This window comes from Onthophagus taurus, chromosome 8 (genome assembly GCF_036711975.1).
Source record: "Onthophagus taurus isolate NC chromosome 8, IU_Otau_3.0, whole genome shotgun sequence".
In the NCBI taxonomy this organism is placed as follows: Eukaryota; Metazoa; Arthropoda; class Insecta; order Coleoptera; family Scarabaeidae; genus Onthophagus; species Onthophagus taurus.
In genome coordinates, this window is record NC_091973.1 from 4,970,842 (window position 1) to 5,259,199 (window position 288,358).

Genomic DNA, 288,358 nt, shown 5'->3' on the forward strand with positions numbered 1-288,358 from the left:
TAATGGCATTAGTGGTAAAGTTTCGCAAGTCCTTGTAATAGTTCCAATGTGAGGCATTGAATGTCCTTCTGAATTTTGACTTTGCTCTGTCTCTTAGGCGCATCATAAACGTAATATTATCCGTTAGCCAAGGAGCACTAGGCTTTGTGATCTTGTGGATATCTGCCTGAACCAGAGAATTTTCGTTTTCGATCCAGGACTGCCGCTCAGGCAGTACAATCTGGTATCGAGCATTAATCACTGATAGTGATCCCGGCAAATGTGACAGCATTGATATCAGTGCTTATAATGTCTTCCGCAGCCCATTGGCAGGACATGCCGGCACAGTTTTGAGCATATTGCTTAAATCTGTAAATGGTTGTTCTAGCCACTTTCTCTATATGCAAATGCAGAGGAGATAGGCCAAGCAGCTACCCGTTGAATTCGTGAAAGTTTACTGATAACTGAAGTCTGTCGGACTTTCCTATACCAGGCTTGGGTTCAGGGGTTTCTTTAAGTGAATAATTGTTAAAATCTATATAGTACCGGTTTCGGAAATATACTTTACCATCTTCAGGCGATGCAAAATTGACAGAAAACGTTTCGTTTGTTTCCCATCATTTTAAATCATTAAATTATTTTTTTTTAAATAAAAAATTTTATAATAATAAATAAAAAGATTGAAATTGAAGAATATTACTTGAATTTCAACTAAAAATTTATAGTGCCATGAAGGTAAAGTTCTAAAAACTTAATATTTCATTCATTTTGAGTGGTTTATAAAATCAAGTAATGGTATGGACCATAAGGTTTTATATAGATCCATCTTGTCGGTGAAGATGTTATTTTCATGTGTTTGAATTCGAGAACGACAAAAATAATGAGCGTATGAATTTGACCGTTATATATAAAACAATGGTCGATTGATAAATGGACAAGGTATCTAATAATTAATGGAACAACACTGGAATTTCAAAGTAGTGCATGAAATAATTGAAATTGAAATTCCGATAATTGCAAATTTATTGGTTTAATCGACAAATTGCGTTCCATCTGTGGTAAACCAAAATGGCACTCGATATTATAAATATGTCACCAAAATCAGATTTTCGTTCATATTTCAAGGTTAATATATTTTTTTAAAACAATAATGTAATAAATATTCAGCTAAAAATCAATAACTTGGTTTTAAATGAATTATGGGCTAAAATATCTTTCAGCGAAGCATGAAATATTCATAGAGTCACCTGCAGCTTATGGCTTTATAAGGATCGGCAATGAAATAATTCTCTAATGCCTAAAGCTTTCAACCCTTGTTTACTACTCCAAATTTAATGATCTATCGCAGGCGACTGTAAGGATAGAAACGAAAACCGACAACGTCAACAAACGCCTTCGTCTATTAATCAAACTTTCAAAAACCAGGAATTACAGAAAAATCTCTCTCGTTAAAACTTCGCTTCTGGGAGATGGCGAAGGCGTTTTCTTTTTCGCCCTCGATGGACTTTTTTTGTTTTGTTTCTCCTGCGTCGTAATCATCTCGAGAAACGCTTGGAATCATATGGCGAGGAAATTTTTCCCTCGTTCTCCAGCGGAATTAACGGTTGTGATATGAAAGATTTCATACAAATTCAACACATTTCACAATTATTTAATTTGAATGGCTTTTAAAGATAAATATATATTTGGTGTAATTGAAATCATAAACCTAATAATCACGTTGAAATAAAATCGTTGTTCTGTAGCGTTATCGACCAATTATTCTTGGAATACAATTTTAAATCAGTGCAGTTGAATGGGAAATGGCATACCAGGAATTGAGTTTCAATAGTTAATTTACTTGTTTGTAAAATAACAGGTGTTGAATTTGTATCAAATATTTGTTTGAAAATGTTTGGAGAGTTCCCCGAAAACGAATAAAAATGATAAACCCTTTCTATTCGTCGGAGCTTTATTGGAGATCTCGGGCAGTAAATATCGGAAGCAAGGCGCTGAAATGGTCTCGCCGAGAGTTATTGGCAACGGAAACAACCGTTTGCGGCAAATTGTTCTCGAACTACAATATCTCCTGTACGTGATCCTCCTTATTGAATGAGGACTCGAACGTTTTCAACGCCATCCACCTCTCTAACAACCTCCACAACCTCCCTAGAGGTTGAGATCGCATTAAATTTTGGTTCCGGAGGCGTTTACAACAACCATCCGCAAACCGTCGTCCGCACAAATTAATTAAATTTGATTTCCACCCAAAACTAACTATTTTAAACATATATATTAACTTCATCTCCACACCATTAAATTTAATTAAACAAACAAATTAATTTAATTTTTCATTTTTTACACTTCCACAAAGGGAATTTCTCAAAGACATTCTTTTGATCTCTGGAATTCAGTTCGAAAATTCGCAGGGCTACGTTGCCTTCGAGTTATAATTAGTTTTCTATTGACAGGCCCTTTTCTATCGCCGAAAGCACGCTTTACTCACAAGTTTTTCCGACCAAACTAACTCGATCCGGCTTATTTTACCACGTTCAATGTTAAAGTTTCGTATTACTTAACTTTTTAATTCATTTTATTTACATAAAAAGTATCATTAATTAAAAAACTTTTATATATATAACGATATCATTTTTTTTTATTAACAAAAACATTTTAGAATTCAATGTAGAACAACTTTTGTGAACGCGCAGTATAAGAAAAGAACTGGGTTTAATAAAACGGTGCTGGTTCAGAGATATAAACAATAAAATTAAAGCGTAAAAAAAAATGTAGGAAAAGTAGAATAAATAAAAGAAGATGATTAAATTACGATTCTTACGTTTAATTTTCACTGCACTAGAGTAATAATTTTAAACGACTTTTTTGATGCGCACAATACTGTAGTCGCGTTAAAAGGCGAGTGTACTCGGTCTCTGAACCAGCACCGTTTTATTAAACCCAGTTCTTTTCTTATACTGCGCGTTCATTTTGTATAAAACTTTTTTTGATCCGATAATTTTTTTAGAATTAAGCCCGATTCACATAAATCGATTTATACATATACACAACCTTAAATATGGGAGATATCAATTTTTTTTATTAAGAAAAACATTTTAGAATTTAATGTATAACAACTTTTGTATAAAATTTTTTTTGATCCGATAATTTTTTTAGGATTAAGCTCGATTCACATAAATCGATTTATACATATACACAACCTTAAATATTGGAGATATCAATTTCTTTTATTAAGAAAATCTTTTTAGAATTGAATGTAGAACAACTTTTGTATAAAGCTTTTTTTGATCCAATATTTTTTTTAGAATTAAGCCCGATTCACATAAATCGATTTATACATATACACAGCCTTAAATATTGGAGATATCAAATTTTTTCATTAAGAAAATCTTTTTAGAATTTAATGTAGAACAACTTTTGTATAAAACTTTTTTTGATCCGATAATTTTTTTAGAATTAAGCCCGATTCACATAAATCGATTTATACATATACACAACCTTAAATATTGGAGATATCAAATTTTTTCATTAGGAAAATCTTTTTAAAATTTAATTTAGAACAACTTTTGTATAAAACTTTTTTTGATCCAATAATTTTTTATACTTATGCCGGATTCATTGGTGATATCATTTTCTTTTATTAACAAAATCATTTTAGAATTCAATGTAGAACAACTTTTGTATAAAACTTTTTTCGATCCGATAATTTTTTTAGAATTAAGCTCGATTCACATAAATCGATTTATACATATACACAACCTTAAATATTGGTGATATCAATTTTTTTTATTAACAAAATCATTTTAGAATTTAATGTAGAACAACTTTTGTATAAAACTTTTTTTGATCCGATAATTTTTTTAGAATTAAGCCCGATTCACATAAATCGATTTATACATATATACAACCTTACATATGGGAGATATCAATTTTTTTTATTAAGAAAAACATTTTAGAATTTAATGTAGAACAACTTTTGTATAAAACTTTTTTTGATCCGATAATTTTTTTAGAATTAAGCCCGATTCACATAAATCGATTTATACATATACACAGCCTTAAATATTGGAGATATCAATTTCTTTTATTAAGAAAATCTTTTTAGAATTGAATGTAGAACAACTTTTGTATAAAACTTTTTTTGATCCAATAATTTTTTTAGAATTAAGCCCGATTCACATAAATCGATTTATACATATACACAACCTTAAATATTGGAGATATCAAATTTTTTCATTAGGAAAATCTTTTTAAAATTTAATTTAGAACAACCTTTGTATAAAACTTTTTTTGATCCAATAATTTTTTATAATTATGTCGGATTCATTGGTGATATCATTTTTTTTATTAACAAAATCATTTTAAAATTCAATGTAGAACAACTTTTGTATAAAACTTTTTTTGATCCGATAATTTTTTTAGAATTAAGCCCGATTCACATAAATCGATTTATACATATACACAACCTTAAATATTGGAGATATCAAATTTTTTCATTAAGAAAATCTTTTTAGAATTGAATGTAGAACAACTTTTGTATAAAACTTTTTTTGATCCAATAATTTTTTTAGAATTAAGCTCGATTCACATAAATCGATTTATACATATACACAACCTTAAATATTGGAGATATCAATTTTTTTTATTAAGAAAATCATTTTAGAATTCAATGTAGAACAACTTTTGTATAAAACTTTTTTTGATCCAATAATTTTTTTAGAATTAAGCCCGATTCACATAAATCGATTTATACATATACACAACCTTAAATATTGGAGATATCAATTTTTTTCATTAGGAAAATCTTTTTAAAATTTTATTTAGAACAACCTTTGTATAAAACTTTTTTTGATCCAATAATTTTTTATAATTATGCCGGATTCATTGGTGATATCATTTTTTTTATTAACAAAATCATTTTAAAATTCAATGTAGAACAACTTTTGTATAAAACTTTTTTTGATCCGATAATTTTTTTAGAATTAAGCCCGATTCACATAAATCGATTTATACATATACACAACCTTAAATATTGGAGATATCAAATTTTTTCATTAAGAAAATCTTTTTAGAATTGAATGTAGAACAACTTTTGTATAAAACTTTTTTTGATCCAATAATTTTTTTAGAATTAAGCTCGATTCACATAAATCGATTTATACATATACACAACCTTAAATATTGGAGATATCAATTTTTTTTATTAAGAAAATCATTTTAGAATTCAATGTAGAACAACTTTTGTATAAAACTTTTTTTGATCCGATAATTTTTTTAGAATTAAGCCCGATTCACATAAATCGATTTATACATATACACAACCTTAAATATTGGAGATATCAAATTTTTTCATTAAGAAAATCTTTTTAGAATTGAATGTAGAACAACTTTTGTATAAAACTTTTTTTGATCCAATAATTTTTTTAGAATTAAGCTCGATTCACATAAATCGATTTATACATATACATAACCTTAAACATTGGAGATATCAAATTTTTTCATTAGGAAAATCTTTTTAAAATTTAATTTAGAACAACTTTTGTATAAAACTTTTTTTGATCCAATAATTTTTTATAATTATGCCGGATTCATTGGTAATATCATTTTTTTTATTAACAAAATCATTTTAGAATTCAATGTAGAACAACTTTTGTATAAAACTTTTTTTGATCCGATAATTTTTTTAGAATAAAGCTCGATTCACATAAATCGATTATTTATACAACCTAAATACATATACACAACCTTAAATATTGGAGATATCAATTTCTTTTATTAAGAAAATCTTTTTAGAATTGAATGTAGAACAACTTTTGTATAAAACTTTTTTTGATCCAATAATTTTTTTAGAATTAAGCCCGATTCACATAAATCGATTTATACATATACACAACCTTAAATATTGGAGATATCAAATTTTTTCATTAAGAAAATCTTTTTAAAATTTAATTTAGAACAACTTTTGTATAAAACTTTTTTTGATCCAATAATTTTCTATAATTAAGCCGGATTCAGATAATTCGATTTATACATATATGTTTTAGATATCATTTCTTTTTATTACAAAAATCGTTTTAGAATTCTAAATTCTTCACATTTAAAAATAATCGATTTAAAATTAATAATTTCCAATAAAATTTGCTGATTAAAGCCGTAAAAATTAATCGCAGGAAATTTTTTGGTTATTAGAAAGCACTCGCGATAACTTTTATCACACTCCAAAGTTAGTCAAAAAGATTCCAATTAAATTACGATAGTCGAAAAATTCCAAATTCGTGGTTGGTACAAGTTGGTACGAAGTTGATAACGAGGGAAATTCTTTCGCGAAAAAATCGTATAAATACTGCAGAAAAGGGCGTTTAAAATCAGAAGTAGTTTCGACTTCACGATGGTTATGAAGAATCATCTTGGTATTATGAGTTATATTCTACTCATGTGGTAAGTTAATCTTTACTTTTGCTTTAATAGTACTTTAATTTTTTTTGGCATAGTATTTGTATGTCTTATGCTAAACCAAGCATTCCCGATACATTACAATTTGGAGTTGCAACTTCGGCCTATCAAGTTGAAGGAGCATGGAATGAAGGCGAAAAAGGTGAAAATCAATGGGACAGGCTTACTCACGGGAAACCTCAGAAAATTAAAGACAAATCTAATGCTGATATTACCTGCGATAGTTACCATAAATTTATGGATGATGTGCAACTATTGAAAGCAATGAACGTCGATTTTTACAAGTTTTCAATATCTTGGTCGAGAATTTTTCCAACTGGCTACACCAACTCGATCAACGCTGATGGAATTCGCTACTATAACGATTTAATTGATGAGCTTATAGTGAATGGTATTAAACCGGTTGCGACAATGTTTCACTGGGACCTTCCCCAAGCACTACAAGAAAAAGGAGGCTGGATGAACGAACAATTAATTGATGTCTTTGAAACCTATGCTAATTTATTATTTTCAATATACGGAAATAAAGTCAGAGATTGGATTACTTTTGATGACCCGAACAGATTTTGCTTTGACAACTATTACCAAGAGGTGACCTTCGCGGACGGATTAATACATGAAGGTAATAGCGGGTACCTTTGTGCACACACCGTCCTAAGATCTCACGGACGAGTTTATAAAATATACAACACCCGCTATAGAACAAGACAGCGAGGTCGCATTGGGATCTCATTGGGCGCAACGTGGATGGAACGAGGCCTAAAATCTGAATCCGATGTTGAGTTAAGTCGACTAGCAATGGAAATTGAGGTAATAATTTATTCAAATTACTATTATTTATTACTAATTTAATTTGTTAGTTGGGATGGTTTGCTCACCCAATCTTTTCAAAAGAAGGTGATTATCCACCAGAACTTGCAAAGCAGTTGGAAATGTTCGCTCAACGACAACAAATGACTACCTTCAAACTTCCTGATTTTCCAAAAGATGAAGTAGAACTTATAAGAGGGAGCGCTGATTTCATAGGATTGTCTCACTTTATTTCCAAAATTTGCGACGGTAGTCGTCCTAATATAAATCAGGAAGGTAATCATTTGTTTGGAATTGATTTCTGTACTGAACATAGAACACCGCGGCCAACCGGTGTCTCATGGGTTAATCCTGTTCCATGGGGAATTAAAAATTTGTTGAAGTGGGTTAAAGAAGAATATAACAGTCCGGAAATCTTTATCACAGCAAATGGATATCCCGATTCTGGGAACGAACACGATTGTCGAAGAGTCCATTACATGAACGTAAGCTCCGTTTATTTCATAACGAGATCATTCTCATTATTATTTTATTCAGGTTTACTTGGAACACGTTGCCGCAGCCATAGAAGAGGATGGGTGCAATGTTACTGCTTATACAGTTTGGAGCCTTTTAGACAATTTCAATTGGTACAAAGGATACACGTAATAAACTTAATAATTAGATTACTTAAAGATTTATTCGTTATTATTTCAGTGAAAAGTACGGTCTTTACAGAGTAGATTTTACCAACCCAGAAAGGCCTAGGAAACCTAAATTATCTTCGGTAACATATGCCAATATTATAAAAACTAGAAAAATTGATTGGGGATTCTCTCCGGAACACTATCGTGAGTGTAGATGGAACAGACTCAACGAGACTGAGGATTAATTCGAAAATAATGAGCATAATCAATATTTTGCATTTTATATATTTATTGTTTCAAATATTAAATTATTATATTAACTAACATTCAATCTTGTGTTTTATTGCAATTTTTAACTGTTTCGATTTTCTGCACGGAATCCGATTAATACATTAACAAGTTGTAAAACTCGGCAAATTTTCTTACTTTTTTCAATATTTGTGCATCTGAGAGCAAAAGTGATGCAAAATTGTTAAAAATAAAATTTGCTACAACTTTTGTTCTAAAAGTTTTTGTAGTATGCAGGAATGTATACTACATGCAAGGAATTTTTCCGGAAGATACGAAAATCGCAAAGGTGCTGCTATTGCATAAAAAGGAGATATAAACGAATGCGAAAACTATAGACCAATATCTATTCTGCCCATAGTCTCGAAGGTTTTTGAAAAATTAATAGCTAAAAAGTTAGCTAGATCGCTTTGACCTTCTAAACAACAGGCGGCATGGTTATCGTAGTGGTAGGTAAAATATTACGGCAATAATGGATGTTATAGATTTTGCGTTTGATATGGTGAGTCATGATATAATATTGAGAAAATTATACTTTTATGGTATAAGAGGCCAAGAACTAAATCTCCTTAGCTCATATCTTGTGGGTAGGCAGCAATATGTTTTTTGGGAAAATAATACGTCTGGAACATCTAAACTAACAAGTGGAGTACCACAGGGATCAATACTGGGTTCTTTGTTATTCGTAACATACATTAATGATTTACCGTTTAATGTCCGTGAGGATATGTGTATTTCCGCAGATGATACTTCTGTATTAATAAAAGATTCTGATCAGCAATTACCACCTTTAAAGTCCTCCGCTGCTTCAACTCAGTCAAAGGAGTGGTTCCCGAACAACTGCCTGAAATTATTTATTTATCATTTATTGCCACCGACAAAAATACAAAATTACATAAGATACACTTAACTTAAACAGTATCAGCAAATGGATCATTTTATCGCACAAGCGATCTCTGCCAAATGACCCAACAGAACAAACAAAAATAAAAATAGTATTTGCTGAATATGGCAAGTAGTGACAATTAGATATTATTAACATCACCAAATAAGATTAAGCAAGAAAAGAAAAACAAAGAGAAAAATAAAGAAAAGACACAAAAAGAGAGAGAGAGAGCGACTAAAAGAAACTAAAAGAATCTGCCGGATATCAGTTGCCAACAACTGAGAGCAGTTGAAGAGAGGAAAAAAAGAGAAAGACAAAGAACAAAGAATCAGGAAACAGCCAGTTGAAGGGCAAGCAAGTGGCTCTTTAAAATATGTCTAAAATTAGTAATTCTAGAAATATTACGAATTTCAGAAGGCAGTCCATTCCACAGCGCAATCGACTGTACTGTAAATGATCTATGATAAATTTCAGTGCTATGAACGGGAAATGTAAGAATAGTATCAGAACGTGAACGAGTAGCAAGCTCATGAGTTGATAATTGCTGGAACCTATCTGATAAGTACTTTGGGTTGCAGTTATGAAGGATTTTAAATAAAATGGTTAATAAACGAAAGGATCTACGTCTCTCACAGGTTAACATCTGAATGTAATTGCGATACGGCGTTACATGCTCAAATCTATTTAGGTCAAATATGAACCGGATACAATTATTTTGTAGCCGCTGCAATTTACTCAGAAGAGTCACCGAGAGATCGGGATAAACCGCGTCCGCATAGTCAAAGTGAGGAAATATAAGAGAGTAACAAAGATTACGACGCACCACAGGAGGAAGAGAGCAGCGAAGTCTTTTTAAAGAGTGGAAGCAAGCATAGACTTTTCTGTAAACATGTTGAATTTGCGGTTTGCAAGACAGTGCAGAATCCATAAGGACTCCAAGATTTTTAACTGTGTTAGAAAACCGTATGACATTACCATCCAGCATCAGATCACTGCAGGCAGATGGATTAATCTTACCAAGTAATTGACGAGTTCCAAACACAATAGCTTGCGTTTTAACTGAGTTCAACTTAAGTCCGTATCTCCGAGACCAGTTCAAGACGTTTGATAGATCGTTATTAAGTCGCACAATAGCTGCCGGAAATTCAGCAACAGTAGTAGTAGTATATATCTGCAGGTCGTCGGCATACAAATGATAATTACACGAGATATAATTAGTAACACTATTAACGAACAAAGAAAAAAGTAACGGACCCAATACACTGCCCTGAGGAACACCACATTTGATTGCACAAGCAGAAGAAATTGAAGAGTTACCGCGTACGCACAAGGAGCGATGGGAAAGGTAGGATTGAAACCAAGAAACACAGGGGGGAGTGAATCCGTAGGCAGAAAGAGACGCTAAAAGAAGGCTGTGGTCGATAGAATCAAAAGCCTTGCTGAAATCGAGCAGTACCAACACAGTAACACATCTGTTGTCGCAGGCATACCTAATATCATCAGTAACTTTAATGAGAGCAGTAGTTGTACTATGCCCACTGCGAAAACCCGATTGCAACTCATTGTGTAAATTAAACCTCTCTAGAAATCCTTGGACTTGTAAATAAACTAAGCGTTCAAGAGCTTTTGATAGTACGGATAAAATTGAAATCGGACGGAAATCAGTGTTACATGAAGAGGACTTGGATTTGGGTATGGGAACGACATGAGCAACCTTCCAGACAGAGGGAAATAAAGACCGCTCAAAAGAAAAGTTGAAGATATGAGTTAAGGGAGGAAGCACTATATCCAGGATAGGAAGAAGAAGGTTGAGACCGATACCATCAGAACCCACGCAAGGGGACTTCGAATAAGTCAAAGCATCGCCTACTTCGATCGCGGTCACAAGCGTAAGAGAGAAGGAGCAAGATTTAAGAGAAGTAAGAATTTCATTAATTGTAGCCGCCTTAGTTACGTCATCGATGATCAGGGGAGGCTCTGCAAAAAAGTTTGCCATCGACTCACAATCAAGATCCATCCATTAAGAAATTAAATGAAAATAAAGCAGAATCAATTGTCATTGATATGAAATTACCCTCAAACTTACCCGCGGTGAAGTTCTTGGGTGTATCTCTTATTCCTAAGTTAACATGGAATCCACATATTGATATCATAAGAGAAAAATTAAAGTCAGCAATTTTTACAAGTTAGCCAAAATAGCCTATTTTGCAAATTTTCATGCTGTTGCAACATATGGCATAGTTGTTTGGGGTCATTCACCTGGCTTAAGAAGAATTTTTGGTTTGCAGAAGAAGGCGGTGAGAGCTTTATGCAATCTTAAAACTACTGACAGCTGCAAAGATGTATTTAAAACAGAATGTATACTTACCGTACCAAGTGCATAAATTTTGGCTACCTTGATGTATGTTTATGACAATAGAAGTGAATTTAATGCGAATGCAAACTTTCACACACACGACACAAGAGGCAAAAATGAACTAAGATTACCGTTACATAGGATAGAAGCAACTAAAAGATGTGCTGATTTCTGGGGAGTTACATTTTTTAACAAGTTGCCAAAAGAAATCATAACTATGGAACGAGGACACTTCAAAAAATGTGTGAAGTCAAATCTGGTCAAGAAAGCCTACTATGTATGGTCAGATTATATGCAGGATCAATTTGTGGAGTAACAAAGTTAATTTGTTTTATTACTATGTTTATACATTTATTTTAGTATTTGCTATTGACTTTTCAATGTGATACTATATTACTTACGTGAGTAAACACTAGTATAAAATTATGGTAGTATTTTGGAGCAAGATGTTAGAAATCATAGATAAAATTAATACATGACTTCAAAAAGTTGATATTACAAGCTATTTTTGTTCTCTTTTTTGCAATTAAATGTAATACATGCTTTGTTTTTGTTCATTATATTGACTTTGTTTAGTGCAATGAAAATATATTGACTTCTTGAGGTTGAACCTGAATTTTACCCTTGTTTATAGACCAGCCCCGGATCTTGAATTTTTTTAGGCGGGGCAAAAACTGAAAAATGCCGCCCTCGCCCACTTATATTTATTTTTACCTTTATCATTTATCATCTATATAATTTCAGCTATCAGATGTCTACTAATTGATTGACATTTGGACATAGCCTACATAGGCCTTCCGGAAAGAATGCATCCATCGCTGTTCTTTCTGTGTTAAGCCTATTTATTTACAGATATATAGACATGAACGTGTAGGATATATATTTTATACACAGCACAAGATAGGATTTAAAATAAAAATATGTATAATAAAAATAAAAATCAAATATATTATTGCATTTGTGAATTGAAATTAAAATTTTACTCTTCGAGCTTTTTGTTCAGCAAATAAATCTATGGCCTTGTCATAATTTATCTCGTGTGCAATTCGATTTTCTATCGCTAAGATTGCAAGACTCGATAAGCGTTCCTGGCACATAGAAGATTAAAGCAAAATTCAAATTCAGCATGGTAGCACAATTAAACCTCTTTTTAATTTCTGATATGATTCGATCAAATACCATCATTATTACTTTAGAAAATAGTTGAACAGGTTGGAATGTTTGTAATTCGTCTTCACACATCCCATCGAAATGTTTTTTACGTTTTGGAATTCGTTAGTTTTGCAAAATAGGGTCAACACCACTCTTTTAAGCAACTTCTTCAGCCTCTTTTATCCAATATTCCATTGGATTTTGTCTCATTTCAAAGTTTTGAGCAGACTATCTATTAGTGCGACGGAACGGGCAAGGATAATATCTTCGGGAAGCAAGGATAATTATTCGCCCAAATAGTTAAATTAAGAATAAATTTAAAATCCGTTATAGCAGTTAAGAGATAACCTGCATCGTATTTAGCTTCTGGAGCATGAGAAGTTTGCTTTTAATTTTTTCTAAGGCTTCCGCTATTTCTGGCAAATTATGTAATTCACAGCAACATATTTCGCCGACCATCTCGTCTGACTACTTCCTTTTAAATTTGTTTTAACGTATTTTTTCATAATGTCCCACCTAGTAGTGGAGCCAACAAAAAAGCAATATACTTTTTGAATCAGTCCAAATAAGTTAATACCTTCCTGGCATGATGAGGCAGAACGAACACCTACAAGATTTAAGGAGTAAGCCAAGCACGGTACGAACTCGGCCAGCTCATTCCTTTCTGCAATCTTGGCTTGTACCCTTTCGCAATTAGCCAACGTCCTGTACCACATAGAACATACTTCTACTATTATTTATTCCGTGGTCAAAGTTAAGTAAATGATGAATTGTCTATTCGTCTGTAAAGTGTGAATTTGGCCGCCCTCTGAACTTGCCGCCCAGGGCGTATACCCCGGCTTGCCCCCCCTAGATCCGGGGCTGTTATAGACATATAGTTATTCACCCGGTCGAGTTGGGTTACTCCCGCTCGTGCTGCTTCTAGCGGCAAACAAGAAAAACATCATTTTATGAATGAATTTAAACCTTGTGCTAACTAACCTTCTGCTAACTAACCCTCTGCTAGTTATAGTAAAATTTAATTTTAAGAATACATAAATCACTCTGCCATCTAGGCATCACGATCACAAATCGTAAACAAGGATATTATTTGGCGAACATTGATATAAACGAAATAATAAAAACAGAAATCTTTTCAAATAATAATCAAATGTTTCAATTAATGTAGTATTCTGTATTATCGATATTTTGTGCTTGGTGACAAAATGTATTTAAATCAATACGAAAGGTAAAAGAATTTGGATATAATATGAAACTATTGAATTGAATGGATTTTCCAATGTAATTAATTTTAGGTTAAGTTGTTTTTAAATGCGTTTGTTGTGCCATCTTTGGTATAAAAGTGTAAGTAAAGGGCATTTATCGGTTGAGACGGGCGCGGCACACCACGACCAACTCCATCAGGCAACGGGCAACGGCATGCGCTGAAAGGAGTTAGTAAAGTGCAGCTATACGACAACCAACAAGCCATCGCCCGAAAACCAAGAGAAATAACGGTGTTAAATCCAACGGTGAACGTACGGTAAGTTGAAACTTTTTCCTGTTTTGCCTCAAGCCAGCCTCCTTCCCCTCTGGAGCCGGCACATAAACGAGTACGATTATAAACGAATAAAATCGCAAGTGCCGCAAAAGCGATGGATATTCTACATCTAAGTGGGGATTTGTTCATCATCAAGCCTTGAGCCATGACAGTGAACTAAAACATACACAGTGCGGAGTTAAATTTAAAAGTACCCGTGGAGAAGATATCCAAGTGCCCCCCAAAAACCCGAGCCCCCGAAGTACTCACAGCTCGAGTATACCAGTTGCTCCTACCGGAAGAAATCGACTCTGCCCCCACGGACACTCTTGGATTTCGGCCGATTTGGGCATTTGTTTTGGATACGACGTACGTATCTTCTAAATTCCTTTTTGTTAGACGGCAGAGGGGCATATCTTTTTAGATTTTTTCAACAACGATCTCAAAAAAAATCTTTCTAAAAAAATAGTATTTTCATAATCTTCATATATTTTTTTAAAACCTCCTTTTCCTCTAGATGTTTCAAGAAACAACCAAACAAATTTCCGCTAATTCTATTTTCTAGCTTTTTTATTTCAATATTCTTCTTTTTAACACGCTTTTTGCTGTGATAAAAAAATTATTAAGTGCTTGTAATTAATATCCAATTAAAATTTTCCTACTTTGGGTAGACTCCTGATGATTGTGATTACGCACTGAAATTGGTAAAGTCGACATTTCAAAAATGATATCCTATCTACTTTTGTTTCAACCTAAATTCCATTTGGTTAGATAGCAGAGTTGCATATCTTTTTGTATATTTTTGTTCCAAATTCTTTATTTATTTTCCTGCCTTTTTTATTTGAGTTTTCTTGTCTCAGTCTTTTTTATTTTTTTTTAACAAATTTCCTGTTGTGGTCTCTGTTGTTACCGCGATGAATCAGCCTTTGCTTTTTGTAGAATATTTGGCGGTGGTTTGCAAACTATAAAAAAAAGTTGGCTAAATTTTGTCCTGAGAAGAAAAACTTTTAAAAATCCCCGTTTTTTCCTTTCAGGGTAAATAGGATTGGTGATTGATCTTAATTGTTGGTGGTCAAGATGCGCGAATACAAGATTGTCGTTCTGGGCTCGGGAGGTGTAGGAAAATCCGCGCTTACCGTCCAATTTGTGCAAGAGATTTTCGTTGAAAAATATGATCCGACCATTGAGGATAGCTATAGGAAACAAGTTGAAGTTGACGGTCAACAGTGTATGTTAGAAATTTTAGATACTGCCGGAACGGTATGTTCGTCAATTTTGTATCATTAATAAATACTAATTAAAATGCCTCAATTAGGAACAATTTACGGCAATGAGAGATTTGTATATGAAAAATGGTCAGGGATTCGTCCTGGTTTATTCAATCACTGCACAATCAACATTCAATGATTTACAAGACTTACGAGAGCAGATATTACGAGTGAAGGTAAGATATTTTGTTGTATTTTTTATCCTATACAAACATTAATCATTTTTCATGTTATCAAACCTGATATGATAAGGCTATAGTTACACTTGGTGACGACACAAATATTAACGGGAATTTTGCGTTTTTTACATGTTCCCCCTATTTTTCCTGTCAAATCAATTTCGCCATAACTAAAAATATTTACCACAAAACATATTTGTTGTAGATAAGCTTGTAAAATAAAAAAAAAATCATTTCCTTTCATCATTCAGTCTCAATTAAAATTAGTCACCCATTAAACGACTATTCACATTCACATGACTCATGTATCATAACTATCACAACTACTTGTTATGATAATTGAGTGGAAAAAATTATATCGAATTAAAAAAATAAATAAATAAAATTGATTGATATTAATTTTTTTAAAATTTATTTAGGATACAGATGACGTGCCCATGGTGTTGGTTGGAAATAAGTGCGATTTAGAAGAGGAAAGGGTAGTGGGCAAAGATCAGGGAGTAAATTTGTCGCGCCAGTTCAACTGTGCCTTCATGGAGACATCAGCCAAAGCAAAAATTAACGTAAAGGATGTAAGTAAATGCAAAGATTTAAGAAAAATCTGGTTTTTATGAGGATACTTATTCATATATACAAGGTGTCTCATGTAATTGTTAAAAGAACTTAATATTAAAATAGAAGATATGGGTATCTTCTGTATCAGAGCATCATACAAGCATTATTATTGTAGGATACATAATTCTGAAGCGGTCTTTCTCATAACATTTTTCCGAAATGTTTATAATAACCGCACGGGAACTGTTTAAAGTTGTCCAATAACAATTTTCCGTGAATCAGGGAAAAAGTTTATTTCTCTGCATGGCGCGGTGGACTGGCCGGGGGTGAGATGTTTGTTGAATTGCTATTGGATAAGTTTAAACAGTTCCCATGGGGTTATTCACGCCATATATTATATTATTAATTATTCATAATAATATATATTCAGAATAATGTATCCTACAACCGTGTAATGCTCTGATGTGGAAGATACAGGACACCCTGTATACCCCATTGGGGTAAAATATTAAGTCTGTTTTGGTTCAAGAGTTCAGTAGTTCCAAACAGTTCTGAATCTTTCTGCGCATACATACTTATTTATTTATTTAAATGTGTTTGGGATGCAGTCGGGTCAAGCCCAGCGAAACATCCGCTAATAAGTACAATAAAAAATATGCAGTTAACAAGAATTCTTAACAAGAATGGATAATTCTGAATAACAAGAAAAACGAGAATGGTTGAAATTAACAATAATATGCATATAATATATAATATATTAACAAAAGTAAAAACAAAAGAAAAAACTGTCAGCCTATGTTGTACGCAATGCTCAATGCCAGGATACACCATGAACTTTCCTTTTAAACGACGACAAGGTGGCAGCGAATATGTCAGAATCTGAGCTATAATGGTTGAATCGCGAAGTTTGAAAGCGCATAGGTATTACTGCGCGGCACAAAGAATAGTGACCTTTAAACTGTATCTCAGAGAGTTTCGTGGAGCAGTCAACAATACCGTTAATAAGTTGCCTGGAGGAAAGCTGCGGGATGCTGAAAACTATGCATCGCTGGGCGTAGTCGCAGTAAGGTCTCTTACGCGACTAAGAACGTTTTTGTGTGCAAGGTACCTAAGAAAACGCTTTTGTACTTGCTTCAAGCGATCAATGTAAATGCGATACTGGGGGTTCCAAACTGTAGATGCATAGTTAAGTACTGAAGACACATAGGCGAAATAAAATAAACGAATATAGGATAGATCAGTGAAGGGTCGGCATGTACGACATAAAAAGCCGAGGCTTTGTTAACAATAGAATCAATGTGAGTTTGGAGTCGAAAAGAACGCCAAGATCTCTAACGCATTCGGATTGTTTGGAGGGTGTTAGAACCAAGCAAGTAATCAAAAGCAGTAGGATAGCGTTTACGTGTGAAAGTAATCTTGCTGCACTTGTCATAATTAATATAAAGATTATTAATACAATATGCTTGTAGTCTGTCCAAGTCGCTTTGCAACTTTGCACAGTCTTGAAGCGAGCAAATAGGTGCAAATATCTTGCTGTCGTCGGCATACAGAAGAAATTTTGAGTGGTGAAAGCAGGTATTAATGTCGTTGATGACAATACGCAATATGCAATTTCTATGCGTGGGAAAGTTTAGAACCACAAAACTCTTGGACCAAAACAGCGAGCTTTACAAGCTATTATAATTCGGAACCACAACAAAAATTTAGTCAAAAACAGTTTTTTTACAATATATACAATGAGTAACCAAATAAATACACAAAATTGTCAATATTAGGTAGTCAAAATCCACATTGCGTAAGAGGTCCTCACACCCAACAACATTTTTTCCTTTTATGATTAGATTTTCTGATCTAACTCAGTCCAAACAAGACTTATTTTTGTAACAAGATACTATGCAGCTTCCAATTAAGCTTATTTAAACCAACTATTTCCTGATTGATTTGAAAGGCATTTAGGTTATTATTAATATCTAAGTGCTAAATCTTTGACGACGTCATAATATTTTTATCGTTCATAATTCTTTCTCCTTCAATTTTCTTGCTTTCCAGACTCATTTTTACCTGGACTTCTTCTTTCATCAACTTTAAGTTCCCCACCAAGATAACTATCTTTCCTCAATAAATTCCTACATTGATTGTATCATTTTATTTCTCTTGGTTATACCTGTTCCTTTCTAAAATAACGTTATTTCTCAAAATAGTTCTCAATTCTCCTGCTTGTATGATCCCTTTACTTGACCTGTCAAGATCATCTCCCATCTGCTTATTTATTACTTCAAATATTTTATATAGGCATTGAAAATAATACTATTGCTTCTATTTATTATTTCTTTTAGTAATAGTATAATATCATCCCGTTACTTGTATTCTTTGCAGTTGTAAATAATTTCTTTGTTAACGATTTACGTTGCTTGATAATTTCATCCATAAATATAACAAACAGTAATGGGCTCCTCATTCTATTAAGATTCTATTAAGATTTCCCAACTATTCTTCCTGGGTGGGTTATGAAAAGCCTTTTCAAGGTTCAAAAACACCTTTATAGCTACACTTTGTAATGTGTAACTGTGATTAATGCTTTTTCCCAGATCACAGTCATATCTTGTTATATATTGTTACATGTAATTTCTTAATCGACTTTATTTTCTTGTTTATGTTATTCTTATTTAATGAATTTGAATAACAATTTTGTGTATTGAATTATTCACCTTATCTTGATTGACAAACCTAAATTTGTAGGCGGAATTAATCAGAAATAACAATCTCTTTGTATTGTTTGTTATTGCATCCTTAAATGACTAAGCAAAAAGAATTGCTGAGTAAACGGAACCAATTGTTAACTTAAATATAATAATAAATTTTTTGTTGTTGTAGATATTCTATGATTTAGTGCGGCAAATCAATAAAAAATCACCAGAGAAGAAGCAAAAACAGAAGAAGAAATCAATCTGTGCGCTCCTATAAGAAAAGGTATAAAAGAACCAAAATGATCAATATCGTTTATTAGACTATCTTTATTATAAATATATACATATATATATATTTCTATAAATATATGTGTGTATATTCATCTAATATGTATATTAGGACAAAGTGAGTAAGACGTGAAGGCAAGTGCGGATATGGGAGCATCGCCCCCCACTCACCGTCTCGGGCACGGCGCGCGTCGCTATTTTATTTAAAACTATTTCATCAATATTTGTATTTGTAATCTAACCGTAACAATATATGTGAGTTAAAAATTTTTCGAAAAAAATAAAATCAAAGTTATTGCATTTTTAGAAATATCGTCAATAACTAAATAGTAATTAACTCTATCGCTCTACGTTAGTGAGAAAACAAAAACATAACAAAAAAAATAATAAATAAATAACGCGGAGAGATGATAATAGAATTTCATATAAATCTACTGCCAATGAAAAAGTGGTGTGTCAAAACGCGTAGGTAGTTTTTAGTTATTTTTTGTCATATTTCTTTACTTATTACAATTTTTCTTTTCTTTTTATTATCAATTTTTTTTTAAATAAATTTGTTTCGGATCTAAAGACTATCCAAAACGGACAATATATTTAATAATTTTTTTTCGACCGGGAGTGTGTTTTTTCCCTTTCGTTGTTTTAATTCCCGTAGCGAGTAAGCGTTGTAGGGTGTAGCACCAGTGCATATCTAAGAAAAAAACTAATAAAAACATTTAAAAAAAACAAATAAATCGTTTTCCAAAAATAACTTTTTTAAATTTTAAAGATGTTCGTTTTCACCTTAATATTATCGAGTAAGCATTACACCGAGTCCGTTTTGATCCCGATTAATTAATAATTGTGCTATCAAGTAACTTGTATACCAAATATATGTAGGGTTAAAAATTCATTTATCTCGTATAGATTCTTCGACAATGTGCTTACTCCACAATAGTAAAAGGTCGAGCAAAGATCAATATTTATAAATAAAAACTCACTGTTCATTTCGAAACAGTTACCAGGTCCAAAAAGATGCAAAAAATAAGACATAAACGAAGTTAAAACAAGCTCGAATATATAGGTACTTGTGATATAATTAAAGATAAAAAAAATGACACTACGAGCACTCGATTTGTGTCCCATTTGCCAAATTTCATCTACTTAAGTAAGAAAAAATGTATTGGTAATTTTTAATAACAAAAAAATAAACAAATAAGTTGTTAAAAATTATTAAAAATCATTAAAGTGTTATAGTTACGTAAATTTTAGGATTAAAAAGTCATTTCATACAATCAACTTAGCGGTAAGTCTTAAAATTAAATTAAATAATATAAGGTATGTTCTAGCAACTTTAGAAAAGGTTGGAATTACTTTAAATTTCCAACTGTTTACAAACACTGCTAAAACAAACCTATTAAAAAATAGAATAAAAAAGACTAATTCTTTAACTTAATTTTTGTGTACCGCCCTAGAAGCAATAACGTATGCCTTTCGCGTTGAGTTGACTCTTACAGACTCGTTTTGGGACCATAGTTTCGATTTCGTTTTCCGGAATCCCCCGTAAAGGTGCTTCCAGCGTAGGCGTTCCGTTTAACAATTAAATAAAACGAAATAGTAAAGAAATAAAAATAGTCGTCTTAAAAAAAATAACGATGAATTACGTGATATATAAACGTTATAGACTTATGTGTGTTTTTATAATATGTATGTTTCATTAAGTAGCTGTTAACGGGGGAAATGAACAGTGAGTTGCGTCGAGTTTGGATTAGTGTGCGTTAAAAAAAAGAAAATAAAAAGACTTTTGTGATAAGGGGACACCGAGCTTTTTTTCGTGTACGTGGGTATAGCCGCTCTATTCTTCGCACCTGCCTATTGCACAAGTGAAGTCGCGGATTCAAATTGAAGTTAAAAAAAAATAAAAAATATATATATAAAAATCGAAAAAACAAGTTGAAGCATTGAGATATATCCAGACGCAGACTTTTGTCACACATACCGCTCGCCAAAAAAAAGAAAAAAAAGATAAAGAAAAAAAATCTTTTCGAAATTCCGTTATACATAGTTAATATATACATATATATATACATCTATATATATATAATATATTTTTCACAGGATACTTTTTCTAGATTCGAATCACAAATATATGTATCGGTTGAAAGAATCATTTTTTCCATTGAGATCAATTTGACGAAAAATTGTATAAATCGATCTTGTTGTTTTTTAATATAAATGTATGTTAATGTATTCTAATGAGATAAATATAAATGAGAAACTGAAATATTTTATCAGCTTTTAATTTTTGTACGTATTAAGTCTTCCGAAACATTTAAAATACACTTTTAATTTTAAAAAAATTATCTTTTTTTTTAATTTAACTTTAATAACTGCTTTTTCGATGTACAAGATTTTGAATAAAAGTGCCTAAAGTGGAACGAATTATTAAGATACACTATTTTTGGAATCATATTTCTACATTCTGGGTAAGTATCGACTAAATTGTCGTTGGATATCATTTTACTAAACGTTATAGTGCAAAGGGAGAGGAGATCCTGAAGGCAAAGTGGTAAGTAGAAACGTACTTTAAAGTGAAGTGGCAAATTTAGGAATTTATGATTTGTAACTAAATCTATGTTAAGATGTGTTATGGATTATGTTATTATTAATAGATATGAACAATTTTTATTAACAAATTTTCATCCTATCAATCTTATTTTTAGAGTAACAAATATTTTATCTCCAAAACGGTACTTTTTAAAGATAAAAAGTTTTAATTAAGAAATGGAACTGTTTATGGATTATGTTTTAATGATTCATTATGAACAATTTTTATTAATAAAATTTTCCCCTGTCGTTTATAATTTTTGAATTACGTTTAATTTTAATAACTACAAAATTTAGGGGTTATGAATTCTAACTAAACAACAACCATTGTTAGGTTGAAATGGGTTATGGATTATGTTGTTATTAATATATATCAACAATTCTAATTAATACATTTTCTCTACATCGATCTTACTTTAAGAATAACTCTCAAAAAGGTGCATATTAAGTATAAATAGAAATATTTAATGTTAAATTATTTATGGATTATGTTTTAATGATTCATTATGAACAATTTTTATTAATAAAATTATATACTATGGTATATAATTTTTGAATTATATTTGAGTTATTTTTTATATTTTGTTAGATATGATGAGCATCATAGTTTCTTTCTTACCTTAATATGCTAAAGCTTTATCCAAACTAATAAAAGCAACTTTTTATTTATTTCATTTTGTTTTATTAAATAATGATAGTGTGCTATAACAAAGTCATGCGCCTATACATATACATTTTCTTATAAATTAAGTAACATCTTTATTTATTTTTTTTTTCATAATGATAGTGTGCTATAACAAAGTCATGCACCTATACAAATACATTTTTTTTAATTAAAGAACATTTAAATAAACAAATAAACAGAAATATCTTAACTAAACGAAACAATTTGATTTTTTGTGATTCTTTTTAAGTTACATGTTAGGGCGGTCAACATAAAAAGCTAAAATCATGGAGTGACGTACACCTCCACTCATTTGAACAATTCTCTTATTCTCCAAGGCTCTTGAGCTGACTGCGAATGGATTGAGACGATCAGCAATGTCTCCGGTTCCTAATTCTCCACTTGATCCGGTGCCCCAAACGATTAGGCCCATTTCATCGGTTGCAGCGAATGAGCAATCAGCTCCAATTCCAATTTCTGATACTCCCAAGCCTTCAAGGCACGGAATCGAAGTCAACATTGGTGTGCTTCTTATGTTATAACCTAAGCCTAATCGCCCCCCTTCTTGGCGTCCCAAAACGTACACTTTCTTGTTTATGTCCAAGCCAATGGAACGTTCGAGGGTGCAGCGAATGTTTTTCCAGGAGTATTGTGAGAAATCAGGCGATACAGTTGGCATATAAATCTTTTGAGGGTCTGCAATTCCCAACTGACGGAATTGATTGTATCCCCACGCGTATACATCGTTGGAATCTTTTACTTTCGCGAGTGTGGTGTCTCCCCCTGCCCAGATATTTTCAAATTTGAGATCGTTGTCGATTTTGATCGGGTACAAAGCCAAGTGTTTCTCCATTGAGTTTTGGCAGTATCTAGTAGCGCTATGATCGGGAATACGACCTAATTGGCCATATTCCGAGCATCCTATGGTGCAAACAACACCAGATTTTGTTAAAGCAACAAAATGATTAAAACCGGAAGCGATCTTGACAACCGGCTCTTTAGAAAACATTAAGACGGGCAGTGCTTGTTGGCCCCCCAACGTTAAACCAATTGTACCATACGAATCTTTGAAATCTCCCCAAGCGTACACGTGACCATTATCTAATAAAGCTACTGTGTGGCACTCACCAGCTGTAACCTGGATCGCTTTTCCTGGAAGCTGAACAACCCCAGGACTAAATTTTGTGTTGTCAGCATCAAGAAGTCGACCCAATTGACCAAAACCATTGTGTCCGAACGTGAGCACAACCCCTTTATCAGAAACGCATACCGAATGGTTAAGTCCTGCGTGTATTCCAATAATTTCGTGGTCCATTTTCACCCACATCGGGTATTTCGTCTCCAAATAGTGTACTCCCAATCCCAATTGGCCCATTTCTCCATTTCCAGTTGTAAATAGGAACGATTTCGGTATTGGTTGATACGAGGTGGATGCCTGGCTGATAGTAAACTTTGAGCGTTCACGTCCTTTTTTCGGAGGTTGCGATTCCGCTGCTTCCTCTACTGCCTCACATAATTGTTCCAGCGGTGGTAAATTATCACGTTGAGCCATTTTTCTTAAGAATTATTAGGATTTTCCTCAAACAAAAAGGTTTTTGCTTCCACACAAAAAACGCCGTGTAAACTAAATGTCGGTTAAAAATTCGACTGTCTTTTGTTTTAACAGTTTGACGCAAATTTTCAAAAAGTTCTCGAACAATTTTTAAAACTAATTTATTTTTTTAAATATTGATGCTTATTAATCGTATTTATTAATAGTGAGTTAATAAAACTGAATTTAAAGTAAATTTAAAGTTAGGATAACGTTTTTGGTAACAACGATCTACTACGCATGACGAGACATGCGCACTAAATTTAAATGTTTTAATTATCTTTTTAGTATTAATTTGTAGGTTTTAATATAAATGTTACGTTTTAATGTACCGAAATATAGTTTAAAAGTGCATTAACAAACCGAACTTAAAACACTACTGAATGTAGACACAACTAATCGTGATTTAATCGCTAACGTTACGCCACCTATCGGTTGATTCGTGAAGTATTAAACTAAGTACGTTAATAACCTAAAATAATTTTTTTTACGCAATAAATTGATAAACTGCCTTATTTTAATATGTTTAGAATAAGAAATTTGGGAATGTGACTTATTCCTGATGTTTTTTATAGTTTAAATTTGACGTTTTTAGGTTATTTTGGCTATGAAGATAAGTTTTTAGTAAATTTCTTTCATAAATAATTAATTCATTCGTTTTCTGGTTGATTCTTGCAGAAGCTTTAGTTCAAAAATATCCTGAGATGTTTCAAACTTTCTTTCAATAATGCTGTGCATTGAATCCCTTTGTTTGTTTATAACCACGTTCCAAGAAATGATGACGAATCATGAGTTGATTGTATAAAATAAACATTCTTATTTCTATTTTGGCCTCAACAAGTGTTAGAGAATTTTTATGAAAAGGAGTTGATTTTATTTGAAATGCGTTAAAATAAGTTAAAAAAATTAAATTAAATAGCACAGAGATCTTTTTTTTTTAGTTATTTGAGTTATAAACTAAGAATTGGTGTTAGGAATTCAAAAAAAAGGTTCATATAGGTTTATCCACGCCACCTACCGTTATAAATGTGCAACTTTAAATTTAAACACTCTCAAAAAGATGTCACTCAAACGTAAGTATCAAAATACTTTATTTAAAATATGAAATTATAAAATATTCTATAAAAACTATATAAACATTACAAAGTGTAATAATTATAAAAAATTTTTTTTTAACAATTTAACCTCGACGATATGTTAAAAATAATTTAAAGCATCCATTAAAACAAGTGGAACAATTTTCGTTCTCATATAAATCTTTAGGAAGTTGCTTCTCAAATTCCTCTTCGTGCGCTTCTAACCAATAAAATACCTTATTTTTCGGTGCTAATGGTATTGCCGAAACTTTGTATCTTGAAAGGTCAATCGGGTAATATTCCTCATTAACCGAAATTGACTTTGCTGATCCAACGAGTGGCAAAAGATCAAACGATTCAACGGTGTATTCTGAGCTGTTTGATGATGAATCGCTGCTCGATGAATCTAATCCTTGAAACGTGACCTTTTTAGCACAACAACGCCGACTGTAATCTTTTTTGGCACGATTGTGACGTTTCTTGAGTATTAAAGGTGGCGGATAACGATTCATAATTATTTTTCTAATACTCACTAAGATATAGGTAATAATAAATATAAAATAAAAAATCTTTTTGTATATGTTGATCGCACAGCGTATTTAAACGAATTGAATTCAAAAACTTGGGTGCGATTAATAATTAGAGATTAATACGTTTTTCAAAGAAGAGGAATTTGATTGGAAGGAATTCAACAATTGGCTTGTTGATTAGACATTTCATCAGAAGTTTCGGTCAACCATTTTAACATTTCTTCGCAGCAATTGCGATTAAAAACGCGTTGAAGTGCAATACCTTTTTTCTTATCGATCCTATGGCGCCTCTTTGGTCGTTTCCTCATCTCCGATACCTTAGAAAAATTGTGTTAAATGGTGTTAACTTTAAAATTGAGTTTAACATACCCTATTTTTGATCCCAATTCTAAATGTTTCGATAGTAGCTCTAAGTTCTTTTAAATGGATTCCCCATTCCGCTTTTCTCTGCAACGCTTTAAGAAGAATGCCATGCGAAGAACAGTCATCAGAATCGTATTCATCCTCGTTATTTGACCATTCCCGCTTTGGCTTGCAATCTTCGTAATTGTAAGGAACTTCGGTTTTGACATGCTAAAGTGAAAAATTTTTGTTATTAATTTATTAATAATGATTTTTCTTTGCTCACTTTAGTTTTTTTGGTCTTTCTAGCAACTTTCTTGAGGAACAACCAATCGTAAATGGTTGCTTGAGGATCTGGAGGGAGTCGAACAGATTTGCCTAAAAAATAGAAAATGTTATGATTTAAAGTTTTAAGTGTTTTAATTGTGAGAATGTCGTTTTGTTTGAAAAGACGGATTCACGGTGAATCTGAGGGTGTACGAGTTTGAATAGTGTGCCGCGAGTTTGCAGTTCTGCATAAACAGAAATTTAGGAATGTGGGCAGATCTTATTTGCTTAACTGGAACGGTAAAGATCAGCAACTTTGAAGCGTCGGCTCTCAAACTCCAGAGAGCTCCGACGATGTGATTTTAGTATATTATCGGGACGAGCGTACCAAAGCGACGCTGTCCCGAATGAAATTTCGCTTAGAAATAAGAAAATGTTCTCGAACGTGCGAATTTAACCCTTAGGGACGTTTGAAATCAGTAGGGAGCATGCGCCAAAACGGGACAACGTTCTGGACGATTAGGGGGTTACTGATGTTGATCTAGCGACCCCAACCTCAATTAAGCGGCCCGTAAACGAAATTAAATATCACCCCCCAGCTCTTTTGTCGTTTATAATTAAGCCCTTTGTAATGCATTTTTATTATTGTTTTTTTCTGCAGAACTTTTTTCGGTCGAACGTATGAATCACGTGCGTGAGGGCGAAAGGACAGCTTTGTATGCCTCGAATCCAAGAAACTGCACCCGAGGGATAGCTATAGGCACTTCCCGTGCGACAAGAAACGGCACGAATGTGCGCATGTCCTTTCACAACCACCAGCGCTCTGCACTGCGGTCCCGGCGCGCTTTCAATATTATCTCCCGCTGGAGTCAACCCTATCACCTCGCGTTTTCCATGAATCTTATCCCAAAACATCGCTCCTATTTATGTACGATATTCATCACATTTTTTAATTTAAATTTATTATCAAAAATTTAATAAGCCAAAATTAGCATTAATTATAATCGTAACTTCCTGACATCTATTGGTGAGTAGGTGCTCAACTTCCTTATTGTAGCTAATAACCATAATGTGACGATAGTTATCACTCACCGTCTGCAGTAGAAATTTTCACGTTCTAAATTGAATGTATTGCTCGGATTACTTAGATTACTACGAATACTTATTTCGCATTAAATCGCGTGAACTATAAATAGTGCTATTTAAACCGCTTTAGAGTAATAAATTTTTTTACTGTGCATTGTTAAAATTAAAAAAAAAATTTACAAAAGCCTCCAAGGCGAAAACAGTTTCGATTTAATATTTTATTGTATTATTTGGAATAGAAGCTGTAATTTTAGTGATTAATTATGATCTATTTCCTAGGTTTATGTCAAATACTTGAAAATTTTCTAGAAATTGTTGGAAATACTACAAAACTCTTCAATTAATTTCCAACCAGCTTCCTAAGTAATATTCCTTATAAGTAATAATCTCCAATAAAATCCAGAAACACTTCGATGGACTTTGGATATCTTGTAAAATGCTTCAAAATTGTTTGAATTTGCAGGAAAACTCAGCAGTAAATTGGAAATATTGCTAGAATCTTTGGAATCGATTCTAAGTCTTGAAAATCCCCAGGGAATCCATACAAAGTTTTTTAGAAATTCTTGGGAATATTTCGTAAGTTGTTTTAATACTAGAAGTATCAGCAATAAATTCCAGAAATACTTGAAGAGACTTTAAAAACTTTTTAAATCCTCAAAAAATGCTAACAAATCTTTTGGTGATTATCTAAAAATTTTTGGAAATTGTCTAAATATTTTTGGTATTCAATAAATCACAGAAAATCCTTGAATATCTTTAAAAATCGTTAAGAATTCATCGAAACACCTTTCAGAATATGTTGGAAATACTTTCGAAATCAATAAAAATTTTCATTGAATACATAAGAAATAAACTGAAATATCAAGAATACAAATATACATTTCATGGCAATTACACACTACACATTAAATAATAGAAAACGTTCTCCATCAAATATTTTTTTATTTTCCTCTTAAATCGTTGCCTAGATAGCGCAGTCAGCTGCGGTGGTAGTTCGTTGTAGAGTTTTGGACCCCAGTAATCCATATACTTTTGCGTTGATGCAGTTCTGTGGTACGGTACCTGGTATTGGTGTCGTGATCTTGTCAGATAGTTATGGGTACCACCATTGGAGGGAAAACTGTCTCTGTTATCATGAACATGCAGCAATGCCGTAAGTATATATATGCTTGGAAAGGTAGCAGCCCACACAGCACCCGTACCGCCCTCTTTGTAGTAGGAAGATCCTCAGGAAATCTCACCTGCCAGGTGACTGGCTACTTGTTTTAGTCTTCGTATAGTAAAGAGAGCAGAAGTCAGCCTAATCCTCAGATGTTTCAAATGCACTTCCCACGTCATTCCGCTGTCTAGATGCATACGCAGAAATTTTGCAGTTGCTGATTCCCTCCCAAGTCTGTTTTTTCACTGTTTAGTTTGAGCAGATTATTACTGAACCATTCTTGAGTGGACAATATAGCTTCTTGTGATTTAGCCATCAAGTTATCCTTTGTAGTGTCCTTTAATACGATGTTTTTGTTTGTCCATCAAATACGATCTTATTAAATTTAGTTGTAGACCTCTAATACCATAAAACTGAAGTTTACTCAGGTCGATCTGAACTACATTTTGCTCATCGTGTGCTTTGAAGCTGTAATTTTAGTGATTAATTATGATCAATTCCCTAGGTTTATGTCAAATACTTGAAAATTTTCTAGAAATTTTTGGAAATACTACAAAACTCTCAAATTCGTTTCCAACCAGCTTCCTAAGTAATATTCCTTATAAGTAATAATCTCCAATAAAATCCAGAAACACTTCGATGGACTTTGGATATCTTGTAAAATGCTTCAAAATTGCTTGAATTTGCAGGAAAACTCAGCAGTAAATTGGAAATATTGCTAGAATCTTTGGAATCGATTCTAAGTCTTGAAAATCCCCAGGGAATCCATACAAAGTTTTTTAGAAATTCTTGGGAATATTTCGTAAGTATATATATGCTTGGAAAGGTAGCAGCCCACACAGCACCCGTACCGCCCTCTTTTGTAGTAGGAAGATCCTCAGGAAATCTCACCTGCCAGGTGACTGGCTACTTGTTTTAGTCTTCGTATAGTAAAGAGAGCAGAAGTCAGCCTAATCCTCAGATGTTTCAAATGCACTTCCCACGTCATTCCGCTGTCTAGATGCATACGCAGAAATTTTGCAGTTGCTGATTCCCTCCCAAGTCTGTTTTTTCACTGTTTAGTTTGAGCAGATTATTACTGAACCATTCTTGAGTGGACAATATAGCTTCTTGTGATTTAGCCATCAAGTTATCCTTGTAGTGTCCTTTAATACGATGTTTTTGTTTGTCCATCAAATAAGATCTTATTAAATTTAGTTGTAGACCTCTAATACCATAAAGCTGAAGTTTACTCAGGTCGATCTGAACTACATTTTGCTCATCGTGTGCTTTCGTTATAAAGGCAATTACTTCAGAAACAGCCGTCATTACCGATCTGCCTGGTTGGTACCCGTGCTGATTGGTCACAAAATATTTATTGGTTTTAATGTATTCCACTAATCTTCTTGCTATTAATCTTTCAAATATCTTGGAGATAACAGGCAAAATTGATATAGGTCTATAATTGTTATAGTCTTTTTTATCATACTTCTTATGTAATGGCAGGAGTTTCGCTGTCTTGAACTCTGAAGGAAAAATTCCATCGCTGACACATTTATTGAACATAATATTAAGATTAGAGACCGCACACTGTTCTATTACTGACTTTTTGCTATAACTGTTGTTATTATTTCTGTTGTTGTTATTGGTCTGAAGAAAAAAGAATTTATATTTGTCACATTTAAGTTTTTGAGGTAGCGATCAAGATTCTCTCAACCACCTCTACAAAGTATTTGTTGATGTCCTCAATGTCGAGAGGTACAGGACCACTATTTGAGCCACTCTTGGTATCCTGATATTGCACGTTGTTTGTTGCCAGCATTATTTATAAAGGTTTCATTTGTTGTCTATTATAATCATGTAATGCCTCATGATACTGTTTCTTATATTTTATGTACAGCTGATAACATTCCTGGGATTTGGAAACTCTCATAACTGTAAATAAAACCTCCAACGTTCTTTCCATGGTCATCAATTCAGTGTTCTTGAACTGTTTCATTTTTGTTGTGCTTGACTTTATCTTTTTCTTTACATCGTCAAAACCTACAGAAGATGTCAAAAATACTTCGAAGTATCAGAAAATGCGTTCAAGAAATCTTCTAGAAATCTTGGAAATATTTGAGAAGTCTCTGTAAAACCAGACCTATATTTAATAAATCCTAGGGAGTTTGGAAATTGTCTAAAAATTTTTGGTTTTCAATAAATCACAGAAAATCTTTGATATCCTTAAAAATCGTTAAGAAACCATCGAAAATGCTTGAACATCTTTCAGAATATGTTGGCAATACTTTGGAAATCATTGAATATTCAGATTGATCATCAAAACCTACAGGAGATGTCAAAAAATACTTTGAAGTATCAGAAAATGCGTGGAAATTCTAGAATTTCAAGAAATCTTCTAGAAATCTTGGAAATATTTGAGAAGTCTCTGTAAAACCAGACCTATATTTAATAAATCATAGAGAGCTTGGAAATTGTCTAAAAATTTGTGGTATTCAATAAATCACAGAAAATCCTTAAAAATCGTTAAGAACCCATCGAAAATGCTTGAACATCTTTCAGAATATGTTGGAAATACTTTGGAAATCATTAAAAATTCAGATTCATCATCAAAACCTACAGGAGATGTCAAAAAATATTTTGAAGTATCAGAAAATGCGTGGAAATTCTAGAATTTCAAGAAATCTTCTAGAAATCTTGGAAATATTTGAGAAGTCTCTGTAAAACCAGACCTATATTTAATAAATCCTAGAGAGCTTGGAAATTGTTTAAAAATTTTTGGTATTCAATAAATCACAGAAAATCCTTAAAAATCGTTAAGAACCCATCGAAAATGCTTGAACACCTTTCAGAATATGTTGGAAATACTTTGGAAATCATTGAAAATTCAGATTCATCATCAAAACCTACAGGAGATGTCAAAAAATACTTTGAAGTATCAGAACATGCGTGGAAATTCTAGAATTTCCAGAAATCTTGGAAATACTTGGGAAGTCTCTGTAAAACCAGATCTCTCTCCAATAATTTTTAGAGAGCTTGGAAATTTCGACATTTTTCTAAAAATTCTTGGAAATAGATAACCAAGTAAATAACTCAATCAAATAAAGGCAAAAAAAAGTGTATATTAGCTTTTTTATTCTATTTCATAGGAGAAAGTAATATTAAATAGTGTTATAGGCGAATTTGAAGCTGTTATAAAAGAAAATAAATAAAATAATATTTAGTTATGCTTGATAAAGGAGAACAAAACAATCAAGTCGCTAATATAAACAGTTTACTTTTAATTTCTATTTTTCATAATATTAGAGATTACAATTTTAATCGTTGATAATTTAATAACAATTATAGAACTGTTGGAATTTTTATTAATCTAAACATTTTTGAGTAATGATTAAGAATTAAATAAGAAATAAATGGAGTTCATAGTTGATTAAGAATAGAAAAATTTTAGATTATAATTTTTATTTTAAAATCCTATCGCGTTAGTTTATTTAATAATTTGAAAGTAATTTTGTTGTTATTTTTAATAATATGTTAAAAATGAAAACTTACCAGGTAGGATGTGAGTAAAATAATAAGTTCTAACTAAACATCCTCCGTTATAATGGTGTTCGTCGAAAATGTTAATGTCAAGAGAAGACATGCAGGTTGCCATAGCAAAATTAATTTAAATTATAACCGGAGTGAGGTGGTAAGCAGTACCATAGCACAACTGGAATTGTGGCACCTACACCATCGAGTAAATTAGCAAAAGCAATTGGACTCTGTTTGGAAAAGTCTCAGACGATAAACAAGAGGCAATATGATACCGTTCTGCAATACAATCTTATCTTGTTAAAGGATATACCATTCTATACGATTTGGATAAGGTATTTTGGTGATAAACGAATACCGAGGAGCTATCGAGCGATAGCTTTCTTGAAACCGTTCGCAAACTTGTGTCAACATCATTAAAAAAAGCCCTCTCAACTTTTTTCCGAAGACCCGCGCCCTCGCCTTAAATTATTCAACGTAATGCCCGGCTATTTAGGTCAACCTTTTCAGTAAAAAAAAAAGAAAAAGTAGAAGAAGAGAAAAAAATACCGTTTCCTTGTCGTGCGTCGAAATATGTACGGTTAAAATCGGCACATATCCGCCGGATAGTACATGAAATGTTGCATTGCAAAATCGATATTATAGTGGCCGCTACAGAGAATTGATGGCATCTGAATGGAATCTCGAACACCCATATTTATGGCATCAACTCTCTCTCTAAATCATTGAAAAATTAATAACCATCCATGCTACGATAAAACTTCAAACAATAATCATTTCCTAATAAACCCTCATTTGCGCCTTCATTACATTTAATTAACCGTGCAGCATTCCGCTGAACACTCCAGATCAAAGCCACGTTTCGAAATTGCCATTTCCCTTTGTGAAGATGCACCACTTTTGGTGGTCGCGCCAGGTGTCACTTTTGCGGTACGAAATGGATTCCGTTCCCTTTACATCATCTTCTCTTAGTTCGTACCGGACCCTCAAGATTCTAACCAAGACGTTGAAGACCGTTTTGCGGCCAACACATCAAAGGAACTTTACTTAATCAATTCCCACCTTTAATTAACAAACTAACTTAATTAAACGAATTTGGAGTATCAATTACAATAATTATATATATAAATTGTATCGAATTTAACTCCGTATGCGCAAAACAAATCCGTTTAAGTCTACGGTGTTGAAAATGTACTTGTGTGCTAAATTAGGTCATAAATAAAGTAATAAATAGTTAAACGGGATGTTCCCGGATTCAAGCTGTGCGAGGTCAAGAACTCCACTTTCCTATTTACCGATTGATTTCCGAGGAATAAAAATTCAATGGGCTGTGGAAATTACCCCATGGTGCGGGTACGATTTGTTTGCGTAGTTTCGTAGATTTCGATGCTATACTATTAAATTAATTGCAATTCCAACCCCGCAGAGAATTTATGTCTGGTTAAGTCTAGAATGATATTTTAGTCATGCTTTGCGGAATTCTCGCAGATTTACGATCCATATGGACTATAAGTGAGACCTTAAGACTATTCTTTATTTATTTTTAATGAAATTATTTTATGAAATATTAGAAAATTCTAGAATTTTCAGAAATCTGTAAAACCAGATCTATCTCCAATAAATTCTAGAGAGCTTGGAAATTGTCTAAACATTTTTGGCATTTAATAAATCACAGAAAATCCTGGAATATCCTTAAGAACCCATCGAAAATGCTTGAAATACTTCGAAGTATCAAAAAATGCGTGGAAATTCTAGAATTTTCACAAATCTTCTAGAAATCTTGGAAATACTTGGGAAGTCTCTGTAAAACCAGATCTTATATCATCAGTAATCTTGATCAGTGCAGTTGTAGTACTGTGACCTGGCCAGAAACCAGATTGCAAATACTTGATTATATACAATACGCTCAAATGCCTTTGACAGGATAGAGAGAATTGATATAGGACGAAAGTCACAAGAGGAAACTGGAGTTTTTAACTTAGGAATAGGCATAACATGCGCCAGCTTCTAAGAAAACAAAAGTTAAGTTAAGTTTCTAAGAAAAGTTATAGATAATAATATAAATTGATAAATAATAATAATTGATATCAATCACAGTGAGCGACAAGCTAGAAGAAATAAGATTAGATGCCTCAATACAACACCTTGTGTAGGAGCAAAATCAATGACACCAAGAAACCTTAGAAGTTTTCCAGAACGTCTTAGGAGTAGTCCCAGTCAATTTCTGGTAAAAATATGCTTTCTTCGCATTTTTACATCTATGATCTACGCAGTACACGATACCTTTCATAGTTAATATTTGATGAATTGCGTTTAAGAAGCATTTTAGCTCTGTTTCGTGCAAGCATAAGGTCTCTAATCTCATCATTTAGCTAGGGGGCACCAAAATACTTTACTTTTCTTTGCTTAAGCGGGGCATGTTTATTATACAAACATGTAATTTTATCATTAAAAGGCTGTGTCATGGCTGCCAATCAATCAGCAATGCATCAGATTTGAGGTGTTCATAATCAATGTGCCTAAAATCACGGTGAGTGAACATGCGATGAGAAGAGACAGGCTGCCGAACTTGAACAGCACAATAAATCAGATCATGACAAGAAAACTGTTCAACAAGTTATTGGCCATGTGTTAAAATTTTATCTGGACAGGACGTAATGATGAGATCAAGAAGAGATTGTGATGATGGCATTAACAGGAGGTCTTCAAAATGGTCGAAATAATTCACTCCTAGGGGACAATACAACACATTTAGTAGTAACCTCTCACAACGACACTTAACCTCAATCAATAAGAATTCCATTTCGTTTTGAAATCCATCAGTTAATTCCACCAGTTTAGTTTGAAAATGATTCCTGATAAAAATCCCAACCTCACCACCCCGGGAATATTCACGATCATTTCTTAGTAAACAATAACTTGGTAAGACAAACATGGAAGAGGGCCTAAACCAAGTTTCGCTAACCAAGATTACATCAAATATGTTTGACTCAAAAGTATATAAGAAGTCATCAAAATGAGCATAAAAACTTTGGGCATTAATATGACATACTGCTATGATATAATACCTCATCCACATTACTCATATTCCCAGAGGAAAAATGTAGGGTATTCCCAAAAGAGGATTCCAGGAAAGGGGTAGAGGAAGAATCAGATCTATTTCCAATAAATTCTAGAGAGCTTGGAAATTGTCTAAAAATTGTTGATATTTAATAAATTACAGAAAATTCTTGCATATCCTTAAAAATCGTTAAGAACCCATCGAAAATGCTTGAACACCTTTCAGAATATGTTGGAAGTATTTTGGAAATCATTAAAAATTTAGATTCATCATCACAACCTATAGGAGATGTCAAAAAATACTTCGAAGTATCAGAAAATGCGTGGAAATTCTAGAATTTTCAGAAATCTTTTAGAAATCTTGGAAATACTTGGGAAGTCTCTGTAAAACCAGATTTATCTTTAATAAATTTTAGAGAGTTTGGAAATTGTCTAAAAATTTTTGGTATTCAATAAATCACAGAAAATCCTTGATATCCTTAAAAATCATTAAGAGCTCATCGAAAATGTTTGAACACCTTTTAGAATATGTTGGAAGTATTTTGGAAATCATTAAAAATTCAGATTCATCATCAAAACCTACAAGAGATGTCAAAAAATACTTCGAAGTATCAGAAAATGTGTGGAAATTCTAGAATTTTCATAAATCTTCTTGAAATCTTGGAAATACTTGGGAAATCTCTGTAAAACCTGATTTATCTTTAATAAATTTTAGAGAGTTTGGAAATTGTCTAAAAATTTTTGGTATTCAATAAATCACAGAAAATCCTTGATATCCTTAAAAATCGTTAAGAACCCATCGAAAATGCTTGAACACCTTTCAAGATATGTTGGAAGTATTTTGGAAATCATTAAAAATTCAGATTCATCATCAAAACCTACAAGAGATGTCAAAAAATACTTCGAAGTAACAGAAAATGCGTGGAAATTCTAGAATTTTCAGAAATCTTCTAGAAATCTTGGAAATACTTAGCAAGTCGCTGTAAAACCAGATCTATCTCCAATAAATTCTAGAAAGGTTGGAAATTGTCTAAACATTTTTGGTATTTAATAAATCACAGAAAATCCATGAATATCCTTAAAAATCGTTAAGAATCCATCGAAAGTGCTTGAATTCCTTTCAGAATATGTTGGAAATACTTTGGAAATCATTGAAAATTCAGATTCGTCATCAAAACCTACAGGAGATGTCAAAAAATACTTCGAAGTATCAGAAAATGCGTGGAAATTCTAGAATTTTCATAAATCTTCTAGAAATCTTGGAAATACTTGGGAAGTCTCTGTAAAACCAGATTTATCTTTAATAAATTTTAGAGTTTGGAAATTGTCTAAAAAATTTTGGTATTCAATAAATTACAGAAAATCCTTGATATCCTTAAAAATCATTAAGAGCTCATCGAAAATGTTTGAACACCTTTTAGAATATGTTGGAAGTATTTTGGAAATCATTCAGATTCATCATCAAAACCTACAGGAGATGTCAAAAAATACTTCGAAGTATCAGAAAATTCTAGAATTTCCAGAAATTTTGGAAATACTTGGGAAATCTCTGTAAAATCAGATCTATCTTTAATAAATTTTAGCGAGCTTGAAAATTTTTCTAGAAATTCTTGGAAATTGTCTAAAAATAGATAACCAAGTAAATAATTCAATCAAATAAAGGCACAAATATTTCAAGAACAACACGTCAGATACTTGGACTTAGGTTGTAATCAATTAAAGTATATATTATTTAAATAAAGGAATAAAAAAATAAAAGTATTCTTTATTTTTTTTAATACAATTTTTGCATATATATTTTTTTAAGAAAAAAGTATTTTTTGATAAGGTTTCCGGTGTTCAGTTGGCACAAGTCTATATATCACGGAGATGGTACGTGCCTTGAAATTTCATATGACATCGTCGAGTGGTAAAAAATAATGAGAAAAAGAAATGGTTTTGGGGTGAGTTCGTCGGCAATTACTTAGTTTTTAATCTGGTGTAATTGTGGCGGCGAGCTGACGGTAGTAAGTAAAAATCGATTGATGAAATTGAATCATCGGGCCGGATTAGATAAATCCTCGTGAAACCGAGAAGTAAACGAATTAAATATAGCCCCGGGGCGGCAAGCAATACCATCCCCCGCTTGCGTACCCACCACATTTAATCCCTTCAACTTCACCGAACTTTCGATGGTGACACTCGCGGACCAGAAAGAGGAGACAAATCGTCGACAAACCGAAATCTTTTCTCGCGCGCACTCAAAAGTTCGCCCAGATCGCAATTTACGAAACAAATTGAAACTAAAACTTATTTAACGGGTTGGTTACCTTTAATCCATCTTTCCAAACTTTTACAAGAAACCGATAAACAACCCCAATCTTTAAAATCACTTCTTACAAACTTTTTTACTACAATTGACACTTAACTTAATTAAATGTACTTACCAGCAATGAAAACACCGTTGATGATGTTAATAGAATGACTTAAATACAGCAAACATTCCCGTTTTGGCGGTTGATACACTTTGACACCTGGATTACGATATCCTTCCTCCACTCTCTTAATTGTCTTTTGAAAGTATTGAAACGCACGCGTAAACGCACTACTGGGACGTAGTCCTTTTTTTATATCATCCATTTTCTTGTTAATATTTACGCAAATTTGTAGTTTGGAACGTTGTTCTGTTGACAAAATTCGCTGTGAACTAACGCCTATAAAAAATGTACAATGAATGTTAAAATTGCCAATAATTAACAGTTCTATAATTTTCAATGTTGATAAGAAAATTGATAAATGTAAAGCGATTTTGATTATCATTTTGGATATCGTGTAAATTATTCAAAGACTTCCTTTGATTCATTTTAACACTTACCTTTTCCCCTCCTTCAACTCAATCCTTCTCATTATCACCGATAAATTAATAATATGAATAAGTAAAGGAAAAATCAAGTAGAGAATGTGAGATTTTGGATACGAAAAATTTCTTTGATTGCATTGTAATAAATTTTTTGCATTGTTGATTAATTTTAATCTACAACAAAGTTATTACGAAAATATGTTCACCAAATAATCTCTAAACCAGGATTTGGGGGTCACGCAGAAAAATTTTATGCAAATTTCCTACAAAAAAATTATTTCTTAACATAAGTTTATGATATGGAGGCATTTCTTTTCAGGAATCCAAGAATCAAGAAAGGTGAACAGAAGAAGAAATACGAGATTTTTGCTCAAGTACATATTAGTCATGGCAACTATTAATAATATAGAAATCGAAAGAGAAGATCCATAAACTAAGGCAGGAGGAAGAAAGACTAAAACACCAAGAAAAACAACAAAGTTCAAAAACTAGAACAAAGCTAATAGCTAATAGCCAAATAAAGTTATGGAGGTGTGTGGAATGAGAAAATATAATAATCAGACAAAGAGAACACACTGCTGGAATGAAGAGATCCGACAGGCAATCAAGAAGAAGAAAGAGTCATGGAAGAAATACATTTAGAACGAATTCAGAAGAAGATAGAGCACAAGCTTAAGTGAAACAAACTTAACATAACGGGTGCAATGAGATCCTGTCCGACGGCTGCTTTGGAAGCCCTACTCGGTCTCACACCACTCCACATATATATACAAAAGGAGGCAGCCTTAAGTGCCTTATCACTGAAAACAGTTTCTTCACTCAAGTTGATGCAGGGTAATCTCAGAGGACACCTCGAGATCCTCAAAGACCCATGTCTAAATCACCTGATTGAAATTGAAACGGACCTTATACCGACGGAATACAATTTCAACCAAGCGTATAAGGTCATATTTAGTAGCAGGGATGATTGGGCGAAAGGAGGGCCTCAACTAAAAGGAGGAGCCCTAGCCTGGTACACCGATGCTTCAAAGACAGTAAGATCTGGAGTAGGCATGGGCATCAGTGGACCAAACAGCCACATCAAATTGCCCCTCAGCTCGGACTTAACAATTTTCCAAGCAGAAGTTCTTGCTATAAACTTCTGCACCGCTTTGAACCTACAGAAGGGACAAAAAGGTGCATCCATAAACATTTTCACAGACAGTCGGGCCGCCTTAAAGGCAATTCAGGCCTACACGTGTAGCTCCGCACTGATCAGAGAGTGCACCAACAACCTGAGAGAACTCGCTAGGGGCAATGATGTTACCCTATGGTGGGTTCCAGGTCACAGCAACATTGAGGGCAATGAGAAGGCCGACAAGCTGGCCAAAGAGGCAGCAAACACGCCCTTCATTGGACCCCAACCTGGATGTGGACTACAAAAAAGCCACCTAAAACAAATAATCAACAACTGGGAGGCTTCAAAGATAGCCTTACGCTGGAAAGAACTTCCAGGTCACAGACAAGCGAAGAGTATGATAACTCCGTCGCAAAACAAAACCAAAGAGGTTTTATGCCTCAGCAAAGGGGATCTAAGAACGCTCTCAGGCTACCTAACTGGCCATGTGCCCCTAAAATACCACCTCTTCCACATTGGACAAGCTGAGGATCAAACTTGTCGACTATGCAACGACGAGTCAGAAACTGCTGAACATATACTGTGCAATTGCGTCGCCAGAGGACGTCTAAGGCACAACGTCTTCGGTAAAACTACCCTGTTACCTACCGACATAAAGGTTCAAGACCTCAGGACAATACTAAGGTTCATTAAGGACCTACATTTGCCCTAAACCTTTGGAGGGCTAAAGTTACAATAGATCTTATAGGTCGCGGTAACGAGAGGGGCCGCCCTCCTCAGCCCGACAGCAATAATAATAATAATAATAATAAGGAGTAACTTCTAGGTATATATAAAACCGCATGGGAGTATAAAACCTAATATTCTTGGATCTAAAAGCAGCGTTTGACACGGTTAACCATAGTATGATATGGAAGTGTCTAGAACAACTAATGGTATGGCAAAAATTAACAAAAATAATTGAAAACCTGTACAAGAAAGTCAAGGGCATAGCACAAATGAAGGGAGACACATCAAAAACTTTTGAAATGAGCAAGAGAATAAAACAAGGCGGTAGCCTATTTATAATATTAACGGACGGAGTGATAAAAAATAAAGAAACAAGAGCAAATAAATATCAAACAGTAGCTAATTTACTATATGCTGCCGACATAGTGTTGATAGCAGAGAACCACAGAAAGGCAAAGAAGTTGGTTGAAGTATGGACAGAAGAAATTGAAAAGATGCGCCTAGAATTGAATGTAAATAAATACAAAATCGTGATAATAACTAAAAAGGAAATAAGGAATAACCCGAAAGAATTGTTTATTAAGGAACAAAAGATAGAGGAAGATGAGTACTTCGGCAGTATAATATCACAAGATGGAATGATAGATTTAGACATAAATGCAAGAAAAACAGAACAATTTTTAGGAAGAAGTACAATTCAGTGGCAGTCTCAATATCAACATATTTCAGTGAATCATGGACACTCCAAGATAAACAAGAAGGAAAGATCACAGCAATGGGAATGAAATTTTTACAGATAATAGTGGGGAAGACGAAGTGGGGTAGGATAAGGAATGAGGAAATAAGACTGGGAGTGGATCAGGAGGAGATAATCAGCAAAATAGAGAGAAAGCAACTAAACTGGTACGCCCACATAATTAGAATGGAACATAACACAATAGCAAAAAAGATATTTGAAGAATAAGGATAAGAAAAAGCTGAAGTTGGGAAGAAGAGAGGGAAGACTCTAGCAGATATAAAGGAATTAGCCAGGAACCGGAGGGAGTGGAAAAAGTGGATGGAGGAATAAGAAAAAGATTTATCCGACGCCATCAGGCATAAGGATCAGGAGAAGAAGAGATATGATAGAGAATCAAGAATATATTGATAAAAGTTCAAACGTAGGTTCAATAGAATACAAATGGCTATAGATGAAGAATCATTTTTTAATGATAACTTCGATGAAGCTGAAGGATGGGCCAGAATAGCTGACTGTCCTAAAAGTGATTTATCAGACAAAAATGAATGCTCATGTTCTTCTGATCAATTATCTATTTGTTTTTGACCACTTTTGTGTAAAGAATTTGAAAGAGTATACAAAAAACCAAGAGTCTTTGTAATTCTTTAAAACTTTTTGGTCTTGGGAAATCATTGATCGATTTTATTCCACTTAGTGAAGGACAAATTCCTTCTGATGAAATATTGTGACTCAAGAAGTTAATTTGATGTTTATGCCGAAATTGTTTAACATTTCGAAAAGTTACAACAACTTTGTGTGCAACAATGTGTATCTTTATATAAAAAAAAATAAAAAGAAATAATCTAGGCGGACATCTTCGAAGTCAGCCATTATAAGTATTGTTCGTGATACTTGGAAAACTTTGAAGATGTCAGCTGCCATAAGTATTGTAAGTGATACTTGAGATTATTTCTATTGATGTAAGAAATAATCTCGGTTGACGTCTTCGAAGTCAGCCGTCATAACAATTGGTCGTGATACTTGGGGCGGCCGACTTCGATGACGTCAGGCGCCTCAAATATCACGTCTGTTTATATAAAAAGTAATTTCGACGAAATAATCTAAAAAATGTTCCCATCTTACCTATTTACGTAGTTGGATCGATATCATCTACAGCTTTCCAATGATATATCGGGCGTGCTTACTCAGCTTTTTCCCAACTTCTTAATAACCTCAATTTTTTCGAAATATATTATTTCTAAACCTAATTATTGTACTTTACGATCTTTTATTGTACATTAATCACCTAAAATACTACAAATGTATATTAATAAGATATTTATTTATTAAAATTAATTAATTCTTACCTTGATATGACAGAAGGGATTTTTTGGTTTGACACAAAGTATCATAACCTAATAATTTGAATTTTAACGAATTTATAAACTAAAAATGTATTGCCAACTAAAAAAAAATTATTTTTTTGAATTAAATATAACTTATTTAATGTTTTTTGGTTTGTTATTTTATTATTTTATTAATAATTATGCTTAGTTAATAAAATGTAAAGTGTGTAAATCACGTAAATAGTTTTTTTTGGGTAAATTATACTGTTTACCCTGACATCTAGTGGTCATATTCGCGAATTATTACCTTCCAGTACCGACCTTGAACAACGAAACTTGTCATTCGTAAACGATACGATGAATATTATCCTAATTCGTAATATAACCGGCATTTTATTGGTAAAACAACTTATTTTTGTATTTATCTTTCAGTTTGTGTAATTATAAGTCTCTGGTTGACATATATCCTTGATTACCCGGTGTTTGTTTACTTAAACGTCATCATTTCACCAACGAGAAGTTTGATGGATGTTTTTAAGAGTATCTTAGAAACGTTGATGGTTGAACTTTACGATTTATTATTGATTGCGTTCGAGCAATTCGCTGAATATTTAATAAATTATTAGAAAAGGTTTAAATTTAAGTCTAAAAGAAATCGTTTTAATTCCAATATGGCGTCTTTTTAGTACCAACAGAAATTCCATAAAATTACGTTATTAAGATTAAGTTAGAAATCATGTTTGAAGAATTGGAATATTGGCTTATGTATGCCTTTAGTAAGTTAATACTTTAATTTTTATGACTAAAATCTTGAAATATTTCTTAAATTTTAGAATTTATCCTCATCAATATTTTGATAGTAATTTTTTTGCTGATTGCTATGTTTATAAGTCTTAGCAATTTTTTCCTACAATTATTCCGAAGAATTGGTCTATGGTTAAGAAGATTTGAACGTTAAAATGTATATAGAATTAAAATGATTTCTAATAAAAACTAATTGTTTGTGTAATACTTCTTGAAACAGTAAATATTACCTTGGGAATGATAAAAATGAAGCTAATTGCTGTATTGCATGTTTTATAAAGACCGGGGGTGACATATTCAGCTGTGATACTAAGAGTTGATAAATATAAGTCAATAATTTAATTAAAAAGTATCCATTAATTAACGAAATCCAATAGAAGATGTCTAAAACTAGGGCTAGTGTTAAAACAAAAAGAGGAAAATGATAAAGTGGGTAAGAGAGGTCCTTTATAAGTTTGTCAGATTTAATATTAGCCACATGGGACGGTAAGAAGTTTGGAGTAACGAAAGTTCTCTCGCTACTCTCAAGATGTTTTCCTTTTGGTGCTCAAAATAGTTCCAAAACATCGGTCATAATTACTTCCTCTTCTTATTTTTAACGGTGAGAGGTTAAGTTGTTTAAAAAGCTTTAAAAATTAACGATTGTTTTTTGAAAGTGCTCAAACGAGGAATTTAAAAGTGAATTTCCCTGCTGAGGTTTCCCAAACCCATTCGTCTAAGCGCCGTGAAATATTGTTATGTTAAAAATACATTTTTCACCCGCCCTTGATGTACCTTGCGGCACAAAAAAATACAATTTTCGCGCATGATTTATCTCCCACCGTGGGAGAGGACATTTTCCGGGAGATTAAGGGTATTATTATCCTTTATTGAAGGATAAAACATTTTTTACTCTTGTCTTTTTAAACATTTAGAAAATTTAAACATAAAAAAATAAATCAAATGAATATATTTCGTGATTGCCAATGTTTGTTTGAAAGGGATGATGACCCGTGAGAAGGGAATTTGGGTTTTTCCTTCGGCGAAAGCAATCTCGTAGGTAAAACAATGGCCTTGTTTCGTATTTGTATTCGAGGTACAGCGGCCGGTATGTGATATTGATTTGGAAGATGTGTATATACTTCCAATTTAAATCGCACATTGTTTACTCGGCCCCCGTAGCAAAAATAAATTCCCCAAGCTTTAGGAACGAGGTGCGTCCCCATCAAAAGTTGTACTACAGATAGCGACGTTGTACTGTTCCAGTTGTATTGTTTAATATAAATTGCCGACGGTCGAATACGAGTTCAGTTTGTTAGTTTTTAATTATAAACTGTTTATCGTTCGATATTTCGATATCTGGTCATAGCCGGCCCGAATAAAACTTTTTAGTTTGTGTACTCGATGTATATTATTGACGAATGTATTGTGAGAACACGCAACGCCAATTTAAATGATTAATGATAATTTTAATTTGATGAAAAAAGCGTTACTTTTTAATATTTGTCAATTTAAAAAGTTTTACTAATTCAATTTAATTCAAATATTTAGTTCCAATTAATACCCTTTTGTTTCCAGTACATAAAACTAGCTTCCCGGAAATAATTGTCTTGACATTTTATTACAGAAAAATCCCCCTGGATATAATTGGAGGGACTACTCTCATTCGGGGATAAACCTAGTTTTATGCTAGGCCATAAGGGCTTAGACGAATCCGACGAATCCGCCGAATCCGCGGACTTTCGTTCGTCGCGCGAATTGATTAATTTTTTACGAAGAGCTTATTGAATATAACGAACGATTCGTAAAGAGGGCGCTGCATTGCGGATTTGGGGAGAATTTTTGCGTCGCTAATTCATTACGCCAACGAAAACAGTTTGTCTCGCCTGTCACGACGACCGCTTGGTTAGCTTACGGGAGCTTTAAGAATTAAATTAAAATGACCTAGTGGGGTTAAAAGAAGACCGAAAATTACTCGTGTGCGCAAACAACTCCTTAGAGATTTTGGAAAGCCGAAAACTCTGCGGGTTTATATGCGAAAGATAACTGGGGTGGAAAATTGGGGGAAACGAAATATTCTTGTCAGTGGAAATGACGAATTACAAATCAATTTTCAAGTTGTAGTGTTTTTAATCTTAAGTACTTCGAAGGGGTTAAATTGATTAAAAGTAAACAAGTTGGGGGTGAGATCGATATGGAAAAGAGGTTTTGACTTTCATTTTCGGTTTCCCTTTCGCACCCTGAAAATTGAAAACTACGGGTCGTGACGTTTTAGCGTCCGCCGTTCGTATCGATTCTTCGGACGCAGTTCGCGGAGTAAGATTTCCTGCAGCCGCAGTAATTAATAGATCGATCGCCATGTACCCGGAAGCTGTTTGATAATTGACATCGTAAGTGAGGCGATGAGCACTGAATTTACGAGCGAGCCTGCTTCCAAGATAATCCTAGATAACGTCGCCGATGTATAAATACTACAACCAACGGTTTGTACTATTACAATTAAATTAATTACAACTAAACTCAGTAAACTCGTAGCAATATATCTTCGGTTACCTGCGTTACACAGTCACCGCTTTCCCACAATTTTAATTGGCGTTACTCATACAAACATGACCTAGTAATTGAAACTGTGTGGATCGTGGTATTAAGCGCATGTGCGAACATGCGCACCATCGATAATTCTCGACAGTTAATCTTAATGAACAAGCGTGCCGTAAAATTCGACGAAGCTGTCTCAATTTTCGTTAAAACAACCATGAAATTACTACTTAACCACGGCAATTATTCCTTCTACACATAAATATATATAAAAATTAATTAATTTTTATTTTAACATTTTCTTATCATTCTCGTTATATAACTTATTAAAAAGACTAGAAACACCCACTTAAAGAATGGAGAGAGGTGAAAAAAACTGAGGGATAGGGACACTATACAGGGTGATTCATTAGCCCTATGACAAACTTTGGCAGATGAAAGGTGATGCGATTCTAAGGAAAAAATGTTATATGAATATGGGTCCGATTCATTTTGGTTAAAGAGTTACAAGCCTCTGAAAATTGTACACAGTTTAATAGGCAATGACAATGTAACATAAAAAATAAGTTTAAAAATTACAAAAATTGTTCGAAATGTCCGCCTTCAGCTTGAATGCACGCTTCACATCGACGAAGTAAAGATTTGCAACAATCGCAACAATAATTATGAAACACAAATACAGAGTTGGCTGTGATAACAAAACTGAGTTCTTTATGTCAAACATTTCAATTTACTCTATTCTGTGTGTTTCAAAGTTGAACAACTGAAGAATATGCAGATATTATTTGTGTATACGGGCTTTGTAACGGAAACGCTCAGCAAGCAGCAAGAGAATACCTTCGTAGGTTTCCAAATAGACATCAACCTGCCCATACAGTGTTTAGTGCATCATTTCGCAGACTGAGAGAAACAGGTAACCCCGCTCCACTACATTCCGTTCGTCCCCATGATGTGAATGTACAAAATGAAGAACGTGTTATTGATTTAGTACTTGACGACCCTTCAATTAGTACTCGGCGTATAGCGAAGATGTTACAAATATCCCAAAGTTTTGTATGGCGTGTATTGAATCGAGAAATGTTACATCCGTTTCATCGCCAAAATGTTCAAGCATTACATCCTGGAGATACTGAGCAACACTTAGCATTTTGCCACTGGATTATTCAGCAACATGCTCAAAATAATAACTTCATTTCCCAAGTTCTGTGGTCTGATGAAGCGTGTTTCACTAGGGACGGCATAAATAATTATCATAACGAACATGTGTGGTCCTTGCAAAATCCACATGCAATTAGACCAGGAAGATTTCAGCAACGGTTTAGTGTAAACGTTTGGGGTGGCATTTTTAACAATTCTTTGCTACCTGTATGGGTGATAAATGAACGTTTAAATGCAAATATGTACAGAAATTTCTTTCGACATAACCTTTTCGATTTTATCGACGACGTACCACTTAACATCGTTCAAAATATGTGGTATCAGCACGATGATGCACCACCACATCGAGGAAGAGAAGTCATCGCTTGGTTACATGAACATTTTCCAAACAAATGGATTGGCAATGGAGGTCCAGTAGTCTGGCCACCACGATCCCCAGATCTAAATCCGCTGGATTATTATTTCTGGGGACACATGAAGCAGCTTGTGTACCATGTAGAAATTACTACCCGTCAGCAACTACTGGACAGAATTCAAGATGCAGCTAATAGCATACGGAATGATCCAAATATCATACGTCGTGTGATAGAATCTTTACTTCGTCGATGTGAGGCGTGCATTCAAGCTGAAGGCGGACATTTCGAACAATTTTTGTAATTTTTAAACTTATTTTTTATGTTACATTTTCATTTGCCTATTAAACTATGTATAATTTTCAAAGGCTTGTAACTCTTTAACCAAAATGAATCGGACCCATATTCATATAACATTTTTTCCTTAGAATCGCATCACCTTTCATCTGCCAAAGTTTGTTATAGAGCTAATGAATCACCCTGTATATCGTTTAAAGATAAATTAATAAAAATTAAATCTTAAGGTGCTCCACCAAAAGGTACTACACCTATACATTTACCAAGAACAAACTTCATTCAATAAAAATTTAATCTAAATGATTAATTGATAAATACAATTTACCAACGACTTTCTCTATCTCCCCTTTCCCTCCCATAAGTGTTGATTTTAAAGTAATTAAAATACTCAAAATAAAATTATTAAACTAAGCAACGCTTTAAATACTCTAAAAATCAATTAGCAAACTAATAAATTAATATTTTTGTGTTTTTATTTTTATTGTTTTTTTTTTATTATTTTTTATAATTATTTATTTAACTATTACACATTAATTTCATTTATTTTTTATCAATAAAACACACAGCACATTCATTTAAAATTTTCCACCACAGTATATATTTATATACAGGGTGATTTATAACATACGGAGGAGACTAAATGAAGAGATTTTCTTAATAATGTTTTGTTAAAATCTTAATAGTTACAAAGATATCGCATGTTAATTTTTTAAATAAGTTAGCGTCAACTTTTGAGAACCGCTGATATTCACTAAAGAACAATTAAAATACTTGTCAACGCCATCCTCATTTTTGAAGGAGCTGTCAAAGTAGACAATTTAATTGTTTAGTTTTAATACGTAATTTATGAAAAGAAATAATAGATGTTAATTTATGTTTTAAATGCAAAATTACAAAATCTCTAAAACAAGAAAATAACAATAATAATAATCTCTTTATAACATATGTTCAAAGTGCTGTCCTTGCATTTCGACGCACAACTGCGCACGACGAATCCAATTTAACGATAATCGTGGAAATCGTGGACGTATGTCCTCTGTAGCGGCAGTGATGCGATGTCGTAGTTCGTCGATTGTATTAACCTCGGTGGCATAGAGTATATGCCACCGAGGTACCTTGAAATTAAGCAGGGGTCGTTTGCGTGCGAGGCTATACAACGAAAACGATATGAACCAAATATTGGTCAATACAGGTGTTTTTTAAAAATGACATGCTTATATCTCGAAAACCAAAACTTTACACATGAGCAGATTTTTTTTCAGGGTTGCCTAAAGGCCCTTCTGACGTCATTTTAATTTTTTCAAATCACACATACACCTTTTTCTTTCAACGTCTTGAACAACTTGACAAACTAAGTATTTTTAACTTAAAAATTTTTTTTTCTTAAATTCTGCGTTATGTGCACATTGCCAAGCATTTCTTTAGTTATTGATTCGCAAGCTGCTCTGATACGGTTTTTCATATCCTTTGGTGTTGTTTGAACCTGGTTGTAGTTTCTCTTTGAGGTAACCCCAAAGAAAGAAATCGGGAGAAGTCGGGTGATCTAGCTGGCCAATTCACCGGTCCATTACGTCCTATCCATTTTTCAGGAAACATTTCGTCTAAAACTTCTCTTGCGGCTATTGCATAATGAGATGGACATCCATCATACTGATACCATAGCGCAAGTCTTCGCTCCAGAGTAAGGTCTTCCAACAAAATCGGTAAATCGTTCAACAAAAAATTCCGATACTTTCTGCCATTCAAATTGCAATCAATAAAAAAAGGTCCAATTATTTTATTGCCAACAATGCCGCACCAGACATTAACTGACCAAGGTTTTTGATGCCAACGAGGATTTTCATGTGACCAGTAGTGCATGTTATGACGATTTACTTGGCCGTGATTGGTGAAAGAGGATTCGTCGGACAGTAGTACATTGAAGAAAAAAATTTCTCTTAATCTCAATTTTTCTGCAATTGTTCTTCGAACCAGTTTCTGAAGAAGGTTGCAACATGGCATCCGTAATGTCAAACCTTTTATTAAAAGACGCACGGCAAAACCCGAAAGTTTCTAGTGTTAGTTCTAATTTTAGTTTAAAAAGTAATCAGTTTGTCAAGTTGTTTAAGACTTTGAAAGAAAAAAGTATATGTGCCATTTGAAAAAATAAAAATGACGTCAGAAGGGCCTTTAGGCAACCCTTCTTACCAAAAAATGTTTACTTGAAACTTTTTTTTGCATTCGAGTTTTTGTTTTTGAGATATAAGCATATGTTATTTTAAATGAAACACCCGGTATATTATAGCGCCTCGGCCGTAAGTGACCTTGGCTAAAGTGAGGATGTAAGAAACAGATTTTTTTGATTAATCCGAAATCGCTTGCGGCTCAGACTACATAATTCTTCGGCTTTGGCTGAGCTTAATGTGTCTAAGCTAAATTTTCTGAGATTAATTCCATAATTTAATTATATTGCAGAGCCTTAAGCTTAATTAATGTATTTTGAATCTTCTCAGATTACAATGTTAATACAATCGAATCCTTCATGAATCCCCATAAAGAAAAGTCCAATGGGTTAAGATTGGAACTACGTGGTGGCTATGGAATAGGTCCACCTCGACCAATCCATTTTTGCCGAAAGCATTATCGAGGAAATCTCGTACATTACGACTAAAATGTGCGGAATATCTTCCAGGAGTACTGGCAGATTTTCTTGTAAAAACTGAATCGTTGTTGAAAAGAGCCTTGACGAATAACGTGTGGATTTTCGTCCGACCACACATGGGAATTGTGAACATTTAGAACACCATTTCTGGTAAAACAGCATTCATCCGTTACCAGTATACTGTCCGCAAAATCTGCTTCTCTGTTGGTACGATTTAGTGGCCACTCGCAAAATTGCAACCGCAAAGGATAGTCAGCGGGAGTCAGTCCTTGCACTTTTTGAAAATGATAGGGGTGTAAACCATTACTTTTCAACGTACGCCAAACAAAATTCTGGGATACCTCGAGTTGGTGAGAAATTTGACGAGTACTCGTGCTTCGATCCGCTTCCACAATTTCTAGAATTTCTTCTTCCACATTCACTCCATGTCTGTTTAGTCTACCGCCACCAAGACCTTTCTTAGGTTGCAAATTTCCTGTCTCTCTTCCCCGCTGGATTAACCGAAGAAAAGTGTTTTCAGAAGGGATCTGTCGATTTGGATATCGTTCTAAATACAGACGTCTTGCGTGTGCTGCGTTTTCTCCAGCAGCTCCATAAATAATAAGCATATCTACGTATTCTTCGTTACTGTACATTACCATTGTATTTTTTGATTAGTAAAAATTCTAATTTTGACGTTAAATGACATTGATTATTAAAATTAAATGACATGTCCGTTGCTAGGTAACCAAGTCAACTGGATTGACAGCAATAAAAACATGGTATCAGCGGTTCTCAAAAAACAAACACCAGTTTTTGAGTGATTTAACAAATTTTTAAATAGCCGTAACTGCCATATTACAAAGATTTTATTATTTGTGCTAATCAGGCATTGCTTAAGTAACCCCGAAATATTCGCAGTTTGAATTTAAACGTAGTGTAATACCGTATATCGTAAGAAATGCTGGGCAATTAATTCAACTTTAATGCTCTATATCAGTGTTTCTCAAAGTTTTTTCTCTCGCGGCACATTTTCGAAAAAAATGTTTATTGAGGGCACACCAACTTTAAAAAAATTACTTTTAACTATAAATAAATAAATAGAAAAGAATTTAAAAGAAAGATTTATTATAATATGAATATAAGAACAATATAGAAACATTTCCTATAATAAAATAAAAAATGAGTAATAATTAATAGTATAAATACAAAATAAAGAAACCTGTAATAAACATGTATTTTAGTGAGAAATATGTGATTGACGATGTTTTGTTATCTCTTCTATATTTGGTTTTATTGTTGAGAGAGCAACTCTCAATTCGTCCTCAACATTTTTCAATTGTGATCGTTTATTATTTTTTATGGTTGTTAATGTTGAAAATCCTAATTCGCACAAATAGGATGTTGAAAACTGGAAAATACTTATTGCTCTTTTAAATAATTTTGGATATTCATCATGAATTGATATCCAAAATGTATTGAGTGGAAGTTCTGAATATTTTAATTTTAATGTTCGGTCAGAAGAGAGGGAGATTAGTTCTTCCTCCTCTTCAAGACAAAGATTGCTGTATGACGTATTACCAGTAAAAGGGTTTCGAATCCAGTCATGTTTTTCTATATGGATGGATGGAAAATATTTGGCAACTGCTTGCTGAAGAGTGTCTAAATGACTTTTCACCAAGGAATTTCCGTCAGGAATTTTGGCAAACATCTCTAAATTGTTCTCGCCGACTTTTTTTGACCATAAACATAACTTATTACTAAATGCAGTTAATTTGTCCGTTGATGTTAAAATATTTTCGTGTCGTCCTTGCAAACTTGAATTTAAATGGTTAAGATGTGAAAAGGTATGTTCTAGGTAAGCCAGCTTTGCACACCACAATTCATTGCTCAAACAGTCATAAAATTGTTGTGTTTTCAAAATTCTTCTTTTCTCCTTTTCTCCCATAGTCGTTTCTTCTTTAAAGAATACACAAAGTTCTTCTCTTAACTCATACGCACGAGCTAAAACTCGTCCTCTAGAAAGCCATCGAACTTCACTATGCAATAATAAGCAATTGTAATTAGCTTCCATGCTGTCACATAATTCTTTGAATAATCGTGATTTTAATGGTCTGCTTTTAATATAATTGACTATTTTTATCACATCTTCCAAAACAGATATTAGTTCCGTAGGGAGAGTTTTGGCTACTAAAGCTTCTCGATGTATAATATGAGTAGTAATAATATCAGCATTTTTTTGTTTCGCGTACGTCCAGAACCCTTTCTCATTACCGACCATTGCAGGAGCACCGTCTGTACAAATTCCTGTACAAAAGTTCCAGGAGAGATTGGAATTTTTGAAAAAATTGTCGACGCAATCAAATATTTCTTTACCCGTTGTCCTCCCCGACAATTCTTGACAAAATAAAAATTGATTTATAATTGAATCCCCGTTAATTAAGCGTACAAATCCCATTAATTGTGCTTTTCCGCTAATGTCTGTTGATTCATCTATTTGTAGGGCAAATATTTTATTGTTAAGTTTTTGGTGAACATTTTTTGCTATGTTTTCCGACATATCAGCAATTCGTCGACTAATGGTGTCGTTGGAGAGAGGGATTTTGTTTATTTCAGTTTCTGCTTCTTTCCCTAACATACATTTCACCATTATTCGACAAGCAGGGCCAATTAACGTTTCCCCAATTGAATGAGGTTTCATCTTCTGTGCAATAAGTTCGGCTATCTCGTAAGACGCAATTTGTGCTTTATCTGACACCCTTACTGCTTTTTCGAATTTTTGGGATTGTTTGGCACTATTAGTTATTAATCGTTCAAAATAATTTTTGCATTTGGACACCAAACTTGGGTGAACTTTTTCCAAATGCCGTTTTAGTTTGCTAGGAACCATTGCTCCGTTTGTTTTTGTATTCCCACAAACAACACATAAAGGCAATGGGGTATCTACGCTTCCTGTCCATGTAAAACCATAATTAAGGTAATCTTCACTATACTTTCTTGAATTAATTTTCGCCTTTTTTGCCGGAGGTTCATCCATGCTGGAACTACTACTAAAATTAGCCTCATCAGCAGCTGTAGTGGATGCACTATTAACAGTTAAAAATTTTCTTAAATCCATTTTTGATAAGCTAAAAAGAATATGTTAAAATTTATTAATTCTAATTATTATTATTTCATTAATTTTAAAATTTTATTATAAATTTTTGCTTATTGACTATTAGTACAAGATTCCGATATAAATCCGATACCCCTCATCTGTTTTCGTGATAAAATATATATATTTTTTTACAATAAAATGTATAAATAAAGGAAACCTAGACTATATTAATTTTTTAAGTAAATTGGATAATTACATTATTTGTCAAAAATCTGCAAACTCTATAACAGTTCTAAGTTATAAAACATGTAAATTTCGTTAAGATCGCATTTATGTTATTAATATAAACAATTAAGTAAATAAATAATCTTACCTTATTTTTCCTGAGAAATCCTAATTATTCAATAAATAGCACGAAAACACAATAACAATTGAATAACATAAAGAAAAGCCCAAAACGTTTTACAGTCCTAGAGGACCTAACCTAGAGAGGATATACAGTATTTTCGGGGAATAACCTAATACGCTTTACCGATGGTTTTTCGGAAACTTCCTCTTTAGTCAAGGCTTTACGAGAGTACGGCGCACAGTAGAAATTTACTAGTACTAGTACTTGCTCTTTTAATCTGCTCCGTATGTTATAAATCACCCTGTATATATATATATATTTTTGATCCGCTCTTTAATTTTTTTAATGAAAGAGCGGATCAGTTAGCTAAAGAAGCTTCAAATTTACAAATTGATTTAAATGTGATTTCTAAGAGATCAGGGAAAAATAGGATTAGGAAATGTATGTTGAAAAAATGGCAAGATAGGTGGGATAACTCAGTGACTGGGAGGTTGACTTATCAGTTTATACCTAGAGTTGGTAGGGTAGATGGATTTTTAAAACCCGAAACTGTAGAGTTAATTACTGGTCCTGGCAATTTTGATGAGTATTTAAATAGAATTGGAAAATTTGAATCTCCTTTGTGTTTGTGCGGTGTTGAAAGTGGAACTTGGATGCATGTTTAATTAGATGCAAAAATAAATTTGAAGAGATGTAGATTACAGGATAGAATGTTGATTAAAGATATGGTATGGCCGAATTTGGAAGAAGATATGAAAAACATTGATAAGTGTGATGAGGGATAGGGACAGGGGCATACCGTGTAGGAGAGAAGGGGGATGTAATGAAAGGTATGGGGAGATAGTGACTAAAGAAGTATCTATTGATGAAAGGGGCGAAATACACTGTTGGAAATAATTCACGAGCACACCCTGTATAATCTGAACGCGTGTATCTAGCGCAATGAAATTTGGTATGGAAGTAGTACTAAAGTAGTGTAATTTATCCTCACTTTATATCTCTTGACGCTTTCAGATTAATCAGTCGCTCGTGAATTATTTCCAACAGTGTAAGTATTAGGTGGATGAGGACAAAAGGTGGTCTAGGCTGTATATGTTGAAGGGATGCAGTGGTTATTATTATTAAGTGGCCAAATTGGAGAAAGATGAGAAAGAGAAAAAAAGATCTCATACATATAATTAAAACCTAAAGACGTTAAAAAAATAAACATTACCAATTCAAAGCGAATTCGTTGGAAACATCACAATATAACTCCATCTGGTCTTGCTTCCAAAACGCATTCGACTTCGAAGCTAGTTAGTGCACAATTCGTTCAAGCTGTCTAAAAGCTTGTTTGCAAATAAACAAACGGGGAATGCCTTTGTTCGAAGATGCAAGAACAAAGTTCTCGTCTCCTATAGCATTCATCAGCAATGTTAAATTCTCTTTGACCTTTTTTTTGTAATACGGCGCCTCCATAAACGCTCTCGGCGGGATAAAGTCTGGAGCTTTATAGAAAAACCGTGTAAAAAAACAGGTCGCTCGCAATGTAAGAGGTAGTAGAAAGTCGGAAAACCGCGAAATTTGAAATTCCCAAGCCGAAAAGCTTCATATCACGACTTTTCAACATTGAAAAGGTGCTTTAATAAAGTAATTTCGGAGCGGATGTAATATTCAGTGGAAAGGGTGGGTTTTAATTCAATTCCAAAAATCCACGCGAGCCAGAGTTGGCGATACACCAGCTGAGAATAATTTCGAAGCGGTAGCGCAAATAATGATTAAATTAAACAACTGTTGCTTTGTTATACCCATGATGTTGCCACGCTATACTTCCGGTTCTCAACTGGAGTGTGGCATATTGCGACAATATTCGTCAACTATTCAGATTTAATTACTGTCCGAGTGTATCATATAATTCGCGACAAACGCGCCCCGAATTGGCTACACCAGAGGGCGCCAACTCGTATTTTCTGAAACAACTAAAGAGCAAAGCAGTGTTCGACTCCGTCTACTCGCTTATATCGATTCGAGGGCCCCAGATAAAACAACGTACCTTTCAGGAATCCAAATACCAACGCGGCTTCACACTTCAGTAAATAATTGCTACGAGAAGTACCTTCCCTAAGGGCTAGTTTATCACGAGAAATTTAAAGATGCAACCATCCAAACTAATAATGAACTCCGTTTCTCTCCCTTTTCTTTGTAAATCTGTTGTGATAAAATAACAGAAATATTATGGTTCATTTCCGATTGGGGATGATGAGCTCATTTGGCTCATTAGAGTATGTTCTAGATTGATTCAGTCTAATTTCGAATAGAACCTGTTTATCTAATTGGAACAAGCAAATTTCGAGCATATGGGATCAGGTTAATCCGTGCACGCTGTCTCGCGAGCATAATTTCCCGACAATTCGGTAGAAACTCCGTCGATGCATTGTTTCCGCTTTCGTCGGAAATGCGCATTAAACGAATTGCTTGCTTTCGGTTAATATTTAATTACATTTAATTGGCACGCAAGCTGTCCGATTTCCATTGCGGCTGACAAAATGTAATTGTTTACTAATTATAGGTTTGTTGTTTCCTCAATTATAGCTGAATAATTGGGATAACCATACAAACGTGGTCAACTCTCCTGTAAGTGTGGTTCAACGTTGTGGTAATAAATTGTCTCAAATTTGAAATTTACCTGCAATTTAATTGGACTGTAAAAATGATAATTTTTCTTATTTGTTTTGTTGTTTTATTACTAAGGAGGTTTTATTAGGTTGGTGTGTGTACAGCTATAAATTTTGTATTGCCCTATACTTTAGTTGCATGGTCTTTGTCGGTTACACTAATCGCGCTGCACAAACTTTGTTGTGTATGCGAGCAGCAAACTTGTAGGTTTATGGAACGTTGAAAGTATCGACGAATAAATGAAGGTGGAAGGGAGGACGCGGATTTTTGAAATGCTTCGTGTAAACCACGTATATTTTTCAGGAGTATCGTGCATACCGAATAAGTTGGAACAGAAAATTAAACGAGCGATGTTTACCGACTGTTCGGGGCTTGTTATTGTGCCCGTTCAAATTTCGAAAACGCTCGGATCCCCGAGTGGAATTATTGCGGTCGGAAACTAAACAGAGGAGTGCCGAAAGTTAAATGTTTGTACTAACAATAATTCATATTTTGTATCTTGGGCACACGTCTAGGTCAGAAACTAATTAATATCAAACTCCTCACGGGTAACTAAAATGTAAATTTTTGATGTTGAATTTTAATTCGTACTCGCTAAACCTAACAGATCGAACGTGTACTGTTAAATCTCCATCACAGATAATGGCAAACACGTTTACCACAATTTGCGCAGCCAATCGGTACACTGAAATCCGGTAATGAACAATATTATCTGCAACTAATCAATGAATATGCATATGTCCAAGATCGTGATTAATTCAACTGGAAAGCTGCTTTGTCGAACAACTTACCATAATACAACTTTAAGTATATAGCAAACTTTATCTTCATTATTCATTGATTTTATTGATTTAAATGTATGCTTTTCAATAATGATAGTATAATAAACATATCATTTTGATGGGGTTGCATTAAACCTGATTTTATTAAATTATAAAAAAATTAATACGATTAATATGTATATTACTTTCTGGCTGAAGTTTGTTTATATATTGATGGTTTTTATTACTTTCCAACACGCATACGCACCGATCCTATAGATAGCACACGTGTCGTGTTTAGAGGACGTTATAAAAATTCACTTTGCTAATTAATATAGAGTTGGGATGAGCCGGTAGATAATTTCTCATTCTCATGGTAACATCAAACGTAGCGTTCCGTTTTTAAGACAATGGTCAAACAATACGTGCTACGATTTGGTCCTCCACGGTCGTTGCAATTAAGTCTCACCGTGGAAGTCGACCGAATCGACATTTTGAAACATTGGGCTGTTTCCGTGGACTGATACCGAGGGCCCCCTCGTTCTACGCCGGTCACGCTACCCGTGTCTTGTGAAAACAACGAGAGATAAATGGGTACAACTGCTTTTAGCGTCGCCGGCTTGGCTCCTAAGCGCCGAACCTCAGTTTACTGCTCGATAATTTGTCATATTTTACTAGAATGCAGACGTTTAACACCCTCCAATCGTGCAACCGACGTTTCGAATTAGTTTTCCACGTGTTAATTCCACGTGTTCCAAAGTACAATTAAATCCTATGATTTCAAAAACAATTTCAATTATAACAATAACAACATGGTATGCTTATCATTAAGAATTTCAACCATTATGCCAAACTAGGTTGCTACAATTTCTGGTTTTTGAGAAAAAAAATTGTTATATCCAAAGAAATAGTCTCGACCGCCTCAAGTATCATGGCCGAGATTACTTCTTATATCAAAAAAAAATCCTAAAGAGTCCTAAGTATTGCTGATGACCAAGTATCATGGTGATCCAGCAGATTATTTCTTATATCACGAATAATGCTTGCGGCGTCGACGTCTACGAAGCAAACAAAGCTTGTCGGCCGACTTCGAAGACGTCGGCCGCTTCAAGTATCATAAACAACACTTAGGGCGGCCGACGTCTCCGAAGTCGGCCGAGATTATTTCTTATATCACGAATAATACTTGCGGCGTCGACGTCTACGAAGCAAATAAAGGTAAAAACCTAAGATTCTCGGCGGACTTCAAAGACGTCGGCCGCCCCAAGTATCATGAACAACACTTAGGGCGGCCAACGTCTCCGAAGTCGGCCGAGATTATTTCTTATATCACGAATAATACTTGCGGCGTCGACGTCTACGAAGCAAATAAAGGTTCTCGGCCGACTTCGAAGACGTCAGCCGCCCCAAGTATCATGAACAACACTTAGGGCGGCCGACGTCTTCGAAGTCGGCCAAGATTATTTCTTATATCACGAATAATACTTGTGGCGTCGACGTCTACGAAGGAAATAAAGGCAAGAACCTAAGATTCTCGGCCGACTTCGAAGACGTCGGCCGCCCCAAGTATCATGAACAACACTTAGGGCGGCCGACGTCTTCGAAGTCGGCCGAGATTATTTCTTATATCATGAATAATATTTGCGGCGTCGACGTCTACGAAGCAAATAAAGGCAAGAACCTAAGATTCTCGGCCGACTTCGAAGACGTCGGCCGCCCCAAGTATCATAAACAACACTTAGAGCGGCCGACGTCTTCGAAGTCGGCCGAGATTATTTCTTATATCAAGAATAATACTTGCGGCGTCGACGTCTACGAAGTAAATAAAGCTTCTCGGCCGACTTCGAAGACGTCGGCCGCCCCAAGTATCATGAACAACACTTAGGGCGGCCGACGTCTTCGAAGTCGGCCGAGATTATTTCGTATATCACGAATAATATTTGCGGCGTCGATGTCTACGAAGCAAATAAAGGTAAGAACCTAAGATTCTCGGCCGACTTCGAAGACGTCGGCCGCCCCAAGTACCATGAACAACACTTAGGGCGGCCGACGTCTTCGAAGTCGGCCGAGATTATTTCTTATATCACGAATAATACTTGCGGCATCGACGTCTACGAAGCAAACAAAGCTTCTCGGCCGACTTCGAAGACGTCGGCAGCCCCAAGTACCATGAACAACATTTAGGGCGGCCAACGTCTTCGAAATCGGCCGAGATTATTTCTTATATCAAGAATAATACTTGCGGCGTCGACGTCTACGAAGCAAATAAAGCTTCTCGGCCGGCTTCGAAGACGTCGGTCGCCCCAAGTATCATAAACAACACTTAGGGCGGCCGACGTCTTCGAAGTCGGCCGAGATTATTTCTTATATCACCAATAATACTTGCGGCGTCGACGTCTACGAAGCAAATAAAGCTTCTCCGTCGACTTCGAAGACGTCGGCCATCCCAAGTATCATGAACAACACTTAGGGCGGCCGACGTCATCGAAGTCGGCCGAGATTATTTCTTATATCACAAATAATACTTGCGGCGTCGACGTCTACGAAGCAAATAAAGCTTCTCCGTCGACTTCGAAGACGTCGGCCGTCCCAAGTATCATGAACAACACTTAGGGCGGCCGACGTCTTCGAAGTCGGCCGAGATTATTTCTTATATCAAGCATAATACTTGCGGCATCGATGTCTACGAAGCAAACAAAGCTTCTCGGCCGACTTCGAAGACGTCGGCAGCCCCAAGTATCATGAACAACATTTAGGGCGGCCGACGTCTTCGAAGTCGGCCGAGATTATTTCTTATATCAAGAATAATACTTGCGGCGTCGACATCTACGAAGCAAATAAAGCTTCTCCGTCGACTTCGAAGACGTCGGCCATCCCAAGTATCATGAACAACACTTAGGGCGGCCGACGTCATCGAAGTCGGCCGAGATTATTTCTTATATCACAAATAATACTTGCGGCGTCGACGTCTACGAAGCAAATAAAGGCAAGAACCTAAGATTCTCGGCCGACTTCAAAGACGTCGGCCGTCCCAAGTATCATGAACATCACTTAGGGCGGCCAACGTCTTCGAAGTAGGAGAAGATTATTTCTTATATCAAAAGAAATAATCTCAGCCGACTTTAAAGACGTCGAACATTTTTCAATAAAGAAACGTTTTTGCAAAATCACTTTTCTGCCATAAACTAACAGTCAAGTCTAGTATCATGGCGTTCCAGCAGGATAGACTTGGTTGACTTGGTAGACTTGACATTAAAGACATCGAACATTTTTCAATCTTTTTTAAAATCACTTTGGTTTTTGAAATAGAAATGTTTCAAGTTGAAACATTTCGACATTATCCTCTCGACAATAAAAATGGCATCCTTATAATAAGGGAGCGGAGATGTATTCTAGCCGGTCGCGAGAGATTGTAGCTGAGGTGTTGCAATCAAGGCCACTCAAGATTTGATATCACAATCTTACTTCAAAGGAAATCATCTCCATAACAAGAAGGAATATATCTCTTTGGTGTGATATGATAGACTATAATAATCTGGATCTAATTTAATAAAATTGCCATTAAAAACTGTTTAAAATTCATTCGGTAGTGGCATAAATTAAAAAGTAAAATTTTTTGGTCTTCGGTTCTGAGACGACGTTTAGTTTATCTTGAGAAAGTTTAACGTTGAAGGGTAGTTGGGGAGGAAGTGGAGTTGCGACGTTGGCAGTCGCAAATATAGGGGGTGAGTTCGATTGAGAGTTTGGAGTTGCGGAATAGAAAATTTGCGGTGTCGCCGTCCGTCTTCGGATTGGTATGGTGGCGCTGGCTCTATTTTAATTATTCAAGGGCCGGTTAAAGTTGGAGAAAAGATCGTGGCAGACATAGGGAGGAAAGCCATCGATAGGGATGTTAATTGCCGGGGCCTCGGGGCGCGGAAAACGCTTGAATTAATGATGAACCGTATGGCCATACAATGCGCACGACCCCTTTTAAAGTAAACACGCCGTGTTGATCACATGTCTGTGAAAGGAACGGGGTTGTTAATGAGTGGTGGGTAGTGCGTCGTCGTCTATGCCACTCCGCGATTCGTCTACGGGGCAGCGCTGGCGCTCTGGTAGTCTCTCCACGCGATCCACTGCATTACAATTGCTGTTTGTCTGTTGACTTGACCGATACGTTACGTCCCTGTTCGGTCCGCAACTTTTCTACATTCGTAACATCGAACATTTTCGTTTAAATGAAAGTGTTGGTGCCGCGAGGTGCGCTCACTTTTTAATTCTTCAGTGATCAACGCCAATGCACCTTATCCTCGATGTCTTACCACGGTTTACTACTTTTTATACTCTTCGTTCTAACAGGTAAGTACTTTTAAAACTTTCTACGAAGTACTACGATAATCGTTTTGAAACTATCCAAAGCGACGCGGAGACGCACAACTTTTAATTAGCAAATAATTACCTCCGGAATTTTTAATCCGGACTTTCGGCATTAATTAATCGTCCGCTTTTTGCCGGCAAAGTTACTGTATCGCGTTTTTTGTTCCGGCGCCGCCACCGAATTTTCTCGCAATTAACTCTCCGACTACAGTTGGTCAAAAGGTATTGCTAAGGAAATTAACTTTTGATTGAGACGTTTTTTTAACCACGCGATTCTAACTGGATCACGTGCACCAGCACCGTTGCTAAATTACGAAATTACATCCCGCGTTCTTGCGGCGTGTTAATATTCTATGCGAACACATGCGCCACTCGAAAAATACGCAACCCCTGTGGTCATATACTTGGTGACTTTATATCTCGCAATTCCTATAACTCAAGACTTTATATTTTTCATAATATTTATTAAAGAGCTATAATTAAAATAAATAATTCATCGAAATAAAATTACTAAACTTTGAATAACACTTAGGTGTACAATCATTTGATACTATCAATTGATGTTAGCAATAATATGGTAATGATGATGAAGTAATGGAGTTTGAACGACCGATTAGGTAATTGTCTATTTAATCGAAGATTTTTAAACGTATTTCTCCTAACATATCGTTTATTGAACTGTATTTTGATGACATTGCCCACTTTCTCAATGCAATCAACGAGTGGTGGTGAATTGCCGGAGGGCTGTTAGGTCGTAATTGGAAGATTTCACACTGTGAAGGAATTTCTTTTTTCAACTTTTCTAAAGAGGTGCTTGTAGAAGTAATTTGAGCAATTTCTGGTCACCGTAAATTTACTTACGTAGTGTTAAGCTGTAGACTTGTTATCTTCCCTAGTAAATTGTTAAATTTAAGTAGTATTACGTCGGGACGTACGGCGCTCGACGGAGTCTGGCGGACCCCTCTGAACATCTGGAGTAATTAGCCGCCGCTTTTAACTACTGGAAGACTAAACTAGCCCAGAATTGCATCGTCTATATTTACATATATGAATGTTTAATTCCGGCGCGAGGTAAATTTTCAACACCGGACCCGACGTTAATCGCGCGATTGCGCCCCAAAATTCTAAATTGCCATCGTTCTCGATCAGTTCAACGTGGTAATTAAAGGGCCGCAGAGTTTATTTATCAATCGTGTCAAATTTCGGATCGTTTAATTCAATTAATTAATATCAACACATCTTTAACAAACGAATACATATGTAAACTATTACCCCCTAATTAACAATCCATTTCTAGCCCAATTTCTCTTTAGCTCGTTTTCTATTCTAAGTAACCTAACATAGAGAAAAATAAAAATTTAGAGCAGTTATTTAGAATTTTCTATTGTGCTAATTTTGTATATGTCCGATGCGCTACAACAATGACCGTTATAGATAAAACGCGATTAAGCTAGCGCAACCTCGTCATACAAATAATTATTTTATTTTAAGCCAGAAACGATACTTTTTCGCTGATTGAGAGATTGAAGAAAGTTTTATTTGGGTTTTATGCGCTATAATCAAAACCTTTATAGTTACAGCCTGTTCGAAGTACCGCCTCGGCCGCAAGCGACCTCGGCGAAGATAAAACATCGCAACCTCGTCACACAGATAATTATTTTATACTAAGCCAGAGACTATACTTCACTGGTCTAAATGTTTTGGCCTGAGTTTAAATATTGTCAAGACGCAAGCTATAGCATTCGGCTCAAAACCTTTACTTGCAAAATTTTACTCTTCCAATGATACGCAACTGATACTCGGTGACAATGTTATACATTTCACCAATACGGTCAAAAACTTGGGGGTGACAATGGACTCAGCGCTGTCTTGGCGGTATCAGATTCAGTCTGTTTGTAGGAAGGCCTATTTTTGTTTTCATTCTTTGCGTAAACTTGGTTGTTTTCTTCCCCTTGCTGTCCGTCGTAATCTCTGTTACTCATTAATACTGCCCCACATAGATTATGCTGATGCTGTGTATCCCGGCCTGGCAATTACCCTCCGTAACAAATTAGAAAGATTGCAGAACAACTGTCTACGCTTTATATTTGACCTGGGTAAGTACGACCATGTTACGCAATATCGTAATCACTTTCAAATGTTGACTGTCGAAAAGCAGATCATTCCGTATACTGACAACGCTGTATAAGATACTTTCTTCTCGGACCCCAGGATACTTGTATACGAACTTTCAATTCATGTCGTCTGTCGTCGCGGTCTGCCTACTAGAGCACAGTCTGATACGTTACTCATATTTCCCATTCATCGCACCGAGAGATATCATGGATCTTTCACGGTGCAGGCTATAAAGCTTTGGAATAGTTTACCCATGGAAATACGCAACACTCGTAGTTTTCTGACATTTAAGGTCTGCTTAAGGGATTATCTATTATCATTACAATTATCGGAATCTAACTATTGATATTGCCTGCTTCTCTCCTCTTTTTCTTTCTCTTCCTCTCTATCAACTGTACTCGTGGTGTTGTTTTTCCTCTTTGCTCTTTTTCTTCTTTTTGCTTAAATGTTGAATTATTTATATAGCCATATTGAATTTTTTTTTACATACGTTGCTGGTTGGGTCTTTTGGAAGACATCGCCTTTGGCGATAAAATGACCTTTTGTCAACATGCATTACTTATTCATTTATGTATATACATATATATTATTTTTCTCTTGTATTAACTATGTGGCAATAAACTTATTATTATACTTTTTTGTTGATTGAGAGAGATTGAAGAAAATTTTATTTGGGTCTGATGCGTCACAATTAAATCACTTACAGATAAAGCATGATTGAGCTAGCGCCTCGGCCGCAAGCGACCTCGGCGAAGATATGACAACCTCGTCATACAAATAATTATTTTATATTAAACCAGGGACGATACTTTTTTGCTGATTGAGAGAGATTGGGGAAAATTTTATTTGGGTCTGATGCGTCACAATTAAATCACTTACAGATAAAGCATGATTGAGCTAGCGCCTCGGCCGCAAGCGACCTCGGCGAAGATATGACAACCTCGTCATACAAATAATTATTTTGTATTAAACCAGGGACGATACTTTTTTGCTGATTGAGAGAGATTGAGGAAAATTTTATTTGGGTCTGATACGCTACAATTAAAACACTTACAGATAAAGCATGATTGAGCTAGCGCCTCAGCCGCAAGCGACCTCGGCGAAGATATGGCAACCTCGCGCTATAATCAAAACCGTTATAGTTACAGCATGTTCGAACTAGCGCCTCGGCCGCAAGCGACCTCGGCTAAGATAAAACATTACAACTTCGTCATACAGATAATTATTTTATACTAAGCCAGGGACGATACTTTTTTGCTAATTGAGAGAGATTGAGGAAAATTTTATTTGGATCTGATGCGCTACAATCAAAACCCTTATAGTTACAGCATGTTCGAACTAGCGCCTCGGCCGCAAGCGAAGATAAAACATCGCAACCTCGTCATACAAATAATTGTATGTATGTAGGAAAGGGGAGAGAACGGGCCGCTTGTACATCCTCCTGCACTCTCTCCGGCTACATCAACCAGCCTAAGGAATTTCCGAACGTTAGGATACAGCTCAGGGGTGTGTTTCTGATGCCATCTGTGCTCGGCCATTCCTCTCCGAAGTTTCTCATTCTAAGGTCTTGCAGAGTGGGGCATTCATACAAGATGTGTCGAACCGTCTCCTCGCTTTCTGCAAAGAGGCGACAGAGAGGACTAACAGCAAGCTTAAGGTTATAAAGATGCTAGTTTACCTTACAGTGACCTGTGACTACCAAGCTTTACGAAAGACAAGGCTGCCTCTGCTGAGGGATAATGTAATACTTCCTTAGGCAGATTGTCCTTAAGCCTATCCCACCAGTTCATAAACTTTTTGTAGGTAAAATCTTTAATTAGGTTCAGGCGAACTTGGCAGCCCTTTTGGAAAGCCTATCAGCGTGCTTGTTACCTGAACAAGTCGAGTGTGTTTTTGTCCATTGAAGTATAACACAATTATTCACTGCGGCCTTCTCCAATGTCAGATGACAGCCCATAACAAGTCCCGAGGTAATTGTTACTCAGAGCTAAAATAGCTTGTCTACTGTCAGTGTAAATTATAAAAGTCTTACCTACTAAGTTGGATCTGACAATAACGTCAGCGGCAAGGTGTATGGCGGATAACTCCTTCTGTATGACGGTGGGACTTTTACCTAGAGGTTCAGATACGTGGAGTCTACTAAAGAATCATAAGTGTAAATTTTAAGGCTGTTTTTTACCTTTACTTCTGTGGAACTTGGGTGGGTGAGATATTTCTTCGTAAAAATGTGTTGTAGGGGTGTGAAGTCCGTTATACATTCCAGAATTGGTGAGTAGTCCACCATTTCATTCCAGAGAATGGCATTTTTACTATATCTCTCACCCATTAGAATTCCTGCTGCTCCCAGTTGTAACATGGTCACAAGTGCCACCTCTTGAATGAATAACTGAAGTGGCGTTAGGTTCAACATGTTTTGCATGGCTGCAGTGATATATATAACATACAAACACGCAAGTCTCTGTACTTTATTAAGTGCAGCAGTGGATGTTGACTGTAAGGTTTTTGACCACCATACTACTGCACCATATGTAAGCATAGGTCGGATTACAGACGTATAAATCTATAGTCCTAAGGGATATAGTCTTACCTATAGAACTCCTGCATTGAACGAATGCAACGTACGCTTTTTTTACTCTATTATCTAGGTGGGCTCTCCATGTCAATTTGTTGTCAAGTGTGATGCCCAGATATTTGACCACTTTTGACAACACCAACGGAGTATTAGCAAGGGATGGCTTTCTGGGCTTTCCAAACTTCCTCATCCGAGTGAAAAGAATCAACTCTGTCTTCTTAGGATTCACACAGTCTTATACAAATAATTATTTTATAGTAAGCCAGGGATGATTCATTTTTCCTAATTGAGTGAGATTAAAGAAAGTTTTATTTGGATCTGATGCGCTACAATCAAAGCATTACAATCTTGTCATACAAATAACTATTTTATACAAAATCATTTAACAATTTATAAAAAAATCTTTATACTACAAAAAATCTTGCAACATTTATTACAAAATATCTAAAACAATGAAAGTCAGTGGTTCGTTGTTCTATTTAAGGTTATTACACAGGAATCGACCTTCTAAATGTCTCAGGGTGTATTTACCAGTGTGTAGAACTTTTGGTACGATCGCCTGGAGATGAGTCAAATGACTCCTTTGAGTGCAGACTCGTTCGGGAAAGATCTTCGAAGCGAGAAAGCGTTATCGTTTTATTTTAGCGACTAAATCTGCGGGCAATTGTTTCTGGTCATTACCCCAAAGAACGTAAATATGTCAACCAGGCACGTTCTGCAATGATAAAAATAAAAAAAATTGAATTTAGAAAAATTTTAATGTTAATTTATAAAGTTGTATCTAGAGTTTTTGATTTATGTGGGTTGGACGGAATGGAATGGTTCCAACTTTGTTCAAAGCTAGTTATCAGTAATTAATTTATTTAGACCTAGCACTAAATCATTTTAAAACATAGTCGAAACTAAATAAAATGGGATTGGTTGTTTTGGGGAGGCTTTGTATTTATATCCGTAGTAATATGGCACGTTTAAAATATGACCTTTCGACTAGTACTACGGCAAATATTTGTTACAATAAAACAGCTGTTTAAATCTTCCGGTCAAACAGGAGATAGCAGTAAATTCAATGCTGTTCAAGGTGTTTTAATCGAACTCGAAAGCGAATAAATTTCGCTAATTAATTTGCCATATTTTAACAGCTTTGCCCAGCGCGTTTCAATTTAAACAAAGCGACGATTAACTATTAATTACAATTATACATGTTTTGCTACTAGTTTAATATTTACAATTAAATTGAATCATTAATTTTTCATGTTCTATTTGTTTAATGAAAATATGTATTACAATTGTTTAATTACAATTTTTTTCGCAAATAATAATTATTTTTAACTGAAACGATTATTTAAGAAGCTTTCATAAGAGCTTCAGGTACTTTGAAAGCTTTCGACGTGGTGAAAGCTTGACGATTAGCATCCCCCTTCGTTCCGAGACCTCATCCTCCGAAGGAAACCTCGAAATAGAACGAAACAATCAAGACTTAAGGCTAAACGCCTGGTGATTTATGACGTTGGAAAAGACGAGCTTTGTCATAAAGATTAATTATCGTAAAATTTCCATTCGCAAAGGTTGTCAGAGTCTCTTGTAGCTAAGCTCGTGAAAGGACATGTGTAGACAGCTGTATTAATTCCTTTTAAAAATTCAATTTATCTTTGTACCGTTATCCTAGAGGAGGATGACGTGGTGGACGTGCAAAAACTAATTTACTAATTTGTATACGAGTTTTCTTCCCTTACCGAAACAGACAGAGAGCGAGAACCGTAAATTGTTGGACGATGGATTAAAGCTCGGGGAAAAAGTTTTTATCTTGTCGTGCGAACGACGCGTCGCGACGGGTGGGCTTCGTTTTGAATCGATACAAGAGTTATAAATAAATGATTGGATGATGCAGTCTCAAAATTGAACGTAACAACAATAAGATAATAAATAACGTGGCCTGAATGGTGGCCCTCCATCCGAGAAAACAGGGCAAACAAGAATCCTTAATTTAAAACCGGCGAGCTCGAGGCGCGACGACGCTCCGATACGTTTTTCCGGGATAATAAGAACGTGTATTCCGCAATAAGTAACGGCAAAAGGGAGGTCCGCACTCGCCTAATTGACCGATAAATTATTTATTTCTCATTATTTACCGTTTTCGTTTGAGTCTAAACTCGAACACGAACCTAAATTATTAAAATGCAGTTTCGGGCACAACCAAACTCCGTGTAATCACCCTTGATAAATTAGTCACCTTCAAATTATATAATGAATTACCTCCCTCGGCTTATCCCATTTTAAAAATTTTATTTTGTTCCCTTGACCGTTCACCTTTCTCTCGAAAACCATCCTTAATAAGATTACCTCTTAAATCTTAAACTGTTTTCAAACAATACACCAAACATCTTTTATTCAAGGTTATTTTAAAGACAACGGATCATAAATTATAACCCGGGTCATTAATTTTAGAAAATAGAAAATAAACAGCTATGCACAACATTAACTTACTACTTAATTTTTATTAATGATAACTACACATAAAATTAATAAAACAAAGAAGCGTAATCCATAACCAGTTTCTGCTTTAGGAAAAATGTGAAAAACATCTAAATGCATGATAATATTAAAGCATAAAAATTATTTATATTGAACCAAGGAAACATAATCCATAACCAGTTTCTGCTTAAGTATCACTATTTTTTAGGAAAAATGTGAATATCACAAAAATGCATGATAATATTAAAGAATTTATCACTACTCAAAAACAAAAACTAGTAGACAAATAACCCACTCAGAAAAATGATTAATATTGACCAAGGAAACATTATTCTTAACCAGATTCTACCTAGCTATCACTATTTTCTAGAAATAAAGCCAAAATCGCCAAAATCTTCAATATGGTTAGTTCACATTAAAGAATGTACCCAACTCATAAACTATAACAGGTAGAGTAACATGAAATATATAAAAATTATTCGAATTGAACTAAGCAAGCATAATCCATGACCAGATATAACCCATCTATCATCTCTTTCTAGAAATAAGGTGAATATCACCAAGATGGATGGTTTATATTAAAGAATTTATCGCTACTCAAAATTTAGGACCGATAGGAAATTATGACAGGCACAAAAATAGGTCTTATTGAACCAAGGAAACATAATCCATAATCAGTTTCTGCTTAAGTATCACTATTTTTTAGGAAAAATGTGAATATCACAAAAATGCATGATAATATTACAGAATTTATCACTACTCAAAAACAACAACTAGTAGACAAATAACCCACGCATAAAAATGATTAATATTGAACCAAGGAAACATTATTCTTAATCAGATTCTGCCTAGCTATCACTATTTTCTAGAAATAGAGCCAAAATCGCCAAAGTCTTCAATATGGTTAGTTCACATTAAACAATGTACCCTACTCATAAACTATAACAGGTAGAGTGACATGAAATATATAAAAATTATTCGAATTGAACTAAGCAAGCATAATCCATGACCAGATATAGCCATCTATCACCTCTTTCTAGAAATAAGGTGAACATCACCAAGATGGATGGTTTATATTAAAGAATTTATCACTACTCAAAATTTAGGACCGATAGGAAATTATGACAGGCACAAAAATACGTCTTATTGAACCAAGGAAACATAATCCATAACCAGTTTCTGCTTAAGTATCACTATTTTTTAGCAAAAATGTGAATATCACAAAAATGCATGATAATATTAAAGAATTTATCACTACTCAAAAACAACAACTAGTAGACAAATAACCCACGCATAAAAATGGTTAATATTGAACCAAGGAAACATTATTCTTAACCAAATTCTGCCTAGCTATCACTATTTTCTAGAAATAAAGCCAAAATCGCCAGTCTTCAATATGGTTAGTTCACATTAAAGAATGTACCCAACTCATAAATTATAACAGGTAGAGTAACATGAAATATATAAAAATTATTCGAATTGAACTAAGCAAGCATAATTCATGACCAGATATAACCCATCTATCATCTTTTTCTAGAAATCAGGTGAATATCACCAAGATGGATGGTTTATATTAAAGAATTTATCACTATTCAAAATCTAGAACCGATAGGAAATCATTACATGCACAAAAATAGGTCGTATTGAACCAAGAAAGCATAATCCATAACCAGTTTCTGCTTAAGTATCACTATTTTTTAGCAAAAATGTGAATATCACAAAAATGCATGATAATATTAAAGAATTTATCACTACTCAAAAACAACAACTAGTAGACAAATAACCCACGCAGAAAAATGATTAATATTGAACCAAGGAAACATTATTCTTAGCCAGATTCTGCCTAGCTATCACTATTTTCTAGAAATAAAGCGAAAATCGCCAGTCTTCAATATGGTTAGTTCACATTAAAGAATGTACCGAACTCATAATCTATAACAGGTAGAGTAATATGAAATGCATAAAAATTATTCGAATTGAACTAAGCAAGCATAATCCATGACCAGATATAACCCCTCTATCATCACTTCCTAGAAATAAGGTGAATATCACCAAGATGGATGGTTTATACAGGGTGCGGCAACATAACTTGATGAACTATGCAAGAAACTATGAGAAACTATGTGGCTACGAATGCTTTTCGCTTAGAATTATTGACTACTTATGTATTTCATTTGTGCCAACAATTCTATTGCTCAGCGTTATTGTAACCACGCACCGATGGCCAAAATGTAACTTAACACTTCCGATGGCGAGGTGCATTGGACTTTACTGGAATTCGATAATTTAATAAAAATGTTTAATTGGCAACTTATACACGACAATAATTTATGTAACTTTGAATATTAAAATATGTCCATCACATTACAAGATGGCGATTGTGCAGGAATTTTCTGAACGTGATTTCAATTCTCGGAGGAACGAGTGTGAGGTCCGGTCTCCCGATTTGACCCCTTGTGATTTTTTTCTACAATACTAATAAAAGGAAGTTATAAAAAACTACTTAAAATAACTCTATCAAGTACACGTTTATATTCTATTTTAGTTTTATCATTAAAATTCTTATAATATTATATCTTTCTTAAACTAGACAAGTTTGATCATTATAAAATGCAACATCATTACAAAGTAACCGTTTATAAATTGAACCACGTCTTTTATTTTTGGTTAGATATTTCGATTACATTTGATGATGCGCAATTTCGGTGTACACGGAAAGGTCAAAAGCGTAGACCGATCGAAGCGTGCGCGTTTAGATAACGCGGACGTACGCGAAATTAATCGTAAAGCTTTTGCTTTTCATCGGGGTGGGAAAAAACGCGGTCGTGTTGGTCGAAGTGAGGGGGAGAAAGGAGTAAAAAGGGGATGACGGAGGTTCGTGGGGTAAAGGGCGGATAACGTCCGTTGACGAGCTAATCAAGTTGAGTGGTGTTGTTTCCGTGGTATCAGCAGCGTTCGGATGCCGCGTTCTTCAGCATGTAAATAAACAATAACAATCTGATTACCAATACAGCCGGCTACTACGCCGTTACGCATTTATTGGCTGTTAGCTATTAAATCGCATCCACGAAAATGGGTTGCGGTATATGGTCGTAACGACGGCAATTATCTGCCGGCGATATTGTGCACGAGGGAAAATTGGAAAAAAATACTAAACCAAACAAATAAAATTTTCTGACACTTTTATACGTAATCATCTTCGTCTCTGTAATATCGATCTTGGCAGTTCCCACCGGCCAATTTCGTATTCCAACCATCGATTATACGATATGGTAATGCTTCATGTTAGATGCAATTTGATTTATGTTTCGAGTAATTAACTAGAAGAATATGTTCAAACCGTTATCTCAATTTGTGTACTAACAATTATTACTTCTTAATTATTATTAATTATATTTTAAATTCAAATAATTTTATGATATTGTTTGTTTTATTATTTATATTTTCGCCGTATTGTTGATAAAATACATTTTGCAATTAACGTCAACTCCAAAATCGAGATTGCATTTTCGAAATTAAAAAAAAAATTATAAAGGTTTCGACTCTGAATGCAAATTCGATTTTCGTACATTTTGGGACACGTGGCTTTATTTTTACACAAAACAGTTACCCTGGATTATTGAGTACACGGTTGTTGTATTTTTTGTCGCGTTTCGATGCAATCGTCGCATTTAGCCCGGCACGGTTTTTTCAAAATGTAAGTATTTTTTATAGGGCGAAATTGCCGATGTATTTAAGTCAAATGACGTTAATTTTTTTACCGTTTGTTACGCCGAACAGATCGCATTGTTTCCAAAATGGAAATATTTACAAATTTTTTTTTTATTAATGGGAAAAATAAATATTTTCTTTTTTTTTGGGTGTCGAGTATTTTTCATAATTTATAAGGGCTCATTCATCACTCCCGCGAAGCTCTGTTTTTGACGTTCGGCGGTTAATTAACGCTTAAATTAAAAAATATGGCTCCGGATGAATTAGACGAAATTTCAGGAATAAAATTAAATGAAGTTTAACGCAATCATTGAATTTACGAACTTTTATGGGAGTGTCGGGTGGAATAAGATTGTTTTAATGCCCCTTTATTATTATGTAAATAAAGGCGAGTAACTGAGGATTAGAAGTGCCAAGGGAATTTTAAAAGTAGTTTATAACAAAATGAGGATATAATAACGAAAATATATTATATCCCCGTCAACGATACGTCTCTGGGTGATATATGGCACTAATTTATAAAATAAACGACACTAATTTAAATTACCGCAAAAAATTAAATTATATTTTAATTTTTTGTTTTAATAATCTTTGTTTTTATGCAAATAAAAGTGATTAGTAACTGAGAATTAGAAACGTCAAGAGAGGCCTTTAAAAGTGATAAATACTCGAAAGCTCCGAGCCCAATATGAATATATCGACGTCATTTGTACAGGTAATACCAAAAATTAAGCGACGCTGTTGGGGAATATTGTCTCCCTAGGTATTTTTTATCCATAATACATTTTAACGAACCAATTTATCTCCTCGCAAAGAAATCGAGATGAATTAATTTCAAAGAACCATTAGAGGAATAATGCCGGGTGAGAAATACGGGGGTGTTTCCCGTACCGGTTTATTAACGTCAAAAACGGAAATAAAAGGGAATAGAGATACGATGTGAAAAAGTCTATTTAGGTGGACCCCAAATGAAAACCTGTCTGATCTACGAGCTAATTTTTTTTCGGCGAAAAAAATTATATTCGCACGGACTTGTCACGAAGTAATTTGTCAGACGTCATTCGTACATGTGACACGTTATTCTATCGGCCCTCGTTGGATCATAAAATTTTACAGCTCGATCAATTTTGCATTACGCATCTGCCGTTGTCACTTCAACAACCGAATTTATTTACACCATATTCACATTAACTGGAGGATTATTGAATTTTAAATTGAGTTCAATTTTTAATTAATACTTCCAATAATTAAATAATTTCTTACTCAACAAAAACGATAAACTTACTTTTTGATTTTTCAGTTAACGAATCTAATTTTATATATTTAACCGAACAATCGAATTGATCTACACTAATTTTCACAACACAAAAGCTTTCCTGGAAAATTGCTTTTGGATAAATGAAGCTTTTAATAACACGTGTTCAACCAATTTTTATAAAAAATATATTTCAGAACAAAAAATCCTAACTTATTACTCTATTTAAACGTACATTTGTAATTTCACTTAAACCGATTAAAACGCATTTGTGTTTTATATTGTGCAAAATGAGACTTTCTGTAAAACTCTATTCATAAATATTTCGAAATTTGCCGGACAATAAAATGATTTGTATGCAAATTCGTGACAGATATCAAGTTGTTCCAGCCAATCCATTCTGGTATCGCATTGGAACGTGGGCTTTTGGATGAATTTAAAACGGTGTCAAGGACGCTTTATTCAGTTTCCGTGTAGATCGACAGTTTTTTTGAAACGCTTTGAATTTCTTTTTGATAAGGAAATGGAAAATGATTCTGAAGTAAATTGTTAAATAAAAATTTTTATTTATAATTTTTTTCTAATATTATTATTAATAACACTTCTAAGCAATAAATAAAGTCATCTCCACCATGAACATAATCTATAAAACAAATTGAACCATAATTTATCATTTTGATTAAGACGAACCTCGGCAGTAAGCGGCTTGCAGCTACAATTAATCGCAACCAAGCTTGTGATATATACAGAGTGTCCCACGACGTGACTGCCATAGCTTGGGAGTGTGTTGCTGAGGTGATTTCGTAACCGAGTTATGAGCTGTTGATTTTGTTATTATTAAAAAGTCCAGGTGGCTGTGAATGATAATTTCTTATTTTTTGTTCAACAGTTCCTTGGCTAGACTTTCCTCCCTTAGATTACTTTTTATGAGGAGGACTAAAAAGTTTAGTTTATGCAGAAAATATTGAAAACACAGAAGAAGTAGTAGCTAGAATTATGGATGCCGCAGAAACTATTCGTGCTGATCTTGAGACTGTTAGCAGAGCACCACTTCAATTTTAAAAAGAGCTAGACTATGTATACAGCAACTGGGTGGACATTTTGAGCAACTAATTCAATAAATCTGTCACCAGCAACGCACTCCCAAGCTATGGCAGTCACATCATGGGACACCCTGTATGTTGCTGTAAAAGCCCGAACTACGGTAAATCTTAGGTTTAACTAGTAAATCTTAAGATTTACCAACATAAGTTGGTATATGTGAGGATTTTTTAAACAAGAGATATAGATTTTGGTACATGCTAAGTTTTACCAATAACAGTTCATCAATGTGGTTTTTGAGTCATTTATTTTAATAATAAAAAATATATTGTATATAAAAATAAATAACAAAAATTAAATAATCTTCTCACAAACGCATTCAGAGTTGGTAAATGTTAGGTTTCACTGGAAAATCTTAGGATTTACCGTAATTCGGGCTTTTACAGTAACATATATATATAGATTCAAAACTTCTTGAAGTGCCATTATATTAAGTTGTTTATTTCAAATTCTATTCGATAGGAGTTAATAAGTAAGTTACTCCAACTTTCGTAGTAATATATCATTTAGTTGACTAGTTTCGGTGTTATGCCATCTTCTCGATAATTTAAAGTAATTTAAAGATATTATTAGATTTGAAATAATTTAATTTTTTTGATGAATTGTGTAGTTAATGGAGCCACGAAAAGATTTGTGTTAGAGTTCTTTTTTTTTGTGGTTGAATGTAAAAAAGGGAGTCTCGTTTCAAATTTAAACTTTCGAGGACGTCTCGTATTTGTAATAAATGGGAAATTATCATTTTTTCGCCTCAACGAAAAAGTTGGAATATCATTCCGAATTCCAACGTTGGTGGGCGACCGTCTTTCCCGCTTTAATGCCACTTCGAAAGAAAGGTTCCGGGGCGAAGAATCTTAAATGAAGGCATTACGGTCGTCGCATTAATATTCCTATATCACCCCTTCGCCGTAAACCTTGTAAATTGATTTTTGAAAGAATTCGTACTCGGGATTAGTTTCAAGGAGGGGAATCGTTTGTAATTCTCCTTAGCTATACTTTTTAACTTGGGGTTGAAATGAATTTACCACCGGTACTGATAGATTTATCAAGTAATATTTAAAAATTCAGATGTATTATTGGTTGTATAGTTTTAAGATATGTTTGGTTGCATAACTTAGTTATTAATTTTCGCGCGCTTTTCGCTTCACGAAAAGCTGTCGTTCCACTTTTTATCTTAGTACGCTCATGCGTTTGGTTGGGTTTAAGCGTTATGGTTTGTAACAACGTGATTTGTATTTAATATTTTAGCCAGTTTCATTACAATCGTAAGTTACTTTTGTACTTTGATAGTTTTGAAAAGATTTTGACTTAATATTTTTGTAGTGAGTTCACTCCCCGAAGAAGATTCAATATAGAATCGAAATATTGGAATGATTAACTGATTGTCATTTTTTAATCCTATCCTGGAACAACAATTACGCGTCGCTAACGGGATAAACAAATATCTCCTTCTAAGAAATGAATTTATACGCAAGATAGATTTGTGTATTATCAATAAGATAGTGAGCTTGGCTTAGTTTAAACCGAGATTTCGGCAAAATTTACGGGCGGCCGAATACAAAACTGTCCAGATACCGCACCTCCCAAGAGCGAAATAACTTAATTTATCCCGGGACATCTTTCTCGGTGACGAAGGTTGAGGCAAAACTTTCGTGCAAAATGTATAAAGCGGCCGCACTAAAACCGAACGGTTTAAAGCGGCCCAAACAATCTCGTTAGTTCCTTTAGGATCCCAAGCCTTTACGTTTCGCAAACGGCCGAGGGGGTAATATACGCGAAATAATGTTTTCGAAAAACATAAATTAACCGGTAGATGCTAGTGAACTCGTCATGCGATTCCTCCATTTGTAATACAATTTAAGAAACCGTCCGGGGGCGAACCGTTTGCGCCCCGGAAACATTCCCCCTTTTCACTCGATGACGTAATTAAACCGACGGGATGCGAGATAGTTTCATCTTCCAGATGAAATACGAACCGCAATTACAAAACGTAACGAGTTTATTAAAAAACCGAAACAATATGCCACCATTTTTTAATCAATGTTTTGTTTTCTTCTCGAATTTTTTGCAATGTACTGGTTCTTGGAATGGTAATACAACGCCTTTTGTGGAAGTTTATGAATGTGTAGTTAAAAGTAAATGTTTCCCTGTCATTTACTAATAAATATCGTATATTGTGTTATATAGTAGGGACTATGCGTTGTTGTCGGGTAGATGTAACGCAACGTTCCGACGTTAATTAAAGTCATTCGCATTGCAAATGATTTCCCCTGCGACGCCAATTTAAATATTTAAAGTTTTTATTGGCGAAATTGTAGGCCCGGCTGTCGCTACAAAGTGTAATGGTACATAATGCGGCCGAGGTCCTAGGTTACGGACGATGATTGCAAAATCGATGGCACTCATATATTTTACCGATCTAAAAATTAAAATTTCTCAATACACTAATTTGTATTTTCTTGCCAAACAGTGCGCTCATTTGCGCGACAAATCTCGATGTTGATAAGTTATAGATGTCGCGATACGAGCTTTTTCAACCCAAATGTCGCTTTCTATTGTTCTTCGAACGCTTGACAGGGGTTTGATCCATTTTTAATGGTTTACAGGCACAATGGTTCCCGCATAATGGGAATTAACCGGGTTCCGCGCAGGTCTAAGTCAACACCGTCCCTGAACGGGATATACCATGCCTCTACTCCGTACCGAATTGAAACGGAATTGTAAATAAAACCGTCCGAATTCAAATGTCCAGATTTTCCAAAAAAAAATCAATCATTTTTGACAGAAAAATAAAAAGAAATAAAAAATAAAATCTGCTCAAGATAGATAGCGATCGCGAGGGAAAGGAAAAACGGACCCGGTAATAGATTTTCTTTTCATGGCATCATAAGAAAACGCAAAAATATCTTTCAGATAAGATTTGCGATGTCTACGTGGGGTGTATTACATTTTCACACCGTTGTACGCCACCTTGATAATTCTAATGGTATGTCACGTGCAATATGGATGAACACATTAAACTGACGGCTTCGTTATTTTTATTCTTTATTTTAAATTATATCTAAAAAAAATTAATTATAAATTAATAATTAGCTGATCCACTAAGTATGCAACCAATATCACAATATTGGTTTTGCAATACGCAAATCGCGTATTATAAAATAAATACTGTGATATTGGTTGCATACTTATTGGTAAGATAATTAACACACTGTATATACATATTAAAATTTGGAATTATATTTCTGTTGGTAACATTGAATTAAACATAAAAGCGTAGTTTTACCATGATGGTATACGTGATGAATGGTGGGTTATAAAAAGAGAAGGGCGCGTGTAGATGGGGGTGGTTTGAAGGCATTTTAGATTCAGCGCGGAAAAGTTTGCTTTGCACGGTGTGACATAGTGCGGGCGAGATATGAAAAAAACCGTGATGAATGAACTATGATAATTTGTCACTGGAAATGACGCTATAAGTGCATATTGTGCCTGATTGCATTAGCGGGTGCCGCGCCGCAGGGGAAGCCGTTCCAGTTTTAAATCAATTCTGCGGGGAATAAAAGCCCTGCCTTCTTTCGTATTAAAAAAAAAGATTAAAGTGGCCCTTTGAAGTGTAATTAGAGCTCCACGATACGGGTGTCAAAATGTGCTTGGACCTGCAGGTGCTGCACCACAATTCACCGAGTAATTTATTCAAAATACCGTTCTAAAAAAAGGCCAAACACCAAAATGTTACGAAACATGACCCTTTCTTGAAATGTTTCCTAAACCAATAGCGATTGAATTTTAAACAATAAGTTAAATTATATGCATAGTTTCATATTCATAAGGTCATCACGTTAACTAACTTTGTAAATAACTGTAATCCTATGAGACACGGGGATATACAGGGTTATACCGCATCAATTTCCCCGAAATTTTACTCCTCCGGTCATTACACGTGCCCTACAAGCAACAACGGCCGGACAAAACAGGATAATACGGAAACTTTTTAATTGCGTTTTTTTTTCGTTCGTGTTATTTAATTAGGATTTTTACACGCCACGGCTTTACAGCCACATTTTATTTCACCCCGCTGAAACAATAAAGAATTGCACGGAATTATTTAACAAAATACCGAGTCAGGTTTCTCTTAATACCTAAAATTTATTCTCTATTTTTTTAACATTCTATTCAAATCTTGGCATGTTCAAAACGGATTTTTTTATTCATCCATTTCCTTTTAAAATGAGTTTTTCTACAAGTACTATATCTTTTTCAAGTAACGTTTCCATCCTATCCATAGAAAATTCACGCCACAACGTTAAACTTGTGCTACGTCGTGATGCTCGTCCCGTTGAAAATTCTTGCGGAGTTCGCCTAGCGTTGGAAAAATCGCTCCTGCAACAACTTCCTCGTCTCGAAGTTACCGTCTCAAGCCTAATTGGGTCGTCTTGCTCTTGTTTATCCTTGGCTCTAAAAAATAAAAAAAGAAAAGTCCAATTTACCTTTTGTTAGACGTTGCCAAAATTTTAAAATGACAACCTTCAATTTTCTATTTTCTTTTTATTTTAATAAATATTTTTAGTTAGATTTCTTAATCTGCATAAACTTGGTACTTATGATTTTTTAAAGCCGAATTTGCATATTTGAATATAATAGATTTTAATATCCCGAAACTCAACGTGAAGCGGGTACCAAGTGAAAGGCCAACAGTATATCTCTTACTTAAGTGGTAATAGACATACACTATGTTAATTAATTATAGTACCCGACGTCATCAGTGCAAGTATGCAACTAAATATGCAAATCGTGTATAACAGTACCAATACTGTGATATTGGTTGCATACTTGCAAGGATGACGTCGGGTACGATAATTAATTAACACACTGTAGTTTTGAAAATGTTAAAAATCTTTCTCGTAGATCATATCTTTAGGTACTACGGTCAGAAATGTGATTTTTTTAATAATGTAATTCTTACTAACCATGTAAAAAGAGTACGGCACCATCTTTGGCAAGTAATTTTAAACGATTGCCTGTTTAGTCAAGATTCCAAAATGCTACAACATTTGCCATTTTTCTACTTACATTTTTATTTTTGATTATTATTGTGATAAATATACTTAAAAAGTTGGCTTTGTTTATAGTTATTAGTCATTAAGGGAAAGTTATAGTATAAAAGTGGGGATCGTTCATATTTTATGTAAAGTATCGCAGGGTTCTAAGATCTAATAAATAAAAACTACCTTAGCGGAACGTTTTATGCTGGTGGAATGTATAAAATGAATTTATCGCTAAATAAAATGTCCGAAAAGGTTTACTACCGAATTTAATACCGCATAACGTCGTTTCGGCAGCCATTAGCCTGATTTGCGACAGACGACGAGAGGGAAGTAAAAAAGTGAGAGTACGCTTTGTGCGGATTTGCTTTTGTGTTCGAACACTAAGTAGGATAGGTTTTTTGGGGCGGTGTTTCGTAAACATTAATTTGCTGGAGCGCTCCCGACAAGGATGTGTGGTAATAACGCCACGGACGGGGTAGTAAAATTGCATCCAACCAGTATGGAGAATTACGGTGCATCGCATATGCCCAAGTCTGAAGGATCGATAACCCCAAACAGGGGAGATAAAAATATTAGTAACGATCTGCCCTGAGAGGACACAGGGGGTTTCCTCTCGCCCTCTCGGTTTTACGGGTCACCGAGCGATGTTACGAAGAAATTAGCGCTTTATGTACGGTATGATGGTATCCACGGACGCATCAGCTTTTCCACGACACGTGGAAGAGCTCTCGCCCGATCGCGCATAAGCGCTGAATAAAGGGGAAATCGTTAGAGTTCCACCATTCCAACTTGTACGCTTTCAATGGATCAAAAGACCTTCAGAAATGAAAAGGCTAAATACGGATGTGCCAATTTTCACAAACGGTTTCGTCAAATTTACTTTTTACTAAAACTTATCAACTTCAAATATTACATTCAAAACACTATTCCATTATTAAAGGTTAAAGGCACGGTGGAAATATTGAAATTAAAAAATAATTGTGCGTTAATAAAAAAATTGTTTTGAAACAATTATTATAGAACAATCTTATAAATAAATTGGAAAAACTGAAAAAAACGTTGAATAATTCAAAACGGAATATTTTTGAGATTAAATTTGGTTGTGTTTGTAAGCGATAAAACGATCGGTAAAATTTTCGGCGTACTCCACTTCTATATCTAGTTGATATTTCAAAAAATATGCCAACGAAAATTAATAGATAGCGGGTACAAAATATTAAAACGCGTTATTGCAGAAAATCGAATCATGTCATTTACAAAAAAAAATATAGAAATTTCTATATCTATACACACACATATACATATATATATATATACAGTGTGTATACAACCAACATCACAGTGCAATACGCATCATACGTAAATCGCGTATTGCAATAAAAATACTGTGATATTGGTTGCATATTTGCAATGATGACGTCGGGTACGATAATTAATGAACACACTGTATATATATATATATATATATATAGAGTAGAAGTGAATAATATGTATGTAGTCAGAAAATTTGTCGAGTCCGGACTCAATTAGGTTTGATAATGACACTGTTTGTTTCAATATACGGGGACCGCACATTCCGACAAAACAAGGCCATTAAACACAATTCCGAGGTAACCTTTATTTCGCGAGCGTGAGCGCCGGTGCGCCGCTGAAAGGCGGCAAAGTTTCAGTTTCATTTTCATCTGGCAATAATGTTTAAGTCGCCCTGAGCCCTAATTAACCGAAATCGTAAAACTGTGTACCTCTGCGTTACCGGTATACCCCGGTTAATAAACTCACCATTATATATTCATCGTGCTCATGCAAAAATCTACGCCGAGAGCGGGTTCGTCAACCCCCATTCAACGTCAAGTGAGGGAAGAACCGAAGATAGGTCACATATCTTGTGCATAATTTAATGATATCACGTGGTTTTTTTATATCTACAATAATATAACAAATAATTTATTTTAAAAATCATATACACAAAAATACGTTAAAAATAAATGTTAATTAAAATTTAAATTACATTTTTTCCCGCTTTAATTATAAAATGTAAGTACGCAACCAATATCACATTATTTATTTTATAATACGCGATTTGCGTATAGCAACACTTATACTGTGAGATTGGTTGCATACTTGCAATGATGACGTAGGGTACGATACTTAATTAACACACTGTATATGCTGTAAGTCTCTTCTAAAGAGAATATAATTTGTTCTGGCTTTTTTAGACTTATTAATTTTTGGGGTAAGATACATTATCATTAATAGGATGGAGAAATTAACAATATCTCTATATAATAATAGTATTATGGTCGTTTTGTTAGTTTTATCGCCATCCAATTTCCCATTTTAATTGCTTCTAGATTCGTTGTTAGCTACTACCTGACGGTGTGGTGCAATTAAACACAGTCTACTGATGTAGTTAACTCGAAATTCGAATATTACCTACCGTTTGGGGCATGTAAAGTTTCTCGTTGGTTGCCGTGTAACAAATTTTCAATTTTAATTAAAGAATAAAAGAGGATGTTTGTGAATTTTTGAACCGAATTTACGACGAATTCTGGGTCGAAATTGGATTGAGGTGGAAACATGAAATAATTTATAGTTGACATAACACAGTAGATAAAACTGAGACCGTGCTGGGAATGTTATGTGTCGTGGAATTATTAAATATTGACGGTGGAAATGACTCGATGCGTGTTGGCGTCGCGGCGCTTTGGGTCTTGTTATTTGAAACAACCGGGGCGCTTGTTAAAGCTCCCAGGCGCGGCGTTGCGATGGCCGCAGACATCAATCTACTCTGACCTTATCAAACGAACCTAACAAATTCCGTTGCTCAAACATTAGAATCCAATTAAGGTCAACCCAACGAAGAGAAGCTTTTTTCCATGAAAGGAAAGGTTGTAAGCTCCCTACAATAAAGTGTGCACCCTTAAAAGAAGTTTACGGTTCAGACTCCAACTAATCTGCAATTAACTAATCTTACATCTTAAGAATCATGACTTTATAAAACTTTATTTTAAATTTTACTCGTTTGACAACCTAATGGTCGACATTATAACGAACCATCTTAAATTATTTAAAAAGCTTTTTCGATCCAAAGGAATAAACGATGTACTTTCGCCAAACCCGATCGTTAACCCGTATAAAAGTATCACTAAGATAATAAGGCAGAGCTTTCATTTTCCCATGTGGGCTAATAACTTAGAACTGTTTGTACAGAAGATAAGTTTCCCCTCATTAATCAATGTCAAACGGTCACGTGTATTTTCATCGACAATTTAAGTCGCCACACATTAATTTTCGTAAGTGTTACATTTTCTTCAAGATTGTAATATAACACGATACACACACACATATATATAGTGTGTTAATTAATTATCGTACCCGACGTCATCATTGCAAGTATGCAACCAACATCACAGTATTGGTATTGCAATACGCGATTTGCGTATTTGGTTAATAATTATTTTTTTATTAAAGATTGGAATTAATCGATTTGGAGTTAATACAAAAATATATACATCTAATAGATAGAGTCTACGGTCAAAACATGATTTATTATAGATGTCGAAATATTCAAACGTCAATACAGCGTTGTATCTCATCAGTAGTTCGATTTTCTAATAAAAAGTTAAATTATCGACTGTAAAAAGTAAAGTCTCGTTTTTCCATTAACGAACGCGCCTTTGCATTTGTTGTCAAAGGAGACTGCCACTCAAGTTATTAAAGTTAATTGCAGCAATTAGGTCGTTTTTAGTAAAATTAGTTGAAATTAAAGACTTTGACTTTTCCCGGATGTAAAAAGCTGGTATTACGTTTCTTGATAGTAACAGGTTTGGCGAAACAGTGCAAATATTTATTTATCGACCAAAAACCGAAATCACAGAGAGCATTCTTGAGGATTCCGTTTGAAACAAAAACCGAAAAGTACATCTAATAGTGCAATATTTATTTGGGGCGTATAAAAGTTTTAGAGGGCGAGCGATAGTCCAAGAGGGAGCCTAAAATAAGATTTCTCTCGACCGACGTTCATTTCAATTTGGTCTGAAATTTTTGCGGTTGAAACGTAGAAATGGTTCAAAATAGCCTCAGGTTTAAATTTTAAAGATATTTTAAACCAAATATTCTCAAATTAAAAAAAGAAAAATGATAATGTGTATAGATAAAGTTGAAAATATTTCAAAGATATTGATTCGATTTACATAAATGGGGCCATTTGGAACCATATAAAAATAAAGATGTTTTTCCGGAGCAGAATATCGAAACAACTATAGAGAAGGTACCGGAAGATTGTGTATTTAGCTAACATTACGTGTGGTGCTATGCTCTTAACGATATAACTTCATCGGTTCAAGAGCTCTTTTAGTTGAGCGATTTTATACAAAATCGATAAGCAATGCCCGTCGTTTTATATAAGCGCACAAGGATTCCGATCCTTTATTTCAACCATCTGACTGTTTCCAAGCCAATTGAATTTTTAACGCGCAGGTGTCTTTTCCTAAATTTATAATCCCCTCGGGACAATATTGTTAATACAACTTTAAAATTATTTTATGAGAAAGAGGGGGTTTATTAAGTTAAGGGTACTGTAATGGAAGAGAACGCGAGATAAGTTATTCGCGAACCCTTAATATTAAATAAAGTGCTTTTCTTTAAAAGGTACACCGAGGGGCGAATTAACCAAAGCTTTCTCAAACTTCGTTTATTCCTAACGATTATTTCATGTTTTATTAATATTTAGTTAGTTTCCTTTATTTTATATTTCTTGTAATTAAAATGGGAAAGGAGAATCTTTTCAGTTTTTAATAACTCACACAAAACCTGGAAGAGATGACCAAACACCATCTGATCAATCTCCATCAGACGTATAAGGTTATATTTAGAAGCAGATTGGACCTCAATTAAAAAGAAGAGCCCTTGCCTGGTACGCGGATGATCCGGAGTAGGCATCAGCTCAGACATAACCATTTTTCAAGCAGAAGTACTTTCCATAAACTAAAAACAAAGAAGTTTTATGCCTCAGCATCTAAGGACGCTGTCAGGTTTTCTGACACCCCTAAAATACCACCTCTTCCAGATTGGACAAGCTGAGGATCAAACTTGTCGACTTTGCAACAACGAGTCAGAAACGGCTAAATATATACTGTGTAATTGCGTTGCCAGAAGCTGCCTAAAACACAAAATTTTCGGTAAAGCTCTTTTGACACCTACCAACATAAAGAAACAAGATCTTGGAGCAATACTAAGGTTCACCATCTAACAATAAAACACCATCTGATTATAAAACTGCTCTACTTCTTGCTATATAAGAAATTTTTTTCTGAAATTAAATGATTTATAAAAAAATAAAATTTTAAAAGTACCTAGTTGACATTTGTGGTAAAAAGAGCAGGTTAATCTCTTAAAAGAATGCGGTAATTTTTGCGAGGTAACCAAAAAAGGGGGTTAGATGAAAGCGAGGCGGGTGTAGAAAGGTCCCTGGGAGCGCCACCCCGTTCATTACTATAGTCCAATTAAGTAAGCGAGGTGAGAGGTAAAAGTTTTAATGAGCGCTGTAAGAAGCGAGCGTAAATAAAAAGATTATCCGTCCGACGGCCCAAACAGCTGCAGACAAACGTCGACATCCACACAAACACAATGGAACGTCCCAGTTTTCGAGCGGAAACTGCAATATCACATGCCGTTTATGTTCTGCCAAACTCCCCAGGCCACAAGGTCACGTGACAGGTCAATTTCGAGTTGTTATATAATTTAGCATAGTATTGCCTCGTTGCTCGTAATTTGTAATGTTCACTCTCGCAGGGATTAATTCATTCTTACTAAACGGCAATTTTACCCTCGAATGACTTGTAAACAGGAACGATTGATATAGATTGATATGTATTGTTGGAGTGAATCTTTTTCGATTTATAAAAGGGAGGGAAATGAGATTCGAAACACCATTTACCGGGAACCGATTTATATTGTTTCGGCAATAATATGTAAATTTATTATGGTTCGGTTGAAAATTTAAATCAGGTATGCTATTCAATTAAAACTTTAAAGCTTGCCGACGCGTTTTAACCGGTAATTATTATTTAATTAACGTTTGTTATAGATGATGACCATATATTAAACGGTAATGCGGTTTTGGTAAGGCGTCAAATAACAATTTTTGCTTCCAAGTCAGCGATTGCAATTATGATTAATTAATGGATTCGGTACAATAATTCGACGTATCCCACCGACGAATTTGAAAATCAAATTCCAAGACCCCTTCGGCCGAATGCATAATAATATCTAAATATACATTATTGATGAAGTAAAATTTTTATTATCAGCTATTATTCTACTCTTTCGTTTAATTTTTATAAAATTTTATTCACATCACTTAACACAATCCGTTTTACACTAGAATTTTGGCGTGTTAATATCTCATTCGCAGTTTGCCAGGTATTATACCTGTATTAACGCCGTGATTCTCCCCATTCATACGCAAATTTGGATACACCAGAGGTCCCATTAATTTTGGACGTAAGGGACAAGAATCCGACGTATATGTGATACATGCGGGATACATATTTATATTTATGGAAACGGGTCGCGTTATTATTAAATTTTCGGGAAAACCTCTAAATTATTCAAAACCGACTTCGCGAGTTGACCGTCTCGAAATTTACCGAAAACTCGAACTAGTTGTTAATTTTACTGCACTTGCCACTTTGTTCTTTGCCGTTTTTCCTCGCTTCGCTTAAAGTAGTTTAAAGTTTGGATCATTTCCAGCAAAATTAACACGACAGTTTGCTATGAGACTATTTTATTAACGTAAACGCAATATCAAAATGACGTGAATTAATACATATCATTTAATATTAATGTCATTTTTTTCCTTAACTCCAATGGTTTAAAAGTTTCTTAGATGTTGAGGCTGTATATTAATATGTACAGTATGTTAATTACTCATTGCAGGTATGCAACCAGCTACGCGATTTGTGTATTACAATACCAATACTGTGATATTGGTTGCATACTTGCAATGATGACGTTGGGTACGATAATTAATTAAAACACTTTATTAATATGTATATAATAGTTACATGAATTAATAGATAATTTAAATAGTTGAACGTTGGATTTCATGGAATAACGAATTAATTATTCCGATCCATCAGCGTTCATGTAATTGATGAAATTCCGTTTATTTTCGTTCGATTTAATTAGGTTCGGTAATTATTAGGAGAAAGATACAGCACGATTTGAAGCGCTAATGAGGCAATTAGTTTTCCTGGTCCGATAAAAGGTGGAGATACTTAATTAAAAGAGCTTCGAGAAATCGTTTGCGAAAAAGCGTAACATCGCAGAGTTTCTGTTCGTAACAGAGAGTGGTGGGAGGAAGAGCTTTAAAAGGCGTCCATTACGGCAAAAAGCGCTGGGGATTATAATCCTCTGAAATCTTGTAAACGACTCGGGAGCTCATTATTATTCCCAGTATCATTTGAAAAATTTTGACCGAATTATCTGGTAGCGAAACCAGGAGTTAACATTTGTCAAATAACACTATGGCGATTACGGGTTATAGATGGAATTTCTATATCGTTTGCGTACCCTGGGGTAAAATCGTAAATGGGTTCTCTTGTCCGCTGCTAGATTAATCCTCGAATTGTGACGCTCGTACAGTCGATACCAATAGAACCAATGGCCGCTGTCAGAGACCTCGAAACCCATTCAAGGTGACCAAACTTGTGCTACCCTCGCCTCTAATCAATTACTGATATTTCCTCGTGAATCTATTTATTAAACCCCTCAGCTTCCCATTTCAAAGGAGCAAGAACTCACCTAACTAATTTACTACCATTACAACTTCTTTAGCAGTAATTTACCTCACTTTTCAACACATAAAAAACATAAATGTTTTAATAAATTAATAAATTTACTTTACCCCATACAACGCGAATGATTAATCGATTTCCGCTGCTATTCTCCGCATACAGCACATAAGTTGATGAGTGTTGGAGTGAAATGGGTACTAATGAATACGTCTACTGTACAAACTAAAACAAAACAAACACAAAAAATCAAAAAAAGGTAACCGAAAATTTGATGAAGTGCGGTGTTGATTTTTATTGGTTTCTCGCCCTGTTTTAAACTGTTATATTCGTTTATTTTTGCATTCACATCTCTCCTAAACACAAATAAAATTTTAGAAATACGTAATTTTAGTTACTCGTATTCCTAAATGTCGCATAATGTAGTGTGTACAGAGTGAGCGTTTTCCGACACTACTTGTTACTCTTCAAGTATGTGCGAGTCTTCATAGAGCTACTTACTTTGTACTTTGTAATTACTTGGCGAGTATCCCCTTTTATTAAATGTTTTAAGACATATATGCTACGTACGTTTGGTTGCATATCTCTTAACAATGTGTTTCAATTATTTTTTGATCGATTTGATTTTTATAAAAAGGTTTTTAATTCCAATTATAATTTCACATTTCTGAGTACTTAATTCAGGAAAAAATATCAATTTTTAACGAGGGTTCTTTGAACAATCTCTCGACCTCTCGTCGATTTTCGGCTTTTCCCTTCATTTAATAGTTAAATCGAAGTGAACCCCCGGGAACTATTAGGTATTTACCCCCGCCCGAGCGTCCGAATTTGTTTCCAGTTCGTTTGGTGCTCGAGAAACGTAGCTCTTCTTGTCGACTGTAAATGGCCTTAAAAAGCTTGTCCGAGAACAAGTTACCCCGCGGAAAGAGAGGCCCTTAAAACTGCACCGCCCGGGAGGAATTTTACGGCGTTCGAATCGGTCCCATTCACCGTAAATGGGGGAGGCGTGGCGGAACTTTTTTGTCTCTAACGTATATAAATTTAAAGCCGAGAATCATAAAATTAATTCGTTCATAAAGTCTTAAACCGACGTTTCGTGAATATCCATCCATTCGTGCCTGGGTGGTCGCGTATTATTTTTTATTTTTATATGTATTTGCTCAATAGTTACCATGGTTATAACTCCAATGGATTTAACAGTCTCATAAATATCACCAGACGTCGCTCGAACGTTTTCCTTTATTTTACCGATTTTATCCTCTGACAAGATATGCCGTAAATTTTTCTCTTGTCGAAATTCTAAACGTTTTAAAAAACTTAGCGCATCATAACCTCACCGCCATCGCCATCTAGAATCTCGTAGAAGCATTACAAGAAAATCTTCAAGGTTTCCACCCCAAGCAGCGCCACCTATGGACGAGAGGTAACATTTCGCATTGGAAAATCAATACCTTTACACTCCCTCTATGGACGATTTTCAGACTATGTTTCGAGCTGGGTAAAATCCCGGCTATAGAGGGTGCTGCTAAAATCAATATAAGGGTAGTTATCTAGAAATGAGAAATTCAAAAAATATTGATTTGTCAAACGATACATACTCTACTGCCCATTCGATGGCAACGTTTCCGCTATCTGTAACTATTATGCAAATTGTTATTTATAGCCCTTATTAGACCTATATTTGAATCGGAATGGCTTTGTTGTGTATTGAATTTCAATCTTAATACGTCATTTAATCTAGCTCACCTTATGATCTATGCATTAATAATGGAGATCATCAAGATATAACCCGAACTTTAGTACAGATAAATAGGAACCCGGTTCGGTTCCGGGACGTTATCGCGACAACAAATAAACAAAGAATTAATTAGAGCGCGGCGGTGCGGGTGAGGAAATTGTAAAACCTGTTCATTCACCCCGCGCGGCGCAAAAATAGTGCAACCCCGCGAACCAATTTAGGATTCTGTCAGCGCAAATATCGAGATCCATTTACCATTTTTTTCACGGAAGCGCGCCGCCCGATTCAACTCAACGAAGGAGCCAAAAGGATTGTGTTTTTTTAATCACGTTTCCGCGTCAGTTATAAATCATATTTCTTTTCATTCAAACAGATTTCATACAAATCAAACCAAAATTTGTGCTCATAATTTTTTTTTCAATGTTTTATGAACATACATTGAGTAACATGAAAAGTCAACTAAATTAGACGTAGATTTAATCGACCAAGGCGCTGCATTACAACAAAACAGAGTGTATCGTGAGTCAAAATTGACTCACGATACACAAACCTCCTGAAACACATATACACAAACGCCACAATGAGTGGGTTTCGTAGCCAGATAAGACCATGTTGGATGGACAGCTAGAAAATGGATAGATGCCATAAAGAGAATTTCTGCACAAGAGGGAGAAAGTGATGGCTGAAGAGAGAGAGAACTCAAATTACTGTTTAAATTTATTACGAAGAATTTATGAATTTGGTTAATTAAGCTGACTTATAAAATTTTCTATTTATATATGGACTTATATGGATTTGAAAATGATTTAAAGTCATACATGAATGCTTGTGGTAGCAATACTTAGTCAATTTATTTCTATAAAGCGGACGTTACATAGGACAATCAATCAATCGATTAAGGAGGAAGGATGGCGCGAGAATCAAGGCATTCTTTGCACCGCTTTCTCCGGCACACTTACCAGAACGTGTGCATTATTGATGGTCCTGTGAAGTAAGTGCCATCAATGTTTCATTTCCTTCCTAATTGGGCAAACGAGCCGGCCTGACTTTCGGTAATTTAGTTGCGCACTTCCGAACTGGAGATTCCACATCAGACATTGATTAAAAACGATAACTCGTGCCGGTTCGAAATATTCATTTAAAATTTTATTCGAGTGCAGTATTAATTTTCACGCAATTAATTTTGTCCGGGAGTTTTCATTAATCTAAAGCCGAATCGCGTACGCGTTGTCTTAAAACTTAATTGCAATTTCGCCGAATGAAGTGGTTCTTTGTTAGTGTTCAACGATGTTTCATAAATACGTTGTTTTCTCGTGAAAAGATTAAATAACGTAATTTTCGGGTTAGAATTTGTAAAGAGTGCAATTTGATGACTAATAGGGGGCTTTAGATATTGGAAGTGCATGAAAAAAGGAACCTTTAGAGACTTAGAGAGGCAAATCCCTAATTTGCAAGTGGTCTCACTGTTCTTCGGCAGTTTGTCTCCAGAAAATTTGCATATTACGGTGGTGAATTCTCGCCTGTTAATCATCTTTTATAAGTTTTAATTTTCGACGCCAGTTATAAAAGATTTTACACCGGGTTAATGGGTCTGGACCGGCGTGGTAAATCACCGAAAATTATGTGTTTAAAATGCTTACGCGACGCGGATATTAGTGCCCATTTTAACTATAAATCCGTAACTTCGAAAGTTTCCCCATTGGAATCGATTTTTGTGACCTATTTCCATGCGCGGCGACGGCCAAAAAGTCCAAAAGGTTTCACACTTCTCTTTCAACTACTTTTATGTCACTTCTACATTACATGATCTCGCCAATATGTACCGGGAAGTGCAGTACACGATCTCGACAACTTTACACATTTACATGTAAATAAGACGTTTGCAAAAAAGAGGGCCAGCAATAACTGTGTAAGTGTTTCTTGAAAATAGTAAAAAACAAAAAGTGCGACAATTACCTACTATTGTGGGAGCCAAATGTAATTTCTAATCAAAATGGATCTAGATGATAGCAAAACCTAGGCTTATATACCATAGATAAGGGCAAGAAATGTTAATGTTCGACCCGTTTTCATGGTTTCCCTTAAGGACAAAGAATAAGGAAAATCGTGGCAATTTTCAGGGCTTCTATTTAAAGGGATTAAAAGAAATTAGCTTACGCTCGATGCGGGATACGTTTCGGTACTTTTCGAGGGCAAACGTATGGAAAATTAATTAGATATTGATTAGCTATCGTCACGGCTAGGCGTTTCGTTTTAGCATGGACGGGATTCTGACGTATCGACTATCTTTCAGTCAGCGAGTTACGAATTTAAGGTACAAAGTTGCCAAACACTCTGTCCCACGCCTCGACTCCTTTCGTACACAATCCCTACAATATTAACCACCCATTTCCGAGTGCTAAGAAGTCATTACGAATTCTTTTATCATTTAAATTTCCAACTCATCTCCCAGCAACGGTACTGTTAAAACTGAACCAGCAGTTCTGCAATTGCCCTTTTCCATATTAAAGATTAACCGGCTTTTGCTACAAACTGGAAGAGCCGTTTATCTTTTTTGTTTTATCGCTCTCTCTCTATTCCTGTACCGACCTTATTTGCGATCAAAATTTACACCTTCATTAAATTTATTACACCGTAAAATCTATGCAAGCGGAAGAAAAGGAAAAGGGGTTTCCCGAAATATGTAATTTTATGGTGACAGTCAAAAGTTTATTGGACCTGCTCCCCCTTGTTGCGCTCTTCGTTTTCATTAGTTTCGACGTTAACGGAAAATCGAAACGTAGAACCCATTCTATATAATTAATTATCAAATTTATAACATTTAAGAATATATATATATACAGTGTTATTACAAAAGAATCATCGGGTTTAACGAAGCTATATTTCAGTTAGTATTACAGATAGAACAGTAAATGAATATTGATAGAGGAAATACTCAAGTTTTAGCACATTATAAATGTTCTATGTGGACTCCTCGAGTAACACGACAGATGCGTCTTCCGAGTTCACCCAGTGTTCTAGGTAGTGATGGTACGAAAACCTTGTCTTTAATGTACCCCCATAAATAAAAATCAGAATGTGTAAGATCAGGAGAATTTTGAGGCATTCCTCGTTTAGGTACGCACTGACCTCATTATGCCAATGAGGGGAAGTTCCATCTTGTTGGTATATAAAGTTGTTGGAATCATCCCTCATTTGCGGAAATAACCAGAATTGTAACATATCGAGGTACGACATACCGGTCACAGTTTATTCACGAAAGAAAAACGGTCTATACACTTTTGTGCTGGATACGGCAGAGAAAACATTCAATTTTTGAGAATCCCTTATATGTTGGATAATGTTATGAGGATTTTTCGTTCGCCATATCCGAATGATTTCGCGGTTCACCTTGCCACTTAAATGAAATGTCGCTTAACATTACTTGCTGCATGTTAGTACAAACCTCGGTTCGCTTAACATATACGATAAGGTTTGAATCGCAATTGTTTCCGCAAAATTTTCCACCCAGTTGCTGTACTGGTAGACTTTTGTGGCGAACGCACGAACCATTGTCTAACTACTTCCACTATTCAGTGCATCAGGTATCTTTTATGTTTCTCAACTACACCTGTGGTCTTGACTTGTTGATACCATCGTAGAATGATTTAATGACCTGGAGAATCAATTTGGTATTCCCTTCGGAATAAACGTTACACTGTACCAATCGATAAACATCGCACGTACTCTAATACACAAAACGCTTTCTATTGCATAATCGCCATTTTGAGAACTGCGAACGTGACTTGGGCATGCGCATGACTAACTTAGAGGTAGAATAATACAGTAACTTATAAAAATCAATAAATTTAAATATTCTTAAATTAGAAATTCGAAGTAATTTGAAGTAAAAGAAAAAGAAATTGTAATTTGAAAAATAAGAAATCTTGTATAACTGCGAATATAATTTGATATGTAAATATCCTTTTGGTCGGGGAGGTCTGTGAATGTTGATGTTCGATTAACTGAGAACTTAGTCCGAATTTATCTTTCCGAATTTTCAAATAATTACAAAGGAATGGTTAGAAAGCGGGCCGGGTTCTCGTGGCGTTTTCAATTTCGAAGCTCCGCTCGGGCTGTACGTTTAAGGAAATCGTTCAATAAATAAAACTTACACTTTAGGTCAAATTGAATATTTTACATTTATACATTGCGAGGATATACGCTTTACGCGCGTATAAATCCGTCGGGATAGGTTTTCCCTCTGCAGCGATCGTATCACAATTGTGGAAGATGGAAGTAAACAATAACAATAATCGTGTTTGCGCGAAAGGGTAGAAGAATGGCTGTATTCTTGGAGTGTATTTTTAAATAGAGGCGCATTCATTCTTTGTCGGCCAAATCTTATTGGTGTTATTTCCAGTTTGCTTCTGCCTCTTTCCGATTTGTTTTGTTTCGGCGGGATGGTATACAAACTCGTTTATTATTCCATCAGTGTTGGTTTTTCCTTAACATGGAAAGAAAACCGTTGATTCTTTTTCGTTATAATCAGTGCCAACAGATGTTGACATTTTAATGCAAATGATGTCGCGTCGACGGCGCACGTAAACGGGCAAACGATAAACAAAATTATGTTAATACCCACATCAAAGAACGCTAGGTATTTGGGGCGAACGACGCGGAAGCCAAACCGCGAAACGAGGACATCTTTAAGTCACCAGCAATGACCTTCAACCCAACCCTCAGAACCACGTAATAGCAATCGATATTCCCCGTAATGAATTTCAGAGGAGAACTACACCTGGTAAAAACCATCATATTCTTTTTTCAAAGCTATTTCGATATGAAATTTTTATACCCCGTCAACGTCATAGTTACTAAGCATCACATAATGTCCCGCGGAGTTATTTTCAGAAACCTGTGACCTGGAGAACATCTTATAGGACAAATAAAGAAGGACTGTCACCCAAGACCCTTGTTAAAAATGAACAGATATCATCCACATCTTAAAAAAAAATACACTCGACATTATTAATTTTTGTAATAAATATCTAATAAAAATATTGATGATTTCTTTGATGAATAAGAAAGGTTATAATTGGATTAGAAGATAAAGCAATAAGAGGACTGGGTAAGGTTGCGCGGTGGAAATCCGTTGGGTAATGTTCACTTAGAGAGAACACAGAAACTATAAATCGGATTACCTTGTATCGATGCCAGCGTTTATAGGTCAAATCTCTTCCAGAAAAAGTTTTGAACTTTTCTTGGCGACGTGGAAGCGAGTTGGGGCGCAGTGCATCTTATCTAGTTTAACGCCTCCACAATCAAGATGGGGAGATACTCGAGTCTGTCCCCTTTGCAACCCGAGTGCGAGTTCTTTTATCCGACCCTTACTCGCATAAATTAGTTTGAGAAAAAGTTATCTATATATCGGGCGACAAAGATTTTCTGAAATGATTCAAGTTGATATCGCGGAACGTCGCGACGGCTAAGTTCGTTGGAAATTTGCGAGAACGTTGTTTCCAGGAGACGTCGTCGCGCGCCAGGGGAAAGTGTCTCAGTTTGATGTTACATACGTTTCGAAACTTAACGAGTTTACTGTTTGTGTCTGCGCGGTTAATTTCCAAGTTTACTGGCGGCAGCCACTTTGAACAATACTAGTTTGACGCATACAAATGTGCAACAATCACAATCCCTTTCCCCCATCCTTGTAAAACTTACCTGAGTAAAAAAAAAAACTTTTTCTCGATAGACTAAAAAATTTTCATCATCAAACTAAAATATTCCGTTATAAAGTTCTTCATCGATTTTCCACCGGTTCCAGATATTTGTATCTCACCGGAGGTTATTACACCGGTAAAAGATTAAATCTTGTAAGATTTCCCTTTTAACTCGACGCCAACGAAAATATTATCTTCTCATATTTCAAGATTCCACCCTTCCGGATGGGCCCTATCATCAATTCCACCTTTATTGGCAAACCAATTGAACAAAACGCATGCAGATTCACCCTTGTAACTTCACAGTTTTCTATGTTCCCCCAATTCGGTCTTCGGCGCGAACTTGCTAATGACTTAATGTAATTCATTCCAAGTTTCCTCCAACTTCCTCGATATTGTCTTAAGTAAATGTGTCGATTCCAATTTGTTTTCAAGCGCTAAGGTTCGCCTTTATTCAAAGACCTACAATGTCTACACTTTATTCTAGAGGAAATTAAAGCTATGTTTCTAAAAGTACAGTGTGTTAATTCATTATCGTACCCGATGTCATCATTGCAAGTATACAACCAATACCACAGTATTTGCAATTTACTAAATACTGTGATATTGGTTGCATACTTGCAATGATGACGTCGGGTACGATAATTAATTAACACACTGTATATATATTTAGTCCTGAAGATGATTTAATTATGAAGCGAAACCGGTTAAAACTTTTTTTAATATTTATTTTATGTGGTGGTGATTTTGGTATATATTTATATATTTTTCGTTGACAAAGTCAAGATTAGAGGATTTGTGGGGGTTGATTAATGGGTGGGAAAGGAACCTGGGAAAGGAGCCTAACGTTTGGGTGAAGGAGGCGTAATTTTAATAGGCGTTTAGCTTCTATGAACTCGCAATTCCTTCCGGTCCTTAAACCCAGCCACCGATTTTAATCCTCGGCAACTTTTAATCTCTTCCGGTACCGAAAATTTAGTAAGTGCCTCCGGTAGATTGCGCTGTTTTATGCGCGACTACTTTCCGCTGGAAATATTAATTAGTTTCGAAAAACAAGTGTCGCCCTATTGTGTGTCCTGGCATATTTCTGGTCCAAGAGAGATAGTGGCGAATGTCGGATTAGTTTTGTTTCGTAGACAAACCGGTGATTTAAGCGCTCCGGGGAGGCGCGTTTTTTTACAGCTTCCATTGTTTTAAGAATCGTTTGAGCGGGAGGGCTTTAAATAATTTTTTAACTTCCACGACCAGCGTAACAAATTCATTACAGTTAAAATTTAAAACGGCCGCGAGCGCCTCCGGGTACGGCGAAGTGGAACCATTCCAAAAGGGGTTGTAGCATAGATGCGCGGAATTCATATATAAATAAATTCTAAGTCCTTGGTGTATATTGTAGCGAAACATATTCCCTCGCCCGCCCTATGTCGACGTCGACGAGCGTTGTCTTTCAACGCTGAGCATAACGCGTACCTGTCCGTGACAGCAGAATTATTTTGGTACTATTTACAAAACGCGTTACTTCAACTATGCAGTTCTCGGTACAGTGTTTGTAAATTCAAAGTACGCAGCGACGGCAAGATTTTACCCTCGTGTAAACCTTCAAGTCGACATCTAGCCTCCGTTGAATATCCCATTACATTAAACCCGATATCGCTAAATATTTCATCGGCGTACATTATCCCTGAAAGGGTGCATAAGCCACTTTGCGATTTAAACTATCCTCAATCAAATCTAAAGACATATACGAAACAATGATTTTATTTTTGATCATATATACCGTGTGTTAATTAATTACCGTGCAACTATGCAACCAATATCACAGTATTTTTATTGCGTATTGTGATATTGGTATTGCAATAAAAATGCTGTGATATTGGTTGCATAGTTGCGATGATGACGTCGGGTACGATAATTAATTAACACACTATATACATATATATATATACATATAAATTTTTAGATTGGAGATGAGTTAGTAAATGAAGGAAGTGATTGGAAAAAGCTTTGTTGGAATATTCTTTGGATCGAGAAAATGTAGATGGGAAACTAACGCCTATGGGCTTAGTTTCCGTGAGACCTAGTTCCCTTTGCGCATAAATCTTAGAAGGATCTGCAGACTTTTAAGTTAGCAAAGGAAAATAAAATCGAGAAATTTTATATCGTAAATAATAATTTTAGTTTATTTTGAAACGAGGTCGCAAAGAGCAATTTATCCTTTCCGTGTCTTGTTGGGTGAGTGCTCATATTTCCAAAGAGGAGGAGGGATGATAAGAAAACAAGATGACGAAACTGATTGTGTATCCGGATTCGTCGCGTCGCGGTTTCGAATTATAATTCTGTAACTCCGTTGCTGACGGTTTGAAGCCAGCCAGTAATTACATTCGCTGGGAATCAAAGTCCTTCACGTCTCGTCATAAAGCCGGAACCAATCTGCGACCGTAGGACGCAGAGGGCCTTTTAACGATGAATGAAGCTTAAATTCCTGGTAGAAGACCAATTACGGCGCCGATTTTCCATGAGAAAAACTTGTAGAGAGGATCCTGCACGGAACAAGTAATAAACTGTGCATCGACAGTGTAAAATAAGCGACAGAACCGCAACGAATTAACAGTTTATTGCCGGCCATTCCATGGGGTCTGGTAATTGAGGTGAAAACATAGCCTATCTTAGAGATCGGCTTGATTGCGGGCCCTATCCCATCGAAAGCACAAAGGACCCACAATCAATAAATCTCGGTCGATGTGTAACACAACTCTTATTACTCGGTCTCGGCCTTTGCGAACACTCTATAGCCGGCTCGATGAAATACGGATAAACGAAATACGACGTCATAGCCAAAAGTTATTTACCTGAGGGCCTAATGCTGTCCCACTTTTCATCGCACAGAAATTTCAAAATATGGCCAACAAAATCGAGTTCCGATCAAGAATGATGAAGACTCGTCAGGCTGTGTACTCATTCTTCTTTAAAATATCCGACCGAAAATGCCCTTTTTTAAAAAATACTAATACAAATAACGCTGTCGGGAGAGCACAAAAAATGCAGAAAGTATGTAACATGACAAATCATAAGCGAAACAAAGCCGGAAGCAGTTCTCCTCGAGCTAGACTGTTTATTCATACCTCCGTAATTTATTTGCCCCGTTTTCATATCTCAGCCACACGTGATTCGTGTACACGTTCGAAAAGTGTGCAGAATTAAAAGTACACATACTGTAAAAATATTTACTTTACAAACTGACCATCTATAATTCACATCCAACTGAAGTACTATTGAATAATGTGTGTACGATATGTAATATTAACATTTAAACGGGAATCGAGGGTGTTTGACCGTGATCTATGAAAAATAAATATCACTATAAAAATATAAGAGAAAAGTTGTTTTATTTTGACATCGGCGTATTTACAATCAATAGTTACCACTAATATTACACCAACACTGTGAATGAAATTTTAGCAGAACGCTATAAGTACTGTTGAAATTTGATATGCGCCAATATTGGAATATTTTTGTAATAAGTTGAAACAAACCCGTACATTTCAACGATGACATTGTTTATTAAACAATGAAAAAATTCTTTCGCCGTAGGCAATAATTCTCGGTTATACGTCGTAATCAGTGATAATCAAATTAATATATTAAATTACATATTAATATAAAATCTTTTATCTTATAAATAAATAAATATATTAAAGAAATGTAGTAAATAATGTAAATTATTTACTACATTTTAGAACTAGAAACACTCCGTTTAGCAGTACCTCTCTTAAGATGGTTGGTAGGTGATAGGTAGCGCTAGTTAGCATAAAATATCACTATGTTGCATATTTTTAGTGAATTAAAATTAGAACTAATACAAGACCTAGAACTAGAATCATTCGGGTTTAGCCGTCTTGAAAGACGTGCGGCTAAATCCGAATGATTCTAGTTTTAGGTCTTGTGTTAGTTCTAGTGTTAGTGCAAAACTAGAACTAACACAAGACCTAAAACTAGAATCATTCGGGTTTAGCCGTCTTGAAAGACGTGCGGCTAAATCCGAATGATTCTAGTTCTATGTTAGTGTTAGTTCTAGTGATAGTGCTAGTGCAAAACTAGAACTAACACTAGAGCTAGAACTAGAAACATTCTGGTTTAGCCGCACGTCTTTGCACGTCCAAGCAAAACTTTTCCTTTGCAAAACTACCCAATGCCTGTACTATTAAGCTATGTTGTATTTTATGTGGGAATATTTCTTATGTCAACAAAAATAATCTCGTCCGACTTCAAAGACGACTGAGAAGTCGGCCGAGATTAGGATTAAAGAAAATATTTAAATTAAAAATTAATATTAAACTATAATTTTGCATTTATTGGTGACGAAAGCATTTATTTACAATCCACCGGTTTCAAATTATGACATCTTCAGGAGTAAAGTTTTTTGTCCCATGTTGATTTCTAAACCTGTTTGTAACATTTTGCTCATTAACATGATAATTTTTATTATATGTTGTAAAATAAGAGTATAAAGCAAGGGATGTAAAAGAAGGATGTAATATAAGTTTGTATAAGAATCGAATTTGTATTTGGGGACGGTTTTAGAATCCTTGAGAATTTGAATCTGTTTGGATTTTTACGATACGCGAATCATTAATCACGTTATTTCGTAATCGTGCTACAATTGCGGGGGTATCGTGTTACGAGTGTAAAACTTAAATGAAATTTATATCGATTAGCAATAAAAATCGAAGCGATCGAAGAAGATTCGGGTCCGGGAAAGGATTATAAAAGTTTCGTTTTCGGCCGCACAAGCAGATGCAGTAAGGTTACGGCGGGGAATCGCGAGGGGTGGCGCAAGAGGCGGGAAAGCGGGGATATAGATAAGGTGCGAAACGATACCGGCGTAATCTTAGATAAGGGAGGAAAGTTTACGGTTGGATATTGAATAAGTTCGAAGCGGTGGCGAAGAGTGGTTTTAATGAAGCATAATCCGTCTGTTTCAAAAGATCAATCTGGATGTAAGAATGTAGTATAGTGAGCGCGTAGTAGTGGGGAATGCGCGATAGGTCGAAAACGGCGCGTCAGACCTCGTGGTCTACCTCTCACTACCCTACCGCGTTCAGCAGTGGACGGTACACTTCGAATCACCCTCCGCCACTCGCCTCAACTCGTTGAAGCACATGTCGCAGAAGGAAAAACCTTCTCTGACGACCCTGTCATAAATCGCCTTCAGACGGCTAACGCGCGTCGTGAGACGAGAGTGTGTGGTTAAAATGTGAACCTGTCCTCGTCGCGGATGGTATGTTGTGCGGTGTTGGGTTCCTATATTGGCTGCTGGCCTCTGCTGGCCTTCCAAGGGCCGGTGCCAGCGAGTTTCCGGAACGCGAATGTTGCGACCTTCAATATCCCCTACACCAGTCAACGGATGCCCCGACGACGACTCCGGCCTCTGTAGTCACCTCGGTTGGTCCAGGTGAGAACAACCGTCTCGGAAACTTCTTCCTTCCTTAATAAATCTGTCTAAAAGTCCGTTCACCATAAATCCTTCCGCGGAACTTTACTGCACTTGCACATGACCCGCGGGGACTTTTTCTACTTTTTAATGATTTATCACTGCGCACGTGGAAAGCCTCGGTTTATCTACTTTAACCGGCCCACCGATAACAACTGGGTAGTTAGATATGGTTTATACGGCTCGTCTACCAAAATCGACCAACTTTGTCCGGAACCTCCGCCAAAATTTTAGTCATCTCAACTACCACACTATTCATTAATATAAATAATTCTTATAAGATACGTAATCAGATGAATTATAAATTATGGTTATCAACTACGGTTATTTATTATTATTATAAACATAGACGTACGCTATGTTAATTAATTATCGTACCCGACGTCATCATTGCAAGTATGCAACCAATAACACAGTATTGGTATTGCAATACGCAAATCGCGTATTGTGTTGCATACGTTTAGTGATTTAACGTTTTATAAAGATCTTTTTTTCGTTAATAATATATATTTATAAGATTGTGGTAATTTAATTTACTGCGCAAATATCTCGAGTAAAATTTCACAGTACGTCAATCTACCAAGTTGATCTCGATTTGTGAGCTATTCACTATAAAGCGTACTTGTACGTGCTGTTTCAACCATTATAAACTTTTCAAGTCATTGAAAACAACTTGAAAACAAGTGATTTGATTTGCACCAGAAGATACAAAGAAATAAATTTACGAGTTGTACCTAGATCGTTGTGGCTTGATACCATTGTTTACGGCGAAAAATCTTTTTAATGCAATTTGCCGTGTAAATATCTGTGTGATAACATTCAGATGGCCTTTTAGATTAAAATTAAAATTGCAAGCTGTAGAGGATCGGTTGGTACTATGAATCGTTTATCAGGCTGGCGTCGGATAGTAACTGCTCCCGAAAATGTGGATTCCGTGTTAAACTCCTGTTAATTATGTATGGCGGGTGGCGATCCTTCCTGAACGTAATGGATAATTTAGCTTAACCCTTTTATTTTGTTGTTTAAGCGGTTATTGACTCTCCCCATTGATTCCCTACCTTACTCGGTGTTTTAAACCCCTTTGAAGTGGTCTTGTCAAAGTTTGTCGATTATTTCATAGACTATGCTGTATAATGGGCCTAATCTACCCTTAATGCAATACCCTTAAATATTAAAATATTCATTTTCTAATGCTTAAAGTTCTATTAATACGAAGAATTACTATACTGTACTATCATACAGGTCGGTTTCCATGACATAAATTAGTAATTTAACATACGGTCTGATCTAGATGCTAAATTAGGGATCGCGAAATGTCGGGTTTCATAGTCGAGAGCCGTTTTAATCATCTAAATGGTGAACAGTGTCATTATACTGAAACCAACCGTTTCCGATCCGATAATGACTAAATGCGGCTACGGCGGTTTTAAACAAACGCGTTCAAATGTGAGCTCCCAAAAAGTCAAAGGAAATTACTGCATCGTACGAACAAAACGCGAAAAACGCAGTTTATATACTTTGAGAACTCCCCGGGTAAAGTCCGAAACGTTCGGACCACGTAGAGATGTATCAAATGTGCATTTCGTTGATTGTACCATACACACGTATTTTGACTTTTGCCTCGATACACCCGCGTAGGCAAATTTTGTTTCGCAAATGCCAAAAGGGTCAGACTGCCGGGCATGTCCAGAGAATTGAATAACTTTTAATGGCCCCCACTTTCGCGTATTCGGTTTAAGTTTTGTCAAGGCCCCGCGCAAAGCACCGGATTAGATTAAACGTGCAATCAAACGCTGTGCTACCGCCATCATAACGGCATTACGGACCCATTTACTTCATGCTCCCCACTATATCACCAATTATCCACTATTAGCTTTTATAAAACCGATATACCTCTCCATTAAATGCAACGTCTGGGTTAAATTGATTTAACCATATAATATATATACACAGTATGTTAATTAATTATCGTACCCGACGTCATCATTGCAAGTATGCAACCAATATCACAGTGCAATACGCATTATACGCAAATCACGTATTGCAATAAAAATACTGTGATATTGGTTGCATACTTGCATAGATGACGTCGGGTACGATAATTAATTAACACACTGTAGTATACAATAAGAAAATATAAACGACTTAATAAAAGATAAATTAAATTAAAAAAAATAGATGGAATTATGGAAGAACAAATCTTATTGGCACGCAAGATGACGCTACCGTGATTTAATGGAAAGCGGAAATTACTCAATCAAAAGATACTCGATCGAAAAGAGAATCGAATCGTCCGCTATGGGATTGTAAAAAATAGTTCCACGATATTAAAAAATTAAATTATCGAAAGTGTCGCTCGAATGGATTCGAATATTATGCGAATTGCAAAAGTTTAGAGGCGGGAAGATATTTTCTCTGGGCTAAGTGCGAGTTCATTAATCATGCTCGGAAAGCGCTACCGCTAAAAAGAAAACTAAACCTAGGTGCGAATTAAAAAAGGGTAGCGAAACTCGAGTTGGAGAATTGTATTACGTTGGCCGAAGCAACAAATTAACAGTGTTGTACAGACAAATTCTTCAACAATATTTAAAAAAATTAAACATTTTCTTTCAACCCCGATTTGAACGTTGTAAACGTTGTACCGGCAAGATGATTAGTTTCCTGCCGTAATACCTATTAATCCCATAAACCTCATTGTCCCTTTAGGACACACCGTTGCCACAGTGACATTGTTGTCACATTACCAGATCACCACGCGTCATCTAGCTCAATACGTCCCCCTCTAAGTGGAACTGATGATTTTGTAATATGAATATCCCCGAGTCGGGGGGCAATTGCATTACAGATGAATTTCTAAATAAGAATGAAAAGTTTAAAACAATTTTTACCAATGCGTTTTGAGAAAGAAACGTCGCGACGTAGACAAACTCAATAAGTTAGCTTTAAACTTTGCAAGCGACGTACTTCAATTGTGTACAACCGACGTTTTTGTTCTTTATTTCGACGTCTCAAGGATTTTATTCAATTCCAGTTTGCGGGACTCGCCTATTTACTACTTCCCTACCTTCATCTGTAGTAGTCACTTTCTGTACTAGCCACTTTCAACTACCACATAATAATTGAGTTAAAGTATACGACAAACATAAACTGTTTAAACCAAAATTTATCACACACATTTATAATTATCATTATTAACAAATATACATCATTATAGTATGTTTGATTTTAGTTGTCATAACAGATATCTACAGTGTGTTAATTAATTATCGTACCCGACGTCATCATTGTAAGTATGCAACCAATATCACAGTACAGGTATTGTAACACGCAAATCGTGTAGTTGGTTGCATACTTGCAATGATGACTTCGAAAACATCGGCCGCCCCAAGTATCATGAACAATACTTTAGGCGGCCGACGTCTTCGAAGTCGGCCGATATTATATCTTCCATAAATTTCAAGCAGATTATGAGAAATAATCTCGGCCGACTTCGAAGACGTCGGCCGCACCGCACCAAGTATCATGAACAATATTTTGGGCGGCCGAGATTATTTTTTTCATAAACTTGTTAATGGTGTCACTCGAGATTCGGAACGTGAAACGAAGTCTACCCTGCTGGAAGTTTATAGAAGAAATAATCTCGGCCGACTTCGAAGACGTCGGTCGCCCCAATTACCATGAACAATACTTAGGGCGGCCGACATCTTCGAAGTAGGCCGAGATTATTTTTTTCATAAACTTGTTAATGTTGTTACTCGAGATTCGGAACGTGAATCGAAGTCTACCCTGCTGGAAGTTTATGGAAGAACAATTACCATGAACAATACATAGAGTGGCCGACATCTTCGAAGTCGTGTACAACAATGTATGTACAACAAAAAATTATTCACGCAAAATGTTTCATGTGGTAAATGCTAAATTTTATATATACTTTGAACATAAACTAACCGGATGCCTCGGTCGAATATTTCGGTCGCAAGCGATACTTAGAGCAATGTAATATTTATTGTAACTATACGATGGATATATCTAGTTTGTTTTCGTTTAGTTTTGATTATGTCGAAACTTAAAATAAAAAATTAATATAATGATAGTGCATTGAAGGATCGTATTAATATAAAAGAAGAAATAAAAAATTTGTTCTCATGGTCATAGATAGGTATCAAAGTTTGAATTTCGCTATACCTTGAGTAGTAATTTTGTGAGTTATTTTCCCCTGTCGATCAAGATACGGGTAGAAATTATAAATCTGGGGAAAAGGGTTTTAAACAAACGTGCACGACATATAAGCTGTAGGGTTAATCGAGTTTCGTGCAATTTCTTATTACAGCGATTGCGTTGATGATAGGTATTTCAGCGACCTTCTCGAAACTGACTCTTAATGAACATGCATGTAACGAAAATATTGTCGTTTAATCATTGAGTTGTAATCACTATATTGTCCTGGTTTTCTTTTTCAAAAAGATTTTTGAAGTTGTTATTAATTTTTGTAGTTTTGAGGTTGGTTTTTCATTCAAGTTTGTGAAGAAAGTTAATATTTGCGGTCGGCAAAGGGATGTATATTTAAATCACTCCAACAATATCAGCTGTATAAATTTGCAGTGCACACACGGCGCACATATTTGGGACACGTACGTTGGTTGTACTTCCTTCTCGTGGATAAAATTGGAAAGTTCGCAGTTTAAAATTTTCGAAGGTAAAAAACAGACAACAGTTACTTAGACCGCAACCCTGTGGTCAGTTTGGCGCTGCCGCTAACTTTCAAACTGACTCTAGAAACCCGACAATAAGTTAGTTAATTGATTGTTGTTAGATGGACCGCGAAGAAGGAACAAGTAACGTTAAAAACGTTTTATCTGATGTTATAAAGGAATATATTGGGTGCGATACATCACCTATATAACCTTATAATACTAAAATCCTGACATTTAAGACTTAATGTAATCAATTTCCGCGGAAATATCTTTTTTTTCCTGACGCTTGCGCCTGGTTGTCGAACGGTCGCGAAACCTGAAGGTTTAATGTTTCCCAAGGGAATACAAATATAAATTCAAGGAATATAATAAATCTTGATACCACAAACTGTCGGACAAAAAATCCTTCCAGAATTAATCGCCGAATTCAGAATTTCATTTATACCGCTCTACTTCGGAAACAAAAAGTTTAATTCGATGCGTTTCTTGTTCTCGTTGTAAACAAGAAAATCGAATTGATTTATTGGCTCAATTCTGGCTAAAGTTAAAAAAGAGTTTGTAGCTGTCATTGAAGTAGATATACGACTATATACACCGCGTTTATTATTAAAAACACAATTCGACCCGTAAATCTTAAACGCATTTGATTCCAAGTCTATTTATTCCGTGTCCTTGAGAAAGGTCACCCATATCGATTCACATACTTTTTTTATTCACGTGTGTTTCCATGCTTAATTTTAGATTTTTCACGTGTATTATTCCCTGTCGCAATTCAACGTGAGCAAACCCAACCGGATTGAGACACTACGTCCTATATATAGCCAACAAGTTACCTATAGGTAATAAAATTTGATATTTTGGAAGTCATAAAATTTATGACCCTCGCGAGACCTTTATTGATCCTATCGACAACTTTAGATTAGATGTATATATTATTATATTGTGTCCCAGATTCTCACACCGTAATATAAACTTGACCAATTTTTTCAAATTGGTTGTAAACCGAACATTATTATTTTGTTTTTTTTTTACTTGGGTTGAGTTTAATCGACAATATTGAGTCGAGTTTCCTTGCAGAAACTAGCTACTTCATGAAGATGACTAGATACTGCTTGCAGAAGACTAAATATTGATTGCAGAAGACAAGATACTGCTTGCAGAACACTGTATACTCATTGCAGAAGACTAAATATTGTTTGCAAAACTTGATGCTGTTAATAGAAGATTAGATACTGTTTGCAGAAGATAGGATACTCATTGCAGAAGACTAAATCTTGCAAAATTTGTATACAAAAATTACAAATTTTGTTATAGTTTAGTATTTAAAAAAAATATATTTAAAATGTTATTAATTTTTTTAAACTGACGATTTATAATATATTGAATAAATAAATTTGTTATATATTTGCATAGAATGTAATGCGATTGCAGAAAGTATAGTAGAAGGTTTGTCAAAGAGAAGTTGTAGGAGAAAAAGTCACTTATTGAGACAGATCGTCTGCAAAGTGCTATTCTAAGGGGAAATACAGTAGAAAAGTGACTCCCTGTTGAGAAAGTCGTCTAAATAATACAGAAAATTTAAAAAGTACTTCACGGTTCGCAAAGAAAAATATAAGTGATGTGAGCTTTTAAGAAAATGGAAAGAAATTAAGGTGGCTTTTGCCGAGGGCAAAGAACTATAAGAGTTGACTTCCTGTTAAAATTTGTCATGCCCCGTACAGCTGTGATATTAATAATGATAGAGATAAATAGGAGTTTCGCAGCGGGAGTTTGAAGCCAACGACCTCGTCCTGCGGAAGTGATTCAGGTAGATTTTGGCTAAACACCCTGTTTAAATCGTTAATGAGGGGTTGAACTTCCCTATTCATCGATTTTTTCGCGCTACGGGCTCCTCAGTAATCATTCAAAGGAATAGATAAACAGCCTCGCAATTGTCAAGTGTAATGAGACATGGATCGATTTTTACGGAAATCGTTGGTTCAGGTGAGATTGTAACGGGCGGAATTGTAACGTTAAACTACCTATTCTGAATGCATTACGAAAAATGCGAAACAGAATACATTACATTTACTGAATCCTTTACCTCGTTGCTGACTTCTAGAATATTCAATGATATTGTAATAAAACGTTCTCGGTATTTCCTTTTTCTCATTCACTCACTGAATAACAAATTTGTATACGAACCTTGTATACGGTGCGTTTCGTATGTATGTTTTTTTAATTTAGGTCAAATCTCAAGGTCAATTAAGGTCATTATTAAATCGTTTTGTATTTATAGTATTATATTTGCCGACTTAATTAGATATGGTCAAAATTTATGACTTAAGAACTTTCTAATATGCACGTACTCCAGCATAGCTTCGACTTATTATCATATAGCTTTCGTGTACCTAGTTAATCGTAACTTTGCTAATTGGCGCACACGAATATTGAAACAATGAAAGGGGCGGGGATGAGAGTCTCGATGGAAAAACAGTTTGATTTGGCGTTTGTAAACTCAAACGTGAAAATTTAATCGGAGGGATTTTGTTTCGTAATTTACCCGCTGCACGTTTGGAGGGGTAATAATTCGCGTTGGTATAAGTACCCGGTTTAAATCGATACTAACGAAATTGAGTTTAAATATTGCAGGTTTTCGGTGTAAGAAAGCGACTGGGCAGTTCGTTCGCATATAATTTCGGCTTAAGTTGGTAACTGCTATGAGGGTGGCAGCAACGTGGCCGCATTACGTGTTACCTGAAATTTATACTTCGAGATAAAGCTAACGCCAAAATGCATTATTGACCCGGGTACGTAAAATGCTTTACGCTTGGTTCGTGTATGTTGTAAAGGAGCTCTTCGAGTTAAATATACAGTAAAAAACTAAAGGGTTGATAAATTTGAAACTTTTTCAATAAAAACTTTTTCGAAATGTTCTTCGATTTTGTTCTTATAGACATTAGAATAATGTCTCCGACTTGATCCAATTCGCGTAAAGTAACATCGTAGTGAAATTGTAGACTCAAATGAGGCGTGGCAATAGTCTTGTTACAAAAGGGCTCTGCTTGCATTTTCTACTTTTACGAATTTTCCGGAAAGAAAAATAAAACGTAACGGTTATATCCCTTAACGAATTTGAAAATTATCCTCTCAAAAAAATGCGATTAACTTCACCGCTTGGGGTTTTCGCTGTCGATAAGTTTAATTTCCGTATGCTAATAAGTTTTCCAACATTTTCTGATGACCAAACTTTTTCTGTCGCTGGCACTTCCCGGTTTTCCGCCATATGCCATCAAAAATCGTCGCGTCGCGTTTTTTTAAGCCAACATCCGGCGCTGGCCAACGTCCTGATCAGCTGAATAGTAAATGGACCAATTAGACTTTGAAATATAAGGTAATATGAAGCTATGCAAAAACGGAGGCACCCATCCCCTTCTCCGCGCTTTTCCGACGTTCGACCATCCTGCTTCACATCATGCATATTTATATAAAAATTAGGGAGCATTTTTTCGCAGGACACGTCTAAATTTACATAGAAACCTTTCGATTCCTGATGAAATTCCCGGTTAGAACTGCCGGTTAGAACTTCCGGTTAGAACTCTCGGCACAGCGCAGTTTAAAACATGGGAAATCTCATAAATTCCAGAAATTTCTAATTTACGAGACCATAGAAAGCATTAATACCAGCTGACGCTCAATTTTTTACTCCCCCACTGTTTGTTAACATCGACAAGTCGGATTGTACTCGAAATTAAACTCTATGTTTCCACGCAAAAAGATTGAATTGTATTGTTTTAAATAAAATTTAATCGATTTCTTCAAAATGTGGATAAAACCAACGATACGCACGATCATAATATAAACACACATTTAATACTCAATTTTCCAATTTTAAATAGTACATCCCGCGAGGATTTCACAAATCCTACGTTATCCCACTGTTTTTGGAGTAATTAATTTATATTAAATACAAAATGAAATGACATTGCAATAGGAAATACTATTTCGATGTCAATGATAATTCGTTTCATTTTTATTTTTTCTATAGGTTATCTGAAATGTACAGTGACATCATAAATTTTTTCATCCAACTTTTGTTGAAATTAATTTTTTGCTTTTTTTTTATATGTAGTCTTCTGCAAGCTGTAACTAGTCTTTTTCAAGCAATATTTAGTCTTCTGCAAGCAGTATCTTGTCTTCTGCAATCAGCATCTACCTTCTTCAAGCAGTAACTAGTTTTCTGCAAGCAGTACTTATTCTTCAGTATTAAAGCAAACCCAACGCAACCTAACCTGATATGACTCAAGATAGAATAGTTGCTTCACCATCTTCTAATTAAGGATTATAGTGGAAATAAGAACATCAAAGTAGAATATAATCGAGATATACACAAAACTCAATTTTGTTTTCATTAAAACTGATAAATATTCAATTTCGCCATAGATTATAACAAGAGGAGTTCATTTTCGCGAGGTATTGTTTTACGTCAAGTGCGCGTTAGGTATGTATAGCGTAATTAATGAGATCGTTGAGATGAAAGAATGAACAAATCTAAAGGGAGTCGCTCTCTATAAGGCCCTTATTATTACGACCGCAAAGCATTCCATTGTTGCATCAAGTTTGAATTCCCGGAGCCGCATCGGGCCATATCCGCTAACGCTAATTGTACTTACTCCGTCTGACGGCATGGCTTACTCGATTTCCGTTGAACGGAAAATGTTTGTAAGATTTTGGACGGTTTCAGGTTGTTAGTAATGATGTGACACGAACCGTTAAGAAGACATGGTGAAACGAGACGTTTCTGTGACAGAATTCGAAACGATCTCCAATAAACGAATAGAAATAAATAAAAAAAATAGAGAGGAATGTGGAAAACTATATTCTAAGGCACGCGGGATCTGTGGTATTATTAATAGATAGATGGTTAAATTATTTAACACCACCTACTCCATACCACGACAGTAAAATGCTTTCCAGGTAAAGTTATAGTTTATTAATGTTATTCGTCATGTTTCCAAGCTAGGAAGTATGCTCACATGGAGAAATCGATCTCGAAACGGCGTTACCAAGTTAGTTAACATACTTGCGTATTGGTGATTTAATCGGAAGTTATTCCTGGCGTTACGATCCCGTAGAGGTGACCCCGTCTGTACGTCGCCGCTGGAATCTTTTCTTTATTTCGTTAAAGTAAGATTGTTTCTGGGTGGGAATATAGGTGGCGCCACGCAATAAAATTTCCCGTCATGGGTTATATATCTACAACTCCATTCGAAGCGGACATTCCAAGATCGATACATTTTACGAAGGTCTAGACTGACCTTCTATTCCAATTCCGAGCGCCGTCCGTTCTTGCGGAGTCTAGGTGACTCCAGAATGGGTTTAGTTTCTGAAAAATCGCCACCAACCGAATCTCGCAAGACCGCCCGTCGGAATACCCGAGTTTATGCTCGATTACGACATCCTCCCAGAGTACTTCTGCGACCGCGTCAGACCTCGTTATTTATACTGGCCCATAAGTGTTTGAATAGCAATTTATGAACACAAAAACCGATCTTAAGTGTCCAGGTTATTGTTTCCTTCCCGTTCTTGGCAAATCGACTTCACGAAGTTCCCGGAACAACCGTAAAAACTAAATTAGACCGTTTGCCCTCGACAATAATGCGTGTTATGTATGTCTCTATTTCCACGCGATCTCCAAAACTCCATTACTACTTTTTCAAGTCGTAAACATCACTTTGAAATTTACTCCATGCACCAGTACATGTTTTACAAAATAATCAACGAACATCTTTTTCTCAACCATTAAATACATTATTACACTACTGTGATATTGGTTGCATACTTTCAATGATGATGTCGGGTATGCTACTTAATTAACACATTGTACTTCTCGAGTTTTATGTAACGTAAAATCAATTTTAAGTTATACCTAAACATAAATTAGCTCCATTTACATCTTGATCCCAAGCTGTAAATAGTTTTCGAGTTAAACATCTGCTGTCTCGTCAACGTCATGGTTCGTCGTCATCTCATATCTGAATTTTCTCCACTCTCACAGATATAACGCTGCACTCATGTGTGTAGCTTTTATATACCGCGTGGGATGTCTTGGTGAAAAATTGTAAAAGAGGGCAATTGAAAACTGACTAATTGGATTACACATGGGAAGATCGATAAGGAACTTTATATTAGAGAAGACATGAAAGGGTGGGTTAGTCGTGTAAAGTATATCGACCGGTGAAAAGAAGTAAATAATTGATCGAGGGCCCCCTAATGCTAAAGCTGAAGCGCGCCTAAGTGTAAGGTGGGGAAGTGCAATATAAAAGGTAAATCGACGGATTTGGTCCCAAACTGAATATTTCGTAAATGTATAATGCCGGACTGTCGTGACCACTTCGACCAGGTTGGGTACACGCATGGTAAGTCACGCAAACGCGACATGACGCGTAATCATAGATTAGAGGGCGGCCACCCCGATCCCCCGCCGCGGCGGCGTAAGGGCACACGTTTTCCTTTGTAACGGCTTAAAAATCGGCAACTCGATCAATTTCCTTTATATTTTCGCAACGAAAAAAAGCCACCGGCTCGTGTATTAGAAGGAAAAACTTCCCTGAGTGGAGGTAATTTAAAAATCAATTGTAGACGCGGGATGGTGGCCATTTTAAGGGTTTTCTCCGTATTAGGAAATTGTTAGCACTTACGTCACTCTTACCTCTTTTTGCATGTCGAATTAAATTATGCCTTCCAACGTATTTACTGGGGCCATTTTTATTCCTAAAGTCCCATAAAAAACTCATGAATACCGCCGGTCCGGAATGACAAATGAGGGGGAAATTCTTAGAGGTTTATTTATATTTTTATGCGTTCAACAAAGAAAGGAACTACGCTCCATGACCACCGCGCATACTCAACGGGCTACGTAAGGAAATATCGGCCGTAACGTCGTAACTTATAGTAGCCTTTTTGAATTAGACGAGCCTCAAACATTCTCGATGTTTATTTCATTTTAAAAACCTTCCCATCCCACAACCCATTCTATACAAGGAGGGTTGGCTGGGCCCCTAAACGGATATCTGCCATTTTGAGCGCACGCCGACTGCCTTTCCTCGGTAGCAAATTGTCGGCACTCATGTTTATGTCACTCCTTGCTCTCATCCCGCTCCCTTCGAGAAAATTAAATCAGATTCCATCCCCCTCAGGGACAAATCTTTTATTTCTACGGAAACGCCCTTCGACGAAAAAAAAATCCGCAACCATCGTACAACCCTTTCACACGCCACCCTCGGCCGTTCAATACTAATAATTACGCTGGATTTTCTCGCGTTTCGTTTCTTTCGTTAACATGGTTTCCTACCGTAATGGTACGTACAGGCCACTTTAAAATATTGATTTTCGCCCTTTTTATGTCAAGGATCACAACACACCAGCTACGACGGCCCGGTCCTACCTTTAAAAACACAAACCGTCTCGCTACAGGCGTTTACTACCTTAACCGTCTTCCTCTTTTCCCATCGCATAAACAACTTATATTATCGATAAAACATCATATTAATACATCTCGTGACAAAATTGTCGTTGTCGGAATTATGTCCCGTCGAATAATATTATCAGTGAGTCGAAATTTATTTAAGGTTGAGTCCAAACTCTCCAACTCTGAAATTTGACGGTAAACATTCCTAAGAATGAAACGTAAAAAAGCAATACAAAGCCTCGAAAGGAAAAGCGGTTAGAACAGTAGAAATCAGTACAAAGTCAAGTTTTTGAAATCCACTTCGCAAAACAACTGACGGTTCTTTGTGAAGGGGTACATAGATCGGGCCATTGTGGTGTGCGTTCGCGTGACATCAAAAAGGCAAGAAAAGAAATGTTCCGCGGGGACGTTTTCCCTGGCGATATGTATACGTTATTCCTCACGTAAATATTAAAACTCAAGGCTGTCGGCAAGCGTTAGAACCAACCAACCCGAAGATGAAAGGCTGCTGGGACACGTTTCTTTTTCGTTTTTCTTTCTATATTCGTTTTCCTGTTTATCTTTTTATTTTGACGACTTTAGGCAGAACGATAATTATGACAACAATAGCTCCAGCATTATTCATGTTGACGAAACATCGAGGAAGCCCATCCTGCTAGATGAAGTCACGCGCGTACGCGCAAAACGACGCTCCTCCTATTACCGGCTCGACTTTGACAGAAGATTTCGATCATCGCCAGCCGTAAATCAACCAAACGACCTCCGAAATGGCTCCGATACAACTCAAGTGCTATCGTCAATAGCTATCTGTTTCGTTACTGCCGAATCATCGCTTTGATCGATAAATCAATCGCTACTTCACCTATCCAGACGGCGTACATAATTTTGTCAGTCCAAACCTCGTACATCCCAAAATTGCCCGAACACATTGACCTCGAATACGAACATTCTAACAAGATTATCAAATAAATTTCAAATTCCAACACGAAATTATATCTAGAATCAAAAATAAAATGTCTTCAAACTAGATTTTGATGTGGATGCAGAAGTAAATGTTAGATCCATTAGTTTTCAACGAGTTTAATCCATAGCCGACCTCACTAATCGACGACATATACCACGGTCTGGCGATGTTCATTTCGAGGCAAAAATCCGCCATATTCCATTAAATGCCTCACAGCGACGAAGGATCTGGAGATTATAACACGCTCGGCGACTCGCCGCGTTATTTATTCTGGAATTTATTCATGTGTGGGTATTTTCTGCCGGCCAACTCTAATTTACCTGGCTGGCTTACTCGTGATTTATTTAGTACCTCTGTTTAAGAATACTAAATCATATCACTTTCTCTATCATGCAATGCAATTGAAACTGATTACAGAAAAAGATTAAAAAAACCGACAGTGATGTTTCAATGTATCTGTCGTTTAGAATTTCAAAATGAAATTTTCTGTTTGAACCGTGTAGTTTTAGCGAACTAATGTTACCACTTACTCACCGATTGTAATATGTCGCGCTTTGCCCCCCACCCACGTTTTAAAAGAGGCCTTCGAAAACGGAGTGGCACCCTCTATAGTATTCCTCGTGGCAACTGCAGGGGCGGTTATATTGAAACGGTATGACAAAGACTGGGTGGATTGGTGCCATACAAAAGAACATCGAAAATAATAGGAACGTAACTGCAATGCTCACGCACGCCGGAACTACAACTTCTCAAATTCCGCCCCACTTCTCACCCTCAAGAGAAAGAAGTAAAAATCACAAACCTATTTTCTACAAGTTAAATGTTATCCATATAAAATAAGTAGCTGGTAATGTTTTGCTGTTTTACCGACTTTGTTTTGGTATGGTTGGTTGCATAATTGCAAGAATAAATGAAATTGTGTCTAGATAATTTGCACGTAGAAAAGGTATTTTTGAAAGAATTAGTAAAAATTTGCTAGGAGGTAAATAATATATAATTAAAAGCACCGAGGGAAGGCATTGTTAAGAACTACGTCTCTTCCTTACCGTAAAAACGGCATTCCACAGTTTCTCATTAATTAAGGCACGGTGAGCGTCGAGATTTTTTAAAGAGGGGGCCGAGCAGCGCCGGCTCCTATCGGCAGGTGGCGTCGTACGCATTGTTGCCGGCGACTCTTTGCCATCACGCTAAAAAAGGTGATTCTTTTACCCTCTTAGTCGCGACGACGATAGCAGTTCCCTGGCTTATATACTGCTTATTCAGCCGACAACGGACTCGCTGGCGCATTCATGGGTCAACTTTTCATTTTCGCCGCTGCTCCTTCTCCGTACAATGCCTTATGAAATTGTATTGTTCTTGAAACGAAACGAATCGATTCTACTTCCCTTACTTTAACCCCAATGCAACTATTTTGTTAAAATAATAATTTATGAATTGATATCGTGGTGACAATTAATGTGATTATGTCATCAACTTGAAATGTTTAATTGATTGCAAAAAATATAAGTACGAAGGTTTTCACGGCCGATATTAATTAAACTAAAACTAGAACTAACACTAGCACTATCACAAGAACTAACACTAGACCTAGAACTAGAATCTTTCGGGTTAAGCCGCGCGTTTTTTGAAAAAATGTTTGACGTTTCGGATGCCATATTGCAACCTTCTTCAGAAACAAGTTCGAAGTGACTTCGAACCCCTTTCTAGGTCTAGTGTTAGTTCTTGTGATAGTGCTAGTGTTAGTTCTAGTTTTAGTTTGATTGCAAAAAAGGCACATTTCAATTTTTAAAAAACTAAATTTTATTTAAAATATAAATTAGATTCGGCAATTTTGATATCGATCAGTTCCAAACAGTTCCCGTCTTTAATATGCTTTTGAGAAGTTTGAAAAAGTCAAGAACAAGTTAGAAGCGCTCTAAGGTTAAGCTCCCCTAGGGTGAAATTCTGAGATGGAAGGGTGGTAATAGATGCAGGGATTGTCAGTAATGACAGGAAGCGACCCGTATTCCAAGAAAGTTGTACCGGTCGTAATCAAGTCATTTAACAATTCTTCTTATCTAAACTAGTATTATGAACTAGCATAGTTGAGTATAGGGAATGCTTTATATCAACCCTTTTTCAACCGTTTGGATAGAGAAGAAGAATTCGCCCCTACATACGTTAAAGGATTCAGAAGGCTATTTCAGCAAATGCCCTATTAGGACGCAGCGGCCGATTCTCGATGTCTTAAACGTGATCTGCCTGGCTATAAGTTTGTAATTAGGGGGTTTGTCCCTCATAACGGCCTCGCTAACAAGATTGCGCCCGTCTACGAAAAACCATATTCATAATACGAGATATCTATTAACACCGGCGACGTTAGGGTGGAGGGACGCAGCTTTGTTAGGTAACTGTAACCCTGGAACCTGCAAATCCCTGTGAAGTCTAGAAACCCAAAGTACTAAGACCGGGCATCAACACTTCTGTTTTATTGTCATAGCTCCGGAACACAGAAAGGACAGAGATTGCAGCTGACTTGGCACTCCGCGTTACATAGCATTTCTAGAATGTGCCCCTACTAACGCGACAGAATTATGTTCGGGTAATGAAGTTACCCAGGAAAAATACCACTCGAGAACGGAAAACACGAAAACCTCGACGACGTCAGAGGATGCATAAATCCGTGACGATCCCACTCGAAACATCCTTTTACTCTTCTTGTATTCGAACAATTCCAGAATAGTAAAAAATTACGAATTATTAAATAACTGAAAAAACGCTTTTAATGGTCTAAATGTACTTTTACTTTTTGAGTTATAATTTTTTTAACAAAATTCCGTGGATTAGCAATTTTTTCAGTGCAAATAAAAATTGGTGAAAAACCTATTTTTTAAAATACCGTTATGATATTTTCGAGATGCGTAAATCTATTTTATCCGATTATAAAATTTCATTGCAATTCGGGGAAAAATTTTTTAATTATATATTTATACAAGAAATATGAAATAATCTATTTCTGACGCAATCGCTTTGAATCAATTTATCAATTACAACTTGATTCATAAATTCAATTCATTTAGATCAACAAATTTTGATAATGAACACGCAATATTTGCAAATATTGCGATTCTCACTTTTGTAGGTTGCCAATAACGCATAATGGATTAAATTACTTTATAAATTATATCTTTTAGGTTAATTTGAAATGTGTTTTGTACAAAAAAAGATACTTCATGAGTTATAATTTTGTTTTTGAAACTGTCAAATTAGTGAATTTGGGGATTCTAAGACTTTTAGGTTGGTAATAAGTAATGATAGGTTAATTATCTTGTTGATTATGTTTTATAAGATACTAAAAAATGTTTTTTGACCATAACAAATGTTTTCTTGATTCCTAGTACATGAGTTCTAATAGGTGTTGATGCTAAACATTAAATAAATGATAATGTTGCGAAACTCATTGTGGTGGGTTGGCAATAACGCATAATAGATTAAATTACGCTATGAATTATGTCTTTTGGGGTAATTTGAAATGTGTTTTATACAAAAAAAAACTTCTTGAGTTATAATTTTGTTTTTGAAACTGTCAAATTTGTGAATTTGTGGATTCTAAGACTTTTAGGTTAGTAATAAGTAATGATAGGTTAATTATCTTGTTGATTATGTTTTATAAGATACTAAAAAATGTTTTTTGACCATAATAAATCGTTTCTTGATTCCTAGTACATGAGTTCTAATAGGTGTTGATGCTAAACATTAAATAAATGATAATGTTGCGAAACTCATTGTGGTGGGTTGGCAATAACGCATAATAGATTAAATTACTCTATAAATTATGTCTTTTGGGGTAATTTGAAATGTGTTTTATACAAAAAAAAATACTTCTTGAGTTATAATTTTGTTTTTGAAACTGTCAAATTTGTGAATTTGGCGATTCTAAGACTTTTAGGTTGGTAATAAGTAATGATATGTTAATTATCTTGTTGATTATGTTTTATAAGATACTAAAAAATGTTTTTTCACCATAACAAATGTTTTTTTGATTCCTAGTACATGAGTTCTAATAGGTGTTGATGCTAAACATTAAATAAATGATAATGTTGCGAAACTCATTGTGGTGGGTTGGCAATAACGCATAATAGATTAAATTACTTTATGAATTATATCTTTTGGGTTAATTTGAAATGTGTTTTGTACAAAAAAAAAATACTTCTTGATTTATAATTTTGTTTTTGAAACTGTCAAATTAGTGAATTTTGGGGATTCTAAGACTTTTAGGTTGGTAATAAGTAATGATAAGTTAATTATCTTGTTGATTATGTTTTATAAGATACTAAAAAATGTTTTTTGACCATAAGAAATGTTTTCTTGATTCCTAGTACATGAGTTCTAATAGGTGTTGATGCTAAACATTAAATAAATGATAATGTTGCCAAAGTCATTGTGGTGGGTTGGCAATAACGCATAATAGATTAAATTACTTTATGAATTATATCTTTTGGGGTAATTTGAAATGTGTTTGGTACAAAAAAAAATACTTCTTGAGTTATAATTTTGTTTTTGAAACTGTCAACTTAGTGAATTTGGGGATTCTAAGACTTTTAGGTTGGTAATAAGTAATGATAGGTTAATTATCTTGTTGATTATGTTTTATAAGATACTAAAAAATGTTTTTTGACCATAACAAATGTTTTTTTGATTCCTAGTACATGAGTTCTAATAGGTGTTGATGCTAAACATTAAATAAATGATAATGTTGCGAAACTCATTGTGGTGGGTTGGCAATAACGCATAATAGATTAAATTACTTTATGAATTATGTCTTTTGGGGTAATTTGAAATGTATTTTATACAAAAAAAATACTTCTTGAGTTATAATTTTGTTTTTGAAACTGTCAAATTAGTGAATTTGGGGATTTTAAGAATTTTAGGTTGGTAATAAGTAATGATAGGTTAATTATCTTGTTGATTATGTTTTATAAGATACTAAAAAATGTTTTTTGACCATAAGAAATGTTTTCTTGATTCCTAGTACATGAGTTCTAATAGGTGTTGATGCTAAACATTAAATAAATGATAATGTTGCGAAACTCATTGTGGTGGGTTGGCAATAACGCATAATAGATTAAATTACTTTATGAATTATATCTTTTGGGGTAATTTGAAATGAGTTTTGTACAAAAAAAGATTCTTCTTGAGTTATAATTTTGTTTTTGAAACTGTCAAATTAGTGAATTTGGGGATTCTAAGACTTTTAGGTTGGTAATAAGTAATGATAGGTTAATTATCTTGTTGATTAGGTTTTATAAGACACTAAAAAATGTTTTTTGACCATAACAAATGTTTTCTTGATTCCTAGTACATGAGTTTTAATAGGTGTTGATGCTAAACATTAAATAAATGATAATGTTGCGAAACTCATTGTGGTGGGTTGGCAATAACGCATAATAGATTAAATTACTTTATGAATTATATCTTTTGGGTTAATTTGAAATGCTGTTTGTACAAAAAAATTTCTCTATTGCTTCTACTTTTTGAGTTATAACCCAATTTGTTGTTGAAACTGTCAAATTTGAGGATTCTAAGACTTTTAGGTTGGTAATAAGTAATGATAGGTTAATTATCTTGTTGATTATGTTTTATAAGATACTAAAAAATGTTTTTTGACCATAAGAAATCATTTCATAGGTGTTGAGCACTAAATAAATGATAATGTTGCAAAACTCATTATTGTGGGTTGGCAATAACGCATAATAGATTAAATTACTTAATGAATTATATCTTTTAGGTTAATATGAAATATTTTTTGTTTTTGTTACTTTTTGCCACATTCTGAGATTTCCCGTTCCACCTTACTCACTCTATGTGCAATAAATGTTATATACTTAATGTTGTGTATGTTTGAAAGAATAAAATTGTGTTTGTTATTTTCAGGTCCTAATATAAAAACAACAATAGCGATACTAAATTGTCTTTTGGCAAGACAACTGTGTTTCGACGACGCCTCCTGTTCCGCCATCCTAGAAATTATTCCGCGAGTTTGCGGGCCGGAGTTAGGTAAGTTAGTCCGAATATTTCAATGTCTAATCCACAAATTTATACATATTTAAATTCGGTGGGGTATTCAAATTGGCGTCCCGAAAATATCACCGAAGAGATTTAAGGATTTGAATACAACGCAGCCGGTCCACGGTGGGATTTAAACCGCGGCGCGAAAATATTGTCGCGAAATGATTTTGTTGTTGTTGTCGACGGGGGGAATAAACGGAAACGCCGACAATTTTGGCGGTAAGCAGTTGCCAATTTAAAACGCGTAAATCACGTGAGCGCTATAAAATTAATGAGCGATTTCGGTCGTTGCGCGCGCGGACCGCGAGTTAAGGGTTAAAAATAAACACGACAGCTGGTGGCGCGTTTTACGAGTATCGATCAAATTCGCTTTTCCGATTTCCCTAGCCTTTCTGATTTCGGAACATTTATAACTAATTCGATTATAATTGTCACGACGGTGATCGTTATCCGACCAATATTCGTCAAACTGATGATACTCGTAGAGATTGATTGTTTTTCGACGAGAGATACCTTGTTGTGGATTTCCTTCATTTCTCATTTTTATTACGACGCTATTTTTCAAATGATAACTCAATATTTTTCATTCACCACAACCGCTTTCATTCACCACTTTCTCATTCTCTTTCAACGGCCAAAACGATTTATTTACGGTCTAGTCTAAACTAACAGTTTCTGATCGCGAGACTAGGTGACGTATTTCGACAGTTTAAAGTAATACCATTCGAAGCTTGGCGTGTATGGGGCGTCTAATTCGTAACAAATCGTGCTTTTTTGTCGACGTGACTTTCGTAAATCGTTGAATAGATCTAGGGCACTTTGGAACCATTTCGAGGACGCGAAGGTGGCTGTGTTCAAGCGTGAAGGGATGATATATTAAACCTATTGATTCAAGATGACACCTTGTACACCATACTTTGGTCGTCGATGTAGCCCCCGACAGCCGTCATTGTTGGGGGTCGTTTATTATACAAGATTGCCTAGGCAGCGAGGAACAAAAGGTGCAACTTTTTGGGAGTTACAATAATAAATGATTCGGTTGGTAATAAAATGAAAGCCGAGCGTCCTAGTACTTATGGTTCGCGGACGGTAAAGGGGGAAATATTGTCACGGAGATAAATTCATTTGCAGCTGTTTATTCCTAAGGGGTTTACGGCGGTGTCACGCTAAAAATATGACTAGTTCGTAATAGGCGAGTGGCGGCGCAAACGAAGCGTGAGCCATCGTAAAGAAGGCATCCCGCCGCGACAAGCGGATTATTTTAGAATTTCCACTTTTAAAGCACGGCCCCGGGAATCGGTGCTTTGTGCGGCGGAGCAGCTCGGATTACGTCAGAATGGCATTTTTAATCAGACGCCTAAATAAATAACTGTACGTCCTCCTCCTCGATCTGTAACATGTAAATGAAAACGGATTCGAAACGTAGACGGATGCATGCTTGAACCCCCTTGAATACTTTACGTCGAAATTTAGTTGCTGGAAACTACTTTCGGACCTCATGATATATTTACCGCGTGTTTTGAGTGCGAGGTGTGCAAGATCTTTATACTTTTAAAGTAAAATATTACCCTGATAAACTTTAATATTTCAGCGATCCTAATACGTATTCATTCAATCCTGAAACCCGATATTCACCTCAAAGTCTTCTATTTAAATATTGACGTCTTGGATGGATTACTTTCTCGAGGAAATCGTCAAATATTAACGCAAAGCTAATTATTGCAAATAATTTTATTCATTTATACCTTTGGCTTAAAATCTAGGAATGTGTGTTAAATTTCCAACGAAATTTATTATATCTGAGACAATTTTCAAGCAGGCCACAGACCGTTGTATTATGCTGGGTTGCGCTGAGAGTCATATATTACCTCGGAGCGGCAAGTTTACAAAGATGGAAACTTTGGTAGCTGGCAAAGTAGTGTTTTTAGTACCACCATACATAATAACCAAATGTATTCAAATATAAGCTGAATTTCAAGGTAAATTATACGCCCAACTTTGGTCAATTGGATTTTTTTAAATACAATACGAACCGTGTGCGCATGAGAGACCCTCTCTAAGACACATTATCTGGAGATTTCCCCTATTGTTGCTAAACTATACTAAACACACAGTCAGGAGCGTGGGAGAATCGCGTTATATATACCCGGCGGTGAACATTACATGCAAACCTCAAACTAACGGGGTCTTGGTATATATCCTGCCCTAGTTTGCATTCACTGCCACCGAAATCCTTTCCAAAACGGTCAGATAACATCAATCGCCGAGGTAATGTCTCAATTCATTTCGCTAATAAATTGAAGGTAATTGGAAGATAAACGTGGACAATCACTTTGATTATTTAATAATTAGCAACGATTCGCCGTTCAAACAGTCTCCCTACGGCAAACACTTAGCCGACACCCAAGGGTTGATACACCGCAGCTAACCGCTGGCGACCTCTACGTTTTGGCCTCGAAACACAGTTAGTCCCCGCAGGACGTGAATAAGCTAATTCCGGAACCTCTAAGTACATAAAAGCTTCGACACGGCAATTAATTAATTGATACGTTCGCCCAACGTCGCCCTCTTTTCGTTCATTGTAAACCTTTTTTCCATTTTCCACTGTGTTTCTACTATACACGCTCTCGGACGTCTGGTTATCGATCTGATTTTTTTGTTACATCGTCCTCATTTTTTAACGTTTACTTCCGTAACTGAATGACTCTTTCAACAAATATATCGGATTCAATTCGGTTTTCTCTTATTCATAGAAAAGTAATCCGCAAAAACGCGTTACGTTGAGAACGAATTATCTCGTAAAAACGGCAAATAAAATTGTTGGACTCGCATGGATGTGATTGATTAATCCCGAAGTGCGTCAAAGGTGGCCGCATAAACCTATTAACGCCCCCCGTTTTCATTTTTACCCCGACCTCCGGCTATTTCGGCTCGAATATACGAACAGATATTGGCCGGCGATCGAGCACATAAACGTCCGCCGTCAATTTAACCTCCGGATCTTATTAATCCCGGAAAGTCATTCTGTTATATCGTTAGGGCGGGACCGGCCCGTTTCGGAAATACGTTAGTATAAATTGCTTTCTCGCTACGAACGCGAAAAAATGAATAAAACAATAGGAAAGGAGCCTCGGCTACTCGGCCCTAGGGCCCTACCTGCATTTCCCATGGTTTCCCCGACGGTAAATAGTTTTCGCCAACTACTTAGAAAGTCACAAGATATCCAAAGGACATGCAAGAATTTAATACAAAAAATATAAAAGTGGAATGTCACTTAAGATTTGTTGTCGACATAAAAAAGGCAATCTTATTCCAAAAACTTACGATTGCTACCAATAAAATATTTTTTTTATTTTTATCTTCTCTCTATGAATGTTTTATTGTTAAACATATTTGAAAACAATTTCTACAAATATATGAAGGAATTTATTTTATATAAAACTTCTCACTTGCTTGTATTTAGATGTTTATTGGTACCGGTTTCGACTTTTAAGTCATCATCAGCCAAAATCACAAAATTTGAAAATATAGAAATAACACGTATGATTAAAAAATGAATAAAACAATATTAATTCTTAGCTGCAGCTCCACTAATGTTTTCAAATATCCCCAGAAAAAGAAGTTTAGAAGGTTTAAGTCAGGCGATCTTACAAGTCATATAGTATAGGTCTGCCTCCTTCTATCCATCTACGTGGAAAAATTTGATTTAAATATTCTCTAATCGCAAATAAAAAATGAAGTAAAGCACCACCATGCTAGAACCACATTGTTGCCTTTGGTCTAAAGTCTAAGGGGATGTCGTCAAAAAGATTAATCATTGTGTTTTGCAGAAAGTTTAGATAAGACCTAAAAAACGTATCTGAAGTCTATATTCCATGGAGATTTTCATCGGTCCAAACATGCGTGTTGTAAATATTGGTAAGAAACTAGCCGTGCTTGAAGACTTTTAAATTCTGTACTCGTTGTACATGATACAGATAAAGCAATTCCTCGTACGCACTAATTCGTACTCGTCCCCAGATTACATTCTATCCGTGGCAGAATTTCTTCTTCTGCTCTAGGAGTAGATACCTACCTTGATCTTCCGAATAAAGAGCATTGTCTGCTTAATGAACCGGTGTCACGCAATCTTTGGTGAATTCTTGATGTGAAGGAATCTGGCGATTTAGATAAGCTTTAGCATAAAGTGTTTGCGCTTCGGTGGAAATCTCATTAGCACGACCATACATGAAATGCATGTCAGTTAATTCTGCGTTAGAGTAAACAACTATAGCAAATGAAAACTTATGCCATGATAACAGTCAAACAGTATGATAAGAAAATCATATCCACACTATATTTTTTTTATTTTGGTCTATACCATTGTATGTAGGAAAGTTGGATCTGACAATAACGTCAGCGGCAAGTTGTATGGCGAATAACTCCGCCTGTATGACGGTGGTACTTTTACCTAAAGGTTCAGATACGTGGAGTCGGAGATCGTACGAGAAGACTCCGGCTCCACCTTTTTCCCGTCTACTTGAACCATTAGTTAATTTTAAGGCTGTTTTTTACCTCTACTTCTGTGGAACTCGGGTGGGTGAAATATTTCTTCGTAAAAATGTGTTGTAGGAGTGTGAAGTCCGTAATACATTCCAGAATTGGTGAGTAGCCCACCATTTCATTCCAGAGAATGGCATTTTTACTATATCTCTCACCCATTAGAATTCCTGCTACTCGCAGTCGTAAGATGGTCACCAGTGCCACCTCTTGAATGAACAAATGAAGTGGCGTTAGGTTCAACATGTTTTGAGTGGGGGTAGTCCGCAGCGCACCTGTTACATACAACCATACAAGTCTCTGTACTTTATTAAGTCTTATTATTAAGGTCTTTGACCATCATACTACTACACCATATAGGTCGGATTACAGCCGTATAAATCCAGAGGGCATTTTTCAGAGGGTGACAAACCCCATGTTTTACCCCATGCCCTCCGGCATTGACCGAATGCAACGTACGCATTTTGTACTCTATTATTTAGGTGGGCTCTCCATGTCAATTTGTTGTCAAGTGTGATGCCCAGATATTAGACCTCTTTTGACAACACCATTGAAGTGTTAGCATTCTGGACTTGCCAAATTCTGTCTTCTTAGGATTCACAGAGAGTCTTTGTTCGTCACACCAAGTCTGTATCAATTTGAGAGCTACTTGCATCCTATCAAAAAGCATGTTTATGTACTTGCCTTTGATGAGAATGGTTAAATCATCTGCGTAACCAACTGTAGTAAAGTTGGCTTCAGCGAGGCGGTTCAAGAGGATATCCAGGGTGAGGTTGCACAAAAGTGGGGATAGTACACCCCCTTGTGGACAGCCTCTAGTATCACCTCCATGGAGACTGACATCACCAGCCCTAAGCTTAACTATCCTATGTTTAAGAGTGTTCTCAATCCAACCACAAAGAATCGGTGGAACATTATGCTCTAACAAGGCATCTCTTTAAATATTTTCCATTCTGTTTTTAACACCCTGTATATATTTGACTATAAAATTTGGATGGATAGAGTTAAAGTACCTTAAGGCTGTAGTCTCACGGTCACAGAGTTTCTGAGGGGCCCAGGAGACGGACGTTCGGAAGCAAGAAGACGGGACTTATTTCTCCATATGCCCCGCCCCTTTATTTATCTTTTGCCCACGCAGTCCCTTTGAATTGAATGTGTTTATATTACCCGATTTTTATGGAGAATATAGAAAAAGACGGTAATAGTAAGTAGCGTCTTCATCAGTAAATATCTAATAGAATAAGGATTTTGTGGATTATGCAGATGAACACAAATAAAAACTTTTATGCAAAACGCGGTATTGCACTGTAAAGAAAAATAGTGATTTGTAATAAATATTGTAACAAATATTGATAACAAATTTGCCGATAAATTGTACACAGTTGTAAAATGTACATAATTGTACAAAATAATAGATACAATTAATTTATTAATAGATAATTGGGAGTAAGAAATACCAGAAAGGTCCTTACTCTTTCAATGCGAGGTTATAGGAACAAAAATTTTAATAGAGCAAGATCAAGAAACGGTTGTATCTGTACTTTTATTATTACATCTAGGGTGTTTTATTTCTAATAGTTAAACTCCTAGTGTGCCGTGGATCCACCAATTCAGGCAACATGTTGTCAAAATAAAATTTTTTCAATTTTTATTTCATTTTGTCCTTCCAGAAATTAGGATCTTTAGAAATCTAAAAAAAAATTGTAATATAAATAATAATATTAAACATTTGTTATTGTATCTTTATACCATTTCTATCTCGATACCATGCGGTGTCCATACAACAAAATAACACGAATTGCGACCTGTTATATGCAATTGTCCTTGAATTTGGAAGTAGTAATCGTGACCTCTATTTAAAACCATTTTATTATTTATAAATTTACAAAACTTTATTATCCCTTCTTCTATTGCCGCTCTTGGCGTTAATTTCCTTGCTGAAAAGGGACATTTGATTTCACACAAGAAATCCTCCCCTATTAGCCCATCTGGTGATGCAGCTAAATAACAGTCCGTCTTATGAATAAACAAACCACACGGCAAAACATTTACTTGTAGTTCGTTTTCAAGCTGTTGCCTAGCAATGGGTTCTTTTTCAATGCCATATTGCATTGCTATTGTCGGATGAAAGGATTGGTAAATTAAATATTTGACAATATTTGATGGATTAGTACTCTCCCTCTTCTTACAAATTCTTCCGAAGTTGGAAGCTGTGAGCCGCTTACTTCTTTCCTCGTACCAAAGCTGACTATTGGCCTATCCCGCTGTCCTAATTTCTATTTCCGCTAACTCGTCTTCCGGTTTGTAAATATTTCTTAAAAACGCTTCTTTTTTAGCGGCGTATTTAGCGGGCGACATATCTGGTATCAATTCATCTAAACCATAATTTTCATCAGCTGCTTGCACTGCTACTTTACGTCTCTTTCGCAAAATTTTACGTTTAGAAACACGCCCTGAATTTAATTCGGAGTATCTTTGAGTGTATACTCCTAAATTATTTCCAGATAATTTTTTATGGATAGTTCTAATTGCTTCTCCTTTGGTGTTGTATGAGATAGCTGCTACATTACACCTCAAATTGTAACCAAATCTTCTACAATAATTAATTCGTTTACCTGCCACATATTTTGCGATAACGGAATTATAGCATTCCGCCACATTTGTCGACATATTTGTTAATAAACTGTGTGCATTAAAAATTAGACGGTTCACGAATGAATTGATGTCATCATATAACCCACAATTTTTTAATTCTTCTATCCAATTACGTTCGCCTAATTGTTGGCGTTTACAAAAGTATGTTCCGCAATTGGAATGATCACCAAATACATGATGTACACTATTCGCAAGGTCTTGCGATAAGAGCCTTACATTTTTATGGAGTGCCCTATATTTAGCAGCAGATAGAGCAGCCGTTCGAAGCCTACGGATATTGTTTTCTAATAACTTCCTTAGTTGAACAGGAACGAACGTACCGCGCGAACTAAATTTTCGTCCACTTATTTCTTTTAATCTTATGCAATAATTCCGCAAAAGATGATTAGAGCATTCAATCTTTTGTACCAATTGGTCCCCGTAGGGCCTTACATCTAGTAATTTTCGGTACACACTGCTGTCCCCATCTCCTACCAATTTATTATATTTAGCACCATGCATTTCCATGCTCTTTTTGAAGCCCTCTGCAATTATAGACTTTTGTTAGCAAAAGGTTTGTGTCACCAAAACCATAATTATCCTATACAAATAAACCTTTCAAAACAGGAAATCAGTAATAATTTAAAATAAAATATGTATTTTTTGTATTTTTATTTAAAACCATTTTGATACTAAACCAAAATATTTAATACTACTGAAAAAAATTAATAATAGTAATGTTTAGGAATAAGCCATTGAAGTTACCTAGTTCAATGGCGGACCTAATTATAATAAAAAATAAATAATCAGAATTTAATTCGGTTACCTTAAAAACTATACATCTATATTGTATTCAGCTTCACCTACTTATATACTTTTATTTCAAAGCAATTGAAACAATGCTATTCATACGAAATGGTCGAAAAATACGATAAGATCGTAAAAGATGCAATGTAAATAAACAGACCGCTCGCACAATCTGTTTGGCCACACCATGCGCCCTTTGAGGGCGGAGCTAAATTGAAATTTGCAAAGAAATTAGGATATTCTTACCGTGGGAAATTCCAATCTAACTCATTTATATCAAAAAATTTCAAAAAAATGTATATATAAAAAGTAACCAGAAAATTATTATCTACGGCACCAAGGACTCGATTTCGGAACTTTTCTTAAAACTCTTCTTAATCTCCGTTATTATCAACAATTATCTAAATATTTCACCGTGCGGCCCTAGAGTTCGTCTTTCTATACATTTTTTATTTGAAAGATTTTTGGCTATATCAAACGGTTAACGCGTTATATTGGAATTAAATTTTCGGTCCTGAGACTACAGCCTTAACCCTATGAATGATTAATCGCAATTAATTTAAATTGTAGATAGGGGTTAGTGCTCTAGACATTCGGTCTGCGCAATTAACGTGCTTTCGTCCACGTAAATTACTCTTTATTTTTCCATTGTAGAGGCGGAAGCCGGCCGGTTTTTATATGTATAAATCTCGGTGATTAGTGACGCGTTAAACGGATGAATATGCAATAAAGCGCGAGAGGGCGAGTGCGCTGATATCGCGGTAGATCAGTCTCGAAATTAAAAAGCATTACTTTCGCGTAGAACGAACGAGGCATTTAATAATCGCCGGTTTTTGTCAAACGGGCGGGCTGCAATGTCGAGGCCGATAATTAAAATTAAATTGTATCAAGCACGTTGACTGAACTGTCGGGGGAAATTATCCGAAAAGTTGGTTGAAAAAGTCGCTTTTAGTGGAGTGATGTAATCATTCGATTTGAACCCGTAAGTGACCATTTAAAAATTTAAAATAACAACATTTTTCAATCCACGCATTGGCAAAATGTTGTAATTTTTTTAACCGCCCTTGACGGGAACCTAAATTGAAAATAATTTAGCGTGGGCGTTTCCGTTAAAAGTGCATCATTTACACTCGTGCTTCCCTCGGCTTTTATTTTTCAATCAACCGGAAAAAAAAATCGCATTTCAACCCTTCCAATGTGTCGCGCGAGGAAATGCATGCAATTACCTTGAGAGGGCTATTTATCAAGGGAGACAGATGTGTATTGGAATAAGTGAGTTATCTACCGATATCCTAGAGAAGAACAGAAATCGATTGAGCAATCAAGATGTGGACGGAAAACTTTAAAACATCCAGTCTTTTTCTCGTTCCTAAATCGATTATTAATTGCCATACCAAAAAAGGGTATAATTCACTTAGTCATTTTTCTTCAACGAAACCGGGAATTCAATGATGAAATATAAATGAAGTCCGGAATAGGGCTGGACTATGCAGAAAAAAAAAGCATCGCGCACACGACATACGCGCGTTTGGGACAAATGAGTCGGTTTAATATTTGATTAGAAAATCGAAAATCAATTACTTGCATTTCGCGCGGCAATTCGATCGATATAAACCCCGTAGTAAAAATCAGTTCCGCGACAGACTAAACTTTCAATTAAAACTGGCGGTTGCTAATAGGCCAAAATTGAAGTGGTAATATTTGCTCCCGTTACTTATAAATGGGGCCACGACAGCCGGCGATGTATTCCCCACATCAAAACGGTAATAGAATTCATAAGTACTCTGGCGAGCGGGCCAAGTCGTGAAATAAATGTCAAATTCAACAAACGGATCATATCGCCCGGGCGCAGCCTTCCCCGGTAGGCACTGCCGGAAGTAGTAAGGCAAATACCGACGAGATTTATCGAATTATCTTGCAGTCGGTTTTCATACCGGAGATTCTTCACAATTTTACTTTTTACCACATTTTCCATTTTACTACCTATCCACGTTTTCACCACATTGATGACTTTAATTGACACGATTCATTCATTTCTATCTCGTATTGGACTCTCTAATTTCTTTTTACACAACTAAATGACTCTCGTATTGCGATGATTACAAACGTGTATATAAACTAAATCAAATTTTTTTAAAATGCAAAACAAAATCAACCAAGTGTACGTTAAATACAGTGTGTTAATTAAAAAAAAATCAAATCGCGTATTGTAATACAAATACTGTGATATTGGTTGCATATTTCCAATCATGACGTCGGGTACGATAATTAATTAACACACTGTATAGACATAATAAAATATACTATATATATATAGGAGTCGAAGGTGAATTACAGTAGATTGAAAAGATTTCGTGGAAAGGATTAGAAATAGAAATCCGAACCGGTTCCGGATGATATGACGTACGCATATTGTATTGTAAAACTGATTTCTCAAAGATGCAAGTAAGTGGAGAGCTTCGCAGAAAAGGATTTGGCGAAATACGGTTGAAATGATGAAACACATTTTATAAAGACTTTTTGATCAAGATTATGAGTAAATGTGTCTCACATTGTAGATTTCCGAACGATTGGAAATCAAACCATGAAGCATATACATCTCGATATACAGTGTGTTTATTAATTATCGTACCCAACGTCATCATTGCAAGTATGCAACCCAATACGCAAATCGCGTATTGCAATACGCATACTGTAATATTGGTTGCATACTTGCAATGATGACGTCGGGTACGATAATTAATTAACACGGTGTAGATGTTAATTTGGACCTAAGTTAAATCGTTCCAAAAAAGTAAAAAAAACATTCTAGGTCTTGTGATAGTGTTAGTATAAAAGTAGAACTAACACTAGACCGAGAACTAGAAGCATTCGGGTTTAGCCGCACGTCTCTCAAGACGGCTAAACCCGAATGATTCTAGTTCTAGGTCTAGTGTTAGTTCTAGTTGTACACTAGCACTATCACAAGACCTAAAATGTTTTTTTTTTACGTTTTTGGAACGATTTAATTTAGGTCCAAATTAACATCTACAATAGTAGATTTCCAAACGATTGGAAATCAAACCATGAAGCATATACATCTCGATATACAGTGTGTTAATTAATTATCGTACCCAACGTCATCATTGCAAGTATGCAACCCAATACGCAAATCGATTATTTGCAATACGCATACTGTGATATTGGTTGCATACTTGCAATGATGACGTCGGGTACGATAATTAATTAACACGGTGTAGATGTTAATTTTGACCTAAGTTAAATCGTTCCAAAAAAGTAAAAAAAAACGTTCTAGGTCTTGTGATAGTGTTAGTGTAAAACTAGAACTAACACTAGACCTAGAACTAGAAGCATTCGGGTTTAGCCGCACGTCTCTCAAGACGGCTAAACCCGAATGATTCTAGTTCTAGGTCTTGTATTAGTTCCACTGATAGAGCTAGTGTAAAACTAGAACTAACACTAGAGTGATATTTTATGTTAACTAACGCTACTTACCGGTTTCAAAACTGGTTATAAAAATTTTAACCTCTAAAAGTTTAAAATAGTGAGTTTAATAAGATGTAAACGAATATTATCTGTATAAAATAGAACGGAATTTGAGTAGCCTGTTTTGGGATTAATTAAAAAATCTCCCTCTATAATTACATTCAGACTAAACCGTTTTAAATTGAACTAATTATTTTTCTTAATTAAATCAAAACGAAAAAAAGGTTCTTAAAACGGATTATTATGGTAAAGTGGGGGTTGTATAGCATGTTAAAACGTAACATAAATATATAATAAGTGTTTTCCCCCCAAAAATAAAGGGCGGATGATTTCAACCAGAATTCGCTGGGTTAACGTTCTGACTAATTAATGATTCGCGGCCCCAACACAATTAGCCCTCGAAATAACGTTATGCAACCATAATAGCTTAAAGATCCTGAAGGCAACCCCTGGAGTTTTTGCTAGGGATGACACCACAAGAGATTCGGGTGTGAAGATGGCCCTGTATAATTTCTGCATGTGTCAAACTGTCAAACTACCAAACCCGTATCAATCCAAGGTAACGAGACAAGAGAAACTAATTATTATCATTAACTGTGATAGGGTTTTGAAGGCATTTAGGTCAAATTAGCTTTAATAGATAAACATTTTACCCTTTTGAAAATTCAATTATTTTATTTTATTTCCTTTTTATTGCTTGGATCGTCAAATAAACGTTCTTTTTTTGTTATAAAATTAAGTAGTAAAATTAAAATTGATTGAAAAAAATAAATTCCGTAGTAAAAGTTGTACAGTCGTAGTAAATGGAATTAGGAGGTTGATCGCGTCGATAAATTTAAAAGAGTTACGGCTGGTTTCATTTTCGCCGGGAGCATTAATTCCTACATTGGCCCAAGTTCATTGTCGAATTTGATCTTTATTGTGCCAAACTAAAGATTAACTGTATCTTTTGGTGTAGAACGTGATTTATGCGCTTAACATTAAAAAATTGTCCTTACCGTAACGTAACGTCGTTATTGGGATAAAGAGGCAAACTGCCGATGACGGGAAAAAAAGGCAATTGTATAGATGGAATGAACATCGGGCTTTTGATGACTACTAAACTGTCAAATTCAGAAACTTGGTATCGAGGCCGTAGCTGGGCCACTGCCTCCATAAGCACGAAGGTAAAAATCGATCAGCGAACTGTAATATTTCAACATCGAAAAAGGAAAATACCTGGCGCACTAACGCCAGCTAGCGAGGAGAGAAAATATTAAAGCTTTTTGTCAGGTTGAGATGGCAACCCGAAAGGACTTGGAATGCAATTATTCCCTAGTTTTAAAACGATTTTGAACCGGTCCTAAATCGACCCGATCAAAATAATCACTTGTGATGAGAATATTACACTTAAGTTCTTCGTCTCTGGCTACATTTATCCACTTTTAAAAAATGCAATATTGCGTGCTGCCACGTGTACAGTTGTAAAAATGCAGTTTTGCAATGCAAATCGACCATAACTTATACCGAAGTAATTAATTTAACCTATTTTTCATAACCGCCCGTTATATTTAAAACGCTCACATAATCGAAGGACGTTGAGCAAAACTATCAGATTTTTTAATTCTTGATTACATGCCTAATAAACTCGTGCCTGTTCTCACAAACTCAAACTCTATTAATTATGCATTAATTGCATCTATTGATCTAGGTTACACCACGAATTTAATCAAGGGATTATTTATGTATTCGCTGGACTAATTCGTGTTTCAACATGGCAGTTCACTATTAAAGTATAAATTATTTTATACTAAAACACTTTTTAAAAATATCGAAAAAATTACAACATTCCACCAATATATTTGTTATGTTAATTATTTACATTTAATTTATTATATTACTTCGGATTTAAACAAATACTTAATTAACTCAAATAACCATTCATAAAATCATTCGTAACTACTCATATTTGATCGATTTGCACAATATGTAATTCAACTTTCAAATAATAAATAATACTTAACCATGAAATAACCACCCAAAAGAAGCAGATAACGACGATATGCAACCAATATCACAATATTGGTGTTGCAATACCAGTACTGTGATATTGGTTGCATATTTTCAATGGTAATATCGGGTACGATAATTAATTAACACACTGTATATGTATATATACATTAAAAATCTAGTTGCTACGAGAAACTTTAACTTTGAAATGTTGTAGATTTTCACATAATATAATTTTTAATTAAATAAAAATTAAGCGTGAATGGTTTAATTATAAAGAAAAAAGAAATAATAAATGCAAGCGCTTAGCTTTGCATTAAATTGAAATTAACCTGGAGTATTCAGTTTTATTTATTGCTAGGTATACAATCAACCTAAATAAGAGTGTTGCACTTTAAAGGGCAGTTAGGCTAAAGAATAAAGTTTGTAAAACATCTCATGGAACAAACTTTCGGCTCGAGTTCGTGTATATTGCCCCTGGAATTTGATTTTATAAACTTCGCCCGGAAATCTTCGGACCTGAAACTCGTTTCAAATATCTACTATTTTATTTATTTCATTCGTTTACTCCACGTTCGTTTACTCTTAGTCTTTTTTTACCTTGCAAGATTTCTGTCTGTCCAATACAAAATATGTCTTTCACATCCCAACCCCACTGCATTCGAAGCGGAGTTTCGAGAAATTGTAGTACACAGATTTTATAAACTTTATATTTTCCGACAGATTGATTCATTTTGACTTATATATCGCGTAATTTAATTGGGATACATGTTGATTTAAAATTAGATTCTTAACGCAGTTAATAATGTTATTAAATTTCGAACAAACAGTGTTATTAGTAATTAAATTAGTTCGATTAATTATAAATAATACGAAAACTGCCAATTCAAAACAGACACGCTAATATTTGGAAGCTGTTACGTTCTATTAACATTTTCGATAACCAATATTTGGATTCAAATTATTATATCTAAACAATCTTTCCATTTAATTAAATCGAATTGTTAATCCATCTGGTAAAAATGTTTAAAATTAGGTCAGCTTAAATATCTTGAAAGAAGTTGAAATGAAATTATAAAAGTTTGTTGAAATTATATCCAACCATCTTCTCGTTTAATTAAATCGAAATATTAAGAATTAAAAGAAAAAAGTCTTAAACTTTCCTTTATATCGTAGTCGTAAAAGCATGATTAAGATCGAAAATCAATTTTTTCCCCTCAGTTAATTCTCACTTACACGTTTTCCTCGAAATCGCGGATAAGTTACGCCCGATAATTGTAACGTGCCGGTGAACATCCCCCTACGTCAATTTCCATTTGTTTTCGTGGCTCGGAAAGCTTGGAAATCTCAGGGGACCGGATCTATCCCCATCCCCTTGTGGGAGGTCGGACCCCGTTGCACGCAGCCTGTGTCTTAGTAATTACAATGTTCCCGAACTAGATTACGAATACCGATGTATACGGGATTTGGCGTGCGTAGAAGTAAAATCGTTTCGAAATCACCGGCACTCTCACACAGAATTTCTCCACGGAAATCGCATAATGCCACTGATTTGTCGTTTGCAGGGGGAGTCAAGCAGGAGGCTCAAAATCAAAACGGTACTGACCCTAGATCACCTCCTTAATTGATTAATAGATGTTTTAGGAGTACAATCTGCACCACAGCACCAACCCATATTTTGAATTGATTCTATACTCTTATATCTTCTTTGCACGACATTCTACGAAAATTAACTTCCTATTCTATGAACAAGTAGAACGCTTCATTTATTTTTACACATTTCTTATTAGATATATTAATAAGGTTTGTTTTGCAATACTTCTAATTATACATATAGAATTTTTATATATACCATAAGATGGGGCTACATGGACACAACGCAAGGTTAGATTATGTTTTTGTTTCTGGTGTATTTTTTTCTTATTATTAAAGGAAGTCACTGATTAAAAAAACTCCAGTGTCAACATTTTACATGAATTACAAAGTGGAAGACTTGGAAAAGGCTATGGATGCAGTTCGGAAAGTTGGACATCCGATTGTTTTAGGCAAGTCTGAGGAACTGTTGATTTCGGAAACTTTGCCTGTTGTTGTGAATTGGGGCGACATTTGAGATGTGCTGAATAAATACCTAGATAAGCAAGGGAGGCAGGTCAAGGTCTTCAAGAACAACACTCCAGGTCCAGATTCCATCGATTCTTTTATAACTTGAAACAACATGTTACATGCGACGACACATTACAACATTTTTTAACAATGCTAACCTTGCCCTTTCTTCCATGAAAAGTGTGAACCTATATAATTATGATGTGTCCAAGAAGCCCCAACAACGGGGCTACTCTGACATCACTTTTTATATATTTGTTGTTGTTAGCTATATAATCCTGAAGGTTAGGTTGATATGATGAAGTTTCTGTTGCCCTAACTTTAACAAAAAACGTGTCCAAGTAACCCCATCTTACGGTATATAACTATAAGATGTTTCCGAAAACTTTAGTTCCACGATGAAAACCAGAATTTTCGGAGATATCTTATAGATAGACTTTGTAGCGTATAGTTAAAGGGTTCAGTTAGTCGATCAGTATCGTAGTGTTACAAAGACCTCTTTTTAGACTGTATATTATATTGTATATTTGTTTGTTAGAGGTAAGTAAATGGTCGAGTACCAAATTTCTTATGATATAAGACCTTTTGCTATCATATAACTCATAGCAGCTCATCATCAGCAATAACATAATCTTATAACATAACTCATAGACTGTGATGAGACTAGATAGTGCACTTATATATTTAGTCACACTTTGATTGTCTCAGTACAATACATTTGGCAAATTTTTGCAATTTTAAATCGCACCAGAATTGAGTTAAAAAAGTCAATAGGAACGGTGTTTGTAGAAATTTTGAGCGCATGCGCATTAGGATATGTAAGATACAATACGCTAGTGCGCATATGCTGAATAATTAAGTATGGTGAATAAACATTTAAATGATGAATGGTAATTTTGTTAGAATTAAGTGAAATCGGTGCGTATGGGATAGTTGCTGACAATTTATGCACATGGCGAATATAATTAAAATTCAGGAAGCATGCAGTTGCATAATTCATTTTAAAAAGTAGTTAATAGTTCCTATTTAGGTTAATTTAATACAAGAGCGTTTCAGAACGCCCAACGGTGCACTCATAAGCAGCGGGGGCAGTTCGGTGCGAAATTGTTTAAATTATTACGACGTGAGGGTATAATAAAGCCGTCAGCGTTTAACGGGCGCGGCTTAATTAAAAGCAGGCCGAATGAAAAAAGGGGTGTCGCGGTTTCTTTATTGTACGGTCGATTTCGGCGCGGCTACTTTAACCGTTCCGTTGATTTGCGACCAGATCGATCGTTATGCATATTTGCAGACCAAACGCTGCTAGCCCTAATTACATTCGACATGGCCATAGCCCGTGGTCAACAGCGGAAGAGGGATAGCGCAAAATTTGTTTAGCTTTGAAAAAAAAGAACGGTTTTTCCTCTGATATTTTGATATTTACTTTTTTCGTTTTTTTTTTGGTGCGGGGTGTTTCTATGAAAAAATAATTTCACCCAAACGTTAACCGTGCATAGGGCAATCAATAAATTTTACGAGAACATTTCTATGCCCTTAGACGACGAGTTTGAGCATGCATGAGGCCGGTCGATCGGCCGTGCCCCCACCTCTATTCCCCGAACCCTTTGGGGGCGCACGAGTCCCCCGGCTTCTGAGCAAAGAGGACGATAACAATCGGACCCAAGCGAGGGACCTTATCGCGCATTACATAACCCCTAACGTAACGTTGCGATTTTGATACAACTAATCCGTTTTTGTCGGAAATCAATCACCACTCTTTTTCGTAGACGGTCTCATTATCATCCACCCACAAACCCCAAAAGGTTACCATCGACCCTACCGCGTCATTTTTTTTTAAACCACTTGACCTTTTTTTAGCGAACTTAATACCCCTCGTTCTCGAGAACTACTAACGAATAAATTTCTAATTTATTTTGAATGTACAGTCCACGTTCGACTTACCCCGCACATATTTCCCCCTCTTTATGCTCCAAGAGCCAATACACAGATTCTCCACTAACGTAGAATGTCCAATATTTTACCGCACTTTACATTTACCCTCATTTCTAAAATCGATTTCTCTTCACTCACTCTTTTTTTACCGGTTCAATATTAAAATTTCAAGAGGCAACCCATCTCGGTGCATTTTTTTTTAAATTAATCAATCGAAATTTATTAATTTATTCCTTTTTCGCGCATCCACCAAAACTATTAAAATAACACAATGTATTAAACTGTATTTCGAATTCAGCGCATGCAACTGTTTTATCGAGTTTTTGAACGCCTTATGCAGGTGTAATTCATGATAGAAAAATCAATTGCCATAATTTATTACACTAACAGTGTCGTAATGTATGCTGACTGGAAATTCCAACCAAGGATTTCCGCTATTAAAGCAGTCAAAACAATCCATCCAAATTTCTATTTCCATTATCGACAAATTAATTGCATTTTGTGTGTCACGAACGTTTGTTTTTATTGTTGCTTCGTTATTTATACAAAAATTTATGAAGAAGAAAATATTTGATTATACAAAGAGAAATTTATGGAATAATGTGGACGCATGATGTTTTAGCGTACCATCAATCATTTAGTTTTCAATTTTAGGCATCGAAATTGTACATCTTTGATGCTGATCGAAAGCAGGTCATTCATTTGGGAAAAAGGCTCGTCAACACGGTGGCCAGTTCCGTACGTTTATTACGGCAAAAACGAATTAATATTTTAACCATCAATTTACAATATGCTATAGAATATAGATAAAAAAATTTTCTACCGGCGAAAATCCTTCTTGGTAATGAGAAAATGTGATGTACAAAAATGAATCACATAATACATTATGCTACATGAAAGGAATCACTAAATGCCCTTCGGGTGAGCTCGCTGGCGGTGGAAAAAGCAGCAGGGCCTGATATCAAAGGGGCTACAGCCTTTCACCCCCCGGTCTCCTTTGAGCACCTGAATTTGTGGTTTAAAAGAAAGCACCACTTTATCTCGTTCTTATCTCCCTCCAATATTTCTTTTGTTGGAGCCAATAAGTATTTTTCCCCTCAATTCCGCCAACGTAGAAACCCGAATTTCCTAATATCTTCGAACACGTACACCTTTTTAGTTAACCACCCTTTTATTTAAAAAATATCACGGTATTTATTTAAAAGCAATTACAATTAACGTACACGAAACGGTTACATCTTAACAAATGGAATTGAAGGCAATTTAAAATAAACATCCGTTGTCTTAATTGAGTGCACCCTTTCCTGCCGCAAGATAGCTTGCAGTAGATTCGTTTGCGGTTATGTTTGAAGACGTGTACCGCTTGATGAACATCCGTTAGAGTTGCGAGATACTCTGATGAAAATTTCCACGATTGTATTATACGAGTGGGCAAAAAAAACGGGTAGGAGCCTACAAGAGTTGAATTAATTTCTGGTTTTATTAATAATGATCTCGATTAATAAAAGGACCCTAAAGCTCCCTATTTAAATCCAAAGTTTAATGTCCTCAATTCATTCGAACCATGCCATTCGCGCGAAAATGTAACTACTGGCGTTTATTTCCGGAAATCGATAAATTAGCTACCACAGCTACCGGTGTAAATTACCCGGGGATGTTTGTTTAGGTTAATATTGATTGAAGTCTAAGTAAGAATTTGTTCCTCTTTCCGTACCAACTCTAGAAAACAAATTGAGATGTTTCTTTGTGGTCGCGAGCCGTCCTTTTTACGAGAGATAATTACCCGAACAAAGGTTTATGCTCTAATGTGCTATTTCTAGTATGGGGCACGTATTTGAGAGACTGTTTCGTTTGGGAAGCAATTCCGTAAATTGGACACGCTGTTTATAGTCATTTTGGTTATGTCAACATCGCCCCTTCCATGCTAATCGAGCCCGCCGTAGTTCACGACCGATAAACTTTCTTGAACAAATTCCTTTCAAACGCGGAGGCGTTTTGAAATGTTTATAGACTCGGCCTCTACGGTAATTGAACGGAAAATAAAAACCATCCCTCCACCGAAACATCTTCGACCGGAACAAAAAAAATATGAAACGTTGAGAGTTCGAAATTGGGGATTAGAATAGTTGAAATATGTGGCGACAAGGGTACCCCAAAGGCAATTTGTTTTTTATCCACCCTATCGGACATAATTCCTCAAAATCTATAGTTCTTGTCTCAACTTACAAAACGAAAACAATATCGTTTAAATCATCTTCTAGAAATATTTTAGAAATATTTAATTTTATTATAACAAAGTGACTTAATCGAAATATCGATTTCTTGTAAGTCCAGAAGGTCATCTAAATATATCCAGAAAATTTCCAAGAATTGTCTGATATTTCAAACAATCCTGACAACTACTGCCTCCGACACATGCAGAACGAATGTTTGCTGTTTGAAATATGATAAGATGATGGAACAAGCAAATGCCAATAGAAAATGCCAGAAAGAAACTGGTGCTAGAATCAAGAATGTTAAAAACAAGCAGATGAAAAGCAAATGATAAGAGCAAGTAATAAGACAAGTAATGAAGCTGAAGTCAAAAATTAGCAAAGATATTGTGGATGTCAAAATAAAGCCAGAAAGAAACAGACACCCAGAAACTGACCAAAAAGATTTTTTTAATTTTTGACGTTATAATTAATTTAATAATAATTGCACCAAAATTATAATGTAATAGAGTATTGGTCACAAACGGCGGGTTCCAGACTTTAGTCTGTTTCAACCAACCTTTTAAAGAAATTAAGATAAACTAAATAATAATAAAGAAAAATAACAATAACAATGAAGGAAAAAAGAATAAATCGAATATAATATACAGATACAAGGTCAGACCACACATCAATGCACGACCACAAACCAAATAACATTATAAATCTGGTAAAGAAATTACCACTTTTCAAATGTCTCTGTTCTATATTTAGGTGGTATGATTGTAAGACAAAACCTGGTTGGATATCTTCCGTCATTTGACTTAAATGTAATTTTGTCATAGAGGTATCGTGTCGTGATTATTTTGTGAAACAATAACAAAGTAAGCAGTCCTTCAGCCTGTGCGATACTTGGTCATACTTCCTGATACCAAAAATGTAACGAAGGCAGCAATTTTGTACTTTTTGAATACGATAAGCCGTGTCCATGTCGATCGCTGCCATATATTAAATTGTGACAAGACGTAAGCATCACATAATTGTTTTTGATATTATATGATAAATAAGCTCTATGAGGATATGATTGCCTAAGATAGAAATAAGCTTTCTTTATATAATTATTAATCTGCCCACGATATCTAAAGCTATTATCAAGTGTTAGACCCAAGCACTTCACATTATTTTATTTCCCAATTTTAGATCAATATTAACCTGAACACTCTCTACAGAACTTCCAAAGCATATCCATATAGATTTGACAAGGTTAAATTCAATTGATGGAAATTAGCAATCTTATGGATAATTTGTAAATTTATTTAAATTTGTCTCCACATCATGACTCTCGCAACGACGAAATGATTGGTATATTTGAATATCATCAGCATACATATTAATATTAGAAGAGGATAAGTTGGCAGCGAAACTAACTTCTTGCGATTCCCGATTACCAACTCTTACCTTTTGTGTTCACGGCACCACGACCCAGTCCCAACAACCTCATTATACGACAGAGCAATGTATGATCAATGGTGTCAAATGCCTTAGAAAAATCCAGGAGCTGTAAGCATACCTTTGTCAGCTACACAAAAAACATCATCAGTGAGTCTTAGCATAGCTGTAGTGCAACTATGATCAGCACGAAAACCAGATTGCTGAACTGGTAACAAGTTGTTCTGTTCAATATAAGGGATTAATTGATTTTTCATTACTTTTTCCAAGATTTTAGACATAGTTGGCAAAATAGATACTGACTAATAAGCTAACTTTAAAAACATTGTTAAAGTTATTTAAATGTTGTTCTGGTTCGATTTAAAAATATAGTATTCTCTATAATAAGAATGAAAACGATCTCGATGTACGACGTGGTTGGATCGTTCGAGACATCTGGTCGTGAGTGTATCGGGCGTGGAAAAGTGCAATCGTAGCAGTAACGATATGAAATCTTTAGATTATAACCTGATGGCCCCTTCAGGACGGATTTTATATTCGATTAATCACGAAAAGGAGAGGACCCCGTCCTGCGTAATATATCCGCGTTAGCAGTTCTCATTGTATTAGAAATGCCTCCAGGGGGCGCCGTATTGTTCGAAACGCTGGATTATTCGAACTTCTCGACAGGGTTGATGGCGTCGAAGGTAATGTATTGGAAGATGAGCATAATGTCGTTTTGGTAACTCGTTTTTGGTAAAATTTTTCTTCGTAGTTTGCTTCACAGTTCTATTCAACCTTTGTTTGGATAATAAATATAGTATCTCATTTGCTGCACTCGATTCTATATTGTTGTAAGGATTGGGAATATTTTTGCGAAACCGTTCATAATTCTATTCAAACCTTTGTTTGATTAATAAATAAACTATCCTGTTTGCCCGATTCAATCCTATATTGTTCTAAGGGATCAACGAGTTCATTGCTGCTGAATTCTAAACAAAATTATTGTGTGTGTTGTAACTGATACACAATTGTGATCGATGAATCGATTTAAAAGAAAAATCGAACTACTTTGATGGAAATAAATACTGGAACGTTATTATGAAAACGAAATTAGGGTTGAAGAATGAATTCTTTGTGTCGACGGGTTGGTTAGTTTTTGCTGAGTGGCATAAAAAATGTAAACCTAATTTTAAGCCGACAAAGCATAGAATAACAACACGCACTTTTCGGGGTACTAATTTGAATGTATTGATTATGTAAAGAACCATTGTTGTTGCTGGTAAATAGGAGCGCTTCGCGACGAAGCATACCATTAATGATGCCTAAACATTTTCTCTTTCGTAAATTCATATTTATAGACGACCGTTACTAAGTCACTGTGAAAAATTTTCGTCTTCCTACCGTTTCGAGTGTGTATGCACGTATTTTGCGATATTTGCTTTGAAGGTAAACATCAACTGATGTGTGCAATTCCCCTTATGCATGTTTGAACTTCGCATCTGGCGTTTATTTCCTAAAATAGAACGATGATACACAATATACGCGAATTCAACTGAGCGTTTTAAAATTTATCAAGTCCGTATTTCTTGGGAAGGGGGTCGAATCTCGAGTTTTACTGCGCCGGACGAATCTCGCGCAACCTCAGCGCTCAATTTCGCAGCTGACGGTTTTTATTTCACAAATTTAATCCACAAAATGTGCTTACATTTTTGCAGAATTCCTATTTTGCATTACCCGATGTAGCTTAGGTCGTTTGCGTCTACATAAAAAATACACATCACACCCAACCATACCTACTTATAATCGTTAAATTTACAAAGAATTCGATCTAAAATTATGCATTCTCTTTAACTAAAAAATTATACCCCATACTACTTCACCAACTACTAATTTTGAAGTTTGAATGTCAGTTATACTTTATCAAATAGTAATTCGATTGCTGGGACTTTATTTAGAACGAATCCTGCGACTATTTATGGCAGGTACGGCTGCCAATTGAATTATTAATAAGTGTTACAAGTAGCGGGATGCAGACATGCTACAATACACTGTATATATTTTCTTAGAAAAGCTAATCGAAACTCGATAACTGTAAAAATAATTATATACAGATAGACTGTGTAATAATGAGTTATATATAAAAATCTTTATCTTTATTTTGTAAGAAATAAAAAATGTTACAAAATAAGTTTAAACCAAGTATAGTTAAACTATATCGAGTTTGGGCTCATTTTAAAGTACAGTGCAAGTATGCAACCAATATCACAGCGCAATAGGCATCATACGCAAATCGCGTATTGCAATAAAAATACTGTGTTATTGGTTACATACTTGCAATTAACACACTGTAGGTTGGTTATAAAATTATAGTATGAAAAGAAATTTTTGGGTCAACCCAAAACGGATAAAAGAACGCATCAATTTGAAACGTGACTGCAAGTATCCATCTACCATCGGATGTAACCTTCAGTTTTATGCTGACGTATGTTAAGTTCCCATTTCCCAAGCGATAACCACGTTTAAATGTACATATAAAATGAATACGTCTTCCATTAACGTAGTATAAACTGAAAAATGACGTACATTATTCTGTGGTAGTACCGGTATAATAACGGAAGGCAAGTTTATAAATACAACTAATAAAATATGCTGTGGGTAAATATAAAGAACACATTATGTAGGGTTTTGACTCAATTAGTAATTCACATATTAATTCATAAGCGTTCGTGGTCAATCATTGGGTTATGTAATATTTATGTAATTACATCAATGGCCACGTAATTTTTTAACTGAGCTTTGGTCGTTAAGTTCTTTTTCGTAATGGCTTCTTTTAAATAATGTATAGGTTTAAAAGTTGAACTGTTGCAAAGATAAAAACTAAGCCGAACTAAACTGTAGGAAATGAAGCGAAATTATCTCGGACGGGTTTTAGCGCCATCAAAACAAAGTTGGTTCGGCCAAAAAGGTACGTTAAAAGTTAAATGAAACATTAATATCGAATACGGTTTCTCGGTTGTCGCGCTAAGTGAACCAAAGCTCTGATAACAGCTTTCGCGATAACCTCAGACGGCGTTGACACTTCATCCCAATGTCATCCTACACCGCCTAATAGTATTCAATATCCATTTCGGGAACTTTACTAAGTTCACTACGACCTGATATGGCATACTAGCGGCGGCGCGTATGGCTTCAAGTAAGAATCCAATGGAGTAGTGGAAACCCAACGTTGGAAACGTCGATTTTTATTGGTTAAAATTTCAAGCGAGATACTCCATAAGTTCCTAAACGTAACAACGTCCTAATTGGCTGGGCACTTCCATATCAATAATTTCCAATTGGGCTCGGTGAGTACTCCGTACACGTTTTGTTCAGACTGTAATTTTACCGCAAAGTTACCTTTTGTGTTGGAGGCGAATATCGACAAATTGGAGCGAACCTGTTTTTCCTTAAAAGCTAGGTAAACTAAGTCTTCAATGATAACGTCACGGACAATAACAATCACCGTGCTCTACTTGTCAGTTATCGCCCCTTCTCCGCCCTTCAAAACGATTGCAATAACTTCCCAGAGATTCCTTTACACCGACGGGCCGAAAGATTGTTGTAGTTTGTAAAATTTATCCATCTCATCTCATGCCCGAGCTTGGAATTTCTCTTCACTTTGTTATTATTACCGGAATTTTAACGTTTTCATAATGGAGATCTTAGGGGAACTCAATTTAAAACTAAATTATTCTGAAATAACAACGTGCCTCTCATTATTTGTATTGTTGTCTCGCTGTGGGTTAATTTACCTGTAGTTCATCCAGTTTCCGCGACAAGCTTGAAAACGTATTCTGTTAAAGTTGGTTTTAATCTCGGAACAACTAGATTCTTTTCACGTTTCTTGAAGCTCATTTATAACAATACCTGTTATTTCAAAAAGGAAATTAATTATATTTTAGTTGAATAATTTTATGATTTAGTGATAAAGGGGATGTATGTGTGTGGAGTGACGGCAGGTCAGGACTTGCGTCGAGATCAGATATTCATACCCAACAGAAATACTCGCATAGGGGAAAGGAGAGTAAAGGAACTTGGATCAATACAGAACCTTGAATAATTTATAAAAGCATTCTGGCCCGGTTGACGGGAAGTCCCCATTCTGGTAGCAACGTCGTATCGCCGCCACCACTACTAGACTGCCACTCTTGACTTGCTATTGTCTAAATACTTTGACATCATCACTCGACGCCTCTTCTTTTCGCCCCACGTGTTCAATACTCGAGCACCTATATCGTTCTAAATCTAACCATTGGATACAAAAAATAACGCGAGTTGAAAAAAAACTCGCCAATAAAAAAGGAAACGGGAGACAGATCGAGAGTGTATCAAGTTGATGGAGAATCTGTTCCCATGAGAAGCAACCGCTACCAATTTAAAGGGCTAAAGCTTGAACCATATGAACTGGGGGGTACCCTTTCGTGAGAGCATTCACTTCCTAAAAATCGTTCTCACGTGATTCTCATCCGCGATGGTGGAATTAATCTTAAATTCACATTGTCGCCTTTTAGTTATTTTTCAAACGAAAACTAGCTCGTGACGCAATTACTTGGATAAAGTACTAAATTAAAGTATTAACTAGAAAGAAAAAGGAAAAACCACTGTTTGATTACGTTAAACGAAATCGATCAGCTATTTGGACATAATTAAATGATCTATTACACAGGATCTATTCAGCTGCGCTTATTATTTACAGTGTTGGACGAGGTAATTGTTTAAATATCGATGGTCGGTTTTTACGTCATTATTTATTATCCGATTGGCAATTTTGGTAAAATATTGCGTTAACATTTTAACGCAGACGTCGATTTATTAGTTAATAGGGAAATTCGTACGGGATAATTAACTCTGAATAATATTTCCTGTTGATTCACGTAATCCAGTAAAGTTAATACTGTTAGTTGCAACTTCGGATAAGATATTAACCCGTTAATCATAATAGTTTCTAAGCTGTAGGGTCTGAATTATTAGTGAGTAAGTAAATGTAACACTAGGAAAACGTTAATTCCATCAAATTCTCCGGCAACAATACGCGATACTCAATTTCCCTGCTGTAACTTATTAAGCTCCATAGCAGAAATTATGGATGGATGCAATTTTGATCTCGTACAGTTTGAATATTTTATTCGTTACCGTGTTGTCGCGCTAACTTTGAGGTACTAAACTTTGCGGTTCGCTTTTTGCCTCGAAAACCTCCGTGCAATTCAAATTCACACTTACTACGCGACATATGAACACCCAACCGTCTGAATATGCATGCCCATCTCACCTATAGGCTGGAAAGGTTTCCGTAGTTATCGACCATAATTTCAACTCTTAACGCACACAACATCACCCATTCTGGACTCCATTAGAACAAAGTTTTCAACGGTACCGAATTAAAAAGTTTGTTCATCCCGCATATTCGTGGGTTAAATAAAAATATAAAGATAGTGTATTAATAAAACCGAAAACTAATTACGGAATCCGAAAAGTTTTGAATATCTGCTCACCTCGAGTTCGATAACAAAAGCTGTTTGTAAACATTAAAAATCTCACTTCAAAGGTATTAAAAAGTTTTAACAGGCTTATGGAGTGTTCTGGATAAGCGTTTCAATGCCGAGAGGTTTTCTACTCAGTTGGTATTAGTTCACACTTTTTAAGTCAATTATTAAAAGAGTTGTTACATTTGTGACAATGTTGTACTAATTTTTATTTTCCCGAGTTTCTACGTTTTAGTCATCTTCAGGCTGTATATATATATTTTTTAAATATAATTTAATTTAATATTCAAATATTTGCGTAAGTAGAGACTTGGTAAAGGGTTACCTGTTAGCAGAAAAATAAAATAGTGCTACAATACGCACGTGTGCACTAAGGTATGAGGTTTTAATAACGTCGAGTCGACAAGAATGCATACATTTGAATTTTAAATCCACTTGGCGGGCCGTTTATATTGGTTTATTGAATATTAAAAATTCTTTCATGTCGTTGCGGCGGGTATTGTTCCGAAAGCATATACGTCATCCGTAATCTGGGCAGCCGTTGCCAGCCCTATTATTTGCCGGTTTATTAGAGTTTTTTCTTATTGGAAATAAAAGAATTCTCGTAGCTTATCGATGCGCCCATTTTAATTTATGCGTCTTTCTTGGCCGTGCATTCGCGTGTAGACAAACTCCATTGTTTACTTTTTTTCTCTATTTCTAAAGGGTGTTTTTCGTCTCACCGAGATGTCGCTACTGATTTGTTATCGACGTTTCATTGGTGGTAATTGCCCTTGTCCAATCTATTCTCTGACCCCTCGTCGTCTTTTATCCTATTTAGTTCATAAATCTCGCACCTTAACCGGAGAAACACAATCCGACCTTTTTTTTCGATCGCATCTCGATACAACAAAATCCTTAAGTTTACGACCTATTAAAACATATCCGCCGGAACCGTTTGCCAAGAGTCAATGTAATGATACCTATTATGGCGAGCTCAGGTAACATATTACCATTATTAATCCGTGTAGCTGAGATGCCGCTCCACGCGTATGCAAAACATACACTCGTCCGCCCCGATATGCAAATCGAACCGCGATAGGAAACTTCATGCACATCGCTTATAACGCTAATCCTTAATTACCGAGCAGAGTGATTAAACTAACTCTGTGTGTCGTGGCATTAAACCTATTTCCTTCCTCTTTACTGGCCTTCTATGTTTTCCATGGAATTAAGACTTCACGCGAACTAACTTTTCGTACAAACTCTTAATTCCTCTATTACAATATCACAAAAATACATACTATGTGGAACTACTTTATTAAATAGGCGTTCTACAATATTATTACAGAATAGTTTTTATATATACAGGATGTTTCATAATATATGCGCAGGACTTCAATATGTGATAACTTGTCCAAAAATTTGAAGAAAAGTTTCTATCAACTTACCCTCTAAAATACACCATTTTCGAAATTTTATATGAAAATTTCCGGAGTGTTCCGAATTATGTCGCAAGATACAACAATGCGCTCTCTTAATTGGTCAACCTTTTCAACTGGAGTAGCGTAGAGTAGGGTTTTCAGATGGCCCCAAAAGAAAAAATCTAAACAATTAAGTTCGGGAGATCGCGGTGGCCTCCTCGACCGTTCCAACGGTCTGGATATTCGTCGTCCAAGTATTGGCGAGCAACCAAACTAATGTGGGCCGAAAGCTCCATCATGCATAAAGTACATGTCTTGTCTTACTTGAAGCGGTACATTTTCCAGCAGTTCCGGCAGCACTTCTTCTAGAAATTGTCGATAATCTGCACCGTTTAATCTGTTTGGTAAAAAATGTGGGCCTATCAAATGATCATCGACGATGGTAGCCCAAACATTTACGGAAAATTGTTGCTTCTGCAATTTCATGTGGATTTTCTTCTGCCCATAAGTGGTTATAGTGAAAATTGGAAATACCATCCTTCGAGAAAGATGCTTCATCCGTAAACAGAACTTCGGCTCCAAACTCAGGATTTTGAGCTATTTTGATGTACAAAAGCCAATCTTGGCAGAAAATTTCTTGGCAATAAGGCTTGTACTCTTTGGATATGGTAGGGATACAAAAGTTGTCTTTTCAAAATTCTCCAAACCGTCGAGTGAGATAGGTTTAAGTTGTGAGCAATTTTGCTGGTACTTGTGATCGGATTTTCGTCAATTTCGTTGAGGACAGCCTCTTCTACTTGGGGATTTGCAACTTCCATAGACCGCCCATTGTCAGCAGTATTCCTTTTAAAACTTCTGGTACTGGGCGATCAGAATGTCTTTCTTGAGCTTCTGCCGAATTACCGCATTTCGCACATTTCAGCGTTTGTGTAATTCATTTTTAATTTTGTAATACAAGTTTACTTTTTGCAGGTACAAACTAATTGTTATTTTGACAGGAAGTAGCTTTTTTTATAAAATTTAAAGCCTACTTGTTAAAAGTAAATTATACAATTTTTTACACAAACGCTGAAATGTGCGAAATACATTGTTCCTTTCAAATACATCCTTTACGATTTGGAGAATTTTTAAAAGACAACTTTTGTATCATTTTTTTTTATTTTGCAATTATGAAGTTAACGCTTGTTTTTGTTACTTGTCCTAACATTTTAGTAAAATAAATTTTGTATTCCAATAAATTGACCGTATATGTTGCAAGCGACCGTTAAAGAAAAAAGCTATCGAGATTCTGCCTCGCCCGCTACGCGACCTCGGCTTAATGATAAAACATTGTGAGCTTTGTTATACAACTATTTTATATTAAGATAATGAAGATGCTGGTCGCGAATTCATATGGCTGAGATTATTTATAGCCGAGGTGTTATAATCGACACCCTTAAAGAAAATGCTATTGAGGATTTGCCTCGCCCGCTACGTGACCTCGGCTTATTAATAAAACATCATCATCTTGTTATACAACTAATTATTCTATTTTAAGATAGTGAAGAAGTTGGTGATGAATTGTTATAGCTGAGATTGTTTATAGTCGAGGTGTTGCAATCAACCCTTGAAGAAAAAAACTGTCGAGGCTCTGCCTCGCCCGCTACGCGACCTCGGCTTAATGATGCCACATCGTGATCTTTGTTATACAACTATTTTATATTAAGACAATGAAAATGCTGGTCGCAAATTCATATGGCTGAGATTATTTCTAGCCGCGGTGTTATAATCGACACTCTTAAAGAAAATGTTATCGAGGATTTGCCTCGCCCGCTACGCGACCTCGGCTTATTAATAAAACATCATCATCTTAATATACAACTAATTATTCTATTTTAAGATAATGAAGAAGTTGGTCGTGAATGGTGTTATAGCTGAGATCCTTTATAGCCTAGGTGTTGCAATCGACCGTTAAAGAAACATGGCTCTCTATCAATGATATCTCTATCGAGGAAAAATTTCTTTCTCACACAAAACTTAGCTTGTTATGAGTAGAAAATGCTTACAAACGCTGTTTTCTGTACAATAAACGGTTCCGGAGATATTTGCAAAAAACGATTTTTTTAATTAAATTTCAACACCCTGTATCTCAAAAATGGTGCATTTTAGAGGGTAAGTTGATAGAAACTTTTTTTCAAAAAACTATCATATCCTGAAGTCCTGCGCATATACTATGAAACACCCTGTATATACATAAAATATATCTACTTTATATATATATATATATATATATATATATATATATATATATATATATATATAAATATATAATTTTAGCATTGTTTAGTCTCAAATTGTACAGAATAACTTACTGAATACGATAAGTACCCACAAATCATCTTTGGCAATGGAATAAAAAAATTAGTGGTTTTTGAAATATTTTGTTTCAAAAATAAAATGGAAACTATTGGATCTACTGCGCTGTGCTTGATCTTAAAATGTATACAATGACTTATTGAACACGATGAGAATATACAATCCATCTTTGGCAATGAAATGAAAAATTTTCAAAATTTTTCAAATATTAATGACATTTTTTTACTAATTACTTGTTATTTTATTATGATCGTGTATTCATTGATAAGAGAAACAAAACTCGGATTGTTTTAACAATAAATAATATGTCTCAAAGTATAAATAACATAAAACAGTAAATAATCAAAAAAATCATTAAAAATCGAGTTTAAATTTTATATATATTAAGGTGATGACATAAACAATTAACGAACACTCGGTGTAGGAATCTTGAGACCAGATTTTGCACTTTGCAAACAATAGAGAAGTAAGATAAGTCGACAAGGGAGTTATTAGTACGTACTTGTTACTGATCCACTCCGGCAAATTTCAGATTATGCGCTTAATGCCTACGTAATGGATAATATCCCAGGGCGGTCTAATTGTAACGTAAGTCGGTTCTTGGGGTTCCTCCGGAGATTATATGTTCTCAAGATATTAGAATGAATTTATAAACACCTATCAAGGATTAGTAGGCGTGTAGATTCAGAATCCTAGTTCAACTAGTCGTAACGTTACGTTTCTTAGCTGAAACTTTTTTACAATGACATATTTTAATTGTTTCCTGACTTGAAAGCATTGTTACCGAGCAAACACGAAATCTTCAAGATTGTATCGGGGCACTAACAAGCAATAGCAAAAAGGTCGTAACTTTTAATGGGGAATATTTCATATCGCGATCAATCGCTGAAAGTTCGTTAACCTTAGACGCATTGAAAAGGCCGTTGCGCGACCGATTAATTGTAATTTTGTTTCAGTTGCGTGCTCAACGGTGACTGTAACCAAATGCCAGGCGGCCCTGCGAACACTACAAGCATTCCCATTCTTCAAACCAACGTGTCTCTGTCGAGAACCACACGTGGACCCAGAATGCAACTCTTTCAGAGACTTCCTCTTCGATCACCCTTGCGTTTTCGTCCTTAAAAAAGGTAAGCGAGAGACTTTCCTCGCCTCACCGTGCAGAATCTAGACTTTGATTCAGTCAATTACTTAGGAAGGGCCTTATGAAACTTTTACCTTTCCAATTTTCCCCCGTGCGAAGACCACTTTGCATTAAAACTTTAGTCGTTAATTAATCACTCTAAAGCTTTGCTAACATAAAGTTTCCCGACTCAAACAATAATTCATTCCGGACGGCTCCTTTATATACCTATTGAACCAACGTATCGGTGCTTTTCCTTTCGAGTACTTACAAATTTAATGTACAATTAACCAACCTTTACAAGTACTTGTTCAAATTACACGCCGTTTATCGGTTTATCTCATTAAATTAATTAATTTTGAAACCAACAAAAAAAAGTAGTAAAAAAAGATAGTATTCGTTGGATTAATCTTTTGGGGGTGCCCAATCGGTTCCACAAATAAGATTGTTCGCGTTATGTTGAGATAAACGCCTCCGGTCAGACAATCCAGAAATTTATTACCTAGAACATGAAAATAAGACCACGGATCAAGTAGCGGAGATCTAAATTTACTGCGAAGCAGCCCAAATCAATACGAGAACCGTTGCTCTGAGCTTAATTGTCTTAAATTTTGCATCCGATCACCACAAAGACACGTGTTTCGATCGGGTTAATTATTCAACGCGATCGAAAGTGACGGTCTTTTTTTCACTCCCGTGACGTCCTGAATAATTTATCGGTAAATGGGAGATCGAATTCCAATGTCTCCGTCAGAATGCGACGTCTTTGTCGACCTCCGACCTCGCTTCCTCGGCGACAATAAAAAAATCTTCTTTTTTTGGGTAACGTGTCGTGAAGCTTGATGTAATCTGCCCTGATTCCGTTTTCAAACTTTTACCTTCAAAATTCTATTTAATATTTGTTCTATTAGAAACAATATCAAAGTTATAACTTAATTTTTAAGTAGACCGAAAACTTGTCTGTTAACAACGAAACTATCTTATTAAAATTACTAATTAATTAGTCCAGCAAAGGCTTAAATCTTTTGAACCTAATCGTTTGAGCTTTAAATTAAAATGTTGAACATGAAAGATCATCGCCCGAAAAGCTTTGTTTGCTTGTCTGCCTCTCTGTTTTCACGTTGAAATTTTCCCGTCCGAGGAAAGGAAAGCAAGTGCCTTTGAGTCGTTGACTTTAAAAATAGCCCAAAAATTACCTTTGAACTCGAAACTTGATTGTTTTATCACAGTGTCAGGCGTCGTTAGAGCTCACCTGACGTTGGCCGTTCGCGAGGAAAACGGTCTCGTCCCCCCACTTTTTTGTAAATCCCATTCGTTCGTGGCATGTGCGCCCCACGTTTTGGTTGAACGCATGTTCCCTTTGATACTTCTGTTTTAAAGACTGATAAACCAAGCGTATTTAGATAAAATAATTTATGCGCGAGCAAATTTCGCGTGACGTATCGTAACTAATTTCATATTCCTACCTTCTCCTACCTATAAGTTTAACCCCAAATGGCAGGTATTACCTCCTCTCGTAAACGCAAATCGCTTTTGTGTGAGCTTATCTTAAAATTACGAGGAATTTTTAAGTCATTGAACGAAAAATTATAAAATGTAAATAAATTGTAGCATGGTCCAAAATTAATGTCAAACGTAATTCGAAAATTATCACTGCTTGGTAGGTCTCTAGTTTCTTGAATTTTTCATGAAACACTTTACTGAAAGTTCCATCATCTCGTTTAATAACGTCGCTAAATAATTAAATAGATTCTTTTGATGGCTACTCCTTGAAATGACTTTAAAGTTTTTATAAGATTTTGGCCAACTAACTCTTTTTAATATAAATAAATTTCTTTATATTTTAAGATAAACCCCTCTTTATTAATTATTAATAAACTAGGAATTATTGCATAAATAATACGTCCCCATCAAATATACACACGATCGTTAGAAGTTCAGTTAAGGAGATCCAACTCTGGAAGGGCATAATCGGGAATACGGTAGGTTTCAAAATAACGAGGACCGAAGTTAATCTTTAAACTAAATAATGAATAATGCAAGTCGTGGTCGCAGGATAATGTTCTTTGCGGCAGTTCTCGAGGATCGTGTGGCCCTCGAGGGCGGCGGGACGAAGTTTCTAGTAATTAATTGCCGAGGGTTACAAATCTTAATTATTGTGTAATTCATACCACCACCGAAAGGTATAAATCAAATACGGCTAATTGTTTTCCTTTGTCCCGTCGGTGGTGTGATTTGTGTCGATAAAAACGAATGCCATCCCGATAGGTTTTGATGAGAGAATTTCCAATAATTCATACTTCGACATTAATTTGGAGCCATAAATATCAGTCCCTGCAAATGATATCGTCCGAAATGCGGTCGAATTCTTTCCAGAAAAAGATCCTTATCCGGTAGACGCCCTTCCAACCTGCAACCACGCGCTGTCGGTTTGCCAGCAAGAAAGAAAATGCTTGAAACTTTACGAAGACTTCAAGGCACACTGCAAAGTTCGAGAAAACAAGTGTCGAATGGAAGACAGGTTAGATTTTGGTCAATTTCCATGTCGGAAGCAAAGACTTGGTTATATTTCAGAGACCTCTGCCATGAATCTTGGGCGAACCTACGTAAGTCACCAATGTTTGGTTGTATTTGTCCTAACAACCATCACATGAAGAAGAGATGCGATCGCATATTCAGCATAGTGAACCACAATCCGTGTGTGGGTAAGTCCATCCTTCGGCCATCCTATTCACGCCCCGAGTCCACATATCAGCATGGATAACACTTTGAACGTCGCACCAGACAGACGATCACCGCCCAAAAAAGCACGCGCACACTGCCCGTCCTTCCTCAACCGGGTTTGTTTATGTTTCAGACATTCTCACGTTATCCCTTGGCCCCGACTCTACACCCGCCGACCCTGACCGGGCCTTCTTTCGGAACTTCTGGTCACCTCCCACGAACCTCTACCCGTACTTCTTGATCCCTCCTACAACGCACGCCAATGTTCATGCCTCCGGCACCTATCGCACGCATAGCACTGGCACAGGCATAGATTTCCACACCGTAGAGGAGACGCTCATCACCTCCTTACAGTATCCAGACTTCGACGAGACGGGTGAGAGCGACTTTTTCTACCATCTTCGGTTTTATCTTGCGTTTATTTTATTTATGGAAGAAGTTGAAGATATTTAACATGCTTTATTAATTCAACGTAGTTACGAAATCAACCCAACTACAGTGATTAACTATGTTATTCATTCACTCCCATCACTCCGAAGTTATATTCCTTTTCCAGTCTTCTGATAATCAATCTAACAAAAAATCGCATCAACTAAAACTAGAACTAATACTAACTTAGAAGACGTCTTCACTTTCTCAAAAGACTTAACCCGAAATAATTCTAAGTCTAGTGTTAGTTTTAGTACTAGTTGTAGTGCCGAGGAGCTACAATTAATGCCTCGGCTAAACTTTGCGGAAAATTTATGATTTCGCCCGGCTAAGTCGAGGTCGCTTGCGGCCGAGGTTCAATTAATATCATATCAACCTGAAACTAAGCAACACATTACATTTACAACGCATCGGCAGCAAGCTTCCTCGACTTTAATTAAAGTAGAAAATCTATGACTTCGCCCGCCTAAGCCGAGATCGTTATCCCGTAGCTCCACAGTTAATGCCATATCAACCCAAAATCGATCAACACATTGCGACGCTCCGACCGCAAGCGACCTCCACTAAATTTAGGGCAGAGAATGTATGACATCGCCCAATTAAGTCTATAATTCCAATAATTTTGTAATTTTTACCTTAAATGAAATTAGTTACTGAAGTTGGGTTTAAAGTTTAATCAACTTCTTCCAAATAGCACCAAATATATTGTTTTTGAACTCTCTATTTCTGGTGCGTTTCTTCAGTAACCGATGATAGCCTTCTAGCGCGCTGGTCTGTACTTTTTTGGTACTGTTCTCACTCGCGTATTAGAATAGTAGTCAATCAGCTAGCGAGGAACGTTTCAGTAAAAGATGATTTCAGCGTCGGACAACGCGTCTGCCTCATTTGACAACGGGCTAGGCAATTCCATAGTAGAAAACCCGCTAGTTGACGCGGCCAATGGGATAGAGGCGCACGCTAACAGCGACCACATTAGCGCGACCGTTCTCAGCAACAAAGGAAAATCAACAGCTCCAAACATCAGCCACTATGATGAGGAACAGAACGTCAGCGCCGCTGGTCATCAACAAAAATATTCAAGTAGGTATTGAAAACGGCGACGCCTCAATCATATCTCTTCTAATTAATCGGAATTATATATAAATTACTTAGAAGAGATGCGTTCGGTGAAGCATGTCGTTTTTTATTGAAATTTTTTTCCGGAATATGGATAGTTTTTTTTAATAAAGTACTGCAAGCAGAAGGAAGCTTACTTTCGAGAGTAGATTCGTCGGCGACGTATTCAACTTGTCGAGCTGAGAGAGCATGCAAACATTTTTTCCCTTCGATAGTCGTTAGCGTTTTTTCGAGATATTCCCCTTGTTTTTTTTGCCGTTTTGTCATCGTGCGTCAGCTCAAATAGGAATCAAAATTGCACAGGGTTATCTGCACTTGTTACCAAAGGCACTGGTAGTCAGATTTTTTTGCATGCGGTCTACAATTTTATTATGGGTTTTTAAAAATTTTTAAACTCTCTTTCCATTTTTTCTTTTCATTACGCGATTATCTTTATCCGAAAAAATCGCGAGAAATCAATAATTAATAATAAGAGATATTATTAAGACGACTATTCGAAATAATAAAATTCGTTTCTTCTGGATTTTCGATAACTTAATGTGGACAAAGGTTTGTTTAAAAGAATTAATTTTAGGCTCAACCGATCATGCTCGATCTGAGGCAAATGAAATGTCTCGGACGATATTTCAAAGTACATGCCACGTGGCGATGGAAAGTTGCAATGGGAACTACAATTGTAGAATGTCGCTGGCACCGATTTTGCATCATTGCGACATGTCGCGGTGTAACCGGAATTCGTGCATGGAGGCGTTGCAAGCTTTCTATAGAAAGCCGGGATTTCCTTGGAACATTGAGATCGCCTTTTGCCTCTGCAAGTAAGACCAGCACGACAAATCGTTTCTCCGAATCGAAACGACACCTTTCGCTTTTTACTTTATAGGAAGACCGACAACAAACTCGATACATGCATGATCGCTCAAGAAAAACTTCATCCTGTATGCGCACAAAGGATTGAGGGTGCACCCCAACCTACGTGTTTATCCCTCGCGGAAGCATGTAGAGAAAGCAAAGAATGCCGGTAAGTGTGTATAGCAGCGTTTCTCAACCTGTGGGGCGCGCCCCCCTAGGGGGGCGTCATAATTCTACATGGGGGGCGCCAACACATCAAAATGAAAAAAAAAGATAATTACTAATAAAAAATTAATGTCATTCTGACATTCCAAAAATTTAAGTAAGTACAGTACACATTTAAACTAATACACTCGTACTACTACCTATGTATTTAATTACTATAAATATGATTGTATCAGTAGGTACTGTCAAATGCCAAATGAAACAATAATAGACTCATCAGTACTAAATTAAAAGTAGCTGTAATGATTATAATTATTAGTGACTCCCTTGGGCCGGTCTCGCACAGCAAAGTTTTTCAAAAGAAGGTTTTATATTACAAATAGCCACTCTCAGTTCTTTGGTCTATATTCAGTCGAGTCCTATATTTTGTCTTTAAAGCAGCCACCGCAGAAAATCCGGCTTCACAAAGGTAGGATGTTGAAAATGGCAATAATATACGAAATGCTCTTGTTTTCACTGGAGAAAATGCATCATCCACTCCCGCCCAAAATTCAAAGAGAGTTTTATTACTAAATTCTCTCTATTACTAAATTTCGCTCCTTGCAGTAAAGTGTATGAAGATTTCTTCTTCTGCAGTTGAGAGACCTTCGTGAGTAGTTCGAAGCAAGAAAATACTTTTCAAAATTCTGTGCCAACATGGCTAAATGACTTTCTATTGTTACAAAAACAACTTTCACATACTGTTCTTCTTCCTTGTATGTTTTGACACACTCATTCACATTTGCAAACATTTCTAGTTTTTTTTGTTTCACATTTCTGCTCCACAGCTCCAAATTTCTACAGAATGCACTAACTTTATCACTGCTATCCAACATATGTGTGTTTGCTCCTTGGAGTTGTAGATTCAGGGTATTTAATTTCTCGAATATATAACCAATTTCATCACAAATAAAGCATCTCGAAACTTTTTGGCTTCCAGGCGGTTTTCCTCTTCTAGAAAAGTGTCAATTTCCTTTTTTAACTCTTACACGTTGTAGAAATTTCACACGTGATGGCCTCACAATAAAATAGCAACGTTGAATGTTCTCCTCCCATATATTTGCAAAGTGCATTAAAGATTCTTGATTTTACGGGTCTCATTTTTATATAAGTTACTACAGTTACAACCGTCGTTAGCACAATGTTGAGACCAGGACTCATTTCTTTGGAAACCAGAGCCTTTGTATGGATCATGCAATGTGTCCAGACACATTGCGGAGATTTTTCTTTCACAAGTGCTTATACGCTTTGGAATCTTCCAAATATTGTATAAGCACCATCGGTGCATATTCCAACGCAATTCTTCCACTCTATGTTTGCCTCATTAATAAAATTATTTAAAATATCAAACAAAGCAAGTGCTGTTGCTTTGAGTTCTATACGTTTGCAGAAAAGTAGTTCTTCACAAAATCAGACATAGGCAATTAAATGAGCGTCTTTATTGCTATCTGTTGCCTCGTCAAGGTGAATCGAAAACAATTTGTCACACAACTTTTCAAGAAGCTGATGCTGTAGAGTTCCGTTCAGATATAATGCGAAAAGAGCCGCTCGTAGAGGCATAAAATTGTACTAGAAACGACCTACATTCACGAGGCATTCAATCCAGGTTTTACCTGCTCTGTAGTGTTCAGTAGTGTTGTAAAAGTTCCGATCAGACAAGCAGGGTAATGTGATTTATGACCAAGATGACTGAATCACAAGGAAAAATTAAGAAAATAAATAGGTATAAGCAATCCATTTACTTTACACAATTCCTGTAGTAAATGAAAATAATTGCTAATAAGTAATACCCATTGTTCTCTATGCAACAGTGCAATCTGGTGGACATGGAATTAACTAATTTTTCGTTTCATCCTTGCCGCGAAACAATTCCCACACAACTGTAATGTTGCGGCGCAGACTCTCTACGTTGCGAATCGGAAAGTTGGCATTTTTATGGAACTGTTTTTCCACCAAAGCCGATAGATTTTCGATTGGGTTAAGATCCGGTGACCGCGCTGGCCAGGTTATTCGCCTAACCTCATTATGGTCGTCAAACCACTCCTGAACAATTCTTGAAGAATGAACGGGCGAATTGTCTTGTACTATCGTGATGATCCCTTCTGGATACCAGGTTCTTACTGATGGTATCAAAACATCCTCCAACATTCGAATGTATTCAATCGAATTAAATCTTCCTTTAATTTCAGTCAGTTCTCCCGGTCCATGAATGCTCATCCATCCCCAATAACCCAAGGAAACATATTGGATTGAACATGATTAGCATCATACCGAGTTCCATCCCTTCGCCATAGTAATTTTTTATGGTCGTCCGACGAACAGAAGATTTTCTCGTCTGTGAAGATGACTGATTCTCAATTATATTCAAGGTATTCACGGGCAAATCGTAACCGTGTTGTAGCCAATTGCTCCATAATTATGGGTTTTTTACAGCTACCCGGTTATGAATGCCTTTTGCATGCAATGCTCTCCGGATGGTAAGATTAGAACATTCCAGCCCTTGATTCTCGTTGATAATTGTGGACGTTCTAAATGGATTGGCGGTGACGTATTCAGCAATTCCCCTTCGTTGAGCATTATTAAGAATAAGTCTTCGGCCTGATCTAGAAGTTGTAAGGCCAACTTCCCCATTTTCTTCAAATCTTCCAATCCACCGATATATTTGACTCACCTATAGTAAGAATGCATCTATGTAATAATTATGTATTAAATACGAATGTTTTTATCAGTAAAAAATTGCAAATACCCTCGGAAAATTGAACTGAAAAGATTACCGTATAGGTTCGATTATCAGCCCCGCCCGATTCTAAGACGAACCCCATTTTCATGAACGATTGTTATAATAAAAAGGTAGGTATTTTTTTAAATTAAGACACGATTTTTACATAACTTAACGAAAATATACAGAAAATGTAATATGTATTTATTAACAAATTTCTCGAAATATTGTATGGGGTATTTTAAGACTCAGCCTATTGAAAGAAAGTGAATTTAAAAAGAAAAACGACAAACTTCAAAAAATGCCCAGACAAATTTGAAAAACGAGCATAAACGGTAATTGGTAGAACTTACTAATAAGCCTACACATTCGGCAATTTCCCGTTTATCTATTCCTTCTTGATGAAGTGACATAATTGCTCCTCTCGTAGTCAAACCTGACTCTCGTTGACCAAGAACACGAGTCATGTCGTATTAAACAAAACACAAATTTCAACTACAAAAATTTTTGTCATCTGGACATAAAATCACTTTTGCACACCCCCAAGAATTTTTATGACTGCCATAAATTCCAAAAAATTTCTAAGAAAGAAAGAAATTTTTGTCTTTAAAAAGGAAAAAGCCTTATTTTTAAAATAACATAAGAGATATTTATATTGGAAATAAATACACGCAATTTTGATATTCAATAATTCTATTTAAAATTTGAAGGAGAGTTTCATGAAGTTTTATTTATAAGTTATTAATTATATTACTGAGATTTTTATCTGACGTTTTATTTATAGAAATACTCTAAAATCATTTATTAGAGGAACATATAAAAAATTGTGTATATGTTGTGCTTAAAAATATTAAAAAAGATTTAAAATAAAATACAATTAACACCTTTAAAAAAAGAAGGGTGATCTATTCTTCAGCCCACTCCAAACTGGGACGGTTTTATCTCGATTTTACCCTCTTCCTTTAGTCTCAGAAATCGAGTTGAATAGAAACAAAAGATGTCTCCGTCTTCTTCCAGTACCAGCGTCATGTCGGAGCTAACAGCGGCCGATTCGCATTAATTCTGAACAGAGCTGTACATCTTCTGCTATATCACCAATTCGGCGGACAACAGTATAATTTGAAAGAGGTATGGATTGTAATTGTTTGGCAAAATTATCTCTAAACATAGTTTCTACAATCTCCATCGCAACTGGCAGAATAAGGTCTTCACCAATGGTGTGAGCCTTTTTTATATCTGGCTATTTTATATAATACTTTGTAAGAGGCAAGTAAAACTTTTTCGTTCACAAACAAAGGTTTTTTGCTGACTAATTTTAATTCAAAGAATTCTCGGGGCTTGTTAACGTACTCACTATGAAGTGTTTCCAAATGGCGTCTAAGTTTATTAGGTTTCATGCTGTTTGCTGCCAAAATTTTTAAATAAATGACGCAAAAGAAAGGTAGAGGGGCGCCATAAAAATTGTTATTGAAAATTGGGGCCCGAATACTGAAACGTTGAGAAACGCTGGTGTATAGAATAAAATTTACATTTCTTTGTTGGATTAATTCAAACAATATTTTCTAGATCACGTCTTGAATATTACGAGCAGTCCTGTGCGGTGGATAGCGTGACGAAAAAATGTGCCGGTTCGCCATCGGAATGTCGCCTTGCAATGTTGGGAATTCTTGGGACAGATCTCAGGACGACCTGTGCTTGTAAAGGAACGGATATGACACAGTTATACGAGTGTTTAGGATGGCAGAGGCTGCTCTGGGTTAATCCTTGCGTCGGTACGTACTCCGAAGTTGCGCAGGCCACAGTTGCGAAATTATGCAGCACCAATTTCGTGTAAATAACCACACGCGTTTACACGTTTTATTACGTTTTTGATACAGCACGGCCAGTTTTTCACGTTCGTAACGAATTAATTAATCACCTTAGGGCACCACAACCCGCGATATTCAATGAATGTGATATTGAGTGATACACATAATTGTATTTGTTTTAGTTGAATCTCAAAAAGATTTTCATATTAAAAAAGCTGCTGAACAAGCGTTATTATCGACTACTTTGGTACCTATCAAGATGACTACAACAGCTAGAGCAAGTTATACACTTGGAAGGGTTACTTTGGCGAGCGCAACCGTTTCGTCGTCGTTTTCAGGGGAAAATTCTCACCCAGAGTACTTACCGCAGCCCATAATACCAACACCAACGACTACTACAACCACAACTACCACGACAACCACCGTTGCGACAACCACCGTGCCACCGAGTGAGTTTTATTATTTTAATCCGCGCTTCAATAGACAATATAATTCTAATATATTTGATTAAAATGTAACTAAATTGTACATAGTATTAAGCTGATTAGTGGAAAGTTTGTGCATGCGCGACGACAAGTACTTGTCCTCTGTCAATTCGCGGTCAAATTAAACTTCAATACGGAAATATTGATCTCTAAGCTCTACGCTGGAGGTTCGCAACTAGAAACCACATTTGCGTCAAACTTCAAACAATTAAAAACATGGTTTCGACCAATCGGCATGATGAAAATCAATGAACGACTTATGAACTTTCGCGTCGATGCGTTTAATCTCAGTAAAAGCGTTTTCTGTTATTCGTCCCAAGGTTCGACTGCGACTTTATTACAACGACGACGTAGTAATTCAGACCCAAGCCGCTTAGTGCGTTTTAAACCAATTCTGTAATTTATCTTTTCTTTTCTTTTTTTACAGAGTTTTGCGTGGTTCAAAGGCCACAATTTCCCGATCAATACATCAAAGAAGGCAGCTTTAAACGAGTAAGTTAAATGCGTTAACTTGAATGGCTTTAAAAGGATTTTAAATGACCCGTGCATCATCTTTTCAACTTCTCTGGGACAAGTTTATCTATGATATTAAATTTTGCATAGTTAAATAGATTCAACGAGCGTCTTAAGTCCATATGGTGGTGGCAGATGATATATTGGACCACGATAATGCTGATGTACCATTTTCTGAACGGTCGGGGAAAGAACCTATTTACATAATGAAGTATTTTTTGCAATCCTTTCTAAAATAAATATTTTTTATGGTTAATTTATTAGAAACTAATTTCGAATTATAAGCTGTGAAACTATTAATGTCCTTTTATTTTAATAAATTAAACTTTTGGAACTTGTTTGCCTTTCTCGTTGGCAGTGGCTTAAAATAGAACATTGGATCGATTATTTTACGTGTACAACTGACTCCTAAATGGCTCGCCAAAATTCAGTTCAAACGTTCCCACCAAATTCTACTGAACTTTACGTTTTTTGTTGGTGTTTTTACAACCCGGCTTTTTTTTATTTACTGAACTTACTAATCAAATATTTCGCGCCATGTTCAACATTTATTTCTCAAAAAAAACTTTTATAAATAACATTAATTCCAATAAACTCCAATCTGTAACGCGTGCGAATAACACGTTTCGTTTCTTGGAAATTTTAATTAAGTTCACTTAGTCCGTCATTCTGTAAAACAGAAAACAAACCTTTTCAACTTCAAAATAATATTACGATCTTACAACCGGAAACTTTTATTAAGCACGTTCCAGACGTTAATTGTGCAGTCAGATCAAAATTTTTGCAATCTCGATTAATCAAAGGTTTCAGTGTAGTTTATTAATTTCGTGCAAATACAAACTACATTCGAGTAGTACTCCATACAGACCAATTTCCATAATTCCATAATAATTTTACTTCGTTCGCAGTAAGTAATTGGTATAGATCGTTTGAACGCTAACCGTACGTGTCACGTCATTCCTAAAGGTTTGATAAGAGGCAACAACGTCCAATTAGAGACGTGTTTGTACCTAAAGACACTGAACTATATCTAAATCTATATGTAGATATTTCCAAACATGGAAACAGTCTTCTTTGTTATGAGTTTAATTTAAAGGGGATTGTAGAGACGCTTGCGTTCTACTGATGACATACAAAATTAGACCTTATCGAGTATGACACGTGCCCGCATATATCAGCAGAAATTTTCGTTCAATATGCACCGGTTTGACAAACTTCGACTTCGTGGGGAAAAAAATTGAGACGCACCGAAAAAATTCGGCTGCACCACACTTTGCATAACTTAATTTACATTCATGAGTCATACTTGATACATTCAAATTTTGTACCGTCGTCTGTAGTTCCTTATTAAAACTCAACTTTGGACTCCGTTTCTAGATTTACCACGCTGACGAGTACGAATGTTCGGACGTGTGCGAATGCGAAATCGGAGAGAAATTATCGTGCAAGACGATATGCATAGATAGGATGCCCTGTAAGACCGAATTCGCGTTCTACAACCATGCAGCTCCGGCCTATCAAGCCTACAGGGGTCGTTGCCTCTGTTACTCGGGCCATTTCATCTGTATGAAACCCTTACCGACTGACTACAGCCTTCCACAAGGAGTCTACCTTTTTTTGGGTTACAGCGAAGTGGATGAAAGAGAACTAAATAAAAATCATACCCGAGTTACCGTTCAAAATATCGTTCACGTATTACAAGATTTCATTAAACAGGAAGCAGTTAACGGGGTAAGCGCCTTGATTTCAAATATATTTCAATAAAATACCTCTGTCCGCAAAATAATTATTATATTTCAATTCGATAAATGTATTTTTAACCAAAATATACAATTATTTTCGCATAGGGGTAAACCGGAAAATGAATTCCTGCATTAAAATTATACCCTCAAAAAAAAATGCGATTTATTTGTTTTTTTTTTACATTATCCGATTTTGCTTTTCTTTCACTTCCTTTATATATTTAGTTAAAATATTTGTAATTAGAAATTTTACATACTCAATAATCTATTTATTTTATTTTGGAGTTCTGTTTTAATAATTAATAAATAATATAAACCTAATTAATAAATAATTAAATATAAATATAAACCTAAAGATGCCTAAAATACTAAATTGTGTATCTTTACCAAGATATACATATATGAAATGATTTCGCCTCAAACCGCCTCAAGGTCGCTTGCGGGCGAGGCGCTAGATTTGATATATTAACACAAAAGCATCAGCTTTAGACGATTCTAGCGCCGAGGTTGCTTGCAGCCAAGTTATACCTGATTAGACAACACACATTACAGGACGTGACCACAAGAGACCTCGGTTTAGGTTAGGTTGAATCGGCTTGGGTTGGGTTGAAATATGTTGCTTTAGGTTAGGTTGTAATATTATTCAGAGCACTTCATAATCTCCATCCTAAATTCACACATTTTCATAAAAATCAAAGTCAATGCAAGTGATAAATAGAAAATATCAAAGTAACTTCTCACTTACCAACTTTATTTAAAAAATTTTCAGTCGTACATATTTCGGGATTAAAATCTCATCAGCGACAAGCTGTTAAAAAATAGAAATCACTTCAATATATATAAAAAAATCAATTAACACACTCATTAACACGTTCATTGCCAGACACGCGATATCGCGCGATGCGAGTTCTCACCAAACGGCGCGATATCGCGATATCATATGGAAAAAAAACTATGAAAAAAAGACGACTTGGCCACCACACGAAACTTCAATTTTTAGCTTGGCAATGAACGTGTTAAAGAATAAAATCAAAAAAATAAATTTACAAATGATTATCAAACATTCAACAATTTAAAAAGCATTTTTATAAATCAAAAAATTCAAAAATTTTCCATATTACTAACAATCTACATCTCAAGAGAACGTAGATAAAAATATATATACAGGATGCCCTATATATATGGTTAAAGGATACATTATTCTGAAGCGATTTTTCTAATAAAATTTGTTCGAAATGTTTATAATAACCGCACGGGAACTGTTTAAAAACGACCAATAGCAGATCGTAAATCAGACTCAGGTTCATAACTCGTTTCCCACGTATACTCACCAATAGATTCGACACGGAAAGAGAAATAAACTTTTTCGGTGAATCAAAGTCGTCCGCTATTGGATAATAGCGGATAACTTTAAACAGTTCCCGTGCGGTTATTATAAACTTACTGTTAGGAACTGTGGGAAAGTGTCCAATCCAATTAAAAAGTATTAATTTTCTGAACGAAGATTATGTTGTACTATTTTAAGAAATCTTCAAATCGGTAAAATATAATAAAAATATAATACAGTAATAAAACTGTAGTGTGATCTTGGGAGAAGAATAAACAACAAAATTCTTATTATTGATTGACATTATTATTCATAGATATTATAAGTTCTTTTTCTTAATTTAATGAATCTTTTTTCATAGGTAAATTACTTTAATTTTTTAGTTTTAATCAAATTTAATTCCTCAGATCATCTTTTACTAATTTATATATTTACTTTTTTTAACGTGGTTGATGACGCCATTAGTTTTTACCTTTATAAAATTTTTAACTTTTGTTTATCGATTTGAAGATTTTTAAAAAATAGTACCTTCAGAAAATTAATGTTTGTTAATGGGAATGAACATTTTCCCACGGTTCCTGACAGCAAGTTTTTATATATTTTTATATTTTTTTATATATTTTTATATACTTTTATATATTTTTATATATTTTTGTATTACTATATTATATTTTTACTATATCTTATCGATTTGAAGATTTTTTAAAATAGTACCTTCAGAAAATTAATGGTTTTTAATGGGATTGAACATTTTCCCACGGTTCCTGACAGTATGTTTTCTCTTTTTTCTATATTTTTCTTATATGTATATACATACTTTTATATATTTTTGTATTACTATATTATATTTTGACTATATCTTATCGATTTGAAGATTTTTTAAAATAGTACCTTCAGAAAATTAAGTTTTTTTAATGGGATTGAACATTTTCCCACGGTTCCTGACAATAAGTTTTCTCTTTTTTCTTTATTTTTCTTATATGTGTATATATATTTTTATAAATTTTTACATATTTTTATATATTTTTGAATTACTACATTATATTTTTACTATATCTTATCGATTTGAAGATTTTTTAAAACAGTACCTTCAGAAAATTAAGTTTTTTTTATTGGGATTGAACATTTTCCCACGGTTCCTGAGAGTAAGTTTTCTCTTTTTTCTTTATTTTTCTTATATGTGTATATATATTTTTATATATTTTTATAAATTTTTACATATTTTTATATATTTTTGAATTACTACATTAAATTTTTGCTATATCTTATCGATTTGAAGATTTTTTAAAACAGTACCTTCAGAAAATTAAGTTTTTTTAATGGGATTGAACATTTTCCCACGGTTTCTGACAGTAAGTTTTCTCTTTTTTCTTTATTTTTCTTATATGTGTATATATATTTTTATATATTTTTATAAAGTTTTACATAGTTTTATATATTTTTGAATTACTACATTATATTTTTACTATATCTTATCGATTTGAAGATTTTTTAAAATAGTATCTTCAGAAAATTAAGTTTTTTTAATGGAATTGAACATTTTCCCACGGTTCCTGACAGTAAGTTTTCTCTTTTTTCTTTATTTTTCTTATATGTATATATATATTTTTATAAATTTTTATAAATTTTTATAAATTTTTATAAATTTTTATAAATTTTTATAAATTTTTATAAATTTTTATAAATTTTTATAAATTTTTATAAATTTTTATAAATTTTTATAAATTTTTATAAATTTTTATAAATTTTTACATATTTTTATATGTTTTTGAATTACTACATTATATTTTTACTATATCTTATCGATTTGAAGATTTTTTAAAATAGTACCTTCAGAAAATTAAGTTTTTTTAATGGGATTGAACATTTTCCCACGGTTCCTGACAGTAAGTTTTCTCTTTTTTTCTTTATTTTTCTTATATGTGTATATATATTTTTATATATTTTTATATATTTTTATATATTTTTATATATTTTTATATATTTTTATATATTTTTATATATTTTTATATATTTTTATATATTTTTATATATTTTTATATATTTTTATATATTTTTATATATTTTTATATATTTTTATATATTTTTATATATTTTTATATATTTTTATATATTTTTATAAATTTTTATAAATTTTTACATATTTTTATATATTTTTGTATTACTACATTATATTTTTACTATATCTTATCGATTTAAAGATTTTTAAAATAGTACCTTTAGAAAATTAATGTTTTTTATGGGATTGAACATTTTCCCACGGTTCCTGACAGTATGTTTTCTCTTTCTTCTTTATTTTTCTTATATGTATATACAGGCTGTCCCGTATCTTTCGCATCACAGCATTATACGGTTGAAGGATGCATTATTCTGAAGCGATTTTTCTAATAAAATTTCAACCCTGTATATATTTTATATATATATATATTGTTTTATTGAAATGGTTTATATTTTTTAACAGTTTGTCGCTGATGATGGGATTCTAATCTATTCTAATCCTTGGGAATCCTTGGGAAGGATTCTAATCTAAAAAGTTAATTTGATATTTAATAAATAGAAATATTGACAAAACTGTATAAAAAAATTTCCTTAGGATAAAAAAAAATCCTAAGACCTAAACCTTAAAAAAATCTAATTTAATTAATAAAATTTAATTTCAAAATCTGAGAGAATGTATAATGTAATAACATATTTAATATATAATAATAAAATATGGGGATTACCAAATATGAAAATTGGAAAGGAAAATTCCTTCACACTTGAGTTGGGAACATTAAAAAGGTTATAACATTTCCGATATGATTCATAATAAAAGACGATTAAATTTTGAATTGGAATTTGAAGGCCACTCATAATCGCAGCAGTACTATTCATAATTGATGATTAATATGTATATTTTTAATTTTTAATTCCTTATATAAAAAAATGAGTATTTAGAAAATGATATTATTATGAAAGTGGTACAATAACGGGTTGGAAAATTGCGTTGCACTTGAGTTGGGAGGTTCTAAATGTTAAATGGGGCAAATTTGGCATAACGCGTTTAACGGGAGGGCAGTATGGAAGTTTCCTCAGTTTTGTATATCCAAGTTAAATTGAAACAATCAACTAATTAAATTTTTCCCTCCGGTCGAAATTTTGAATTTCCTTCCGTCAGGGTTGCCCCGGAGGCGGTCGCTCTCGCTCTTCATATTGTAATCCTGACATTTCGGGCATCGGATTCTGGGTCTCTTAGCAATTTTATAATAGCAACAAATTTCTGCGCCCAGCTCTAACGCTTGTACGGGCGCGGCTGTTGCTTTTAACTCTGGATAGGGAATAGCTAATCAAAGCTGTTAATATTTAAGCAAAGGTATGTCGTCGTGTCAATTTGCATATTTACTAAAATTTGAATATTTTACCCCGAAATGTCATATAGTTTTAAACTTTTCCTTATCGCGAGTACCAGTTTTTATTTACTTTTCATTTATTTGCTTTCTATTAGTTTGTGTTTACGTCAGTTTTAAATTTTATTTACAATCCTTTTTAAATAAGTATTACGATTTATTTATTTGACTTTATTTTCGTTTATTTGTGATTTTCGAAACTACTCCGATTTATTTCTGTCGAGGCAGGTTCTTAAATTATAAACTTCACAACTTTTGCAAACTCCCCGCTATAGGACTGACCCTTTCAGACGCTGTGCAACTTGGAACTCTTCAATACGACGCGAGAAAATGTCATCATCGTGGGCAAGCTGAACGAGCAAGTTGATTACGCCATGTTGTCGCCGTCTGACAGTCTAACAAAGGAGAAGGAAGAGTGCGCGGAGCTGATGGAGACGATCGGAGATCGGATAAATTCGAGGAATCCGGACTTCATCTCTCATCTCTTATTGTCGATATTTAAAATGGCGGAGGTAGAAATCGTTCAAGTGGAGCCCGTCTCCAAGGCGTCTACGCGACCACAACTAAGCTGCCTCATATTAATTGGGGTCGCATTCACGACTTATAGAAACTTGCGAGGCGTTTCGTGACACAAAAGACTGTAAAAATGCTGTACGTGTAAGCACAATTAAATACATATCGTTTTACAATGAATTAATTGAAAAAAAAGAGAATTAAAAAAAAATTATAAAAGAATTAAACGAAATAAACGTATTTCTGACAAAAAAACAAAACCATGTACATATCATATATATGTTGACTGTTGTTAATGATAACTAACGATTAAAAAAACGTTGTAGAGGATAGTTAGATATGTATATGCTGTAGTGAGTACCGTAAACGTTGCTCAGCTCATATCTGTCCAAACTCACGAGACGACGTTTTCCTTCTAAACCTTTCTTCTTAATTTTAATTATTTAATTTATTTAATAATTTATTAATAAAAAGTTAGGTCCTTTCGCATTCGAGATCATGTACAATCTAAAAATGTCTTCCCAGAGTTATGCTACACCGAATAACTCCGAATGCCGTGACATCTAAACTTATTTTTTAAAACGAAAAAAATATATATAGGCGTTTCCGATGTTGATCTGACAGTCTTTCATTTCGTATACGAACCATCTTCAAAAATAACAAAAATATATATGTGGTGTTACACTTAAGAATGAGCTTAATCGAAAAGTAACTCTCGTTCTATTCACTTTGTAACGCAAAGACTAGATGAGATCAACATACGATCGACGAGGCAAAGAAAGATTGTCTAGGCATACGTAATAAGAATATGCATATCATAATAGCTTTAAATTCAATATTATTTTAAAAAATAATCCTTTAAAACATCGATTAGAAAGATGTTTTGAAGGATTATCATAGTTTGACGATAATTTAAACGATAATTATCGTTTACGTTGAAATCCAAAATAAAATAAAATAAACGACTGACTCACGACATATCGTTCATACAGATAAGTTAAAAAAATAAAAATGAAGAAACATAGTGGTTATTAGCGTTTTACGATGAGAAAATGAACTTAAATAAAGTATATTCAACAAAAAAAATTTGAAAATTAATCGTATTTTCCATTTCCATTGGGACGTACAAAGTTAACGCGTGGAAAGTTTTGGTCGTCAATAAATCCAAATTAAAGTTCACACAAATTAAAAAAAAAATTGTTTATTTTTTTTATTGAATATACTACATACTACATATTCGAATAAATAAACGATGAAATGTCGTTTAAGGAAGCTAATTGTAATAAATAAATCGAGACACGATTACACAAACATACACGTACACACAAACATACAGAAACTGGACCGAAACACATTGGTAGGCCGCACACGATAGGACACGTTGTTAAATAAACACTATATGCTTAATTGTTATATAAAAAATAAAGGAGGAGTATAGTACGCAAGCACGTTTGAACCTGTGAATGATGTAAAATATTATAATAAAAATCCCTTTTGATAGCGAAATATTTTTACAAAAAAAAAATGTTTTATAGTCGTTTTGTTATCGAGCGTGATGAATTAGAGAGCTTCTATAACGTACTTACAACGTAACTGTTTCGTCGTTTCTAAGCTGTTTACCAATTTAAGTAAAGTTGCGTTATTCATTTTGAGACGATTAATATGAATGTCTTAAAACAGAATAAAACAACTCTAAGTAGTGTATTAAAAAAATTAAAAAAATGTATCAATTGCTTCGTAGGTGAAACCCGTCCACGATTTTTGCTTTATCCATTTTTTTTGGTTCTCTCGTGCATGTGTTGTGCTGTAAACGGCGTTTAGTTGTACCACGAGATAAAAAATAAAAAAAATATGTTACTCAATGTAACACCAAATTGTACATTTTAGGGGCGTTCAGTTCAAAGAATTAATAGGGTAATTAGTTTTAACGATCTTAACGATAATTAAGAGAAATCCAGTCGAGGGTTGACTTAGCCAAAAAAAAAAAAAAAGTAATAAACGATCGTCTAGTCTAGTCGAAACCACTTTACAATAGCTTGGAAAACCCCGATGTGCTTCAAATTGCTGTAAAAAACAATACAATAAATGTAAGAGGAACTGTGCTTCATGTCATAGTTAAAATATATTAAACGGTATAAACATTATTCAGTTAAGAGCAATAACGAACGTTTTGAAACAAGGAAACGTTCATTTACGTTTTATGTACTCGATTTCACTATACTTAGATAATATGTGAAATAAAATTGTTATAAAATTATTGGTTTGTTTTAATTTATTACCTATACTAGTTGTCATGATGCAGACTTGATGGAAACGTAATACATATATACAGGGTGATTCTCAACCTATATCAGTGTTGCTCAACCTTGCAGTATTCAGTACCTTTCTTTTTCATAAAATAATAAAATTTTGGATTTACCACTACTAAAATAAATGAAGAAGAAATATATATGTGCGTCATTTGTTTAAAAATTTTGAATCCTAATAAACTTGGAAACACTTCATTCTTTGAATTAAAATTAAAATCGTATGAAGAGCAAACATCATTCTTCAAAAAACCTTTGTGAACGAAAAAACTTATAAAATAAAATAGCCAGATGTTAAAAGGCCCACACCATTGGTGAACACTTTATTGTGCCAGCTGCAATGGAGATTGTAAAAACTATGTTTGGAGATAATTTTGCCAAACAATTGCAATCCATACCTCTTTCAAATAATAATAATAATATCTTTATTTCCATAGGCTGTACAGCATCAGAAATTGTCATTGCTCTAATGATTACAAAAGATAGTCAGTACAATACGTACTTTCGTCATCTCACAGCAAACATGCACAGCGAAAATACAAAAAACAATCACAAAAGGAAACAAAACAAATTACTGCAATTATCTGTCATCGTCGTGGTCCCATTCCGTGTTTAGTAAATATTCCCCCACTGAGTAAAAGCATTTGGATGTAAGGAAGATTTTCAATTTATACTTAAAACGGTTGAAATCAAGCCTCTTAAATGTTATCGGCAAACGATTGTATAAGCGAATCATCATATCGTCTGTGAAGTTCTAATACCTTGTAACAATAAAAACATTTTTTTTCAGTAGACATAAAAGACGTTTTATATTAAACTGGGAAAGTATTTCTTTGTTTATTTTGAAACTGTCAGTTACACAAGGGCTTAGATACAAACATATGATTTTTAATTTTTTAGTAAATATTGTATATTAAAATTTCCAGTGGCTTACGAGTGATTAGCTTTAGATTTTTGTCAAATTTGTGGGTTAGGATGTATTATATTATTTTTACAGAAATAAAACACTATTTAGGAAAAACTACTTTTATTAGTTATTACGAATCAATAAATTCTCTAAAAAATTTTACTCTGAATCATGTTTTAAGCTGTCATAAAAACTATGACAGTCAGTAGGTATTACTGACTTTAACAGCTGCAAATGTTGCCATTTTTGAAATTTTATTTTTCGTTTCTCTTTATACATTTGTGGCCATTCTACCATTTGAGAAACAGGTTTTTGTCGTTATGGAAGTTCTCGCCATTCAACATCAAAATCCAATTTGTAATAAATGTTTCCATTCGGCAAATATTGGAGAGCTCTAATATCGGTGACCACAGGATCATTCGTGACCTTAAAGGGAAAATGACAGGCAGTTATAAAGAATGTTTCATAGTATTACTAATTTTTACCTTTCCAGGTCTAATAGATGCATATCTTTGATATTTCTTGATTGAGTAATCTTTAAAATTAAAATATTGCATACATTTAACTTCATATGGAAAGGGCTTCATTCTTGCTTCCTTTGTTATTCGTAGATAATCACTAGGTAAATGAATGTCTCGTCCTTTTAATTTCCTTTCGATGCAGCTGTGAACTGAGTCGCATTCCATTTGTGTGTGTCCAACTTCGAGAAATTTTTGAATAGTTTCTATGTTATTATTTACAGAATAGTTTAATAATGCATTTGCTATAATATTATTTCTATTTTGGTAAGTACATCCATCACTGTAAATTATAATTGGTCCAGATTCATTCTGACAGTCTGTTGTTAGGTATTCCATAATGCAAGAAGCAAAAGTCGATGCAGTCATATCTGCTTCAGTTTCACTAAACCAAAAACACTTTGCCTCATGCGTTACTACATTATAAACTGTAAAATTGTGACAACACAGTTTTAACTTAAAAAATATTGTGCTGGCTTGGACATACGGACACACTTTTACAGCTTGTAAATCCATTGTTAAAACCCGACCTTTTTTGTTCATTTTTGCTTCTTCCTTATCTCTCTTTTTTTCTTCACGAGCCCTTTCTTTTTTACGTCTGTGCGTATTCCATTCTTTGTCTGATAATTGACCAACTTCATGTTTTGTGCACAAATCAACAAGTTCATAGAATAAAACATTTTGCTAAAAATTGTTCTCGACAGGGTTACTTTGTTTTCTTCTTTGCACTTAATTTCGTATAACTTAAATAATTGATTTAGGCTCCGGATTACCGTTTCTAAATACAATTTACTTGAATTTGAACGTCCATAATGTGAAGGCAACTTTGGTAAACATACAAAAAATTCTTTTAGTAACCTCTTATCTTCCACCTTGTCCTGTCGAGTGGTTCGTTTGTTTGATTTGTAGGTCAAATGGAAGCTAGAAGTCATACCGTAACATCCCAATCATGAACGGAATATTCACCTATAGCAAGTGTTTGAAGAAAAATTTGTTTACAAACTTGCACTTTGTTCATATTTATTGTTAGAAAATATTTTAAGGAATATTTTCGCCTACTCTCAAAGCTTTTAGTATACGTTCTTTTTGTGACAGTTTTTTCTATGTGATTGAATACAAACACTTTTCGTTGATCCCAATTCATTTCACTCCAGAATTTAGTAAATATGGCATTGCGCTGAACGTCATTAATTTCTAAACAATTCCTGGATTTTACTCTAAGGCACTCTTTTGATTTGCAAGAAGAACCCATTTTTCTGGCTTCTTTTGGGACATTCTGTTTTACTTTACCTTCTTTAGTTCTGCTGTACCCCATGTACGCTTTTCCTTCCATTCGGCTCCTTTTTGCAGAATTTTTTGCCCATTTATCAGGTTGAGCAGTAATACTTCTTTTCCTTCCTTCCGTTATATTGCCATGATTGATATCATTTTCTGTTAATGTCTCATTTTCCTTTTTAGGTTCGTAGTCATCGTCATTAAAATCATTGTTAACACATTCTTCGTCTTTTCGTGCATCTAGCTCCAACATTTGAACATCTCTTAAATCCTCAATTATAATATTTTCAACAGGTTCTCTAGCTTCAAATTCGTAATTACATTCAAATTAATTAAAACGCAAACAATGTTAGCGTAGTAATGCAAAATAAATAAGTGCAAATATTTTTTGTTAAATATAATAGACTTCGTTATTATACATAATAATTTAATATACTTACCGTAACTATTTCCATCACTCAGTAAATTTATAGATATCAAGTACTAGTTTAAACACACTTTTGACACAGAAATCCACACCAATATCAATTATTTTAATAAAACAATAACATTAGTTATAGCGGACACAGCCTACTACAACATTACTTTATTTTAACAATGCCTACTTTTTAATTATTTTTAAATCAAATTACCAAAATTGTTTCTGTACACAATATTTATTCATTTTTTATTGATTCAAATAAAAAACAATGTATTTTTAAAAAAATACTATTTACAGTATTACAAATCGATTATTTTTTAAATAAATACCTTGTATACCACAGTTTGACTTATACCAAATGTTGCTTAAGAGGTATTCAAATTTTCATTGTGGTGTACGAGGTATTATTATTTTCTTGTTGAGGTGCATTTGGGATACGTGATGAAAGAAATCCCTTTTATCTAAGTAAATGCGTATTTGTGGATTACTAGGTGTTACTAGTACTATGTATAATTCTGTAGATTTAATAAAAATATAATAACACAATTTTGGATTTTTTGTGGGTTACAAGGCATTAGAATTTCACAGACGATATGTTGAGGGCTATTTTGGATGAGAGACAGTCGGCATTTGGGTATGTACAGGGTGGGTAAATTTGGGTGTTATTATAGGCTATCTCAGAAACTATAAGAGATACGAAAAAAGTAGGTGCCATGTCCCGATCTCTTTTTTCGAGACTAACCCAATCTGTGTGTTACTGAAAAGAGCATATTTTTAGCTTTCCAATGATGTATTACACGCATGGTGTATTTGGGGAAAATAAGCGTTATTTTTTAATTCTAAGATATTAAAGATTAATATTCAAAATTTTGAATATTATTCAAAAATAAACGAAATATGAGCATTTTTTGAAATCACGAAAATTTGACTTTTTGGCTATAACTTAAAAACAAAAGAAGTTAGAGGTTTGGTGTTTGCGGGATTGGGTTAGTCTCGAAAAAGGAGTCCGGGACATGGCACCTACTTTTTTCGTATCTTTTATAGTTTCTGAGATAGCCTATAATAACACTCAAATTTGCCCACCCTGTACAGATTTAAAGCCTGCCTAGTGGGCTATTGAGTATTTATATCACCACTCCTAGCAAACTCCGTAAGGTGTTTCTTTACATATAAGAGTGATTGCAGAATATAAACACAAGGCATGGTTAATAAGCGATTCTTTCGAAATGATTCCTTACATGATTCATTATACGACAAATCAAACATCGACCTAATGACTTTCTTCTGGGCCACAAAATGAAAAAAAAATGATAAAAATGATACTGTTGCAAAAGTTTTTTAGTTTCCTAGATACCCATGAAATTTACTTTCAAATCAAGAATACATATAAGATTTTAAAATAACATCATAGCAAGTGTTCCAAGTTGTTTTCAATATTTTCTATACACAATTAGGCTAAATCAGGTTGTTGGCGGATTGTCTCGTCAACAGTTTGTATCTGATTTCGCCATCCTTGCTAAGTATTAACTTCCTCAGTATTCACTTCCTCAGCTGCAATGTTAAATGCCTGTGTTAACCATCCTCAGTATCAGCCAAGAGGACGGCATTATCTGTATAGCACTCAAACTTGATTTTGTAATCAATATAACCATAGTTCCATTCTTTTATCCTTACTTTGTCCAACGTTTTTGATGGATCAACAAAACAGAGGAAGACTGCCTAACATTTTTTCGCCGGAGTTCTATCTGATTTGCTCTCAACATTGTGTGATCCGTACATGTCATTCTTCATCTCGTTATTAAATTTCGCCATGCATCATTTGTTATCATTTGTAAACGACACACTCAAATGTATGTAAACATTTTTTGCAGAAGGTTAAATAAGTATGGTGGTATCAGTTCTAAACAGATGAGATAGTTTCGTGTTGCTGTGTAAGATGATTTCTGGAAGCAAAGACTGTTGTTATGATAGCGCTGCCTAAACCAGGGTGTTGGCGAATTATCTCGGCAGCAGTTTATATCTGATTTCGCAATCCTTGCTCATTGCTTTTTAAGTGACCCCAAAAATAAAAATCAAAAGGATTAAAGCCAGGCGATCGAGATAATGAACTACTTCGACCTGTCCATCTTTTAGGAAGCACCTTATCTCGATGTCACTGCATATATCAGATATCTAGGAAACTAAAAAACTTTTACTACAATTATATTATACATATATATTATTTTTTTTATATAAATTTTAATCACTTTTGAGTAACACCTGCATAAAATTATTTATTTCAAAAATATGTTCTTTCGTCACCGGAAATTCTTTGATATGGAAAGCATTTGCACGGTAAAATGAATCAAAAAATTCCAATTCACTTACGTCCCATCAAGAAGTTATCAGAAATACCAAAAATAGTTAATGTGTGTGGTGTGCAAAATTCTTCCACCAAAAATCGTATAAATACAGCAGAAATCGACGTTTCTAATCAGAAGTGGTTTTAACTTCAAGTTGTAACAATGGCAAGCAACAAGATGCTTACAATGTTTTTCATTTTGTTGATAAGGTGAGTTGAATTTTTGAAATTATTTTTTTAAATTTTATTTATTCACAGCACTTCCGTGTCTTGTGTTAACTTGTTTAACATGACATTTCCTGAAAGTTTTAAATTTGGCGTTGCAACTTCAGCTTATCAAGTTGAAGGTGGTTGGAAGGAAAGTGGTAAAGGAGAAAGCGTATGGGACAGATTTACTCACCAAAAGCCCCATAAAATCAAGGATCATTCTAATGGCGATACGGCGTGCGACTCTTATAAGAAATTTTACGAAGATATCCAGCATATGAAAGAATTGAAGGTTGATTTCTACAAGTTTTCCATCTCGTGGTCTAGAATTTTGCCAAACGGACACATCTCGTTGGTTAACGTTGACGGGGTTCGATATTACAACGAGATAATAGACGAACTTCTTTTGCACGGAATTAAACCTATTGTTACGTTGTTTCATTGGGACTTACCCCAGCCGTTACAAGAAAAAGGCGGATGGTCAAACGACAATTTGATTACGACGTTTGAAGAGTATGCTAATTTGTTATTTTCAATTTACGGAAATAGAGTCGATGATTGGGTTACATTCGATGATCCATTTACTTTATGTTTTGACAATTATTTCCTAAACACTAGCTTTGGCACTAGCTTGATAGAATATGGAAATTCCGGTTTCTTATGCGCCCAAACCGTATTGAAAGCACACGCAAGAGTTTATAAGTTATACGATACCCGTTACAAAGAAAAACAGGGCGGACGCATCGGTATCTCTCTTCTTTCGACGTGGATGGAACCGACCACCCAATCCGAATCTGACAACACAATAAGTGAATTAGCTATGGAAATTGAGGTAATCTTTAAAACATTAAAATTTATTTCATGTAATAATTTATTTATTTAGTTGGGATGGTTTGCTCACCCAATTTTCTCAAAAGAGGGTGGTTATCCTAAAACGGTGTGTAAACAATTAAAGTATTTCAATGATGAGAATCAGATGAAGTACTTCAAAGTACCTGAATTGACTCCAGAAGAGCTTGAGATGGTAAAGGGTAGTTCCGATTTTTTCGGGTTAAATCATTTCGTGACAAAAATATGCAATAGTAGTATCCAGAAGGTCACTGAGCATAATCAGGCACTCGTGGGACCCGACTTTTGTAGCGTAGGTGTACAAACGTACAATGGAACAATTTCCCCGCTAAAAACTGTGCCATGGGGTTTAAGAAAAGTGCTCAATTGGATCAAAAAGGAATACAACAACCCCGAAGTGCTTATAACTGCGAACGGATTCCCCGATTCGGGGGAGCGACGAGATTGCGAAAGAGTCCGCTATATTAACGTAATTTCCTCATTTTCTTTATTAACAATGTTTTTAATCTTTTTTTGTTTAGTCTTACTTGGAAAACCTTCTCGCTGCCATGCACATGGATGGGTGCAACGTTACTGGTTACACAATTTGGAGTTTACTCGATAATTTCGATTGGTATCATGGATATACGTAAGAAATTTAATTAATAATCAGATTAATCAAAAATAATTACTAAAAATTCTTTATTCAGTCAAAAATACGGCCTTTACCATGTAGATTTTGCAAGTTGGGAGAAAACTAGAACGGCAAAATTTTCATCACACGTTTATCGCAATATTATCGAAACACGAAAAGTTAATTGGACTTATTCTCAAAAGGACTTCATAATGTGCAAATACGGATTTGCCATCCTAAATGATACGGAAACAGATACGGAAATTATTGCGAAATGAGTTTATTAAAACTATGATGGACCTTACCTATTTATTATTACATATTATATTGTTTCTTATATTATATTATTGATTATTAAATGAAGCAGAAATAAATGATGTGTTTTATTACAATATTTATTTAATTTTATTTTACTTTATCCAATATTTGCTTAGAAAAAAGTGACGTCCTTATGACAACCCTGAGTTTTCGGCCGTCTTAAGAGACGCACGAATGTTTCTGGTTCTAGATCTAGTATTAATTTTACTTGAATAACAATTGAAACTAGAACTAACACAAGACTTAGAACTAGAAACATTCGGGTTTAAATGCACGTCTCTCAAGACAGCTAAACACGGATGATTCTAGTTCTTAGTCTTGTGTTAGTTCTAGTGATAGTGTAAAACTAGAACTAACACTAAACCTAGAACTAAAATCATTCGGGTTTAGCCGCACGTCTTTCAAGACGGCTAAACCCGAATGATTTTAGTTCTAGGTTTAGTGTTAGTTCTAGTTTTAGTTCAATAAAAATATGCAACATAATGATTTCTATGGAAATATTTTTTTGTATATTGCATTTTAAGTGAAATTCATTATATATAGCATTCCGCTAAGTTCTTAACTTTACCCAACATCTTTTTCCCCGGGGGTTATTGACCCTAGTAAACAAAACAAACCTTTCCCAACATTTTTTAATGTTGAATTAATAATCTCAGCCATATCACAAACAATACTTATATCTGAGATTATTTGTTTTGATATCAGAAATATTCTTAGCCGACATGGTGGCCCATGGCACATAAGAATATATTTATTATTATACCATGTCTCAACCTAAACCATTTCAAAATAATTACAGAAACCTGTAAGTATAAAATACAACTATTAAAAAAATGGATTATAGACAACCAAACATACAAAATCGATTCTAACCTAGAAAAAATCCTTAACACGTCATAATCGAGTTAATTATCGTATTAATTGAATTAAAACAACGGAAGGTTATAATAAGAAATGTTCTATTTTTGGGGATATTTATCTAGTGACTTTTAATTGGGTTGGTACCGTTGCCATCAGCTGTTTTCTTGCAAGTGTCTTTGGTAAAAAAAGTGTCGCCGAGTATTCTAAATAAAATGCGGAGAAAATTGTGCCGGAAAACCACGCCGATGTAACAAAAATAGAGTAAAGAAGTATAAAAAGTGATTTAAAGTGTGAGTAACCATCGAAACGTGTTCTTTAAACTACAAAATCTTAAAGTGTATACCTGAAATTTCTTTTTCTTTTGGGGCGTCCTCAAAAAAAAATCTTTGTTTGGTCTGGTTTTACACTTTAATTTATTATTATTTATTTTGTCCAAAAACGTTAGGCTCTGTTTATTTTATATTTCCCTTTTTTTTTAATGTATTTGTTTTGTATTTATGAACATGTGTTTTAAATATTATACAGGGTGAGTCATAATGAATGATTAATTAGTATTAAAGATCAAATTGCTTAAAATTTTTTTCTAAACAATTTTTACTTTTAGAATTTTTTAAAAATGGAACTCTCGCATAGTTTAACATTAAATGAAGAGGCTTTGGCCCAAATTCCACCTGCAAAAAGACCTGTGTTTATATTCGAATGGCTACGATTTTTAGATAAAGTTCTTGTTGCTGCCCAAAAGGTAAATATAGTCTTCCAAGTCATTATTTCCTATTTCAAAAGAAATAACTCTTTTAACATTAATTACCTCTTCTTCATACAGAATGATATAAAAGGGTGTCAAAAAAAATTGGTGGAGCAATTAATGAATCATCTCCAAGAATCTCCTGGTCCACCAACTCGTAAATTAATAGCAAGAAGTCTTGCTACATTATTCTCAGTAGGAGATACATTTTTATTATTCGATACGGTTAATAAATGTAATGATATTTTAAAAAATAAGGATGATTCTCCAAGTTTCTTGCCAACAAAATTGTAAGTAGATGAGGGAGTTTGATCCATGTTGACCAGTTACTGGTCTTTTTCAATTTATTGCCTAACCGGTTTCGGGTTACGCCATCATCAGATACATTAGAAATATAAATTAGATTTTAGCAACTTATTTTCCACTTAGTTGTTCATATAAACAGCTTCACAAAGGTATACAAGTTAAAATTACAAATCTCTCATGTTAACTCATGTTAAAAGTTAAAATATAAAACTTGGATTGACAGGCACTGAGTGTCTCTGATGATGGCGTAAGCCGAAACCGGTTAGATAATAAATTGAAAAAGACCAGAAAAAGTATTGCTTTTTATTGAATTTATATTATATAAAATTATAAGTAACAATAAAATATTCAATAAAATAATTCTAAATAATTTTTTTTGCTTTAGAGCTGCAATATGTTGCGTGGGAACGATGTACGAAAAATTGGGTCGAATGATGGGACGCTCGTACGAAGAAACGGTTCAAATTTTAATAAGATCATTAAAAAGTGCCGAATCACAAACGCGAATTGAAATCATGTTAACTTTGGAAAAAGTTTGCGCTGGAATGGGGTCGGCTATATCAAACTCGCATAAAGAAATTTATAAAGCGGCGAGAACTTGTCTGATCGATAGAGTTATGGCTGTGCGTTGCGCCGCGACGAGATGTCTTCTCGAAATGTTAAATCACGCCCCGTTTCTTTACACCACCGAACTAGAAAGTTTAGCAACGCTTTGTTTTCGATCATTTGATGGATCTAATTATGAAGTTCGTTGCTCTGGAGCTAAACTTTTAGGCGCACTTATCGCAATGACACAACAAAATCAAAAAGCGAACCAAACATCTCAATTACAATTAAAAGGATTGAAATTAGTTTCATTGGAGGAAGCTTTAGGTATTTTAATGTCCGGATTCCTACGTGGCGGCGTTGGTTTTCTCAAAGGAACCGGCGAAATAATTAAAGGAAGTTCCGGCGTTAATCGTGAAGTCCGAGTTGGAGTAACCCACGCTTACGTGACATTCGTTGCGATATTAGGAAGCGTTTGGTTAGAACGCAACATGAAATCACTTTTAAACCACGTCCTGTATCTAGTTGCTAACCCAAAAGTGGGGTCGTCTCACGTTGACGCCGTTTATTCGCGGAAATGTATCAATTTCATACTGAGAAGTGTTTTGGGCAAGATGTTGGGCGAGAAAGCGCAAACTTTAGCTTGTAAAGAGATTGCCCAAATTGTGGTTAAAGAAATGACCACCATCGATTTTAACCCAGAAAATGCTAAGGATTTGAATCAAGAAACTTTATTTAGTCAACATTTACTTGTTTGTGCTTTACAAGAAATTGGGAGTTTAATTTTGAGTTTAGGAACTACAGCTCATGATCTTATTACTGATCAATCATTAAGTATATATTTTTTTAATACAGAAAAACCTTGATATACACTGTTGGAAATAATTCACAAGCACACCCTGTATAGTCTGAACGCGTGTGTCTAACGCAATGAAATTTGGCATGGAAGTAATACTAAAGTAGTGTAACTTACCCTCACATGGAGAGAGGCGCAATTCTGCTGGGAGGGGATACATCAATAGCGAGAGTATCCCCGTGAGCAGCGCATATCATCGCTACACCACGTGGCATGGAGTCTCCATAGCGACGGAATGTTCCACTTGAAAGGGAGGTTCAGTCAACAATGCCGCGACAAAAAAACTTGAAACTCGCTGAATAAACTCGTCTACAGTAAACCTTCCGCAATTTTTTTTTATTTCTTTATGTAGGTAAGATAAAGGCGCGACGTAATGTCTGGGACGCACCATCTGTTCCGATTGGACGAAACCCTCCTCTCCCCACATAGCTTATTTCTGTTTCTCTTTAATTTGTAATTCCATTAAATCGCTCTTAAAAAATTAGGGAGTCCTACTTTTGAAAAACTGATAACGGAATCCGAAAACCGATATTATTTGACATATTTTGGTAAAAACCGCGTTGAAATTCGCCAGGTCGTTTTCGAAATAACCGCATCCTACTAAACCGCGATTTTCCGCGAAACTACATGGAATATCGAAAAAATAAAATTTGCCCCACATTAAGAACACATCGGTTTTTTCAATTAATAAATAAATATTTACTTAGTCAATATTGCTGGTATTCTCAAAAATCGGGCGGACCCGAAAATTTCCAAATTAACATGTGATACGCAGAAATGTTCACTGTTGAAAGTAATCTTTCATTTTGTTATTGTATAGGGCTGGCCTCTTTTCAGTTAGTAATATAAGTTTTTCACGGTGAATGACGCTTTTAACTGTCGTATCTTCAGAATCAGACATCTTAACTTGTTGAAACACGTTCAATTATGCGGATAACCAACAGCTCGTAACTCTTCGGTGGATTCCGCAATAATTCGGTACAGACGCACGATAAAAAAATCACAAATGCGTGGAAACTCATGCTTTTGAGAATAATTCGTTTTTAGTCGGCGACAATCGCGTCGCAGAAATATAGAACCGGTTGTATCTAGAAGCGCTTTATATTTGCGACAAAAAAAATCGCTCGACATAAAATCGTGCGCGCAAATATTTATTATATTACGTTCAGATTATACAGGCTGTGCTCGTGAATTATTTCCAACAGTATAATACACCTCCCATCACAAATATTTTATTTAAATTATTATTATTTAAAGAATTAGTTGATGGTGTCGTTGGGGTTTTAACCCATCCATGTCAAGCAGCGAGATTAGCAGCTGCGTGGTGTTTACGTTGTATCTGCGTAGCCGTTCCGAGTCAAAACACACCATTAATTGATCGATTTGTTAATGGAATTGAAGATTTAAGAACTTCGCCCGAAGCAATAGCAGGTTGTTAAAATTAAAAATTATTAAATAAAAAAAAATATTTCCTTTATATATTTTGAAGGTTACAGCGGTGCTTTAGCAGCAGTTCTAGGTGGTATTCGTTTATCACCATTAGGTGTTCCTCATACAAAAGGAAAAGTAATTTTTAATACTGCCGAAGAACTTCTACGAAGCGCGAGTCAAAATAGCCGATTATCGTTGAATCGTACTCAAGCTGGGTGGCTTTTAATTGGGGCGATTATGACACTCGGAGTTCCGGTTGTAAGAGGTTTATTACCGCGAATGTTATTGTTATGGCGAAATTCATTTCCGCGATCCAACAAAGAGCTAGATTCGGAAAAAGCACGCGGAGATGCTTTTACTTGGCAAGTAACTTTAGAAGGACGAGCTGGAGCTTTGTCAGCTATGCATTCGTTTTTATATAATTGCCCAGAATTAGTTACTGAAGATATTATTAGAAGATTATTGACTCCGATTGAATCAGCTTTAGCGATGTTAACAAAGTTAGTTACTTCTTAATAAGATAAGAAGTAATTTTGATCATATTTTTTTAGTATTTCAGTTGTTTTAAAAAATTATGGTCAACCGTTAAAAGCCCCATCCGCTATGGTTAGATTAAGATTATACGAAACTTTAATGTTACTTCCTCCGCAATCATTTGAAGGTAAATTTTATTCCTTTTATTATTAGTTTTAATTTAATTTATTACTTTAGGTTCTTACACTCATTTATTAAGAATGTTGGTCGCTGAATTTACTTTGACCGAAAATCAAGCGAATACAACGACTTCCCAATTGAGGACGATGTGCCATGCTGATGACTCAGTAATTTTGGGAACTTGGTTGCAAGAAACTGATCACAGGACGATTGAGGATCAGGTGTGTTTAATTTTCTTTAATTAAAATTTTACATCTTCCAAATTAATTCGATTCGCAAAAAAATAAAAAAGGCGTTTTTTCTTAAGAAGATTTAAACGTTGATTGCTTTCTGTAGATGGAACCTAATAGAAGAGCTGATGGCGAACATGTGAGTAAAAAGTGCTGTCAGAAGAAGTAGGCTTTGTGGTTTTATTTAAATTTTTATTTATTTTAAAACATTTTTTTTCCTTTAATTTCAAAAACTATATCAAAAAAAATTTTTATTTCTATTTCAGCTCCAACCAAATAGCGCAGCCGGATCTGGGGCTTTAGAACACGATCCTTGTTGTCTTTATCGAGTTTTACTACCCGTAAGATCGTAAATCCAAAAATCTAAACAAATTTGAATAACAAAAATTTTTTTTAAGGGAGAATTATCCCCCGGCCCGCTTCCACTTGGCGTAGCTGTAATCGACGCTTCCGTTTTACTATTCGGTCAAATCTTTCCAAGAGTTGCCAATAAACACCGCCTGCAAATGCTTGATCATTTCTCTGAATGTATAAAACACGCAAAAAGTTCGCGACAGGAAGCTGTCCAAATGAACGTTTTCACCGCGTTGTTGAGTGGTTTAAAAGGCCTAACCGAGGCTAAAATGAGTTTTGGTCAAGAAGATGTGAAAAAAGCCGCCGCTAATTTAATAATAGGCGCTTTAACGTCGAGCAATCCAATTTTACGTTGTGCATCCGGTGAAGCGGTTGGAAGGATGGCCCAAGTTGTTTCCGATCCACGATTTACAGCGGAACTTGCTCAAACAAGTTTCGATCGGCTAAAATCCGCCAGAGATGTCGCTAGTAGAACCGGGCATTCTTTAGCTTTGGGTTGTTTACATCGTTACGTCGGTGGAATGGGTTCTAGTCAACATTTAAATACAAGCGTTTCGATTTTATTAGCTTTAGCTCAAGATCAAACATCTCCTGTTGTTCAAGTTTGGTCATTACATGCTTTGGCTTTAATAGCAGATTCTGGAGGTCCTATGTTTAGAGGATATGTTGAGCCGAGTTTATCGTTAGCTTTAAAATTGTTACTAAATGTTCCTCAATCCTATATTGATGTTCATCAATGCATAGGAAAAGTGTTGTCTGCTTTAATAACTACAATCGGACCGGAATTACAAGGAAATACTACAACGATTTCTATGGCTCGATCTTCATTCCTTTGTGCTTGCGCCATCATGCAAGATCATCAAGATGCTTTGGTACAAGCAGAGGCAACTGGGTGTTTACAACAATTACATTTATTTGCTCCAAAACACGTTAATTTATCTTCATTAGTTCCTATGTTATGTAGAACTTTGTCAAGTAATCATTTATTGTTAAGAAAAGCGGCGATTTCTTGTTTGAGGCAATTAGCTCAACGAGAAGCTAAAGAAGTTTGCGAACATGCAATGACATTAGCAAGTGAAAGTAGGGATACGAATACCGTTGAAGGTTTATTAATTACTGAAACTGGATTACCTGGTGTTTTATTTAGCATGTTAGACACAGAAACCGATGCAAGTTTAATTAAAGATATTCACGATACATTAACAAGCATGTTACAAATGTTAGCGGCAGATAATTTATCGCAATGGTTGGATTTATGTAAAGATGTTTTGACTGTTGCAACTGATACGAATAATCCAGAAGATCAAGTTAGCGTTGCCGTAGATGTTGAAGATGCAGAAGTTGAAAGTGATGATCAAGAAGAATTCCATGCCGAAGACGAAAGTTCACATCCGGCGGTGCAACCGCGGTGGCCAACACGAGTTTTTGCTGCAGAATGTGTGAGAAGAATTATAGTAGCTTGTGAAACAAATAAAAATGGTCATTTTGATCTTGCTCAAGCGAAAGAATTACAAACAGCGAAAGGAAAGGGTGATTATTTAGTTTTGCACCTTTCCGATTTAATACGAATGGCATTTATCGCTGCAACGAGCGATTCAGATCCCTTAAGACTCGAAGGATTAAAAACATTACAAGAAGTCATTGAAAAATTCGCTAAAGTTCCCGAACCAGAATTTCCGGGCCATTTACTCCTCGAACAATTTCAAGCGCAGGTTGGGGCCGCATTACGTCCAGCTTTTTCACCCGAAACGTCATCTCACGTTACAGCGGCCGCTTGTGAGGTTTGTTCAACATGGATTGGGTCAAGTGTGGCGAGAGATTTAAATGATTTAAGACGCGTCCATCAACTTTTAGTATCATCATTAGCAAAGTTGTTAGTTAAGACAAATACTATGCAATTATATAACGAAAGTTTAGCTACACTTGAAAAATTAGCCATATTAAAAGCTTGGGCAGAAGTTTATATTGTAGCTATGAACGAAAATGGTTCTGATCCATCATCATTAGATTTAGATGTCCATTCTTCGAGTACTTTTGATGATGAATTTGGGGATTTTGCATATCGTGGTGAAAGTTTATTGACTTTGGTTCAACCTGAATTGATAAGTTTAGCTCAACATTGGTTGGCGGCGTTAAGGGATCACGCGTTACTTTCGTTACCAGCGGAATTTGCCAGTCAATTACCTCACGATGGGGGAGCATTTTATACAAACGACACAATGGAATCATCAAGACCACATTACGTATCATCTTGGCCGCCAATTTTACACGCTGCGGCTCTTTGGATAAATTCTGGGTTTAAAAATGGAAGTTCCGATAATGATAACGCAAATAATTTAAATAATAACCAAAATTCAAGTGAGAAGTTTCATTTACTTTTTGGAATTTGTATGGAAGCTTTGTGTAGTCCAAGATCGACTGAGCCTTTAGAAAGTATTGTAACTTGTTTGAGAGCTCTTTATACTTTGTTAGATTCTACGTGGGCAAGGGAATTATTAACGATAAATAAATCGTTGGGGATTGAATTATGTAATGTTTTACATAGATTAATTCTTACGAGAGATAATAATACGGCTCAGTTGATGTGTATGAAAGTTTTGAAACAAATTATAAAAGCCGCTCAAGAACATATCGATGGTATTAAAAAGAAGAAACTTCGCGAAATCGCTCCGGTTAATCAAGAACCTAGCAGTACTTTAGAAATTGATTTATTAGGTGAAGGAGGTGATACGGGAGAAATAACACCAGGAAATTCCTTAGTTTTTGCTGTTTTAGAAGTTTGTCTTTGTTTAATCGTTAGACATATTCCTACATTAAGCCCGATGCCAAATTGTACAATGATGACATCTCTTCGTATTTCTCAATCGCACGAAGAATCGAGCAAATTAGTTTCAACGTCCGTTGCAAGCATGGAGTGCTTACATAAATTGTGTTCTCCAAAAGGTGCCATAGCAATACTACCCACCATTTTATACCTTACCACCGGAATTATTAAAGAAATGGCCACTAAAGATATTAACGAACCCACAGTTCTCGCTTACAATCCAGCCGTTCAATCCGCATTACATTGTTTACAAGTTTTATGTACCGATCGTTATTGTTGCGATGAATACGTCGGGGAAGAATGGCAAAAACTGTTACAGAGCGCTTTAGCTAAAATCATCGATTTAGCTAAAACTGGAAGTGACGAGATGAAACTAGACGAAGTCACTATGATGTTTGCTATAGCCGTTTTTGTTTTAAATTCGCCATCCAAAGTTGTTTCAGCACCAAACTTGCAATATCCTTGTATTAATCATTTTCGGCAATGTTTACAAAGTTCTAATTCAACGGTAAGTAAATATGTTATAACTATTATTATTATATTAACATTGTTGATTTAGATTCGTTTAAAATGTGTTCAAACACTCCGATCAATTTTTTCGCATAACGACAAAGGTATATCAACGGCTTACATTCAAGCTTTAGTTCCCCGACTTGTCGAATATTTATATTCGGATGCCGCAAGAACCATAACGACAGACGGCGAACTGTCGGTTACTTTAGAAACAATCGTTACCGTTGAATCACTTATTGGATTGGCTGAACCGCAAAATCGTAAGTAATTAGCATGTGGTGTTGTTGTGAATGTTAACTAATTAAAACTTTTTGAATCCGCTTTAAACAGGGGATATTTTACAAGGCAAGTTTTTCCCCTTTAATAATTTTTGTTGTTTTAATATATTTAAATAAAAATTTTATGATTTCTATTTTTTTTAGGGATACAAATGTTAATGTTGCTTATTCCGATTTTAATAAACTTCCTTTTGGAAGGACAAGCGTTAAGATCGGCTAGTAAACATTCGAAAATGCTACACGAATCTAGTTTGCAATGGTTGATGAAAATAGGACCAAAATATCCCCAAGAGTTCAAAAAATTAATGAACCAATCAAGTGAGTTGAAGTTGAAATTAGAAAACGCAATTCGTTTCAGCCAACAACACACAATGAAAAAGAAGCAAGAAACGAACTCTGCTCAACAGACTGTGAGTCAAGCTCCGACGATTAAACTCAAAACTGATTTTAGTAACTTCTCCTAAACGTACTTCCGTTAATAATTTTTTTATTCTAATTCGAAACGCATTTATTTTGTATATACCTAAAATATTTAAGTATTATAAGTTGATAAGTTCGAATATATTTTGTATAGTTAATACTTAAATTCACACCTCTATGCAGAGCAATAATTAATAATTCTTAAATTTTTGCTTTATTTTGTATTTGGCATGATTATTAATATTTGTCATGTAGATGAATGTTTAGTATTGAATTAGTATTGTGTATATAGTGGTAAATGTAATTTTTAGAAATCAATTATTTCTCTGTACCTAATTAATATTCATATTTTTTATTTATCAGATATAAGTTGTTTGTAAATAAAAAAATAGACGTTATCCTGTATTATTAATAACTCACAATGATGTGTTTTAATTCACCTTTCTATTCATAAAGAAAGCTTATAAAAAATGATTCAAACAGTTTAAGAATATTTAGAAGATAATACATGTAATATATCGATAAAAAAATAAAATACGGTTTTATTGTGTACAGATTGTTTATTTCTGAGTGCCTCTAAAATTACTAATGAGAAAAATGGGGAGATTTTCATCAATACACATTAAACAGATGTCCGTAAAGTATCCGAGTACTACTTAGATTTTACAAATTAGTTTAAAAAATAATATAATACAATCTAATAAAGTTACAATAATAATAATAAATTAGGAATTTTTACACGCGCGGATGTTTTTTTATTTTAAGGGGTTATGTGGGAAATTGCACGTTCACGCTTTTAAATTTGAGATACTCCGACATCGCGATACAGAGATACTCTAAAAACACCTGTGTAGGGAGAGGGACATCGCAAAGAAACGGTTTTTTAAGAAACTGTCATTTTTTTATGTGTTTAATGTTTTTTAAGTTATTTGTTATACGAAGGATACAGTTAAATTAAAATTGGCTATGGTTGACGTGAATATCGGTATAAACATTTTCTGCCAAATAAATTTTTAGCAGAACATGTGAAAACAATAAAATTGCAATTTATTTATTTCGCAATTATATTGTATTGTATACCTTCTTTTACAAGAGTGGAATGTCGTGTAATTCGGTAAAATTATCGTAAACATGACATACAATTCGTATAAAAAATAAATTTTTTATGAAATTAAAAAATTACTCTATCAAAGGGTTGTTTTAATGGATGTCATGGTTACTCGAGAGCGTAAGTATGAAAAGTTATAAGTTGATAAGTAGTAAGTAATATAAGTAAAGGTGCACACGTACACTCCACTTCTTTTGAAATATTTCAGAATGTACGTGACGCTAAATCAAAATTTCATGTTTAAAGCCGCGGAAAGTTGTAGTTTTTCGAAGGACGGAGTAAATAATACGAGAATGGTAACAGAATTCCTTTAACGTCACGTAGATTCGTCATTGCGCAAAGCAAGAAAATGGTCATTCGAAAAAATATATATATAGTAAATAAGGGTTCTGTTACAGGCAACATAAATATTAAAAACAAACGAAGCGATATCTAACATTGATTCTATGTGGGTCTAAGTGTAACCCAGTCTTACTGGCTTTATCACTAAGGCTACTTATGTAGGAAAAACTTCCGGTAGGAAAGGAGGAATGAAAAACATCGATACAAAAAGGTCCTTAACGTGGTCCGGCGCACGTAAAATGGCAAGAGTCCGTTTAAGTACATCGATTAATGAACGACATTTAATACTGCAAAGGAAACTTTTGCACACCGTAGTTTGCAACGAATTCGGTTTTGGCCCCAATACTGTGTATGGTGCGAAAGGTAAATGGGTCTCGTCTGTTCTTTTATTCCTTATTATTATTATTTTTTTTTTAGTATTTTTATTTTTACAGTTTACGGATAGTCTTACGTTAATATTTTGACCAGACATCGATACACAGTTTATGTATATGTTATTAACAAAATTTTGAATATTAATATTTTATAAAACACCTAAACATTTCATTATATTGACTTATCAATAGCATTTGAGATATCAATCAACAAAAATTCAATTTTAGTTTTAGGTCACTTTCATTATTTTAATCAATTAAGTATCTATACAGTTGAGATAGCGCAGATTTGTTCATAATGAATATCTTTTATGATAGTAGAGGATATAAAAGTATGTAAGCATAATACAGTCAGGAGTTATGATTAAGAAATAAAACGGGCCGTTAGTGATGAAAGTGCGAGAAATTGCGGACTTATTACTGAATAATGGGAAGAATTGATACTAATAAATGTTGGTTCTGTATACACAGGGGACTTATTTGTAATACTTAAAGGTGGGTTGAGTTTAGAGAGACTCTGCCGCGATTGATATCGGGTTAACAATGCATTGGCATACTATAAGAAGACCAGCTTCACAAAACGCTTTATTCTGAAATTAACATTACTATATGGATAGTGACCAACCCGAATTAATAAATGAAAAAGATTAGATTGAGAAATTAAAACATAATCATTGTTTCAATCTCAAACGTATTGACACCCCCAATTTAGGCAAATTAATAAAATCCCTAAGCACTCCATAAAATAATAATATTCGGTACTCTGTCTTTAACATATACAATACAAAAAACATGACGTCAAACACTACCGCTCGTAAGGGGTAAAATAAATGCATCTTCTCCGTATTAAAATACAGCACACAGATATACAATAAATATAAATAGTGTGACTGGTATCAATGTTAATGTTTATCGTTTACGATTACTATACTCATATAAAATTTAAATATCCGTGTACTTATAATAATACTTTTGACGTTCTCTTAGCCCGTAAATCAACGCGCAATTTTTACACATAATACGTCTTAAGACAATACCTTAAGATGTTATCTCCAATTAGTACATTGAACATATAGAAGCGTTTTATGACTATTATACGAGAACACTGCGGGATTTTGGGGTAGCGATACATTTTAACCCTATAACGATCGTTGTTATTCAAAAACAAGATCTAAAATGGGTTAAATTGTTTCGCACATCGATTTACGGACTTAAAACGAGCACGAATTAAACAAACTAAAAAGCGCGTCTTGTTTTTCCGACCTTAAACGTTTTTTTTACAAGTCCGTCGACGTTAAATATCACACCAGCGTAATACCGCTGAAACAAATTCGTTAGCACTGTCACTGTAATACTAGCGATAGTAGTGTAGTAGTGTCGCTGGTAATATAGTTAAACTACTATATACAAAATTAAAAAGAATAAACGCACTGAACTCCGTCTTCCGGTGCGCGGCGCACCCCTAAACCCATCGACTCGCACTTTAAATAATTTACAGTTCATTTTTTCATTGTTTTCTTCTTTTTTTTTACTTCGATACTTTACAGGTACGTGTCGACGCGTCGGGACGCGCCTCCTCTTCCTCCTCCACCGCCCCTCGTTCACCGCCATCTGATCACCGCTATACAGGCGGCGACCACTAAAAAGCCCGGCGGTCCAGATGTCAACCAGACACCACTGGAGTATGTTAACTCCTCGTTTTTTACCACTTCATTGGGGCGCTTGTCATATTCGGCTAAAACAATAGGAAAAAAAATTAATACAATAATAGGTATTTTGATATCAAGGCTGCAAAATTATATGCTTTGTATGCTACCAACTCATAGATGGCGCGAGATAGAAATTTATTACATAAAATTAGTAGTTTTAATAAAAAATATTAATTACATATTTTCTTTGTCGGTTTTCGTGTAGATGTAGGCTCCGTTCGAGGTATATATAACGTGGTGGGTTGAGTAGATGTAAGTCCTATCGTGGATCTGTGGGGCCAAATCATGCCGGGGGTGGTAGAACTTGGTAGTCTGGCGGTGGTGCTATTCTGCATTTCGTCGGGTGCACAACAAACCTTGAAGACGATCTTCATATTGTTGGTGGAGCACCTGCCGCCGATCCTACGATGCAGGTCCTCCTTCGATGACGTGGCTTTAAAAGCAAAGAAAAAAAGAATAAATTTAGAATTTCGTTGTTATTCAATAACTACAAGTAACATTAGTAATTTGACGTTTCGCACGTAACGTAAATTAACGGTAAGTAAATTATCGGTACGAGGAACGCATCGGTGTGTGTATTTTTTTATTTCTTTGAGTTATCTTGATTCTTTGGCGGAGTATGAATCCCCGCCGTACAATGGCCGTCTCTTTTTTTGTGTTATTTTTCTTCAGCCCGGGTCCTGTTTGCAATAACAAGAATAAAAATTATGAGAGCCTCACATGAGAGGAGGAATTTCGAGGGAGCAGACCACTTAAGATGAATCTGCAGTCAAATATCTCCTCGTGCGGAGCGGTACGTCGGACAATAAGCAGATAATTTCGGTCATATTTCACAATTTTAACTCGGAACCGCGCCGAGACTTTGAAACATCCTCTGCTAGCTGATCAGCTGCCGTCGCTTTACTTTATTTTCCAACGAAACGGGTTCTCTCTCTTCGAGACTTAAACACACTTAGAGCCTATTATTTACCCGTTTACAATACGCAAACCCGTTTAAAATGGCATTTCATACCCCAAAAAATAAAAAATACATATATATATATATATTCACCACGCTAATGATTCATATTTCCCAATGACTTATCTGTTTGGACTGTTTTGACTCATCATATTTTACGTAAAGTGTAAATGTAAAATTGAAAAGTGAAAAGATTTAAAATGTGCTTACATATGAAGTAGTAATCCTTGCCGGGTAAGAACTCTAATCCGCCCGGTTGAGGTGTAAAGGGCCTGAACGTGATGGTGAAATACATCAATTTGTGCGGCTTGTCGCACACGGCAATAATTCTCGGATTTGGATTCGTTATCCTGCAGGTCTCGTATTCTTCCTTCGACACGTTGTAGATGATGTACTTCTCGGCGTCCTCGTCGTAACCGGGCATGTAGACCGGGCAAATGATGTTGACCTGGTCGTACTCGAACTGCAGGTTGCCCTTGTTGACGTCGATTATGTGGTCCGTGTTGTCGATCCGGAATCTGAAAGCAAGAAAATTTAAGAAAAAAAAGAAAAAGATTTTAAAGAAAAATGTTTTACTAACGAGGGCGCACGCGGTATGGTTTCTACTACGTCGGACGTTAACATGTAGTTCGATTCGAAATGAGTCTTGCGCATATTTCTGAACGTAGCTTTATTGTGTCTACCTTAAATTACTCATAACGCGCTCGTTCCCATGTAATGCTCATTGAAATTGCTCGAGTATGTACGCACCGTCGATGGAATCGAGGTCTAGTCGAGGCCCCACGCGATAGATTTATTCCGTAATTAAAATCTCGGAACTTATTTATTATAGAACTCGAACGGGAGAACGGCTTTTACGACGTCGTCGCCACAATTAAAATACGTTACGGGAAAATGGACTACAATGGAGAGAGAGCAACAGGTGTTATGTAGATTCGGTTCGATAAACTAAACTACCGAGAGTTGAAATGATTCCATATGATTCGGAATGATTAAACAAAGCGTTTTAATCGAATACAATTAATTAAAGCCGTTAGGATTGAAATAATGTTATTCAAATTCAAGGGATTTCTTGTTGACGATGGAACCCACCTTAAAGACAATTAGATCTGAATCCGTTCGGCAATTAGGTATTTGCTAGAACGAGATAGTCCCGTGTCCGAATATAATACATATTCATGGAATGGCGTAACGGGCGTTCCCCGGTCATTAATTTCAAGAATTCGGAATTGTAAGGGGCGACTTCTTGTGCGCCTGCTCGCGCACAACCGCTTCCGGTACTTAATCACAGGACTTATCCGCTCCTAGGACAACGTAAACTTTTCAATCGGACGCCTCCGAGCCGGAAAATGCCCTCTCGTCGACCTCCTCGGTGCCACCCGAGCGACGCCGCGAGCAGGTGAAAATTGCGATCGCTAACAGCCTATAGTTGTAATTGCACCTTGGGAAGATATATGGCTGCTTTGTTACCATATACTATAATTTTCTTCTTACATTCGCAATCGTACGACCGCAATTTAGACAGAAAACCGTGTCCCGCAGATATTTCCGTGAGCCTACGTTATATAATTTCATTAGGGAGTTTATAGCCCGTATATACCTACCTAGTATCGCGATAATATTTTAAATCGTAAAACTCACACGACGATGTTTGCCTTTAACCGACGTCTTTAGTAAACGTCGACGTTCGCCGTCGCCGTCGTCGTTTTCGCGATCCGATATAATAAACCGCGATTTGCGCTCGTGCTGGGCTAAAAACTAAAATTACGCCAAGACTTGTATTAATTAAACACCTCGCCTGTTTCCCTTTTAAAAGCCGCCACTCGCTTCCGACCTCACGGCCCGTAATTAAACACGCCCCCAAACAACACTTTACATTAATTAATGTCTCTAAGTGCGTTTTAGGGGGAGAAATTATTAATTGAAATTTCCTACTGCACGAACGACGACTTATAGATTAAATCGCTTTGTACCGCGGAATTAATACAACTTCACATAACCTACCGACCTTATTCTTACTTTATCCAAAATCGCGCATGCGCAATACTACAATACATTTTTATATATAAAGCTTCATAACCTCAAAATTAATCAACACATTCATTGCAAGATTTTATCTGGATAAAGTGATATGGTCTGTTCTAAGTATAGCCGAGGCTTGAGATTTGGGGGGTCGCAATTAATCGCAAAGCCACGATTAAGACGTCATCTATGTATTGTGACATCCGCGTTCGTTAATATCATCGTTGACATAAAAAAATTTTATAGTTATTCCTGTAGTTAAAAAATTTGGATATACAAAAGTCATAACAATAATGTGGACGCAACGCTACCGTGCCGCTAATATACACAAAATAGAAAGAAAATGTGTGGTGATACACCCTCACTGAAGCAAGTTAATAAATAAAGTTATTTCTGTAATTACAAAATGTAGATATCTGGGAGCAGTGGTAAAATTGTCTTTCAGGCAGATAGAAATTCCCGAGTGGTAATACGTGCGAGAATTGAATAAAAATAAAAGAAGATACATGTGCAAGCGAGAGAGCGGTGAGGCCAGGTGGGAGGGCATCGAGAGGCGAGGCAAGTAAAGGAAAGGAAAAGGCTCGGAGTGGTGTGTGTGCGGTGTGTGTGTGTGTGTAGACTAAATGCACATTTACTAGGAATGTTGTAGTGAGTTAATAATATGCGCGAATACGTGCAGCGGCACTAGCTGTGAGAACGAGGTGTTACATTAGGCCGGGTATCGAATCCTTGACCTTCGGCGGTGGAGGTGGCAGCGTCCGCTTGAATGTTCGCCTCCTTCGCCGCCTCCGCACCGTTCTCTTCGACGGCGTCCCGACGACGACGTCCGCGACGTCCAAATCTCTTCCTTCTCTCGTCCTCTCTATGTCACCGGAGGCTGCTGTAATTACCGATAGCGGCCGGTCCTTGCACCTCCCGGTCAATAAGACCAAGCGTTGTTCCCATTGTTCATTAACACCATAATTAACAGCGCGCTGGTTATCCGATAATTAATGGCCTACCACGTATATGTGTGTTTGCCCCGGCCGGGTATACGCTTCAAAGAAAAAGAAAGAACGGGACCCCATTCGGACCTGACAGTTGAAGTTAATGATCTCGCATTTCATCAAGAACACTTAGTTAATTTCGCCGCATCTTTCAACCCGGACCGAGTAACAGGACGCGTTATTTATATGGACATCTCGGAATTCAAATTTACTTCCTACGTTTGTTTGGCTACCGCTTCTTTTCCCTGCCATCTCTTTCGTAGCTCACCCACCTTTTGCTTTTTGCGATCCATCCCGCTTCTCTCCCTAGTTTCCTATGTTATTACCCGTCTCACATTAATTCAATCTCCATTAAAAAAAATCCAAGAAAAACGCTTTAATGGAACTTGGTAGAAAAGACTTATCGTCGATTATGTGACGGCTATTTTAAGAGTCATTTGGCAGTAAAGCCGTACGGCGTTTGGGAACGACAGCGTCGGGATAATAACAGTGCATAGACGCAATTATTAATGCGCCACGAGATGGCCGGGCGACCGAAGGGGGAAAATAAACATTGATTAATTTGTAAGGCGAGTAGGGTTTATCAACATCATCACCAATCATCCGGCGCTGGACGCGGACAGCGACCCGCGAAGGAAACGGTTGGATTTTTTGCAAATGGGATTATTAATGGCCCAGCCAGTGATTGACCAGCCGAGGTGACGGTGAGCATTTGAGAAGAGGCGAGGAGCTCTCTTTCGTTCGTTCGCGGCATTCAGACGTCAGTTAAGTACACCCGCTACGCGGCTGAATGCGTGCGTGCAGTGGTACACATATTCATTTGTTCCATTCCGACTATCACCATTGTAACTGGAGATCTCGCTCTACCCGACGAGTGTGTATGTATACGTGTATGCTTTGTCTATCGTTTCACGAACAGGGGGGGCAGAATCAAATGCCCGACGGCGTCACACCTCCGGTGCGAACTATCACTTTCGACGCCAAGGGGGCGCTTTTATTCCAATACCCCGCTCATTATCGCACCTCGGCTTCCATTAATTAATCATATTTGCCTAACGCCGAGCGTCTCAAAGGCGTTACGACGTTGCGCGATTTCGGCTAAGCGTCTGCTAAAATGATGTACGAGCGAGCAACGCTTTCATCGCCAAATCTAACACTTAGCTAGACGCTATTTGGCTCAAATTGATTATACCCCAACCGAGAAGTTCCATCTGCCATCTTCCACGAAACAATATCGCTCGCTCTCTAATCTTATTCATTATTATACTAATATCTCCCACGAGCGAACTACTATTTTCGAAACCACAGACACTCAAATATCCCTTCCCTCTCACATACTCACTAATCCGATTACCAGCGCGTGTCACTTCAAACGATTCTATCATCTTGACAGTTAAAACACGAAATTCACTCCTACTATAAATATATTTATAAAAAAAACATTATTTCATTATTTTCATAATAAATTATATAACTTCAAATTAAGTTATAAACTGCTAAAATTATCTTTATATATTCTAACTTTCATAATTACAAATAGTTTTATTAAACGGTTACTTGAAATTGTTCAACGCCTCGCTCATAAAACTTAATAAAACTTAATGGTCGTATCCAAAAGCTTTATAATGACAATATATAATAATATAATGGTTACTGTGTTATAAAACTCGATGTTATTAGTTTCATATAATGAGTTGCTTGTTGAAAAAGTTGATAAAGTAATTCAATTGCTTTGAAAATAGATTTCGCAGAAGGTATGATTCCCGGAGCCCATTAGCGTTAAGTAAATTTAGGTAGGACAGGAAAGAGCAGCCACCGCCTTTGTGGGTCCGAAACTTGACAAACACTTGAGCCAATTTGCGGGGGGATGTTTAGAAGAACTGCAAAGAGGTTCGTTTAATGCGTTCTCCTCGTTCCCGGTAACGCCCACACTCGAAAATTCGGGGTTGTTATGTCGCAAATCACTTGACAAGGGTTGTGGGGGGTGAGTGTTCTGTTTTCTTTCGTCGGCGGTTTTTTGCCGTCCGTGAGGAAACGCGAACAATCGCCGGCCCGTGTTTATGAGGTACACCCTCGGCGTTATTAATTTAAAAGGGGCGCAGCGGTCTCTGGCGGCACCCAATATCTGTCTCGACGGGACGGGCAACTTATTGGACCTCCCGCGGTCGCGACCCCCTCCGTACGCCGTATCAACACCTACCATGCTGATTATGACGTTTTACTATATAGGGAGCAAGCCTTTTGTTCATCAGGTAAGTTCCGGAATGGTTTATAAGAAGAAGAAAAAATAATTCATCGAGATTAACCCCTCCTAACAAAGAGGTCTTCATCGTATTGTAGTAATCTCGTGATAATTAACAAAAAAAATATTTTCAAATGAAATGGTCGAAAAACAAAGAAAAATAGGAAACATCAAATTAAGATTTGACAGGAGCGACCGAATAAAATTAGAGTCCAATTATCATTGCACGGCTCAGATAAAACTATAATTCGGAATAACAAATGAGGGGCAGATGGGGCGAGTAGATAAGATCTAATTCTTCCGTTTTGTAAATGAGCCGGTTTTTATTAGGTAAATTAGCCGTAAAGAATTGCGTAAAACCGTTTGAATTTGAAAATGTAGGGAAAAATGTTTCCTCGACAAAGGAATTTTTCCGACATGCACCCTAATAGACTCAACGTCAGCGAGTAGTGCAGGTGGAGCTTCCTGTACATTAATATATAATTCGCGGCTCGTTTTGCGATGGTAAATCGAAATAGATTCGTTTGGGATAACGGCACGTTAGCGTTTAGGCGTATAGAGTCTCCGTGTAACTCGATGAGCTCAGTTGAGACGGTGAGAGAAGTGAAGAGAAGACATGAGATGAGAAGAAAGAGAGTGAGAAAGAGTAGAAGGCTCGAAACGCGGTCGAGGAGGACACCGGGAGCGGAGAATTCCTTTCCGTGCGAACGCCCGGAGCCGGTCCTGGCAGGAAGACGAAGAGACTGGTCCTTTCTTGGTCATGAGCCGGCCCCGGTCGTCTTTCATAATACTATCGCGAGATTTTAAAACTGGTCTTCACATAAACAAAACGCAATGTTTTCGGCAAGTAATCAAAGATGTCCGTTTCGGCCCGGGCGATACGATCGCGATTTTATTTTTATTACACATTCTTTTTGCGCCGCGTCCTCCGATATACGCGATACGTCTCGCGTATGGGTTCACGTCCCGGAGCCGACGGTCCCTTTCCCTTTGCCCCCCTTCGCCCTCCCCCCCAACGCCCCCCTTCACCCTTCAGCACCGTACGTACGGCGTGCAATCGCGATGTGCGATATCGAAATTTATTCGCTTTTACCAACACGGGGAATAAAAGGAATACGACCGTACCCGGAGCTATATACTTATTAATTACAAAATACAATCTCGCATCGATTTTTTTCTCTCCTCCCGGCGCGCTCGACTCGCGGCCATTGTAAATTTAAAACATCTTGATTTTATTTAGGTTATACATTTTTTTTTAATATTCCACTTTTAATTTATTGACACCCAAAAGGACTACGTTCTCCCTCAGCCTTCATTTCCGAGAACGCGGCACCTCTAGTTATCCGAGGTTAAAATTTCCTACATTAATAATTTTTATATGATATTATCGCCCCGAACGCATCGCCGCTTATTTGGCAAAAATCGCTCCACCAAAAGCTCGGCCGAGATACGACATCTCCCAGCCCCACCCACCGTCGCTTACGTCATTACGAACTATACACTTTCTCGGAACGCCGTCATTAATGTTCTCGATTACGATCGGTCCGCCAATGGCTTCTCTAAACGGATTCTAACATTACTCTTCCTTTACTCCTTTTGTCGACCCGACAAACCCCCGTCCTTCCCGCTCTTCTCAGCCCAACCCCCTTCTACATCGTCCTTCACTCTTTTGACAATTTTCACAAAACCCCTCTAATTATTTTTTATGACTCGACTTTTTTTCCTCTTCCCATTGACATGCACTTCTTCCTTATAAGTTCATGATCTCAATCAGATTCGACATTCTACCATTTCAATCTTTCAATACATCTTGAAACCATAAAAAAATACCATTTTCATCGATATTATATTAATTGTAGCGTCTCGCCCACAAGCGACTTCGACTTAAATAGGCAATATCCTAGATTTTTTGTTTGTTCTGCTATGTTTGTGTTTATAAGTTACATGCAATGTGTTGATTAGTTTAAGGTTGTTTTGATATTAATTGTAGAACCTCGGCCGTAAATGACCTTGCTCAATTAGGATCACAAATTGCTCGCAGCTTTCGAATGTGTTAAAAAGATTAATAGACTGGCAATAATAGTAACATAAAACTCAATTTTTGCACTTTTCAATGGATTTTATTTTGTATTTTAGATTCGACCGGTTTCGATTTAATTTAACACATTTAGTCCCACGCTGCTTTATATTAAAAAAAATCGGTTTTTTACAATTTTCCATGGGATAAGATGGAATGAAAAGTATAAAAATACACCACTGGTAAGATAAACGAACAACAACACAAAGATAGTTTGATTATCATCAGATATCAGGAAAATATGCACTAAAATCTTGCAAATATCAAAACATTTTTATTATTATTTTTATTTCTATTGTATATTTTGAACAGAAAAAAGAATTGATGCAAATATGGTTAAATAGCAAGAATTATGAAATATCATAGCTTCAAAAACATAAACACTTCATAAACATATGAGGATCTTAAAATGTAAGGTTATGTTTTAATCCCAAAAGTCCTTCAATAATATATATATGTATAAAAAAATTTATTAATGTAGTTTCTTTATTAAGTTTTACTATTTAATTTTAAATTTATTTCGTTGCAAACTTCAAGACAGTTAATATAACCTTGAATTATTTCCGTTACGTTTCCATGGCGGCTAAAGATAATAACAGTCATTGACCCATATTAATTTGTTAAAGTTATTTGGAGTTGTAATAACCAGAAGAAATTGAGTTTCATATTTTAACACGATAATGAAATGAAGATAGTTGTATTGTATTCAGGTTTGTGAATTAATAAGTTCCATTTTTAAAACATAACCTTAAATTCTAAGATCCACCAGTGTTTATTAGAATTTTTAATGTGAAGATGATTAAAATTAGGTATAAAGGGATTGTTATTATAAGATTTTGCAAATAATCAAATGATTAAGTAGACATGGATGCGTGAGAGTACGTGAGAACATTAAAAACACTTTATTTGAAATGGGCGTAGGATTGTGGGCTCGAATGCGCTGATTTGTTCTCGGCGCAAAAAACCGCATACGGAATCTACTGGTTCAGAATTAATGGGCTCGTTAGAAGCGGAAAATACGACTATCAGGGATTGTCTAAGGCAGGCCACCGCGCAAAAAGAGTGAAAAGGAAACAAATCAATTTGCACTACAAAATATCCAGCATTAAGAAACAATTTGCGGCGTTATGTGCTCGTTTTGAGATACGAGCGCGATGCTTATGATCGTATGGTAATGGATTTATAATAATCGACGGACAGAGGTGTATTTTTATTTACATAAACCTGGTTAACCCGTCATTTATTTAACGATTTTCATCTTTTAATGCGAACTGAAAAAGATCTTGAATGGTTCTATAATTAAATGAATGTCATGACCTAAAATCAGTGTTGGCGCAAAAAAATAAACGCGTTACCGCACGGAGGTGAAATCGAAAGATTTTAATCGCGTCGTCGTAGCATCCGCGCGATTGTTTTAAATAATGGTAATAATATATAAGAAAGGAATGTATTTAAATCACCGGTACCGTACGGAAAAAAGCCGTCGAGGGCCTTCAGATCTTATCTGGTTGAAATATTAATAGTGCCTTTTATTTTCCGTGTACCGCATTATATAATAAACGGGATATTTTTGAATGAATATCAAAATTTTTCATCGCCGACAGACGAAATAAAATTACGCCTGACGTTTACATAATGTCAATACTTTATCTTCCGGCATATCTAAACAGGAAGAGGTACCTCATCTACAACTACATTTAGGCCCCCCGTCTTACTTGGAGGTCGCTCTATGCTTCAACTAGTAAGGTAATGTGACCAAAATGAACGTTTGGAATATGCAGAAAATCGCTGTTCGCGGAAATCGTCCTTCTTACGGTGGGATTTGATACAGTTCAAAGCCCGCCTGAGTGACAACATAAGGATATTACCCTGTCATCTCCGAAAAATATTTTCCATTATTATTTTGTATCGCCGGACGTCTCTGGTGCTGACAACCGGCGACGATGTCGTATCGCGAAACTCCCATTTTAATTAATTCCCAATTAATATTTGCAATTAACGCGATAACAATCGCTCAAAAAAATGCGACCGAACGTTATCACATAACAAAATGCCTCAGACGGAAAAAATTTACGTCGAATTTTAACGCGAAACGCGCCCCAGGTTATCGCTGACCTTATTTCTTACACGTTCTTTTCTTATTCGCCGGTAAATACGGGTTTTAATTATTCAATAAATAATAGGCCACTAGATGAGTATCGTACGGGGCCACTCTTCGATCTCACCGTGTAAGCCGTTTCGTTTTAACCCGTTCGGGCACTCGACCGGGAGATCGTAAAATCCGTGAAACAAAGCGACGACTTTACGATTATTTAATCTTACGCTTTTTAGCAGCCTTTGCCCGATTAATCCGATTGCGAGGTACTTAAAACGGTCCGTTTGTTTCGCCAGCGCTTCGCATCTGATTACTACTTTCAACAACTAAAATTAACTAAAAAATCATCTTATTTCAGTGTTAAATATTTTACAAACTACTTAGTAGATGAAATTTACTTTAATAAGTACTAATCGGAAAATGGAGGAGTAAATTTTATATGATGAAGTCGAGTGAAAGTCACAGGAATGATTGTCGGAAAGTTTTGCGAATGACAATTTACGTCGTTTCGGTCAGTGAAGCTGCCGGGAATGGGGCCTTCCGTCTGTCTCGCTCCCCCGCGCGATCTGAGAAGGAAGAGACCCTGCAGCGCTTTGTGCTTTAGTAACTCGCCAGGCATAGACATCGTCTGGCAACGACCCGCTGAGTTAAATAATATGTAATCCACATCAATCAACTTTAGATTAGTTTTAATATTGCCGCGTCGGCAGACCGACGACTCCACCTCATCAATAACGGCATCGATGAATTACAGCTGGCCGAAAATTGCCGCACACCGAAAGGAGGCAACGGCAGCGCGATTCACGTTATCGTATAAATTTCGTTAATTATTTAACACCTCTGTGCGGTCCAGCCTCACGCGAGCCCAATCTAGTTACTTTAATCACTTCATTCACCGGCGCCGCGCCGTTTCCGCGAAATCAACCCGTTGTCATTCCACCATACCAGCTTAACTTCCAAGAATAATTACAAAAATTTTCGTGTAGGTACCATCTCGTTGCGTTCTGCTCCCCGATATCAATCACGTATGTTCAATAGTCTTGTGCGTTTTCTATCTATCATGTTAATCTCCTCAAATTATTCCACCTGCATCATGCGGGACGTGTACCTCCGCGTAGAACATCTGTAAACGACTCCAGATGAACAACAAAACTAAATACACTTCGATTATTCTGTTTTCGGACTTATTCCCTACCGGTTTCAATACTTCTGCATCATCATCAGGATTCCCATTTTAAATAAATTTTATCTGCGAAAATTTAATTTAAAGTTTAGAATGAAAATTTTATTCGTGTATTACTATGAGCACAACAGTTGCCTTTCAAATGTTGTGATTTAAATGTTGCGGGGCACTCTATTATTTCTATTATCGCGACTTATCTCGCCCATCTCGACTACATTCAAGCGGTCGCGCTGGAAGTTACAAGAAGTCCAGCGGTGATATATCGGTGTCCATTTGTTGTTTTATTATGTACGGCGCGGCCGCGGGAAAATAAAAAGGCTACGTCACAATAGGATTTTCAAGTCGGCCGGAGTAGTCTTAATGCTCGTTAAAAGTTGTTCGCCGCAAATTAAGAGAAGAAATTTTATTTAGATGAAAGGAGCCTAGTGAACGACTGTCGCAGTGTGCGTGCCACGTTCGAATATGCTCGCACGTATACCCGAATTGTGTACGCAACTGTGAGCTGCAAAACCGTAAAGGCCGTGTATGGTTCCCGGTCGAGAGGGCGCTATTGTCTTCTGTTCGTTACGAACTCCACTTCTCTTTGAATTTTTGAGCAATCGTTTTCTTTCCAGCGTAGCTCGCTTTTTTTGCGTTTGACATTTTATATTTCAGCGACTGCGCAAATCAATTACACTTTTGCGCACTAAGAATGTGACTGTACGGCTTAAAAGCGGCGGTGGTATCGATTGTTTTGTCTTCGTGTTGACGGTATCCAAAATAAAAGACGTGTAACGTGCGAATATTGTTGATTAATTAAACAACCGACGGATTGTTGTTGTAATAAAGGTTCGGAATGAAAACAAGAGGCCGGCGCACCTGAAAATAACCCGGGGTCACCACGACGTACCAAAACGAGTGTATCCACTACCCACGTGCGTCGGCGCAAGAAAAGTATTGGTAATAAATGAATATGATCGATAATGTAAATCTGATACGGGCCTACGAGCATAAATAGGTTAAACGCTGGCATAAATAAGCTGGTCGGTGGTATAAATAGAGAAAAATGTTCGTCCTGTGTTCTAAGAGCCTTGTAAGGCCATAAAGTTCTTCCGATCGAAAAAATACTGAAATATCGGCCGGTTAACTGATTCAATTTTAGTCCCGAGATTTACTACGCCTAGATATATCAATTTGTTATGCAATAAATACGCGGTTTATTGCTTGTAAACGCGCCCGACGATAAAGGCGAAGTTTCCACTTACATTCCGCCGCGTTTTATCTCAACCTACGTGACACATTTCCTTCTAGTTAGGATTAAAACAAAGGAAAACAGACCGCACCATTATTGCTGGGCAAATTTATGTGAAACTGTGCAGCGATAAGCTCGACCAAAGCCCTGAGAGAGTGTTTGATACGTTTGATACCAAAGTGTCTGTTAACTAATGGCTTGTTTATTGCAGGAGCATTAATTCCTTGTCGAAAATACCACGTAATGGAAACCAATCGAAATTTTCAAAAAAAAATCTTTTATTCTTTTCCCCTTAAAAAGTCTATTTTAGAATGGTTAAGTGTTACCTCAGAGTGGATAAAAGTCAGATTGCGTTTCAGTGTACCTATTAGCGGGAACGGGTGACGGCTATTAAGCCCTTAGCTTTGGAGTATATTCTGGATCTGACCTACGCCGTAAGCGAAAACATTCATCTCCGACGAATGCCGTTGACGCGGTGCATATCTTGCCGTCAAAATCAATTATCGCGTCGCCGGAAATCGCGAGGGGCGACGATATTATTAACGAGCCGAAACCAGAAACAAACGAACTCAATTTTACACCTCTCAAGCGAGTTTGACAAATCGATTCCGATTTGGTCTACTATGGCTCGTTATCACGACGGGCGCATGCGTCCGACTTAAGCGATTGATATCGGCGGCGAGTTAAGCGGTGGCGGCGACAAAAAGAGCGCAACAAAAATGAAACATTATTATGTCGAAGGGGGGCATTGACCGTTAGCAAGCAATACAGCACGATACGCGAGAGGCCAGACTCTAGAAGTGCGCATTCTTCTTCGGCTGAGATCGTAGAGAATTTAGCAAGGCCTCCGTTGTCAGAGTTATCCAGGTCAGTACTCCGGGACGAATTTACTTTAATTAATACCTTACACGTTGCCTCAAACAATTCGTCTGGATCAGCTTGCCCGACCGGAGCGTGGCAAATTTGGGACTATGGTTAATTATTTAATTGTCGTCACCTTCCCTTATTACCTTTTTAAATTACCTACTAAACGACCAAAACGAATCCTCCGGGCCTTCTATCTCGTCGTTAACTCGAGTGGAACAAGAAAAAAATGCACTCGCCAAGCCGCCGACCGGGGAAGACAAAGAACACACAATTACCGGGAACGATCTTGCGTTTAATATGCTCAAATGAACTCGAACAAATGTGCGACTCTTCCCTATTTATCTACCACTTTACAAGACTTACTTTAAATCCACACAACATGCATTAAAGAACATTCATTGTTACTATAAACGAAACGGACTATTTTAATTTTAAATTTATCACATTTTAATTGAGAATGAAAAGGCACATATATATACAGGAAACATATTTTCTATCATTGGAACTAAATTGTATAGAAGTATTAATCATCCAGCATTAAAGAATAAATCTGAACCTTCTTTTATAGAAGCTATGGGAGGATGTTGAGTCCCCAAAGGAAACTGATTAATTACTAATTTTTACTATTCTTAGTATACAAATAACATACTGAGACCACAAAGTTTGGCATAGTGCCTAAAACTAGAACAAGGTCCGATTATGAGACTGCCCAAACTCTATACAACGCAACCTACACTACTCAAGAGCTTCAGTACCTATTGCATACTGAGACCACAAAGTTTTATTATTAATGAGATATTGGCATAGTGCCTAAAACTAAAACAAGGTCCGATTATGAGACTGCCCAAACCCTATACAACCCAACCCAACCCAACCCAACCTACACTACTCAAGAGGTTCAATCTTGAACAACAATTTGTTGCAAAGACTCCCAAAGATGTTTGTATTTCTTAAATGTTTAGAAATTGAAATGAAATTGCATAGAAGTTACATGGTAATAATGAAAACCGAAGGATAAATTCTTAAGCATCCAATTTAAGGGGTTATGTGTGTCGTATCAAAGTCCCGCTTTGAAACAGTTTCCAAGGAAGCAATCACGACAGTACTAAACGTCAATCGGAGTCTATGCGGCTCACTCAAAAGTGGTGCGGGCGAATTATCGTCTGGAGTCGTAGGTCAATAATCGGCTCGAATGTCGAATCGGCGACAAACGGGAGCCAACGTGCAATTAGTTCAAAGGGCGGAAGATTTCGCCCTCCAAGTCACTTCCGGCCGAACAACTAAGGCTTAATTAGATATGATACGGCATCGTGTTTGCGTTGGAGCAAATTCCGTTTGACGGTATTAGCCCCGAGTCCCCTGTCAATCAGAAACTAACGACACGAGTACTGTTTGATGAGTCTTCGAAAGTTCTCAAACGTTAAATGATAAATTGTCAACGACGTCGTACGAACGATGCATTATTCACGGGGGGAAATATAATTAGTGGATCGCGGGGAGGCGAAAAGAGGGCGCGACGTGCCAAGAGAGTGACGGAAAGGATAAATTATGTATGCGCCACCTTTGGGCGAATGGGTGCGTTTCTAATTGTAATTGAAGTTTCTTTTTGAGAGAGCCGCGAAGCGCCGGCGTGGGCAGCCGCTTTGTCTACCTAGCCACCACCAACGTGTAGATTGGGAAAGATAAATTTTCAAACGAGATGATATCTGGCAATCGTAATCTACGTTGGCGTCCAGACGTTCCCATGAAAGTGAAAAACACCCATCCTGATAGGGGCGAGACGTTTTAATAATAGACACGGTGTACTTTACTTTACTTTCGGTGGCTTCTAATCTGATACGAGAAGGGAGCTAATGGACCAAAAGGTACACCTCTGCGGCGTGAAGCAGTTACGCCACCGCAATGACTTGTCGATCCAACGCCACTACACGGGCCCAGAGTATGTGCATTATTGGATTTGCGTCACGACCTTTGTCCGATATTCGAGGTTACGAAACGAGCCGTTTGCTCGTGGAAGCACGACTTCACATGACGTATCTACTGAGTCATGGTACACCGCAAAACCAGAAAAATACTCTCCTTCTGAGAATCAAATTCGAAAGCGATCGGTAATTAAAACTTGCCGATTAATACAATAACCGATCAACGGCTGCGGCCCTTCTCTGAGGCCACTCGTAGGGTTTACGCGTTTTGCTCGGAGATAATCGCTTACACGTCAATCGCACGCGACGTATTGTCCTCTCCGCACCCCGCAAAACCGTAATTCTGAATAGTTTTCGAATACCTCAATTAATCGCTTCCGCTAGGACGCCCTCGGTTGATCGAACACGCTCGGTTTCAAATACGCCACTTTTTTTCTATAAACCTAAATCCCATTTGTAATTGCTTCAATCAATACGATACTACCTCGTTAATACCATCCCAACTCAATCATAAAAAGTTACAACATCAATTATAAACATTTAGCAATAACCGATAACAAGATAAAAGTGGTGGATTCAATAAAGAGGTAAAGTGCTGATGATGAGTTGGGTTAAAACGAAATCTGTATCAATTTTTTTATATTATTTAGTTAAAATTTTTACTTTTAGTGGGTGTTATAATTAAGTAGGAGGTTGGTTTGTTCCGTTGTGGTATCTTATTGCTGTTAGCACGACGTGCGATTTTATCGGAAGACCAAAACCGCATATTTTAACGTTACTTACGTGGGGCTTAAGAAAAGAGTTTTAATTACGTATTCAGCAATATTTTAGCTTCTTTATTGGGTTAGCGGGCACGCTGTCTTCCCTTAATTATGTTTACAACAATATCGGATTCCACCTGACGCAATCGCTGTACCCGGTCGTACCGTTTTCTCTCCGCGGCCATTACCGTTTCCTCAATTATTTCCACATTTCGCTTATTCAAATTGCCCAGTTCGAACCAATTATCAGCGGATTCTAAATCAATCCCCTTGGCGATTAATTGGATACTTTTTAGTTGCGCGCACGGCGATTTCATGGACGCCCGCGCGAAACATTTAATATACCGTTGATTTACGAGGCTCGAAAACACAACTGCCTGTCAAGTAAAACACACAAAGGTTCGCGCGACAGCCGTTCAATTTTTTTCAAGCCGCTTTTCCTTTGAACTGGTCCCCGGCTTGGCATGCCCAATTTCACGTATACGTTTCAAAATCGCAGCTGTGCTATTTCGGTAGTCCGGGACCTAATCTGTCGCTCCGAGGCCGGTCCGAACCGCTTCGTTTCATTCATTTCATTAATTCCGTTACTTCATGAAAAGTCGACACCTGTAATTACCGAAATTTACTGCCGCGCCACACCGAAAACCGTTTTTTAATTATCGGCCCCACCGGATAAAGTACCGTCTCTACACCTCCTATTTAATAATCCCAAGGACTTGCACCGAAATTACCCTTTGGAATGCGTCAGATTCGTTTAAGAAAACGGAATTTCAATTCAACATTCATTTCGTTTCAAATTACCTTATTCATAAAAACTTGCGGAATATAACATCTAAAATAAAATCCACGATTATCTAATTGTGAAAATCATGTCCTAGATTCAAGCGCGTATTTTATATCCGCATACATATTCATGGGATTTCGCTATTTGAAAAACTTGTAAAATTCACACCATTTTAACAACCACAAAGATCTCTTCTGTTGCTTATATTCACGTCCTTTCGCGAAATGTCGACATCCGCGTGTGTATGAATTATTTTGTTCGGCATTTGGGCTAATGGAAAATAAACAGCTTTTAATGAGCGGTCAAAATCGAGTAATAATCGAGCCGATTGCGGTAATACTCGAGATGGGATATTACGCGTCGAAACTCTCAATAATACGGGCACGTCACTCCAAAGAATGATTAACCGTCAACGAATGAAAGAACCATCTCCGAGTAAAAATCGCCCTAATTAAACGACGATATTTACGGACAGATCCAATCATCTCGATCTAACACGAGGAACTTTAACAACGCGAACTTTCACACCTAAGGATCATCTCGTATTATTACATTTCCACTCTGTACACAATGCAATAATGAGTATTTTACTTGGACGTGATCACCAATTATGTGCCACATAGTCTAATTATAAAATCGATAGCGATTACTGTTCAGATAACTTCTCCGGTCCCTCGCATAAAAACGACCAGAACGAACGAAACCAATTAATAAATACATTCTCAGTTATTTCAGATCGTCGCCGATAAGGTTCGTAGTCTAAATGCAGAACTCGCGCAATTACGGCGTAATTCGTAGCTGCTTATATTGTTTATGTACCCGACTTTTAGGTGTTCTCAATTAAATTTTAAATGAGAGGAAACAAACCGTAATTCGTCAAATTTATGGCATATTAGAATTTTGTGAAATGAACCGAGGATAAAATGATGAGATTATCTAATAAAATTGTTTGTCTTAGCTCTCTCATTATATACACTCCCGGTAAAAGAAATTTTTTATTAGCATCCAGGATAAAAATCTTGCGCTTATGGATATTAGAGACTTTATTACCACCCGAGATGAGTCCCGGATAAAGACGTCGAGACGCCTGGCGTCCAACTTTTTCTTATCACAAGATCGTCGTATTATCTCCCATCTAGCAAGCTCCGACAATCGCACGGTTTATCATAGATAATACCACACCGTACATGAGACCTCACGGATACCGATCGACGATTGCTGACAATTGACCGACTATTTATTAAAACGTCTTGCCTCGCGACGGTGACGCGATTTACGACGCCGACGATCCCGGGAAAACTGGAATTATCTCGCCTATCAATGTATCTAACTCGCCACCTACCGGCGAATAGAGACGTATGTATATCTTATACTCCTACCGTATAAATAGATAGTTTACATCAATAACAATTTTCTACTAACTTTACAAATAATAGAATACATTATATATATGTACATGTTTGGAAATGTATAAAATCTATCGATTTCGCTAAGACATATCTAATTCAAGATATGTTTACAAAATGCATAATTTTGCCGTAGACACTCAAAATCATCTATTTTGGAAATATACTTTATAACAATATGGTGCCAATTCCTGCGCCTCGGCGAAATCTGATAAAATCATCCATTCTGGAAACATACTTTATAATTATATAGTGACAACTCCTGCACCTCGGCTGCAAGCGACCTCAGCAAAATTAGTCCATCCGAAGCAGTTCCCAAACGTACTTAATATTAATATAGTACCAAGACTTGACCCTGCAAACGACGTTGCGAAATCAGATGAAATCATCCATTCTGCAAACACCTATATAACTATATGTTGTCTATCGACTCGAATTCCATAAGAAGTTATTTCAATGCGCCAAAAAGAAAACACTTGCAGCATGGAACAACATGTGTTTCCAGACAGGAAATCATTATCACGTTAACCATTATTAAGTATTGGCGTGGTGTTAGTATATAGAGATATAGTGGGTGTTAATTTTAATGAAACGTCTTGCTCGGCAACAAATAAATGCATCGACCCATCGGTGACCTAAATTTTCCCCGACATAAATAATTTTGAATAAATAATTTCGAGTATAATTTTTTTATATAACGTTGAATAATGTATTTATAAATATTTTAAGTGTATATTTTCAAGTCGATTTATAATAAGCTGGTATGTTATATCTATATGGCGACCTTGGCGAAATCAGTTGAAATCATCCGTTCTGGAGATATACTTTATAACTATATGGTACTAATTCCTGCGCCTCGGCCGCAAGCAACCTCGGCAAAATCAATCTAAATCATCCATTTTGGAAACATATGTTATATTTATATGGTGCCAATTCCTGCGCCTCGGCCGCAAGCGACCTCGGCGAAATCGGTGAAAATCATCCATTTTGGAAGCATACTTTGTAACCATCCAATGTCAATTCCTGTGCCTCGGCCGCAAGCGACCTCGGCGAAATCAGTCCAAGAAAAGCTGTTCCTAAAGGTACTTTATATCAATATAGTATTAATACTTGCGCCTCGCCCGCAAGCGACCTCGGCGAAGTCTCCATTTTGGAAACACACTTTATAACTACCAAAAAAACACAGTTGCAGCATAAAACAACATGTGTTTCCAGACAGGAAATCATTATCACGTTAACCTTTATTAAGTATTGGTGTTAGTATATAGAGGTATAGTGGGTGTTAATTTTAATGAAACGTCTTCCTCGGCAACAAATAAATGCATCGACCCGTCGGTGACCTAAATTTTCGCCGACATAAATAATTTTGATTCAATAATTTTGAATAAATAATTTCGAGTATAATTTTTTTATATAACGTTGAATAATGTATTTATAATCTATTTTAAGTGTATATTTTCAAGTCGATTTATAATAAGCTGGTATGTTATATCTATATGGCGACCTCGGCGAAATCACTTGAAATCATCCGTTCTGGAAATATACTTTATAACTATATGGTACAAATTCCTGCGCCTCGGCAAAATCACTTTAAATTCCATTTTGGACACATATGTTATATCTATATGGTGCCAATTCCTGCGCCTCGGCCGCAAGCGACCTCGGCGAAATCGCTGGAAATCATCCATTCTGGAAACATACTTTGTAACTATACGATGCCAATTCCTGTGCCTCGGCCGCAAGCGACCTCGGCGAAATCAGTCCAAGAAAAGCTGTTCCTAAAGCTACTTTATATCAATATAGTATTAATACTTGCGCCTCGCCCGCAAGCGACCTCGGCGAAGTCTGATGAAATCATCCATTCTGGAAACATACTTTATAATTATATAGTGACAACTCCTGCACCTCGGCTGCAAGCGACCTCATTAAAATCAGTCCATCCGAAGCAGTTCCCAAACGTACTTAATATTAATATAGTATCAATACTTGGGCCTCGGCTGCAAATGACCTCCGCGAGCAACTACCAAAACTACCAAAAAGAACACAGTTGCAGCATAAAACAACATGTGTTTCCAGACAGGAAATCATTATCACGTTAACCTTTATTAAGTATTGGCGTAGTGTTAGTATATAGAGGTATAGTGGGTGTTAATTTTAATGAAACGTCTTCCTCGGCAACAAATAAATGCATCGACCCGTCGGTGACCTAAATGTTCGCCGACATAAATAATTTTGAATAAATAATTTCGAGTATAATTTTTTTATATAACGTTGAATAATGTATTTATAATCTATTTTAAGTGTATATTTTCAAGTTGATTTATAATAAGCTGGTATGTTATATTTATATGGCGACCTCGGCGAAATCAGTTGAAATCATCCGTTCTGGAAATATACTTTATAACTATATGGTACAAATTCCTGCGCCTCGGCAAAATCACTTTAAATCATCCATTTTGGACACATATGTTATATCTATATGGTGCCAATTCCTGCGCCTCGGCCGCAAGCGACCTCGGCGAAATCGCTGGAAATCATCCATTCTGGAAACATACTTTGTAATTATACGATGCCAATTCCTGTGCCTCGGCCGCAAGCGACCTCGTCGAAATCAGTCCAAGAAAAGCTGTTCCTAAAGCTACTTTATATCAATATAGTATTAATACTTGCGCCTCGCCCGCAAGCGACCTCGGCGAAGTGTGATGAAATCATCCATTCTGGAAACATACTTTATAATTATGTAGTGACAACTCCTGCACCTCGGCTGCAAGCGACCTCAGCAAAATCAGTCCATCCGAAGCAGTTCCCAAACGTACTTAATATTAATATAGTGTCAATACTTGGGCCTCGGCTGCAAATGACCTCGGCGAGCAACTACCAAAACTACCAAAAACGCAAACTACCAAAAAGAACACAGTTGCAGCATGAAACAACATGTGTTTCCAGACAGGAAATCATTATCACGTTAACCATTATTAAGTATTGGCGTGGTGTTAGTATATAGAGATATAGTGGGTGTTAATTTTAATGAAACGTCTTGCTCGGCAACAAATAAATGCATCGACCCGTCGGTGACCTAAATTTTCGCCGATATAAATAATTTTGATTCAATAATTTTGAATAAATAATTTCGAGTATAATTTTTTTATATAACGTTGAATAATGTATTTATAGTCTATTTTAAGTGTATATTTTCAGGTCGATTTATAATAAGCTGGTACGCATTTTAGCCTGAAAATAGAATAATCGGAGTTTTAGCTTATTATTTGAAATGAGGAAAGTTAATGAGATCCTTGAATCCGTTGTTATAAAGTCTCTAACATTTTAAATTAACTGAAGGTTAACGTTAACTTTAGTAGGAAACTTCTACCCTCTTGTTACGAGAAGAAAACTAGAGGTTGACTTTAACGGGGAAGAGATGAACCGAGGTCCTTAGAGAAACGGCCGCGAGTTCTTAAAGCGGACGGAAGATAACAGAGACGTGTATCGACCTGTTTTCGCGAGAGTACACGTTTCAACAGGTTATTTACTGCATACTCGCTGCCGTTCGCTGCGGTGTGGTAGTGAACGTGTTTGGTCGAGTTGTCTTCACGATCTCTTTAAATAGTAAGAATCGTCTGGTGGAGTTAGTTGAAGAGGAAGTTTGCTTTTTTTATTGGTACTAACGTTTTAACGAAATAGTGAGTTAATAGTAAGTTAATAGTGAGCAAATGTTCTTTGCGTAGAATATATCCTATTAAATACCGCCGACGATAACGGACTGTTGTAAATTGCCTGGCGAAGGTGCGGTAACAGGACAGATGTGGAAACAATTGTCTGCCATTCGGCGTATTAATATATCGAGGTGGTGGGTGCGAGAAACAAAAGAACCAGGCGGCTGCCCACGGCGAGGTTCAATTTGATTTCTAGACGTTTAAATATGCACTATCACCTATCCTATTTATCTATATACATATACAGTACATGTAATAGTCGAACATATTTTCTTTCAACCAAGTTAAGATATGTGGTAAACTGAAATCGATAACTTACTAATGCAAAAACCTCCTCCTGCAACTTGTAAGATAGCTCCATTTGTAAGGTAGTTACAAATTGTGCCAATAGAAACGTAATAAATTAATGGTAATGGCCAATAGATCGACAGTGAGCATAATAAATAAAAATAAAATCGTTCGACGGAGCGGATGTTTGCCAGCCAAGGCATTTGCATATGAACTTTATGGTCGATTTAAGGCTACGTGCAATTGCGCGATTGTCAAGCGAAAAGCAGGTCTAAGGCGGGTTGAATGGGGCTAATTGCGGAGAATTGGGTTATTCGTTAGGTTAGCGACCCGCGCTTTCCATATGGTTTGGTTTTTCGGAGACAACATTGAAAGCAGTCGTCACTTCCTCGATATTTAATGTTACTCGATAGCGTTTAGAAATTTTTTCAAAAAACCCCATGACAGATGGCTACCCGGGACCGCACGAATACGCGTCACGTATCACCTCAATAGACCACGGTAACGATTATTTATTGTAATTAGAACCATTGTACTCAATTGGCTCCATAAAACACAATGGTATTTATTACTGCATAATTTTCTATTTTGTTATGCTTATTAGTTTTCTCAGAGTTATATTCGAGCTCCACTTTGCATATCGCCATAAACGGCGTATATATATGATACGACTCTTAAGCTCTCCGATGTTCATTGTCACGAAAAAGAAATCGTTTATTCCACTTTATTACTAGATGTCATTGTGCTTACTCGACCCTACCCTAGTAGCTACTTTTCAATTCGGACCAAACGCAATTGAAACCAAATTCAATCGAAGCCAAATTCCATCAAGTCTCGCTCCTGTACTACACTCAACAGCCATTTGTTACCTTAAGTTGCTCACGATTGTTTCAATTTATTATTAGTATGTATACACCAACTGGCACGGCATACTCGTTTGTCAATTTAATGCTAATAGACATAATTGTGGGTATCATAATTCAATCGAACCTAAAAATCTTAATTATTCCAAATGATTTTGTAAGATTGGAAAGTAAAGGATTGATACCTAGTAATTTGGTATCGATTAGCCTGTCAAATTGTAAGGTGAGAATAGCTACCGCTTTAATATGCATAGTAAGTGGAGCGCAATGAATTAATAACGTTGAAAAGTTTGACCTTAGCGGGCGTCTAATTAATTAAGTACAAACGAGACGCAATTAGTGGAAGGATATCGGCCGTATCACCCCGAGGGCTTTGTCCCGGGGAAAAACCGCTCGCGACCAAAATCGGACAAAAGGGTGACCGACTCTCTAACAATTGGAACCCGACCGGGTAAAAGGGCCGGAAATTAATAGCAAAATTCGAAGTTTCTCCGACCGCCGAGATGAAAGGCAGCTTCGTGGGCCCGACGTTTACTTCTTTTTCCACGAAGCCACCGCAAAACATTATTTTCCAAGCGAATCCCAAAATTATATCGATCACATCATCGTTTAATTAAAACGTTACAGCTTCGCGCCTGTTCGTCACCATCACATTTTGGCTCGCCACCATCAACAACGTTTGCGACAGTTCCGAGTCGGAAATACCATCAAAGGATTCGCCCAATTACTTTCATATATTTAGGTACCTAATTATCCACTTTTAAACCTTACTCTAAATAAATTTGACGTCGACACTTCAAAATCGAAATTAATGACTTTTAAACTAACATATTTCTCTTTATAATCAAATTAAATTTAGATTATTTATAATTAAATCTAAGCTAAATTTACCTTTTAGATGTTTCAAGCTCAAGGTCGCTTGCGACCGAGGCGCTGCGTGTGTGTTAATCAGATTAAAATAAATTCGTGATTAACTGTTATTTTGGTGTTGTACATTCCTGTTAACTGTATAGTTCTCTAATTGAGTGGGTGAAAGTTAAATTCACATTCTCGTTGTGCTAGTTGGTCGATTGTCGGTGTGGAGTTGATGAATTACATTGGGTTGAAGCAATAAATTCTCGGATTATGTGAAAACGAGCAGGATTTGGTCAGTTATTTATACACAATATTGAGTCACTTAATTATTAAGTCCAAGGTGAATAAATTTAAAGCTTACTTATTTAAAGTGAAATAAAAAAAGGAGTGTTAAAGAAAATATTAGCAAGAATCCTTTCTAAATAGAATGAGATTGTAAAGGTTGTTAAGACGAAGATGAAAACGAGTTAAATGGTTGAGTTGAATAGTAATTGCTATTTTGGCGTTGTAAATTCGCATTAAGTGTACAATTCCCCGTCAACAAGTGAGTGAAAGTTAAAATCATATTCACTTTAGTCTAGTTGGGTCGATTGTCGGAGTTGATGGATTGGGTTGGGTCGTGGTAATAAATTCGTGGATTATGCGAGGACCGGTTATACCTTCCGTAATTCCCTTTAACAGAGACCAACACCTTTGCGTAACTATCGCGGGTCGTGTACAATGCGTAATTAGATTCGAACATGCAAAACGAAAGCGTTCCGGCCGTTTGACAATAATTTACCAAACAATGGGCGCAATTTTTGCTGAAGCTGGCGAGAAACCGCGATTACTTTCACGGGCAATAGCGACCTTATTTGGAATGCGACCGCGGGCCTCGGAGAATGTAGCGTTGAGAAAAAAAGTGTATCGTCGATCTATCGCGTAATTGCCGCGGAGAATTCAATGGGAATATGAAAGTCGACAAATGGGGCGCAATTAGGCGGGTTAAACGCTCACGCACGCTCATGGTGGGTGCCCGCCTCGCTCCGGGTCCAATCGCTTACCTAAAACAGAAGAAAAAAAACGCAATTAGCACTCTTACTCTCAGCAGTTCGTCACGTAACGTTCGCACATTCGATTCTTTTTGTAATGCGCACGGTTATTCTCGATTCACGGAGGATGAGCGAATCGGCTCAATACAAATTGTAATAAGCCGTTATTACGGTTAGCCAGATAACAGTCCTGTCTTAATTGGTTAAGTAATTGGTCTTGGATAATAAGGAAACGAATCGAACTATTAGCAAGTCCGACCGATTAAGCTGAACGGCGCGAGCGATTGTCCAAATGCGCGGCCTAACCCATCTAATGTAATTCCCTTTCGGGACGTCGAGACGTCGGCCAAAGCTAAAAGTGCTACCGCCCATCGCAGATGCAAACGGCCATCCCGCCGTAACCGGCCGGTTTAATGGACAATTAGTATAATTATACCCGAGCTCGGCGTGATGTACGGACAGACTAAAACCGCTACGTCGTTTGTCGCAAAAATATAATTGCGTCCGTATTCGAGTTTAGTGTTAATTGCGTGCGGGAGGTGGGTTGGCTCCTACTTCTCATTTCCGCTTCGGATGCCTCCTCAAACGACGCCATCAATAATAAAAAGTAACCAACACAATCCATCTAGACAACCCTAACGGAATCACGTGATTCATTAAACACCTTAATTGACTTTTCCACCCTCTATAATTTACCTAAAACTTTCCATCATTGATTTTCTAACTACATGCTATCATAACTAAGTATGCAACCAATATTGCAAATCGCGTATTGCTATACGAATACTGTGATATTGGTTGCATACTTATAATGATGACGTCGGGTACAATAATTAATTAACACACTGTACTTAATAATTATAATTATATTAGTTATATTATTATATTATATAGTTACGCTACATTTTCATTGCGCTCGACACACGCGTTCAGATTATACAGGGTGTGCTCGTGAATTATCTCCAACAGTGTATATATAGTCAAGGTATTAAATCATATTGAAGCGCCGTGTTATTATTAGATATATTATATATATATATATTGAGTAAGGGTTAAAAAGGGTGCCCGAGCATCTGTTTTTTTTTTATTTGTTCAAGTATTGGTTGTAAGAATCTAATCCCTTGGTGATTTTATCAACGTGCCATTACGTTTAGAATTCGTTTCAGTTCCGGTCGATATAACCCGTTTAATATTCGCAAATGTGGCATTGTGAGGGGGTAGGCAAGTGAATATATTTTATAAAGCGGTTAATCCACCGGGACCCAAACGATTTACATCGCGCGCCCGCTCGGCATCATTATGATGGCCCGTCCCTGTATGTTAATCCAGCTAAGAGTGTTTACTGAACCGTGTTAATTTCTCAAACCGTGTAACGCAGTCGCGTAATCCCATTATTATTATTACCGGGTGCCGAAACTTCCCTTACTATCAAAGCCAATTAATTTTAAGTCAATGTTTAAACGTGAGATCTAACAGTTTTTATATCATGCATTGTCATGTGTTTTTTAAAAAAAAGTAGAATACAAAATTGTTCTTTGAATAATAATTTAACGGGCGCCGGCTTCACGGAATGTGGACGCGGTTAATATCTGGGTGTCACTAACGAGACTAGGAAAAAACGCAATTATCTGCGGAGTTGACAAGTTAACAAGGGCTTAATGACTCGATATTACCGGCGCAAGAAGCTGTGCACACGTCGGAACATGGAGTGGGTGGTGATATTTGCGGACAACAAAGTATCCCCTTTTCTAACGATCGCGTTGCAATCCGACAATCGCACTCGAGACGCCGTCGTTTAATTAACCCAGGAATATCGTTATTGTATCGTGCGAATTGTACTGTTGCCATTGTCGGCCGCAAGAAGGAAAAAGAATATCCTCGTACCTGTCACGAGGATTATAGGATACTTCGAGCCTGAAATTACTACTTAAGAATCGCATTCCCGAGACGCTATAGAATATTATATATATAGATGATTTAAATTTATACAAAATCATGTGTGGGAGACATCGGATCGGCGTTTATTAATCAATCATTTTGTTCCAGTGACACAAAACAACGTGACACGCTTAGGAACAATGATTGATCGCAAAAAACAGGCATGGTGCCGCTCTTTCGGAGACTTAAAACGGCCGCAAAAACTTCGCGCTCACCAAGCTTTATAATAATTAGGACCTAAAAGCGTCCCGGCAATGCTATCAATCAATTACGAGCTTACCGGCTTTAAATTGGTCGGTTTTAGGTTAATTGCGCACCGACGACACACCCTGTATATATTTATCTCCACGCGGTGGATTAAGATTGATACCAGCGACTCCCTCGTCCCACGGAAATATCGTTGTAAACCGTTTTATGCTCTTAATCATCATTTCCTTCTAACGAAACTCACGAATTTTAAACGCCACATTTCAGAATGACAAATTTATCATAAATCTTCATATTTATATGTTGCCTATTAAATGTTGCATTTCATTCTTTATATACCGGGTGAGTCGGGAAGAACAGGCCAAACTTTAATTTATTTTACATCTTTTATTTTCTTTTTTTATTGCATAACTCTTACTGCATAACTATAATTAAACAAAATCTTATACATTAACATTAAATATTAATCAACAGCGTTATTTTGATAATTGTTCTGTAATTGTTGCATGATTTTCTTTAATATTAACAGCAACATTTAGAATGCACCCTAGTGTAAACTTTGTTTTTAATAATAATAATACTTTATTACTCCATTTTACCAAAAAAGCGTAGAGTGCATCAATTTAACAATAATTACATTGTAATATAATACAAATTGAATTAAAACATTAAATTGGAAAAACATGTCAATGTCTCAGTCTTCTCCAGAATCTTGGAACTGGCAGGATCCTTGTACCTTCCGAAATGGGATTGTAGATCTTGATACTCTGGTACAGAGCCGTCTTCTGAATTTTAGTAAGGTGCGTTTTTGGTGGCATCAGATAGCAGTTCACCTTCCCGTGTGTGTCTCGAGGACGTGATATTTCATATTTTTTTTTAAATTCAATGTTCTTATTAACCAATACGGCACATTCCAGAATATAAATTCCATACAAGGTAGGTATTTTATAGTCTTTAAAGTAACTTTTACAGCTATCAGTATTTTTTAGACCAAATTCTAAAGTAAAAGTCTATAGTATGAAGATTCTATCTATATCAACACCACGGCCCCAAAAGACAACTCCATATCTTAGCAAGGAATGAACATATAGGCATTTAATGCTGCTTCAATGTCAGCTGATCTGGAAATAATCCGAATGGCATATGAGAAATGACTGATCTTGCCAGCAAGGAAATCAATATGATTGGTCCAAGACAATCCAGGATGCATTTTCCAACCCAGAAACGAAATCTCTTCAACACTGGCAATCTCAGTATCCCGATACCTCGCGTTGATCTGGTCAGAGCATAAGTTGTGCGCTTCAAACCAATCCGCAAGTTTATTCAGATCCCCAGTAAGTAATTTCTGGATTTCATAATCAGTGCTACACCTCGCCACGGTCGTTGTGTCATCCGCAAACATTATCGTAATGTTGTTCGTTACACGTCGTTAGCCAGGACTCAATATGGAACCCTGAGGTACTCCCAGCTTGACTTCCCTCCAAGCTGATCTTATTTCTGTTCCCTGTTCACTGTAGGCAACTACACATTGTAACCTTCCTGATAGATAGGATTTCATCCATAAAAAGTTAACACCTCTAAAGCCAAGTCTCTCCAATTTGATCAAAAGGATTGAATGATGTAAAAATTATAAATAAGTTTAAATAATTTATAATTCTGTTGTGTACAAGCTTCTCATACATGTTTGCAAGATTCGATATGAGTGCTATTGGACGATAGTTATCATAGTCATCATGTCGCCTTTTTTATAGATTCGGATTATTACTGTCTTTTTCAACTCATCCGGAAAACGGCCGTCAGTGAAGGATGTGTTTATTAAATGTATTAGCGGTTTAACCAAGTACCTTGCAGAATGCTTTAGCACGCTCGTAAGTATTTCATCTTATTTAAATTATTTATTATTTGTAGGACTTCAATTTCGTCCGTTAAGTATAATGAGAAAGTGTGGCCCATTGACGGTATATAGTGAATATTTAGGTGGTGACCAACATTGTTATCAACATTTTGACAAATCTTTATAAAATAGTCATTTATTTCCGTCAGAATATTTAAGAACTCCTGGACTACTTGACTTTGTATACTTCACTTTTGAAGTAACCCCATAAACAATAATCAAGTGCTGTGAAGTGTGGAGATCTTGGATAATAAGACCACCACGACCAATCCAACGCCCTGGGAATCTTTCGTCCAAATGTTGCTTGACCTGACGAGCGAAATGCGCCGGAGCTCCATTATGTTGAAAGTACATTTGAATTCTAATGTTTAGAGGAAATGAAAGGGCCAATTAAATAACTGTTAAGCATACTACACCACACATTTACCGAAAACTTGTGTTGAAAGTTGTTTTCATTGTTTCATCCGACCATACGTGACTATTACGAGTATTATGTCACGAGTAAATGTTGTTTCATCCGTGAAAAGAATATGCGATACAACATGATGATCATTATATATCCAACAACAAAATTCGACTCGTTTAACATAATCTGGCAGTAGATGTTGTACCTTACCTAAACGGTATGGATATAAGCATTGTTCGTGGAGTGTTTATTACTGTCTTTTGTGGAATGTCTAATTGAACAGCAATTCTTCATGAGCTGGTCTTTCCTACTTCATTTAAACATTGATGAATAGCTCGTTCAGATGTTATTTTAATGGTGGGAAGTGTACCAGTCTCGTGCAGTTACATATATTTTATTATATATATTTTATAGTTTAACATAGTATGAAAGATTGAGATATATGATGTGGCTCGTTAAATTCGTGGACAGGTTTTAGCAAGTGAGAGGTAATAACGGAATCAATTAGTCCTCTAAAAACGCGAAGCGCAAGAGTCCAGCGAGTGTCCGTTTACAAGCGACCAGATGTGAGTCCGAAGTTGAGGTCGAACGGAATGGGTTGATAGTCTATTAACTCGTTTGATGAATCGGCTAATGTTTCTGTTGTTGGCGACTATTAATTGAAAGTAATTAATGGGTTAGTGCCCTGTGCGGGTACGTAATTGTTTTTCTAATCGAGACGAAAATCCGCAAAGTAAAATTGAATGCTAGTACGTCCTTCGCCGGCAAAGACGAAGAGGAAGAAGACGACGGCGACAACAACGACGAAAGCGACGACGGCCATCTTGTGAAACCATGGTCGCCGCTTAAAATATAGATATCAAGATGAAAGTGTTGCTCAACGGAACAACGTAAGAGAATGGCTGGTAGGGTTATGATATATTCGCGCGGTACTTCCATAAATTACAATACAATTGGTGGGCTAAAATAGTTCGTGCCGTTTCGGCGTAGGCGATTCGACGGTAAGTAATACGTAAGAATGGCGAAATGAATTCGTTCTTACATTAATCATTCGGGCCGCGACACGTGGAAAAATGAAGGCGACGGGTCCGGCGCTCGAACAATTGTTTATAGGGTTTCTAGCTGGCCCACACCGGGCTCCATTTTTTCCGTCGACGCCGCGCAAAAGGGGTATGATTTACGGCGACGGGGCGATGTAACAGGAGCCACGGCGGTGGCGATGTTTGTTTGCATTCAAGCCAAAGATGACCTTTGCGCGAATCTAGATAACGGACTATGATCTAGCACCGAGCGCTTCACGCTTTCTCCAACAATGGCTCCCCATATGGGTGCCCCGGCTGCCGTCCTTTTTACACACAAATTCCGCTCGAAATTATTTTACCGCCGCCAACCGTTCCCGGCTCGCCAAGATATACCTAACTGTACTTAACTACGCAAAAGTCCAAGGACCCATATGGTCCGTACTTATCTGATATATCCCCACAATGTTTCTTTACGACTTACCACTGTCCACATTTCATTAATACCCATTAAATCAAACCTGGCCGCACTTTGTTTAATCTTTACGGCCGTTGTGCGTCGCGTATTTTATCAATTGCGATCGTTATCTTCACAATGCTATCTCTCCTTCCTTCTTGCCTATTGTAAACACGCGCGGGATTTATGCCTGCACAACCATCTGCGCCGTTCGCGCTATTTCCCCTTCTTCATTCTCCGGGCCCCATAGTCATTACACCAATTATCTCCTTATTACAGCCAAACCTATTAGTTCTTTTTTTACTTGAATCACCACGCGAATTATTACATTATTAAACCAAAGGTCAGCCTGTTCCGTGATGCTATATATTATGTGACCCCGTACTACATTAATAAAGTGTTTAAGTTTTTAATATAGTTTTATTTATATATTTTCTTAAATCTCTGGAAATGATGATGTTTAAAGGAACCTGCTGCGTTTCGTAAACATTCTTGACGATATTACCCGTTTCATATATAAACATTGTATACAATATAAATTCAACATCCGTCGAATTGATTTCTTAGGTACTGACCGGTTCGATTTATTTATAAAGAAACTACGAGTTTACTTAAATTGTTTATTGACCAAAGAAAACGGATGACGAGACTTACTTCATCAAACTGTTTACCAAACCTGTTATTAATAAATCCAATCCGTTAATAATAAACATCGAATCATACTTTATTTCTCAACGAACCGCGACCTCTCTTCATTAACAGAATTGAGGATATTCCACTCTCTCCTCCCTTTTGTTATTGTTCTTTCGCCCGCGGGTGCATTGTTACTGCGGTGCCGCACGTTTTTGCAACGCGGCACTAAAATCCGAAGTGCGCCAACGACAATAAGAATTATACGGCGACAATAGAAGTAAATGGATGGTTGACGGCGCGAATGGAACTGCAAAACTGGCGAGCTTCAAATCCACCTTATCTCCGTTGCTGTTCTGGATGTAATGGACGATGTTATGAAACGAACTTTGTCTGTCATATTCTTGTACCATGATTATATAAAAAAAAAAAAATAAATAAATAAAGTCAATAAAGTTCTAAACTAAACACATTTTGTCTTTAGTTATTGTCAATGTAAGCATGAATGAATACACAAATGCAGAAATGGCAGACATGCACTGCTAATGGTCACTTACCTAGTAATAAATTTTTCACAAAATTGCATCAACGTTTGTCGGAAGTGGGTTCTTTTAAAACAACTCACCACGACGCTATTCGACCTCGATCTGTGAGTACTCCTGCAGTAGAAGAGGATGTTTTGAGAAGGGTGGAAGAAAATCCAGGTACGAGTGTAAGAAGGATCTCTGCTGCAGTAAACATTAATGCCTCTCTAGTTTGGAAAATTTTACGTGTGCAACAATTGTATCCTTACCATGTAATGACTTTTCTCATTCTTCCGACAAATGTATAGCAAAAATTCTATACATAAAATGCTTAGGTCTCCACAACACCTCTAAATGCACATCACAACTTCCCGAAAAATGTAAATCATGTGGCCAGAAAGGCATTTAAATGCAAAAATAGATGTACAGCGCCTATTAAAGGGGTGCCATGCTTAATAAGTGAGCAGCTTAATAATAACATAACGAAAGACACACGCATACATCGATACCTATGTGACCAAGATTAACTCTCCTAAGTGCTTAGATCAACTTCTTAAAACGTAGATTTATTGAACATCAAATCGACAGAATTGTTGCATTATGTACATAATCATGAGTCATGATTCCCAATCCACGATTTTACAGAAGCAGCAATGACTGAGCTACGATTGCTGTACGCCAACATTAATAGCTACCGTCCAAAATCCCATATAATTGGAAACTTCATAAATTTCAACCGCATCAACTGCGCAATATTTGTTGAGACAACATCTAAGGGTGCAATCAAGTTCAAGAAGTGGAAAGTAATTGAAAAAGTACGATTCAATGCTGCAAATGGCAAAGAATCAACTGTGAGTTAAACAACGCTCTCTATTTCTGGTCCATATAGTCAAATTGAAGAGTCAATTTTCAACATGGCTTCTTGGCATGATTACTGTTTGATTTTTGGTAATTTTAATCCAAATCCTGCTAAAACTAAACACATCAACCGATACGTATCTTCGACTAATTTTGAGCGCTTTAAAACTACTCCAACGTTCATCATGGTAAATGATCGATGAAAGACTTCTGCCCGCGAAACATAAGATCACATAAACCCACGAACTTATTGACCCGTCATATGGCACATCACACACCGACTACGACGAAATTGTTAACATCCACGGGGATTACCTTCAGCGTGTGTTTCCATTCTCGGAAGATACCTCTCTCTGCTCCGTCAATAAAGGTGGAATAGACGACTGATATAAATCTGCTTTCACCAACCAGGCCGAGATTCCCGAAGATGCTCTGATTTCATGCTAGTGTTTTATTCACTAACAAAGCTGGTTTTACAAAAGACGAAATTTTGAATTGTCATAACAATCACGTTTGCGCATGAAAATCCTCACGCTGTTGTGCATTCAAGAAGCCAGTATAAGTTTTCTGTAAATGTTTGGCTTGGTATACTTGGTGACCGATTGATAGGACCAATTGTGAAACTTAACTGTCTGTGTAAGGTGAAAGTTATGTACTTCTCCAGGATAGGTTACAAATATGGTAATTTTCTTAATACTGAATTTTATGGTAGATATTATAGACTATGGTAGATTGTATGGTAGTCTATATATGTCTTCAAATGCTTCAAACACAATATTTAAACACCCGGTATATGCTAATCATTAATGGAACGTCTTGTATAAATAGGAGATACTTCCCTAATATACTTATGTGAAGACAAAGAGGTTAGTCATATTAGGTTGAAGTTAATGTAATGTAAAAAGTGAATTAAAATGAAATGTAGGAAAGCTAATGAATAATGTGATAGAATGGCCTAATTGAAGCGTACGAAATCAATAAGGCATGTCCAGCGGTGACGACGGGACGGTGAATGTTTAATGCAACCGAAAGTCAAACATCAGGCGAGCGTTAAATATTTAAGCCGCGCCTGAAGTTATCAAACGGAGTACACAGGTTTGCACTTCATTTGGCGGACGCATAGCCCGCGATTCGGAGAGCGGCCATAAACGCGACCTTTCGACCTCCGGGCCTCCTGCGATGGAGATTGATTGCGAGGCATTATGCGCTACCCCTTTTTCCGATGACGCAAATAAGTGCCTACGGACGCATGTTTTATCCCGATCGCGCGGGTGCGAAAAGAGGACATTTTGTGTACGGGTAATGGTGTCGGGGAAAAAGGAAGAATGCCGTAGGGTGTCGGATTGCAAGCTTCTCTCTCTCGTGTATTAGCTTACGGAAAATTAATAATGGAAGATTTTTAATTAATAGTGCGCTAGAAAGCCGTCCCCGGCCGTGGCGTTCTTAAATAGTTAAGGATACCTTTTTAAACAAAGGACAAAGGATTTCCTTACCTCGGAACGAGCCAACGCCGTGGCTGCAAGGCCAGGACAACACGCATTTACAAGTTATTATCTCCAAGCCCGGGCCCCATTCAGGGATTAAGTCTTTTGTTGGGACACGGTGTGACAGAAAGGGACGTCACATGTTTATTAGTGTTTGCCATGGTAATCGGTTTCTGCGGACAAGGTTCGTTATTTTTTCACCCGGGGCAACAGTTGAATTGCGAGATTTCCCCTTCCCTCACCTCCCGAGTTTTCCCTTTCAAAATTGAATTCGTCCTCATATTTTCCAACCCGATTTCTGCTCCGAGCGCCGTTATATTCTCCCGTTTCCTTCCTATTTACGCCTTCGCGACATCGCCGATTGCTTAAGAATACCCGATTGCGTTCCTTTCGGCGTAAAATTTCGTTTCTCTTTTACATTGTAGCGATTGGATTTTTAATTACACATATTTTCTTCGTCACTTTCCTATAAAAAAGATGAAAAAAGGTCTCCTCCACCAAGACCGTGTATTCGAACCATTTAAAAGGCCATTTCACATCCCCCATTCATACAAGAATAGTCGCCCGGCTCTAAAGAATCGCTCCTTCAAGTTTCATTGCATTGAGGGGGCTCTCCTTTTTAGATTAATCGAAGCTAAAAATAATTTTCTAGAACGCCAACAAAATCCTGAATTTTAAATTTAATTAAATTAAATTACCTTAAATTGTTGCGTATAACTGTTGGTGATGAGCGAGTTTCGCGAATTAATTGGATAATGCATGATTTTTAAATTGAAACTCGGATTACCTCTCAACTCTAGTTGTCATCCGCAATAACCAGTGCGGACGTACAACCCGCTTATTACGGCTACATTTAAAATTCGCGGCGCATAATTAGAGCGTCGACGTCGTTAAATGGGTCAATCGGGCGCTAATTACCGGCTCTTTGATTCCGATCTAATCCAATTGCTCGTCATAAATGAGTCCCTTTGACATAACAGACAATAGACAGGTAAAAAGCGTCGAAAGAAGGACCTAGTTACAAGGAAACGCGGGCAAGTCCTTTATTATGCCTTATTACGGCTCATATAGCATTCCCGGTATAACGAGCGACGAAATCAAAAACTCTTGGTCATTATTTTCTTACGGGCGGGCCGAGAGATGTATTGAGTGGGTACCGTCTCGTATACGCACGCTCGATCATTAATATTCAGACGGTAGGATACAATTATTATAAAAGAACCCCGTTTCGTTTTCTAATAAAATGGACGACCATCTCCCGTAATTGACATGATAATGCGAAATATTTGCATATTAAAAATCACTAAATTGGGTGTATTGTATGCTGATGTGATATTATCCCGATCATATAACATCCTTTTACTAATATTCAAAATTACAAAGATACAACCAAGTTTTTATATACAAAGTAACAACGTAATCATTGCAAGTATGCAACCAATATCACAGTATCGGTATTGCAATACGCAAATCGCGATATTGGTTGCATACTTGCAATGATGACGTCGGGTGCGATAATTAATTAAGACACTTATATAATATATTGCGCTAAAAAGATGGTATCCTTGACCGGCAAAGACGTCGAAAAGACGCGACAAAGAAAACGTCGGTGCTCGAGATCGCAGCGGCACGCCGAGGGAGAAATATTTGCTTGCGTTTCATTAAAAACCGCTATAGAATTTCAAATGTTTGCCGTTACGGGTCTCCGTGAGCGGAGGGAAGAAGCTCCTGAGATGGTATCTGGCGACGTATTAAATATTGGCCAAAACGGAGAAACCCGATCTGATAAGGTAACAATATATTTCGCGGATCGCTTATATTCTCTCGCTAGAAGAAGAAAAAAAAACTTGGCGCTACCTCATTAAGAATAACCTTGTCAAATTCGCTTTACTCTTTATTAACGAACGATACGTAACAGAACCCGTCTTAAATAATCGCCATAGTAACCATACACCTCGTGTATTTAAATTCCAGCCGTCCCTAACCGTGGGTGGTAAAACTCCCGTGATTATTCCCTTATATTTAAATTTAAATTGACGCATTGATTGCCTCAAAAATCCGAAAAAGTAATCTTTTTATTGAATTTTTTAAGATCATTTTAACTACCTTTTAAACAACATTCTTAAGAGACAAAGTAGTAACGCTACTTAAAGAAGTGTCTTTGTTGCATCCTCTGCATTCCATCGGTTTTAAAAAGACCGCTTATTAATTTTAATATAACGCTTCCAATTCAAATATTTGTACGATCATAACCATCAATTTGCATAGAATTTTTTTTTGATGACTAAATAGCGTTGGTGTGGAAATATTCCAAGTAAAATTCTCGTAATCCGGATATTAAAATCCAAACGCGCCGATTTGTAAAATGAAAAGAGAGAATTTGTTTGAAAAACCAGTACGGTTCGTCGATCGCCAAAATGAGTAACACGGCGTTCTAATACTTCTATTTAATGCGGCTTTATATCCAGTCTCCGCCGTACGTATATACCGGACCAGCCGAGTTCATTGACAAAAGTACGTCTCTCTCCTCACGGTCAGACATTCCAATGGTGTTCCCGGTCACTATCCGCTATCTCATATAAACCTGCTTGAGAGAAGCGACTTTTCTCGGCGCAGCGCCCGCAAACTGGCCGTATGTTAAATCAGCTGTTGTACATGTTGCCCGAAAAGTGGTCGGACCGATTTTGACAGAAGACACCTTGTAACTGGCACAAACAAAACGACCGAACGACCTGAATGCCGTCAGAAATCGAAAGAAAAGGCTTAGAAGAAAGATTCTTCCATCAGGTATACAGAACGATCAAGAATTTTTTTATAACGATTTTTGTAGCTTATTAAAATTATTAATACATCTGATATTTTATATATATCGGCTACATTTATTACACAAAATGTATGACATTGTCTTATTATTAATACCTGATTTACTATGTTTCTTGGACGCCTTAGAACATAAAGTTTTGAATTATCCTGTCCTTATCCTTGGTGATTTTAATTTGCCTGAATACATATTAACGCACCTGGCATATTAATCAAATGTGGAAAAACGGAGTTATTTCCTAATTTTTGTGATTTTCTGGACCTTGGTCAACTCAATCAACTATTAAACTGTGGCAATCTTGTATTGGATTTGGTACTGACAAACAATGATCATCGGTTTGATTTTGTTGATGGTTTGCCGAACTTTCCGTCTTTGGGTGGTCGCTATAATTTTCGAAGAGCCAACTTTCCCGACTTGTATGATGAACTGCTTTGTATGGATTGGTCTTTTCTAAATGTGCAGGTTAATGCGGATGATTTGTTTTATTACCCAGAAATTAAGTGGCTATTAAAGTTGAAAGAGTATTATAGGAAGAAGTGGAAGAGAAGCAATAGTGCTTTCTATTCAGCGAAATATAAAAGACTTTTACAGATCAATTCTCTAAAGTATATACTGGTGTCTCTGCTTACAACATGGTTGATCTACGTATCCTCCAGTATTTGTTGCCGATGTCACTGAAGAACAGACTCTTCATTTCCTAAAAACGTTACCTAATACATTTACTGCTGGTGATGATGATCTTCCTGCATTTTTCATTCGTGATTGCTGTGCAGTTTTTGCAGTGCCGCTTCACTTAATAATTAAGGTTAATTATGCACTTGCTCGTTTCCTAAACTTTGAAAGCGCTCACGCATTGTTCCTGTATTCAAACATGGCGAACGTACCAACATTACTGATTATCGACCGATATCGTTATTGTCCAATTTTGTTAAACTATTTGAACAGATTATATACATGATGATTTATCCTCAAGTTCAGTCATTTGTGTCACCATATCAACATGGGTTTATCAAACGTCATTCATCTTGTATAAACTTAGTGCTTTTGGCTTATCTCCTAAGTTTATGAAACTATTTACCTCTTACCTATCGGGTCGTGTAAATTATGTGTACTACAACGGTTATGTGTCTATGGAGTTCCTCAAAGCTCTATTCTTAAATGACCTTCTAGACAAATTCTCATCAAGCGTACTAGCTTATTTTTTCTGACCGTGATGTTGTCAGTCTTTAGTCGGACTTGGACGTTTTGGTGGAATGGTGTAACCGTTATCAGCTAAACATTAATGCCAATAAGTACGGTGCCATTAGTTTTACACGCAAGCTGTCTCCTCTTCCATCTTTTTATTATATAGAAGGTGTTTTTCTTGAGAAACTATCTTCAATCAATGATCTGGGAGTTACTTTTTACCACACATTGAAGATATTGTATCTTCTGCAGCGAGGACTCTTGGTTTCGTTTTGCGCACCTCGCAAGTATGTACAAGTCCCTGTTTTTGACATTTATATTGTCCAAATTGGAATATGGTTCTGTAATTTGGTCATCACAATAAGTGTGTCATGGACTTATATTGGAAAGAATTCAGATCATACCTGGATCGTGGAACGGATTACGCATCCTTGCTGCAACGTCACAACTTTTCTGCACTGGAGGTGAGAAGAGATGACCAGTGTATCAAGTTTTTACAGAAGTTAGTGCAAAGTGAATTGGATTGAGTATTTTAGAAAACTCCCCGGTGCAGAGGATGTATAAACTAACTAACAATAATAGTGTAGGAGTGTTTATGTGAGTTATATTTGTTTTATAACATGTGCTATTTCTTTTTTCTTGTAATATTGTCCTTATTATTATTATATATGTATTCTGAGTGTAGCCGAATTACATGCGAACTAAATATAAATTAACACATATTGTAGACCGTGATGTTGTCAGTCTTTAGTCAGACTTGGACGTCTTGGTGGAATGGTGTAACCGTTATCAGCTAAACATTAATGCCAATAAGTACGGTGCCATTAGTTTTACACTCAAGCTGTCACCTCTTCCACCTTTTTATTATATAGAAGGTGTTTTTCTTGAGAAACTATCTTCAATCAATGATCTGGGAGTTATTTTTTACCTCAAATCGTCTTTTTACCGCACATTGAAGGTATTGCATCTTCTGCAGCGAGGACTCTTGGTTTCGTTTTGCGCACCTTGCGTGCATTTTCTGACATCAGTGTGTACACAAGTCCCTGTTTTTGACATTTATATTGTCCAAATTGGAATATGGTTCTGTAATTTGGTCACCACAATAAGTGTGTCATGGACTTATATTGGAAAGAATTCAGATCATACCTGGATCGTGGAACGGATTACGCATCCCTGCTGCAACGTCACAACTTTTCTGCACGGGAGGTGAGAAGAGATGACCAGTGTATCAAGTTTTTACAGAAGTTAGTGCAAAGTGAATTGGATTGAGTATTTTAGCCAACTCCCCGGTGCAGAGGATGTATAAACTAACTAACAATAATAGTGTAGGAGTGTTTATGTGAGTTATATTTGTTTTATAACATGTGCTATTTCTTTTTTCTTGTAATATTGTCCTTATTATTATTATATGCGAGTTACATGCGAACTAAATATATTGTAGAATATATTATTAGTGTTGTACAGAAAGTGTAAGATTTTTTATAGTTTAGATAATACGAAGTTGTAGGATACCTGTAAAGGTAGAATCGTTGTGGTTTCGTTCTTATTTTAGTAGATGCTGCGATTTAAAATTCAAAGTGCAACAGACACAATGGAGCTGCCATCGAGAGAGGTATTAGTTATTTCTCTTATTGCAGGAAAAGTTCCAGTTGTCAAACGCAGTTACTTCCAGAAAACGGCTGCAGGCCGCTCTCGCTCGGCTTGCAGCGTTTTTATTTTGCCATTTCCGAGCGAAAACTGATATTGTGCATAACAATGAGGACCGGAGAGTTATTTGAAAACAAACACCCCGTGCTTTTGTTGGCGCACTTTGTTATTATCATGTAAAATAACACCTTCCCGCTGGCGCTTGCCGTTAAACAGTATTGCGTTCGTTAATTAACGCGAACTGCTACCGAATTCGTCTATGACATCAATTTCATTCCGGGGAAATGCAAAATTATGCGGTGTGTATTGATTGTCTATTTTATAAGTCGCGTACAAGTTACATATCGATTTGTAAACTAAACGGAAGATTATACAAACAATTGGCCATCAATTAATAACTAGCTTTTCAACGTAAATGTTTGCTCGACCAATTGCACGAATGTCCTTTGTAGTTAGGTATTACCTCGATATTTATTCTCCGTATCGAACGGAAAATACTCAGTAAGATCTCTATAGAATTTTCAATACCATTCATTAAAAGTTTCGACTTGTCGGAAAATCTTCTTCGACGTTTTAAGTTGATATTTTCATTTAATTGCATATTTAGAAAAAAATTAGTATTTTATAGGAGGATGCAATAATGAAAATTTATGGACAAATAATATTGTCATAAGAAGCCTTTTACTGTTCCCGCATAAATAATTTGAAAGATCGAGCCGGGACGTGGAGTCCATGCAAATAAGCCGTGGTCCGGCATAAATTAAAATTTGATATATAAACCTTGAAAGTTCGAAATGTAGACAAAGAAAGACCCTATTTACATCTTATTTCCCAATTACAACAATCTGTTAGAGGGAGCAATGATGTCTCGCCGATCGAGTGGGGATAATCCGTTACTTTGTCGACGTCAGAGGATATGTCGGCGGTCATATAAAGGGACATAAAACTTACATATTACTGAGCCAACAATACCGGGCAATAAAAATTCAAGCATGCTATGGCGAGTCGTAAAATTTCTTCCTATATTAATTTAATGCCGGCTTTTATGGCGCGATTAATATTTATTTCTACCCGGTATCAGCTACTATTTTAATAAAAACGACGTGCCGGAAATGATAGTATTAGCTTACCGTCTTACGGAATTACACAGCATGACACAAGATAGGTACTCACCTGAAACAAAAAAAAAGAAAGATTACTACATAAGTATAAATATGGCACAAAGTTACAAGTTAGTGTCGCCCGCGCGGAAAATAAATGGCATACAGCGGCGCGTACGAGCGAGATACGCGTTGAAAGCTATTAACAATGATGTAAATTCCCAACAAATTTACATAATTGCCGTGGAATTATAGAATAGCCATATTTCACGGCGTTAGCCGGCCATTCGAGTTTTCGACTGCACAGAGTGCATGATTAATCATATTTACTTAATATCATTCGCGAGAGTCGCCACGGTGGGCGTGCCGGGTGATATATATACCGTGTGTTCTTTTCCTGGGGCCACTTTAAGCTTTTAAAAACCGCCGACGCTGCCTCCCAACAAACCGGGGCCGCGGTCGTTCCGCTAACGGTTTCGTCAGAGCTAAGCAGACAAGCCGTACAACAATTTGTACGCGACGTGTTCTCCTTGATTGGTACACCTTTATGTAACCATAACACGTGTCGAACCGTTTGTTAGTTTGTACCACGTAAAATATGCTAAAACGTGTTAGAGAACGCGAAAATTTCTGACAATATTTACTCGACTCTCCCACAACTTCGCTTCGATTCTACAGAAAACAAAAAGCCAACGGAAGGGTGATTTCATCTTATTGGCCAAACAGGATGCGAGTCTATCCTCGATCTTCGTGTCGACTTACTCGAAGGAAGTTCGGTCGTGTGTGGCGTTTTAATTAGGACTATTCCTAGGTGACACACATCTGCTTAAGGTCTTCTTACAAAGAATTTTTTCTTTGTGATATCATCATTAATTAAGATTACCAAAACTTTTCTTGCATTCAAACTAGAATGCATTCTGCAACAACTTCCGAAGTAAGAAAACGATTGAGGATTCCAGATTCCGACGCCTACTACGCGCATAATTACTGTCGGCCGAAAACCACATCGAGGCCCACGTGGTAAATTAAAAATAATCAACCGCATCGCGCGGCGCACGCCGATAACGGCAGCGAGATAAAAGTGGCATTGTGAAATTTTTACTGACATTAATTACAAAGCGGGTACGTTCTCATTCGCGTGATTAAATCGGGTCCGGCGAAACGTTTTTAAAAATCAATTGTTAACGCTCCGAACGTGTACGCGAGGCGCTCCTCGTTGTTTTTCCCGCAGTCGTCCTTTTGGCTGGGTCTGGTTGCATATTTGCCGTGCTAATGCATTGGTAAATCGCGAGATAACTCCATAGTAAGCTATGGTCCCTCTTATCGGACCCATCTCCCCAGATAGCACGGTTAATGATGCATATTAACTTGGCCATTGTATCTGCCCGGCCCTCCGCGGACGTAAAACTAACCTCCTCATTATTATTGGACGACTCTGCTAATTAATACACGTGTAACAACTTTGGTATGTAAGAAATTTTACATATCAACTCCATAAAACTATTTATTTTTTTATTAATTAAATAAATTAATACAATAAAAATATACAACAATCTCTCGCTGCATAATAATTAAAACTAGAACTAACACTAGACCTAGAACTAGAAAGAAGACCTAGAATGTTTCTATTTCTAGATATAGTGTTAGTTTTAGTTTTACACTAGCTCTGTTACTCTGTAGAACTAACACTATGCCCAGAGCTAGAATCATTTGGGTTTAGCCGCACGTCTCTAAAGACGGCTAAACCCAAATGATTCTAGTTCTAGGTATAGTGTTAATTCTAGTTTAACACTAGCTCTGTTACTCTGTAGAATTAATACTATACCTAGAACTAGAATCATTTGGGTTTAGCCGCACGTCTCTAAAGACGGCTAAACCCAAATGATTCTAGTTCTAGGTATGGTGTTAGTTCTAGTTTTATACTAACACTATTACTCTCTAGAATTAACACTATACCTAGAACTAGAATCATTTGGGTTTAGCCGCACGTCTTTAAAGACAGCTAAACCCAAATGATTCTAGTTCTAGGTATAGTGTTAGTTCTAGTTTTATACTAGCTCTGTTACTCTGTAGAATTAACACTATACCTAGAACTAGAATCATTTGGGTTTAGCCGCACGTCTCTAAAGACGGCTAAACCCAAATGATTCTAGTTCTAGGTATAGTGTTAGTTCTAGTTTTGCACTAGCTCTGTTACTCTGTAGAATTAACACTATACCTAGAACTAGAATCATTTGGGTTTAGCCGCACGTCTCTAAAGACGGCTAAACCCAAATGATTCTAGTTCTAGGTATAGTGTTAATTCTGGTTTTACACTAGCTTTGTTACTCTGTAGAATTAACACTATACCTAGAACTAGAATCATTTGGGTTTAGCCGCACGTCTCTAAAGACGGCTAAACCCAAATGATTCTAGTTCTAGGTATAGTGTTAATTCTAGTTTTACACTAGCTCTGTTACTCTGTAGAATTAACACTATACCTAGAACTAGAATCATTTGTGTTTAGCCGCACGTCTCTAAAGACGGCTAAACCCAAATGATTCTAGTTCTAGGTATAGTGTTAATTCTGGTTTTACACTAGCTTTGTTACTCTGTAGAATTAACACTATACCTAGAACTAGAATCATTTGTGTTTAGCCGCACGTCTCTAAAGACGGCTAAACCGAAATGATTCTAGTTCTAGATATAGTGTTAATTTTAGTTTTACACTGGCTCTGTTACTCTGTAGAATTAACACCATACCTAGAACTAGAATCATTTGGGTTTAGCCGCACGTCTCTAAAGACGGCTAAACCCAAATGATTCTAGTTCTAGGTATAGTGTTAGTTCTAGTTTTACACTAGCACTGTTACTCTGTAGAATTAACACTATACCTAGAACTAGAATCATTTGGGTTTAGCCGCACGTCTCTAAAGACGGCTAAACCCAAATGATTCTAGTTCTAGATGTAGTGTTAGTTCTAGTTTTACACTAGCTGTTACTCTGTATAACTAACACTATACCTAGAATTAGAATCATTTGGGTTTAGCCGCACGTCTCTAAAGACGGCTAAACCCAAATGATTCTAGTTCTAGGTATAGTGTTAGTTCTAGTTTTACACTAGCTTTGTTACTCTGTAAAATTAACACTGCACCTAGAACTAGAATCATTTGGGTTTAGCCGCACGCCTCTAAAGACGGCTAAACCCAAATGATTCTAGTTCTAGATATAGTGTTAATTGTGGTTTTACACTAGCTCTGTTACTCTGTAGAATTAACACTATACCAAGAACTAGAATCATTTGTGTTTAGCCGCACGTCTCTAAAAACGGCTAAACCCAAATGATTCTAGTTCTAGATATAGTGTTAATTCTAGTTTTACACTTGCATAGTCACTAGAAAAAACATTGTGTTTCATAAGACGGCTAAAGCCGAATAATGTTAGTTGTTAGTCTAGTGTTAGTTCTACTTTAGAAACTAACCTCTTCATTATTATTGGAGAATTCTGCTAATTAATACACATGTAACTTTCTTGTATGTAAGAAATTTGGTATATCAACTCCATAAAACTATTTATTTTTTTCTTAATTAAATAAATTAATAAATAAATTAATCAAAAGAAACAAAAAAAAAATCTTGCGTAAGCGTACTTTTTAATTGTTGAGTGACGGAACGAGGTCTCTTGCCCCTTTAAGGCTTTCGGTTTTTGAAAAGGATAACTATTTCTCAATAAAAGAACCGCTTTTGGCCGAATGAATGCTGCGGGCATAGATTTAAATTAATAATTCCGAAAATTGAATATAAGGTCGGTAAAATCGATGTTGAATCGCTTAAAAATGATGTTGGAGATTAATGTTACGTTGCAATTTAATCCAAGGATAAACCCTCGGGTTAAGTAATTCCTTAAGAAAAGTTTCGCAAACGAAACCCGCAATTAAACATTCGCAGGAAACGCATAAACGAGTATAAATTCTAGATTACAACTTATTTTTCGAGACGACATAAATCGTCCGTTTTTTTGAGAGTCGGAACGGCGGGACATTTGAAAAAGTTCCAGTGTATTACACTTCGCATAAATCGCGTTTCGCCTTTATTATTGCGATTTAAAAATCTGGCAGAGGCCCGCGGTTCCGAGAAATGAGAAAAAAGCGAAGCGCAGTTTACAGGACATTTAGCAAATGCCCGGCGCCGGTCCGACGCACATGCGCTTTAACTTCCGACTAGAGAAAACGTGCACTACGTACGCGTCAGTTAGAGTCTTTTGCCGTCGCCATCGATTTTACCACGCGATATGTCAAAAAGCAGACGCAGAATAAAGCGACGTCAAGTGGCTGGTCGGTGTTTGCGCAGCTAAAACGTTTAAAACCCTCCAGGGGGCGTCTCCGCCAAATTATACCGGCAAAATTGTTTTCTCTATCATTACTTTCATTTCAATTTGATTATATACGGTGAATATAAACGAAAGCGTCATCGAATAAAAGCGAACGTTTCAAAAACCCACTTCAACTACAACATCAACGAACTCGCCGGAAACCGCAGAAATATACGAACTAATAATATTTGAGTGCACTCCAATTCTCATACCATTTTGATTTCTACTAATTTCCTTCCATTTCTACATTAATTCAATTTGAAATGAACAATAATTTACTTTTATACTATATCAAAAATCAAAAACTATTTTTATTAAATAAACTCAAATTTTATATTTATACTTCTTTTTCTGACTTCAAATGGGATTCTTTCTTTTCTTTCTGCCCACTTCACTCTTAGTGGCTTCTTCATTATCTTGAGTTTACTTGATTCTGGCACTTTCTTTTTATTCTCTATTATTCTTTGACATCTTTTTGCCTATTTCAGAATTCTTTTAGATTCAACCTTATTTAAATTCTCTTTTCCACATTATTCTAGTGTTTCTAGAATTTGAAGGATTTTTAAGAATTAAGAATTTCTAGATTTTAATTACGTTACTCAAAGAAATTTAAGGATTTCAAACGATTTCAATTGATTCTAGAATTTTACAAAACTATTTTGATGTGGATTGCAAAAAATTTCTTGGAATGCCTAGAGATTTCTATACGACTCATAGAGATGTATACCGGAAATTTAACAACATAGATACATACATAGATACGTACACTAGTTCTGTTACTCTGTAGAACTAACACTATACCTAGAACTAGAATCATTTGGGTTTAGCCGCACGTCTCTAAAGACGGCTAAACCCAAATGATTCTAGTTCTAGGTATAGTGTTAGTTCTAGTTTTACACTAGCACTGTTACTCTGTAGAATTAACACTATACCCAGAACTAGAATCATTTGGGTTTAGCCGCACGTCTCTAAAGACGGCTAAACCTAAATGATTCTAGTTCTAGTATAGTGGGTTTAGCCGCACGTCTCTAAAGACGGCTAAACCGAAATGATTCTAGTTCTAGTATAGTGTAGTTTTACACTAGCAGTGTTACTCTGTAGAACTAACACTATACCTAGAACTAGAATCATTTGGGTTTAGCCGTCTTTAAAGACGTGCGGCTAAACCCACTATACTAGAACTAGAATCATTTGGGTTTAGCCGTCTTTAGAGACGTGCGGCTAAACACAAATGATTCTAGTTCTAGTTCTTAGTTCTAGTTTTACACTAGCAGTGTTACTCTGTAGAACTAACACTATACCTAGAACTAGAATCATTTGGGTTTAGCCGTCTTTAAAGACGTGCGGCTAAACCCAAATGATTCTAGTTCTAGTTCTTAGTTCTAGTTTTACACTAGCAGTGTTCTCTGTAGAACTAACACTATACCTAGAACTAGAATCATTTGGGTTTAGCCGTCTTTAAAGACGTGCGGCTAAACCCAAATGATTCTAGTTCTAGTTCTTAGTTCTACAGAGTAACACTGCTAGTGTAAAAATAGAGATAAGACTATACCTAGAACTAGAATCATTTGGGTTTAGCCGTCTTTAGAGACGTGCGGCTAAACCCAAATGATTCTAGTTCTAGGTATAGTCTTATCTCTATTTTTACACTAGCAGTGTTACTCTGTAGAACTAACACTATACCTAGAACTAGAATCATTTGGGTTTAGCCGTCATTAAAGACGTGCGGCTAAACCCAAATGATTCTAGTTCTAGGTATAGTGTTAGTTCTAGTTTTACACTTGCATTGTCACTAGAACCAACATTAGACCTAGAACTAGAAACATTCGGATTTAGCCGCACGTCTTTAAAGACGGCTAAACCCGAATGATTCTAGTTCTAGGTATAGTGTTAGTTCTAGTTTTACAGTTGACACTTGAACAACAATTCCCAGTCATGAGTTCTTAGGGATGTATATATAAAAGGATTAATAATTTAATAAAGAAGTATAGTAAAAAAAAAATGTATTTGAAAAGAGAAAATATAAGATCTTTTGTTGAATATGTGAGCGATGGTAAATATTGCAAGGCAGCCAAACGTCGAGGTTGATGAAATGCTAGAGAAGCGGATAAGGGAAATAAAAGTTGATGGATGGATATTTTATTGCGCAGGGTGTCTGCCTTGAACAGATAATATGCCCTTAAAAATATCCCTCTTTTGCTTACGAAATGAGCACATTCTGCCGGGGACAAGTGGTAAGATTTATCGCAGTGATTTTTCGTCGCCACTTCGATGCCAACATTAGCATGATCAATTAAAATAAAAGAATTTTTTTGTAGTTTCAATTAACCTTTACAGGTTGAAAATACTCGAGTTTTTGGAATAAAAGGAGAGACGTTCGCAATTCATCTTGTGTTGGACAAAATTTTAATTAGTAGCTGGCGTTCTAAGAACTCGTATTCATAACCGGATTCTAAGGCGTTTATTTCCGGGGTCGTATCCTTTTTTCGGTTCATTTTTAGAGACGTCAGGGCGATTCTCACAGTTATGCATTTTTCTGTCGACCCCAAGCTCCCATTTCACCGTTATTATTATAATTTTTAATCTAACAGCGGAGTTCTTGGAAAAAAGAGCCAGTTTTTGACCACGAAGCGTTTACACGACACTAGTAAAGAGAAAACGGAAAAACCGTGTAAAATGACTCTTTTGAGGAACATCTGTTATTCAAGCGGAATTTTACAATACCTAATCCATTCTAATTTATTCAAACTATTTAAGCGCTAACACCTTCGCGCACCCGAAAAAATGCGAATTCCTTCGTTCTCGTGGTATGGAAATTTCGGTATCGCCTTCCTTTGTTTTACAATTGTATTTGCATTTATTTTCTATTATCGTACTTCAGCGGTACGTAATTGTTCCACTCGCCTTGCCTATATGGTCTGAAAGTTAACAGAAACGGCAAGAGGCGCGAAATTCGCGTTCGCACGCGCTGAAAATTACACTCTTAAACACTTTCACGCCCCCTGGATAAATCATTATGTTAATTGCCAATCGGGTCGATAATACACTATGACATCTCTCCCGTAAAATATTTAAATACACCGCTACAGTCTTATTGATCGCGCACCCTTATGCTAATTAATAATTGTAACCGGCTATTTCACTTATTCATGTACACGATCGATTACCTGTTAAACACCGTTTGATCGCGTTAGATATCACCTTCATCTTAAATACATTACAACTCACCAAGCGTAATTACATATATATTTATACGTTTGAAGATGCACGGTTAAATCCGAAACTTATATAACAAGTATGCAACCAATATCACACTATTGGTATTGCAATACGCAAATCGCGATATTGGTTGCATACTTGCAATGATGACGTCGAGTACAATATTTAATAAACACACTGTATATAAGAAGTTAACTATCAGATTGTTCCAAATTGAAGGATTTGTGGGAAAAGTTGGAGTAAACAAAGTAATGAAAGGGAAAACAAGATCAACTAGAAGATTGTTCGGACACAATACGGTATTGAGGATATCTCTCCGAGGGGGCAGTTTGCGAGATTAAATTTGTTCACAAGAGATTGTCATCAATTAATTTCAAAACGATGCGCAAACATTAACGGCGTTGAGTAAATATTGAAATACGGCATAATTAATAAGCGATTGATTCGTTACATTACACGGTAAATTCAAGGTTGAAGAACGCAAGTGAATATTTTACCATTCTCTTTCAAAGAAATATCTATCACCCTTGGGTTAGGTTAATTAATATTGGTTGTATGACGTGAGTGGATATTTGAAAGTTTGCGTAGCGTTTATTTATGGGAAAAGGGGGAATCCGTATCCCCTATTTCTTCGCTAACGAATGTCGTTAATGGCAAATCTGGTAGTGACACAAACGAAAATTGTAATAACTATACCCAATTTCTTTTGGGCTATTTGTTTCGTGTGGGGGGGAAATCGGAAAACGTAAATCATCGATAATAGGTATCGGAGCCTTGTCCAATCATTTAACAGTTCGAAAATGAACTTTCTTTTGTACTTTCTTACTTGGCGAGTTTAAAAAAGATGGGAAGAATCGTTTCTCCTTGCGAGTCCATATCGCTGTATCTCGCGAGAGAGACGCAAGGGAAAAGGAATTTTATCTATATCGTGTACGGCTGCGTTTCCCGAAACGTAAAAGAAAAAAAAACATGAAAAAATAAGAAAGAAACGTCCGGCTTTGACTTGAAAGTATTCGAAGAATCGCGAGGACAATGGGTCGAAATTAAATGCAAGTATTTATTCGTAGCGCAAATATATTGTGTAACCACTTTGGGATGTTCAAGGTATTTTTAATATTCCCATTCAATAGCTCAAATCATAAATATAATGAAGTTATTCTAGCTGTAAAAATCCCTGGTATAAAGGGAGCTATTTCCGTTGTCGGAATTCGCAATAAGCGGGGAATTCTTCATGCTAAAAGGCACTGGTAAATAAATTGTACGAATGCTTATTGCTTTTCTTCCGACGGCTTCATAATTACATCTGCCCTTTATGTACAATTTTTTTTGTGATACTAACGAATTACCGAGGCGTATAACTCGTCCTTTTAGTTGCGATGGAAAGAAAAAAAAAGGAAAATGTTTATCTTCCAACTTGAGGCTGTAAACGTCAGTCACGGCATGATATATAACTTTATTGACGGGCAGATCAGTCGCGTTTACAGAAAAATGGTTCCGGCACAAGATGGCGTCAAAGTCGCGGGACTTTCAAAAAAGATTGAAAAAAATACGTCGCAGCGGGAGTAAACAGTAGCAGAACAAAAGTATTTTTTTCGCATTAAAGAATACGGATCATTAATAATCGCGTTGTACTACAGCACGTTGAACCGGTATACAAAATGACAGTGATTAATTGCGCGTATCTATAACGTTCGTAATCTCGCGCGCGCCGCGGCTTGCCTTTTAATTCGTTTTTCGAAAGGACCGCGACAAAGAATTTCTCTCGGCCGTTGTAATAATATAGAGATCGTCCGAGCCTATAGCCGTACATCACGCTTCCTATGGGATAAACTTCATCGCTCCCTGCTTTCTCATTCTCCCTAAGGTTCAATGGCTCGGAATAGATCCGTTGTACTTCGAATAGATAATATTTTGAGGAACAACTTTTCGGAGATACCATTTCGAGACAATGAAGAGCGTCGGAACAAAAGACCATCATCGTCGTCTGTCTCGGCGCGCGTATTCATACCAGGAAGTTTAGGTGTCGCCGAGTAACTGTTCCTTTTCTGTTTCAAACCAACAAAAATCTTTTACTGCCACCGTGCGAAAGGAGTTGAAATAGTTTGTTACGCTTCCTTGGGAATCATCCGTTCCTTTAGTTGTGTGGATTAAGTGGATTAAGTGTCAAGAGGCTTTAATAATACAAAGAAAATTATTGAAGATTACAGAATACATTTATATGGTTCAACGAAATTCGGCGCAACTTTAGAAGAGTTTCCAGTCCAGCTGGCATGGAATTCACGTCCGCCATAAAACGGGGAAATATTCGAGCGTTTGCCGAGGTTGTAGGATAGCGGTTTAATTGTAAAGATTGGGTTGGTGACCCGGCGGTGACCGTTAGGGCGTGGAATAAGTGATATTTTAATTATTCGAGCGGAGTCGGTCGCGTGCCGACGAGGAGGCAGCGTTCTAGACTAAATGGATCCTTCAATCATGCAGTTCCATTACGGCAGTGTGTAGACCAAAGCGGGAATTTATTTTACTATCGGCAGACCCGACCAAGTCCGTGGGCGCGACCGATAACGGAAATGGCTCAATTACTTTTTTATCGCGGCCCTTACATAATGTTATAACGCGTCCTTAAGCAGCCCGATAAACGTTGGGATGAAATTTCGCGAAAAGATGTACCGGTTGAGCGCCGTACACCATAAAGCTTTTAATATATATTTATAAGTGAGCGACCGTAAGCGATAAGGCAAACGTAAAGTTTTCGTCTCACTTTATAGTTGGCAAAGTTTTCCGAAAATTTACCAAACGCAAACTTTGCCAATTAAGGAAAATTTATAATTAATCAACTTTGATCCCGATACTTTTTTCGGGCGCCATCAATCATCGATTTTAATTAATGGTTACCGACGAACGCCCACGCCATTATTCGAATCATTAAAATATTTGTTAACGATATTTAGTTTCAAATTAAATTCGTTAACAATTTAAAGGGAAGCTACACGGCCCCGTCCAAAACCCCGCTTTACCAAGTACCTACCCGTCATCGCATCGCAACAATGCTGCACCGCCGTTTCACAACAATGAAATTCCACCTACCGCGCAATTACGTATTTGCGAGTTATATAAGTTACAACGTATTCGAGCGAAAAAGTGCGATTCGTGAAAGGAAGGCCTGCGCGTACGGCTTAGCCGTTTTCTAATACACCGTGAACTTTATTGAGGCGATGCGAAAAAAGTCCGCTTATTACAGCCCTGGGCCTCGCTGCTATCGCAATTTATCGGCGTTTTTCGCTTGCTGTAATAACATGTTGCGCCGCGTCAAGAGATAGGACGCCGAAGCCAAAATCCTTACATTGCGCACCCGCGACTCCCACCAGAAAATCACGCTCTCACCAATCTCACCATCATATTTCCAACCACAATAAAAAAAACAAAATTCGTTTTGTTTACACTTTCACTATCTAAAAACACAAATTTTACACCAAAATTAACACTAATTATAATATAGAACTAATCTAAAACATCTCGCGTAAGCGCCATCTCGCGGATTCTATTATTTAATTAACAATTTTGATTTTCAGCCTTTATTAATTATAATATTTTGTCTACTTACAGTTCTCATTAAGATAAACAAAAAAGTCTATATATAAACAATTCCAGTGTTATTAGTGAATGAAGTGTCTTGGTCTTCAAATGTTTATTTAATTGCTAACAAATAAATGTCATGTAAATGCTCTATTTGAAGACATGCATCTTCGTACAAAAGAATCGCACACTTTCAAAGACTCCTGGAGATTGGCGAATAGTCTCACATGCGTTTTGTATTCTTTGCTGGAGATCCTCCCAGTTATTAAGAGGTGGTGAATACACTAATGACTTTAAGTAACCCCATGCAAAAAAGTCTAGAAGATTTAAATCAGGTGACCTAGGTCAAGGTTTATATATAAGAGGTTGTCTAGGTTCGTACGCAATCATACTGCGCATTACGTCACATGTGGAAAATAATACCGCTAAGCAATTCAAATTAAACAAAGGCATGGAGCACCACATGGCCATAAGGTTGCGTGCGCAATCCGTGATCGCTTACGTCACGAAACACTCCTGCTCTTGCCCCTGGCCCACAAACTAAAATCAAAGTACTGCAGCATAGGAACTTAGACAACCTTTAATATATAAACCTTGGACCTAGGTGGCCTATCCTATCCACCCACCATAAAATTCAGTATTAAGAAAATTACGAACAATGATCGCAAAATGTGTATGATGCATGAACCATATTTGTAACCTATCCTGGAGAAGTACATCTTCGAATAATATCGGCAAAGTGTTTCGCAGAAAGTCCAAATAAGTTTCACCAGTTAAGCGATTAGGAAGAATCGTTGGTCCTATCAACTGATCACCAAGTATACCAAGCCATACATTTACAGAAAACTTATACTGGCTTCTTGATTGCACAACAGCGTGATTGTTATGAAAATTCAAAATTCCGCCTTTTGTAAAACCAGCTTCGTCAGTGAATAAAACACTAGCATGAAATCACAGCATCTTCGGAAATCTCGGACTGGTTGATGAAAGCAGATTTATCCAGTCGTCTATTCCACCTTTGTTGACGGAGCAGAGAGAGGCATCTTCCGAGAATGAAAACACACCTGAAGGTAGTCCCCGTGGATGTTAACAATTTCGTTGGAGTTGGTGTGTGGTACCATCTGAAGGAGCAATAAGTTCGTGGGTTTCAGGAGACTTTCGATATCTAGATAATTTTCGAACTTCTTGCCAGTATCCTTTTGACTTGTTGATATTATCACAGGCTCAATGTACTTTTCGCTTTTGAATTGTTTGATTAAGGCTTGAATATGTGTGTTAAGTTCATTGAATTTCCTTTTTAAGTATGGAACCTCAGACATTCTAAAAATTAATGATGAACTTTCAATCAATTTTCTGAGATGTTCATTAAATTAAGATATTGTATCGGCAGTAATTAAAGAGTTCGTGTTGATGAAATCTGAGATGCCCGAGTTACCACTTCCATATTGTAGAGACTGTAATTTTTAATGATTTTTAGAACCGCTCCCCAAGTGGTCGGAGCACAGATCGGGAATGACACCAACGTGGGTTATCAGAACGTTGGAGTAGTTTTAATGTGGTCAAAATTAGTCGAAGATACGTATCGGTTGATGTGTTTGGTTTTAGCAGGGTTTGGATTAAAATCACCAACAATCAAATAGTTATCATGCAAAGAAGCCGTGTTGAAAATTGACTCTTCATGCAAACAATGACCCGTAACAGCTTTCAGGAGATTTTATCATATCTGCATGTCAACGATAATAGCATTATTCCTAAGAACAATACGGATAAACTATACAAGATCCGTCCGTATTTTGCAACACTTAACTGTCAGTTCTCCAGTTATTATCATGGCACTAGGCAGTTGGCTGTGGATGAATCCATGATAATCTTCAAAGGGAGGTCAAGTATGAAACAATCCAATCCCATGAAGCCCATAAAAAGAGGTTATAAGCTGTGGTGCTTAGCAGACAAGAAAGGGTACATAAAGAAATTTGATGTGTATTAGGGAAAATTTCCTAAAACTCAAGAAAAATTTCAAGATTATGGATTAGGTGAAAGGATTGTCCTTCAACTTAGATATCGTATCGGCAGTAATTAAAGAGTTCGTGTTGATGAATTCTGAGATACCCGAGTTCACCACTTCCATATTGCAGAGACTATAAATTGTAATGATTTTTGGAACCGGTCTTGAGATGGGAGTCGTCAACTGTAGGTGAACCAGAACACCCAAGTCATCAGGGATCTTATGTTTCGCGAGTAGAAGATCATGTCTCCAGAGTGGTACTTTGATTGTTTACGTTGGAGTAGTTTTAATGCGGTCAAAATTAGTCGAAGATACGAATCGGTTGATACATTTGGTTTTTGCAGAGTTTGAATTAAAATCCCCAATATCAAACACTTATCATGCCAAGAAGCCATGTTGAAAATTGACTCTTCGATTTGACTATATGGACCAGAAATATATAAAGTGCTTCTATGCTGAGCGTGATACTAAAATAAAGAGCGTTGTTTAACTCACAGTTGATTCTTTGCCATTTGCAGCATAGAATCGCACTTTTTCAATTACTCTCCAGTTCTTGAACTTGATTGCACCCTTAGATTAGGGTTCGGAATAACGGAATCCCGGTAATACCGATACCGGGATCCCGACCGATTTTTGTCAAATTTTAATACCGGTATTTTTTCCACAATACCGGTATTTTTCGGTATTTTCGTATTTTTATAAATTTTTATTTTCCGTAAAATTAATGATGCAATATCATCACTAACACCTGTCAAATTAGCAGTGGAGGCTCTATGTCGAAGAGATGCAAACCTCTTAATGGCAGATGTAGCTGTAACATTTATGATAGAAACTCTTAAAGAATCAAATTTCCCAATTGCAAAACTTACATAATACTTTATTACAGAGACTATTAGAACGTCACTCAAGTTTGTCTCAAGTATTACAATACCTACACAACAATACACAAAATATCTTTTTTTTTCGTTATTAACCAAAACGAATATAAGACAAAAAATTATAAGTTTATTAAATAGACTAACGGACGAAAACAAAGAAAACCTACCGAGTACATCACATGAACAAAAATATTTAACTAGTACATCAAGTGAATAAGAATAAATATCGCTATTAACGAAAAATTATCATCTGCTCCACTAATTTCCAAAAGTATCACTTTGGAAGCCAAGCAGTCATCTTCAAAAAATTTATGACTACATAATCAAATCACCATTCCTCCAACAAGCGTGGAATCAGAGAGGGTTTTCTCATCAGTCCAAAGTTTTTGTACAACAATCCGTTGTAAACTTAATGATAATAGATTAGAAAACCTATGTATTTGAAGAGCACATTTTAATAAGTCGTATTACAAATAAGTATTTTGTATTAAGCATTTGCACTACGACTTATTGATATATATAATGAATAATTATTTATTTATTTTACATTTCTATAATAAATTTATTATCAAATTTCGTTTCATTCATTATTTCACCTCTAGATTTTTAGCATCTTTATATTTTTTCCAATACCGGTATTAATACCGGTATACCGGTATCACATTGAAAATATACCAAAATACCGGTATTCAATTTTCGGTCGGTATTCCGAACCCTACCTTAGATGTTGTCTCAACAAATATTGCGCAGTTGATGCGGTTGAAATTTATGAAGTTTCCAATTATATGGGACTTTGGACGGTAGCTATTAATGTTTGCGTACAGCAATCGTAGCTCAGTCATTGCTGCTTCTGTAAAATCGTGGATTGAGAACCATGACTCGGTTCTGTGGGAAACATCTTGAAGATCGATTATGATTATGTACATAAAGCAACAATTTTGTCGATTTGATGTTGTTCAATAAATCTACGTTTTAAGGAGTTGATTTAAGCACTTAGGAGAGTCAATCTTGGTCACATAGGTATCAAGGATAGGTCGTGGATAGTAATAGGTTTGTTATTATTAAGCTGCTCTGATCTCTTAATAGGCGCTGTAGGTCTGTTTTTGCATTTAAATTCCTTTTTGGCCACATGATTAACATTTTTCGGGAAGTTGTGATGTGCATTTAGAGGTGTTGTGGGGACCTAAGCATTTTGTGCATTGAATTCTTGCTGTGCATTTGTCGGAAGAATGAGAAAAATCATTACATTTGTTGATTTTAGGACCTACGTTTACTAAGACTTTTTTGTTTATCTTAATGAGAACTATAAGTAAGAACAACAATTTTTAAACACCCGGTATATAGAACGGAGAATGCAGGATTTTGTATAAACCAAGGTCGTTTGCGACCGAGGCGCTACAACTGATCCCACATTAATACTAAATTGAAAAAGATTGATTGCAAAACCTACACTAAGTAGTGAACATCGATTAATACATACTGTTAAGAAATAAGAATGTCGAATTTTGTCTAATTAAGCCGAGACGCTACAATTGATGTTAAATTTACATCTGGGCAACACATTGTAGAGCCTTGAGTAAACATAAGATCTTAAAGTTGTAGTTAAGAAATGAGTATTTACAAAGGGTTTTGATGAAAGTAATCATAGTATGATAGTTTGGAGTGTAGTAATAAGAAAGCGAGACGCGTTTTGTTTACACTTTCACCGTCTAATAGCTCAACGTAGCGTTAACGAGAGAGTTAAAGATCTACGAGAGCATTGTACACAATTAAAGCGGGATTTATGCTAAGCGAAATTAATTGTACCGCGGTATCATTTAATGCAAATTTCTTTGTTGCCGTGCAAGGAGCAGAGCGCCATCTGTTACGCAATCTCGACGACCCGGCCGCGCCTTTTTCCATTAATTGCGCGACAATTGTTCCTGCGGGCACCGCGGGAGGATGGGTCCGGGAACGAGGTCCCTTTAGTACGCGTTTATTATTTTATACGATGCCGCGTGAAATGCGGCCGCGTCCCTTGGGCCGGCAAATAAAAGGAAATATGTTAATTTTATAGATGGGGCCCCGAGATTGTAATAAAAAAACTTCTAGTCGACGACATTTCCTTCGGTTTGCCGGTCGAACGATACGTTTCGGCCCTTCTCTTGACACTTAAAAATTTCCGACTCAGACTTTTTCAAAGAATTCATAAATTCATCCCATCACGACGGCAGACCTAGGTGGTGTGTGTGTACCTGGTGTAAAATCAACGCTTTATCTATAGGCAATCTAGAGCGAAAACGCTAAACGCTAAAACACAAAAGGACACAGTCGATTAACGAGCAGATAAAATCGCGGTTCTTTAATCATTCTGCCAAATCACCGTCATAATTGATCTAAAATGAGATCGGGGAATTTAAACGGTAGATGACAGGATTCTTCCCGCGGTGTCCCCCTTTATTTTCTGCACATTGTCGTTATTGTCAGCAAAAATAACCGACAAAATGAGAGTTCGTTTTGTAAACGACGCTATAATTATTTCATCGACAATGCCGCGCGGGCCGCCTCTTTTTGTTGCGCGTCGTCCTCCTCGTCCTCTTCGCGCTGCTACGATGCCACGATGCCGGCCCGTTGTAATCTTGATTGTGGGCCACTTTGATAAAGTGTACCCCGATGATGCCGTTACTCGGTCGTAATTATTTAAATTGCGAGGTGGCGTTGTTGACTTAAGAAGATCTAAGATTTTTCGCCGGACAAGCCGCAACCGTTAAGGGAAAGGCGCCCGGCAAAATGCAAAATGTAAAATCCTTAATTTCGTGCTTCGTGGTTCGTGGTCCACCACAAACCGTTTCGGAAGCCTAGCGCGTTATTCTTAAATTGCCTTCAATTGACCGCTATAGAAGGTGGAGATTGTTTGCTTTTTGTTTCTCTCTTTCCCCAAGGCCGAATCGCTTAATTAAAGAAGAAAATATGGCTATCTCTCTCGAGAGGTCGGAGATGGCTATCTAGCCAGTGGAAATAAAGAAATTTTTATTCACCCCTCAGGTAAATTATTTGTAATTGTATCGCATTGTACTGCACGAGTGTTCTACACGTATTTTTATGCTTATCTTGAAGTGGACTTGAGTTATAATTTCCTCGTTTGCAACGTAAGCATTGTGAGTGAGAAATCCCGCGGTTGGAATAAATTAATAGTAAATAACGCATTAGCGGCCTTTTTGCGACCAGCTCTCAAAACTCCGACAGACCAGTTCCATCCAACGTTAGCGAAGCGACGTTTTCAAAATGGTGATGCTCATCGCTTCGTTGCCCGGTCCGGAGCGGCATAAGTTATTTGTATTTGGTTGCATACAAGTTTACAAGATATCCAAACCAAATTTGAAGGGATTTATTTTGTGGGGCCGACTTAACCGTTAGTAAAACATGTCCGCGCGAGATCGGACCTTGTTTCCGACTTTGCAGAAGTACCTTGCATTACCATACAATGGTGCTTATTTAAAACAACCGCTGATTCACATCAAATTGTGTATATTATTAAAATACGAATTATTTTGAATATTTCATACATAAAACACGAGTTTGCCGTATCTACAAACAGTCGGCAACATTGATGTAACAATTCGTCCAAAACAAACGCGACGGCCGCCGTTCTGGGTCGGCCCGTTTCTTTTACTTACATCAAATCATCTCAGTTTTTAATCTCGTCGAATTTATTCTACCCAAATCTTATCTTGCCTTCTCATTATGCATTATACATTTTCCATATAATTTTTGGTAAAACAATCCTGAGAGACCTAAAGATACCTAAAGAAAAAGAAAAAGAGTGCGGTGTAGGAAATGGTGCAAAAGGTGTAGAGGGCGGGAACGAAACGATGTCAAGGCGAAAAGACTAAATAAAAAAGCGAAGCCCGAGATGCCAGGCCAGAAATTATGGAGTATAATCTTTCGGAAATAGAAACGAAACAAAGAGCCTGCATTCATAATTTCTAACAAAGCGACCAGGTAAACGGTCCGATGGCCCAAAAGGCATACCAAACGCACCGGCAAGGTGTCCCATTTTTTGGCATCTCACACAAAAAAGTTGTTGCTTCGGCAAACAAGAGGTGAATTCTTCACAACTGGAACAACACTCTCGAACAGCGCGACCGCGCATCTGTTAACATATACGCCAATATGTGCCGACCAAATTTTTTGTTTCCGCGTTATGATTAACTGTAAAATTTTCTCTCGGACACTCGTTTCATTTTGGTGAGGACGCTGGAATGCCGTATGCGGGAATGCCTCTTTGGGCAGTTCAAAATAAATCTCCGAATCACACAATAACAGATAAAGATAGATTATGAAGCAAGGCAAGGCGTCGAACAATAACGATCTTCGTAAACCGGTCCTCAGACACTTCATGGCAACGAAAGCCGAAACGGCTCTAAGTCCATCTCGGTCTGCCGCCGTTCGCCTGAATCTCTCCGTCCTTTTCCTCCTTTCTTGACGACTCTCCATACCGTCCGTTCAGTTCACTCTCTGTTCACTCTCCGTTCACTCTCTATGCAATTCTGAATCCTTCAAAATCATAGTCAGATTTTCAAAGATACTCATTCTCGACGCATCGATGCCGATTAAAACGGCTGGCGTAACGGCTCGAATGATTTACATTCAATCGCGCGGCGAGAAACAGCTGGTAAATAGAAAAACGTCGAGTCGATAAGCAACGGTGCGTCTGCGTTCATTAAAAGTTAGTTAGGGGCCTCGCATTGACACAGTTAAATAGTTTGCAAAACAATGACGCGCAGCCATAAAGAATGTCGTTTCCTAGCGCTATCGCTATGAATAAATGTAAGAGCCGACCGGCATAGCCATTATCACAGACCATTATTGACGGTTTCAACGCCGAATTAAATGTCAAATAATCGTCGGTTGCGCGTTATTATTTTTTTACGGTAGACGTTAAAATCGCGCGGTTTCTTTAATTGCTTCAATCGTATACATTTAGTTTCATTGAAATCTTTTGACATTTCATTTTGAACATTTCCGTTAAATAAGATAACTGTTTTGCGCAAGATGAAACCTGCGGTGTACGCGTCATTTTTTACGTTCATATTGACATATAATTTACCGTTTTCAAAACCAATGAACATTTTTGTAACGATTTTATTCATTCCTAAAACTCAAACCATAACCACTTTTCCTCATATTATAATACCAGAATGTCCTTTGATCCAATAAAAACGTAAAAAAGTAAAAACGTCCACTGAAGGATGATGGGGTGATTATTTAGGTGCCTTCCGTTGCATATTGCCTTCAGCACACTCTCAAAATCACTCATAATGACCTCGGAATACTTAAATCCCAGACATACCTTAAAGCTTCTTTAATAGCAGCCCGAAAAATACTCGAGAGCGAATGAGACTTGAACGTTTTACTGCAAATTTGGATGGAATTTTTGATTATGATTAAATTTTTTGAATCTTGACACAAATGTTTGTTTTTTATAAAAGTTTTGTACAGTGAAAATACATTCAGTGATATGGTATCGATTGTAGGACCTCAATCATTTAATAGTGTCCAGTTTTGTATTAATACGGTATCGATTGTAGCCCCTCGGCCGCAAGCCACCTCGGATTAATTATATGGAAAATCGTTTATTAGTACTTTATTTTGTGTTGATGTGATATAAATTGAACTGCTTCGGTCGCAAGCGACCTCGGCTTGATTATACAACAAATCGTTTATTAATGCTTCGTTATGTGTTAATAGGAAATCGACTGTAGCGCCTCGGCCGGAAGCGACCTCGGCTTAATTACATTACCAATCATTTAATAGTGTCCAGTTTTGTTTTAATATGGTATCGATTGTAGCGGGTCGGCCGCAAGCGACCTCGGCTTAATTATAGGATAAATCATTTATTAGTGCTTTGTTTTATGTTGTTGTTATATCAATTGAACTGTCTCAGCAACAAGCGACCCCGGTTTAATTATATGGAAAATCGTTTATTAGTGCTTCATTTTGTGTTAATGGAATATCGATTGTAGCGCCTCGGCCGCAAGCGACCTGGGCTTAATTACATTACCAATCATTTAATAGTGTTCAGTTTTGCATCAACATGCTATCGATTGTAGCGGGTCAGCTGCAAGCGACCTCGGCTTAATTATAGGATAAGAGAATCGTTTATTAGTACTTTATTTTGTGTTAATGTGATATAAATTGAACTGCCTCGGCCGCAAGCGACCTCGGCTTAATTATACAACAAATCGTTTATTAGTGCTTCATTTTGTGTTAATGGAATATCGATTGTAGCGCTTCGGCCACAAGCGACCTCGGCTTAATTATATGGAAAATCGTTTATTAGTACTTTATTGTGTGTTGATGTGATATCAATTGAAGTGCCTCGGCCGCAAGCGACCTCGGCTTAATTATACAACAAATCGTTTATTACTGCTTCGTTTTGTGTTAATGGGATATCGACTGTAGCGCCTCGGCCGCAAGCGACCTCGGCTTAATTACATTACCAATCATTTAATAGTGTCCAGTTTTGTATTAATATGGTATCGATTGTAGCGCCTCGGCCGCCAGCGACCTCGGCTTGATTATAGCACAAGTCATGTATTAGTGCTTTGTTTTATGTTGTTGTGACATCAATTGAAATGCCTCGGCCGCAAGCGACCTCGGCTTAATTACATGGAAAATCGTTTATTAGCACTTTATTTTGTGTTAATGTGATATAAATTGAACTGCCTCGGCCGCAAGCGACCTCGGCTTAATTATATAACAAATCGTTTATTAGTGCTTTATTTTGTGTTAATGGAAAATCAATTGTAGCGCCTCGGCCGCAAGCGACCTTAGCTTAATTATATAAAAGGTCAATACATTCTACAATTCTAAAGTTTTATTGTTAGTTATTAAACGTAGTATTTAAAATATTCTTAAACATGAAATTAGTAGTATCTAAAATTAGAAGTACAATTAAAATAGTAAGAAGGAGAACAAAGTCGAGGAGGAGGGAATCGCTCATGGGAATGGCACGAAGAGAGTTCAAGTAACCGAATCGTTTCTCAGAAGCCGACATCGCGACAGAAAAATGCCCAACCAATTACTTAAACAACCTTCTATTACGGACCTGTTGGGTAAAAATCGTTACACGCTAGTATCTCACATTCGCTTCGTATGTGTGCAACCCCTGATTAGGAGTGCAAAATTTCAACGTTAGAGTGCACGGCGCATCCGGTATGGCGGGTTTCTGTTTGAGCCGGTGACTTATTTGCGTAACCTCTCGACACGGGCTCGTAATGAATTTTCTATTACACGCGCGAATTGATCCCCGCATGAGACCGTATCGCGGCGAGTAGCGGCCCTTTGATACGACGAACTATAAACTCTCTGGGCTTTCTTAATAAAGTTCCGGCCTGTTCCACCCCTTCACCATCATTTTTTCTCCACATACTCTCCGCACCGTTGCACTCGCTTTATTACCTAGAAATATTTCTATTATTATCTCACGACTCTCGCTCCCCCTTTTATTTAATACAAATACATTAAGATAATTAGAACGGGTCGTTTTAAAGTTTCATATAGGAACCGTTATAGGTTGTCTCGTTAAAATTAGATTGTTTTAGATCTGAGATTGAATATTGATCTGGACGAAGACACGAAATTAAAATCTAATCTGAGTAGACCAATAATAGAATGTAGTTGCTAATCGATCGAGTTCGCCGAAGTTATCAACTCCCCCAGACGGATTTTTTTCTTTTCACTTGTTCATGAAGGGAGAGGTAAGCCGATTTTTTTTCTTTCTAAGCATCTTACCTTATTATACAATGACATAATAGGGTGGGGGAATTAGCACCCCATTGACATTTTAATCTCGACCGGGAATTGGGGTTATAAAAAAAAATTGGAAATATCTTTTGGTTGGTATAAACACACCTTTTCAATTTCTCGTTCGAAAACGGCCGACCAATTACATAATTAATACCGCTATAATTACGTCTAATTGTAGGCCTCGATTGTGGGAGTGGTCGGCTAATGTAATTTTAAAATATGTCCTAAGATTAAATTGAATGTTTCGAAATATCCGCCCGTACCGGGCAATTCTATTAAGGAGAAACGATTCGAACGCTATGTCGCATCACGCATGCGCTGCACATGCGCAATTAGCTCCGAGAGACTCCGGCCCGAACGACGGATAGTTCTTTCCGAGTAATAAGATTTTATCGCCCCATTGTTTTTGCGACAATGTCGCGCGGGCGATTTTTTCGTAGCAATTAAGCATTTTTATTAAATTTTAAATCCCCTACATCTATTCACACATACTAATGCGGCGATAAAAATATTTATGTGGCATTCTCGACAACGCGCGGTCCGAAAAAGTCGGCGAGGTCGCGGAGAAAAAAGTCACCGCGTTATTAAGACGTTACAGAACGTACGCGGACAATGACGGTTACGTTCCGGGCATCGTTTATGTACCTAATTTGTACACAATATTGTATTAACCCGACTTAAATATCTTAACGGCGGGGAGACGTTCCGATCCCGCGGAAACCATTTGAACTAAATATTAAATTCCTAAACGGGAATGCTCTTTGTTGCGGCGGCGGCGACTACGATTTGAAAAATGCAAACTTAAAAAGAACCCATATATATTAATGGCACGTAAAAATTCTATTATTTAATTAGTGACATCGAACAATGGCGATTTATTTATGGTCTATTAAATCCCATTAATAATACATAAGTTTCAATAACTCATACATATTTCTGAAAATCCAATATTTGCCTTTCATTGTACGAATTCCATTAATAATTCAGATGACATCGCAATCGTGCTATATGGCTCATCCTGAAGGCCGAATCTCTTAGAAACCACGAAATTAATTTATCAAATTAAATTTAAACTCTCATAAAAAATTGTGTGGGTTAGAAACCTTATTATTTTAATTGGCAACGCAATCCCGATTAATCGCCGAGATACGGTTAACCTACGCTACGCGGCGGAATACATTTGAATACCATGCTTAAATCATCCGCTAATTAAATTGAACTGTCAATTTTAATTGTGTCCCGTTTCGCGAGCGTCGACTTTGTCAAATAAGCTGCGATCGGGTGTATTTTTACGCGACGCCAACTGCACCAAGTTGAAATTCGATTTCTGCCGAGCGGCGAAGTGCAAATAGCGCTCGACTGTTGCGAAATCCATCGCCAAGACCGATTTTATTGGCGCCGTAAAATCCAATACAGATAAACCCTAATTATAGACACCTCCGTAATGTCTTTCCCATCACAATTTCGATACCTTAAATAATTAATGTTAATTGCATTTAATTTAATTATAGAAATTCGAGGACTTGTAAAGAAAATCAACTTTAAACAACTTTCCGGTTAAGTAATAGACTATTTTTTGAAATCCAACCGTATTTTTTCAGTTGTATACTATAACGTTAAGTTCAATTTCCGTAATGGTTGAATTCGTGGAAGTCGTTAAAGAAGTAGAAAACGTACTCGAAGGCGAAGCGAGACGCTAAAATAGTTAAAGTGGAACCAATCGCAATCTCGCTTTCCAAAACTAACAATCGAGCCAGCCGCGAACGGAGGTGGAAATAAAGATCAAAAGAGCCGCGGTCGTCGGGGCAAAACAGGACGCAGAGGATCGGGTAATCCGTCGACAAATCGGGCATTTTACCCCAAATGTTCAAAAAAAAATTAAAAAAATCATTTTTCTTAAGAACGACTTACGCTAATCGGCGACGCGGCCTCGCGCGTCGAAATTAACATTTAAATCGAGCTCTTCGAACGGCGACGTGAAATACGGTGGAAGCGTCCGGAGAAGGTACCTGCGTAATCTTAATAGAATTTAGAATATAGATAGCGACGGCGGCGTTAACGACGGATTTCGGTTATTTATTCTCTTTTTCGCGGGGTATAGATAGCTAAATGGACGGGACGTTCTCAACGGCAGATATACCTGCCCACGTATTATTGAAATAAAGTGGGATACATTGTTGGTGCCGTCTCTTCGAGTCTCGCGAGTTTTTAGGGTTAAGGCATATGTCAAGACTGTTACAACTTTTATAATCCCGTTTTCCGATTTCGTTTCAAAACAAAGTTATTTCGCGTTTACGTCTCATTTATCCAACGTTCGTCAGCAACCCGGTGTAAACGACCTCGTCCTTGTTCTCCACATCACAGTTGCAACTATAGAAATCGAATCGCGCATTCTTAAAACGCTTACTGAGCTCAACTACAAGTAATACAAAACCCATTATTATTTTGACCTTTTTTATTTTCTTCTATTTCGAAAACTTTAAATTATTTACTTATCTCGTCTTGTCAATCGCTGACTCATTCAACATCAAACTCATTCGTATTCATTTTCCCCACAAAAAGTCAAATATTAAATACTGTGTTTGCGACTGAGGATAAAACCGGTTATTAAAACAATTTAATATAACTTATGTTTTTTTATGTTTGACAGTCTCGATTGTAGCGTCTCGGCCGTAAACTGTATTGATTTGATATCGAGTCCATCGCCTCGTCCGCTTGATTTACTTTCCAAGACATCAAATATAAACGATATCATCAAAAATCGCCGAGGTCGCTTGCGGGCGAGGCGCTAGATTTGAGATATCAACACAAAATCGTCAAATTTGATGCTCCAGCGCCTCGCCCGCAAGCGACCTCGGCGGTTTGAGGGTAAAAGTTTTCTTGTAGGAGGCTTTGTATCTATACCATGATATATAAAGAACGATTTATCCTGAAATCGCCGAAGTCGCTTGCGGGCGAGGCGCTAGATTTGATATATTGATACGAAATCGTCAACTTTGAGGTTTCAGCGCCTCGCCCGCAAGCGACCTTGGCGGTTTGAGGGTAAAAGTTTGTCCTTTCTACGAAAATGCAGAGAGAAGAAAGTAACGCCAACCTTCTTGAAGGTGAAGCACCACATCGACTCTGCTGCAGCACATAAAATCTTGATTAGGACAGAACAAGCAGTACTATGAGAAAGAATCCACAAGACTTTCAATGATCTACAGAAAATAAGTGAGAAGTTACTACGACTCCACCTCTCACTTTCCAATTTTATGTCCGGAGAAGACATAAAGAAATCAGAAATCGTCGTGTTACCAGCAGACAAGGGGAATGCCACCGTTGTTATGGACCAGAAAGAATATGACGACAAAATGATGAACCTACTGCACCCAGCCACTTACAGAAAGATCAAGAAGGACCTGATAAAATCAACAGGAATTCCAGCAGAACAGCAGAAAGGATTGTTTGCGCAGGCGCTGGTACCACCAAGAATTTATGGACTACCAAAGATTCATAAACCAGACGTTCCCCTCCGCCCTATCGTCAACTAGTGCTATCAACTCCCCAACATACCAGTTGGCCAAATATCTCGCAAAGATTCTGTCTCCTTTTACAGAGAACACGGAATCATATGTCAGGGATTCTACACATTTTGTGGAATCGGTAAAAGGTATAAAGCTAGATGGTGAGAATATTTTGGTAAGTTTCGATGTTGAGTCTCTTTTTACCAGGGTACCAGTCAAAGATGGTGTGGATGGCCTCCGAAATAAGCTCATTCCCGAGGGATTACCAGAATACCTACCAGATCTAGTCTAGTACTGTTTATCGTCGACGTATTTCCGCTGGAAAGAAGAATTTTACGAACAGTTCGAGTTCAGCCATGGGATCTCCATTATCGCCAGTTATAGCTAATTTCCACATGAAATTATTCGAAGAAGACGCTTTGAAGAAGAGCCAGTGGAAACCAAAACTATGGCTCCGATATGTGGATGACACGTTTGTAATATGGCAACATGGTAAAATACGGCTCCAAGAGTTCTTGGATCATTTGAACGCTCAACATCCGATGATTAAGTTTACCATGGAAACAGAAACTGCCAAAAAACTACCTTTCCTAAATGTGTTGGTCACCAGGACGACAAATGGAGATATGGAACTTGGTGTATATCGGAAGAAGACCCATACCAACAGGTAAATATGATCCCTTTACCTTACATCATCATCTCCAACAAAAGAGGTTCGTGATCCGTACTTTATTTCAACGAGCAGCGAGAATATGTGAAGGAGATAACTTGAAGAAGGAGCAACAATTTCTACGAGGCGTGCTACAGAAGAACGGATACACTTCGAGGGACATAAACCGGGCCATCAAGCAGCGAATGCAGAAAGAGGACGCGGTAAGTACAAAACCACATGGAGTTGCCTATGTTTCAAGTGCGACGGAACGAATTGCCTGGCACCTTAAGAAAAACGACATCGTGGTGCGATATGGCACGGTGAGCAAGATTCGGAACACACTCCCGATAGCCAAGGACAAACTAACTCCATTAAAAGGAGCGAGAGTCTACCGACTATCGTGTAGTTGTGGAAAGGTTTACGTTGGCCAAACTGGACGCAACGTCGAGTGCCGCATCAAAGAGCATGAAAGGGATGTAAGGTTGAAGAAGATCCAGCAGGCAGTGGTTGCTGAACATTGCCATGCACAGGGACACCGAATAGACTTCGAACAAACAAAGGTACTGGCTAGGGACAACAGATATTACCAAAGATTGACAAGAGAAGCCATAGAAATCCATCAACATAGTAATAACGTCAACAGAGAAGATGGTTGGGAGCTTAGCAAAACATGGAAGATGGTGGTGACGCAATTAGTTATTATCAGTTTTCAGACTTATATATTGTACCTGATTTTCGATTTCGTCACTTCGAACCAGTTTCTGAAGAAGGTTGCAACATGGCATCCGAAACGTCAAACATTTTCTTAAAAGACGCACGGCAAAACCCGAAAGTTGCTAGTGTTAGTTCTAATTTTAGTTCAACGAATTGTCAAGTTTGAAGGTTCCAGCGCCTCGCCCGCAAGCGACCTCGGCGGTTTGAGGGTAAAAGTCTTCTTGTAGGAGGCTTTATATCTATACTAAGATGTATAAAGAAAGATTTACACTAAAATCGCCGAGGTCGCTTGCAGGCAAGGCGCTAGATTTGATATATTAATACGAAATCGTCAGTTTTGGAAGAATACAAAACATCAAATTGTCAAACAAATATTTAAATAAGTTTATGAGTGATATCTTTTTATATAAAAACGTAATGCTATGACTCAGAAATGGTTGTTTTATAACCTTTGAGTTTTATGGTAAAAAAAATAAACGTCGACGTGGTGTAATATAAAAATAAATTAACCTCGATTCTTAATTAAGTTGGTATTTATTTACGCGGAAGGAGTTATACAGCTGAGAAATACGTGAGTAAAAAATAGAGTCCCCTTAATTCGTAAATTTTAAAGATCTTCGAAAGGTGGTTTGGTTGACCATATAGCAGAGAGGATGCCGGTCGCTTAACGATCTATAGACGGGTATGATTTACGATTTTTTTAGAGAATCGGAGCTGTTAATTCCGTAGGGTCACTTCAGGTGGATCCGGGCGCGGACATAAATTCCGGTCCGCGCCAGTAAACGTCTAATTTTATTACAGCGAGCATAAAGGAAGCGGTGTTGGACATTTACGTTTAAGGATTTTTCGAAACGGTTCGAGAACGTGCGTCTATGTGTGTAAATTCGATAATTACGAAACGAAGAATGGGATCGCCGGCGATAGGTGCGATTGTAGGCGCCGTAGGAAGAAACGTCGCCGCAGAACAAAGACTGCCATCCCGAAGGCGTCATTATTTATTTCACGGAATTGGCCGCGAGCATCCCAACGTGACACTTCCACCACCTGCAGTTATGGAATAAATCCCCGATGTTGAAAAATGTAATTACCGCGCAAATGTCTGTTCCAAGAACGATTTAAATAGGACCGTTACTATTTCGAACAAGTTACTACTTCCAAAAAGATACCGAAACTATTCATTTTTTTTTCTATCAATTCATTATTTATAATTACATCAAGAAATTATATATATATGTATGTAATAAAAACAAACTTTAACAGATTAATTGTAAGGTCAGATGTAAATGCATGAATTAGAAAGGAAGCTTGGTGAGAATCCTTCGGGGCATTGGAAAAGTTTTTTCTTAAAGCGCGAACGCTACTAATTGTTGCCTCGAAGCCTTCTCATGGCGATAAATACTGAGAGGCAGTGTGCGTTAAATAATGGCAACGCTTTATATTCTTTAACTAATGCAACATTAACGTTGAAGGCCGAGTTGATCGGATGAGGCTTCGAACGTGTGTGGGATGATTGATTAAGACTAAAACTTGGGGTTGCTCTGTTGTACACAAAGGTGGCACTCGCCGGCCGGAAGTCGACTCGAAAGCTCGAACGGTAATAATAAAAATGGAGTGGACCCGCAGGAAGCTAACAATTAAGGTCTCAATATTACTTTTCAATAAACCCTATTCGACGATAATCGAATCCGGTATGAAAACGTGGTTTCCCATTAAAATTCTAAAACACTCGAGTCGGAATTTGTATGTAAAGAACAAATAGGGTTAATGGTTTTAATTGTTGTATTCATTAAATCTTATTAAGGGAGTTTGGCATATCCAAGTTTATAAACAAATCTGAGTCAATTTATATTCAAGTGGTGTAAATGTATTTGGGCTCCCCTCGAAAAGAAATCGAACGGTTTTTTGTATAAATTAGCTATAAATAATACCGAACCGACCGGGCAAGCAAGCATTCCGAAGCATAGAGAAAAAACGTACTTAATGGTCTAGGAGTGTCCGGTAATGAGAAATTATTGGACAACGAGCCCGCGTTTAAACGTTGGAAAAAAATGGTCCCCGCACTTCAAACTAACGTCGCAGCAAATGGCTCTTTTGGAGAAATAACCGTCGAGGGGTCGTTTATTGTTTTACGCCAGGGGTAGATTTTACAACGGTAGGTTATAAAATATACCTGGTCTACCACGAAAAGGGTCCATAGACTTGGTAATAGTTTGTCCTTTTCATTTTCCAGTATTCCCATTATTATTGTTTAACCTTTGGAAGCGAACGTGATAAGATCGCGTGTAATCAGTTTCTGTAGAACAGCGAATTTTGCAATCAGCTGCCCACACCTGCGCTTATAACATTCTTTAACAAGCCGTGGATTGTGAACATGAACAGACCATAAACACGTGTAACGATTTGAAAATATCCATGCGAATGTCAACGACTGACTGATAAATGTCATTTTAATTAAAACCCCTTTATATGTTTCTCCGATAAAATTTTGTTTGATCTATTCGCCTATTTTTGACGGGCGAAAGAGGTAAAACTGAGTTCCTTTTATGCAACAAAGTGGGCATCCGAATAAATTACGAGCGGGCCGTAATTGACGTTGTCTGAGACGGCTCTTCGGTTCATGACGTACGAGAGTTCGTTTTGCATTTATGCAAGATGAAAAGATTTGAAACCGTTTTTTAAATATTTATGACCCTTTTCCAAAATTCTCGAACGGGAGCTTGTTAAGTAACATCTGTATTGTATATTTTATTGATCGTGGTTGGGTTGTTAAAATGACGTGAACTCTTTTTGTTCCCGGCCCGTCTCCCGGTCAGGTTTTTGCCTTTTCGAGCGGCCCTGCCGCGGTGGACGACGGCGAACCGAAAAAATGGCCGCTTTCATTATCCGAATTTATTGGGCTTAAAATTTTACTAATTTTATTGGCCTACCTCCGACTCCGATCAATTGCGCTTCTTTAAAGTGAAATAACAGATCTCTCAATTAACTACTACCCCACTACTAAATTCATTATGCAATCACACCCAACACGAAATCAAAATAACAAAAATAATTAAACAAAATAAAATTTAAGTGTTTTAACAATTTTAGTAACAATAAAATAAAATAGACCGACCGTATCTTGAACGACCGCAACCACCACATCTTTTTTTCTTTTTCTTTAAGACGTCTAATGGAGTTGCATTTGAATACGTGTAAACTAGCCGTCCATTAGGGCCATCATCGCCCGCATTCACGGCGGCCCCAATAAAGAAGGTGTGAAAAGTATTCCATTAATTTATCGTGCCGAGAAAAATTTCCGATCCATGTGTGTTTTGGACGCAATAAAACTAAATCGTTCGCGAGGTGTGAAAAGCGTTAAATCCGTGCCGAGCACGTAGCCTAACTAATAAGATAATATAATTCGTGGTTAATTCAGAATACTTCAGTAAAAAACATCTCTACCATATACAGTAAATTTCACTTCAAATTCAATATACAAAAATACTTACTTTGTCCCACATAAAATGCAACATTCTTGTTCTAAGTCTACTATGTTGCATATTTTTATTGAACTAAAACTAGAACTATCACTAGAACTAACACAAGACGCAGAACTAGAATCATTCGGGTTTCGCCATACGTCTCTCAAGACGGCTAAACTCGAATGTTTCTAGTTCTGCGTCTTGTGTTAGTTCTAGTGATAGTGCTAGTATAAAACTAGAACTAACACTATACCTAGAATTAGAATCATTTGGGTTTAGCCGCACGTCTCTAAAGACGGCTCAAAAATACTCACTTTGTCCCACATAAAATCCAACATTCTTGCTCTAAGTCTACTATAATGCATATTTTTATTGAACTAAAACTAGAACCATCACTAGAACTAACACAAGACGCAGAACTAGAATCATTCGGGTTTAGCCATACGTCTCTCAAGACGGCTAAACTCGAATGTTTCTAGTTCTGCGTCTTGTGTTAGTTCTAGTGATAGTGCTAGTATAAAACTAGAACTAACACTATACCTAGAATTAGAATCATTTGGGTTTAGCCGCACGTCTCTAAAGACGGCTAAACCCGAATGATTCTAATTCTAGGTATAGTGTTAGTTCAATACAGTAACACTGCTAGTGTAAAACTAGAACTAACACTATTCCTAGAACTAGAATCATTTAAGTTTAGCCGCACGTCTCTAAAGACGGCTAAACTCAAATGATTCAAGTTCTAGGTATAGTGTTAGTTCTAGTTTTACACTAGCACTATCAGCAGAACTAACGCAAGACGTAGAACTAGAATCATTCGGGTTTACCCGTCTTGAGAGACGTGCGGCTAAACCCGAATGTTTCTACTTTTCGATCTAATGTTGGTTCTAGTGACAATGCAAATGTAAAACTAGAACTAACACTATACCTAAAATTAGAATCATTTGGGTTTAGCCGCACGTCTCTAAAGACGGCTAAACCCGAATGATTCTAATTCTAGGTATAGTGTTAGATCAATACAGTAACACTGCTAGTGTAAAACTAGAACTAACACGATTCCTAGAACTAGAATCATTTGAGTTTAGCCGTCTTTAGAGACGTGCGGCTAAACTCAAATGATTCTAGTTCTAGGTATAGTGTCAGTTCTAGTTTTAGACTAACACTATCACTAGAACTAACGCAAGACGTAGAACTAGAATCATTCGGGTTTAGCCGTCTTGAGAGACGTGCGGCTAAATCCGAATGTTTCTAGTTCTCGGTCTAACGTTGGATCTAGTGACAATACAAGTGTAAAACTAGAACTAACACTGTACCTAGAATTAGAATCATTTGGGTTTAGCCGCACGTCTCTAAAGACGGCTAAACCCAATTGATTCTAATTCTAGGTATAGTGCTAGTTCAATACAATAACACTGCTAGTGTAAAACTAGAACTAACACTATACCTAGAACTAGAATCATTTGAGTTTAGCCGCACGTCTCTAAAGACGGCTAAACTCAAATGATTCAAGTTCTAGGAATAGTGTTAGTTCTAGTTTTATACTAGCACTATCACTAGAACTAACGCAAGACGTAGAACTAGAATCATTCGGGTTTAGCCGTCTTGAGAGACGTGCGGCTAAATCCGAATGTTTCTAGTTCTCGGTCTAATGTTGGTTCTAGTGACAATACAAGTGTAAAACTAGAACTAACACTATTCCTAGACCTAGAATCATTTGAGTTTAGCCGTCTTTAGAGACGTGCGGCTAAACTCAAATGATTCTAGTTCTAGGAATAGTGTTAGTTTTAGTTTTACACTAGCACTATCACTAGAACTAACACAAGTCGTAAAACTAGAATCATTCGAATTTGGCCACATCTCTCTTAAGACGGCCGAAAACTCAGGGTTATCATAAGGACGTCACCTTTTTCTAAGCAAAACTTTTCTTTTGCAAAACTACCCAATGCCTATAATAATGTAAGTGTATAGTAGTTTCATAACTATGGTTACTGCATTCATATATTACGAGTTATATAAAATTCCCGATATATAAAGTAACATACAAATTCTATTTCCTTTAGTGCAAGATAATAACGAGGATATTATTTAACTTGCAATAAGATTTAATAAGATTCCTTCAATGGAGAGTCGTTGAATTAGTAGTTTTATCAGTTGCTTTAAAATGGGCATGGCATACCCTACATGAAGAATACCTTTTTTAGATGCTTACTTCTTAAAAATGTGATCTGGTAAACACTAAATCTTTGTAATTGCTTGAAGCAAGAATAAAATGATTACGGTAATACGGAAACGATGGTTTCTTTGATAAAATTTTCCTTTATGATGAGATAAAAAAGTAAAATAAAGTATTTAAATAAATCGTTTTGAGTTGGTTGAATTGGTTACTTTTGGTTCAGTCTGGTGTACGGTGAGCACGTTGAGAGTATCGTGCAGACAGTGAACCTATCGATTAAAGTCCGAGACGCAACAACTAATTAAACGTACAGTTATGTTAATTGCGTCCTTAAGTCTGCTCAATAAATTACGCGCGGAGATTTGTATGAAACAATTGATTATTAAGGTCGGCGATACCTGTAATTTTGAGGTAAACGGACGATTACGGGCCGCGCCGCTTCGCCGAATGAGAACATCGGCGAATAAATCAAACGGTGAACTCGCGAAATTTATTTATAAAGTCCGCAACTGAGAATTAGCAATGAGCGAAGAACCCCCCTTAATTGCGGAATGGTTTATTTCGGCGAACGGTTAAAAAAAGCCGACCCGGAATGTAGAATGAATGATGTGTTGGCTTTTAATTGTTAGTTATTTTTTTAAATTAATGTTTTTTCATTATGTTCTAATATGTTGTAAGTAGTTTTCGAATTAGAACGGAAACCGATTTACAGCCGCCTTAAGAGTTCCCAGGACTTGAATTTATGAGCATTGGCTCTCAAAGGTTGCGGATATTTTATGTGCAAGTCCCGCTTAGACAGTCCCATTTGCACATGCGTCGTGATATATGATTTAAGCGACATTTATATATTTGACCCGTTTGAATGCTACGCACCGGCCCTCTGCCGACTGATTAACGGCGCATTAATTATCTTTTAGAACTTTCTGCGTCGTTCAATAAAATTTTACGGTTCCTTTGTTACTAGCGGCCTTTATGGGATCCCCTTTCATTCAGAACTGTTTGGATAATATGTGTATTAAATCGCGTACAATGTCGACCCTTATGCCACGAGAAGTAAAATGTTAAATGAGAAGTTTGAAATGTTGGAATGTGTCGATTAGATATTAGAGTGCAAAAGCGAGGGTGGGAGTGAGTATGTACTACGTTGAGAAAGCCGAGATCACGAGTCAACTTTTAAATCATATATCAAGAACATGACTCGCCGTAACGAACTGCTCGAGCTATCCGTTGAGTAACCAATGTTTTTTTTTTGCGAAATCTCTACCTTATCGGCGTCGCCTAAAAGGTTAGCGGTCGCCAAGAATATTCTTGAATTAACGCCATATTGTTTTCGCCGTCCGGCACTTTCACCTCGTCCGGACGTTTAAGTAATTACCGTCCCGTTTAAGACAATGCGCTCGTCTCCTGACCACAATCGAACTACGGAGTCATCCTGCGATGCGAGTTTAGCGCCATCTTCGGGTCGCCGGCTCTTAACTCGGTGGAATTTTATCAATACCTTCAATTAAGACGTAATTGCTCGATGACCGGACGTAAACGTCTCCGTACCTAACGTTATAACCGTTAAGTATCTAACCATTTGATAATAATCAAAAAAGATCAACACACAGAAAACTTTTACTTTATTGTTCATTTACTGAACTATGTGCTACGTGCATAACACAAAACGAGAGGTGAGAAAGATAATGGAGTAAAAAGCAATAAGGAAGACATTGAAGTGAAAACCAAAGATTAGATGGAACGATGAAGCGATTGAAGTTATAAAAGTAGATATAGCCAATTAGAAGAACGGCATGAAAAGCAAGAAAATAGTTGACAGATTGCCAAAAGAACAAAACAATAAGTATAAGAATTGTATGAACCAAAAAGAAAAGTTAAAAAAGATAGAAAATATATACAGGGTGATTTATTAGCTCACTTTGACATATGATAGCTAATCCAATTACCAACAAAAAATGTTAATGAACATATGTCCTATTTCAATTATTTACGAAATTATAACACTTTAAAGTTTTAAATTTTATATCATAATTAACTGCAACATTTTTTATAACACATAAATAGCCCCCTATACATGCTTCACTTCTTCAGCAGAATTAAATTGTCTGGTTGATTTCTTATTTCAGTAGCAGCCATTTATATTCTGTTTAATAACTGTTCTCGTGTGTTAATTTCCACTTGATACACAATTTGTTTCATAATGTTTCATGTTGCCCTGGATGTCTTTGCAAATTTTTATGTTTTCAAGTGCCCAGATTACGAATATATTCATGAAAGTACTGAATGTGTTCTAGTTTTTTATGATTTTTACATATCTTATATTTTGAACAATTATCGGCTTGTTAGTAATAAAATTTATTTTCCCAGTCATAATTAGGCTTCTGCGCAACTTTTTCACGCATACAAACATCACATGATCCACACTCTCAGACCCCTTGCTCTGCAGAACAGCTGAGATCTCAGTTATTTGACAATATTGAAGTACTTACACGAATCTGGATAAGTTGTCATGTGTTAATATTTTGTTTCAATTACTGAATGTCCATTCTAATATATTTGTCTTGTCTTTTAAAACATGAGTTCGTCACGAAGAAAGTGTTTATATAACAAAAAAACAAAAAAGAAATATCACAGACTTTGTCGAGGAGACTTATGCTGAATATTTCGGTTTTAAAATGGACAAACTAGATAAATCATGGATTCTTCATAAAGTTTGTAAGTCCTGTGTTGAATCTTTACGGTTGTGGAAAAAAGGAGAACGTTCTGGATTAGACTTTGGTATTCCTATGATCCGGATGCAGCCTAAGAATCATTTCAATCATTTCATTTGAAATGAAGTCATTATATTGGGCATGTTGCTGTAATAACCATTCACAAAATGCTAAACGTTGCTGATTATGTCTTGGCTGTAGTGCTTGAACATTCTGTTTACGATACGGATACGCCATGCAAAATTTTGACTTACATGTATGTTGTGTGCTATTCATCGAGTGCTGATAGAAGAGCATTAATTACACTTTCTTCGTCCTACTACATGCGGTCGAATAGCTTTTGCTAGAGCACGATTATGACTGTGGACTGCGGAAATCTTTCTTGATATTCTTGTACTGATTGTAGAGCATTTCCATTGCAAAAACCATATTTTAAGTTTCTTCTTGTATGTAATAATTAAACCTTACAGCAAACTGACATATTACAATGACAACTTTGTTTTTGTTGAATATTTGATTCTATTGACTATTAATAAATTGGCATTAACATTTATTTTTGGTAATTGGATTAGCTATCATATGTCAAAGTTTGATGGTGAGCTAATAAATCAGCCTGTATATATATATATATATGTCTCCTGAGGATGTTAATTTATACCGAAACGTGTTATTTTTTATCTAAATTATTTGTATTACAAAACGATAGAGAAAGTGAATGAAATATACAAAAGGTAAAGAGTTAGTGTCCGGTTTTTTTAAAGGTAGAACGTGATCTTAAGTAAGCGGGTCTGTAAATCGAAAGACAATAGAAGTATTGATCTGTAATATGAGTAATGCCGAGACGCGAAAGCGCTATCCGGGTCGATCGTGTGATAGCAAATACAGGCCAAGTCGGGGGCGTCAATTAAAATGCAAACGTAGGAATGGTATTTGGGAAGAGATTCGTCGACCTTTCGAAAAAGGCGGCTAAATGTCGACCGGACGTAAGGGCGTCGTTGTGACGTTTCTGACTAGTGAACTTCTTAAAGCTTTTCAATCTAAACACTCCCTGGATATCGGTAAGAGGATTTCGGTCCCATTAAAGGGTTGCGCTTTTAGAAAAGGAAAACGAAACGCCCATTAAATTATTATAACCCTTAAATATAGGGAGGTACGCGTACTCCCGAGCGGGCCGATTAAATTTCGTCTGGCTTTTTTCGATGTATTAAAATTTTCGCGTTCGCGTGTTTATATGCAAATCATTTTTTAACCCGTCAATCACTCGAAATCGACTACAATCGAAACGATTTCAGACGCGACGTATAATTTTACCCTTTTCTCCTTTGTCTGACTATTCCAAATCTCTTTCATTTAAGACAGCTACAATTACTAACCCTCAGGATACGATTTCTAGCAGATTTGATACAACGAATTGCTGTACATCCACTCTAACCAGCGCCATCGTCGAGAGTATTTCTAACTTTGCGGAGAATTAGTTATGCAAATTCATCGTAAAATATCGTAACCTAGTGCGAACGTAAGAAATGTCAACAGCGGCGGCGATAAATTTTATGGGAAAATAATAGCCAGTCCTTGTTCTTTCGACGTAAACATTAATAATACACTCGCGCTCGCCTTACGCTATTAGGTCCGGTAAATTCCTCGAGATCTCAGGGTACAAAACCAGGTATTCACCCCGTTTTCGGCTTCGTTGAGTTTCAACATCCCATAGCGACCCGGCTCTTTAGACATCTATTTTAGCGGAAATAGTCAAGATTGAAAAGGTTTATTATACGTTCCGAAACGAATACATATGTATGCCCCACTCAGGCTTTAAATATTAATACTTTATAAAGACATAATTCTGATCATATTCAAACATTTATATCTCAACAACTAAAAGAGATTTTTTAAAACAGATTTTTAATAAATTAATGGAAAAAATTAAACCTCTTCAACATATTATATCTCAATAACTAAAAAAGATTTTTTAAATCAGATATTTTTATTGAAAAGGGGACACTTTTCTTTATAATTTGTGGAAATTTCATAATAATTTTCCAAAGAACCGATTTATAGGAATTTTTTTTAATTAATCGAAAAAAATTAACACTAAATCAACTTCAACAAATTATATCTCAATAACTAAAAGAGATTTTTAAAAACAAATCTTTTTATTGAAAAGGGGACACTTTTCTTTATAATTTGTGGAAATTTCATAACATTTTTCCAAAGAACCGATTTATAAGAATTTTTTTAAATTAATCGAAAAAATTAAAACACCTTCAACAAATTATATCTCAATAACTAAAAGAGATTTTTTAAAACAAACTTTTGATTGAAAAGGAGACACTTTTCTTTATAATTTGTGAAAATTTCATAATAATTTTCCAAAGAACCGATTTATGGGAAATTTTTTTTAATTAATCGAAAAAATTTAAAACTAAATCATTTCAACAAATTATATCTCAATAACTAAAAAAGATTTTTTAAAACAGATCTTTTTATTGAAAAGGGGACACTTTTCTTTATAATTTGTGGAAATTTCATAATAGTTTTCCAAAGAAGCGATTTATAGGAAAACTTTTTTAATTAATCGAAAAAATTAAAAAATTAAATCATCTTCAACAAATTATATCTCAATAACTAAAAGAGATTTTTTAAAACAGACCCTTTTAATGAAAAGGGGACACTTTTCTTTATAATTTAGTGGAAGTTTCATAATAATTTTCCAAAAAATTGATTTATAGGAAATTTTTTTAATTAATCGAAAAAATTTAAAACTAAATCAACTTCAACAAATTATATCTCAATAACTAAAAGAGATTTTTTAAAACAAATCTTTTTGTTGAAAAGGGGACACTTTTCTTTATAATTTGTGGAAATTTCATAATAATTTTCCAAAGAACCGATTTATGGGAAATTTTTTTAATTAATCCAAAAAATTTAAAACTAAATCATCTTCAACAAATTATATCTCAATAACTAAAAGAGATTTTTAAAAACACATCTTTTTATTGAAAAGGAGACACTTTTCTTTATAATCTGTGGAAATTTCATAATAATTTTCCAAAGAACCGATTTATGGGAAATTTTTTTTAATTAACCGAAAAAATTTAAAACTAAATCATATCAACAAATTATATCTCAATAACTAAAAAAGATTTTTTAAAACAGATCCTTTTATTGAAAAGGGGACACTTTTCTTTATAATCTAGTGGAAATTTCATAATAATTTTCCAAAAAATCGATTTAGAGGAAATTTTTTTAATTAATCGAAGAAATGTAAAACTATATCATCTTCAACAAATTATATCTCGATAAGTAAATGAGATTTTTTAAAACAGATCTTTTTATTGAAAAGGGGACACTTTTCTTTATAATTTGTGGAAATTTCATAATAGTTTTCCAAAGAAGCGATTTATAGGAAAATTTTTTTAATTAATCGAAAAAATTAAAAAATTAAATCATCTTCAACAAATTATATCTCAATAACTAAAAGAGATTTTTTAAAACAGATCCTTTTATTGAAAAGGGGATACTTTTCTTTATAATTTAGTGGAAGTTTCATAATAATTTTCCAAAAAATTGATTTATAGGAAATTTTTTTAATTAATCGAAAAAATTTAAAACTAAATCATTTCAACAAATTATATCTCAATAACTAAAAGAGATTTTTTTAAACAAATCTTTTTATTGGAAAGGGGACACTTTTCTTTGTAATTTGTGGAAATTTCATAACATTTTTCCAAAGAACCGATTTAAAAGAATTTTTTTAAATTAATCGAAAAAATTAAAACATATTCAACAAATTATATCTCAATAACTAAAAGAGATTTTTTAAAACAAATCTTTTTATTGAAAAGGGGACACTTTTCTTTATAATTTGTGGAAATTTCATAATAATTTTCCAAAGAACCGATTTATAAGAATTTTTTTAAATTAATCGAAAAAATTAAAACATCTTCAACAAATTATATCTCAATAACTAAAAGAGATTTTTTTAAAACATACATTTTTATTAAAAAGGGGGCACTTTTCTTTATAATTGGTGGAAATTCCATAACAATTTTCCAAAAAACCGATTTATAAGAATTTTTTTAAATTAATCGAAAAAATTAATTTTGTGAATATTATAAAAACCTTTTTGCATTTATTAATAAAATCATAAAAATTTCCAAGGATTTGAATTTTATATAACATTTTAAAATTAAGCGTGAATAATTAATGCAATACTTATGTATAATTAAAGATAAAAGAAATTCTTTAGATGTTTATATTTTATTAAATAAACGATATGTATGAACATTTAAAGGTTATTCCGTTCAATTAATTGAAATTATTTTGCTTAATACATAAATTCGATCTTTTATAGTTATTGCAATTCAGAAGCGACATCTCTTGGGTCAGCTGTGTGTAATTACGTGTGCAAAGAAGGCCGAAGGCTCAATTAAATAAAACTAATTAGATAAATGCCGAATAGTACGCATTTTTACGCGATTTCTTAGATAGATGGCCGTCGGCTTCCGCTTCTAAACAGTTTTTGCTTACTAGAAATGTGATTAATAAGTTTTATGACAATTATTATTTCGATTTCCAATTAATCGAGACGAGATGTAGAACCCTTTGAAGAGCCGGTGCGAACACGACGAAGCTTATTTGCGTCGCTCAATTACGAGTCGAGTCTGACGTGGAAAATTTTAATCAAATTTCGGGCTTCCATAAGGACCTTGGGATTTGTTCCGCGAAGGAAGAGCGGTGTAATTTGTAAAATGATACATCCTAGACAGGATGTTTATGCAAATAATATCGATGTCAAAAATTTGATTGGGAACCAATCTCGACATTAGAATTTAATAAATGGCCCCAACCCCGACTACATTTTAACCCTCAAGGCACTGAATATATATGTGTTACTGTAATTATATTTCAAATCCCATATCAACCTAATATTAAAATCTGAAAACACGAAATTGCTACCTTAACCAATAAAAAAACTGCCCCCTTTTTCGATTCCGAGCATTCCCAATATATATTTTGAATGTAAGTTAAATCTTGAAATCGGGATCGAGCGCTCTCTTTAAATCGCTTATTCATCGTGATCGAAGCTGGTACGGACCGTGGCTTATTATTCAAGTTTTGAAAGTGAAAATGTACGCAAGGTTGGGAAACGCGGGATCGTTAAAATATTTACGGTAGAATATATGGCCTTGCACAACGCGGACCGATGCGGTCATAGCCAAAGGGTTGGTGCCTACTAAATAATTCATAAGCGATACTTTCGACCCAAATTGACATGATTTCGGCTTAATTCATTGCTAAACTGCCGCTCCATAAAACACTTCTGCCTGCCTCTATTGTTTCTTAACGTCTTAATATGTCCCTTTGGCAGTGAGTCACCTCTTAATTTGATTCATAGTCTATTGTCTATAACGTAATTATCATTAGATTTATATCTTCATTATGTCTTGGCGCGATTCCCTGCAAAGTGTACACCTCCTCATGATTGGTTTTCGTTCAACCGTGGGCAACCTTGAATTAAGACCAATTTCTCGCATATGCGATGAAATAAATGACATCTTATTGCAACACACAAAAAAAATCCCCAATAAAGTTGTTATCGAATGATATATATCAATTGGTAAATTGGCATGAACCCTATGCATGCATTCGATTTGCTGCGGTAGAAGCTCACAAAGAAAATAATAATTACCGTTATTACCACCGTCTAATAAAATGAATATACCGTTAACAAAGACATTATTTAATTTTATTTTATTTCTCACATTAAAATCATTAATTATTCTTTTAAATTCCTCGCATAGTTGGTACCTAATAATATATTCCTATCATTTTAACCTATTTCATCCCCATCTTTTCAACATTTTTTCACCGAAAAAATGTTAAAAATTTAAGAAAGGAAACAATATTTTCCGATAGTATCATCGCCTATTAAAACAAATGTACCGTTAACAAAGACATTGTTGCAGAAATTTCGTATGCGTTCGAGCAAAAATAGCAGGAAACGCTTAATTTAAAAAGGGGGTTGCGGCGAGAGGTACAGATGTTTTATTTATGAACTAAAAACTCATAAATTCGACACGTAACGCCGCCCTTCACATAAATACCTAAAGTTTCATGGAACAGATTAGATTGTTTAGCAGCGATAATACCAATGTTTGAATAGCGGCTAATATACATTTTTAGATAAATGATACTCTGCTCCGGCTCTTATTTTATATAATAATGCGAACAAGGAAACGCCACCTTTTATTATAAATCGCAATAGACTTTATTTCTGTTACGCACTACACATAAATACTATTATTAGTAAACCAAGGAATTGTTATGTAGCAGGAAATGCAACCTCAAAGATCCGCTCAAACATAACATTCATGTATTAAAAAATAATATATAAACAATACAATATGCAATGTATATGAGATAAGATATATTATTTTAATATATATTATGCGGTCGATACTAAAACCACATTTTACTGATTAAGATAAAATAAAACTGGTACAAAAATAATTTGTGTTGATTCAAATTTATTTTTTTGAATGTAAAAAAGTGAGGTTAAGATTGATTATATCAATAAATATAAAAAACAGCAAAAAAATTATTAACATAAATGAAGTATTATTTAATAACAAATCTTTTTTGCCCCAAAATTTTTTTCCTATCTCTTTTAGTTTTTGAGTTAACATAAATTATAATTATATATGATGTTAAAAAAAAATCAGGTTATGTTTTAATAAATAATTTTATCCATCTATTTCATTAATTAAAATAAAATAAAACTTATTAAAACAATTTTTGTCGCTTTAATATCTATTTTTAAGCTACAATTTAGAATAGTAAAAAAGTGAGGTTAAGTTCGATTATGTCAATAAATATAAAAAATGTCAAAAACTTTCTTAACATAAAAGAAGTATTATTTAATAACAAATCTTTTTTGCCCCAAAATTTTTTTCCTATCTCTTTTAGTTTTTGAGTTAACATGAATTATAATTATATATGATGTTAAAAAAAATCAGGTTATGTTTTAATAAATAATTTTATCCATCTATTTCATTAATTAAAATAAAATAAGACTTATTAAAACAATTTTTGTCGTTTCAATATCTTTTTTAAGCTACAATTTAGAAAAGTACAAAATGTGAGGTTAAATTCGATTATGTCAATAAATATAAAAAATATCAAAAAACTTTCTTAATACAAAAGAAGTACTATTTAATAACAAATTTTTTTACCCCAACATTTTTTTCCTATCTCTTTTAGTTTTTGAGTTAACATCAATTATAAACACTACATAATGTTAAAAAAAGTGAGGTTAAGTTCGATTATATTATTAAATATCAAAAAACTTTTTTAACATAAAAGAAGTATTATTTAATAACAAATCTTTTTTGCCCCAAAAATTTTTTCTTATCTCTTTTAGTTTTTGAGTTAACATGAATTATAATTATATATGATGTTAAAAAAAATCAGGTTATGTTTTAATAAATAATTCTATCCATCTATTTCATTAATTAAAATAAAATAAGACTTATTAAAACAATTTTTGTCGTTTCAATATCTTTTTTAAGCTACAATTTAGAATAGTAAAAAAGTGAGGTTAAGTTCGATTATGTCAATAAATATAAAAAATATCAAAAAACTTTCTTAACACAAAAGAAGTACTATTTAATAACAAATCTTTTTTGCCCCAACATTTGTGTCCTATCTCTTTTAGTTTTTGAGTTAACATCAATTATAAGCACTACATAATGTTAAAAAAGTGAGGTTAAGTTCGATTATATTAATAAATATCAAAAAACTTTTTTAACATAAAAGAAGTATTATTTAATAACAAATCGTTTTTGCCCCAACATTTTTTTCCTATCTCTTGTAGTTTTTGAGTTAACATGAATTATAATTATATATGATGTTAAAAAAAATCAGGTTATGTTTTAATAAATAATTTTATCCATCTATTTCATTAATTAAAATAAAACAAAACTTATTAAAACAATTTTTGTCGCTTCAATATCTTTTTTTAAACCACAATTTAGAAAAGTAAAAAAAGTGAGGTTAAGTTGGATTATGTCAATAAATATAAAAAATATCAAAAAACTTTCTTAACATAAAAGAAGTACTATTTAATAACAAATCTTTTTACCCCAACATTTTTTTCCTATCTCTTTTAGTTTTTGAGTTAACATCAATTATAAACACTACATAATGTTAAAAAAAAGTGAGGTTAAGTTCGAGTATATTAATAAATATAAAAAATATCAAAAAAACTTTCTTAACATAAAAGTAGTATTATTTAATAACAAATCTTTTTTGCCCCAAAAATTTTTTCCTATCTCTTTTAGTTTTTGAGTTAACATGAATTATAATTGTATATGATGTTAAAAAAAAATCAGGTTATGTTTTAGCAAAAAACTTTTTGATCATAAATGAAGTATTATTTAATAACAAATCTTTTGTGTCCCAAGCATTTTTTCGTATCTCTTTTAATTTTTGAGTTAACATCAATTTATCAGCACTACATAATGTTAAAAAAAAGCGAGGTTAAGTTCGATTATATTAATAAATACAAAAAATATCAAAAAACTTTCTTAACATAAAAGAAGTATTATTTAATAGCAAATCTTTTTTGCCCCAACAATTTTTTCTTATCTCTTTTAGTTTTTGAGTTAACATGAATTATTATTATATATGATGTTCAATTTTCTATCAATTACAATAAAATTAAAAAAATTGCGTATATTACACTATAAGAAATAATCGAGAACACTTGTAAAAGTGCATTATTTTCTCGGTATCTTACACACTCATATACAAGGTCTACAACCGCTGGTTGCTATGTTTGATTTATGGTAGTTACCTTGAAGTGACAATTCGTAAAACACCCACTATTGCAACTATGCCAGACATTCACATTCACATACGATTGTGTGAGTCGAACAAGAATGAAAAACGCCAAAAATATTTCAACGATTAGCAGTGTATGTTTGTATTAGAAGGATTGAGTCAAAATATTTGGAGGTTCGGTATCATTTTGAGGACGGAGTAATAATGTCGAACGTCCAAACAAACTTGTGCGTGCAGGTTCGACAGAATCCAGGTGGAGGTCGTCACTTTGCCAGATTGGTACAGCGACGTTCTTGTGTAAATACGGCACTATTAATCAAATAAGTTGATAAACGCGTGCGATAATATAATCTACATATGTGAAATGTGAACAATCCGATTGCGTTTGGTTCAATTTTATTCAGATTCATTAATCATTTTCGAAAATTTTCCACAAAAAAAAATCTTTAAATATTTTAAATTCCATTTTAAAACAAAGAATGAATAAAATACAATAGCCTTTGTGTAAAGAAAGTTTCTTTTTTTGTTTTTCAATTTCGTCCCGAAATAAATCATTCAGAAATACGAAAAATAGAAGTAAAATAAACAAAAATCGAAATCAAAATAGTAACAGAATTAAATAAAGGATAATATAACGAAATTTTTCTCACATTATTAACTACGATAGTTAACCGTTAAAACCACAAGTTCAATTAATAATTTTTATAAAGAATAAGACCATATCTACCAATTCTTTAAGTCAGTTTTGATTTAAAACGGTTTTTTTATGTGTTGGGATTAATTTCACGATTTAAAAGATTTAATCTGGGAAAATAATCGAAAAAGAAATCTGGGTCTATTTCGTGGTATTTTAAACGAAATATCGTAATTCGATTTAATGTTGGTATAAGGTTAATTAATTGGGACCTCGTTTCGGTTTGGAGTATTTATTTTTTAAACAAGCCGGTGAAATATGGGTGGTTTGAATGTTTAGAGTGTTGCGTAAACAATGCTAAACGTTCGCGTAAAAAATCTATCGTCACAAGACAATTTTCGATATTCTATTTCGGGAGTTTTGTAAACATTTTGGATACACTATTTTGTGGCGAAATTTGTGATATATAAAGTTTAAGTAGTAAAAGTAAGGAGAATCGTGCCGCTGTTTGAAATAAACCCGTTCACACGAAAAATAATGTACCAAGATGGCAGGTCTATTTAAAGACTTCCATGCTAATTTTACATTAGTTTCCGATTGGAAAACGGTCGGCGTGCGTCCACAGCCGGTTGATCCGAAAAAGGAAGAACTAACGGCACGATTTTCCTCACATTTAATGCGGCCAAAACAAATGGGGGCAAAAAAGGGTTTGGCGCGCCAACCGAGGAATTCATTGTAAAGCCGTTTGGTGTTTTTTTCCCGTATGCGCTGAGCCGTTTGGCCGACGGACGCTTGTACTTGGTCCGCGGACGAGAATTCTTCGGAGATGTTCAGCACCGCGAAGCGGCGTCGGAATAAATCGCGGGGGTTTTCGATAGGCCCGGGCCACTTACATGCTATTCGTGGTGTTCCAGTGCACGTGGAACGACTTCGAGCACGTCGATTCGGTGCAGAGCAGAACGGTCTCCAGGCAAACCAAGAACACAACAGTTAAACAGGAAGCTTTGAAGCCGGGGTACGCAACTCTACACTTTTTAACGACCGCCATCGCACTAATAAACACAGCAAAAAGGACCGATTTACGAAGAAACCGCACTTGGAGGAATGTACGCAAAACGGACCACTTTAAGCATCGTTCAAAACTGACGATCGCTTTCCGTACACGCCGAGGTCCCTGTTGACATTTCGGCGAGAACGAGCGCCTCTCTGTTCCTCGAAGCGGCACGTCCGACCTCTTCAGCAACCGAACGCGATCTGTGTTAAAACCCTTGTGGTGCGCCGTAAACCAGCGCGGTCCAACCCGCTCCTCTCCCAACTCCAACAACTCGCCGGACTCAGGCACAAGGCAGGTGATGGCTTCGCCTGCAGGTAGAATGAACCGGCGAAACCTTTAAGCCCGGCGCACACTCACACACTCAACACACTCGGACCTCCTCAGACCTCGTTCAACTTCGTCCAACGTCCTGTCCAGTTCTACCTTCTTCTACGCCCTTTCTGCGAGACCCGCGAGAGGTTACATTCCCACCAAACCAAAAAATTTACTCCCATCACTAACTTATCACTTACTATACTACCTTTCATATCATTACATACTTATTTTATTATTACATTCCAATCATATCATCTAACCATTTCAATTATATATTATTAATTAATATATATCTTGACGTGTATATTCGTTTTATCTTAATGATCTTAAGTATTAAGTATACAATAGGCTTAAAAATGTATATATAAAGAATTTAGTTTAAATGTTAAACGCTCTCGATTGCAGCGCCTCGGCCGCAAGCGACCTTGGCTTCGATATATAATATAACCCGCGAGAGTTTATATTCCCACCAAACCAAAAAGTTTACTCTCTTTTATATTATTATATACTTATTTTATTATTACATTCCAATCATATCATCTAACCATTTCAATTATATATTATTAATTAATATGTATATGTTGACGTGTATACTCGTTTTATCTTAATTATATTAAGTATTAAGTATACAATAGCCTTAAAAACTGGATATATAAAGAATTTAGTTTAAATGTTAAACGGTCTCGATTGCAGCGCCTCGGTCGCAAGCGACCTTGACTTCGATATATAATATAACCCGCGAGAGTTTACATTCCCATCAAACCAAAAAGTTTACTCCCATCACTTACTATACTACCTTTTATATCATTACATACTTATTTTATTATTACATTCCAATCATATCATCTAACCATTTCAATTATATATTATTAATTAATATATATGTTGACGTGTATATTCGTTTTATCTTAATGATATTAAGTATTAAGTATACAATAGGTTTAAAAAATGGATATATAAAGAATTTGGTTTAAATCTTAAACGGTCTCGATTGCAACGCCTCGGCCGCAAGCGACCTTGGCTTCGATATATAATGTAACCCGCGAGAGTTTACATTCCCACCAAACCAAAAAGTTTACTCTCTTTTATATTATTACATACTTATTTTATCATTATATTATATATTATCATCGGTATTCTATACAATACCTAGCCAGTTTATAGAATACCTAAAACGTTTAGGTAATATATGAAATATTATTAATTTTATACTTTGCCTAGATATTCTATAAAACACCGAATGCGAAGCCGGCAATGTGTGTAAAAGGCGAGAACAGTGAAGAAGAAAGATATGGCAGAAGGCTATGGTTCTAAAGTTGTTTGCCCATTATGCTTAAAACACACCAGTTCCAAAGATAATTTAACAGAGCAAGCTCAGAAAATGCTTAATAAATCTGGAAAAAAAATTTCCCATGTGCCATTGGGTACCACTGTAAGAATCCCTGTTCCGGAAGTCGACAGAGGTCGTGGTGACTAGCTGTAGTCTTACAAAAAACGGATGACGAACTTTATAAAATAGGAGCAAAGCAAGGTGTTGTAAAGAATTTGTATTTAAGACAGCAGTTTACAGTTTCTGAGATTCTGAGAGGCCAGTAGATTTTTAGTTTTTACAGAATTATTTTGTTTCCAAAGTTTTAATATCTATTACTTCATTTTGTACAATAACTTATAGATTATAAAAAAGTTTATTATGAGTAAAAATTGATAAATACAGACCAAAATCTATTTATTTTACACATTGCCGGTCGACCAACAGGTACTCTATGTAATCCATAAGAATTGTATGCATTACCTAGGTAAAATATCTAAGTTATAATAATCTTCATAATATTTCATACATTGCATAGACACCCCAGGTATTTTATACATTACCTAGGCATTGTATAGAGTACCTGAATTATACAGATTGACGGTAACATATATAAATTTATATATATATATATAGGTTGACGTGATACTCATTTTATCTTAATGATATTAAGTATACAATAGGCTTAAAAATTGGATATATAAAGAATTTAGTTTAAATGTTAAACGGTCTCGATTGCAGCGCCTCGGCCGCAAGCGACCTTGATTTCGATATATAATGGTACCCGCGAGAGGTTCCATTCCCACCAAAAAAATTACTCCCATCACTAACTTATCACTTATCACAATAACTTCGCCATTTGTGTTTTTAAAGAAAAATGTTTCAAATAAAAAATTATTTATTAATTATGGCGCATTTTTTGGCGATACTTGCTTGTTTACATTGTTCTTTGTTTCGTTGCTATGGCAACCAACATTGTTATTTTAAACGGGATGCATATGTTTTTTTGCACACTTTAACAGAGGATAAATCCCTCTACGCGATGAACATATCAAATCATATGAAAATATTTAATCAGCAAATTACAATCAAAGTAGGCGCCGAAATAACGCGGTTGACAGCTTTACAGTATCCAAAAAATTAAAAAAAAATCCTTAACACCGGAAGTGTTAAAAACCTTCCAAAAAGTTGATGTCCGAAGAGAGTTACCAATAACCATACATCATTAATTATTCATAATTGTTGAAACTGTAATTTTTTTGACATTTAAAGCTATCAACGGCGTTATTTCAGCGCCTACTTTGGTTGTAATTAGCTGATTTAAGACTTTCAAAAAATGCATTTTTTCTTATACAACCATATGGTTTGATATGTTCATCGCATGGAGGGACTTATCCTCTATCAAAGTATGTAAAAAAATATATGCATCCTATTTAAAATAACAATGTTGGTTGCTATAGCAACGAAACAAAAAACAATACAAACAAGCAAATACCGCCAAAAAATGCGCCATGATTAATAAAGAAACTTGTATTTGAAACATTTTTCTTTAAAACCACAAATGGCGAAGTTATTGGCTATATTCCAGACATTTGACACACCCTGTATATATACAGGGTGATTTGTTAGCTCACCATCAAACTTTGACATATGATAGCTAATCCAATTACCAAATAAAAATGTTAATGAACACTTTAAAGTTTTTTTTTTTAGTGTTATTATTGAAAACGGAACCCAAGATTTTTATATTTAATACGAAAACGGTGATTTTTATCAATATTCTCTGATAGTGATAAAAGTTGCTAAACTAAATTTACTATCAGAAACTACAAAAATAAATGTAGGGTTATGATAGAATAAAAAAGTTCTGAGCAAACAAAGTCTAGGAACAACTCAAAAATTGCCTGATGATTTTACGTGATATTAATTTACATTGTACCAAATTTCAACACTTTACCATAAATAGTGTTAACTATAAACCTAACTTTGATGGACTTTTACAGATTATTTTTTACGTAAATCGTCATCATTTTCACTCTATATATATACTCCATATATATAAATTTATATATATACGTTGACGTGTATACACGTTTTATCTTAATGATATTAAGTATACAATAGCCTTAAAAACGGGATATATAAAGAGTTTAGTTTAAATGTTAAACGGTCTCGATTGCAGCTCCTCGGTCTCAAGCGACCTTCGATATTAATATAATAGCTTGCGACCGAGGCAAAATATCTCGAAGATATTAAGTGTTAGATACACTCAACTATTAATATCACGTTATCGAAGATAAATAATGTTATAAAATAATTTGAATAAAAAAATTGAGTAATAAATGTAATGTGATGAAAAAAGAAAACTGAATAGACATTAATTTTGTAGTTAAGTAGAAACATTTGATGGATCGACAAGTAAGAACACGACTTAGGTTACCGCGAATCTTACAGGTGTATTTAGATCAATCTGACGCCAGGAACATTATTAGCGCTGACTTATTTACGGCATCTGTTAACGACGCCCGCGTCGGCTTGCGCGAGCACGTCCGCGCAAACAAGGCCGTTTCTCTCTTCGTATAGAGATCTTCAAAAGGCCAGGTCATTTAAGTCCAACGCCGAATTTAAGCCTTAATAATTAGATACTAACGTCAGTCTACAAATTGAAAAGATATAATTCTACTGAAAAAAAAAAAAAGAGTTGGATATCTCCTTTAATAGACCGTAACAATTGATCGATTCTCGAATAGAGTCCACCATTTACACGGCATATCAAAACCCAATAGGTTACAAATTAATTAACGACGGTCGTTTTTTGTGTGCGGAACGAGATGTGCATTCAATTGTAACAATGTAAACTAATTTGGTGCAGCCGCGAGCAAAGTTTAAGAGCGTAAATTAGCTAAATAATCTCGGAATTTTTCATGCCATACGTTCCGACACTCATTAGCGCGATATTTAGAATGCAATTAGCGTATTAGAGGAGATATTGTGAAACGTATGGGGGCCTAGATTGGTTTTAGATTATGCCGCGATTTATCATAAGGTGATCATGTTCTCGTTTAGATTCTATTGAATATTCTTTTTTTAAGAATTGTAAAGTCGAATTTAAATTTTTTTTTTTGAAGAATTCTTATAGTGAAATATAGATAATACATATGACATAGTGGGTAGGTAAAAATATCTAATTGAAAATTACAAGATTAGGAAGCAAGCGCACGTCGCGTAATAAAATAAAATGAAGTTATCATTATTTTATGCGGCGCTTCTAATATTTTACAAACATATTTTACGTTTGTTATTACAAGTAAATAACATTAAGAGAATTTATGCCTTGTAATTGTGTATTCCTTTTATAGTCGATTGTTAGTATCGGTTGGAATTTTAAAGTTTCTTGCTGTAAGCATAAGCGCAAATTTTTAACTGTCCGCGACTGCCAGTCTGACGGTGGTTTAATGTACAATTGGAAATGGGTAAACTTTATGGGCTGACGCTCAAAGGAAACAATTCAAACTTGCGTTGATTGCCGCGCAAATATAAACACAGTAATGTCCTACATATACCCGCCGTTTATGACGGCTCGATTCTATTCCCACAACGCCGTTCTTCTAACGTCTAATCTTGCCTAACACATGCTATTCCACACCAATTACAAACATAAAAAAACCTCAACAACTCCAATTGGAATTGGAATTTTTTCTATAGGCCTTGATAAAAACATTTAGTTTGTTTTTAAATAGACTAATTACTGTTTATCACACAAATTCTTTACATTTTAGTATCTAATATCTTTAAAATTTTAAAGAAGATAATTACTCTAACTTTCTATTACTTTCAAGTTTTTTTATATACCGTCAATTTCACTTCAAACGCAATATACAAAAATATATTTCTATAGAAACCAGGGCAATATGTCTGAATGTTTCTAGTTCTAGGTCTAATGTTATTATAGTTCTAGTGACAGTGGTAGGTAGCGCTAGTTAATATAAGATATCACCACGTTGTATATTTTTATTGAATTAAAACTAGAACTAACGCTAGACCTAGAACTAGAAAGTATCTGAAGACGCACGGTTAAACCCGAATGTTTCTAGTTCTAGGTCTAGTGTTAGTTCTAGTGATAGTGCTAATGCAATACTAGACCTAGACCTAGAATCATTCGGGTTTAGCCGTCTTGAGAGACGTGCGGCTAAACCCGAATGTTTCTAGTTCTCCTCGGTCTAGTGTTAGTTCTAGTATTGTACTAGCACTATCACTAGAAGTAACACAAGACCTAGAACTAGAATCATTCGGGTTTAGCCGTCTTGAGAGACGTGCGGCAAAATCCGAATGATTCTAGTTCTAGGTCTTGTGTTAGTTCTAGTTTTACACTAGTACTATCAGTAGAACTAACACAAGACCTAGAACTAGAATCATTTGGGTTTAGCCGCACATCTCTAAAGAGGGCTAAACCCGAATGTTTCTAGTTCTCGGTCTAGTGTTAATTCTAGTTTTACACTAGTACTATAAGCAGAACTAACACAAGACCTAGAACTAGAATCATTCGGGTTTAGCCGTCTTGAGAGACGTGCGGCTAAACCCGAATGTTTCTAGTGCTCGGTCTAGTGTTAATTCTAGTTTCACACTAGTACTATCATTAGAACTAACACAAGACCTAGAACTAGAATCATTCGGGTTTAGCCGTCTTGAGAGACGTGCGGCTAAACCCGAATGTTTCTAGTTCTCGGTCTAGTGTTAATTCTAGTTTCACACTAGTACTATCATTAGAACTAACACAAGACCTAGAACTAGAATCATTCGGGTTTAGCCGTCTTGAGAGACGTGCGGCTAAACCCGAATGTTTCTAGTTCTTGGTCTAGTGTTAATTCTAGTTTCACACTAGCACTATCATTAGAACTAACACAAGACCTAGAACTAGAATCATTCGGGTTTAGCCGTCTTGAGAGACGTGCGGCTAAACCCGAATGAGTCTAGTTCTAGGTCTTGTGTTAGTTCTAGTTTTACACTAGTACTATCAGTAGAACTAACACAAGACCTAGAACTAGAATCATTCGGGTTTAGCCGTCTTGAGTGACGTGCGGCTAAACCCGAATGATTCTAGTTCTAGGTCTTGTGTTAGTTCTAGTTTTACACTAGTACTATCACTAAAACTAACACAAGACCTAGAACTAGAATCATTCGGGTTTAGCCGTCTTGAGAGACGTTCGGCTAAACCCGAATGTTTCTAGTTCTTGGTCTAGTGTTAATTCTAGTTTCACACTAGCACTATCATTAGAACTAACACAAGACGTAGAACTAGAATCATTCGGGTTTAGCCGTCTTGAGAGACGTGCGGCTAAACCCGAATGTTTCTCGTTCTCGGTCTAGTGTTAGTTCTAGTTTTACACTAGTGCTATCAGTAGAACTAACACAAGACCTAGAACTAGAATCATTCGGGTTTAGCCGTCTTGAGAGACGTGCGGCTAAACCCGAATGTTTCTAGTTCTTGATCTAGTGTTAATTCTAGTTTCACCCTAGTACTATCATTACAACTAACACAAGACCTAGAACGAGAATCATTCGGGTTTAGCCGTCTTGAGAGACGTGCGGCTAAACCCGAATGTTTCTCGGTCTAGTGTTAGTTCTAGTTTTACACTAGTGCTATCAGTAGAACTAACACAAGACCTAGAACTAGAATCATTCGGGTTTAGCCGTCTTGAGAGACGTGTGGCTAAACCCGAATGTTTTTAGTTCTCGGTCTAATGTTAGTTATAGTGTTAATTGTTCCCGGTATATAACAGTTATTATAAACACGACACGCAATATATATATGTAATATAGATTACGGAAAGATTGAAGAAGTCAACGAAGCGGGAGAACTGATTGTGGATAGAGAAGATATAAAGGAGACTGAAAAAAAGATTTGTCATTCATCATGATAAAGTCAAAGAATCTAAGACACGATTTGCGTATATGAAATGAGTAGCTACAAGGGATGCTCTTTTCTGCTTAGAAGTGTTATTCCAGCGCTGTGGAACTTGAAAAAAATGATGGAGGTTATGGAGAACACAAAACTAACCCTACATAACTTTTCTGCTTTGGGGGTTATTAACCTTATCAAACAAAACTAACCTTTCTTATTCTATTTGGCATTGCACAAGGTCCCTAAAATTGCCCAACATTATTTACGTGAAATCATTGTGTTTGGTAAACAAAACTAACCATACTTAACATTTCCGCTTGGAGGTCATTAACCTTAATAAATAAAACTGCCATCTTTTTATTAGCTTTAACTACCTTGCGTTTTACGTGGAAGCATGGACTTCATTTTTTGCTGAACCCAACATTATTTATTTGGAGTCATTGACCCCGATAAACAAAGCTAACCTTAAATTATTCATTTAACAATAAATTAGTTTACTATTTCTTAACGACCTTTTCCGCCAATGAAATAACTTGTTTCAATTCTGGTTAATTGACAAATTCTTAAGATTTTAGTATCTAATACTGACGAGATGTTCACCTCTTAACTGAACAGTTCTAATCTTTTAGAAAATTGCTCGTACCTTAATTAGAAATTGATGGGTGAAATTTTACGTTACATCAACAATAATTCTCGAGTAAATTTTTTTGACGTTAGTTGGAAATGACGATTTTAACGAGAAGTGCTAATAGAATTCTTGAATATATAGATTAATTTTATATCTATATATACGGTATAGAAAAATAAATATGTGACTTTATGACTTGACGGCTTATAACAAAAGTTAACGATGTATGCAATTTAATACAATAACGGATATTTTCAGTATATCTATATAAAACAAATCAAATGTAGTTGCCGTAAGTAGTAATTAGTTGATTTGATCGTCGTAAAGAGCATGTGTTTGCGGCGTCAGGTTCATAAGATCGTAATGGAAGTGGTTTTGCGGTTGATACATCATGAGAATGTCAGTGACGGCGAGTTTTGAAGCGGCAAATTTTAGTGCCGAAAGGAATTCGCGCGACGAAAGCGACTTGAATTGTTAATTCCCTATTCGTTTGCATTATTAGCTCGTTTTCGCGTTTATTAATTTGGCGACGTGGTTTATGTCCTGGCGGCGCGTGATTCGTTCATTTATATACCAGCGACGTCCGTAAAAAGTCGGTGGAACGCCCGAAGTGCCCACGGGCAGAATCGGGCATACATAATTCAGTATAGTGAACAGTTATACTACGGTAAGCGCCGTTTACGCGCTTCTAGTTGCTATACAAACATGTAATACAATTAGCGTTCATTGGCTTTTAATTAGAAGACGTTTTACCTTTTTCTTCTTTCCTTTTTGTATTCTTCAAATGATTCGCATATTTGTACTTTTTGTTTGTACACGTTGATTAAAATAAATAAATCCGTTTCGTGAACAAGATAATTCTGGAACTCGATGACGTCAAATAAATTCTTGCTGCATCTGCATGACAACATAGATGAGTTTATGTGCCTTTCAAGTCAAAGGTCAAGAAAGACGACAATTTCATAAACGAGCAATGAATACTTTAATATCCTAATAAATCCCTTAAATCTAATTTCATCATAAATTTTTTGTTGTAGTAATTATAAATCATTTTATTTGGTAACCTTGGTGAATAGTGTTCGTTTAATGTTAATTTAATTGAATTAAAGTTGGTTGCAAGTTATTGAATAGTACATTCGAGATCTTTAGTTCTCGTTAAGCGTTGAAGCTCAGAAACGTGAAGTAATTAATAACGCTGACGTAATGTGACGGTGGCTATTAATACGGTGGTTCGTTGCGTATCGTTACTTTTTTCCGTCACCATTTACTACCCGATTAGTCCATTATTAAGAAGCGGCCGCTGAATGCAAATGATACGACGCGAATGTCCGGGTTAAAAATCCAGGCGCGGTGTTATTAATAACAATTACCGCTATTAGGGTTAATTAGAGCATACTGTAAATTCCAATAACAGAGCTATCGAGAGCGAGCTTTGACTCGAATTGTAATGGAGGCGAACTCATGCCTGTAAACTTTAATTCCAACTTGAATAGTTAAAGGAGAGGTTTGGAGAAGTTAATAGAATAATCGATCGCGCATAAAGATCTGAAGATAATAGCCGAGGTTTCTTTTTTATTCGCAAAAAAGGTACCTTATTGGAAAAACAATCGGCCGGCCTCGTTTCCCTACGAGACGTCGTTACGCAAACTTTTCGAAATCGACCCCCGATAAGAAGCACCCCGTTTACACACAATATTATTAAATTAATTTAGCCCGGGCAAGGCAACGCAATAAACCCGCAACTCGGTGGCACCCATAAATTTTAACTGTTAG

At 35.8% G+C, this 288,358-nt stretch overlaps 11 protein-coding genes across 19 annotated transcripts; 5 read left to right on the top strand and 6 right to left on the bottom strand.

Annotated features, from left to right (window-relative positions):
- Positions 1–6,200: 6,200 nt before the first annotated feature.
- LOC111425351 (myrosinase 1-like) lies at positions 6,201–8,196 on the top strand. Its single transcript, XM_023059328.2, has 5 exons — positions 6,201–6,414; positions 6,468–7,239; positions 7,290–7,724; positions 7,777–7,883; positions 7,936–8,196. The coding sequence occupies exons 1-5, from the start codon at positions 6,365–6,367 to the stop codon at positions 8,108–8,110; spliced, it is 1,539 nt and encodes a 512-aa protein (XP_022915096.2). The 5' UTR covers positions 6,201–6,364; the 3' UTR covers positions 8,111–8,196.
- Positions 8,197–13,915: 5,719 nt separating this feature from the next.
- On the top strand, positions 13,916–19,430 carry LOC111425166 (RAS oncogene family member Rap1). Of its 2 annotated transcripts, XM_023058972.2 has the most exons (6): positions 13,916–14,435; positions 15,101–15,326; positions 15,382–15,510; positions 15,933–16,085; positions 18,943–19,038; positions 19,156–19,430. In XM_023058972.2, exons 2-5 carry the CDS (start codon positions 15,144–15,146, stop codon positions 19,030–19,032), a joined length of 555 nt encoding a protein of 184 aa, XP_022914740.1. In that variant the 5' UTR covers positions 13,916–14,435; positions 15,101–15,143; the 3' UTR covers positions 19,033–19,038; positions 19,156–19,430. The 2 variants fall into 2 exon arrangements, with proteins under 2 accessions (XP_022914740.1, XP_022914739.1); XM_023058971.2 differs by lacking the exon at positions 19,156–19,430 and having other exon boundaries at positions 13,927–14,069; positions 18,943–19,111.
- Positions 19,431–22,415: 2,985 nt separating this feature from the next.
- LOC111425499 (regulator of chromosome condensation-like) lies at positions 22,416–23,845 on the bottom strand. Its single transcript, XM_023059567.2, has one exon. The coding sequence runs from the start codon at positions 23,843–23,845 to the stop codon at positions 22,544–22,546; it is 1,302 nt and encodes a 433-aa protein (XP_022915335.2). The 3' UTR covers positions 22,416–22,543.
- A 1,232-nt stretch (positions 23,846–25,077) lies between these two features.
- On the bottom strand, positions 25,078–32,024 carry LOC111425636 (uncharacterized). The gene is made up of 4 exons (XM_023059785.2): positions 31,876–32,024; positions 26,119–26,210; positions 25,860–26,063; positions 25,078–25,807 (listed from the first exon to the last, which is right to left on the bottom strand). Exons 1-4 carry the CDS (start codon positions 31,976–31,978, stop codon positions 25,649–25,651), a joined length of 558 nt encoding a protein of 185 aa, XP_022915553.1. The 5' UTR covers positions 31,979–32,024; the 3' UTR covers positions 25,078–25,648.
- An 18,631-nt stretch (positions 32,025–50,655) lies between these two features.
- On the bottom strand, positions 50,656–51,975 carry LOC139431019 (zinc finger BED domain-containing protein 5-like). The gene has a single exon (XM_071198585.1). The coding sequence runs from the start codon at positions 51,973–51,975 to the stop codon at positions 50,656–50,658; it is 1,320 nt and encodes a 439-aa protein (XP_071054686.1).
- Positions 51,976–52,027: 52 nt separating this feature from the next.
- Positions 52,028–54,118, bottom strand: LOC139431020 (protein FAM200B-like). Its single transcript, XM_071198586.1, has 3 exons — positions 54,075–54,118; positions 52,091–52,543; positions 52,028–52,046 (listed from the first exon to the last, which is right to left on the bottom strand). The coding sequence occupies exons 1-3, from the start codon at positions 54,116–54,118 to the stop codon at positions 52,028–52,030; spliced, it is 516 nt and encodes a 171-aa protein (XP_071054687.1).
- Positions 54,119–60,400: 6,282 nt separating this feature from the next.
- Positions 60,401–170,366, top strand: LOC111425235 (Glial cell line-derived neurotrophic family receptor-like). 5 transcript variants are annotated; one of them, XM_023059143.2, is made up of 15 exons: positions 60,401–60,618; positions 118,647–118,769; positions 133,802–133,834; positions 150,131–150,301; positions 152,671–152,815; positions 152,869–152,999; positions 153,152–153,394; positions 154,309–154,527; positions 155,138–155,378; positions 155,444–155,581; positions 159,902–160,107; positions 160,326–160,592; positions 161,056–161,120; positions 162,519–162,872; positions 167,887–170,366. In XM_023059143.2, exons 1-15 carry the CDS (start codon positions 60,573–60,575, stop codon positions 168,223–168,225), a joined length of 2,721 nt encoding a protein of 906 aa, XP_022914911.1. In that variant the 5' UTR covers positions 60,401–60,572; the 3' UTR covers positions 168,226–170,366. The 5 variants fall into 5 exon arrangements, with proteins under 5 accessions (XP_022914911.1, XP_022914909.1, XP_022914914.1 ...); XM_023059141.2 differs by lacking the exon at positions 60,401–60,618 and adding an exon at positions 99,229–99,586; XM_023059146.2 differs by lacking the exons at positions 60,401–60,618; positions 153,152–153,394 and adding an exon at positions 99,229–99,586.
- On the bottom strand, positions 124,845–126,507 carry LOC111415749 (uncharacterized). 2 transcript variants are annotated; one of them, XM_071198759.1, is made up of 3 exons: positions 125,373–126,507; positions 125,070–125,320; positions 124,845–125,010 (listed from the first exon to the last, which is right to left on the bottom strand). In XM_071198759.1, exon 1 carries the CDS (start codon positions 126,480–126,482, stop codon positions 125,577–125,579), a length of 906 nt encoding a protein of 301 aa, XP_071054860.1. In that variant the 5' UTR covers positions 126,483–126,507; the 3' UTR covers positions 124,845–125,010; positions 125,070–125,320; positions 125,373–125,576. The 2 variants fall into 2 exon arrangements, with proteins under 2 accessions (XP_071054860.1, XP_071054859.1); XM_071198758.1 differs by having other exon boundaries at positions 125,070–126,507.
- A 5,661-nt stretch (positions 170,367–176,027) lies between the features above and the next one.
- Positions 176,028–177,920, top strand: LOC111425648 (myrosinase 1-like). Its single transcript, XM_023059800.2, has 5 exons — positions 176,028–176,087; positions 176,136–176,916; positions 176,968–177,402; positions 177,455–177,561; positions 177,623–177,920. Exons 1-5 carry the CDS (start codon positions 176,041–176,043, stop codon positions 177,822–177,824), a joined length of 1,572 nt encoding a protein of 523 aa, XP_022915568.2. The 5' UTR covers positions 176,028–176,040; the 3' UTR covers positions 177,825–177,920.
- Positions 177,921–178,803: 883 nt separating this feature from the next.
- Positions 178,804–188,432, top strand: LOC111425189 (HEAT repeat-containing protein 5B). 2 transcript variants are annotated; one of them, XM_023059033.2, is made up of 14 exons: positions 178,804–179,015; positions 179,330–179,467; positions 179,549–179,760; positions 180,162–181,156; positions 182,436–182,609; positions 182,668–183,109; positions 183,161–183,270; positions 183,321–183,484; positions 183,600–183,632; positions 183,760–183,834; positions 183,892–187,179; positions 187,231–187,444; positions 187,515–187,529; positions 187,607–188,432. In XM_023059033.2, exons 2-14 carry the CDS (start codon positions 179,342–179,344, stop codon positions 187,924–187,926), a joined length of 6,168 nt encoding a protein of 2,055 aa, XP_022914801.1. In that variant the 5' UTR covers positions 178,804–179,015; positions 179,330–179,341; the 3' UTR covers positions 187,927–188,432. The 2 variants fall into 2 exon arrangements, with proteins under 2 accessions (XP_022914801.1, XP_022914803.1); XM_023059035.2 differs by lacking the exon at positions 183,600–183,632 and having other exon boundaries at positions 178,805–179,015.
- Positions 188,423–278,781, bottom strand: LOC111425190 (ephrin-B2-like). 2 transcript variants are annotated; one of them, XM_023059036.2, is made up of 4 exons: positions 278,271–278,781; positions 192,584–192,891; positions 191,594–191,848; positions 188,423–191,441 (listed from the first exon to the last, which is right to left on the bottom strand). In XM_023059036.2, exons 1-4 carry the CDS (start codon positions 278,423–278,425, stop codon positions 191,308–191,310), a joined length of 852 nt encoding a protein of 283 aa, XP_022914804.1. In that variant the 5' UTR covers positions 278,426–278,781; the 3' UTR covers positions 188,423–191,307. The 2 variants fall into 2 exon arrangements, with proteins under 2 accessions (XP_022914804.1, XP_022914805.1); XM_023059037.2 differs by lacking the exon at positions 278,271–278,781 and adding an exon at positions 192,954–193,429.
- Positions 278,782–288,358: the final 9,577 nt, after the last annotated feature.

Coding starts and splice junctions, on each gene's coding strand:
- LOC111415749 (XM_071198759.1), bottom strand. CDS start 126,482: ATGGAAATGCATGGTGCTAAATATAATAAATTGGTAGGAGATGGGGAC.
- LOC111425648 (XM_023059800.2), top strand. CDS start 176,041: ATGGCAAGCAACAAGATGCTTACAATGTTTTTCATTTTGTTGATAAG. Junction 176,917..176,967: donor AATTAGCTATGGAAATTGAG/GTAATCTTTAAA, acceptor TTATTTATTTAG/TTGGGATGGTTTGCTCACCC. Junction 177,562..177,622: donor GATTGGTATCATGGATATAC/GTAAGAAATTTA, acceptor TTCTTTATTCAG/TCAAAAATACGGCCTTTACC.
- LOC139431020 (XM_071198586.1), bottom strand. CDS start 54,118: ATGGAGTTATATTGTGATGTTTCCAACGAATTCGCTTTGAATTG. Junction 52,544..54,074: donor AACGAATTCGCTTTGAATTG/GTAATGTTTATT, acceptor TATTCTTTTTAG/CTTATCAAAAATGGATTTAA.
- LOC139431019 (XM_071198585.1), bottom strand. CDS start 51,975: ATGTCGGAAAACATAGCAAAAAATGTTCACCAAAAACTTAACAATAAA.
- LOC111425166 (XM_023058972.2), top strand. CDS start 15,144: ATGCGCGAATACAAGATTGTCGTTCTGGGCTCGGGAGGTGTAGGAAAA. Junction 15,511..15,932: donor AGCAGATATTACGAGTGAAG/GTAAGATATTTT, acceptor AAATTTATTTAG/GATACAGATGACGTGCCCAT. Junction 16,086..18,942: donor CAAAAATTAACGTAAAGGAT/GTAAGTAAATGC, acceptor TTGTTGTTGTAG/ATATTCTATGATTTAGTGCG.
- LOC111425235 (XM_023059141.2), top strand. CDS start 99,415: ATGTTGTGCGGTGTTGGGTTCCTATATTGGCTGCTGGCCTCTGCTGGC. Junction 155,582..159,901: donor AGAGAAAGCAAAGAATGCCG/GTAAGTGTGTAT, acceptor AATATTTTCTAG/ATCACGTCTTGAATATTACG. Junction 160,593..161,055: donor GACAACCACCGTGCCACCGA/GTGAGTTTTATT, acceptor CTTTTTTTACAG/AGTTTTGCGTGGTTCAAAGG.
- LOC111425351 (XM_023059328.2), top strand. CDS start 6,365: ATGGTTATGAAGAATCATCTTGGTATTATGAGTTATATTCTACTCATG. Junction 7,240..7,289: donor GACTAGCAATGGAAATTGAG/GTAATAATTTAT, acceptor TTAATTTGTTAG/TTGGGATGGTTTGCTCACCC. Junction 7,884..7,935: donor AATTGGTACAAAGGATACAC/GTAATAAACTTA, acceptor TTATTATTTCAG/TGAAAAGTACGGTCTTTACA.
- LOC111425190 (XM_023059036.2), bottom strand. CDS start 278,425: ATGGCGGTCGTTAAAAAGTGTAGAGTTGCGTACCCCGGCTTCAAAGCT. Junction 192,892..278,270: donor TGGAACACCACGAATAGCAT/GTAAGTGGCCCG, acceptor TCTTGCTTTCAG/ATTCCGGATCGACAACACGG. Junction 191,442..191,593: donor AAAACCGACAAAGAAAATAT/GTAATTAATATT, acceptor CTATTGTTTTAG/CCGAATATGACAAGCGCCCC.
- LOC111425499 (XM_023059567.2), bottom strand. CDS start 23,845: ATGGCTCAACGTGATAATTTACCACCGCTGGAACAATTATGTGAGGCA.
- LOC111425636 (XM_023059785.2), bottom strand. CDS start 31,978: ATGGCAACCTGCATGTCTTCTCTTGACATTAACATTTTCGACGAACAC. Junction 26,211..31,875: donor TTTTACTCACATCCTACCTG/GTAAGTTTTCAT, acceptor TCTATTTTTTAG/GCAAATCTGTTCGACTCCCT. Junction 26,064..26,118: donor GAAAGACCAAAAAAACTAAA/GTGAGCAAAGAA, acceptor TTTTCACTTTAG/CATGTCAAAACCGAAGTTCC.
- LOC111425189 (XM_023059033.2), top strand. CDS start 179,342: ATGGAACTCTCGCATAGTTTAACATTAAATGAAGAGGCTTTGGCCCAA. Junction 181,157..182,435: donor TATTACTGATCAATCATTAA/GTATATATTTTT, acceptor TATTATTTAAAG/AATTAGTTGATGGTGTCGTT. Junction 183,835..183,891: donor TTTATCGAGTTTTACTACCC/GTAAGATCGTAA, acceptor ATTTTTTTTAAG/GGAGAATTATCCCCCGGCCC.